A 275,066-nucleotide genomic window follows, 5' to 3' on the forward strand; every position below is an offset into this window, starting at 1 on the left:
CTAGTCTCACCTACAAGATGCTTTCAGAAGGAGACCCTATTGATTTCACACCACATAAATCTCTCTGAAGCTCACATGAAGTGAAGCAGGCACCAGGAGCAGCACAGAGCTCTCACATCCAATTTTGCACTCCTTTCACCATCTGCCCAGAATAGAAGGTAGTAGGAGAATGGAGCACTGTAGCAACAGGGCCACCTATCACAAATGAATCCCAGGAGCTCAGCACAGCCTTTCAGACCTGAAAAAGTAGTTGAAGTCTGGAAATAATTAGTGAAAGATTACAGAGGGATGCATGACCACAGAAACAACACACCCACACCGTTTCCACACCACGATACGTATACAAATTAAAGAGGTGACAAATCTTTCATCATTTTTGCCCACAAATCACATCTTCTGTTGACCATTTTCTCTGGTTCCCTGTACTGGCTTCACTGAGAGATAGAAAAGTGCACCAGGAATTCCATGATCAGGGGTGAGGGACATGCTAAAAGCATTGAAGAATTATCTCAAGTCATTTGCCATGAGCTGTCACTCCTGCTCCACTAGACAGTGTCACAGCAGGATTAGCTCCTGCATTCAGTTTACATCCAAGATTTTGGGCCCTGCCTTATGACTGTTTGGAAGCCAGCTAACAAACACCATCTCCAACACACGCTTGGGAGGGGGATAGAGCTGGACTCTGACAACCTGAGGGAGATCCAGGTTAGTTGGCACCATGATTGAAGAGTTTCCTGGGATCTTCTTGTTGAAGACTGGAATATAAGCTCAGCAGACACCTGTGAAGGGCAGTGTGTAATTCAGCCCAGCCTGGTCCACTACTTCAGGCAGTTGCATAAAGCACCTTGACAGATGCACCCAGTTCCACTGCACATTTCAGCTCCTTTGCAGAAGAGACCCCAGCAGCTCCCATGTCAATCTGCTGCAGACATTTCTGAGCTGTGAAAGGCAGTGGAGTCAGGCTGAATCACCAATGTATTGACAGAGCATGGTAACAGCCATGAGCAGGATGATTCCCAGGCCTGGGGCAGCCCCATTCTCCTGCCCTGGTGTGGCAGCAAAGGTGAGCATTGCAAGGAGCTGTGTACATCACAGATCCCACATACCCACCATTCCAGAGGCCCTTGGCAAGAGTGCCAGATCCCAAGGGCACAGGTTTTGCCCAGCTGAGACTTGTGAGACAGGCCAAACCAGAGGCTGGGCCACAGCCCCTGTGTGAGCAGGGCAGGGCAGTTGGGGCTGCCTCCACCAGCCCAGGGCTTGCACAAAGCCAGCCCCACAGGCAGAATGGCTGTGCCCCAGCATGGCTGTGCCAAGAGGCACTGAAGGACACTCTTCCCTGTGCTGAGGGAAGGACCAACATTCCTTGCTCCTTCCCCGAATACCTGCCCTGGAGAGGCTCCTACTCCCAGTGCTCAACTTGATTGCACCAGGCTCTGTGAGACACAGGATTCTTCCACAGGTACTTCCAATTCCCTGAATGAAGAAATGGCTGGGGAATGGTTCATGAGACAAATCCTGTTGCAGCTGAACTTGGAAGAGGCCTTCCATTTCTAGACTGCTTCCATTAAGGCATTGTCCTTCCTACCAATGGCTGCTCTCTTCACAGATGTTTTGTATCCATTACTTTCTTCATTTGATGTTTGTGTACCCTGAGGTCACACCCACCTTGAGCAGACAAACAAAAATGTTCTTTCCTACACCTGTTCCCAATCTCAATTCCTTCGCTTTCTTATTTCAAGAATCAATGCAAACAACCAATCAGAAGTGGTTTTTCACCAGCTTCTTTGAGAAGTTGTGCTTGTCATAAATGAGAAATCCTAACTCCTGGAAAAGTAATTTCTGGTCTTACTAGAGTGGATGCCCAGCGAGATGCATATCATCAAACTCTCCATTGCAAGCCCTTTACCAAAGCTGTCAGGCCCATTTCCCCTTGCCCTATCCACTCTGTGCCTTGAGATCACTCAAGTGATCTCCCTCTTCAAATCCTCCCTCCCTCCCTTCAGCTGTTTTCTCCCTCTTCAAATCCTCAAACACCAGTAGTTTCATCTCTGCCTTTAATGGGAATCATTGAATCAAAAGGAACACAGATTCTGCAAGCAGGCTGGAATTGCTTGCAGGATTTTGGTGCACTTTGGTGACAGAGCTGCTGACAACCTCAGAGAGGCAGGACTAGAAAACAGACCATGGAAGCACGCTGGGGAAGGCAGCTCTGGTGAACAGCCATGGGGTAGGAGGTGCTGGAGTGTCACACTGCAGTCGTAAGCATGTGCTTCATGTGCTCCTGAGTGTAGATATCTGCTGGCAGACGTCTCTGCATGCTAAAGAGTGTCTCTGGTCAAAAACCTGTGTGAGCATCTGCTCCCTTGGAGGGGCTTCGGGATGAAAGCAGCCTGTTGTTCCCTAGAGTTCAGGGGTCTGGGTGGGAGCCAGAGGGGCTCGTCCTTTGCAGAGAGGGTGAGAGCTCTGGAGATGGTTTTCAGAGGCTGCAGAAGGAATGCAGTGGAGGAGAGAGGAAAAGGGGAACAGGGAACAGAGGGGGGAGGGAGAGAGAGGGAGAGAGAGAAAGAGAGCACACCATTACTACCATACTTTCAAACTTTTCCAAGACACAAACCTCATGGAGCCCACCATTACCTGTTTTTCTCCCCTCCTCTCCTATGACATTGCAAAACTGCAAATCTATGTAATTCCTCAACAACTGATAAATCAGGAAACAGGGTTATGCACCCATTCTGAGATGGCAAAAACAAACCCTTCCACAAAGCTTCTGTGATATTGGTTAAACAAAGCCCACAGCTGCTTTGCTTTTGCTCTCAAAGCAGGTACAAAACGTTAACTGCTAACTTAGACACCAAGTTGCAGACCATCAAGCATCCATCCACCTATCTCACCCACCAAACAGAAAGGCAGCCCCAAGATGTAACTGTAAAAAACAGGTAGCAACAGCTACACATCCTGCAAGCACTTGATAACAACAAACTAGAACAAATGCAGTATGAACAGGAGAAAAAGCAGGTGGCTCTTGATTGTTTAAATTTCCTGGCAAGGAATAAAGCTTAGCTTCCCCTGGAGCACTGATCTATACTATACTGTTAAAGCAAGTAGTGAACAGAACCTTTGAACCTGCCTCCTTCGAACAGGCAGCATCCTCCTTAGAGAATGAATGTGCTCATCAGTGGGATATCACAGTCCATCTTACTCATAAGCAGACTAGAAACACTTTCAAGGAACTAGATGACACAAATAGTAGGCCAAAATATGTTCCATGAATATTTTCTTGTGTATGACCTTTGTAGCACTTTGGGCATTCAAGAATTGCCCTCCTGAACTGCAGTGTTGCAAGGTGGCTGCTGTAGTGACAGAAAAGGAAAAGGAACGTCACCCACAGAAGCACTTCAGCATAGGGAATCTACAGAGCTGCAAGGTGATTACCCATGTAGGGAGTTACTGGGAAAGGAAATGAGAGCAGAGACCAGGGGAAAGCCCCAGGGGAGCTCTCCTCTCAGGGACTTACTTTGAAGAATGACACTTCAGGGGATTTCCTTGTTTATTACAGATGTATGAAAAAGTTAGGAAAGTGCTTTACCTGAGCCATGGCAAACCTGCTTGGATTATTTGTTGAGCTGTGACAAGTGTTTGGACAGAGGGAGAACCTGCAGGCCCTCTGTATCACTAGTTTTTGTGGGGAGGCACTCAAGTCACTGTGGAATATTGTCCAGATGTGACAACTGCTGCTGTGCCACTGGGATGTGATGGGATGTGCTGGGATGTGATGTGGTTAGGACACACAAGTGCCAAGTAAGGTAACAGGGAAGTTCTCATTCCACCACTATGAGCACAATAAACAGAGTTTTTGATTCCTTGTCTAATTACCTTAAAAATTAAAATACCACACTGTCTATTGTCTCCAGACTGACGGACATGGAAGATCATCTTCCTCTCCCACCTCAAATACAAGCCTCTAAACATCTGGCTTTTATTGCAGGCCTCTGCTGCCAATAGCAGCACTCTTGTCTCTGTCACAAGATCTAGAAAGACAAGAGCTTCCAGCTCAGAAGAGGACTGTGTGAAAGAAAAAATAGCTTTTTACTGTGTAGCAAAGTTTTGCCCAACACACACACTCACCCTTGTGTGTATGTTCACAGTATTGCCTCACTGCCAAAAATGGGTGGAAATTTTCCAAAAAAGCCACAAGTTACTAGCCTTCTTCCTTTTTTATTGCATTTGAAATTCTGGTTTTATTGAGCTTGATCAACCAGGAGAATTCTACCAGTGATCTGAGAATGGATATCCTCCTTCTGAGAAGGCAAAATAGAATCAAAGCACAGGCAAAGTGACTTTGCTGTGTTCACAACACTTCTTGCATGCACTTGTGATTGCACATTTTCACAGACACTCTGACAGCTAGGACGATGGATGTCTCACAAGTGATTCAGTGTTCCTGCCTCTCCAAGTAAGGACTGAAAAAGCTGCAAATTCATATCTCTAGCAGCCTACCAGCAAAACCAGGGGCTTCACATTCCTAGAACAAATGTGGATTTTTTTTCCTCTCTCTGCCTCCTTAAAAAAGAAAACAACAACCAACTACACAAAACCAAACAACCACAACAACAAAACCCTAATCAAAACTCTTGCTAACTCTTTATCTGATCCACCCACAAATACACTTATTCTTTCCCTGGTCACTTTCTTTATATCCCAGATAATATGAAGAATAATGCAGACTTGTCAGGGCTCATGCCAGGACCAATGCTCCCTGCCACTAGGTCCACAGCAGAGGTAGAAGTAGACCCAAGCAGGCACAGAGAAGAGCAGGGTGCAATGTTGCTGTGTTCAAGGCTGCCTGATGGAAGGCAGCCACCCCAGCTGCAGCCCAGCCCTGCAACTTCCTTCCTGCTGTGCAGACCCAACTGAGACACATGCAGGGGTCACTTCTAGGACAGAAATCCCAGTCCCAAGCTTGGTGCCTGGCAGCTGGATTACTGTGGGCGGCAGCAGGAATGCACATTTTAGGGTCTGCAGCTGGTGTGTAGCAGCTGGCATGCAGTGGCTAGCTAAAAGTAGCTCAGGGTGGAATTTCTCTCTGGGCCACTTGGATTTGAATTTCAAGCACAAGCCACTCTCCCATCTATTTCTGTTTGCCTGCATTGTTCTTCTGCCCCAACAGCCACCAGGCACAAGAATGCTTTTCCCTTGTGGAGTAAGGAGCTGACATTTTGGAAGAGAGCATCTCATTCCCACTCACTGCAAAGCAGAGTTTGGGGCATCTTAAAACAATGCTTAGCCTGTCAGTCCACCTAGGGTGACTGGAGGAAAGACCTATACCACACCGGGCAGAATTTTCAACATCTTACTGATCTGGCAGAGGTGAATCTCAGCAGAAACAAGGAGGACAGATCTAATGCTGGGATGAGCTATAGTGGGCAGGGAGAGGAAGGACTCTCAGCTTTGTCCCCCTGCTGAGACTGAGCACTTGCAGGGTTTATAGCAATTCCTTGCTACCAATCTGCTATAAACCCTGGAGCTGTTTCTAGTCCTGTTGGCATCTCCTGGGATGTGGGCTTTCTCACCTGCAGAGCTCTTGCTCAGCTCAATACTAGAGTATTTCCTGGCATAGCTCTACCTCATGATCTCTGTGACCACTGGTGTACCACCTGCCAGCCTGGACACCATTTCAGTGTTTCTGCCTCTCTTCAGGGATGGGGAGAGAACTGGGCAGGGAAGAGCTTTCTATGTTCAGGCTACTGGCCCTTCTACCCCACAGTACAGCTGGTGCCTGGAGCCAAGCCTCTGCCCTGCTGCTTCTCCTTAGGAAAACACATAGCTTGAGCCCACCTTCTGGGATTCCTTGGGGCAGCGAGCCAAAAGACACTGCAGAGGTGCAAACCCATGGCAAAGGGGGTCCAGTGCTCTGTCCAGGCAGATGCATCCCGGGAAAGACTTGCTCTGCAAGTGGGTACTTACGCGAGGGTCCCACACAGGGTGAGGTGTGCCCGTGCCAGGAGTGCCCTCACTTCATATACTCCCCTTCGCTCACATAGTCCATAAAAGACCCCGGCAACTCAGCAAAATCTTCCAAGACAAGACTGGTGGAGTCCTCACCCAGCAGATCACTGTCGGGCCGGGACGCCCGGGGGCGCGGGGCCGGCGGGGGCGGCGGCGGCTGCGGCGGCGGCTCAGAGACGCTGGCCTGGCCAGGGCCCGGCAGCAGCTCCTCACAGTCCTCTGACTCCCCCTCCGAGGAGGCTGGCCCAAGGACGTGGTAGAGGCTGGGCAGGCGGATGTCGAAGCGAAGGCCAAACTTGGCGAAGAGCTTCTCGTTGAGGGAGTAGAGCTTCTCCGAGATGTCATAGCCCAGATGGGAGGAGAAGAGGCGGGCGATGTAGCGGTCCTTCCTCAGGAGGAGATACAGCTTCTTCCTCGGCCAGGTGATGTAGCTGCAGTCAGTCTCGGCTGTCAGCGTGACCTGTGGGGCAGGGAGTGAGTGGAGTAAATTCCACTGCCTGGGCGGGGTCACCCACCTTGGAGCAATGTGCTTCACTCCAGGGAATGCCCTCAGCCCCTTTGAATCCTACTCCCCTTGGAGATGGTGGTGCTGGAGAGCCGGATTGTCCTGGTTGAATGACTGGATAAATCCTTACCTGCTGCTGTTTCCTCTCCCTAAGGAGGCAAAACCCCCATTCTCCTATGCAATTAGTAGCATGTCCTCATTTAACCCAGCCACATGGATGGCTACGATTCACCCTCTTGCTTTCAGATGATGCTCCCTATTGAGATCTGAGAGATGGAGCTGAAATGAACAGGGCAGCACAGACATCCCTATCCCTCAGAAATGCTACAGAAGGGGATATTTTTTTGCATGCCCAGTCAGCCTGAGTTGCCAGCAAGGAGCCCTGGGGGAGGCTGCTGACCCATTCTGCTGCCGGATTGCAAAGCCCCACAGGCCCTGCTCCAAGAAGACCCTGAGTATTGGAAGGGCCACCTGAAAAGCTTGCCTGGTCATCCTGTGCCCGAGGGACATCCTGTCTCAGCAGTTCTGCTAGACTCTGTAGAGCTGAATGGCCCTGAAGGACATTGCAGCACAGCTCAGTGAGAGAGGAAATGAAAGGTTTTATTGTGTTCATGTATATGTAGAAAACTCACGAGGGTTTATTGGATTGATTTTAGAGAACATTTCATTTTCCTTCTGGTTTTGCCAGTGTGAAGAGAGACCTTTTTCCCCCTAAGTATAGGACAAGAACAATTTCAGTGAAAACCATTATATAGTATGTAAGTGTATATTATAATAAATAATAATAATAAAGACAAGAAATGCAGGAAGGGTCAAGCTGCCCTGGGCCAAAGAAGAACATCCGAGTGTAATGGAGACACTGGCATGCGAACAAGTGCCGGAACCAAAATATCCCGGGGGCTCCCTTTCACTCTGTGCCCAGGGGTCTCCTTGGTCAGCCGCCATGGCAGAGGGCCACTGGGAAGCTGAACATGGCTTGGCTGCATGTGTGTGTCCTTGGGTTTGATATTTAATGCCATTGCCCTGCAAACAGCTGTCTGATGAAAGAAATATAAGAGATAAAACCTGAGAACTTTCCCAGGCCAGGCAAGCAAAAAGAAGGGTCACACAGAAATTGAAATGACCGGAATCTCATTTTCCTAACCAACCTCTGGTTCAGTGATCAAAAGTGATCCCTTCTTGTGAGGGATTGAGATGCAATAAGCAAACCTGCCACCAAACCAGGACAGCAAGACAGATTTCACTCCTGAATCCCCCCTCACACAAGTGCTCCAGCATCAGCAAGAGCCTGTAATTCAGTCTTCTGGGGGAAAGTGCCAGCCCTGAAACCAAACTCCTTCAGGCACTCGGACCCAACAGTCCTGTGGGAAGCAATCAGCCAAAGCAGAATTTCAAGGAAGGCAGCTATTCTTGTAGACTAAGTCATGCTTCTGGCATTTTTCAGTGGGCTCAGAATTGAATTTGTTCAATCCAGAGAGCAATGGGGCAAGAAAAACTTCAGGCAAGAAAAACCTTCCATGCCTTCCTCCAGCAAACACCCAGAGTCCAACATGCACTTTTTAAACCAAATTATTGTGTTGCTAAGACAAGGTTGAGGTAAGTTACAGAGTTTTATTAACTGCTTGGGTGAGAGGGACGAGTGTGTTAAACAGCTGCCAAAAGCAGCACATCACCATGGTTAGCATGGCCACCAAGAGTAAGGTCCTTCCAGGTACATGGACTGGTCAAGTGACACCTGGTGACTGCTGGTCTCACACAGCTCCTACTTCTTCATGCTCCTCCATAAGCACATGTGGGGTTGAGGCATTTCCAGCATATGGCCTTCCCTACCTAGGGCTCTACCTCCCCATCCTGATGCCAGGCACAGCTGACCTCACTGACCAGCCCTGTCTTGCAGAGCAGGAGATGTGCCAGAGCATGGTGCTGGCAGGGCTGGTGCAGCCTGGCCCTAGCCTGCTCCCAGTCTGTCTCATGCACCACAGATGAAGACTTCAGGAGGTCTGGGAACATTCAGTTCCACAGGAATCAGCTCAGAAAATGCTGTGGATGTCTTTGCAGGTTGCATGCCTGCAGTCAGCCATTGCAGTCAGCTATTTCCCTGCCCGTAGCCCATGACTGTCTCTGCTGGATTTTTGAGCTAATACAGCCCAGGAGCTAGCAGCAGTCTGCTGCCAGATTGAAGATTGTGCAAAACATGAGATATCACCAGCCCTAGCACAGCCATGCTATTGTTGCCTTTTCTACTTCATTATCTTGCTCCAACATCCTTATTTCTGCTCACTATCTGTAGTCCTGTGCCACAGTCACATAGTTGGCTATCCCCTACAACCATAACCACTGGTGATGGCACTGTTTTCAGGCGCAATCACCATGAACCTTTCACACACGAGCCAAATTCAGACCCTAGGAAAGCAGATTTGGAGAGCTGCCCTGGTTTAACCAAATTTGCTTGGGGCTACCCTCATGAGAAAGCATCATTCCCTCATGACCCTCCCATGCTCCCAAGGGATTAGCAAAATCCCTCCTCATATGCCCTAATTGACGTAATGAGGATTGACATCCTGACAGGTATCAGGCCATCCTGAGATGTGTGTTAAAGACAGAGAGATGTAGGCTTAAGTAATCTTTTCCAGAAGGAAAGCCAAAGAAACACTGTGGGGTGTTGACAGCAAGGCCAAAATCCTTTCAGTTACTGCAAATAAGAATTGGTCTGGCGTCTCAGCAGGGGATCTTTCTGCTCAGAAAGAACCATATTTGGGTGTGAATCATCCTTTCTGCTTCTCCACCCAAAACAAATGACCATCAGAAACTTCTGTGAGGAGCAGGATGTTTATAGATTTACATCACTGCTGCACATTGCCACGGCTGCCATCCTGATGCTAGGACAATGCCCCCTGCTAGCAGCGTGCAGGGCAAATGCATCAGTACAGGCACTAGAGAACACTGTAAGGGGAGAGAGCCGGCAGTCTGACACCTCCATTCCCTGATAAACAGGAAGGAGCACCATGCTCCACCCTCCTTGCTATCAGCAAATAGTAGGAGCATGCCCTGAGGTCTTCAGAACAAGGTAGGAAAAAAGGTTAAACAGCTGATCACACAATCCTGTGCTGGCTAAACCACCAGGAAGGGGAGGAAAGTATTCCTGGTGAGCTTTGAATGGCAAAATGAGGCCTCTCTACCTCCTTCTCAGATGTGCGGCAAAGCACCAAGGAGCAAAGGTGAGCTGTGGTTACCTGGAAAGTTCCTTCCTCAGAAGGTCGCAGCGACTCCCATTCTGGAGAGTCCAGGAACTGGTATGGAAAGACGTAGTGAAGGAATTGTCCATCCTGGCACACTCGGATCCTGCAGAGGACAGGTGAGGCAGACAGGCTTAGGCCACAAAACAGATGTCACATAAATCTGATAGCTCAAACAGTGTGTCCCAAACAGGGAGGAAAGAAATACTTGTCTCACAGATGTCTCATACCTTCTTGGGACAGCTGCAGGTGCTTTAGTGATGAGGCTATCTCTCCTTTCTCTGTGGGATTTGCTGCTGCTTCCCCATACTCCATCTCTGTTCTGTTCCTTGCTACAAAGACAGCCCTCACAGGTGCAATGCTTGGTCCTAACCCAGGACTTCTCAGCCCACAGGCTGCTGCTTTCTAAGCACTTCTAAGCCAGCCTGTGGCTCTTTGTACTTGTATCTCCTTCCTGTCTCCAAGATTTCATGAGGGCATTCCCAGTCTTGGTACTGGGAAGTCACTGCACTCAGGATCCCCCAAAATCCCACTGCCCATGGTTCCTCACAGTTCACCCTGAGAGCTCATAGTTTGCTGCACATTAAGGCTCATTTTCTCTTGGCCTTCTAAGTATCCCTTTTGCCTACTTTTGCTACAATTGCCTGCCAGGGTCAAGGTCAAATGTGCACTGAGCTCTGCTGTGGGAACGGAGAAGGACCTGCACAGGCCTGAAGCAGGGACAATGCCAGGGCACTCTGGAGTTCTATTCATAGCTCTGCATCACCAGACTTGGGGCCTCTTGCTTTCCTGTCACCATGTACCCCTGCTGTATGATGCACAAAAGCAATTCTTGCCTTCAGGAGTTAAAAGACTCTGTTCACCTTTGGCTTCTAATCTGCTGGCAGTGCTGCCTGCAAGGGTCCTGGATTGTAAAGCACATTTCCTAATCCAGGCATATTCTGCATTTCCAAGACCCCACTTGCTCAGTTTAAGAAAGAGCACCATAACAGCAATTCTCTGCTGGGTCAGCAAGACAATAGAGTGGGTACTAGGAAATGTAAATCTATTCCCACCTCCATGGAGCATCCTTTACCAGCCAAGATGCATCCTTACCACTGCAAAAGAGAGCCCAACAACTACCCACCATGGCCATCTTACTGTCTGTTGCAGCACTGTCATGCCCACAGAGTAGCATCACATTATCCAGTGCAGGTCAAGACAGCACAGACTCTTCCCCAGCAATATTATTTACTGGGGAATTTATTTATTATTTATTAATTATATTTATTATTATTTCAGAGCCAGCTGCTCACCAGACATGTTTGGTAATGTGAAGCACTACTGGAAACACACATACCAAATTTACCTCCAGTGCTTTGCCATTCAATATCCTGGTGGACCCAGGGTGCTCTTGACACATCTTAGAAAAGGGATCAACACCAAAAAAAGGAAGGTCAGCCATTCTTCTTTGCAAACTCCCTCATCAGAGAGGATTGGTCACTGCAGTAAAACAGGAGCCCCAGGTGATGCTTTGTATTCCCAAAGAAAATTCTTGTGAGACACACCTCCTGCAGCTCAGCACTGCTACTATTTAGAGATCTTCTTTCTTTCCCATTCTTATGTAACATTAGTGCCAAGTTTTTGGCAGCAGACTGGAAACCAACACTATTGCTATTTGTATGCATCTGGATTTTGCAAATTGTTAAGTGGATATGCTGCTAAAGGCAGCAGATCTCAGGTGAATGAATGCCAGTATTTGATCATTCTGTCAAATCTCCAGTGTCACTCTCTAGAGGTCCCTGAGGTTCTCCTTGGTGGTCCAGAAGAAGGAATATCACAAATACTTGACAGCACAGGGAAAGAAAAGCACCTGATTAGGCAGGATCCACCACAGGAAAATACTCTCTCTTTTGAGGAAATGGTGTTCAAAGTGAAAAATGTCAAAGCCCTGAGGGTTGAGGTGTTTGGAACAGGAACTTCTCCGTGAACACGGCTGGCCAGGGAGAGCAGGTGAACTGAGGCCTCAGCACACTCAGCACACAGCTCTTCACATCACAGAGGTGTGCCTGGTATCCCCAGGTCCAGACAAACAGCTCTCCTGCCTTGAGAAACACATTCTCACAGCCAGTCTGCTCCCATCAGAATTAAGATCACTTCAAAATGACAGACAAAGGGGTAAGGATTCATCAAAAGTATCACAGGTAAGGCTGAGCTCCACTTCATTGCCCACAGCTTGAGTCTGTAAACCATTCCCTTAAATACTCTCAAGTTAGAAAAACAAAACAAAACTAACACCCCAAAAAGCAAATTTCCCCCTTCCCCAACAAACATGCATATCTCAGATCCTTATCAGAGGAAGGAAACAATCCTCACCCCAGTTTCTACAGAGGGTGATAATACAACAAAAAGCCACAGCAGTTTGCTGTCAGACTTTGTTCAGAAATGGGGGAGCCTTTACCTGCCAGACAGCAGCAGCGAGAGGCGGTCAATGGGCGTCTTGCCCTCCACCGCATAATTCTGGTCTCTGACTAGCGACTGCACCTGCTCCTCACAGCACTTCACAATTTCTTTGTAGACTTCCAGGGGCACCTGCAAGGGCAGGTACATGGTCTTGTAGAGGAGGTCAAACTCTTCTGGGATGGTGTTTCTGCGGAGCCGGTACGCCAGGTGAGCCAGCTGAAGCAAGCAGGCGAGGACCAGCAGCATGTTCCAGATGAAGATGTCCAGCCCACAAGCACTCAGCCAGCCCCACAGAGCATAGCAGAAGTAGCCTGGGGCCAGGAGGCCAAAGATATAGAGGGACCCAAAGATGCCACTTCCCCCCATGTAACCCAGGAGGACAATGCAGCTGGCCAGCTGGTAGGCTGCTTCCTCCGTAATCTCCTTCCAAGCATCACACACCGGAGGCTGGAGAACAGCCTGGTCCCAGGAGGGGCTGTTTGCGCCCATCCTGCCCCACTCCCCACCCTCCCCAGCCGTCCTGCGCTCAAAATGAATTGTCATACACAAAGGGTGCTGCAGAGGTTGGAAAGCAGAGCTGCGGGGTAGCTGTTCCTCCTCCTCTTCCTTTTGTGCACCGTCTGGTCCCACAGCAGTGTTTCAAAGTAACATGCTAAAAAAGTGCTGCCGAATGTTTTTGCACCCGAAAAATTCCAAAAGCGTTCACTTCTCCTCTTTGTGGCTTACAAAGCGTTGGCTGGCCCCCTTCTTAGCCACAACAGTGAGAAAAGGAGCTGGCAAATGTGAGGCCAAAACAGCTCAGTCAGAAAAAGAGTCGAGGCCATTAGCTGGAAAACTCACAGACAGGACAGAGATCTCCTTGCACTGCCTGTCTCGCCTGCGTTGCAGCAAATGGAATAGCGAACGTGAGAGAGCAGCAGAGGGAGCTGGTGATGAGTGTGGAATGTGTATCTCTTGGCAGTGGAACGGAGAGAGACCCCAAATGGATAACCATGTTTGGAATTGAAATCCAAGGAGCAAAAGCAGCGAGGAGAACAGAGAGCAAGCATGCACCCGCTACTTAACATAACTCAGGCGGCCAGATAAGCCCAGCACAGCGCGAGGAGGGGAAAGGAGAAGGGAAAACAACCAGCTTATCGTGGCGAGCTCCAGTCACACATCAGGCTCTCCACTGCTCTGCACTTCTGCAAGAGAGTGACTTTCACCCAGCACAAAAAAGGAAAAAGGTCACCCCCTTTTCCCACTGTGGTTCGTAACTGTGGCAGGGACTTGGCAGAAGAAGAGAGGCTGGCTCTCTTTCCAGGTCCATTACAGCCTCCCCTTACTCCAGCGAGCTTCCTCTAGTGGGGTGTTTTAGATCAAGGGGCATAAGGAAAAGCTTTGCACAGCCAGAGAACTGTGAATGCAAGGGATAAAACTAGAGCAAACAAACCTCTGGCACCCAGTTTCATCTATCATGAAGATGACACTATCCAGCCTGCCAAAAGTTTTGTGAGCGTGTAACACTTGGAAGCACATTTTGTGGGGAAATCCTAGTTGAGGGATTACAGGCTCTGTTGGGAAGCACCCTTGAGAAACATCATCACACATTCTCATTTTTCTAATAGCTACTTAGAACCTGCCCCAAAACTTCATTTAGCCCAATGAGGACAGCCAACACTTCCCACTCAGGTAACCCAGGACATAGGCACAAGAGGGAGCTTTTGAGGTCAGTCCTCCATGGTCAGCTACACAAAACATGCATAAATGCAATTCCTCCCCTGCTTCAAGTAACACATTATCAGTCACACAGGCAGGATCTGCCCCACTGCCAGGATGCAATTACATTTCAGGCACTGACGCAACCCACGTGGTCTCCCATCACAGTATGAAGTCAGCCTGCACGGGTCAGTGGGGTAGAGATAGGGTTTCAAGGGTGGTCGTGTTTCAGGCCGAGCTTGCAGCTGCCCTGCCTAACATGCCATTCCCATTGGCACCATTCAGTTAAAGACACACTGATTGCCTCTCCTAACTAACAGTGCTCTGGAATAACACTGTCTCCCAGGCAAGGCTGCAGTAATGCTTTATGGCAACCTTCAAGAATTCATCGTGGTTTTGGCCAGCACAATCTTATTTCTGCAATGATGAGGCCACATGCAATACAGAGCTGCATGGCTCTGTAGAGCCATCCTGGCAGGCTGACACGTGGGGAGGAAAGAAGACAAATTAAGCTTTGCACAGGGTGAGCACAGTCCATTCAGAAAGGTGCTTTCTGTTAAGGACAAAGTGAAACAGGGAACCTGGTCTTCAGGGGCCCCTTAACTAAGTGAAGAAATAAATCCTAGCTACTGAAGCAGAACAACACCCATCTGCAAGCGTTATGAGGAAATGAAGAACTTTCTCTCAACCTTCTCTCCAAAGCAGGATAGCTAAAGCACCACAATAAAAAAATCTTGGGACCCAGGCTCTGTTTTTCATACCATTGCCATATACTCACTATATGATCCTGACAACAACTTGTCTACCTTTAGGCCTCTGCAAAAAATCTGTAAGGAGCCTTCTCTCCAAGATAGGCTGACATCTGATAAAATGGGGAGTTGGGATTTCAAGATTGTGAACACTTAGGAGAAAGATGCTTTACATAAGATCTGTGAGACAAAACTGAACTGCTATGAGAAGAAATGTAGAGCTACATTAGAGGAAGCATCCTGAGAAGCACCATTGCATTTTCTCCTACCTTTTCATACTACCAAAACCCTTTTGCAGGCGCATCAAAGAAAGTGGAAAAAAAGGAAGTTAGTAATTTCATTCTTCTGTTAGGTAAATTCCTGAGTAAAAAATAAACTGGAACACAGTGTTAATGACTCATTAGGACAAGAAAGGCCTTCATCTGACATCTTCTAGGACATAAATAGTGGTGTTGCAGTGATGCTGAAGCCAGCATTGTGGGTGAGGATGACCTGTTGTGATTTCTCTGTGAAAGGCAGACAGGAAGCTTTCAACCCACGGCAATAGCAGCACAATGCTCTCATTAGAAACTACACAACTTTTCTGCTGGGTCTCAATGTGACATTGTAGAGAGAATGATACAGCACTTGAAAAGGTAGATCTCGGAGCACACACTAGAGATTAACTTAGTGTTTTCAGACTCAAATTTCTAAAAGGAAGATCTGTAAAGTGATTGAACCACCAAGACTAAATTCTCCTTTCTCCCTCGACAGTACCACGGCCATACAGATCATCTTCACAGCACTTTCAGTTTTCTACTCAGCAAAAGTAAAAAAACCCTCTTATTACCACAGAGACATTTTATTTTCATGCCTTGCTCTGGACTAAATGCCCTTCATCCAGGGACACTGGTTCATCCAAGACACGTGTTCAAAAGCCAATACTGATTCAATAGGAAAGGGATTGAATCAAATACCAAAGTTGAAAACCATTTGGAATTAAGATGGTAAGTTCATAGAAAACACCTGAGCAACATGAACACCCTTCCCTGGAAGTACACACGTAAACATTTCTACAAAATGTGTTTGTGAAAAACAGACATGTCAAGCTTTTCAGCACTGAAACAGGCAGTGTGGAAACAGGTACTTCACTATTTCCCCACTTAAAATGGACTCAACTTAATATTTAGCTGCATGTGATGATGCAACACAGCCTGCACTATGTTTGGCAAATAAATCCTCTGTCCTTGAGAGCCACACAACACAGAGATTATCAGTCCCAAATCTCACAGCAGCTGCATGACTGGTTTTGCCCATCCTTTAGGAAGTCAACAGGTTCACTACTGATCCCATAAGCTGAAAACCAGTTCAATCACCTGTGTTGAGGACACTAAGACCTTGGTGGCTTGAAGTCAGAGAGGGCATAATCAAACACCTCTTTTTTGATTTATTATATAGTGCATTGCTGGAATTAGTCTGCAGAACTGTTACTTACACATGAATAAACACTGTAGCTCCAAAATATACACATTTGATTTACAACTGCTGGGAAAGCTCTCAAGCCTACTCCAGACTAGCTCACACAGAATTACAAAGGTTCAAAGATGGCATTTCCTGTATCTAGTTGTGCTGCTCTATAGTTTAGTCAAGTTTCCTGCTACTGCTGTGTTTCAGACCCTCAAGGTAACCCACCACCCTGTGCAGGGCAGTGTCTGTCACCAACACTGTCAGTAACGTAACACAGGAACTCCCACTCCCTGAATGAAGCCCTGAATCCACTCCACAGGAATACCATAGTAAGAAATGAAGCCACTCAGCAAGGAATTTGATTTGACTACAAGGTTTTCCCATTGTTGCTTTAAGTGTAGAGTTGTCCAGTGTCCTTTCTGTACTTGTAGCACACAGGTACATCAGCATCCCACTCATTTCCAAAAACTTTCTGAAGTACTTGTCTAGCTTTTACCCTCATGGAGGTCTAAACATCCCAATTCTTAAGTAAATAGAATTTGTGTAAAATTGTGCAGGAATATGCTTTTTTCTTTCTTGACCTGATATAAGCAGCACTCCACTCTCACTTGGCCACTTCCTGCCCTGCTCTATTCTGTGGCACCATTTTCACAGTTTACCCAGACCATGCTACCACAAAGCTGGTGCTCATCCACCTTTTAGCATTCTCCTCAGTTCATGCTCTGATACACAATGATTCAACAAGGAATGACCTTATTCAGGTTCCTACAAAAAGAGCACCAGGTCCTGCTCCTCAGACAGCTAGAGTGCCACAGGCAGCTTTGAATGCTTTCTGCCAGAGCCACACCTGCATCCCTACTCTGGGGCTGAAAGCCAGTGTGGACACAACAACTCTTGCCTCTAGACAGGACCTTCAGAAAACATTCCCAGAGGAAGAGTCTAAACTCTCCTCATGCAAGTGAGGAGTGAGACTCCCACTTGTGAGTCTCAGCAGGGGCAGCACCAAGTGTGACATACTAAAGTTTCACAGCCAAAAACCACTGCTACCTCAGGATACATGGGGCCCAGCAGGCAGAGAAACAATCATGACTGGACTCATCCCTGCAGCAGATCAAAGCAAGGAGAAAAATCAAGACAAAGCACAGATTTTGTCTCTTCAGTTTCTGAAGAGAAAACTCATCAGGAGAAAAAGTAATTAGCGATACCATATTCAGGAAAGTCAACTCACCACAGGGGGAGTAACATTAGGGTTGCACAATTATATATTATGAAGTCAGAAAAGCCCCACCTGTAACAACCCAGAAATTACACTTAATGTTTCTCTAGATTGTAAGAAGGAATCAAAAGGAACAACTACCATCTCATTAAACACTATCAACTCATTCAAGTGAAAGAAGCCAGAAAACAAAAGCCCATACATGCATAGCACAAGACCAACACAACAAAAACCGAGCATAAGAAAAAGCCTTACTTTCAGGTAAGTAAGCTGTACATACAAGTCACTTGCAGTGACAGGGAGCAGTCCTCTGCTCCCTTTCTGTTGAAGAACTACCAGCTCAAGCGAGTTTGAGATGGGAAGTACCTAATTTTTCATTACAAAGAATGAAGCTCGGTAATGGTATTCAAAAACCATCAGAAGAGTTCAAACATGGGGAAATCAAATACAGTTTTGACTCTAAGGAAGTTCATTTCATACAACTGTGGTTGCCTTTGTACAAACATAGTTACAGCTACTGTCACAAACAGCACTGCAAGCTTCAGCATGACTGCTGAAAGCTGCAGGAGTGCAATGCACGATTTCACAATCTGCATCAGTGGGAAAACCCACCAAAGCGCCCTCTGTCCAACCACACCACCACAGTAATCAGTAGGAAGAAAGAGTTCCTATGTTAACGACTAAGCAGGCTTTTCTCATTCTCTCATTCCTGCACCATGCTGTTTTCAGTAAGGAGGGCACTGTCATTTCTTTACTTAAAAAGAAACAGAAGTCAGAAACACAGGTCATTTTCAGGCTTTTATTAAGAGGAAAAAATATATTTTCTATAGCAGTGGTCAAGAGCAAGCAGTGGAAAAGCTACAGATGTGATGCATACTCTATCATTAAAGACTCTTCATAAATAGATTCTGTTTATATTTGTTCTTTGAAGTAACTTGCAGAAATAATTTATTTTGCAGCTTTCCAGAACACAGTCACACCAAAGACATCATCTAGAAGAGAAAGGAAACACAGCTTCACAAAACATGGATTTCCACTGGATATTGAGCAACAGTTCAACAATCAACGAAAAAACCCCAGCACAAACCCACAAAAACCAACTCCCACATGTCCTAGCACCAGAAATCTAAACTGAGGTTTGGATCTCTTAGCAGACAACAGAGGCAGCACCATTCTCTACTGCTGAAGGGTGACTCACAGAGGCTGTGTGCTGCCAAGGGCTTCACCACCCTCACAGGACTGTATGTTGGCTGTAGTGTCAATGAGGATTGCTCTGCCTTCTCTCTCTCATAAGGGCAACACCATCACGAACACTACTCTGGGCCTTCCAGTGGCACCAGCTGAGGTGCCAGGACACTTCAGAGGCAGAGGTCCTGAAGGCTGTACTCACCCCACTCAGTCCTGCTCATCTCACTCATATCTTGAAGCCCAGAGCTCTCATACACTCTTTGTGAGCTTCAATTAGGTCCCCACAATTTTCTTCTCCCTTCTCAATAATGCTGCAAAACAAAAAGATTTCCAGGGTTCAGCAATAAAACGTTCAATTACTTTTAGTAAAGAAACAGAACTGACAAACTGTTGGGGACAATTAAAAATCCCTATTAGGATCCAGAGATTTTTTTTTTTCCTATCCTCTCCAGGGTAGTGCTGTTTTGGACAATATAAAACTATCCCAAAAAGTTACCCAAGACTGGAGCTGTGCACCTAAAACTCTGACAGCAGGCAGAACAGAACTTCCTGTTAACAGGCCAGGGTCTATTCTGGGCATGTCCGGATGGCGATCTGTTATACAACACAAGGCTGTCACACCATCAAGTATGCTGAGCTGGCCAGTTTCAAATTATTCAGTAGGGAAGCAACAAAATTTCTCCAGTAAGAAAACAATACAGAACAGGTTAACCAGTAAATGATATTTTAATCCAACTTCAGTTGCAATTTAAGGACCCTGAAGCAAAAAGCAAAACAAAACACAACACCTGTCCAGCTATTGTTGAAAAAATTATTCACCATATATGGGAACTTTTGAAATAACTCATCTATTCAACTAAGAGCTTCTCATTGTTGGTATATCATGTATACCACAAAAGCAGTTCAGGCTTGCTTTTGACTGAATGACAGAGCTGTTTAGTTTTCTTTTTGGGTTTTATTACAAAAAGCATGGACATGTCCCCTGGCTGCCCAGGGAAACTCCATCTGACCAGTAACATCCATCCTACCACCTTTTCTTAGGGGGCCCTGGAGTCACCCTCACTCTACTGTGTAATTAGACATGCTCCCCTAAACTTACCAAAACCACTGTTCAGTATTATGTCACCTACCAAACACCATCTATACCACCAGCAAAGTAAAAAAAAAAAAAAGAAAAAAAAAAGAAAAAAAAGACAACTTGGTCATCAGATTAAAGTTTTTTAAACTTTAAAGATTCACTATCAAAGACAAAGGAGTTCCATTTGGAGGGCACACTTCATACCATTTTATAAGTCCTATGATCGTGACTAAACCTATAATTACCAATGCAGCTATATAGGTCACTGTCGAATTTTGAACTTCTCTGGGAAATGTCATCCTCTGAGACACGAAAAACCCCACAGTATTTTGCTTTATTTGAAAGAAAATGTAATTATACTCAGGTGAACAATAAAGAAGTTATCACCTGCTGGTACGTGTTGCTTCAATCAATAGTGAAGATTTAAAAGCAGCATTAAAAGCTGATCTTTGAAACCTGTTTTAAACACGGGCTACGAGGTTTTAAATTCATCATTTCTAAATAATCCTTTTAAGACAGTCTCCTCTCCTCCACACTCTCCCTCCTCCCTCGGATGCTCCAGCACCCTCCAGCTCCGGGATGGGGAGCGCCCCCAGAATGCCGGCGCACGGTGGCGGGGGCACAAACCCCGGGAAGGGAGGGAATGCCGGTGGGGCAGGAAGGTGGAACGCGGGGCCGGGTCCCTACCAGGCGTCCCGCGCCTTCTTGGTCTCGGGGCAGGCGCAGCAGGCCTTCAGCGGCTTCTTCCCGTCCCGCGCCTCCCCCGCGCCCTTGCCGTCGCAGCTGGCGGCGGCCATCGAGGACATGGCGGGCAGTTCCCGGCTCCCTGAGCCACGGGGAGAACGGGCCGGCGGCGGCGGCGTGAGCGCGGCTGGTTCCGGGAATCCTCGCCCGCCCTTCCCGGACCGCGGCCTGCTGGGAGGGGAACGGGGGCCTCCTCCCGCCGGCTGCCCCGCCTCTTCCTGGTCGTCACCCCAGGGCGGGCGGGGAATGCCACACAGCGGCGGGCGAAAGTGACATTTTCCAGGGACACTCGGTACTGAACGAGCCCCAAGGGGAAGGAGGGAGCTGGCAGCGGGGAGGGAAAATGGCGTCGTCAGGCGAGAGCAGCCGGCTCCCGCCGCGGTCAGCAGGAGCAGCGAGTGACGGCCTCGGCTCTGCCAGCTCCAGGCTCCACCCTGAAAGTGCTGGCCAGCACCTAAACCTCCTTCTTCCTACGCAGCCAGTGGGGAAAACAGGGGATCAGTTCATTGTGGCGGTGGCTACACGGACACAGCACAGTCACCATCACTGGGATCATTAATGTCATGGTTTCATGGCAGCGGCCCAGCAGGGCCGGCCCTTGGCATTGCTGCAAAAAGATGTGCTTTGATGCTTGATCTTTTATGCTTTCAAGCCTAAGCAACTAGAAGGAGTATTTAGTTTGTGAAACAGAGAGCGACTAATGAGCTCCAAGTGTTGTCCGTGCTTGACATGCTTCAGTGATCTCAGACCTGGAGGGGTAGTAACAAGTCTTGGAAAGAAGAATGTGCACTGATACTGGACACAAAGAATGCAGAATTTACAGGCCACAAGGACATCTGGCAGAACTGCCAAGATAAGGAAGAAAGTAATAAAGCCAGCTCAGCAACTGTGTTAAAATAGCTCCAACAGGGTAAAAGTTAATTTTGGTAGGGGGAGATGGTGACCACCAAGTAAGGTACCACTGACCCCAGCAACCCACTGACTCAAGTAGAAGACTGAGCGTGCAGTCTTGAAAAGTGAGAAAATCAACCAACAGAAGACAAAATACTAATTTGTAAGAATTATGTAACTTCTAGCCAATGAACACAAATTTCTTTGTTTGCTAAAACGTGTAAATAGTAAAAAGCTTTGGTATGCTTGATGTGTGTAATACCACAGAACACTCAGGCTTGCACAACTCTAAAATAAATAATTAATGTCTCTCTTGATTGTGTAATTACTGGGTTGTTGCACACCAGTTAATGAATCCCACTTTTGTGGACAACAGCATGGGCAATTATGGAGAAGATGCAGAGCTGCTTTTCCTTCGTAGTCTGTCCCAAACTAAGGCCGCTCAGTAGCCGCTCTTGCCTTTTAGATATCTGCCACATACAAGCCACAGCTTGACTCTTAGGCCACAGTCTGTCACCTCCCAGTGCTATATTTGTGTTTGCCAAGTCCTGACCACTCCAGCATGATACTTAGACAAGCCCACATCCAAAGGGATGACCCACACAGGTAATGGGAGCAGAACAGGACAGCACTGGATGTGACACTGCTGAGACCTTGCAAAGGGAAAAGATTAATGTGCCCACTGGGATGCACTACACAGTAGCGCATCCCAATGGGCACATTAATCTTTTCCCTTTTCCCTCTTTTAGTGGGGTGTTGCAAGAGTCAAAAAAGAACTGGCAGTTTCTGTTGTGTACTAAGGGGATCCAGAATTGTGGGAACACTGACAAGAACAAGGAGGAACAGAAAGTGTCATGTAACACTCACTCACTCACTCACTCACTCACTCACTCACTCACTCACTCACTCACTCACTCACTCACCTAACCACCACTGAATTATCCATAGATCTCTGTTCCCCATCATGCCATTTCTCTGGCAAGGTTGTTCAGGTGACTGGCACCCATGCAGCCTCCTGGTTCAGCACACATGCATTGTGAGGCCGTGCAGCCAGGTGTGATGTTCTGGAACATACACAGGTTGCACTTGTTGACCAAAATATGATTTTCCCAAATTCACACAAACTTGCTGCAAGATAAAAGCTGAGATTGAAACATCTATCAAAACCACACATCCATTCTCCAAAGCAGTGCCTTGTTGCTAGTTTGTTAAACATACTAAGCATGTTTTCCTTTAAAATTAAATAGCTTTGTCTTTCCTTCCTAAAGCTTTATGTGCTGACCACTTTCCAAAGGCCTAGATAGAGCTGTTGATAGCAACACAAACTCTGAGGGAAAGACTATCATAAAACCTCCAAGAGGATTTCTCAAGTTTGCAGTTGAATGGTATCTTTTATTTAGCTTTTTTAATATTAAAAAGAAAGTTTGAAAGACATTGATTGGTCCTGTGGAAACCAGGAAGACACAAAACAAAATACATTTTATACTCTGGCCATATACTCTGTATATAAAATACATTTTATATTTTGGCCCAAGTTATAGAATGCCAAGGGCAGAGGGAGGTTAAAATTTAGTCATCTTGAGAGATGATTTCAGATGGGTCTGCACAAAGGTATGGCCTCTGAAGACTAAACATCTCTGGAAGCAGCCTTCCAAATAGATTAAGGAGAAGCACTGCTATTCTGGCTATGCTCTCTACAGGGTAACAGTTTGTAACAGAATTGCCCCATAAGAAGGAATAATTTCTTGGTGGGATGAAAGGAAAGGGGCTGGAAGGGAGGAGAAGGAAGAGAATACCCATTAAAGCATGGTTAACACATTTTGATACTGATTGCACCAATTTGGAGTACAACGCAGAGGTGAGACCACAGCCATTTCTCTTCTGACATTGCAATGTGCATAAGAATTGATTGTTAACTCAGTGATTTTTGTTTTCTATTTCTCCTCTGCCTGCTGATATTGGCAGAAGAATTATGTTAGAGAGCTATGTGTGAGAACGAACAGATTTATCTGGCAGTCAAGAAGGAATAGCTAAGGGCAGGCTACTGAGATAAGACTGTGAGAAAATTGTCAGAACAAGTACCCAGGAAAAAAGATCCAGTGAAAATCTCAGTCTCTGAAAGAGATAATGAGAAAAGACCCTTCCTCAAGCTGCCATATCATTTGGCAGCCTGGTGCCACATGCGAGAGTACAAGGACTGCAGGTAGCACTGAACATTTACAGCTCTTGACTTAGAGGACTAATGGGTGAAACAGGGAAAGACTACCCAGCTGTCATGGGTTTCCAAATTATTTCTCCAGTACAGCCTTTTATCAGAGTTGAAGAACACACAGCAGTGACTCATAATGTGTGAACATCACAGCAGCACTGTGTGTTTTCATTGCCGTTGGCTTCCTGTGTCTTCAGTTTCACCCACTAAAAGAATGGTTACCCAAAAAAATATCTACTTGTCTCCAATGGACAGATTTTTCAAGGAATCTCAAAAATGTATTTGCATTCATTGTTACTGTTAGGTTGGGTAAGCCCCTATCAATGTCAGTTGAAAGCAACAGTCTGGGGTAGTCTGGGGTTTTCCAGATTTTTTTCACTTCTAATATACATGATAGAAGGTACATTAAGCGGTGGAAATTTTGTGTGATGAAACTGAGCTGAAGGTATTTTGATATTTTCCATGTAGTGCCTATTCTGGGAACCACTTTATCATCTTGAAAAAAGAAACCTGTTCAATATAGTCTAAAGAAGTATTTTTGGTTTTGACTGAGTATAAACATTAGACAGCCAATGCTTCAGCAGCCCAGTCAACCATATGCTGTGTTTTACTGTCAAAGAACTTGTTTGTGTTTTGTGTCAATGCTTAGATAACATGAAAATAAAGGATTTCAAAGCTCTGAGCAAGATGTCTTGTCAGGACCCTGCTGCCTCTTAGGCAGAACAGGACAGGACAGAGTTTCTCGTTCTGATCAGAACTGCAGACCTGCAACTACCAAATGCTATCATTCAGCAGTGAGACCAGAGAGAAAATGAATGCTGTGATAGAAGGGCTTGTGCTCCAATCTAGTACCATGGAAGAGACTCTAAGGTCATTATTTACACCCCCTCTAAGCTTCAAACTCCACCTTTAGGTGAAGGCAAGGGGTTCAAACACTGAACTGATATCACTTCAAGAAGCAGTGCACCAGTACTTTCCCAGACTGAAGAGGCAAATCCTCATGTTTCAGGACTACAGCATGAATTCTGTACACAAGGATTCTGTACTACAGGACTGAACCATCCCCTACCTGGGAGACCACCTTGGAAGTTAGTGGAGGAAGTCTCCTTGCACTGGCAAGCAAGCCCTTAAAAACACAAGAGCAGAATCAAGATTACTTTAAAAGCCTTTGTGTCTCTTGAACGCTCTACAAAGCCAGTACTGCAACAGATCATCTCTTGCCAGAAACACAGCCAAATCTTCAGAGCATCAGCCTGGAGGTGGAAGGCAGTTTGAAAGGATGAAGTCACTTTCCAGTTTAAAACCGAGAACTGCTGTCTCTAACAGCACGACTTAGTCCACAGCATCCCAGACATTCTAGGGTCTCATTCTGGGACCAGGACTCTGGCCCCACCCTCTCCAGTAAAGAAGACAGTGACCCTCCTACAAGCTTTGGTATAAACTTAAAAGGTATTAATGCCTTCCTTACATTGTTTTCTGCACATCTCTCACCAGTTTGTGCTAGGATTAGGACTATCATCACTTTCATATTATGCCCCTTCTTGTCACTGTCCATTGAAAGCATATCCAAACATATTAGTAAAGATTAGGAATTTGCCATGCATGCAACACTGCAAAATCTGGATCAGCAATTTCAGCGTGCAGTCTCCCTGGTAATAAAGCAAAAGAAGGAAGCTCGTGTTTTGTTCTGTGCCACAAAATAACCTGCCTGCCCCACATACGTTAGAAGCAGGAACTATGAGCCTTTAGGTACAAGACATGTGGCAGCTTTTCCACAATGCAGATATGCAGCAGCTGATGTTCAACATGCATTTAAAGGCCGGTCAGGCTTATTTCAGTGCTTGCTGGGGTGACTGACCAGCTGTTCCTTTTTGTGGAGGGAACACCCAGGAAAATCTGAGCATTTTGGAATAAATCTTATTGCACAGACTCATGGGAAGGACAGGTGTTTGCACTCGAATGGCTGCATGTGTTACCAACACACCAAAAGAGCATGACAGAAGACAACTGTCTGTTTTCTGATAGTCTCTACACATAGTAACTTAGAAAAATTTAATCTGCATTTGGGAAATAACATCACTAGTCCTCCAGAAGACTTGAATCTGCAAAGGACTGTCCCTATATTGCAGTCAGGCTCACTATTTTTGGTTAAAAATCAGAAGAAAAATAGCCTAGGTTTGAAAGCACTCAGGCGTGCACCAGATACACATTAGTCACCCATGGGGATTTTTTTCCCCCCAATATTGCAGTTACCCAAGACAGCAGCCTATAAAGATCTTTCCAAAGAGGAAATCTCTTCCATTCTCAGTTCTCATTACTTGAAAGAGCAGGATTTTCAAACTTCTGCAAAAAGACCTATATGAATTGTCAGAACTGACCAGAATCAGACAGCTGAGCCACATGTTAATATAAACATAACATGCATGCATCTCCAATTAGTCACCCCACAAAAAGCAAATGCTGCCTAAGGTCTGTTCTTGTACGTCACAGCAAACCTCATTCAGAGCCCAAGTCCAGGAGCCTGTCTAATAAAGAAAAAAAGTCTCACTGTAGTTCCATAAAATCCTCCCTAATACAAACTTATAACCTTGATCAGTTCTGCTGCAAACCAGGCAGTGTTTCTGCAAGTCTCGTGAATGGTGTTAAGCTGTCAGTCAATTGAGAAGCAACAAAACTGTAGGTCCACTTCTTTTCCACTGCACACATCCCATGTGTCCTTTTTTTCCCTGTAAGTGTTGCTGCTATTAACAATTTTATTCTGCTTGATGGCAGGCCATTTTGATGCCTGTACCAGTGGCAAACCTGGCTTGTTTGAATCTATTCAAGTCTCTCATGATCATATTTTATGAAATGTGAAGCTCCACTACAGAAAATGGTTTAACATTCTCAATGAACTGCAGGACCTAACTGGAGGCCTGGAAGGAATCATTAGTATTTACAAATACACAAGTTATTCCATATTTGAGATGTCACTGACTGCAGCTGCATGCTTCTCTGTACTCACATTCCAGCATCTCACTTCTTTTAAATGTTGCATCAAGACATATGCTGTGCAGTGCTGCAAGCAGCTTCCAAAGAGCCTGCAACATCACATACCATCTGAATCCATTCAGAATCCCTACAGCTGTTTTTCACAAAGTTACTAGATAATGTAGAAAGTTCTGTCACTCTGGAGCTGTTTCTTTCACATCAGTGGTCATTCTAGATTTCAACTTTGAGCACCTCATTCATTTACACTTGTTTTCTTCTGCTTTTCTTCTTGCTGATCTTCTTCTCAAGGATCTTTAGAATCCTGGTTCCCACCAAAATCAATGGGACTTGACTATCAAGTGCTTAATGGTCAGATTTTAACAAGCACTAGGACATCTCCATATGCAGGTGGAGAGATTCTGAAGAGAGCCTAGTTACACTGACATCTCCCTTAATACATTGCTTATCTGGATACAATTATTTTTTTTAAAGTGACATGGGAACATATGTCATCTACATGGCAGAAAATTTCATCTAAACACTCAGCTCAAGCCCACATCCTGACTATTTTACCCTGACTTTCAAAAATATGCTGCACAGTATTTTATCCAAGAACTGTCTTAAGTTGTTACTTACTCTGTATAATTCTACATTTTAATCTATGCTTCCTCTATGGTCTGGCATTAACTGCTCAAGTCCCTTATTTAAAATGAGAATGGATTCTTCAAGGTCGGGTTCTCTCCTAGGGGTCCATGCATACAGAGACTTCCTATCAAAGAGAGGATGTTTCCAGATCAGCATGCTAGAGGCTGAACTCTTATCATATTCTCAGAGTTGGTATGTCAAGACAACGATGATGTGCTCTAGATCCTGTTTGGTTCAGTCTCCACCAGGTGAGACTGGGAAGTGATGAGGGAAGGACTGTGTGCCTGCAGACAAAGACAGAGGGGAAAGACAGGGGAACTTTCAGGACTGAAGAGAGTGCAGGCTGTGTTCTCTTACATGAGTGAAGTGATACTTCTACATCTTTCCCCAGTCCTTGAAATGGCTCTGTTGAAACTCCATCCAATTCTAGCTTTTTTCTGTCAATGGCCCCAGTGTCCTGTCACTGCTTCCTCACCTTTTTGTCTCTGGTAGGCCTGAACCCCTGGGCCCCTGGATGTGTGCTAGCCCTCACCTGACCTTCATCTGGTGGACTGCAAATAAAGCTGAGAGATTATAAGAAAATGCTGAAAGCTTTATTAAAGATGAAAGATGATAAGAAAATGCTGAAAGCTTTAATAGATTGTATTAAGATTATGTTGCACTAATTGTTTAAGAGTAAATAAGAGTGTAATATATGGAAGAGTTATACTGTGTCATAATAAACTGAAATTAATCTCTGCAGCACTTCTGTCCAGATATTTAATTTTTGCAAAAGGAGTGGCTAAAACAGTGACAGAAGATTGGCAGTTTCTAATGCTTGCTTCAGATCAGGCAAGCACAAAAATTCAGTCCCCAGAAAAGTGTCTTAATGCACTGAGAATTGAACCTGCAAGCTAACACAATGGTATTGGCATTTAATCCTCTGAATATTACATGAGAGGAGTGAGAACATTAGAAATTCTCTAGTTCCCTAAGGAGTTCAATCCAAGATCCTTTTTCTCCTGAGGCAAGACAACATGCCTGACTACAGCCCTGCAAACCATCCAAATGTCAGGTCTATTCTTTAAGATTAATCATGTAAGAAGATGACCCAATCCAAGTGAAATTAAGTATATGAGTGTCCTCCAGAGGATGCCTGAAATATTGGTAAAATTTGGATTTTGTCAGAATTTGAACCACAGGCTGAAAATGTCCTTAATTCTGCCTTCTTTTTTTAAAATTTTTTAAAGTGCTAATCAAAATCATTACAAAAGTCTTTTAGCAGGCTTTGAAGTGAATTCTTTAACTGTGATCACAAAGTACTACTACTTCATTTCCTTTGAACTTTGACTTTTTAGGCTATTCTCATCTGTGTATTGCTTTTATTACAGGAAATGTGCCTACAGTCATACTGAGAAAAAGATGGCAAGAGAGAACAGGTCTCCTATAAACACTTTCATCTATTTTTTGTTTCATTTCAGCTGTTGTATGAGAAGATGCCTCTCTTAGCACAGCTCTTAGTAAAAACAGCACAAATTAACCACAGACTTCACCTTAGTGAAGCTCCATTTACCACGATCAGTACTCCAAGGCCATTTTTACAAAAGATGTCACAAGTTACAAGCGAGGTATTCCACAGTGGTTACCATGCCTTACTACAGCCAAAGGTCAACTCAGAGACAAGGCCTCAATCCACAAAGCAGTAGATGTCACAGCATCTGTCTCTTCATATCTTTTTTGGCACTTACCTCTGCTTTCTGATGGAAATAGTGACCACATCTGCCTCCTCCTTTTTGCTGGCTGGAAGGAAGGCTCCATTCTGGATTAAAAATTTAGCAATGACATGGACTGCAGCCTTGTGCTGCTCCTTTCCTGTTGAAAAACACAGCCGGAAAAGATGTTTATTATACACAGAGAGTGAATTGTGTGGAACGGGCAGGGAACAAACAGGAATCCCAGGGATTCCTGTGGATGGCTCCGAATCTGTTTTACATCAGTTCACTTTTGGATACAACAGCTGAACTGGTGGCACCCAGGTTAGAGCCCGTGATGGGCAGGACCATACATGGAGGAATTGTGACATCCTGTGGCAAAAATGGGAAATGGCACACTAACGGTTACCTATTTTAAATAGATTACTTTTGGAACTTCCGGAAATCAAAGCCTCAACAGTGCTTTTGAGGCTAGAACTTTGTTACCTGTAGCTTAGATTTTTTTTTTTAATAACTAGAAAAGGTCGCCATGAAGCATCACAGGCATCCAACACCATGACAGTGCTGTCATTTGACCCCTGCTTAAGAGCAGAAGATGACCATCTATGGAATGAAACTTAAAGCCAGATGGATGACATCTTGCAAGGGATTTCACAGATTGTCATGGATTGCAGGATAAAAGTCACATTCAAGAAACCCAGTTCCCTCCCAGGCTTTGGAGGACAGAAGGAAAACAGACTAGAGACTCATTCATCATCTGTTTAGCTCAACTTCTTTGCCTTATCCTCCCTGATCCTGCCCTTTCCACACCCTTCCTCACTTTTTCAGCTCCTCACCTACATCTCCCATTTTCTTGTCCAAACCTCTTCAGTTCTGCTCTACTGGCTGCTCACCCTGTCTCTCCCTCCTCCTTGTGCCATACTGGTTCTCTACCACCCGACTCTCCTACTATTTGTTCTTTGCTCAGCCAGCCAAGTTTCTCCTCTAAAATCACGCATTCATGTCCAATCCATCTTGCCTTTGTTCAGCTAATGCTCTGATCCCAACTAATGCTAGTCCTACCCTGCTAAATTTTCTACTTCCCCCTGTCTGATTTTACAGTTCAAACACATCAGCAAGTCATCACAGCATAACAAGTCCATCAACAGAGCAGCAGTAATTCATCTTGCAGCAAATTACACCATCTTATCTCAAGGTTAATGTGAGGTAAAATTAATTTGGCTTAGCCTTTGTCACAGGCAGCTAAACTAGTGCACTTTTTTGCCATTTTGCAACATGCAAAGTTAATCCACTCAGACTTTGTGCGGTAACTCTCAAGGGTGTGGACAGTTTACTCATACATCTGAGCACCTGGTGTGTCCTGCAGCCAAGTGGGTATAAAAAAAATGTCCAGATAGACAACACCCCAGCTCACCAACACAGTCTTGTTCTGGAAAAGTTATTAATGAAAAAAAAAACACCAAAAAACCCAACCCTATGGCCCACAGATCTAAGCAGAAAGCTCATCAGTCAAGTTTTTTTTTTTTTTTAGGAAATAGGAATCTTTTTTGATTGCTTACAGTTCAGTTGACTGCAGCTCCCTTTCACCAGAGCAACAGGATATGTCCCTGACATACACAGATCAAGCTACCAGATAAGCTTTGAGTACTTTTCCAAAGTACTGATCATAGAGAAGATTGCCAAGCTTAATGCCTGGGATTAAATATTTCCTCAGAGCCTTGTGTATTTCGGAATATTTTTCTTCAGAAATGTGTGGTTTATATTAAAAACAAACAAATAAATAAATAAACAAGATCCATTCAGACCAAACCTCAGCACTCAGCCCTCGCAGTGCATTCCACAGCACACAGCAGTGTGCTAGGGGCCTGGCCAGGTCTCACACAGTTTCAGGTCCAGAAGAATATGGAGATTTCAGGCAAAGAACACTCGATATAGTAATAATCAACATAACTTTTAACACTTGTTAGGCTGTCCACTGTTTATACCTGTAGTTCACAGAGATTTCTTAGAAATATAGTTAAATATTAGGCAATATTTTACCCACACACATTCTAATCAAAGCAAGTTCAATATAATGAACCTTAACCTTGAGCTTTATCATTCAGCCACATATACCTGTCACCTCCCATGAATAAGTACTGCTCTTCAGGCAGCTATGCAGTGACCTAAAAACTTTTATCTTTTATTTTTGACAAGTTAGTTTTCAGGCACATCAGTCTCCAGAGTTCGTTCCCTACATAGTCTTTCAGATGCCAGCACTCAACAGATCAGAGGCAGCGGGGCCAGGCAGTTCATGATGAACAAAAAATGTGGCAACATCTCACATTTAGTCCAATTTAATGCAGTAAAAGTTAATAATGGGATTGCACATTTTTGGTTGTACATGACTCCAGAGAGTACTTACCTGTTTGGCTGTGCCCTGGTATCTTGTAGGATTCTCAAAAACCCATTTAGTTATTCCACTGTTCCTTCTCAACTTGGTTTCCATCTGATCCATTCCCCATAGGAAAAAAAGAAGTCCAGGCCACCTGTATTTAGTCATCTCTGGAAACCTTAAAATGGAAAAATATCAGAGGGTGGAGCCAACAAAGAATAATTTCTGGCCAAAGTACAGTTTACACACCTCATTACCCCAAGGCAGATGTTCAGCATGGAAAAATTTCAGCTTGGAAATCATGACACAAGAAAGGAAAAGTGAACTTGATAATGAGAAATGCCAGGGAACTCTATTGAAAAGTGGCTTTTGTTGCCACATCAAAAAATATAATAAGGTATCACATTGTAAGGCTCTTTAGTAAAATGAGGGTCTTTACAGCCTGCTGGGTATCTTTAGGGCATGGATCAATCCATTGTGGGAAGTCACATCCTACAGATGTACAGATGTAGATGATGTCCGTCAGAAACAAAGCTGTGGCAGCATTTCTTAGTTCAGACACACCTTCAGTTGACCTACTAACCTAAAAACATTGTTCCTTCAGGCAAGGGATGGGCCTTTAAGAAAGTAAACTAGCATTCAAAGCTAAATTGTCTACAAGTAAATTCACAGAGCCAAGGAATTTGGAACTATAGTCCTAAAGTTGCTTTCCTGTAATGAGGTACTGAGCGGCCAGCATTTTATGTCAGACACGATAAGCTGTGAAAAACCCTTTGATATACAGCTTTATACACAAAATAACTAACATAAGGGACTTGCTGCAAGATTATAGACAGAGAAGAAGGCTCATTTTCAATTTCTCTGGGTTTTGTGTCCTATTCCTAGGCAGCATTGCCTGCAAATCTCCTTATGTTCACAAAAGCATTAGCCTTTTCTGGTTTTAACATTTAGCATGAAGAAGCTTCCAACTTTGTTTCTTACAGAAAAGGATGGCCCCCTCCTTGAGGAAACAGCAATGTTTTGCAAAGCATGATGCTTATTTGTAATGCTTTTTACAGGCCTCTCGATATGCTCTACAGATGAAAAAAACCCTGCAGCCTCTCTGAGCAGTATGTAGTACTAAGCCTATTTCCACAAGTAGTACCAAGCCTATTTTCACAAAACCAGAGAAGCAATTAGGTTGGAAAAGACCTCTGAGACCACTGAGTTCAACCTACGACCAGACACCACCTTGTGAAACAGACCATGGCACTGAGCGCCACATCCAATCTTTCCTTGGACACCTCCACCGATGGTGATGCCACCACCTCCCTGTTCAGTCCATCCCAATGTCCAATTCCTCCTAATGTCCAATCTAAACCTCCTCTGGCACATCTTAAGGCTGTGTCCTTTTGCCTTGTCACTGGTTGCCTGGGAGAAGGGGCCAATCTCCAGCTGGCTACACCTTCCTTTCAAGGAATTCTAGGGAGAGATAAGGTCATTGAGGCTCCTTTTCCCCAGCTAAACACGCCCAGGTCCCTCAGCCACTCCTCGTAGGACTTGTGCTCCAGACCCTTCATCAGCTCCCTTGCCCTTCTCTGGACTCACTTTCAGCACTTTACAGCTGCAGAAGAAGTCCTAGGTGACAACAAGCAAAGCCAAGAATAAGAATATCCAGCCTTGACTCCTGTCCCTAAGTGTAACTGCTAAACCAGATTTCCTAAGCACTAAGCGAGGGTCCTGGGAGCATCACATGAAACAACTCGAGCAGCAGCTGCTGAAAAGCAGAAATACACGTGTCCTTCCTTTCCCGGCCTCGCCCGTGCCGTGTCCTCCTCAGAGTCCAGCCACATCCCCACGCCCGCGCCGCTCTCCTGAGGCGGCACAAGATGGAGGCGGGAAGGCGAAGCCTTGGGGCTCTGCGGAGAGCGGCCGCGGGATGCTGGACCGAGCGGGAGCACAAGCAGCAGCACGCCGGGAGCGGCAGGACAGAAGCCCGAGGGCCGGGCAGGGTCACGATCAGCCGTCCCCAGGGCCAGCCCGGGCAGGGCAGGGCAGGGTCACGATCAGCCGTCCCCAGGCCCGGGCAGGGTCACGATCAGCCGTCCCCAGGCCCGGGCAGGGCAGGGTCACGATCAGCCGCCCCCAGGGCGGGCAGGGCAGGGCAGGGTCCGGCCCGCAGCAACGCCCGGCCGCAGGGGCGGGACATTGCCGGCCCCGCCCGCCGTGGCCATGGGAACGGCAAGCGGGCCAGAGCCGCTCGGTGGGGACGGGCTCCCGGCCGGACCTTCGGCTGCTCCTTCGGTACCGGGCTCGGCCTAGACAGCAGCGCCCTGCCCGCGGCCCGGCCCCGCTGCAGCCCCGGTACGGCCAAGCCGAGCCCTTGGGCGGGCGGAGGCCGGGAGTTGGGCGGGACAGGGCGTGAGGCTTCCCCCGCCCCAGGGACCCCCTGCTCCAGGGACCCCCTGCCCCAGGGCCCCGGGGCCCTCGCCGAGCTCGGCACGAGGTGGGTGCCGCCCGAGCTACGGGCAAGCGATAGGGCTGGCGGCTCCGGCGAGGCTGGGACCGTGAAACATTAGCTGGAGCAAAGCCAGCTCTGTGTCCCAGAGGGAAGCATCATGTACAGTGTGGTATTTCCATTGATTACCATTCCACCATGCCTTCCTTTTAATGTTTTATGTCATCACAGTTTCTGTTTAAGTTGATGGTGCCTCCAAAGAAAGCTGATTTTTCTACTAGATTTTTCACCCGTATCTTCCACAGAGCAGTAGGATTTCAGCTCTGAGGCTCATTTGCATGATGGTGACATCTATTTGATAGAGACATATATATCAGTTCTTTCTTCCTAGTTTGTTTCATACTCTCTCTTATAGACAGACTTCTAAAGAAGGAAGTGGAGCCTCATGATTCATGCTGATTCCTCAAATATGTAACTAGTTATGTTTGTTCAATTGTTTTTCAGGCCTTCTGTACACACTGTGAAGTGAGAAGGACCCTCTAAAGTCAAATGTCCAAGCTCAACTTGGTGATAGACTGGTAGGTGTTGGCCAAAGACAGCTCACATATTCACCTTGTCTATTTCTGCATACACATGGGTAGAAACTCTGTCTCAGTCCTAAGCTGCTCCCTTAGAACAGCAAAATACAAAGCAGAGAAAGATGTTTTATCTAAAACAAGACAACACAGGGAGCAGCCATGATTGCTGGCCTATGGTGACTATAGCACCAGTCTAGAAATACCCAGCTTCATGTTCTGTGACATTTCCTAAGCTGTGTGTCAGTATTTTTAATTGTCTATCTTCAAATACTTTTAATTATAGCTTGTATATGTTACTTAGATCTAATAAAATAAATGGGCATCTACTGAGCTGTTGTTCAAGCAGAGCTGTCAGTTCCTTACTTACCTTGGGAGATACTTACACTACAGATCCATGTAGCCTACTTAGACTAAAATGAAATATCCAGCAACATCTAAGCAGCCAATAAAGACTGCAAATCCATGCTGGTTCTTCATACAGAATTAGCAGAGTTTAACTTCCTAGCTAATCCTTACCTAGCTAGCCCATGCTTAGCTGTCAGTATTGCCCTTAGCTAGTTTAAAAGCAGCTAGGGCATGTCTCTGGGGGTTGCAGTCACACCTTCAGACAGCAGTGATTGATAGCGGCACAGGATGCATACAGGTAGAATGCCAGAGGAAAACAGACTTGGTGCAACTGCACAATGAATTGGATTTTAAACAGAGTCCTCCTGAAGCTATGCATGTGATTGGGGCTGCAAGACAGATATTCTGAACTCAGATTTCATTGCTGTACAGCAAGGAGAAAAGCCCTGAGCAGCTTTCTAACAATGGAGTCAAGGAGCATTTTTTTTTTTAAGAATGTTGCTGGATATCTCTTACTACATTATCTCAGAATATTTCTTATATCTACACGAAAACAAATAAGTATTTGTCTGCCTGTCCTTAGAGAGACAGAGCTGGGAACATTGCCTGTCATCAGTGAGACCCTTGCAACAATATGGCTGTGCCAACAGTTCAGGCCAGATGAAGTAAACAGGCATCCTGTCACTAAAGTTGCCATGTCACAGGTGTGTTGCCATGTCAGTGGTGCAGATGGGTGTGGTGGCAGACTGTTGCATGAAAAATGTTTTAGAATCAATCAGCAAGTGTATAATGTACAATTCAAAACACTACATCCTTGAATTCTTAATCTGTAGCTTCAAAATTTGGGATGGACAGAGGTTGTGATAGTATTAGTTCATAGGGTATTCCACGCTCAAAAGTTGAACTCCTTTTGAAGACAAATAGCCCAAAAGTGCAATTTTGTGCACAGCAAGCAGCTACTCATGGTAGGGTGCCTAGATCTTCATCAACTGACACTGACTGACATTCTGGTGAGTATTCCTGAAATGTCACCTGTATGCATTTGAGTTAGCATCTGCTGAAATGAAAGGGACAATTCACAACTCAATTCTGATTTTAGTCTGTTCAGAAGCTCAAGCCAATAGAGCTACATCACTTATGATTGCAAAGATTTATTGGCAACCATAAATTTAGCAATTTAAGGCATATCTACCCAGGGAAATTAGTCCTTAAAAGGAAGGGTGTAGATGTTTAATGTGATCATTTTTGTATGCTAGCTCCCTGAGTTATTTTTAACAAATGCTAAAATTGTTCCAGTATAAAATAATGTAACTTTACCCTGCAAGTGGAATATGTTACTTAATTTCTAGAGCACTAGAAATAGGAGGGAGTTACATGGGGTAATGTGCTAGAAGTTCACATTGCTGCACATTCACAGTTACTGCACACTAACTTCTTTATGTAACAAACCGTTAGACCTTTTGGTTTTCAGTACAAGTTTAGCACTGGAAAACAGCCAGAAGACAAATCTGTGCATCTGCTGCTAGTCTGGTATGCTCCACATCTTGAGAAGAACCATCTAACTAGCTGACATCATTAGCATACGTATGCCGCCTTCTTTCCCCATCCCAAATATGCAGTCCTGTAAATCACAGCAGGCTGGAATTCTGCTCTCTTTAGTGCTGTTTGAAGTGGCTAAATTGCAGCCTGTCTTCTTTGTGTCCACACAAATGCTAGGTGAAGGCACCCATATTCTGAAGCATGGCTACGGGAGTGATTCATTTTCCAGCTTGCAGTTTGTGTTTCAAGAGTGAAGATCCAGTCCCTGCATACATTGGTCAAAGATGGAGGGCTCAGCAGCGCCTGGAGGCTCTTCAGCGCCTTGCTGTGTAAGTGTTCTATGGTTGGACAATTTAAAACAAACACATGAACAAAACCAACAAAAAGCCATGCACACTGAAGTGGAGATGACTGCAATTTGCTCCTACTTATATCTCCCTTGAAATTAAGAGATTGCAGCTGTTGTGGAGTATGGTTACCCATCTGTTTCTTACAGGATGGATGTTGCACATTCCTTCATCCCTGTGCTATCTGCTTTGCAGCGGTTGCCATGAAAAAAGAAGAGAGTTATTTCAATCTCTTACAGATCAGATGAGTTATGAAGACTTCAGTGACTCATGTGTGTTACTTCAGTGGGAGCTCTTTGATTTTAGTCCCGTGCAATCGCAGCTGGTTAGGTTGCTTTTGCTGCTCCTTCCAGGATCCTTGGGGCCTGAACCAGGGCACCACATTTTTACTGCAGGCGTTTCTTAGTTGAGCTGTCTCCTGGTGTCTGGGTTTTGATTTTGATTTGGGTTCTAATTCAGCAGATATTAAAAAAAAAGTTTATGTGTTTTGCCACACCACAGGTTTTTTAACTCCTCTTGTAGCTGCATTCAAGACTGTGGGCGTCAGCCTAGGTTTTTGTCTTCAAAGGTTTTTTCTGCTTTAAACAACCGACTTTAGACCATGGACTTTTCAGATGGTGCTTGCTCTGGGGTTGCTGGTAACTGAGTTCTACCACATGCCAGACAATAATCAGAGATGCTCAAGAGTGATACAGTGGATTTCACACCTCGTTTTGTTCAGTTTTAAAGACATATTCTTCTCATTTCCATAATAATAAAAAAATTGGAGTATTTTTTTCTTAATACTATTTTCAGTGTTTCAAACTGTCCCCAGTGCATGAGCACCTCAGTGACTTCTTACATTTTGCCTGCAATTCTGTAACAACTTGACACGTGCACTGCCTTAAAATTAATTTACATTTCAACAACATGTATTTGCAAAATGTCTTGCAATTAACAAAAAATGAGAAATACATCCCCTCTGTTTCAACCTGCACTGATTGACAGTGCTGCTGATACAGAAGACAGAATATTTCCCAGCTGTCTTCTCAGTAGTTCCATTGCCTCTGCAAGGTTACTGGGAATAAATGCTCATTTATTTCAGCAAAGTCAGCAAATATAAGTCAAGGACATGCAAGAGGCAGGATCTGTGGAATAAAAAGGGCTATTTCCCTGGGTTCCCATTGTGCCTATAACTATACCATAACAGGATGAATGGTTTATGCTAATAAAGTTAGATCATAAGAATAAGTGCCCACCTGTGCTGAATGAAACACAAATCCATCTGGATGGAGCAACAGTCTGATATGTAAAGAGTCAGCTAATGGAACTAGCCATCAGCTCAATTAACTCATTTGAATTACAAACACAACTTCACAATAATAGGTTGATTAGTGCTGAGCAAGTATATCAGGTTACGACGTTGCATCTCAAAATATTCCCTTCTCTTTTCTTATGTGATGTGACTGAAAGCCTTGGGAAGAGATGACTTTAAACTTACCTTGGCAGTAAATTGTGTGTCACGGGAGGTTAATGAAGCATCTCGCTCGAAGCTTTCCTGTGGCAGGTAGCCACACTGTGCCTCCCCAGATTCCACAGCAGTTTGCAGGAATTAGATGAGGGCTTGGAAGACAACAGGTCTCAGCATGTAATCCTCTGTTTTGATCTCAGCTGTCAAGCAATGTTAGGTATTGTTAATTGTATCTCTGTAAATACTTCTTTGTAATTAAAATCGGGCGTCAGCAGCCAACCCCAGTACCCACAAGCCCATACATCTTGAGGTCAGAATTCATACAAGTTGCCAAAAATGGTCTTATAGAAAACCTGACCTTTAAGACTTGCCTTATACTCAAAGAAATAAAATCATCATAGAATGGCCTGGGGTGGAAGGAACCTTAAAGATCATGTAGTTCCAATCCCCTTGCCATGGGCAGGGATACCTTTCACGCAGAGTTCTGTCCAGTGTGGTCTCAAACACTTCCAGGGATGGGGCATCCACAACTTCTCAGGGAAGAACTTCTATTTTTTGTCTTTAGCAACTGTGCAGGTTAAGAAGAGCAAGAATGGAGTATAAAGCAGTTGTTAAATCAAATAGCAATCCTGATTAATAACTTTCAAATTTCTCAGTTCTACCCATTATCTCACTGACTGCCTTAATGAGGTTTTCCATATGATCTTCCAAAGCCTTAAAGAAGACTCTTCAAGATGTTATAGTGAAAAATTTAAACCATCTGCAAAATTTAAATTCAAAATGGAAAACAAAAAAAAAGAAATGTTCTTGCAAAAGATATGGTTGTTCCAGCATTGATTTTGAAACATTCCCATGATTGTCCTAATTTTTCTCCTTTACTGGAGAACTCAAATTGAAATCGCTTATTCTAAATTTTTAAACATTTGCTCAGAATCTCTTTACCTACTTTTCAAAGGTAGAAAGTGCATTCTCCTTTGCTCATTCTGTCTTTTCACATATTTGGAAACTGTTTCACTCTTAAGACAGTAAGCCTGCTCCCCCCACTTCCAATAAAAGTGGTTTCCTTTACAAAGTCAAGCATATACAAGTGGTTAATGCTTTTCATAACAAGCTCTTAAGTATTAATAAAGGCAGTAAAGACCATTTCCTGACCACACATAGTGGGAAATAAAGTGTCAAACTGTTTTGCTACGTAGGTAAATGTGAAGAAACCAAAATATAATTGCTTGTGTAAGTGTGAGGCTTGGGGGAAATTTGTAGTGTGCATGTTGGATAGTGCAACCAGAGGGGAGAGAGAGAAAAAAAAAGGCATAAGGAAAAAAGATAACTGCTCTGAATGTACTTTCTAAATGATGTCCTGTATTTTGGCTTTCAGAGGTCAGTCTTCTCTTCAGCTGCCTCGGGTTGTGTATGAAGATCCTGAAGTTAATGGAAGGAATCGCTACAAATATTTTACACGGTAAGGAATGAACTGATTTGAAACAGGGTTCAGCTTCTTTCTGTGCATTTTCAAAAGCACTTAAGTAAAGGCCAGAGCATTATTTTTTCTGTATTTTCTGTCAGTACTTTGATAAAATAGAAAATTTTAACAGTAACCAGGTCTTAAAACACAAGGTCTTTCTAAATTCACACTATGACAGAATTTTCGTTTATGAGTTAACATATAAGCAAATATATGAGACATTCTGTACTTAATAAGAAAGCTTTGGGCTGTAGATCATCGTGCAGAGGAAGAAGATATTTACAAAGGCAGCGTGGTTCTCCAGGCCCCTAGAAAGGTGTTTTCTTAAGAAGAAACCCTTTAACTCCCAGTTTCTTCCAGGAGCAGAAAGGGAGCAAAGGGAAGCCTTGATTAACTTTTCATCCATGCCCCCTATTGCAGGACTGCTCTGCTCCTTCCACAAGGACATTGCAGGTCAGCAATGGACTCAAGATCTGAACCAACAGCTAGCATACAAGCATTCTTGGCTTAGTCACATACACTTTGAATTGCATTCACTATTTTACTCAGCAGCTATTGGCCACTATATCCACTTTAAATATAAAAAAATTGCAAAGTTTAATAAGTTGAAGTTTATTATTGCTCCTTTATCAACAGTTTTAAAAGAACAAAGATGATGTTATCTTCTGCAATGTGAAATTAAGCCTCAAAGTCTCCCAAAGGCTAAGGGAAATTGACAGAGGACTACAATATGCAAACTATAAGAATGCCTAGGAAGGAATTATTAATATGTAGTTGAGCCCAAACCACTTTCAAGATACCTCATAAAGTATTGCAAAAAATAAAACAATAAAATTAGATAAGTCCAAACCAGCTTATCAGCTAATTGTAGGAATGAATTTCAGGATTTCAAGCAGTTATCAAAAAAAACCACCACTCTTTCAAAAAAGTGAAAGTGAAGTAAAAAAAGTAAGATACTTAGTGAAACATACACAAAATATTGGGAACACACTCAAAACTAACTTTAGTAATTGTCTTGTTTTGCAACTCCACTTTCTGCTTTGACTTACAAGAATAACACTCAGTCCTGGTGTTTATTGGTGAAACTGTAAACTCTGTTCCTCCTTGGCTAAGAAAGAGTTCTTTAATATTTAGGCACAGTTCTTAAACATGCATCTAACAGAACCACAGTTGTGGGAAATCAGTATTAACTCCACTGAATTTAGTGGACTGCGTTTTTTCTGAACCGTAATGATCTTTTAGGCTCCTCCTTGTTGTCTTACTTTCATTCTCTCTCTTCAGACCTCTCAGCTTTTCTAAGCTGCTTCCAGCAGGTGTTCCAGAACCTGTTGCTGATACAAAGAAAGAGTAAGTAGTACGACTTTTGGAAAATTACTGTTATAATGGGTAACATCTCACCAGAAAAAGATCAGGAAACTATTTAGCTGGTGACCACTATTTTTCATAATGAGCCAACAGGAAAAGCTTGTTAAGAAGTAAGGTGCTGCTCTCATCATTGAGAATTCTAGAGGAAATAGATAAGGGACTGTTTCAGAATTTGCTTGCAGTATATAAGTAGTTCTTTGTGAATAAAGGATGTGCCTCTAGTGTGTTAAGAGTGTGAGGCTTGAAATAGAAAGCTTGGTGTCTCTGAATTCTAGAAGAGATACCATTGCAAAGATTCTCTAGTAGAGCAATATTGTTGGAAAGTCTTCTGATATTTTATTACTTATATTTTTATACCTATATTATTGATATTTTATTATTTATATTTTATTAATCTCTGATAGATGCAGTGCTGCTCAGAGATGTAGAGCATCAGTAATGTAGTCTAATGTGATTTTCAGAGAGTATCAAATTTTGAGGTCACATAATAAAATTCACTTCCTGGTAGGGTTAATGGAAATTGCACACGCTTATATCAGAATTAAATATTTATTCTGGAATTGTTGGGAAGAGAAACATGTAAACTAAATTGAAGCAGTCCTACTTCATGTTACTTCAAGAATTTTGTGTCCATTAAATGCAATGCTTTAGAATGGATTGGTAGGGAAGATTTGTATGTAATAATCATGAGAGCTGAAACTAGAAGATTTCTGGATTATTTACTTAAGAAGGGTATTTCAGACTCAGTGTAGCCTCAGTCTGCTTTTACCAAAGATAATGGAGTTAACATCAACGAGAATAATGTTAAGATAAACCAAAACACATTTAAGACTCCTACCTTTGACTGATGTGTTTCTGGTTTGTTTGCTTGGAGGTTTTTTTAATGAATGTGACCAATCTTCCATCTTGCACCTCTTTCTAGGACAGAGTCACGTATCCTGTCAGCTGCAAGGGATGCAGAGGATGCAGGGGACAGCCTGGTCCTCAGCCTCATGTTCCGAACCCTGGGGACACAGACAGATTACAGGGATGGTGAAGCACAGACAGATCCCTATTCCCCTGAATATATAGTCCGCAGTGGCTCAGTCCCTGAAATTCTGACACTTGCTACACTCACTTGGGGTGAGTTGTGAAATTAAGATAAATTAAAATAATCATGTCACCTCTAGCAGGAAGTTCTTTTCTTTTCAATGTCAGGCTATTGCCAGTTTTGGTGGCCTTTTTTTTTGTGTGCATTTGGGGCGATTATTTTGTCTGTTTCTAAAATAAGTATGATATTTCACTACTTAATGGTTCTGGGGCATTTCATGAAGGGTTATGAAGACCATTCAATATAAAAAGGTCATGTTTCACAAATGGGAACTAGGAGCAGTTTTTCCATTTACCCACTGTTCTTCAGCTGCTCTGAGTTTTGAACATCATTACAAAAATACAGTATGAAGACTGCTGCCCCAGAACATACCTGTGATCCTCATCTCCCAGTGTCTCACCTGTAATGATGATGGACATGGCACATGCCAAAGAAAGTCCTCATTCTCAGAAAGTATCTTCCTAGAAAAGCTTTTCTCCCTTTGCAGCCTGCAGTAGAAGAATGAAGTGCCAGTGTTAGTGTGCACTGAACTGTAGCAACTGCAGCTCCTACCACACCTCATACTGTAGAATCTCACTGGTCTTAGAAGTATTTACTTCTGGCTTTTGACAGTTCTGCTTGTGTTTACTACATGGTTCTGTACCCATACAGCCCTTTTTGGTGGTGTCTATTTGTAGGATTTGCCAATCTCTCAAAGAGCTAATGCTTCTTGTCCCTGTAAGGTCGGGGGCTGCCAGCAGGACAAGCTGAGATGGAGATTATTGACCGCATCCGGGAAAAACGTGCTTGGGAAGCAGCCCTGCCACCCATGGACAGTCCCTCAAACATCGCAAAGAGGTTGAAGATGATGGAGGCTATGGAAAGGAAGGAGTGGGCCTATAGAGAAGAGGAAATAGATAAGTAGGAGTCCACTTATGCTCTTTTATTTCTTTTAATTATTTGCTGAGTAGAGGAGGAGCAAGAAGGTTTAGTGGATTGACTGAAGGGTACAACAAGCCTTCTAATTCTGTGAAAATACCCTGAGTTTGGGAAGGGATATTTTTCTTAAATTTAGTCTCCAGGTCTGCTACCACAATATATTTTACCACTGCTTAACTCCCTTTTTAAAATGAAAGACTGAATATGAGAAATGCAATATGAGCTATTTGTAAAGGTATGTAGGATTTGATGGTGACAGCCTTGCACAGAACACTGCAGAGTACACTCGATACTGCCTGACCTTTTCTTTCCTTGCAGGTTGCAGAAGGTTCAAATGGAAGTCTTTAAGAAGCTGCTGCAGAGGCGAGAGGAGAATCGGAATGAGCTGAATGCCATGCGCTTGAACGACCACTGGGAAAATCATCAGAAGGCTAAAGAAGAGAAAATGAGAAAGATTCAGCATGACTGTGCATTGAGTAAGTCTGAAAGACAGGAAGAGAAGGGTATGAGACAGTTTTCAGACAAGCCATTTCCATTTTCACAAGGTTACCATCTATTCAAAATGAAATAGGTTGTATCCACAATATCAATGTGCATGGCCAGCATCTGGTTTGTTATGTTTTTATTTTATCTAGCAAAAGCTCTTGTGAATTTACAAAGACACAGCTTTTATAGAACTATTTGTGTGAACTGTCTCACATTTGTATTTCCTTTTCAGTGCTCAGGAAACTGATAGCTAAGAGGAAGAATTGGATGGGAAAGCTGGAGAGACGAGATATCATCAGAGAGTATAATGACTTTGCATCACAAACATACGCTCCTTTGTCTCGAATTGGTTTTTTCCCAGACAACAATTCTGACTACTATGCGGTAAAAAACTACTATCTTAACACCTTTGCAGGTAAGGCATTTTGGAAACACTTAGTTGTGGGAGGTACTTACTTGAGATATTGCCAAAATTCAAGTTTCCCTCCCCATCACTCCACTACTTAACCATTGTTTGTATTGAAATCCTTGTATATATTATAATCTTTCTTCACATTATAATCTTAGGATTGTGTGAACTGGAAAAATCTGCCCCGCCTTCTATCTTCCCGATCAAGATTAAAGCTCCAAAACCTAAATGCATTATCACTAAGACTGGCTATATTAAAAGGTCAGGAAGACTAGAGGTAGTCCTGGCACAAGTTCACCAGGTATGAAGCTGCATCCAGCAGCATGTCAGTTCCTCTTAGATTTGCACTGCTCATAAATGCAATTGGAAAGATGTGTAAGCTTCTTCCCAATTTTTTGTACTGAATTCTTATTCTGTAAAACAGCTTCTAGGACAGAATGAATCAAACATGCAGACTGTTGCAAGCTTGACCAGTACTGCTCTGATACTCAGCCCATCAGTACTCTCACTCCTGCTTCTGCTCCAATCCTATAGACAACAAGCACAAACAAATCTGTCTTCCTACAGATCAGGTATTTGGATTGGAACATATTATGTCAATTTGAAATTCTCACCCTTTTCTCATTCTCATTGCTCCATTTTATAATACACTACTGGCTATACTGTCAAGCTTCCAATAATTAAAGAATGAGAATCTGGATTAATCTAAAAATTTTGTACATTATTTTAAAAGTACATTTTAAGTACACATTGTAAAAGCATCTGTAGCAAAGCATGATTAAAATGACCCCACTCATAAAATCAGGTCACCATGGTGGATATATATCACTGTTTCTCCCTAAGAACAGCATCTGATTTGCAAACATGCTAATAGCATTTTGCATATCTTAATTTATCACAACTGTTCATGCAGATGAGGTGTCCATATATGCAATTAACCACCAAAGAAAGAAGTGCCTCATTTGCATCTGCAATCACAATATTTGTAAATTACATGTACTTTTAAGTACACTTCTTGTGATGCTGTTGAGGGTTACCTTCATGTAAAATCAGGAATATTCTTGGCTGGCTTCTGTATCTTTGGAAAATAGTGACTCTCATTTGTAAAGTTTGGCAAGTTTCACTTACATTTATATATATATATATACACACACTTCTTTTGTTTTAGTGTAATGCAATAATAATGTCAAAGCAGACAGTAATCTGCTATTGCTAAATTTTAAATTGAAATCTTGGTCTGAAAAATCAATCATATTATCTCAAATTTAAATTCTGCTGGATCTTGTAAAGATGAAGAAATGCATTTCATTATTATCCAGAAAGAAACTTTCCAAAAAAAATCTTGAGTGCTACAGGAATTGTTCAAGAGTAAGGACAAAACTCGTAGTTTTAAAGACATAGAAGTGTTGAAGAAATTTGAGGTTGGGTGGGTATGCATTAAATTCAAGAAGTAATTGTGTAATCTGCATCATCACACGGTTCTCATTGTCAGCAGAATGTTAGTCCAAGCTTTTGGAGCTGAATTCCAGTTACAGCACTTGTATTCTGATGGTTTAAAATACTCCTCATTGTTTGAAAGACTGTGGTGAAGTATCTAAACTGTAGCCACAGAGAAGAAGTGTGAGCAGCCAAATGCTGGCTGCTCACACAATTATGTCTCTTCAAAGAAAAACTGGTGGACAAAGGAAGATGGAATGCAGAACAAATGCAGACAATGCTGCACATTTTCTTTCTTAAATCGGTGTAGATCCCTTGGTCTGCATTGAGTTATAGTAACTGAGAGGCTAACATAAGTAGTACTCATTTCCCCACCACAAAAATGCCAAATGCATATTCTCTTTAAATCACAAACTGTTTCCTCTGCAGACAAAAATTATAAAATAAATCCATTATGCAAAATTTAACTGCTGCTTTTAGATACACAGAAAAAGACACCAGACTGGTTGGTCCAGACAAGCAGAAAGTACTGACACTGTGAAACACCCAGACTGCCTCCACTGTTACATTTAAACAAACTTTCTGTTCAGAGAATCAAGAAATGACTGCCCCAATTATCTCTTGAGCTCTATGCTGCTGTTCCTGGTGACTTCTCCCATCAGAGGCTTTTGTTTCTGAAGTTCAATGGCCATAGCATGTTCTGGCTTAGCCGAGCCTTGCTGACAGGTCCAGCTCAAATGCTGCTGGAGCTGTCAAAAACAGAGCAGTAAAGCATGCAGAGTACTTGAATTAACAGAATTTAGGACAATCCTCCCTGAGAGGAGCTTTCTGACCACTTGGAATAAGCAGTCCCAATTGTGCCAACAAACTTCCCATCACACACAGTAGAAAAGAAGTTTAAAGCAGGTAATTGGGGATCATCTTACAAGGGCACTGTGCTGCTTTGCTTTATCTCTATAGCTGAGTAGCCAGATCAGTTTTCTATTCTAAAGCTGTATTTTAATACTCTCCTAGCACACTTAATCCATAAATTCTCTCCCATAATCCTAGAAATAAAGTGGAATCCTAGAAAATTCAGAGTACATGGAGATCTAGCTCTACAATGAGTTTTTAAATTTTTTCCTGGATTATCTAGAAGCAAGTGACAAATATAGGAGGAATGCTAGATACTGACCTCAGAAGTAATTAGTTTTAATAAAGAAAATTGTCAAGGCTTGCTTCTCTGGCCAAACACAAGGAAAGATGGATGAGTTCTCCTCATTATATTCCTTTTTGTTTGTCATATTGAGGGTATTCCTAAGCTTAATGCTTTTTAGAAGGGATAAGCAATAATCCAAGTAACTACAAAAAGGATCTGTGTCCTCCTAAGAATGAGAGCTGCTTCTTTCAGACATGAAACTAAGCCAAAAGAAGTGATTTTAGAAGTAAACTTATTTTAGGACCATCCTGAAACCTTTTGCAGAAGCATTATGTACATTCAGTAATCATGGCAGAAACAGGAGTGACCCAAAATTTACAGTAACAACAAAAATCTTTATCTTCAGCCAGATCAGTAAAAGGACAGAGAAAGATAGTTCCTAGCCAGCACAACTAACAGTACTTTAAGGAGTGCAGGTGAGCCATTATATAGACAGCCTAGAATGAAAATCCAAGGCATTAAGGACATAACATCCCAATACAAATAACTACTGCAGGGAATAAATGCAGCTAGGTAAGTACATACACCAAGGAGTGGAGGAGGTGGAAGAAGACATCCCAGTGCAGAACAATACATGACTTTAGGCAGACCCTCTATGCTCTGGTGACTCAAGAGGGATGCAGCATCAGGTGGTTTCAAAGTGTTGTATCAAGATGAGGTCAGAACCAGAAACTTCTCTCCTCAGCATTACGTGCAATTCTCACCATGTCTTTTTTCCTTCATCCGGTTGCTGGAAAGAGGTAGAGAAGTAGAGGGGCCAAGAATGTCTCTGGAGAAAATCTCTGCCAACTTCAAAGCATAGGAAAGGCTGTTAAAGCAGTTATTTCTTCAAGAACAGATCTCCACACAGGGTTGGTTGGCTCGTGCTCAGACAGGCTCTGAGAGCTTTTATGTCAGTCTTGATCAGCCGAGATGCAGCAGCCAGGCTGCATTGCTGAGCAGGTTGGCAGCCTGTCCTCAGTGATCCTACCTGAAAGGAGGCTGCAGCCAGGGGGAGGTTGGCCTCTTCTCCCCGGCAACCAGTGACAGGACAAGAGGGCACAGTCTTAAACTGCACCAGGGGAGGTTTAGATTGGAATTAGGAGGAATTTCTTCACAGATTAGACATTGGAATGGGCTGCTCAGGGAAGTGGTGGAGTCATGGTCCCTGGCAGTGTTCAAAGAAAGACTGGACATGAAAAAAAAGACAGACTCAGTGCTATGGTCTACTTGCCATGGTGGTGTTCAGTCATAGGTTCAACTCGATGATCTCAGAGATCTTTTCCAACCTCATTGATTCTGTGATTCTGTAATCCCACAATTTTCATTTGTGAGCAAGGAGGAAGAAGGAGAACCATGACTGTACACCATTTTGTGCTGTACACAAAAATCAAATATACCTAGGATCTTGTGGAATGGAGAGGATCACAGAGGAGATAATGGAGGAATCTAAAGAATGGATTGAATGATTTCTTTGAATGGAGAGTTGCTTCTTAAGCTGTTACCCTGTCAAGAGAAGCTGTCAACAGCTTCTCAGAAGCAGGCTGAGAAGCCAAGGTGTACGGTGAAAAGCATGAGTACCATTTGCTGTTCACTGCATTTGCCAGGAGAATGGAAAAGAGATGACTTTTGTTCTTCCACTGCCCAATCCAGTCAGATCCTACCTTGACTCTGAACCTGCTACCTGAATAAAGGAATGTAGTCTGTATCAGGAAAATTGGAGTTTGATATGTAGACAGTAACATTTGGTGTATGTTGCTCAGAAATGTAGCACTTTTATCTTTTAAAATCAAGTAATTTTGTAGTGATTCTTGAGTCCTGGTGTCTCTGTTTACAAAAATGAGAACTTGATAAGTTGGGCAGAACCAGTTTAGGCAAACCCCCTATATTTTCTTTTTCTTATGTTAAAATCTTAAAATCATTTAAAGCATCAGATTAGAGAAAGCAAATGGTAAGCTTTTTTTTTTTTTTTTTTTACTTAGTAAAGATAGTCAAGCAGGCACTAGATAGTGTTGACATGAAAACATAAAGCCACTTCTAAGAACTGCAGTATATCTCAAATCTGCATTAATAAGGAGTCCCTCTTGTCCAAATTAATCGTAGATTTTTCTGTCTTTAAAAGTTGTTAGTCTGGTTGTATTTTGTTATTCTGGTTAGCAGGAAACATTTTTGGAGGCCACAGTTTTATTAGGAAAATTCTTATGAATGTGAGATTGTACTAATAAACATAGTAGCCATTGTTTTCAAGAGAGTCACAACTTCAGCAGCTTTTTCTTTCTGCTTCCCTTGCCCTGCCATGCAAATCTCCTTATAAATCTCTGTTATAATCTTCATGCTAGGGAGCTCTAAGGTCTTCACATAAAAAACACAGTTCAGAAAATCTCTCAACATTTTTGAGCTATAACCATTTCACATGGCTGAAAAGCAGTTTATAGGCTCTGATTCTTCCATTATTAACACAGACTATTTAAGAGGCTTTCAATAGTAAAGTATTTTATCCCTTCCACCTAGAAACCTCTTTTCTGGAGCAATTCATTATCCTGACCTGAAAAATCAAATCCTACATGCAAGAAGGGTTTTTGTACAATGACTACTGGAGTTTCAAAATTTCATTAATTTCACAATTAAATTCTGTGCAAATGCCATCATTTTCCTGTTACTGGAGAGCTAAATTCAGCATTGAACTTTTTTCTTAAGTTTTTCTTTTGATTTCCCTCCCTGGTGAAATACTGTATTTGAACATTTGAAAGAGAGAGAGTGAAAAAAGGAAAAGGCACACTTTCCCTTGCTGAAATATGATCTTTCAATAATAAGGCTAAAGAGCCAACCATACAGTAGTAGGATTATAGTTTTGAAGGAGCTTTAAATGGATATACTCCCTTGCCTTTCTGTGCAAGCCAAAGTGTCATGTCCTGCAGCAGGCAAGCATTGTCATGCAGTTGGAAATGCTTATCTGAATATCCAGTTCTAAGGGGCTGGTGTGGGAAATTGGCAGGACTTGGGCTTTTTAAACAGTTTGAAAAGGTCTTGAAAGAGCTGAGCATGTGGTAGCACTTCCACTCTAGTCTGCTGACAAAGTGTGGCATCTGCTGCAAGCAAGATAAACCCACACTTAATGGGCTTTTGCATTTTCTTGGTAGAAGGAAGTTTTCGGACAAGACAGTTTCTCTTTTGCCCCCAGTCCACCTGTGCAGTTGCTGTGGGTTCCATGGGGCTGCTGGGCAGTTGTAAATGAGGAGATCAGAAATCCAAAACATATTTTGCTAGGAAGGGGTCATTTGGTTCAATCTTGTGCAGTAATATCTTATCATACAAAGACATTTCCCTGTCACAGAACAGTGACAATACCCTCTTCAAGTGACCCCTTCATAAAACCTCCCAAATGCACAACATTTCTAAACCACATTTCTAAACTCTAAACCACAGCAAAAAGCATTACCTATCATTAAAGGAAAAGAGTTATAGCATTCCTAGAAAATTAATTATTTGAGAATTAGAGGTGAAGTTCATACCCATTTTAGATTAATTTTAGGTGACACACGAGTGCTGATGACTTATTGGTAAATACAGTAAAATAACTCCTGCTTCCTTCTTACATATGATGTTTGACATTCCTTTCAATGTCTTCTGACCAACCAATAACCTCATCTACTGACTATGGTCAGTTTTACAGTTGATCTACAGGAAGAAATAGAAGCCACAAGCCTGCAAAGCTTTCAGCTCCCTGTAGTCAGTGTAGTCAGCATCTAGAGGACTGGCCTTGTTATGTTGTTCTATCTACCCACATTCATATTAAATTGGATGTCTTTTGCAGGCACTTCTGGAGAAGAAAAAAGCCAAGGAGCCAAAGAAGCCTCCCCCTGTCTGTGAAAAAGTAGAAAGCCCTGTTCCTAAACCACCCACTCTAATCCTGGAAAAACCATCAATTGTAAGTGAGCTGGTTTTAGCACTTTTTTCCCTTTTGATCCCTGGTTGTTTCCTACACAGTTGTTAAAGGAATGCCCAGGGAATGAAAGAAGGGAGTTTTATCTTTTTTGTGTGCATCCGTGTTAAAAATAGCCATCATTGTTTTTTAAGACTCTCTTGGTCTCTATTCTATAAGGATACTGGCAGCCAAAGATTTGAAAATAATTTACAGTATCTATTGGCCAAATCCTGAAGTAAACTTTATTTTAAAAAGACAAAAATAAATACTGTAAAATTAGTAGACATGTTATTTCCTTGTTCTTGGGGGACAAAAAGTTATCATCATCATCTTCATCATCATTATTATTGTCATTATTATTCAGTAGTTTCCAACCTTCTGATCTGACAACACTATCATAATCCAGTGAGGCAATTAAGTTTAGACTTACTGAAGTCAGAGAGCTATTGGCTGCTTAGCACTGAGCGTGCACTTCATTAATTTTCTGGAGTGAAGCTCTAGTCATCATGCAGGATGCAGTGTTTGATGAACATGCACTAGTTCACAGATAATGATTCTCCTGCAGAGACTGAAACAGCAGTAATGATGTGTCATGGGGGCTGTGATATGCTGTAGGAAAAAATTACTTTTTAGGGGAGCTGCAACTTCCTTTCCTTTGTTAAAGTAACATACTTAAGAGCTGGTTGCCCCAGTGGACTGTTTTGTCTTCTTACTAACACCATTTTCATGATGTACTAAGGATCAGACAGAATTACTATTTAAACTTGTGAATTTAAGAGTCACACAACCATGAAAGTGAAGAGAGAAAGTCTTATTAAATCATCCATGCTGCTGTGTTCCTTTGTGCAGTATGATATTCTATGTTTTATGCAGTCTATTTTAAGATGACTGGAACAAGAATTTTTTATCTCCTTGGGGAGAGCTTTTCACAGCTTTACCAACTTCTAAGCATTAGATACTGTATTGCAGTGGTGGGTTTACACTGTTTAGGCTTACCAGTTTGGCAGATTTTTAAGTACTTTGAGGTAACATGTAAAGAAATCAGAAACATTTTTCTACCACTTTTAGTCATTCTTGAGTGTGGTCACAGATTATGGTTGGGTAGTTTTTTTTTAATTCAAATACAATAGAATTCCATCTTCATGAATTTTGTCAACATTTGGTTTATTTTCAAGAATTTTTATGTGTGAACACATAAAAGATGGAGCTCTCCAGTGAAGCTCCATCTGTAAAATCAGGCCACTTGAGCCACTGAAGAGCAGCACTAACATCTCCTGCCTTGCCAAATCCAAGTAAGGTTTCTCCTACCAGGTGGCTGTGAGGAGCACTACAAACAAGGCTCTTCTGTGTTGTTAATGTTTCTCCTCCTGCCACACACCCATACAAGTACCAACTGCTAAATGCTTCCCACTGGAACTGAGGATCTCGGAAAGAAACTGTGCCAGGATGAAGTGGAGAGAATGGAGGCTGCAAGCATCCACAGCTTCTCTCCCCTGGTCATTTCTAATGGACTTACTAGCCACAACAAGCTCACAGAGCACCTCTGAATTCCTTCATTACTTTAAAACTTTCTTCCAGCCTCCTCTAGTTTGCAACCATCTCATAGATTCTTCTATATCCTTATTTTTTCTTTTTTTTTCTGCAGGGCATGATAGGCTTTTCATCTCCCCTCATTCTTTCCTGCTGGCCTGTAGCAGGCAGATGGACAAGCTGATGATTATACTTGCTAAGCCATCCTTTGCAGCATTCAAAAACAGAAGTACAGAAAAATGCTCCTCATAAAAATCCAAACCTAATCTTAGTTAGTATCACACCAAGGAGTTTGGCTTACCAGTATGTGTGCCATCACCATCTCCAAAACTGTCCTGAAGGGATTTCACACTGTAGCCAGGTGATGTGGTAGAGTTTAGCTCTCTAGGACTTGGAAATTCATTCCTTCTTTCCAGAGAAGAAGAACATACCAAATCACAAGTCCTCTCGCTAGTTCTGCTTTCCTCCTCCTGAGTGCTGGTGTGGAAAGGCAGGAATGCTTCCTTTTGCATTTGGAAAACTTAATCTTCAACACCTAAGAAAAAACAGATAACTAAGAGTCAAGCCCACACAACTTCTCTCATCCCACACTCTTCCCTGTTTTTCCAGCACTTCTTAAATACCACATGTCAATGCAGACCTCATAGGTTCTTTATTAAAAAAAAATGCTTCCAGTTCTAAGATTTCTTTTTATTTTTCCCAGGCGCCCAATGAACTTTTTCCTTTTCCCACTGTCAACTCCACTAGAAAACCCCTCACCTAGAAAAAGTGCTGCCATCTGTGCTTTGTCTACTTCCTCTATTAAAAATAAGCCCCTTTTTTTTACCTTCAGTGGTCATGTTCCCCTTCCCACCATGCTCCATCATTCTTCCAAGTTGTTATCAATCACACAACACTAGGCCGGGAAAGCTCTTAAAGAGACAAATCACAATGGACTGTGGCTAATTTTGCTTCCAAATTATCACTTTCTGAGTCTTAAATTTACTGAGTTACTCTGATAAATATCACCACTGGAATAAATATCAAAAGAAAAATTGTAAATGTTCCCTTTTAATTTAAAACCCTTTTTTATGGTTAACAGCTCTCTTGGACATATTCTGTCCTCTTAGTGTCTTGACTTGTTAAATTAATGTAGCTGATGCTTTTTTTGCAAACTTAGATTCAGTCAAGCTACAAATAGTACTTAAAATGCATACAGTAATTTTCTCCATCAACATCTCCTTATCATTAGGTTCTCATCTCTAAAGACCCTCTAAAATTTCAAATAGAATCTAATTATACAATCTTTCTTCTCCATCCCTTGTAAAACATGAAAGTACATGTTATTCTGACTCACCTTCCTTTCCCTGGAAATTAAAAGAATGGTGTTCAGAAACAACAAAGGAAAGACAGGATATGAGTTAGACTGTTTAACAGTTAGACAGATAATCTACAGAAATCCCAGTCTCCAAAGAAATAGCTGATTATTTAGTGGATATTTGTCATGTTTTGGCAGGAGGAAGAGGAAATAGACCTGGCAGTGATCTGTCTGCAGAAGTTGCTCCGAGGCAGGGCTCTTCAGAACATGGTATTGTGTCTTCTTGTTTATGTCAGTCTTCAGAATGATGGTGGGAATGACTGATTGCAAAGGGTGTTTGCAATCTTTCTTCCACAGCACTAAGCAGGGTTAGTGAGGCTCTTCACAGCAGAGTTACTCAAATGGCAAATTCTAGACTGGATCTGGACCATGAGTACATTCTGCCATGATTATGCCAAGGTTCTAGGCACAAGAAACCTCCCACTTCCCAGCAGGGCATCTTTCTGGTTTCCACTGGTGGTGAGCTGGACCCCAGATGAGGAGCAACTGAAGCCTACCACTGTGATGTGTAGGACACATCATTCTGCTTTCAGGGGAGCAGAAGGGGGTCTAACTAAAAATTAATTCAGTAGCCATGCCTTGTGGGCTTTATATTAAGCAAGTCTGTCACTTGTGATCAGACCAGTCCTGAAGGTTTGTTTTTGTGTCCCCAAAAAGTACAGTTGATGCTATCTCTTAAAGTAACTATTTAATGTTTTTTAGTGTTGTCATGCAGGACCCTGAGCTTTAGCAAACAATACAGTATTGTGGAAGTGGCTAGAGGTGGAATATAGAGTTCCCAAGTGTTCTCCAGTTGTGTGATGATCTGTGAGAAGGATGGTTGAGGCCACTGAAGGATTATTGACTTTCAGACCATGAAATGTCCCACCATTTTAGGAATCTTCTTCCAGCTACTGCTGGATCAGAAATACATTACTGAGTTGGAGAATGACTAAGCAGGGTTGAGTGATCTTTTGTTGCTTTTGGAAGTCCAGTTGGAAGAGAGTGGGATTGAGAGTAAAACAGTGTCAGGGTGGGCTGGGCCACATAACCCCATAACAGGGATAGCAGCAGTTTCAGTAACCTCCCCACCAGTTCATGGCTTTGGGCTGTTGCTGGGCTCTCTCAAAATGAAGGTCAGAGCACATGAGGTGTTGAAACACTGTAAAGCTTTGACATTGAGGCTGATATAACAGGGTATGCAGAAGACTATTACCCTTTTGACATAGGTTGTTGTTCCCTGGAAATTAGAACATTCCAGTGGTTTGAGTTTGGGTAAAGCCAAACAGAATAATAATAATAAAAAAAAAAAAACTAAAATAAAAAAAAATTTTAAAAAGTAGCAGCTTTACCTGACAGCTGTAGGGTTTGCCTAAATGCAACCACAAATTTGTTATAGAGAGGTCTTGGTAACAGCTGACCTTGCAACTTTGAGAAGAAGGATGTGTGTTACTGGCAAAAACATGTTGCTCTATATTCTCCATTTGATATGCTCAGTGGTTCACCTTTATTTTAAAGATATTTGAAGGGAAGGAGAGGCACCTGGATCTGATCCAAGAGCTGCGCACCACTCACGCACTCCAGGAGGATGGACAGCTGCTCTTGAAGGCACAGAAGCAAATGACGCTGTCCTTACAGCGACAGCATGACTCACAAATGAAGCAGGTTTGCTTGCATAGATGGGAAGGTTGATTCCCAGCTCTGTCCTGACCAGACACTCTGTGCTTGCAGTACCACAACACTCTCACATTTAATTTTTTATGTTTTCTATTATCCACAGCACAGAAGGCATCCCAATAGCAATAAAGCTCTCGTAGCACAGGCCAAGCACTGAATGCCTGAGGGGCTAAAATTGCTCTCTCACTGCTCTGGAGGCTCTGGGGAATCTCAGAAACAGACTGAGGCACCCTGACCACAGCTGCTATGCAGCCTGTGTTTGCTTTGTTTGCAGACAGAGCACTTATTTATATTTACAGGGCTTGGAACAAACAGCAGTGTCAGATGACCCTCAGTTTTCCCACATTTCAATCTGTTTGACGGGTACTATGACCTGGTATCACACTACGTACTTGTCACTCACATCTGTTGGATGTTTTCCTGAGTGTTTGTTACTGCTCTGTCACTTTCCTGTCCCTTTTCTGGCTTGGCACCCTCTCAGGCTCCTCCTCACACATAAAACCTCACAAAGGCAGCCAAAGCCAACTTATTTTGTAAATCCTGCTGGGCTCAAGACTTCTAGAACCTTAGCAATGGTGACACATTCAGGTACCTGCCGCTGTATGCAGAGCAAAGAAATTTTGGGCTCCATTCTCTGCCAAAGATCTAGTGAGAGCCAGGGATGCAAATTCCCATCCTGTTTCCTTACAGTGCCACAACCTTCCAGAGGAAAGTGAATGAAATGACAGATGCTGGTCAGGAGTGAGTCATAAAGAAATTTTGCCCAGAGTTTACTACAATTCAGAGAATGCAGTATCTATCACATCCCTGCAAGTTTTCTTGTAATTTTTACTACTCTGCTGTTTTTTCAATGACCAGCTGTGAGGCAATTTGGCAGCTTCCATTTTACAATAACAGCATGCACTGGCAAGTTGACCTGGTGGAGATGAAGCCAGACCACTGTTTCCTGCTGGTTGGGCAGCAACAAAATTTCCCCTTAGATCCCGGTAAAAATTGAACCAGGTGATTGAGTTTTGTCATTTACCATTTAGCATTTCCAGATACTCCCTCATGCACAGGAAGTCCAGGTGTGGAATGCAGGAATGCAGACTATTTCTACTGAGGAATTAAGAGAAAAATAAAAGCCTTAGGTATTAGAAATTTGCAGTGCTCCATTTCTTCTGGAAGCCCAGGTGAGAGTGAATGAGAAATCAGTTCAAACACCATAATGACATTCTTAGAGAAGGAGGGCGAGCTAATGGTAAAGACACTGACCTCTGATCTCGGAATTTCCCTTTTGGAGTGTCACTATCCCCCTCTGCTGGTATCGGCCTCCTCTCACTTTTTTTTTAACTGTCTCTGTAGGTTCACAGTCCAGGGCTCAGGTTTTCAAACATTGTGAACTTCTAAACTCTCTGGAATGCATGTGCAGTAGTTTTCTATGTGTGTGGCTATTTCAGCAAGTCACTGATGACTCTCAGTTCTATAGGGTTTGGTGGTCACAGGTTTTTTCACATTTTTGACCATTTCAGTGTAAAATAAATGCTTCCTGCCTAAAGAGGATGGAAACTCCACATAAAACAGTCAAAGATAAGGAGCTGAAAATTTTGGACTCATATATAACAAAAATCTAACACAAGAGTGTTCCTGAGTTGTTTTCCTCCATTTTACACCAGTTTTATATACAGCACCTGGAGCAATGAAGAGGAGGGAGCACTTTAGTTCCATGCTATCCCTCCCTGTGGGGTGGTGCAGTTACTGCATCACCATCTTCCATCTGAAACACCTGTGGGCTAAGTGCTGTCACTTCTAGATCTGTGCAACATTGACAATCTCACTTCCTTTGAAGCACTGCCTGGGCAAATGGCACAGCTGTATAGCAAAGCTGATTTATTATTACTTGTCTGGGATATTTCAGCTCCACTTCAACTTTTATGTTTAGGTCTATTCTGTAATTGCCTGTTTATTTCAACAGAACACAGCATTCCAGCCAGTTTTAGACATTCCCTCCTGCCAAGGCCTGTGGCTTCAGAGTCCATTCTGGAGATAATGAACTGCCCATAGATCTTGTCTGTTTCTGTAGTGCAATCACACATACCCAGCCCATAGAACAGGATGTGCCTGGAACAAGGAGTGAATGGCACAGTAATGCTGAACACCTGGAATCTTGTCTCAACTCTGTCACAGACTTTCTGATTTTCCATTACCCGGAATTTTGAGGACTCATTTGCACTTCTGCAAACTTCATATAATTACTGTCAATTTGAATTTGTCAGCAGTTAGTAACTTGTACAGTTTTAGGTTCAATGCCTGAAGCTGCAGGTACTCATGGTTGCACTGTGTAGAAACCAGTCAGGGCATGTAGCACATGAAGAGTGCCAGACTCCTGGGACTGTCCCGTGGCTGGTCTGAGTGGATGCTGCAGAGCTGTCTCACATGCCTGTGGTAGTCCTGGGACTTTGTACAACATTCCTGAGGTTTGTAACACAATTCTTTGCATTTTTCTTTTGAAAGCTGTCAGCACTGGAAAGAGACTTGGCCACAGTAGAAGGAAGGGCACTGGCGAACATGCTTGATTTTCTGGCCAAAGAGCTGGTGAGGCTGCAAGAAGAGCAGAAGATCCATGCTCTGCTCATGCTGGCTGAGAGACAGAGGAGGATGCGGGAAGCCGAGGAGAGCGGACGGCGGCAGCTGGAGGAGAGCCGGCGGCACGAGGAAGATGAGCTTTTCAGACAGGCAAGAGAGGGACACCGCTGGGACTGGAGGCAGTCTGTAGGAGCTGCCTCCTTGTGGGAAGGTCCAGATGGATGGGAGCTGCTTCAGCGCTGTCTTTGGTGATGGCTAGTTCTGAAATTGAGGGGGAAAGCTTAGTGAAGAGAGGGTGAACCCTTCCTGAGAGAGTCATGCCCATTAAACTGAGGATGATCTGAATACCCCTACAGACAGTCCTGTTAGGTCTCTCATGAATGGGTGTAGGTTTCTAAATTTCTCCAGTAAACACCTATGGAGAACAGATGTACCTAGATCATCTCTAGGGATAACGTTTTGTCAGCACTTGTTCTGCCCAGCAGAACTGGTATGTGCTTTGCCAGGAAGGATGCCTTTAAGCAAGGGTTTGGAAAGATTTTGCTCCTCCCTGCCTCAGCCAAAGTGGACTGCAAATAACAAGAGATAAAACACTTACTTTGAAGTAACAATAATAAATAAAATAACCTTGAAATCAAGAAAAAAAATACTGATTTACCATATTCCATAACTATTCTATAGTCCTGTTCCTACTTCCTAGCTTTTGACTGCATGAAGCATATTTCTTCTCGTTGAAAGACATGAGTGGGAGTCTAATTGACTAAACCAATAATTTTCAAACCTTGTGGGAGGTGGTTAATACCAAAAGGGTCTGGCACCATGTTTATTTTTTTTTTTTAATTTTAGCTTCTCATCTTTTATGTATTTCTGAGTGGTAAGCAGGTAAGGCCAAGGTGCCATAGGCTTATGCCCTGCAGATTAGCAGATGGAAAACACCCGTTTCTAGAATCTCAGCTCTACAACCATTATAAAGAAACCTATAATTTTATCTTGGTTTTTGACTAGCTTGATGGAATTTTCTCCTTCAGGGTTTGCTTGAATGAAAACTGATTTATTTACTGAAGTCAATCTCCATGATTATTACTGGGCAATTGTTGCTCAGGGGACCATGAGAACAGAGGGAGCAACTGCCATTGCATTCACAGGACTAACCTGCTGCACCAGAATTGGATCTGTGAATTGGTTTTCTTTCACCTGCACTTGTTCAATCAGTTCTCAGAAAGAATTACTAGATAATAAATTTTCACAGAAAGCATCTCTGAAAAAAAATCTCAGGTTGGCCTGCCCAAAACAAAGAGTCTTGTGAAAATCTGTTGTTCACGCTTCTTTGGAAATCTTCCACTATGTTCCTGGCACAGCAATAGGCAGAGGAACAATATCTTGGTGTTTTGTTCTAGGTGGTGGATGTTCAGGACAGAACTATTGACACCTACTTGGAAGATGTTATCCTGAGTAGCATGGAGAGGACAGCTGAAGAGCAAGCCAGGGAAGAGGTTCAGAAAAAGGCTGTAGAAATCAATGACATTGCTTACGAAGTGGAGAGTCGGTAGGTTATTAAACAGCACGTGAGGGGCTGTTCACAGCAGCTTAGAACCTGCCTGACCATGTGCATCTGTGGCTGTGTGCATCACCCAAGCCATGGGAAGGGCAGAGCTGTGCTGTTCGTGGTCACTTCATTAGTGTGGCTGCTGTATGGCAACCACGCTGCTCCTATCTGCTACACACATATAAATCCATCAGAGCTTTATTTCCATACAGTGTGTGCCAGGTTCCCTTTGCAAATCACTTGTGTGATCTGTGAATCACCCTTTTTAGATTTCTCCACACCAGTATGAGGCTGTGACTGAGCTTTAAGTGAATCTGGGAACTGCCTAAAGCAATACCCATTCATACCGATCTTTTCATTTATTTACACTGCTACAGAAAATCCATTTGAAAGAGATCCTAAAAGATACAGCTATATACAGCCTTTCATTCTGGGGTGGCTGTTCTTTAAGGAACTGCCAATTTCCATGGAGGTCACTCATATTGCTGGCTGCCTGACAAGGCTCTTTGAGTAAAGTAAGTTGTTGAGAACACCCCAGTCTGTGTTTGGCTGGGGCATCAGCAGTGAATGCTTCTTAGGACCTGCCAAACCCCCAGTTCAGTATCTATGCTCTGTTTTTGGTATTGAGCCATAAAAATCCCAATGACACAGTGACTCTCCTATGGCAGAGCAGCTGTGTATTTTGTATCTAGATGAATACAAGCAGAACGTTGGAATCCTTGGGGGAATGAAGCGTAGATAATGCATGCAGCCCCTGAGCCAGCTGGGAACCCACCAAACACTGGCATGGAAAAGAGCACAGGGCCAGCCAAGTGCAGAGTCACAAAAGGGAAGAATTTAGCAAACTCAGCAATGGACCGAAGACTAAATGGACAAAGACACAAACCCTCAGTGGTATCTGTGTGCCTAATTCAGTTTGTCATCAGAGGGAACTGAGCTTCCAAGTACCTTTGAGGATAAGGAATGTTAGGGGCTCCTGCTTTCCAGTGCACTGTGAACACACTGGCAGTGCAAAGGGGAACAGTCACACTGTCACCTATTTGTAGGATAAAGAGAGACCCCACTGACAATTGCTACCATGACAATACCCTTGGAAAGAGTATTTACAAGGGAGACCTGTTTTTGCAGAGTTGGTCTGGAGAGAAAATTAAAATACTAATACCACTGTGCATCTGTCCTGTAGTCGAACTCGCCTACAGTCAGAAGAGATTGTAGCAGAGCTGGTTTATAATTTCCTGATCCCCGAAGCTGAGAAAAACTTTATGAGAGAAAGAGGTAAGGAGTCCAGTAACTTTATTTTCTTTGTGAACTGGTTCACTTTCCTTATTCTAGCTCCCTGAAAGAAATGATGCAGCCAAGAGTTGTCTCAGTCCCCTGAGATTCCTGTTTGGCACTCTGCAGGTAGAAAGTTAAGCTCTTTCACCCTTTTTTCTCCCTGAGCTTTCACCCTTTTTTCTTACGAGCTTTAGTCTTTTTAAATGGTAACTGAAATTCAGACCTGCTGTAAGATCTGGCCTGTGCTTTTGAAAGTTTGGATCAAATAATCCTTGAGGTACCTTCCAACCAGGCTTGCTATGATAAATTCAGTGTATCTGCAACAATAAAACTGCCTGAAAAGAAGCAGCCCATTGCACATTCAGAAACAAACTGGTAAAAATCCTTAAGTAGCACAGCTGTGAATTGTGTTATTATATGGCAATTTCTAAAACTGCAGAAGACTTTAACAAGCAAATTACTTAACTATATGTCATATATGGGAGGAAGGTTTTACACTTTCCTATGCTTCCCTTTCCTCCCCAGTGGGCCAAGAGCAAGAGGTAAAGTTCTAAGGTTGGCTGTAGTGGCATCATGTTGTTAGGAGATAACCTTGCAGTTGTAAAGGATGTTTCTGTTTAACAAAAATGGAATGGCATCTGTCAAAATACAGAGGGGGAATAATGTGTATTACAATAAATAATGTCATGAGTAAGTGGCTGTTCCTAACTGGGATGTTTCCACTGACCAACACAGGTGGTGAATCTGACACAAGCAAAGCAACTGCATCACAATAGAGCTTGAAGGGGTCCTTGCTGCAGTACACTTCTCTGCCGTGAGAACAAAGGCACTTAGTTCATTGCCTCTTTTATTGATTTGTGGATGAGAACACAAGCCTTGAGTACGCATTTTGTGGTCTCTGAATTGTGCAAACTTTCTTCTTCCTGGCTTCTGTATTGCCACAAGAACAGGACCTGTTCTGCAGCTGGCATTTCTGCACAAGCTTAAATCAGCTCCCTTCACTCCTGCACTGCCTCTGCTAGCCTTCCAGAGCAGGTGATGTAATGGTAGTCAGTGAAGCCTGCAGCTCAGGCACTAACACACACAGGTTAGCCTGTCTCAGGAAGGAGAGCAGAAGGAAGACCTGGAGATGGCTTAGGATTCTGGACATACTGAGGACATACATCAAGGCTCAAAATACATACTGGGCTTAAATGCAACAGCAGCTAATGAACAAAGCAGCTCAGATGCACTCTCAAACAACAGAAGAAAAAAATCTTCAGAATCTGTGATAGCTACAGTGAGTTTGCCTGCAAAGCAGAGCTAGACCCAATTAAAACTTAAAGTGGATGCTGGTGGAATAGAGCAGCAGGCAATTAAGTAAGAGAGCTCCTTCTAATGTGATCAGGAGAAATTTGTCACAATATTCTTGTGACAGCAGAAATCAAATATCGGGAAGAGACCTGGCTCATAGTCTCTTCTGCTATCGCTGCATGGGGTGGAGGGGGCTCCATTCACTTAAGACAGTTGAATTCTACCTGATGTACACTCAGAAACACACCCTGCTGTAAACCTCCTGCAGAGTGATACTTACAGGGAAGCAGAATCATTAACTATTCCATGGAAATCCAAAGGAAATAGTATCAAAGAATGGCATTAGATCTCATAAACACATTAGTGTATTGCATTTCTGTGGTGGCTTTTAAAACCTTCCTTACAGTGAGCCAAATTTTTCATTATGAAACTGTGTTTTAGCAACCTGGCCCATGCTTGAGCATTCACCTTCCTTGAAACTATCAGGAGCTGATCTAAGAGCACAGTTATCTGGCCTGTCAAAGGAGCAAATCCATTTGTAGAACAAAGATTTGAGGGCTGCAGGTTCAGTCTTTGCCTACACTTTAGCTTCCCCTTAAACACCTATTCTGCCATTACCTAGTTTGAGATTTTTTTCCTCCTCATTTTGTTGCATTTTGATGCATAAAAGCAGAGATTATCCAATGCTGGCTCACCCTGAAAAACCTCTGCACCTCGATTCTGAACCCTGCCTCAGTGGAAGTAGAAGTCACTGTGCTGATATAGAAAACCTCACTTGGAAAAGCACAGTCACTCACCAATTTCAGCACGCTGTCCTTTAGATGGAATTCACTGTGGATGGAGAAAGGGACTGCAGCAATTCCAGGGGAGTATTCCCAGTATAGTTGATGCAGTTGATGCAAACATGACTGAATGCCTTGGGTAGAGAAACCTCTCCTGGGAATGAGGGCTGGTGAAGGTCAGCTTTTCAAATGCAAGTGAGATCCAGTTGCATTCATTGTTGACAAAGTGGACCTGGGAGAGGGATAGACATAAACAGGGCGGTTTGGTAACACTGAGTGACTGAGACAGGGACAGCAGGACTGTGTGCCAGCATGCAGGACACCAGTGCTTCAGATTCACTGTCTAAGTGCAGCTCAGCCTTGGAACAGGCCAAAGTAAGCCTTGGACTTCTGTAGGGAAGTGACAGGATGAGAGCCACCCCTTGTTCTGCATCATTCCTCACACCCTCTGTAAGGCACACAGTACCTCAGTCCCCATGACTGAAATAGAGATGGAAAGAGTGAACAAAGAATAGTGAGGAGCAATAAGGAGAGCTGGAGGGTGAGCACTTAGGCTTGGCTAATTATTTCCCAGGAGGTGGGTTGGGAATACATACAAATGACTTTGGATGCAGTAGCTGAGGGGAGGTGATAAGATAAGCAGGTGACTTCACATGTCACTTGTGGCTCCAAGTCTTACTTTGAACTCAGTAAGGGTTTCTCAGTGCAGGTCAAATCCTGGCACAGGAGATGGCAGATTTCAGCTGGGTTCTTCCAGAAGCTTGCTGCAATTAACAGACACTGAAGGAGAAGTTATTTTAAAGGCTGATAATATATCCTGGCCAGTTGTTCCCAAAGCTAGAAAGAGAACACTTTGGCTGTGCTTCCCACTGTGGGGGCCAGTCTTCAAAGTGAAATGCAAAGTTGGTTGCTGCTATTAGGTGGCAGTAGAACACTTTCTGCCAAAGTTAGAAGGACATGATTTTTTTTCCTGAGACAGACTTTTCCACAGCTGCAGGATTGCTAAAAGCTACTCCTCCCTTCTCCCCTACAGAGAACACTTTGCTGTACATTTCCAAGTAAAAGCCTTACCTCTTTTTATGCAGTGAGGCAGTCCCAAAGAAAACACATCTACGCTGCTCATCAGATCATCCACAGGGGCACAGAGAGGGCTCTGGCTAATCTGGCACTGCATCAGGAGACATCTGCCACCGAGAGAAATGAGGATTCTCCTGCTGGGACAGCTGCTGGACCAAGTGCAGCTGACAGCACTCACCCTGCCACAGTTGCACGTGAACTTGGACAAGACTTCCACAAGGATCCCACAGCCTCCTAGGAGAGAAGATGAGTGAGGTGGGTTTCCCTTCCCCTCTATGATTTGAGTTTGGAGCATGGTGAGGGAAAGGGAAGCACATTATATTTGCTTTTTCAGGGCACCCTGAATGGAAAACCCTCTCTCTCCCTTGGGCTGTCCCTCCTGCTGCCCACCAGCAGTGTTGTCCTGGAATCATTCTGTGTACATTTTGGTGTGGCAGCTCCCTCCACTCCCTCCCCAACTTGCTTTGGACTTCATTAGCTAATTTTTCTGTTCTGATTATTTAGAGAAGCTTGAGTGAGAAAGCAGTGTTAGCATTCCTTGCTTGTTTTCCTGGCACAGACCAATAAAAATCTGCACCTGGGCTTTTGGTGGTATTTCCTTGTTTCAATAACATTAAATGAAAAAATAGACCATAAGTGGGAAATTTTGAGTTGAGACCATCCACAGACAAGCGTGTCCCACTGATTTCCTTAGTGGTTTAAGGCCCAGGGGCTTCCTGCATTAGCACTGCTATTAATAAAGCACAGGAGCTGAACAAAACCAGTCAGATTTTGTATCATCTTTTCACATCATTAGTCCTTGAAGAAAGAAAAGGTGCCCCTGACCTCATCAGGGTGGTTTCTGACAAGCAGGCAGTGTCTGGCACACACCTAGTTGATAGCAGGATGACACGGGCATGGCGGGGCTGATGCATTTTCCAGAAGTGTTCCTCTTCGGGCTGACTGCTTCTTGCTTTTATCACTGCAAAGAGCAGTTCTGGGAAGAATCTGATTTTGCTTGGGACAGTGTGAGTCCCTCTGGCTCTCCAGCTCCGAGGGCTGCACAGAAGGGATGCTGCCTTTGCCGTGTGCTGCCTTTGCCGCGTTTGCAGGCACGGGGGTGCTCCGGCTCCAGATGTCGGGAAGCAGCAGCGGGCTCGGACAGGCGCAGTGCATCTGTCACAGAGCTCAAGGCTTGCTCAGCTCTCCAGCACTCACGAGTCAGAATTCCCAAGGGCTGTGGCCTTAGCGCATTAAGGGACATTTACACCAAGCACCGCATTTTGGAGGGGCGGGCACAGCCACACCACCACACCCAAAATGCTCATTCATTGATAGCTGCAGCTTACACAGCCAATAGCAGAACTGGCCCTCAGTGCCACAGTGGCTGATCCCTCCCTGCTGCCATCATCTTGTGGATCATCTTTTCCTTGTGCTGGGTCGGTAAAGCTCAGGTGTGGTTCGGCTCATCCCAGCCATTGTGCCTCTCCTACATAACACAGACCAGCAGCTGGTCAGAAATGGTGCTCATTAATGCATTCCTGTCAAATTCTGCATTGGGTCTTCGTTTCGTGGGTTAGGCTGGGGCAGGGTACAGGAAAAAGAATTTACAGGGAGGGGACAGGGAGGAGAAAGGAGTCTGGATACCCCCTGTATTCCACTGGGGAGTGAATAACAGCTGGAGAGAGGAAAAAGAGCTGCACCAAACCACTGCTGGTCTCCAGGCTCCTGAACCAGGGGCACCAGGGGACTGCTGGGGTCAGGCAGCCTCTGTAAATGCTGCAACATCTGATAGGAGTCAGAGAGGGGTGACCAGTGTTGACTGGGACTCTGTGAGGATGATCCCATCAGGGACTGGGGATTTGGAGCAATTATCATGGCATTCATAGCTAGTCAGTGAAAGGGAAGGTAGGAAATACAAAAATACAGAACAAAACACTCTCCACAGTGTGGGAGGAGAAGCTGTGCAGGCATCGGCTCTGTAGCCTCAGGCCACCTTGGACAAATTTAGCCTGGGTAAAAGGAGGGGGGATAACATGAATCACAGGATCCAGTGTAATAGGAGAGACATGGAAAACTTGATGCAGCAGAACAGTGGAACAGGAAGACCCATCCATTGAGGCATTTGCTGTATTTCTGAGGATGGTCTGTCAAAATAAACCTTCTACATGTGGCTCGTTGTACAGTTTGGTGGGGTTTTAGAAAGATAAGTATTCCAACAGGTGTGGGAATGGACAGAGGTTGCAGCACTTTGGTCATCTGTAGGGACACAGCTCTACATGACAACGAGGGGGCAGGGGACTCCAGATGCTGTGCACAGGCTGAGCTATAAATGTCTCAGCTTCTATCATGATTTAAGGGACACCATCAGGGTAAAGCCATCTTTTCCACATGACATTGCCTAGCATGCAAACTGAAGGCCACGGCAGGATTCCTGCAGGAAACTCTTCTGTAGAAACTGCTTTCAATTGTCGTGTGGGGTTTTTTTCTCAAGCTTTGCAGAATGTACTTTGAGAAAGAAAATGAGCACAGTGAGAGGGAATTGGGATCATAAATCAACAGCATAAGAATGCACCATTCCCTCTCCTAGCAGGAGACAGAACAGCCCTGGGGAGGAGCCCGTACCCGAAACAAACACAGCAGATGCCTCCAGGGCTGCACCGATACAGTGCAAACACGGGGAGAATTCAGCTTGTCCCTTTTCTTTCACCAGCTGCCCACAGGGAGGGAGCCTGGCTGTGCTGCTCTGCTGGCTCCTGTCTCCTGGCAGGTGGGGGAGACAAGGCTGAGCCAAACAGGCCTCTGGGGTCACTGTGCCCTGAGAATGGTGAAAAGTTGGTCTCTGCAGTAAATGAATGAATGCAAATTGTCCCAGGGCTTCCCTGCCGGTACAGCTCTGGTGGTGTGGGAGGAGAAAATCCAGTTCAGCAAAAAGGACTTGGGGTCCTTCTTTACTGGAAATGTACAGTGTCTGCATTTCTGTCAACAGAAAACCACACCAAACCCACACTCACCCTTCTCTCCTGCCTCCCTTAAAAGCAATATGACCATCACAAAAGCTGCAGCCACAGACGTGGGTGTGGTGCTGTTAAAAGAGTTCCTGCCACTTTCTGAGCACAGCTGTTCCCTCTGCTCCTGGTCTTTCAAGTGTGCAGGATTTGCCTGATACTTCATTGGGCTCAATTCAGCCCTCACACCAATTTTTTTTTTAGGAGAGTGGGATTAACCCTACAAGTGTGGTCCTCACATGTTCAATGCTTTAACAAGGCCTAATTGCATTATTGCTGACGATCTCCTTCATATCCTGTTTCCCTGCTTTCACCAAAGTCCTGCTCATGCAACTTTTCCTGTGTTTCAATGATTGGTGATTCAGTACTGTGCTGGCATCCAGCCTGCTCACCACAGTGCCCTCCAGAATCGGGCCTGGGCTTGGATGGGGAGCTGTGGTTTCCTGTGCCTGCCTCCCACCCCACCAGAGAGCGGGAATTGGTTTGAACACCTGCCAGAACTGCCAACTCCCCGGGACAGAATGTGTACACCTGGATTAGTAAATCCAATTTTCCCGGGACCACCCTGGACCAAGGCTCCCACCTCTCCTCCCAGGCACTGCCTGGAGCAGAACTGGCAAGGAAAGCACCTCAGCAGCCACTGCTTGCATGAGACAGAAAACGGCAGCAGGCCGAGGGCAAGGGTGTACGCTGAAACCCGTGGAGCAGGGCAGCTCCGGCTCTGCTCTGATCCTATCATTCATTCCTCTCATTCCTCCTTTTCTCCCACACGCTGCAGCAACCCCACACACCTTTCCCTCCACCTCTGGCTGGAGTCAAGGCCACTTCTCTTGGCCTCCTCCCATGTGCCACATCCCAATCCTTCACGTAGCACTTGGAAGTGATGTCCTATTGCTCTTCCTGCAAGGCTGCTTACCTGTATCCACATGCACTCAGCTCAGCGCAGCATCCCCAATGGACCAGAGAGCTGTGGCTGCTCCTGCCAGCACCCACTTTTGCAGCTGCCAACTGCTCTAGAGTGGTTTGGACCCACTGCAGAGCCTGGCCAGATGGGATTTATCCCATCCAATTCTCCCAGTGGGGAGTTGGCATGGCAGGCTGCACTCCTGGCCATCCTGGAGCTCCTCAGTCAGTGCTGGGGATGTTGGTCCTTGTCCTTGGGGAGTGGCTGTGGTGCCAACTGCAGTGAGATAAAGGTGGCAGAGACTTGAAAGCTGCATTTGCTGCTCTCTCCATGGGTTGCTGCTTAGGACTGATCCTAAGAATCTCCCTTTTGTTCGTTACTGAGCCAGTAACAGCCGCTTGCAATCACCCTGTTGTTTCCTTACCTGTTGAATTGAAGCCTCTCTCTGCCTGCCAACATAATTCTTATGCCTCCAGCCAAATCCAAACCATTTTTTCATTGCTGTGTGGGCCCTAAATCCAGCAGAAACAGCTTCCACTGACCAACCTCTTCCTAGGCCTGATGCTGTGAAACCAAAATCTTAAAAGAGGTGTAACTGAGATGGTCCAAAGGGTCCCCAGCTGGGCAGTCCCTTTTCCCAAGACTGCTAACTTATGGTAGCATTCCAAACAACATCAATGATCTCCTTGAGTAAAAACACTCTCAAACCACCTGGGTTTTTCCAGTAAGCACCATCTTTCTCCTGAGCACTCTGGCTTGGCAAAGGATTTGGTCACAGGAATGAGCTGCAGAAGGGAGGAGGAGGGCACAGTTGCTGTTATGCCAGAGGAAACAATCATAGAACTGTTTAGGATGCAGAAGATCTCTAAAGTCACCAAGTCCAACCATTAACCTAGTACTGCCAATCCATCACTAAACCATGTCCCCAAGTGCCACATCTTTTTAAGTATCTCCAGGGACAGTGGGTGACTTCACCACTTCCCTGGGCAGCCTGCTCCAGGGCTTGACAACCCTTCAATGAAAAATTTTTTTCCTAATATCCAATGTAAATCTTTCCTGGTGGAACTTGAGGCCATTTCCTCTTGTCCTCTCACTTGTTACCTGGGAGCAGAGACCTACCCCCATCTGGCTGCAGCCTGGCCTTGGGAAGAGGTGGAGAGTGATAATGGGATCTGCTGAGATGGGTGGCAATGCCCTTGGCTTCCTCTCAAGCACCCGTGCTGCTCCCACCACACACCTGACCCTGCCTCGCTCCTGCAGCCCCCGTGTCCCCCTGACAGGACCCGCCACACCCCTGTCCCTCTGTCAGCAGCAGGTGCTGGACCCTGTGACTACTCGGTGCTTGGAGGTGAGGTAAAGCACAGGGAGGTCAGGACAATGAACAGTCCTGCTCCAACTCCTGTCTTCCACCAGTTTTTAGAAACTTTGCTTAGGGAAAAAAAAATACCAGCAAAAAGCCCAAACCCTTCAATCCATTTCATTCCCAGTTCCCTGAGCCTGCCACCATACACAGGGCCTGTGGCTCCTCTGCTGGGACAGGTGCCTGTGCTCTGCCAGGCAGCTCTACCTGGGGACAGGGCTTGTTTGCCCTCAGCCAGAGTTTCTCACTCTGCAGCAAGTGAGGGGGCTCTGCAGACAGCCCTGGGCTGGGGCACTGCCCCACTGCAGCTCCCAGGGCACAGCACCCTGGTCAGAAACACCCTGCTGCAGCCACTCACAAGCTTCCACAAGGGAAGAGGCTGTTCTGGAGGATCCAGCCTTACCTCTGGAGTATGTGAGCAGAGAGGGGTGATGCAGAGAATTCCTGGAAGAGAAGGCTTTAACTCCACTGGCTGCATGAGACACTACCCAACTGCATGCAGACTCAGGGAGCAATAGCATACACCAAGAAATATCTGTGCCAGGGCATCAGGAATTAGCTGGGTGTGCAGCAAGATCCAGGGCTGCATTCCTGCACTGGCCAAAGGCAGGTGTTTGCTGTGAAGTCCAGTTCTCCCTAACAGCCCTGAGCACTCACCTGTACTCTCACCTGAGATGAGCTCCAGCAGGAATTTGTTTTGGGGGTCTGGTCTCTGCTCCAAAGCCTCACACTGTACAACACTCACACCCAGACAGAGCCTGGCTTTTCTGCCGTGCCCTGTGGGGCATTGACACCTACTACACACTTTCCTTTCCTAGCAGAGCTTGGATTTGGCAGCAGTTGGGTCTTGCAGCCTTTGTGCTCAGCTGGTTTAGCAAAGCCAGTCCTTTGGAACATCACCTTTCAAGACGAGCAAGGGACAACAGGACAGGGCCCAGCCAAGCCCGTCCTGAGCCCAGGGAGGGAAGGGAGGTTCCAGGCTGGCTGCTGAGGTTGCTGTGTACCATCTGCTGGGCTCGCCGTCTCCAAGCAACTGGACGTGGCGCCTCAGACAAACCACAGTGCTCTTCTCTCCCCTCTGTGGCTCGCTTCCCTCCTCCTCTTTCTTCTTTGTGGCTCTTCTTCTTCTTGCACAGAAAGCCACTTGGACCTTCCCACCAGCAGCCCAAAAGCTGCCACCTTCCAGAAAACAAATGGTGCCAGTAGCCTTGACACTGACTTTTAATTCCAACGCAGATGGCTGGCAGCTTGCTTGATGAAGACAAAGCACATCCGTGGAGCGGACTCTGGTAGTGCATTCAGCTCACTGCTGCTTTACTCTCAGATTTGCATTTTAAATCATCCCAAAGCATTGGTGACCGACAGCTAAGTGGATTTGACCCTGGTTTGCAGATGGGTCTCAAAAAGTGTTTTCCCACAGAGTGACAGAATGATGTTCCCTGGAAGGCTGTGCAAGGACTGGCTCTTGATACTAAGGTGTTACATCTTTTAGAAGGGTGGTTGGAATATAAACGCGATATGAAACTGCAACAGTCCCACTGGCAATGCTTGCAGGGGTTACAATGGGAGGGCAAGCTGGATAAACTGGACAGCTGCAGCCTCCGTGCAGGAGAGTGAATGCAATCCTCAGGTAAGGAGACAGACAGCAGCTACCAGATGCTCTCCAGTGCCTTCACTGACACTGGGGAAAGCACTGTGAGGAACCACTGTCTGCTTTTGGTACTACAGCTTAAGGAGGGTGTTCAAAACAACTGTAGAGGAGGTAAAATTGGAAACATCACAAAGATATGAAGGAGTTGAAGATTCCCTTCCAGTCAGCTTAGCAAGAAGTTATGAGGTGCTTGAGTTCGTTCATTTGGCTCTGACATTCAGAAGTGAGACCCGAGACTGCAGCTGAGACTTCCCATGCAAAGACAATGCAAAAGAGAGCCCACAACTTGCATTCCAGGTGAGGGAAAGTCAGAAGAGGCAGGAGGTCCCAGTGCATGCCCAGCCCCAGAAGTGCCCAAGGATGACTGACCACCACCCCAAATCACCAGAGATTGTGATGAGCTCCCACCAGAGGCAAGCTTTAAATAGATAAACTCACCCAGAGAGGCGCTGTAATTTCGGCAGCAATGTGTTTGCAGGTGCAAGTGGCCACCATCAGACTGGCTGAGGAGAGCAGTCCTGGTCTCAGCACAAGGTGGATGCATCCAGAATCCTGGTGACCTTGTGGGACAGAGTAAGTGAAGGACCCTCTACTCACTGTGTTGCTTCTGGAGCAGCCAGGCTGGGGGTGGCTGCCTGGCCCTGTCACCCCAGTGCCCCAGAGCCTGCACAACCCAAACCCCGATCCCGCTCAGGGAGCCAGGGAGTGCCGGCACCGGCTCCGAGGGGCACAGCTCCAGCACCCAGGGGGGCCCGAGCAGCTCCCACACATTTGGCAATCAGGAGAAGACCAAGGGGATCCTGACTCAGCACTTGTGGTATGGACCCAGCAAGGGCCCATTCCCACCCTGCTCCTGCTTGTCCTGGAGGGCCTCTGGAGTAGAGGCTCCGGCCCGGAGCCCAGCAGAAGTTTCATGGGAACACCCGCGGCTCGTGGCACACAAACAAAGCAAGAGGACTCTCTTTGCAATATAAATTTGTTTTTATTGAAGCAGCAGTCACATGACCTCGCATCTAGCCTTTAGGATAGCGACAGAATGGATTCGGCCAGGTCAGCCAGCCCAAAAAAGGATTTTTATTTTTTTTTTCTTTTTTCTTTTTGCGCTAATAGACATGTCATGTTTAATACATACATTATCCAGTACCGGAAACCCAACTCAGAGATAGCTATGTGCTGATTTGCTGGAGGAACGGTCCACTGGACGTGGTCTCGACAAACTTTACAGATCACCACCAAATAACATTACTAATGGGATCCAATGATTTAAAAAAAACAACCCAAACAACCATGAGTGCAGGATTCAAAGCCAGCAGTTTACACAGGTTCTTAAGTTTGTATCTGTAGGTGGACGGTAAAGGAAGATTGGTTGGTTTCAATTTGAAATATTTATGTCCCAGGGTTCCTCTCTCCATCAAATCAAACGGTATCATAGACAAGCTGGCATCTCTTTTAAAATAGCATGGAAGAACACAGCTCATTTAAGAAAACATGCTCATTTCTTGAGGTTTTTCTTTATTATTACAAAGATTCACGTCCACCTATTCTCGCAGAGTGGAAAGAGGCATGAGGGCGAGGAACAAGGGTCAGAGAAGGGAGAGAGGAGGAGAGAAGAACAGGGCAATTTTTTGAAATAAAGACCACACACTTGGTATTTTTTAAATTTCATTTCCAGGCTAACCTACTTTTTATTTAATGCAAATTACAGTACCAGTTAACTATTTCCGAACCGAGTCACACAGAACAAAACGTATTTACAAGGGGAATGGGGTGGGGGAAATAATAAAACATTAAGCATACTTTCCACAAAAAAAGTTTATATTTAAAATGAAAAAAAAAATCAGTCACAGAGGCATTCAAGTAGTAATAATGTTATACAGGTTTTGCTTTTCCTTTAAATCAAGACAGATTTGCACAAGTGTATGCAATAGTTTGTATACAACCCACAGTCCTTAATATATATATATTTAGATTTCTGTTTTTAAGATGGAAGTGGTCACGCTAATTGGTGTGTACAGGCCCAAGTGATCCATCAGCAACACATTAATGAACGCAAATTTTACAGGCAAGCAAATTATATATATATAAATATATTTTATATATATATATTAAAAATAAATTGAGAAAGACCAACACAAGGAAGCTACTTTTCTCGAGCTAACCCCTTAGGTACTGTTTTCCTTTCCTGTCGTTTTGCCATTATTGCAGTGTTGCAAAACGAAGCCAACTACGACCAGAACCGGCCGAGAGCCCTGTGGAAATCAGCTGCCACCCCAGGGGTACCCGCTGGCAGTCTCCGGAAGGCAGAGCCCGGACCGAATACCCTACTGTGCTTTTCCTCATCGGCTTTTCCTTTTGCTCTGCGGTGGCTGAGGTTCCTAGTACAGGAGTACGAGTCTGACAGGCTGCTTGACTTCTGCTTTTCCAAGTACTGAAAACTGGGGGGGAATTTTAGGTTGCAAGTCGCAGGCACCTGCCATTATTTTAGGTAAAGCTTGGCTTCGAAATAAGGGGACAGAGTGTTCAGGGGTCTTCTACCAGTCAATTTTCTTTTTTCAGGTAATTTTTTTTATTTTTCCCTAGCAAGGTAGGTAAGTTTAATAGTAAAGAACACCAGTGTCTTGATGGAGCGTCCATCAGGGGAGACAGACTGCGATCCAGCCCGGCTCAGGGACCCACTACGGCAGGGCTGACGTAAAGGACACATCAAGACCACACTGGGTTAAAAAAGAAGCCCGAAAGAGAGTAAAAGAAGAGAGGGACAGCTCTGAGCAGACTGTCGCCAACAGCTTGGCATCACTGACCTTCGTGTCACCAGAAAGAAAGTGCAGCCTCTGCTTCACTGGAATGAACACGAGATGGTTCGAAATAAAACAGCAACCTTTGGTTTGGTAAAGAGTTACGTGTTTTCCCATTCAAGACAATCTTATGTGGAATACTAACAAGGTAGTAAAACACAAGCAAACTAGTTTTAGAAACAAGGCCTTCGTGCTGGGCACAAGAAATTAAGAGTCATGTTAAACTTATCTCAAGAAAACAAAAGTGACTTGAGGGAAGGATGTGGGGGAAAAACAGGGATAAGAAAGGGAACAGAAAATCCTCCCGGCAGAAAAAACCACCGCAGCAGTCTCCTACAGCGATGCCCAAATGCCAAATGGTTCCGAGCGCAGCAGCCCTGCAGGATGTGGGGATTTCCCTCCCTGGGGGCCCTTTCCGCTTGCCACTGCCCCCGGCACAGCCGCAGGGAGGGTGGGAAGGCTGAGCCTCCTGGAAGCTGCTGCTGCTGCCCAGACGCTCCTGGGCGCAGGGCTGAAGGGAGAGACAAGCAAAATCTAAATGGGCTGCTAGGGCAAGGGTCCGAATGAAACCAGCTGCTGCTAGCGGGAGGAGGAGGGCAGGGTGGGCACCTTGGAGACTCCCAGAACAAAGCCATGGCTCCAATGAAGTGAATGACAATGGAGACTGTTTCTTTTCGTTCTGCTACCGATCAGGGTATCACCGAAACCTTACAGCACTCAAAGAGTTAGAAAGCGGGGTGGGGAGGGGGGAGCAAAGATGTGGGTTTGGGGTGGGAGACATTGTTAATAAAGAAGGAGGAGAAAAAAATAAAAGGGAAATAAAATTCAAAAAATCATGGAAGCGAAGGCACTCCAAACTATATAGATACACTATACATCGCTAGAGTTATTGTTACAATAATACAGGCCGGTACCTACTGTACAGAGTTAAAACTATATGGCTTTAAAAAGCTCGTCTACATTTTGTCTGATTATTAAACAGAATCACTGCCCTGAACGGTAACTTTTTGCTCATTAATAACAGTTCCTGGGTCCACATATTTACATACAAAACAATAAAACTCAAAATTCAAAAACAACCAAAATAATAATGTACAAGCTTGAATTTGGTGAGGAGCTTTGTTTTTTGTTGTTATTTTTCTGTGTTTTTTTTTCTTTTTTTTTTTTTCTTATTTACAAAAAAAGGTTGTTCAAAGACCTGGATCTAACTTGTATAAAAGAGTGTGTGATCCTGCTATGATCCTTGAAAACAGAAATAAAACCAGAGGGGCACCCCTGACCCTCCCCCCAGCCTAACACACACACGAGACACACACAGACGCCGGCACAGCCACAAAACCAGAGAGAAACGCTCTGACTCCCCTCCGCCAGTCTTTAACAAAAAAAAATGAAAAAGAAAAGCCACATGTCCTGGCACAAGCAGCATTTTTCTTCGATATATTTTTATTACTTTTTTTTTTTTAAAGACTCTGTAATTTACTGCCTCCAAATAACAGTGCCTGTGGCCAATGCTTCAGCAGTCTTGTCTATACAGCAGATCCATACCCTGCCACTGTCCTACTTTTTGAGTCTCCTGCATGAATTTGGATCACTGGGTCAACCAAGCCCCTTCACTTACCTTTCAGGACACTGACTAGCCGAGCGCACGCGTTAAGACGCTCTTCAGCCCTTTCTATTAAGTTGCAGGTAGGGATTTGGAAAGCTTTGTTTCTCAACGTGGGTGTGCTTTCCTTTGCAGCCAGCCAGAATGCAAAAAAGCTTTAAAACCTTTTTTTTGTGTGTGTGCCCAACAGCAAATCGCCGAGGGGTATAACTTGAGGGTTTATCGGTTTCACCGTAGGTGGTCACTCACCTCTTCAATCAGCTCCTGCATCCCCAAACCCACCGTGTGCCAGGCAGGAGGGAGAGGGCAGAGCTTTTAACAGTTTCGGGGCTGCTAAGAGACAGTTTCCAAAAAATCCCACGTCAACAGCATAAAAGGTACAAGAAGAAACACACTGAGCTCGTGACCAAGCCCCTGCCGCCCCTGCGGCGGCCGAGCTTCCAAAGCCGCTACTGCCGATTCCCCCCGGGCCACACGAGGTTCCGCGTGTTCCCGAAAAGCAACTGCTTGCCTTAGAGATCCGCAGCTCGAGGGACGGCTCGGTAAGCACCAAAGGCGACTACAGTTTCTCTGAAGAAGGATAAGGCTGGAGCGGACACCCACCGCAAGCCTAGCACAAGATCAGGTCTCCCAAAGTCTCGATTCCGCGCCGGGGCTGCGTCCGGCCGCTCACCTGACCCTTTCGCAAGGAATATTGCTTTGACTTCAGGAAGAGAGACGTGGATGCTCGCACCGCACGCCGTCGCAGGGAGGAAACCTGGACCCTGAACTGATGGACTAGAACAAGCATTCACCTCACGCTTCAGTCAGACTGATTCGAGATCGTCGACAAAATAAAAAAAGCAGTATTGTATCTATGTATACATGTATATATTTATATAATATATATACACACACACTCATATAGAGCCAGCTTTCCTACAAGTCAGCAGGTACAAATTACCGTCAAGAGCATTCGGATGTGTATTTTAATATTCTACCAAAGTAAAAACATAATGGCGACGTGGCAACACACATCAATAAATAGAGATCAAAAAAAAGAAAGAAAAAGCAAGAGGTTAAAAAAGATGAAAATTAAATACAGATTCTACCTGTGGATTTAAAATCAGAACTATCGGAGAATGTGGCATCCTGCAAGCTAAAACTGCAGTTAAAAAAAAAAAAGTATTACAAAATAAACCAGTAGCCTGTTACAGTTCACATTATAAACCCTGGTGTCTTTTTCCTGTATGCACCTTAGGAAAGGGAAGTCTTTTCAAATCAAGAGCCAAAGAGGGGTGGGGAGAGAAAAAACCCAACCAAACACACTTTCACAGTGGCCACTTCCCAAAAAGTCCCTTAATATCCATCCACCAGCTGGGCCCCTGCCCCTGCCAAGGATTTTGTTCGTCCGCTCTTCTCTGCTGAAGCTGGGAGCCAGCCCGAGACATGGAAAGCAGGAGCTCCGGCTGGGCAGAGGGGATGCCTCGGCAGAGCCGACCGCTGCCCTTGGTGCATGTGTGTGTATTATATTATATATCACTCACTCGGGCAAGACTTTCCCACATGAAGCTGCAGATTTCCTCATCACTAGCACTGATTTTTAAAATGAAAGGCTTCCGCTAGCGGTTCAAGCCTTAGACACATGGCAAACCCTCCCCCCCACCCCATGGCAACCTATTTTCCTACCACGTCGCCCGCCCCCCGTGCCAAGCCAGGGCAGTTCTTCAGATAACCTGGGATATGGATTTGCTGACAAGAAACGCTGAGCTCTGTTGAATGACCCCTGCTAAGCTCCCGACCAAATTCAAGCTGTGCACTACATCAAAGTCCGAAACTCCACTTAAAAAGAAAATAAAAAAAGAGGGTAAAAAAAAAGAACTTCAGCAGAGAATGAGGTTTGGGATTTGTTTGTTTTGTTTTTTTCCTTCTTTCTGTTGTGGGAGGGGGATATGAGGCAAGAGTCCTGGTTCTGAAGTACACAACAGCAAACTTCCAACATGAAGAGATTGTCGAGGGGAGACATTGGTGTGTTGTATTGCTCCGCTTTCCCTCCTCCCCCCACCTAGTCCCCTGCCCCGGACACCCTGCAGAGTGAGAATACAATGAAACTGGTTTGTATTTATAGATATTTTACAAGGTTAAATAAGAACAACAATAATAATAATAAAAAATTGAACACTAAAATGAACAGGTTGGTTGGTTTGTTGGTTTGTTGGATTTTTTTTTTCCTCTTTTTAATTTTCTTTCCAAATGTGACCAGTGTTGCTGAGCAAGACTCAAATTACTGGTGATTTCTCCTGTGCAGCTGGCTGCTTGGTACTGGTTCAGGTGGAGTTGGAGGCTGATGCTGTAGCTACACTATTGGTCTGAACTCGTTCTCCTGCGTTAACATCTGCAAACAACAGACGAGAAGGGGAGAGAAAGAAAAAACAACCAGCATTACCTCCAAAACAGAGACACATTGGAAACAACAGCTATGACATTCTACACAAGGGGAAACCCACAGCTCCCACCAAGGTGGTGTTTGGTTAGGATAACTGCCCTGACTTCAGAACATGCAGATGGAACAATGCAATCTGGGAAAAGATGGAAGATGGTCTTTAAGCAGAGCAAAAGCAACTTGGAGTGCTGAGGGCTGCAGGCTGGGCTCCAGCCAGTTCTGCAGTTTGTAACACCAGCTGTGCAGTGCAAAGTCGCTTGTGTGACATCCCATAACTGCAGGACAAGGCACACTGGCATTGCCAAAGCCAACACCAGTGTCTGTGGTCACTATGAGGTTTCACACTGGTGAATGTGAAAGTTTCACACTGTTAGTTAGTCCTTCTTATAATAAGTCTGCCTGTTAGCTGTGTGAATGAGCACAGACAAGGAATGTGCCAAGCCTGCTCTCCTGGCAGAAACAGCTGGTGTGCCAATGTGCAATTCATGCACTTGTTGCCTGAGAAAGTCTTTCAAGTCTGCTGCTGTTGCTCAACCCAAGTTGGATCTGCCACCCTCTGAACTGCTGAAGCAGATTAACATCAAGGCCTGAAGCCAGTAATGAGGTTTATGCAAGCACATGATATGTTAGAGGATTGGATCTCTGCAGTAAATGCCTCCAACACCTTCTCAAGGAGGGACAGTGCTTCACAGAGAGACAGGTCACAGGATCAAGGGCATGTGTCAAAGCGCATTTCAAGAAAATGCAGGGTTTGCAAAGAAATACCAAGAAGAAATTAATTGTAACTGTGTTTCCATAGGCTGCATGCATCAGGTATTTCCTCTAAAAAATATATTCTTAGTATTAGAAGAATAGGTAGGGGGAAAAAATGCACCATTTCATTTGGAACCATTCTATATAGTATCTAATTAGCCAAGTCAGAAAGACTGTAAGATACTTATCTATAGGTGGGTAAACACCTAAACGTGTAAAATACAGGATGGGTAAGAGGTATTAAATGAGGTTTTCTCCAAAAGACTGTCATGCATTTCACCCAGCACTTGATTTACTAAGATTAACTGCAAAGCTATTGATACTGCAACAGGAAAGAACATCAGAAAGACTTATTATCTTGGTACAGAAGAGGGCAGACTGGGAAAACCATGTATTTGAAAAGACACAAGGAAAAGGTTTCTAAAAAGAAAGAACAGATTGGGTGACCTCAGCCTGAAGGGCTGTGTGTCTAGCAGGAATACCAGACATGGCAAAACACACCAGTGGGTGCTGGGTGTGCAGTAACATTTCTCCATCACAGATGAGCTGGGCAATGCTCTGCAGTCACCTGTGAGCAAAACCCCCTCCTCTTCAGCCACACTTACATGACCACAGCCACGAACAAAGGCAAGGAACTGAAGCATGGACCGCTTTGGGTTGGAAGGGACCTTAAAGAACATCCAGTTCCAACTTCCCAGCCAAGGCCAGGGACACCTCCCACTAGAGCAGGTTTCCCAAAGTCCTATCCATCCTGGCCTTGAACAGTTCCAGGGGCAGCCATAGCTTTTCTGAGCAACCTGTGCGAGTGCCTCACCAGCCTCACAGTAAAAAATTTCTTCCTAATCTAAACCTACCCTGTGTTTCAGTGTGAACCCATTTCCCCATGTCCTAACACTTCATGCCCTTGTAAAAAGACCTTTTCTGCCTCTCTTGTAGGCCCCCTTTAGGTCCTGGAAGTTTGCTATATGGTTTTCCCAGAGCCTTTTCTTCTCTGGGCTGAACAGTCACAACTCTCTCAAGAGAGAGGTGCTCCAGGCCCTGATGATCTCATCACCTTCCTCTGGACTTACTGCAGCAGGTTCCCATCCTTATGCTGGTGGCCAGAGAGCCAGGCACAGCCCTTCAGGTGGGTGTCACAGACCAGAGTTGAGGGGCAGAATCACCTCTCCTGACCTGCTGCCCAAGCTGCTTTTGATGCAGCCCAAGACACATCTGGCTTTCTGGGCTAGAAGTGCATGTTGTCAACTCATGTCCCACCTCTCATCAACCAACACCTCCAAATCCTCCTCCTCACAGCTGCTCTCAATCCACTCCTTGCCTGGCCTGTGTTTGTGCCTGGGGTGCCCTGACCCAGGGGCAGGTCTTGGTCCTGTTGAACTCTAGGAGTTTCACACAGGCCCCCCCCCAAGCCTCCCAAGGTCCCTCTGGATGGCATCCCTTCCCTCCAGTCTGCCAACATGCCGGCTAGAAATGGGCAACACTTGCTGAGTCACAAATTAAGTAACATTGACAACAGCGACAAAAATAGGAAATCAAACAATCAGCAGCATCAGAAACACAACTGACAAGTGGGAAGAGAGGGTGATGCCTATTTGAAAAGGAAATGCTGCAAGGAATGTGTGGGAAGAAAGACAAATCGTCCTGAGGGCAGAGGATGCCAGATGACTGCCCTGGGAGTTTCTGATTCCCTTTCATCTCACCCCAAATTGATTGCATCCCTTCCTTTACAAAGGAATGACCACCATGACAAAAAAAAAAAACCTCATGCAATTAAAGCACCAAGGCAGCATCCCGACAGTACCACTGTTACGTGGGAAGCCGGTTTTGCAGGAGAGAGACGCCCTCCTACATGGAGAATTTCCCTGAAGGAGCAATTCCCAAATCCCACATGCATGCAGACCAAAAATGACCACAGAAAACAGAAGTGACCCAGCTAGCCAGATAATAGTTTCTACACTTTAAACTCTCACTATGCCTGTTCTAGATCAATTTTCAAGTATGGATAAACTGCAGGCAATGCAACATCTGCTGGCAGTGCCTGATGCAAGCAGTCCAGCTGGAGTCTGGACTGTTGGCAGAGGATTTCTCTGTATGTCTACAAAAAGTGCTCGTATTTCATTTGCTGAAATGAAACATGTCTTTTGATCTCAATTTCCTAAAGACAGTAGAGGCTGAAATTGTTATCATTACATTGCTACTACATAGAGATAAAAAAAAGAGGAGAGGATGGAGCTATTTCATGTAACATATGCTCCTTTTCTGTCATCACTATAACAGGGGAGTTCCTGAGAAATATATATGCCACATGTTAAAATAAATCAGGTGATGCAGGCCAAGAACATTTTCTTGGGGCTTCTTACAACAATATATACATATATACAGAAGTCCCCCCAGGCTGAGACGGAGTGCAGAGCGAGCTCAAGGCTGCCCTGGCTCCTAGCCTGCAAGAAAATGCAGTATTTTAACATTTCAGCTCATTTGTTGACTCTGCTTCAACAGGCCATGAGGAACAAAGGGGCACTTACTCCAGCATTGCTTTGCTGAAGCACCAGAAAAAGAGCACAAATGGAGTATGAGATTCTCTGGACATTCATTTCTCATCATGAAAAATCTGTATTTGGCCTAAGAGAAGGAAATCTAGGCCCTCAGCAATGCTGACAGAGGACAGCAAAGCCCTGCTGGGGAGCACAGCTAGGAGCTAGCATACAGCTTTGTGCCACAGGACAGACGAGTGCCCAGCTCAAGGTCAGGGCAGCCTCTTTGTCCTGGACCACTGCCTGACCCCTCTGCCTGTGCAGGCAAAGAAGTATCATTAAGTGCTAGCTGCTTCCAAAAGTTCTTTCAAACAGAGGGCAAAAACTTCTCTCATCATTATAGAGAACTTCTTCCAATTCAGCTTTTCCCTCTAAGGAGTGCCTCAGCTTTCTTGGAGGGTACGTGACACTCCTTAAAAACCTTCTGAAAGGGAAAGACAGAGCTACAGTTCAGAGAGCGACAGAGACGCCAGCTGAGACTGAGAAAGCCCATTAGCACTGCTGACAGCATTAGCTGGGTGCATTTGTGATGCTGACAGGCTGTGCTGCTCATCTGCCAAGATACAGGAACAAAGCCACCACCAGCCTGGGAATCCTCACAGGACAACTGAGGAGACAAGTGGAAGGAGGAGGACAGCCTGGCTTTTATATTGTGCCTGCCTATGGATGTAGAAGTCCAGACTCTGAGCAAATCTGGTAAAATGTGCAAGTTTTACTTCTCTTGTCATGGATTCATCCCTGTTCTGAGCTTGTAGAACTCTGAGAGAACTGCTTGCCCATCTTCTCCTGGTTAAGGAATTCAAGTTTTTCAAAATTCCTTCAATGTGAATACCACAAATGCACTAAATCTTATTTCATGGAGCACTGTGGTGTTTTTCAACTATGAGACACTGGCAGGTAACACCAGCTCTAATCTGTTTTGTTGCTGAAAGTTCAGTCACACCATTGCATTTGGGATTACATGGGATCAACACAGCGGGATGCCCAAGACGATGACCCCAGAATCCCTGCTGGCACAACGTCCCTGCAGATGGCAATTATGCTCTTCCCATCTTAATGCTGACTAACAGAGAGGTAGCTACTACTGCTAGCTGATCCAGAAGAAAAAGAGAGTCACACAAGCAGATATGCATTGCATTCAGCTTGCTCTGCAGGCTCCCCTCTCAGATGCTGTGGCTGCACAGTTATGAGAGCATCCTCTTCCTCTTCTAGCCATCCCTGGGAATACAACTGCACTGGCATTTTTCATCAATGGCCAGCATAATTCACAGAAAGCTAGCACATCATTTCAAGCAGGGGCAAATAAATCTTATCTTTTTTTTCCCTGCACTTTGCTTTAGACATGCCACTATCTCAGAGCGCTTCTCATAAATGTTTAGGAGAATTTACAAATGCCAGAGCAGCAAGGCTACACACTCCCACTGCAAAGCCAGGTTCCATTACTAGAGCAAGTACAGCTTGGCCTCAAGAGAAGAGGAAATTGACAACAAATGTGGCTGTTTAACAGTGCTTGCCAGAGAGAGGCACACGTTATGCACTAGTAATGCGAATTACAGATATATTTGCTCTTCCCTTTATTGCTTTGAGAGCTACATTTTGCTGCATCATCGTCACTCAGAAAAGCTGTTTCTGAACCTGTACTGCTTACTCACACAAACATTTTGCAGAGAAGTCTCCTGGCCTATCAGGATGCCCTGGGTTAGTTGGGAGACTTGTTCCCACACTGCTTTAGCAGTTACTGAGGAACTTAACATTTACTGCTCTGGGAGGTGCAGGGGGTAGAGAGAAAGAAGGGACTCCTTGTATGAAAATCTCTGTAAGCATGGCATCAGCATGCAAAGCAAAACAGATTAAAAGAACCTCAACAGGACCTAATGCTAAACATCATAACTCTGATGACATTCCCACCACCTGCTGTGAGAAATAACCAACTGTTGAAAGCCAGAGCTGTGCAATACTAAACTTAATTTCACAATTTCTTTCCAATCAGCAAGGATATTATTTTTGGTTTTGAACCACAAATAGGAGGACATATCCCAACTCAGTGCAGTGCTTGCAAACAGAAGCTTTAAAAACGTTGACATCAATAATATGGGAGGGGTTGGGTTTTTTTCGCTTTGTGTTTTTTTTTTAGTACTTCCCATTTAGGACTTGGACTAATGCATTTTCTCCCTATACAAGCCCTTGAAAAGGGCTGAGTGGAAGCTGAATGAAAACAGATTTCTTAACCCCATTAATTCCTCAAGAGTTGGGTCTTGGTGGAAAGAACTCCTTAAAAGGCATGAAAGGGATATTAGGTGAAACAATATTTTTCAGAAAGGCTTAAAATAATTTTCCACGTTTGTATTTTATACTTTTAAATAACTTTTACTACTTTATCTGTTTTCTCACTTCTTGTTGAGCAACAGATGCACATAAGAGGCAAACAGAGAACATGACTATTTGCAAAATACTGCCAAGTGTATGAAACAAACAGTAAATTTGAAAATAGCAGTTTTGCTTTCTCCTAAATTCAGAGTACATAAATGATACAAGTTGTGCCTTTAATCCACCGCTACTGCAATTTCAGAGAGAAATCTCATCTTTCAAACCTGGCTGCATCTGTCCCAGAGTATGAAAATTCTCTCTGTACAGCACTGGCTGGACCAAGTGCATCTAATATCAGGTAACTGTCCAGCACACCAACTAGCAAATGCTTTCCCGCACATTTCAAGAGCAGCTTTTGAAGCAGGCCTTCTCCTCATCAGCTATCCTCCGCTAAGGAAGCGTCCTGCACTGCAAAAGGGCTGACAGCCCTTGTGGGCTGGGGCTGATGTGCAGGCAGGACATGTGGAAGCACACCTGTTTTGCAGCCTGCCTTTGGTTGCCCAAGCCCCGAGAAAGCCTCTGGTGTGCTGAATCAGGGCTGACTCAGAGGAAGAATGCCATGTACTGAATCACCTCTGCCACATCCTGCAGCACCTGGGAGTTTCTTTGGGAGTCTCCCAACTGGTATTACCAGGTGTTAAAACTTTCACTGGAAACAGAATACAATATGGAGTGGCTAAAGGCCAACAGTGAGCTTTTAAAAGATTTCTGACAGAAACCAGAGAGAGCAGGAGGCAAATAAAAATTCACTCTGTGCTGACCAAAACCCAAAAATATCTGCCTTGTGCCTGAAGATGACACAAGCAAACTCAGTAGGAAGCAACTGCAACTACAAAGATGAGGCAGTGAGCACGCTGACTGAACTCCCTAACTAGACTTTTAGATGCCAATGCCCTCAGGGAAAAATCCTCTTCATCCACACTACACGGAGGCCACATGCTCTGAGCTAGCTGCTTCTTTTCTTTCTAGGCATCACAACTCATTCACCAACTCAGAGTTAATTTCAGGATGGCTCAGAGCACAGAAATTAGGTGCAAACCGATTGTGAGAAGGACCAACAAATTAAGCAATCAAATTCAAGTTTGAGTGGCTTGGGTTGAGATTTGGGCTGGTGACCACAGCTAGCACACAAATGACCACCTACCAAGACCAAGGTTCAGGTGATACTAAACCAATCTCTTCCTCCCAGTTCACTTTGTGGGCTGAGGTGGCTCGTGGGCCATGGCAGAGGGAAGGTGCCTGGGCAGCGGGAGGGAGGATGAGGAGGGAGGGAGGCAGGCAGTTGCACTTTCTCACCTGAGGCCGCTGTAGCATTTGTAGGGGTTGAAGCAGCTGCTTGGTTCCGGGCATGAGCAGGGATGAGGACCGAAGCCAGAGATGGGTTACTTGACAGTTCTGGAGGGGAGGTGGAACAAACAGTTAGCTCATCATCCACAAAGTGCTCCACATGCAGGATCAGCTCCTAGGGTTTCCCCCTGTAACGGCACCTCAGGTCAAACATGTGCCCTTACAGCCCAAGGTCACGTTACATTTTCTTCTTTGCCAACCAGCAAGAGGAAACCACAGCGATATTTAGCAAGGCAGTCTCCAGAGCAAGACTGCCAAAACTACAGATAGGGGTGCAAAGGAGTAATTTCCTAGAGAAAGACAGTGGCTTGGGAGTGAGCAAAGAACCAGCCAAGCCTGTACCTTGTCAATGGCCTGATAATGCTGTTTCCTTCTGAGCACTGGAGAAGGATCCCCTTCTTCACAAGCCCACCTGCAATCAGTCCCAGGGAGAAGGCTGATAACAGTGGTGCTGCTTTGGGCACTGGTTCAGCAAGCAAGCAGCTGCAACAGTTGCTCCAAGAGCTTCAGGGATTAGTTCTTTGGCTCACTCAAGCATCATTTTTTCTCAAGGACCCAGGAACCCAAGACCAATCTCTCACAGCAGTCTCCTTGAGCGAGGCCAAGAAGAGGTAACGTATCCTTTAAAAGGACAGGGAAAGGCAAAGGGAATTGGTCAGCTGGGCAATTTAAATGGACAACAAAATGATGCAATCATTCTGTCCGAAGACATTAACCAGGGAAAAAATAGTCATGTCTTTTAGGCTCCAAATCTAATATAGCTTCAGTGTGTATCAGAATGAGAAATAGGCATCTTACAGCCACGACTGTGGGAGGATTAAGGGCAACACATTGCCAACAAATGACAATCTTCTGGCACCCTTTCAAGAGAATCTAGTGCCTCACAGAAGGTGGGACTGAGCCAAGACAAGACAGGTCCTGTTTGTTTCAGAAACAGGAGTGACTGGCTGTCTCCTGAGAAAGCAACATCCGGTAAAAAGGATGTGAACAGTCACCTCATGGAAGGAGACTGATGACTTTTGGAGCTCCAGGAGGTCATCTGGAGGAGAGCTGAGAACAGGAGAACAGACAGCTTTTTACGCAAGACCTCCAGATAGCACAGGCTGTACAGAAGCCCGGCCAAATCGTGGCATAGGTTCAGTAAGGCGCTTTTGGAAAGTCTCAAATTATTTGGGCTCATTTTTAAGAGGCTATTGCTATTTTTTAATGCTAGCTTTAAACTCGGGGCCTACAGAGAGCAGCATTCCACTTGATGATTTTTTTTTTCTCTGCTGTTACATTAAGTTTCATTACTGCTGGGAGGGCAAGAGGCAGAAGACTCCCCTGATTACAAGCTTCTTATTACTACACATTTTAAGATGGTATTTCAGCTCTTATGAATGCAAGCAGGTTGCTACACTACCTGCAACCTATCTACTCTATCTCTGCATTCAGGTCTAAGCAGAGCTAGCCAGTCCTTTTAGAAAGCCTCAGTACTCACAGCACTTGTACAAATACAAAATCCTTAATTCATGCAGAAGTAATTCAGAGTTCATATATTCATAATGTTATGAAGAATTTGTGAATCTCCATTTTAAATGGAAAAATAAACTGAAGAAACATGAATTCTTAGATGTCAAAGTGGAACACCAGTTATAAACCTATACTTCAATACTACCGTGGGTATTAGCTGCTTTGTGCTAGAAAATGTTGCTCTCTTAGTATTTTTTTCCAAATCTGCTATTACTGGGAACCTACTCTTTACACTGCTGTATTGAAAATTTCTATCACCTCTGCATTATTTTCTGCTCATCACTCCAAACAATATGGGGCTGTGATCCAAACAAAAGCAGAACTAAAACAAGGAAGCCCCATGACACTTGCTACCTTCTGGTGCTGCACAGTGCCTCGAGGTGCAGCTACAGACTGTCAGTGCTGCTGTAGCCCAAGAACCAGGTGATCAGACAGAACACCACCCTTGCAAGGGCACTTTGACCCCCTTCTCATTCCTCCTTCATCTTATGTTGTCAGAACACCTCCTTTTGTATTATGGCAATAATAATCGCTTTTTGTTGTGTTTAATGCAAGTGCAACCATTTCTCTGAAGCTACCTTAAGGAGCTTTCATGAAGAGTAGAAGACTGATCCTGTTCCCTTCTCAAACCTCACATTATCTTTCTTGATATGAAGTTTCTTCAATTCAGCATACTCTGAATGTCTTGAACTTAAGAGGAGCAGGCCAATTCAGAGGAGATATAAACAAAGTGGACTCTTTTGGTTGAAGTTTAATAGCAGCTTTGCTTGAGAACTTGTTTGAATTTTTGCTATAATGTATTTTTGCACCTATTCCATCTCTAAGGATGAAACACGGCAATACTGAGGAGAAAGCTTGACCTGTGATTATCTGCAGTCCACAAAATACTGAGAATCGTTATCCTTAGTGATTTCCTCCACAGTATTTGGGCAGGGTGTTCAACTGTAGCCTGGTTATGGAAACCAAATGTGCAACTCAAGACTGGGTTAATTACAACCAGTACAGCTGCAAGAAGCTATTGTGGTCAAGGCAGTCCAGACAGAAGTTTCCAATATCATGATGTGAACAAAGCAGCTATCGCAATTCATTTATGAGACCCAACTCCCATCCACATCACCTGGGAGAACATCTCTGGCTTTCTGCTGATCAAATCATACCATTTGCAGTCACTTAAGATCTCCAAAAAGGAGCAGGAATGAAAATGTCCAGTTTTACTAGAAGACCAGATCACCTTCATTCCCCAAACACAAGAAAATGCCTGGTATTCGGAAACAGCACAGTGTTCTATTTCAGAATTATTTTACTTGATATATCAACACTCCAAGAATTTCCTAGAAAAATTATTCTTCTACCAGCAGATTTGGTATGATGTTTAATTTCTTTTTGAAAATCAGTCCAATGCCTTAATGGTCAGATTTATCTTGTCATTTCTAACAGTTTTGCCTTCAAGCCCTCTGCAGTCACCTCCTACTTCATGGGTTTCAGGCAACTGGATACAGCCAAATCAAACACTTCTAGAACTTAATATTGCCTGTTGAAAACAAATGCTATTTAAAACAAAATTGTCTTTCATTACTTTTTAAATTACCACAGATGACTTAACGTGACTCATTATCCATGTAACAATCTGTTTCCCAGTTGGGATTTCTGCTCTAGAGCAGCCAAGTTGATGGAACCTTGCACAGTAAAGACCAGAGAACAAGGACTGAACAGTAGTAACAGAAGGAGCAAAAGCTTCTTGTATATCTTGAGTTCATAGTCAGGACTGCTGTACATTTATTAACTACAAAGTTCTTCTGATCACTGTGCAAAGCACTGTACTGAAGTATTCAATAATAACTCTGATTTGGGGTTTTTTTGAGTTTGACTGGTTACCTGTAACAGAGCTTGTTTGGAAATGCATTAATGATCAGCCTGTGTCCTGCCTTTCCCTTACAGATGGTAAAACCAGCACCCGTAGATGACAGAAATTTGCTTTTTTTATCTTAAGGAAATTGCTCCATAGGAACTGTTTTCTCTTACCATTCCCAGGAATTGCTTTGTGAGGGAGGGCACATGAGCTCCTTAGGATGGCAAAAGAGGAGCTTTAAACTTGCTTGAGCATTAGGGTAGCTTATCCAGCAGCTTCTACACTATCTGAGGGGAACCAGGGACACACTCCCAATACAGATATCTATTTTTCCCCTAAGAAAAACCATTTTGAATTGACTCATTATAAAGCTTTCCAACTCTTTTTAAAAACCTTGTTTTTGTGTAGTAGGTAAGTTCAATCTTAATGTCATCATGAAACAATTAATCAATACTTTCAAAAAGAACAGGGGTAAAGCTGTATTTAAGATAGTGAGATTGAAAGTATTTTAGCTGCTGAAGATGGCCTTAGAAGGGCAAAACAAAAGGTAATCCATGACTACAAGGTAGCACTTGTAACATAACTACTAAATTTCTAACAACAGATGTAGAAATCAGTACAGAGGACAGTGACCTGGAAGCACAAGCTATTTACTTGATCATTTTAATGTGTTTATGCTTCATAAATGCCTTTTTTTTTAATAAAAAGGCTCCACAAGTGGAAGGAGAGAGTTGTTTCACATTTTGGCAGAAGGGCATGGCATGCCCTAAAGAGTTTGAAAAATGATATTGATGTTAAATGGGCCAAAAGGTGTTTTTTAAACTTTCAACAGAAAATGCATACAGAACTATTCTTGCTCAAAGGGTGAGAGTTGGCAGCTAATCACTTAAAAAAAACAACAGAAAAAGTGCTCCAAAATTAATTACAAGCATATTTGTATGCCATACTTCTCACATGTTCTGTCTTGGCAGGCAAAACTATTCTGGGGGGTATCAGTTTTACATTTCTGACTTCTGTAGAAAACAATAGATGAATGGTTTTAAAATCCGATACCAGCCTGGCTTCAAATAAGAAAGTTAGTTGTACATTTATTTTTACAGTTTCTAAATGACTGAGTCAGTGTCAGTGTAATGCCAGATGAACTGTACAGCATGTAAAATCTGGACAGTAAAGCATCTGTATTTATCTTGCATCCAGAATTAAAATGGGCAGCAACCTCCCTGCCAAACCTAATATGCATTACTACTTGGCTATGGTGTTTCAGGTATGAAGAAGCAGGTCCATCTCCAAATGATATTCTAACCTGCATGCTCCACTGACTGGATATTTCACACAAAGCCATCAGCCCAGCTGCAGAGTCTGAGCTATTCATATTCATACTCTGCAGACACATGCTATAAGCACGTAATCCTTCCTGATGCAATCCAGTAACGACCACCCTCAGGACCTCAGCAAAACTGAATTGGAAGAACCAAGACTCTGAAAATTCTGTAACTTCAAAACCCTTTCCTCCTCTTTGAAAAGTACAGCTGGTTATCCAATTACTTAATAAACTTAGTACCAGTCAGAGATTTTTACTTCCAAGGGAGTAACATCTGCACTACTACCAACATTTATCCCACCACTTCCTCCTACAGAAGGGATCCTTCAAGGCTCTCAGGCTACCTTGAGTGGTGAAATTGAAGAGTGCAGGTTTATCTCGCCCGTTGGGTAGCTTGACGTTTGGGTCCCGTAGTTCATCGAAGAACGAGTGCGCGCAGGCCTCCAGGGGAGTCAGGCGGGCCGTGGGGGTGTACTCCAGCAGGCGGCTGCACAGCGCAATCGCTTCGGGGGGAGTGCGGGGCCGGAAGACCTGCAGGGACAACGAGAAAACAAGCAAGGAGAAACACGTTGTCTGGCTGGGTCTCGTCTCTTTGTTGACCAGAAGCAAGTCAGAGCAATTAAACCTCTCATTGCCCAGCAAGCTGGAACAAACTTGCGGTTTGTGCTAATCAAAGTCCTGCAGTAAGTGTGGGAAAATCCATTCCTGGGGTTGAGAAAGGGTTAATTGCAACGCCTTGCACTAGAGTGAAGGTGCAATGCCAGCAAGAGACTTCATGAGAGCGCACTCAGAAAAACAACTTTGAGAATGAAGGGGAAACTCATTCAAAAAATCATGACAAACACACACAGGTGCTACCAGCCATGCATATGGGGTGGAGTGAAGGTGGGGAAGAAGGTTCAAAATGAGCAGGATTCACTGAATGTAAAATTATAATACAGCCCCGCTACGGTTTTGGGTTGGGGTTTTTCTGGCTAGCGAAGGAAGTCTTTCTAACATGGACTTTTGCAGGCAGGCAGGTCAGACTGTTGCTATGGAGGCTGCTGTTCAGCTTTGGAGAACAACAAGGAAAGCACGGGTGGGGTGCAGGAAATGTCTAGCTCCAATTTGCAAGTTACTCCTTCTGTGACCTTATTCTGGCAAACTCCTCCCGTAAATTTATAGGGATAATTCCTGCACATTTGGTATTTATAAGGACATCTGAAAATTGTGTCAAGAAAACTAACTATTTTAGTCTAACAGATTTTCACTTTGAGTGAAAATCACTTTGAGTGATTACAATAAGCAGTTCTACACTGCCGCTTTGTTTTCAGCCTCTAAGAATGGTTCTACCCACTGCTAACCACACTCTCTTATACTCCTTTCTCAATCCATTATAAGCAAAATAGGAGTTAATCACGTACATGACCTGGATGGCCTCCTCAAGCACTTGTCTCTTGCTATGTTGCAGGTAAAATGCAGTCTAAGGTAAAGGGAGTAGGGTGGGCACAAGTGTTAAGATCTGATGCTAGCATTTTTTGGTAAAAATTGAGATAATGCAAAATGCCTTTGCACCAGTGCAGTGTGAACTCAAGCCACACAGCACCAAGGAGAGAAAGAAAGAAAAAAAAAATAAAAATCAGTGAGTGACATGCTAGTTAATCACAGATGAAAAACTTGCACAGGCACTTCTTTAGGAGGTTTTAAACCAGGCATATATATGCTCTCTTGAATGAGAATCAAACACAAAAGCCAAGTTCTGCAGGGGCTGAAATTTCCTGCCCCTGGTAGCCAGCTGGGCCAGCAGCACTGGGTTTGCTGCAGTGTGTCCTGTGCTAACAGTGGCAAGGAATCCTGACTAGCCAAGTCAGGGAGCCATGTACAGGAAGACCTGACTTTATTCCTAGTACCAGGTTATTGCAAAACAAACTGCAAAAGTTTTCACATGAGGCCTATGATGACAAAAAGAAAGGCTTTAGCTTAACACTGCTGGCAGAGAGCCTGTACTGACCACTGTGCTACTGAAAAGGCAGCAGAAGCTGCTTTGTGCCCGCAGCCTGCAGAGCTTGTGACCACAGCACACAGAGGATGCAATTATTACTCCCAAGTCACAGCCTGACCAGAACAAAATCCAAGACTGTCTCCAGTTAAAAAAAAAAAAAAAAAAAGAAAAAAAAGCCTTCTGGCTTCCCCCCACCTCCACACGGTAAGTAGCACAAATGTGTATGTCTTGAGGTAAACCCACAGAAGTGAAGTTGTTCTGTATTTAACGAGAGGTAAAATTACTGAGGTCTCCCTCATGCACCTTCACAGTAATATTTTAACAAGTTTGATTTATCACAGCTTGAAACTTTAGTACTTCACTCTTAACTGTGTTTTTCTCCTCAGTACAGCTCACATATAAGCCACTATAGAGATTTTAAAAAGAAAACAATTTTATTTCCTTAAGGCAAAGATGACAAGCCCTCATATTGAGAAAATTAGTAGGCAGACAGTCACAAATCTGACATATGTAAAAGGAGTACTTGCTTGTCCACCCAAACTCCTCATTTTCAAGTCCTTGAAACCCTAACATGTTTCCTAAACCCAACTACTCAGCCTGCTTTTGGATCTGGAATTAATCATTTGGGGTAGGCAGTTCCCAAAGTCTGCCCTAACTGCTTCAAACCAGGACGGGGGGAAAAAATAAACATTAGGAGGGCTCACATAGCCTTCCCCTGCAACAAGTGGTGACTAACATGAAGCAAGTTACGGGTGTGTGCCCATCTCATCTCATCTCATCTCTATCAGCTTGTGTTACATTTGCCTGGCTGCTGCCTCAATGATGTAGCTTAAACTCAATTATTCCACTTCTAGCATTTGTCTCCTTTTTTTTCAAGGCTAGGCCTAGTAATTTGAAAAAATATTTAAGTACATACCCGTACTCCTGAGGTGAAATGTCCTGTTCCTGACGAGTCCTAAAGATGATAATGCAGTGAAATAATCCAAACAGGGGGAGTCAATCCAAAAGAGAATAGTCCAGCAAGGAAAAATATAGCCAATATTATAAGAAATCCATGGTGTGGGGGACATAGTAAATGTTTATACAATTAGAAACTTTAAACATCAGTCTCCATAGCAGCAAGTCCAACTTCACCACAGTGTATGCCAAAAAATCGATTGTGCAATGGTGAGGCATAGTATAGAAACATTTCTATATGAAATTTATGTTCCAATGCCAGTGCATTTACTAAAAAAATAAAAAAAATTGAAATCAAAACTCTAACTTGAACTAAAAGGGTAATTGAAATTGCCATAATAAGGAATTTTCAGTCCTCGGTCCTGGATATAAATGTCCACAGAACCAAGTGGCCAGATTAGTATGTCTCCAAAGATGCATCCCACTTGTAAATCTGTCCCAGACACACAATGTAAACTTTTGGACGGTTTTGGGTTTTTCTCAAAAAACCCCAAATCCCTAGCAATTTGTAATTTGTGCTGAAGACGAGGTAAAAATCTGAGATCTATACTTTAAATTTGGATCTTTTTAATTTGTGTGCACTACGAGTACCTCAGGCCGCCGCGGATTATTCTCCATTTTGGATTGACTTCCCCCTCCACTGGATTTTGTTTGCTGGCATTATCTCTTTAGGATTCTTCAGGAACTGGACGTACCACCTCAGGAGTGCGGGTATGGACTAAATTTCTCTCTACTGTGGGTTTATTCCCCCTCATACCCGTCGCACCCGTTACTTAAGAAATTTTTTTCTCCTCAATTTTGTCCCCTCCCGCCTCCCTTTTGAATAACACCCTAAGAAATAAAAGCAAAGCCCTCTATGGTCTTTTAGCTCTTCCCATTCAGCAAAGTTCCCCTGGGAAAGCTGCCCAATTCACCCACCGAGAACTACACGAGCAGCTGCCGCCCACGGCAATGGCTACGCCAGCACTTCCCTGCCACGGGGCACCGACGCCAAGGCAATGCTGGGCTGATGCTCCGTGGTGGGAAGGGGCGGGAGGATGGACAGACAGTGGGGCTTGTGAGCCGTGAAGCCCCTTGCACGTACGTCTCAGCAGGCGTTTAAAGTCTCTGTAGTTCTCAGTGAGGGAATCAATTTAGTAAATAATCCGCGGATTATTTTTAGTCTGCGGACTAAAATTTAGTGCACGGACTAAAATCCGGCCCATCGGAGCAAAGTCTGTCTCGGTCTAAAATACATTTGGGTGAAAGCAAAAGAAAAAAAAAAAAAAGAAAAGAAAAAAAAAAGGAAAGAAAAAAGAGAAAGGAAAAAAAAAGGAATAAAAGCTAAGTGCACAAAGTGTTTGGGTAGACTAACATTTAGTATGCAGACTAAATACGGCCGGGCAAAAGGCACAGCAAGTCCACAAACAAAATCAAAACCAAAAATAAAACACTGACAGGAACTTTTAAAGCAATCAAATACTACCCCACCGGCGCAGCAATTCATTTTTCTAAAATGAAACAAGACCTTGTGTAAGGCTATTTGTCCACAGGAGGGACCGAAGGCTCAAGTTTTCATTTTAAAAAATGAACCTGTTTTGGAGATAAACAAATGCAAAAAAAAGGCTTTACATACAATATTCTTCAAGAAAAATTTGCACTTGAATAACTCAAAACCTCTTGTTTCTGCAAAGCAAATGAATTTCAGGCTGAGACCCAGGTTGCTGTTTTTTCTTTGGGGTTTTTTTGGATGAGTTACAAAAATCTCTGGATGATCATGTCAAATGGAAATGCTGGCTCATCCAAAGCCACAGCTTTTGGTGCTTTTGTTGGTTTTTCCCTCCCCGCTTCAGATGCCAATAAATCTATACTTCACCAAAAAGCTGAGGGACCAGTGTGAGTTGTTTCTTTGTTCAGGCATGCTGGTGATGCTCCAATACCGACAGACCAGAAGAGTGAGCCAGCAAGGCCTGACACACTCCTCTCTCCTTCTTAAGTTGAACTGCTATCAATGCAAATTTTTTTATGTTACTCCCCCCTTAATTTTTCTGGAACTACCACCTTCTTCAACATTTCAGGCTTAAGTGTCCCTAGTTCATTACACAGCCCTCATCCCCAAGAGACTTCAATTCAGATGAAGGCTTTGTGCACTAGCAGAGCAGTCACATTTTATCTTACTAATTGGAAATAGTTCCTATCAGTGCAGTGGAGTTTATGCCCCTTCTGAATTTTATTTTTCAGCACATATGGAAAGATGAAACAAAAAGGATGGAAAGCACAGAATTCTCCTATTTCACTTCACTCACATCAGCATTCCACTCTCAAATAAAACCACATGGGGCAAGAGCTAAGTATTGTTTTAACAGAATGGTTGCTCTGACTTTCAATTCATTGACATTCCTCAAACAAACTTCCCATGCACAACACAAGCTCCATCGTCTTGGTGTAATTAAGCCTCAAAGCCAAAGCTTCACAATGTGACACCAAGGTGCTCTTCTAGCCAGTGTGTATTAAAAGACATGATTTCATGCCATCAACCACCGTGTGTCTTGCATGCAGATTGTGAATACTGCCTGCATGCTGTGCTACCTAAGAGAGCAGAGGCTTAGGAAAATGACATCTGTTGCTAACACATCAAGTTTGTGACACCATGGTTAAAAATTTCCTCACCAGCTTCAGACTCACACGCTTTGCCAAGAACCACCCACACCACCGATTCAAGGCTGACAGTCTGTGCACATCCTTTCAGCTTGTAAGCACATTTTTTATCGCACACGAACATTAGGTAAGAGAGAAAGCTCCTCCCTTCAACCAAAAGCTTGTACTGTTTACAAGCCAAGTCATCAATGTAGAACACAACCCTCAAATCAACTTTTAAAAAATGCTATCATACAATACAATTACTATGAAGCAGCATTTTGATCACCCAAGTTTAACACAATAAGGCTCATGAGAAACACAACACATTCACAAACAAAAGAAGAGGGAAGAGACACACGCAAGACAGCAATGTATGCACTGAGCTCTACCTGGCACAAAAAAACCCCAAAAAAACCCCAAGACAGCACCTGAAGCTCTTGGGATTAGTCTTGTTCCAAATGCCTGAGAATTTCAGCATGGGATTTCTGATATATGCCATTTGGCTATTTTGAGGTGTGTAAAACTCACGTGATAAAAAACAGAGGTTAGAAGATGTCCACAAAAGAGGCACTGGTGTTGGGAGATATTTTAAAAATATATATAAGCCCCCCAACTTCTTTCTCCAATTAAATCCCTCTATTTTTTTAAAGCACCTCAGAAATAGTAAATGCCTGATTAGTCAAGAATTCCTGTCTGATAGCACTTAGGCAGGGGAAAATGAAGTAAAGACAGAAGGGTTACGTGGCTTACAAATGAGCCAACACAGAACTGGGAACAGGACCAGGAACCTGTCTTCAAAGCTACTTCTTGTTGGGACCACACACTTTTTACTGGGCTCCTTCCATTGAGGACCCTGTGGAGACAGAACGAGCTCGCATTTATTACCCAGTGCATGTGCTCTGCTTCTATCGAGCTCCAAAGGAAAGCAACAAAGCTAAGAGGAACAAAACAGCTCTCCTTCTCTTGAAAGAGAATCCCCAAAAATGTACCTCAGTGATCTCAACCTTGCTGGGACAGCTGCTATGAATAGCCTAGACAGATGTGTTGCAGTGGCATGGCTAAACAGCTGGTAGATTGCAAAAGACATGTTAAACTTAGCATTTGCTTTCCATAGTCACTGATGGAAATCCTTTCTTAATGTAGCATTAGTGCTCACTCATTTACTGTTAAGCAGTACTTTCTTTACTGCATACGAATTGAGCAGAGACAGGGCAATTTACCACCCAGCAAACCTGGCTTCTTTTCTCAGCCATGTATAATAGGAGATTTGCACTGTCAAAAATCATTGCTGGTGCAAAAGGAGCTGGCAAATAAGAACTTGCCAGAAAAACTTTTTTTTTTCTTTTAAGTTAGTCTCTAGAAAAGCTGCTTTCACTCTTTGCTTGTAAGTCATCACACATCAAGCAAAAAACAGAGCTGTACTCTTTAGAAAAAGGTCAGGGCACAGTTTCACAACAGGCATAAATCAAGTCCAGTTCATGCTGGAAATGAGAGTTTTGCCCTTTTGGGCATGCAGGTCTGCCCTGGTCCCTTGTCCCAACGCCTGCAGTCTAGGCAGAATGGTCAGTCTGATAAAGGAAATTGATCCAAATCCTGAACACGTGTTGTTCAAGAGGTTTTTACTACCCTGCAAAACATAATGCATTTCAGGAATATGCAGGTGGGAGGTGGAGAACTGACCCCGCTCCATGATGAACTTAATGCCAGTTATGGAAGTGCAACCAAAGAAACATCTCATCCTCACTGTATCTTTGTTCCTCTACAAAAGAGCAAACTAAATCTCAGAAAGAAGAGTTTGAATTTTCATCTTGAATCCAAATCCAAGTCCACTTACAAGATTTCTGACAAAAGAGTTTTCTCTTTCTTTTGTCACCAGTTATAATTAGAAGTGACAAAATGAGCTGTCTGTTTATCCATTTGACTGTTTGGTATTCTTCCTTGAATCTACAGTATGAGCAGTCACTTTGGAAGCATTACAAGCAAAACAATCTGCTTAAAAACTAGACAAGAACAAGGAGAGCAGGAGTAGGACAGGATGAAGACATGAAACCAATTCTGAAGGGTGGAAGAACATTTCATGAGAGAGACCAGGGTCTACATTCCAGTCCCAGAGTGTGGGGAAGACAACAGGACTGTCTGCTACAAGCACAGAATTATTCAACATTCAAGGTTCCATGATTAGTATTGGAAAAACATACATACAGAACACACATGTTCACAAGAGGATATCAAGACTAAAATATTAGGCAAGTAATTTACAGTATTAGCAGAAATTACTTCATAATATGGCAGAAATATGAATTCCAAAGTCACTATCCGAAGCTACTCTTTAACACAACCAACTGTGGTTCTGCTCAACTTCAGCTGCAGCCAGAACTGGCCAATAGTTTTGGAGAAGTGCCAGAAGGGATGAGCTGGAGTCTGAAGTCTCATCTTAGGTGTTGTTTTCCTATGCTATAACCATTTGGCTTAAAAGAACAGACAAAAAAAAAAAACCAAACCCACCCTGAACAGTACAAACAATGAAAAAGCCCCTAAAACAGAAGGGAAGTGCTTACAAAGTTGGGAGGGATCCCACCCAAATCTCCCACAAGTTTATTGTGAAGGCAAAGTAATGTAAAGAAAAGTCCTCATGTATTTATCCACAAGACTGCACAAGAGAGGGGCAGACATGCTCAAAAGTAATCTAAACATGACAGATTTCTCCCTGTCTCTTCCCCTGTCAGGCAAATGACTCCTGTCTTTTTCCAACTCAACACTTACTTGGAAATTATTACTCACACACCAGCTAAGTATAGATTTGGGGATGGTGAATAAAGCCATTCTCTTGAGTACACTTGAATTTATCTTACCAAAAGTATATTTTAAAAATGCCTGCATGTTTGAAAAATCATGCAACTACTTTCAGAACAGGAGAAACAAAGGCAACCAAACCACAGCCGACTGAAGAGACTCACTTTCCATTTTTAAGAGCAGCCTGCAGAAGAAACTGTTTCCATGTCTATACAATGGAGACAAGGCAGAGGTTATGATTAAGTAAACTGCCTTTGCAGTTACAACTTTATTGTTCTGCCATCATGAAACATGGGCATATATATGCATACATATCTTTCATTATCCTGACATTATATTTGCAAACATGTGGCAGTATCCTTGGGTGGAGAAAAGAAAAAATCCAAGAGAGTAATTTTCCCTACACAGAAAGGGCCTAAACTACATAATTCTATTACATTTACTACAATCTTAATAAGATCCTTTACTGCCTAAGTGCAAGAGGAAAGGTTGTCACAGTTGGACATTTTATATATTTCTGAAAGTCATCACAGCACTGCCTTTGTTTTTCATTCCTGCAGGGATCTGAGACCTAAAGGTAGCATCTGAGTAATGCCAGGATAAAGGGCAGCTGTAATGGGGCCACGGTAAGTAACACCAATGTACCACCAGCTTATGAAGAATGCCTTTAGACCTTTTGTTGGCTGTCCCACTGTCCCTGCCCCCTTCCAAAAGATCCACAGAAAACTAATCACCAGAGCTGAACTTCAACAGCCCTGTGATTTACAGTCTTGCACTTGATCCTGGATTTCCTCTTTGGTTTTCCAGTCACAGAGTTATATGATATAGATGAAGCTTAGTCAGAAGAACAGAAACAAGTATAAAGATTAGTATAGTAGCACAGATCAGACTGCACTTCTGAGAAGAAAGAAGGCTCAAGGGATCGAGGTGGCTCAAAGACACAGAAGCAAAAATATGACCCAGTAAAAACAATAGCAGCAAATCTCCAGAAAGGGCAGTAACTTTTATTTTATGAGCTGACATCATTGGAAAAAATGGACTGGTTTTCCAACCCAAGATACACCTGAAGACATGACTGTGTGCTTAAAAGCCTACCTATTATTTTCTGACTGTTGTAAGTCAGCCATATTCACACCCCTGCAAAACACTGCTTCTCTTTTAACACAAAACACTGCTTCTCTTTTAACAGGATGCCACTTACTTCACAGACCAAAGCAGAAGGCTGTAGGGTGCACCTCCATGAATACAAAATAGTCTATACAAAGTGAAAATAAAGGGAAGTTTGGATGAAAAGAACATTTAAGTTATTAAACACACTGGTATTCTGAAAAGGACCCCCCTGCTAAATATAATCCAAAATATATTAGATTCCTCCTGTTGAGGCTGGGGTTGTAGGGATAGGTGACAGAGGAAAAGAAGAGGGAAGCCCTGTTTCTGAAGAATGGTTTGAGAGATTCCTGGAAAGTCCAGATTCTCTTTTCTTTGGCTAGCCAAGGACATGTTGAACTTCCATCATTTGGTGCCTCATGTATGTAAACTGATATAAAAACACACACATGCTTGGCCAACACAAAACTATAGTGGAGACAAGAGAGAGGCCTCTTAAGTTTTATAAGGGGAGAGTCCAACTCTTAAGATACAAATTTACTTCAATCTCAAATTATCAACAAATTGAAAAATCAGTCTGAGAACAGTTTGAAGTGCAAACTCATACTATTGCTGCAGCATAGGAAAGTACTTTTTAGAGTGTTAGACTTCTCTCATAATTGAAAAAGGAAGGTATCAATACTGTGTTAGGATAATACCAATCAATTTCTACTAAAAAGCCTGAGATTCATCTATGAAGTTCGGATTCAAACATCTGTAAAACTTGTGCTCAAAATTCCAATTTTAGCCCAAAATGTACTGAATCTGAAAAATAATATTCCTTCATAGATTTGTCTGTCTTCAGAGTTAAACAATTTCTCTATCTCTTTAAAAAACCCAGAATATTTTACATTCCACTATAGCACCAGCCACCATTCTTCTTCACAAGTAGATAACAGCATGTGTAAGCAGATTACACATCATCACAGCAATACTGAGTAGGAAAGCAACATATCTGTGCCTCCCAGAAATGCCTGAGAGCAGACCAGAACCAGATACATCCTATTCAAGTCAGCACCACAGAATTTGATGTGCAACCTACAGATACTACAGCTTCCAAAGAAAATTCTTAATTGCCATCTATGCACACTTTTGCAGACCAAGGAGGTCCCCTGAAAACAAGACCATATTTTTGTATAGACACTGAAAACAACCAGTTCAGGACTGCATAGAAACATGCACTGGGCACCTTGAATGCATGAAACTAACTCCAGGCAGGACCTACAAACCCAACTTTGACAAATATCCATGTTCTATTACACAGTACAAAACAAGGAGAATGGTCTTGTGTCTAAGAGCTTACAGCAGGGACTGACCATATTCTCAGTAGTTCTCTTTCAAACATGCTGAAAGTAGCTGCCTGGAAGTAATTTCACACATACAAAAAATCCTTCTGTCTGCTGAGTCCTCTGGTCATAACTACTCAACAAAAATAGCCACCTTCTGCCTATTGTCATCTTCAATAATTCTTCAGCTTAGATGGCAAAGATTTGTGCTTCTGAAGCTACAAGTTCAAGTCCTGTTGGCAACTAGCTGCAGCAGTCTAGTTACATATCCAGTTGTAACAAAAGAACAAAAACAACCAACAACATTACCACTTTCACTTCTTCAGACACTCCTGTTTTTGCAAAGCCAAAGCTCTGACGAGGTTTCTGTCACTATTCAAGTCTAAGATAGAGAAGCTCTGAGAGGATTGCCTATGCCCACTGACTTGTTGTCAGACATTATATCAATACAACTGGGTAAGAAGAACCAATTCTATGTAATACTACTACTTAAATCTATCATGGCTCAACATGCTCAAATTGTTGAAAGGAAAGGATCTTGAGAAGTAATACACTGAGAAGATAAAGAAGATAAGTATCCCAGCATCATGCTGGGTAATCCATTTTTTAAATTTAGCCTTTGTATAATAAGTACAGATCTCACAAATGAAGTCTCATGTAACCCAATTGCAATAAACTGGTTTAAATGCTATTCTACACCCAGCTGACAGGAAGGGCTGTACACAGAATGATTTGAGAATGAGAAGCTACACTGCAAGCACAACTCTCCAAAACTAATTGTGACCTAATGGAGAATGCAAATTTGATCTTCTGGCAAGCTTATCTCACTTCTTAATTTCATCTGTGATCCTCTACTACCACAAAAAAAAACCCCATTCTTTATAAATAGAAGGAAGTTCAGTCCTTTCGTGAGGCTTCCATTTGCTAAAAGCTGTGTTCTAAGAGACCATCAAGTGCATACAGATGATTTATAGGACTGTTCAAGCTAAGATAAGCATTTCAACTAACTATGCAACTCAACTCCATGTCCTATAGTACAGCTCTGCACTTCTACTCCACTGTACATTAATTTAACCTCCCCTAATCTGAATGCCTTCAATGCAAGAATCCAGATGCGAACCTAATACTCAGTGCTACAAGGTTTTTGGGCTTATTCATGTGACTTTTGCCAAGATACAATTCACAACTGAAGAAATCACTCCCAGGGACTTCATCTGCTCTAATTTGTTCCCTCAGTCACATAAGGTATTAAAAAGCCTTGCTGGATTTACTAACCTCCCATACTATTATACATCACTTAACCAACACACAGAAAGTAACTCTGAGATGGAAACACAAACCATGGATTAGTGGGGAAAAGGTACATAAACCATTGGAGAATCTATCACAAGAACAGTGATGTATAGTACTGCCCTGCCATGTACCTGTCTGATATATGGCCTGCTATCAATTACCTCTAATTAGTTTATTCAATGTTTCTACTGCCATAGAGTATTTGAAAAGAATCTTCCCTGGACATGTGCTTAGCTAGGCATGCAACTCTTCCACACACAGATATTACTTTCTGAGGAGAAGGAAACCTGAGTGCTGAGACAGGATGGAAATACCCTGTGACTATAACAGACGTTTCTCAAGCAGCCAGAGGAAATGTTAACTACCCAGGCCTCAATTGTTTGAGACTCAGTATTAACTTATTCCACACCCAAGAGTTTGACTAAGTGATTGCTACTCTGTCTGAAGTCAAATACTCATCATTGCTTGATAAGTGGAAGAACAATTAATTGTGCAGCAATGTATTTATTTCATTGCTAGTATTTCCTCTTTGGTCATGGAGGTCATAGTATTTATTGCCTGTGTGTACTGCATTGGTGTCTCCCTATGAAAGCTAGATAACAAGAAATCTTAAGAAGTAACTCCAAGAAAAAACATCTCCACTCAACAGTACACCTACAGAAGTACAAACAGAATATTATCTATGAGAGAAGCATTTAAGAAAGTGACTCTCAGCCCTCATCACACTATTTAACAGCACTACAAAAGTGCCACATACGTATTGGAACACTTTCCTCATTTCTATGTGACTTTTGCACATATCAGCTGATACCATGATAGTATGTAGAATATTGCAATCTGCTACTAACACACACACCATGATCAAAAAAACAAAACAAAAAACAACCCACCTATAGGCAACCCCCAGATCAACAGATAGTACAATGTACTGCTTCAGTATCTCCTTCTCCTCAGCTACATAAAAAGTTTGCAGGTCCCCAGCTTAGTTAAAGGCACCCAGTTTAGACTGAAAGCCACCAAATCACTGAACAAACTGAACAACTTGAATTTTTACTTTCAGCCCACGTCTTTATTATTCAGATCATATAGACTCACCTTAGTCCATGGATGTGCCTTAATCTGAGGAAATTTGAATTCAGTATAGTTTGGATTCATTTCTCTAATTTGCTCCCTTGTAGGCGTTCCCAGAACCTATACAGGAGAAAAAAAAAAGGCAAATTGTTTAGATATGCTTCATATGGAATTAGGACTGAAGTATAACCTATCAGACACTGAGACAACTGAAGTCAATCTATGTAAATTAATATAGTGTGGAGAGCAAGACAACAAAACTTTTGCACCCAGGAGAGGGAAGTCCTTCTCCAGTCTTTGACCACTGTCCAGAGTAAAAAATGTGTTGTACTCTGTGCTGCTGCCACTTGCCCAGCCAGTGGGCAACACTAAGAAGAGCCTGATTGTCTCTTCATTCCCTCACACCACAAGGCTTTTACACACACTGACGAGATCCCTCATCCCCAGCCAAGCCTCCTCTGCTTCAGGCTCCAGCTCTTGCAATCTCTCCTCATATGACAGATGCTCCAGTGCCTTAATCACCTTTGTGGCCTTTACTCCAACATCAGTGGTCTCTTGTGGGCAATTCAGTTCATGCTCCAAGCCCAGTGTCAGAAATTTGTCCACATCTTAGAAGAGTTTTTCACAAAATTAAAGCATCTCTCTCAAACTTCGCAATATTTTGGTGGGGTAGAGAATTAACTTTCATTAGGTTTATATAAAACAGTACCACCAAACACATTCAGGGATTGCAGTTCACCGCATATCGTTCAGAATCAGACAAGTAGCACAGACTGCATTTTACAAGTCATAAACAGCAGTCCTCTGACAAGCTTAAAAGATCAGCCAGTTACTGCTGAGCATGTCCTGCTCTCCCCGCAAACAAAACCATGTGGGTTTAGGCGGTGCTTCCTCATCTCAATATTTCCACATGGAAGACAGACTTAGTTTAAATCTAACTTGGAAGTATCTGAAAGGCATACCACCTGTGGTTTACCTTCACTAAGCTGTGTTTCTCATTCCCAGAATCTGCACAATGTTATTTATGGATGCAAATTAGCTTTACGAGAAATAACAAACAATTGCACTTCTCTTTGAAGGGGTGGGTACATTTTGAAAGGATTTCAGAAATGTCTTGAGGGAATAAGCCTGACAATATGGCATTAATGCTTTCTTTTCAATTAGCACCAAGTGTGAGAGAGCCATTGTCTTCTAGCTATATATGAAAATTGCAAAGTGTCTGCAAGAAATCCCATTGTTTTCTGCTTCCACCCAGTTCTGGGCACCTCTGTGCTCTGCTGAGAGAAGGGGAGATGGCAGAAGGCAGGAGTGGCTCCCCTGTGCTGGGCTCAGGCTCATCTATATGAAACCTGTAGTGGCACTATTTTGGCCCCATGACAAATCCCTCCACACAGCTTAGTGTAATGTTATCACCTCATCTCATCAGACTGCACTGTCACCATCAGGCAACAAATGATCACATAATGCTGGCACTCTACCTTGCTGCTTAATGAAGAAATATCTGGTATCTGTGTACATTTTCATTCTGTTAGAAGAATGGAAATCACAAAAATGCACTCCAGAAAGTCAGGTAAGGAGATAAAGGAGCAAGGTAACTGCTGTTTGAGTAATGTGTGGAACAGAGAAACTATCATCAGGTATTAAGAACAAAACTTGATATCTCTTTGCTATTTAAAATAAGAGTTGCACAACACAAAAATATACTATCCACAAAGCAACCTTTTATATAAAGAGCAGCAGCAGAGGAAATAAACTCTGCAACTTGCTCAGAAAGTTGCTCCTTGGATAACAAATTTGACTGACAAATTGTATAAAATGAACAATAATGTTTTACAGGTCACATTGCTCATGAGGATTTAAAACCCACCTAATTCTAAAAGCCAAGGGCTACTCTCAGAAGTGTCAGCAGATTCTTTTGGGCGTATCTGAAAACACTGCTTTTGCTTAGGGGGTAAAAAAGGAGAATGTCTACAGATTCCATATATTTTGGTCAAGTTTCAAAGGAAAAAAAGAATTGAAATGAAAATTTGCCCTTTCCCTGCTGGTTTTCTGTCTGGCATCCACAAGAGCATCAGCCACCCAGCTGCCAGCCCTGCCAGGATGGTGCTGCTCTCAAAGCTTTGATGACCATCACTCTCAAACCTTTCCTGTTCTAAAAGATGAGGAGATTTCCCACCCCTAAATATTATTTTCATCTGATTTTGGGATAAAAGTGATTTTTAGAACCTTGGAAGTTTTTTTGATTTCTTAAATTAACTTTCTGAAAAATGATGGGCACCGTCTATGGCTCTCATGTTTTCTAAAAGCTAAGTTTTCATGCCTCCCTAGTATAAACAATACTTTTTTAAAAGCATCTTTACCTTCTTTACCCCTTTTCTCCTCAAAAAATTCCTTCAATAGCTTTTCTAAGTAGCAGCAAGTAGATTTATTTTAAATTTAGCCCAAATATATCAAACTTGCTTGGTTGCCAAGGCTGTTCAGAACAGGAGCCTACACAGTGCAAGTATATTTAAAGATCACCTATAGCACCAGATAACTCAGATTAGATAAGCAAGGCCAATTTCATGGAAGAACCCACAGACAGTGTCTATTCAAGCATTTCACTAAAAGCACAGCTGTAACTCCAGATGATGGTAGAGGGCAACTCCTAAGCTCAAGCACAGGCATCTAAGCAAGAGCACTTCAGGTTTCACAGATGGTTAGAAAAGAATGTACTGAAGAGGGATCATGGTAGCTAAAAGAAGCGATTGTCTGACCTTTCAGCTACATAGCAAGCAGCCTTCAACACATAAAATAACTGTACAAAAGGAAAAGTGAGTACTAGTAGCTACACAGTGTATTTATATTTACTCTGTTCTCTCGAGACTGTAAAAGCAGACTGCGCTTCCAATTGGTACTGATAGCGGATTAAGGGAAATAAAAACCCCAACCACAAAACAACATGCCCCAAAATCCAACCAAAAACTGAAAAGAGAAGTAGTTTGGAAGGAAGAACAGAAGTTTTGAAGATTGTGTCAAATTCAAGTGACAAATTAGAACAGTGGGATAAATAAAGTGATAACCTGTAAAACTGTACCAGTACTTGACTTATCTTGAAGAGGTCCTGGGTGGATCTCTCCTCACCCCCCAACATACCAATTCTGTTTGCAACATGATTTGAAACTGCACCTCACTGATTTATACTGAATTTTCAGTATATTACGAATACTTTCAAGTGAACTTGGTAACAGCAATCACTTAAGCTGCTGCAAAAATTGGTCAAAATTCTTCTTTTGAGAAAGAAGCATGAATTACTGTGCTCATTTTTGGCAGAATTACTCCATGAAACAGCTGGTTTGCATTCAGATTGAATTTCATGTGTTTTAATTTGTGCCCATTCTTCTTGTCCTGTCATAGAATGCCAAAAAAAAAAGAGGCTGGCTCCCTCTTTGAACCCTCCCTTCACATACTCTGTACACTGGTAAAGTCCCCACCAGTCTTGAAAAGTCAGAGAAATACAGGGTCCAATACTGAATGATTCAGGTCAATGCAAATTGGCACATACTATTCTAATTCCTGGGGAATCTTATGGAAAGTAATTTTATCAAGGAAAAAGTTGAAGTTCGAGAACAGTTTTTTTCTATTTAACACTTAAAAAACAAAAAGAGAACCAAAGTAAGTAGTATAATAATAAAAATGCAGTTGTCTGATGGAATCAACTGTAACTAGAATGAAGACTCAACTTTCAAATGAATGAAGGGGAGGTCGATGTGAGAATACAAAGCATCTTCCTGCATGTATGATGCCAGGTCAACTAGTTTTTCTCTTCATTACCAATTGTCATTACCATCATCTCTTAAATAAAAATAAAGAAGCATTATCTACTAAGGTTAACTAAAGAATACACCTGCTGAGAAGTGGACACTGCTCTGATTCTCCTAGAACAAAAATTGAACACAACAGGTTTCACAGTATATTCTGTCAAGTTTTTTCCTTGACATTAGTCTGTAATGGATGAAAGTCCCCAAAACATTTTTATTCCACAAACAGGGTTCATGAAGGTAGGGTAATGGTATGTATCTCCTGCAGTTAAAGAAAAGCTACAATAAAGAAAGGCTCACAAGAATGCCATCCTCACCAAACAAGAAGGGGGATTTATGAACCTGGAACAAGCCCAGAACTTGAATAAAGATTTTCAGTTTATGTTCTTACAATCAACTTTTTTAGGAGGAAAAGATGGATTATTCAGCTCCAAAAGACACTTCAGTTACACCTCAGTACCAAGACAGCTGCTGCCCACACCTGCTTCACTATGCGAAACCGCGCTGAGTCATTTATGAGCAACCCCACACTGTTGCAACAGCAGAGGAAAAGGAAAACTGCAAGAGTTTCAACAAATCCCAGTGGAATAAAGGCCCTTTATGACAACCATTGTTACTGCTGAACATTTGCCAAAATGTAATCACAGTTAAAGGAGAGGGACCTTGGTTAGAACCAAGGGTTCAGAAGCTCCAGCTGGTAGTCACTGAACTAGAGAGGGGAGAACATGATACTTTAAATCAGAAACCTCTAGAAAGCCATGGTTGCAGTAGTATAGTGGTCTTTCCTGGGAAAACTGTGCAAGTTTATGAGGAAATGTATTCCTTAAAGTCTGATGTTTATGGCTTACCAGATGGCATAATTAATACTTCTGCTAACATGACTGCCCCTCTTCAGAAAGTTTTGAGAGGTGTGCCAATAGCTATTTAAAAAACTTACACTGTAGCATCTCAAGCAATTAACACAGCTGGAGACAATACTTCAAGAGGTCTGTGGTAGAAAGTAAAATAAACTTACCCACTTTATATACACTTCCTTTCAAAAACACTTTCTTGCCAAACAATGAAAGCCAACTAAATATAGATATTTTTTCTATTCATAACACGAAAGGAGCTATACATCAGGAATAGGAAGAAACCCATTGTCACCGCTGACATGAATATAATTGCCCGTCAACTTTTTATACTGCCTGCAAGCACTGGAAGTGATGAATTGAGTGAGGCACAGGAACAGCCAAGTTGTGATGTGGGGGGTACATCAGGAAAGAAAATGCCAAGAGCCTTCCCTTAGGGCTGAGGACAGAATCCATGTGAAAGCCCATGTCAGACACAGGCAGGTCGTCAGCACAGGACCACATCCAATAAAATGAAATACTCTCCTATGGCTTACTCTCCCGGAAGAGAAGGCTCCTCTCTGCCCATTAACTACTCTGACTGGATTTATTTTATTTCAAAAACTGAGCCCAAAATAGTACCTTGACATTTGAGCATGAGCCATATATTATAATTGCAGTCTATACTTAGCATTAGGCGCAGTAAAACTGTCAAGAGCCCAAAAAGTTACACATGAATAGGATTCCTGATACTATTGAACTTGCTTTTTCATACATTTTTCCCCCTAGCTCCCCCTTACCCAGGAAACTATGAGAAGAAGATTTTATTATTCCTCTTAAATTACCATGAAATGTCAGTTTTGGTGCAAGGAATAATCACAGTGCAGTAGCAACCAAAAAACTCAAAGCAAACACCACCCCCACCCCGTAACCCCCACTTCTTTCCTGCAGTTTTCACAAGTTGGTTGATTCATCTCATACTCTAAATAGCAGCACACGGAAAAAATATTTCCGGTAAAGAAAACACCGGGCAGATTGGCTGATGCTGTCCTCCCCATGTCCCAGGGCTGCTCAGATAATTATTGCTGCTTCGTTCTTTTGACAGATTCTTTTTTTTTTTTTCTGCTTTTGAGAGGAGTATGGGGAAGGTACTAAACATAAACTTTGAGAAGATTATTATCTTAGAAACAAACCCAATTACCCTTCTGAGATTCACTTCCTGCAAGAGGAATAGAGAGTAACTACTGTCTGCAGGAACTGTACTTGAAGAGGTTTGAAGTTTGGAAAGCATATGCCAGCCAGTTTTACCTTGACGGTTCTGGGATGCTGTAGAGCTTGTGAGGCCAGGAATGCCAACAAACTCCCAAGCTTTCACAGGGAGCAGTCCTCCCATCCACCACTGCTGCACTGTAAGCTGCGCACAAGAGACTGGAGATCAATGAAGGAGTCTGTCCTGACTGAATATCAAAGAAAAATCACTCTTTTTGTCTAAGTGCTCCTTCTTTCAAACTGTATTCAGCAGGGTCCCACTTGCACAGTGGATTTTAAATAGTGAAGTGGACACTGCCACCTTCCTGGGCTGCTGGAAGAATCCATCAGGTACAAGGCTGCAAGACTGCTCTGAGGCATAGTGTTTAATTGTACATAATTTCTTTATGGGATCACTGATGAAATCCACACTACAGCCACTGTGACTGTTTCAGAAACTGAGTACATTTCTGAAGGAGATGTCACTTGAAAGCCAGTAGGGGCATGAATTTTAATGAGTATATCTGGTTACCCACTTGAGATATTCCCCACGATGGGACAACCTAACATTTGGGATAGCAAGCAAGAGCTAAAAAAAAAAAAGTAAGAGTCACCATTCAAGATCAACGTTTGGAAAAAGCACATGATTTCTCTCCTGTAATAGCATAAGTATTCAAGAAGAGTGTACTTGGGTTAAACCACTTCTTCAGATGGAGGTCCAAGACAGTACTCCCCTATATCAAATATCATTTTGTCACCAAAGTGGTCAAAGATCTCTCTTTCCCAGTCAGACTGAGAACATGCGGAAAGACCATATTTAAAGAAATAGGAACAAGTGGAAAAAATTTAAAAGAGGACTGTCTTTTGGTGCAATTGAATGTGATGCTGTGGTTCTAGAGGGGCACAGTTTTTCAGAGCAGTTTGCAAATACACAGTAGGTCTGGAAAAACTCCAGGTGCAATTATATGGAGAAGATCTTGCAAGACTGCTTGAAATGAAACTACATTAAGCCTATTGAAAGTGTCTCAAAATCTGTCAAAAGCCAAAAATGCTTGTGATGCAGCAAGGGACTGAGGATGTTGAGCATATGGCCTGCAGGAAGGGCAAACTCTGCCAACTGATATATCACCATGAACACAGCTAAAGAGAGGATGTCATCAAGAACTGCATGAGAAAGGAGAACTAATTTAATGTGATGGCATTTTGAAGTCATTATCCAGTCTAATGCAAAAAACTTCACAGCCAGGTGTAGCATTCACTTGCTGTGTTGTGAAATAAACTCCGAATAATCATAGCTGAGTAAGCAATTGAAGAGAAAACTGAAAAGTGTATCTTGGCTCAAAAAAAACCTCCTCAAGTGTAACTGTGATTCAATCATCTTGAATTGATAAGAACCAGCAGTAAAGCTTCTAAGCTGACCTCTTCCTGCAGTGGAATCAATCAAATAGAAAGGATGAAAGTCTGACGTATTTCCAAACGTGTGAGCAAGTATCTTCTTACTATAGCCCATTTTTAGAAGTTTAAAATACAGCATCTTCCCTGCCCCTAACTTTCAGACACACAGTTCCAATGAAGCTATCTGAAAAGCAGGACCCCAGATAGTCAAACAGCAGCTCCCAGGTTCCAATCTGCAAGTTTCTACCAAGCTCACTGCTATTCTACAACTGTCAGATCCCACAGCTCTGCTCCTCCCACAGCCAGCTAGCATTAAAATAAGTCTGTGTTACAATGAAAGCTTGAAATACCAATTTGCTATGGCAGCAAATGGAAGAGGTGGATGCCATCTGTCAGATTTTTTTAATGAATCCCACCCTAAAGGAAACTTTATACAACATCACGTTTTACACGTTGTGCCAAGATTTAGCATTTCTGATAATTTTTATGCTGCAGAATTGCATGTCCTCAACCATACTGAGGCTATGAAACAAACTCACTCATGTGGTTGCTTCTTCTATACCATCCTTTCAAATCTGAGTTGAGTTTAAGCACCATTCTGGAAGTGCTAAGAGCAGAATGTTTCCATCTTCTTAATTCAATTATTGGTCATTTTTAAAAGATACACAGAAGATGGGACAGATACCTCCCAACAGCTGGCAGAATGGAAAAGAATTGACCTCACTTTCCACTTTTTCCCCATTTTCAAAAGGTGAGGAAAAAAATTAGGTAAATACACTTTTTCCCTCTACTTCCACTATGAGAAATACTTGTAAATGGATACAGTGTTACAAGGGAAGCACCTTGCTATCCCGTTCCTAGACAATTTCTCACAGCTGTTGATCTTGAACTCAACAGTCTCAATTATAACTTTTCTCTGTATTCCCACCTTCACCTTCTGCTAGGGCTTTTCTGAACAGTTTTGTAAAAACTTCACAACAGAAGATTAGGGGGACAAGGGCACTGAAAAGCAACCCATTTCTCCAGTTTGCACTCAGCTTCTCTTCCAGTCTTGCCTTCAGAATATATGCTGCATTGGTAACAAATACTGTCAGAAGAACACAGTACCCACCCATTCAGGCTCACATTTTACATTACACTTTCTTCAAGTTTCAGTGAACATCCTTTTTTGTGATTACTGCTGTAAGATTTACAGTATTTTTCCCCCAGATTTTCCTAAAACATACTGCCTCAGTACATTTTGTTTCACTTCACTTCTGTCTGTAGTGGACTACATATGTAATAGAAGATGAGAAAATCCCAGCATGACACAGGTGTGAATGGTCACTAAATATCCCCATTTCTACATTTAAAGAAATTTGTCAGAAGTTTGTTTCTGTGAGGGTGAGTATCATCATTTCAATCTGTAATTTACTGACATACCTTTTACACTGGGTACTCCTTCAGTTGCCTTGAGAAATATCATCAGTTTGCGAGTACTATATATCGTCACTACTATGAGTTAGTCAAGAAATTTACCACCACAGATGGTACAATTTTACTGAAATTTTTCTTCAGCAATTTTACTGAAGTACTCCTCTGCTTCAATACAACTGCAGTGCAAACAAAAGTGTCACAATTGGAGAATATATGTGCTATGAAATTACTGGCTCATTGATGTTTTCTTCAGGAGTGCAGAACTGATGTTAACAGCTTCTTAGCAAACTTTCAACCAAACAACAAATTTCTGCTTGCCAAGCATGTCAATAATAAGACACCATCTATCTCTTCATTATTTTGCTTTCACATTGTGGAATCAAAGCAATGGTAGGGCAGAGCACTACAGTTTTGCCAATAAGGTCTCTCTACACTCAGATTTCTGATCAAGCCATGGACAGTCACCATGATATAAAGTTCTATTCACAAAAATTCAGGTGGAGGTTGGGCTCTTCTTGTGGACAGCAGGGAAAGTTTAGGCTGGACATCAGAAGGCATTTCTTCACAGAAAGGGTGATTAGATATTGAAAAGGACTGCCCAGGGAGGTAGTGAAGTCAGTGTCCCTGGAAGGGTTTAAGGAGAGACTGGATGTGTCATTTAGCACCATGGTATAGTTGACATGGCAGAGTTAGGTCATTGGTTGGACTTGATCTCAGCGGTCTTTTTCAATCTTGCTGATTCTTTGATTAGCTTTAGTTTTTCAGGATTTTAGACATTCTTTAAAACCAAACCAGGACTTTTCAGAAATGTCCAAAAGCAAATACCACACATTATCACACAAAATCCTGAGGAGGTCTGCTCATCTGATGTGGACCCCTTCACATGTCACAAAAGCAGTGCAGCAAAAAGCAGGACACCACTCCAAGACATTTCTCAAAAGTTAAAAATATTGTCACTTGTACCATCATCAGCCCTACATCTGAAAGCAACTCTAGTTTTTTTTGTGTTTCCTAAGCAAACTGACCCAACTTGGATAAACTGAGTTTGAAATACACTGGGCAGAAATGCAATAAGAAGACATCAAGAAAGTCACAGGAGGAGTATGTGCAAGACATGGAGTCTCCAGAGGCAAGCTGCTGACTGAAGGATGTCCAGCAGGACAGACAAACTCACTGTAACAGAAGCCAGGTTTATGTGGTCAAAACCTGGAAGAGATGGGGTGACAGTCTAGAAATGTCACAGGACACCCCTGAGCCTCAGCCCATGTCCTTCAGGCAGGAGAATGACTGGTCAATGTTGGTTCATGTCATACACTCTGCTAGGACAGGGACAAAGACACCGGTAACTGTTCTAGTCAATGACACAGACAAGTAAGAAGCTCTCCACCTACAAATTTGGGTTTTGAGGGGCTTTTCACATGCATGCCACACAAATATTTATGCATCAAGGAAGTAGCAAAATCAAGGAGGAAATTCTCTTACTACAGTGCCCTCACGATGATGAAATCAAAAAAGCTGAACAGTATGTGTACACATCTTATCCTCTGTCATAATGCCACCTTATTATGTGCATAGTATATATTCAGAGGAAAATTATACTGTTCTCTCTGGAAATCTTGTTTCCTTCACTGCAGAAGTTGAAAAAGGTAGACAAGGGTGCTGGGAAGTCAGACACCTGTCTATAAACTATTCTTCCATGCCTCCAATTTGAGAACTTCAGAATATTCACTGCTTTCCAAATGAAATTAATCAAGATGTGCTTGAACATAAATGATATATAAGCGTTACATATTTTGACACATTAGTTATTTTACCTTTAAAAACATGACTCTTCAGGTGAAAGGTACCTTTGTCCTACATGTCCTGATTCTGTATCTACAAAAACAAGTGCCTTTTCCCACCTTTAATTTTAAAAGAGCTAGGAGGAAGGAAGAAGAGAAGGCAACTACATATGTGAAGAATCTGGCATAAGGAATTTAACAACACTGTTTTCAAAGTCAAGTATAGATTGTGTGCAACAAAGGAAAAAAAGACAGACTCCTAAAGAATGAAAATCATACATTAATAAATGTTGTCCCAGTATGTAAGCACTTTTTCCAAGCACACTGGAGTGCAATCCTTTATGAGGGAAAAAGCCCCAGTATATATCATTATGCAATACTGCAAGAAGAGAAAATATAGATCATCAGGTTCTCAAAATAGCAGAAGTGTTTTCAAACACTGTTTACATGCAAAAACCTGTACAATCATGTCAGAAGATATGTATGCTCACCAGTTTATAACAGTGGATGTTTTCATACTGATTCCCAAGGAATAATGCAGTCAAAACAACACTTAAGATTCCATACCTTGATTATTTCCACCAACTGATCCACACCACTGTCACCTGGAAAGATCGGTTGTCCTAGTAACAGTTCAGCCAATACACAGCCTGCTGACCACACATCTAAAAAGGGAAAGGTGGAGGACAGGGAAAGGTATCAGTAAAATATACATATTAAGCTATTCATAAAAAACCCAGCCATTTTAAGCTACTTACTTTATCCTTTGCCATGTTTGATTGTGTATGCAACACAGCTAAAAATAAAAACCATTCCTATCCTAATGTTACCAGATACCTGGTATAAAACAACAGTGTGCAGTCTTAGAAGTCAAACTGTGAGACAATGAGAACTGGAAAATCACGTTAAATGCTATAATATATTGACATTAAAACTTACACATGCAGGGAAAAGACCATAATATGCTTGCCATTTGTAAATTGAGAATTTCCCTGTGTTGGTTTAGATCATATTGATTATGAACTACACATAGATATCATGCAACACAGTGGCTGATGTTTTTATTGTTTCTCAGTGTTGAATCGACTCAGTTTTTCATACATATATTGTAAGCATACATGCACTGACAGATGAACCAGTACTGCAAGTATTACTAGTATCCTGAAGTACATGATGATTAAGGGATCTGGGAGGCAGCCTCTCTACCCAGTCACTTCAAGATCTAATCTTTATCCCAGTTCCATTTTCCAACCTGGATGAGTAACAGAACTGCAAGTCACAGATCACATGTCAACAGTATCTTGTAGAAGAAGCCTTTAACTAATTTTTGTATGTATACCAAAAACCTCAAGAAGTCCTTAGGAGCTATTCCTCCTACATGAAGAAAATTTTCATAATCTATTCCAGGTATATCTTCTTAAATAATTAGGCAATTCAATATTACAGAGGCAACTTAGGAATGTATCTAAGTGTACTACAGAATACAGTATTTTATTTTTGGAATTTAATTAACCAAAGAGAAAAATCTAACAAAGCAAATGCAATAAACACTGTTTATCAGTGTTTGTGAGAATCTAATGTAATTGCACAGCAAATAAATGGAATTTTAAGCTGCTCAACACAGTAGAAGTATTGTACTTGATTGCAGAAAACTGCTTCTCCCCAAAAATAGATTCGCTGTAAAGTTTCCTAGAAAGTCTTCAATTGTTGAATGAAAAACCTGAAACCTTACACTAAAATTCAATCTCAAACAAGCAATCAGCATCAGAAGAGCCATAAAGCCTGGAATACAAAGAAACACCCCAAAAAGGAAAACCAGTCCCCTTCTACCCATATGTCTTTCAACTCTCACCTACTTTTATGAGCTAGCCTTGTTCCCCAGGAGAATTTATCTCCTGAGATCTGTTCCACTGAGATAATCTATGCTATGACAGAAATCCTTACTCCCTCATCTATTTAAACTATGTCCCATCTCTGGAAGTGTTTGAGGCCAGCCTGGATGGAGCTCTGAGCAACCTGGTCTAGTGGAAGGTGTCCCTGCCCATAGCAAGGGGTTGGAACAAGGTGGTCTTTAAGGTCTGTTCCAACCTAAGCCATTCTATGATCCATGGTACTGTAAAGCAGGATATACACTACCCTGCCAGTTATGGCTAAAGGTCTGAGTAAGGAAAACATCTCTGACAGCTCTCCAAGCCATCTCTTATGACTTTGTCACAACCACCACAGAGTGGTGCAAAATAAAATCAAATAAAAATTTCAGGAGTTTAAGATTTATAACAAAATAATCAGCAAGTTAAAACACAGTTTTCCTTCCCCCATTTCTAAAGGAAAGAGTGAGAAGGCTACGCAAAAATACTTCCCCTCCCAGGAATATGGTTCAATTGGAACATACAGTAGACTAACACCACTGTCATTACTTCAGCTTTTGAAATTATTCACTTCCAAATCAAATGGATGCACTTTTACCTAATGTCTTGGTACAAACATTGCATCAGGGTTTATCCTAAAATGTAACTACTTACAATGTAAACAGTACCAGAAATAATTTGACATTTGAGTCTTGAATTTTAGCAAGCAAACATACAAGTTGATGCTTTTTAATGTTTTAGTCACATTTAATAAAAGCTGATATGGCCACCGAGGTGCTAAGATCTCTTCTGGACAACAAACTAAGAAGGAATCATGTAAAGAATGTTTAATTGCATCTAACTAATCAATGTCTCTCTCTGATAGCTCCTGCTGTTGGACCAATACATCCAGCAAAACCATGATGCAAAGCATCACTTTTGGTGTCTCCCATGCATATTAGGTTTAGAGGAATTACATAACTGTTCAACAGATAGATTTCTCCAGAGGTACTGAAGAGATAGATTAAATGTACTAAGCAGTCAGAATGTTGTAACTTAAAATTCTATTTAAAGATACCTTTAAAGGGTTTTAAGTAAGCCAAGTCCTTTACAAAACAAGTAGTTACACCAAATCTGTAATCATTATTTACAACTCAAATCCTTATTTTGCACTGAAAATGTTATATATGGCAAGGACAAATATTTGACAGAATATATACAAACACAGAGCTGACAGGAGAGTAAGTCTTTAATCACAATTCACTTCCTTTTAAGATTTTGAAAGTATGCTAGCATTACTTTCTTCAGATTAGACTGTGGCTTTTTCAAACTGTTTTAAAAAACCTTCTGGTCTGACTGTTCCATTAAGTTGGCTTTGAGCCGTTTTTGCTTTTCCTAGTTTCCCTAAATGCTTTTGCACTCCACCAGTCTATTTCAGACAAGTCTGTAGGGCAGAAGTCTCAAATGCAATACAAAAATTTTATAAAACCAGCAGTGTTGGTGCCAAGGTGAGGAGGGTTCAGTCCTTTGGTGAAGGGCTGGGATTCCCCAGCCCTGCCAAACTGAAGCTGCAAACCATCCAAACAATGTGCAGGTCCTTGTTCAAGAAAGCCAAGCACGAACAGCAGAGGGCACATGAGAAAGCTGGAGGGCGTCACATGGGAACAGAGGGGAAAAAAGCAAGGATGTAGGTCATGAGGAAATAGGTGGCAATGGCTGAGGAATACTTGCTGCATCCATGCTGGGTTTAATCCCTCAAACATACATCAAAATCCATCAGAAACCTATTGCTCCTTATGCACTGAAATCTTCCCACCTAGGCAATCTAATGTCTTGTCTAAAGTCTATTTACTTTTCCTTTACTTTGCCTGCTAACACTTTAAATACACAGTGCAGTAAAACACAGGCGTTTCAAAATCTCCATCTTTTTTCCAGGCATGTAATTTCACCAACTTCCAAATCAGGACTTAGGCAATGTTCCCCGGACAAGGAAGTGAACAAATCCTTGAAGCAACCTCAACAAAATCCAGAGAGTGGAGGCTAAGTTGAGCAGCTCCAAGGAGGGACAGAAACAAAACAATATACACAGGTATTTATACAACTCTTGATAAGCAATGTACAATAAGGAACAAACTCAGAAATTTCATCTCTGCTGAAACTTGATGGAATTTATGCCATTGACTAAAATTTGGTTCCAGGATAGTTTGCTCTTTTTTTCCCCCCAAACCCTTTATATCTTGCATTTTAAAATATATCTACCACATCAGGATGGTAAAATTCTTCCTCAAGCCTGAAGTAAACAAGTACTAATTTCTGTATTTAAAGACATGTTACTTAAAGGAAGTGATCAGCTTACAGTAGTTCCTTCCCAGACACTTTTATGTCTTAGTACAGTCAGAGCTAACTGCTACAGATTAATATGTGGTGTAACTACCTGCTCCCATGGGAGAAGAAGCATTTTCTGAACTATTTTTTTTTCAGTATGTGCAAGTTAATTAAAGCCATCTAGGACTCTCATTCACATACTTTAAATTAGCTAATAAACACGAGAGAATCTTAAAAGAAAAATACATCAACAAATGGTCCTTACGCCAAACTAGTTGGGACAACATGAAATTTTAGGAGAAAATACTGAAAACTATTCATATCAAGATAGCAGGCAAGGGTACTTTCTTCATACCTTCAGTGAAATGTAGTCTAAACTATACAGAGAATAAATACAGCTGCCAGGCAACAGCAACCTTCAAATAAGCTTATTTTAGATAGTAGTCACACATTACAATGGTAGCTGATGCCATATCTTTCCTAGACTAAAAAACACTTAGACAAATACCATTATCACCTAACCTACCTCCATTAATTTAAACATGCAAAAATTCATACAGCCTCTTGCACTACAAAAATTTTCTTAAATTAAGTCTCTACTACTTTATTGATCTTCAGAGCTGTTAGATGGACGGTGTCTAATAATATAATCTTCATAATGCCCTTGCTTTTGAATGCATTCTAGCATTACAGAAGGCAAGAAAACAAGTATTTATCTTTAAATCAGGAAGAGGCATTTAGGAGAAACAGTGCAAAATACACTCCTTAGCTTTAATTCTGTAAGCGTGCAATAGCCATTTTGAGTTGGAAATTAACACCCTGTCCACAAATTTCACTTTTTCTGATTTTAAACTCTGCCTTTCCAAGCTGAAAAGCTGGCCCTCTTCTTCACAGCAGAAGCACTATTCATTGAATTACACTCTAGCTCCTCTTACTCGTTATTTGGAGGACATGGAGGAGGAAGGGGGGAAAAAAAGACAGTTTCTCTTATCCACTTAGTACAAATTAAGAACTTCCATTTATCTGACGCTTTATGGGGCGTATTTACCTTCCTACTTTTTTATTACCCTCATCTATTCATCTCTGCCTCACTATTCCTTCATCTTGATAGATTTCCTCCATCTTGGAGGTGACTCAAAGCTGCTGCTCTGGAAACTGTGGAAACAAACCAAAAGTCAGTAAAGCAGCCCTGGGAAGTCATAAAATCAACAGCTTCTAGTTGCCAAATGCCAGACCCAAAGTGCTTTTCACTGCTGCTTGTTTGAAACAATATTTGGGATGTCAGAACAAGAGCAAAATTCAGGATTACAGGCAGGTGTGGTATGTTGGTAGAAGTTTTGCACATCAAGCCACCACAGATCCATGGACTGACAAGAAGGAGTAAGGCTGAAACATGAAAATGCTTGAAAGATATGCTTTTTACAGTATTTGGAACAAAAACTAAACACAGGCATCTCTAGTCTCTTGTAATGAAGAGATGAAACTACAATGACAGGTGGCAGAGTAGCTCAGTAAATTAACACCTGCTTACTTTCAGCACTGGAAGTTGCCATCTGAGAAAGAAGCAAATCCTTCTGACTGTTTGGCAACTGTTCAGGGACACACCTTGTGGTGGTTCTTCCTCAAGAAACTCTGAGACAGGCCAACTACACATACCTGCAGAAGGAGCTTCTGCTCCAGACTGCTGAGGTGAAACACATGCTTGCTAGGAACGTGAATGAACAACTTGATGATACTTATTTTCAGACACCCCAAGAGAAGCCAGCAATGGTCATGCAGATCAATCTTTCCCTGACAGTGGCTATAAATGTTCCCTCTGGAACACTCCCAACTCCTGCCAGTGCAGTGGTGGAACAAAAGCACCGAGAGCAGCAGTCCCTCGTTGTGCAGAAGCACCAGCAGGATCTGCTGAGTCCTCCCCTGCCCTGTCACCTCACCTAGGGAAAAACTACATGAGATGGAGGCAAAGCTCAGGTTCTTTCCATACAAAAGGAGCTCGAGGCCACAGAAACACCTGCATCCAGCCCTACTCCAGTGCCTGTCCCAGGACACTGCAGGGGAACATGGGCACCCATTCCAGGGTTTTTCAGCAGCAGCATCACCCACATGCCCAGCACAGCCAGAACCATGCCATCAACATACTCTGGGATGCTATAACACACACAGACTGGCAAAGAAGAAGCCTCAGCCAAAACGCTGTCAAGGCACAGCTGAAGGGCTTGGTTTGGAAAAAACCAACAAAGCAGCCCTCCACTTCCCTCTCTTCCCCCCCCCCCCCCCTCAAAAAACCCCAAACAACCAACAACAAACTCCTGCAAATCAGCTGCAGGAAGTAAACTATGTCCATTCCCAGCAAGCTTTAGAGACAAACAAAAACACACACACTTGCAGAATTCATAGCCAAAGGTGCACAAAGGCCCAATCTGTACAAGCTATGAAGGCACCCAATTGACATGAATACTTGTGCCTGACCACTGAAAAATCCTGTAAAGTTCTAATGCAGTCACATAACAGTCCCCTATTATGGGTAGGGACTTGCTGCTATTTGGCAACAGTGACTATCTAAGAACTCTAATAGGTCATTTCCCAGGTCATTATTTTAAAAATAGAGTCCCAGGTCTGCTGAAGACACTAACTGCAGTAAATGTGATTTGATGCTGCTCTTACTATGGTATGTATTTAAATGCAGCACTAATGTGGTACTTTACAGAAGTGTGACAAACATCACATCCCTGGCTCAATTATTTTTTAAAGGGACCTCTTGGGATAGAATTGAAGTCATGCACTTCAATGAAACAATCAAGATCCTAGAAGTTAAATGCCAGTTCACAGTTTGTTGTGACATCCAGGATGAAGAGACACATCCTGGAATGAACTGCTACACTGAAGAGCAAGTAATGTCATGAGGACAAATTCATGTGTTTAAAGACAACCTGGATGAAGCCAGACAGCCTAATGCAACTCCTGGTTACAATGCTAAACAAGACGACTAACAGCTGACATTGCCATAATGCAGCTGGCTGTGCAGTCAAGTACTGGGCCACCAGTGCCACTGCCTAGTCTTAAAAAGGACTTCTTGCTCAGAAATCCTTCCAGTCATTATCCTATTACAGCGCATTATAATCATAAGCCCTGCAGTAACATTAACAAACAACAAAAACTCACAAAAAACAGTTGGAAGCCTTGCAGATAATGTAGGAAAATTTCTACTTAGAACACTTTTTGGCTTTGTATTCTTCATTGATTTAGCTTTTTCCACAGTTTTACTAGAGGATATTTAACTGGGGGAATAAAGATCCCTGCCTTACATGTAAAGCTCACTTTTTGTTACCACACACACAAGTCATTCTTACAGAGTGATAAAGACTACAGTGGGAAAAGGTTGTTATGCTAACAACTCACAAGAAAAACAAGAACTAAAAAAACCAAGCATGCCAACATATAAGTTTAAAAGGCAGCATTACAATACTGAAGCATTTCACAGTTCCCTACACTCTGAGCTATGGATAAAGCACTAATAATTACATACTCTTTTCCTTCTTTTAATAAATCCCTATATGCTTGTTGATTGGTTTTCCAACAAGCTGGATGAGTTTGGATGAACAATCCCATGTGAAATAAGGAAGAGTTCTCACTATGCACCATTGCTGCCTACCAGCAAGAACTAAGGGGTATGTACAAACAGCAGCACCACAAAATTAACCCTTAGAATTTCTTAACCCTTAGAAATTAGCATACTGCAGAACACTGGGAAACTGTAGAGCTTGTAAAAGCATTTTATTCCTGCTCATCTCCCAAGTCCAAAGACTGCTAAGAAAGAGGAGGAAGGTGGATAGGACAAGAAGGAGTGAAGGAGTATTAACTTAATTTTCAAGCAATTTAGTGCAAATTTCAAAGAAAGGACTTGGAGGGACAGGTGAGGTTTTTGGCACAAGACAGTCAGAACAATGACTGAAATTCAAGATATTTTTGAAGGCAAATGAAAAATTGCACTTCAGAATGGAATTTTTATTAGAACCATTTTAGAGACCAGCAGGTAAAACAACAAAAATGGAAAGCACAATTTGAACAAGGGTCTGCAGTTGGAGCAAGAGACACTTCACAGGCTTATCTGAAAAGCAGCTTCTCCTGCTGACACATAAAATACACATTTTATGCAGCTATCCTCTGAAACAAGAGGTCTCAGTGCACTCTGATAATGCAGCTGAGCCAATCTATTAGCTCTCAGCTGGCAAAAAGATGTCAAATGGAATCAGCCACCTTTCCCTCACTCATGAGCTCACAACACTTTGCTTTTACCTGGGCTTTGCTGCTTACTGGACTGCACAGTACTGCTGATTGCACTCAGTCACTCACACAGCAGGAAGTTAACCTGCCAAAATTTCCTGTCAGTTGTTGCTGAATCAGCAAATTAAAGAGTAAACTGTGAGAGCCAGAGTATCCAGGGTCAAGTGCAGGGGTGGGGCTGCCACTTCTGGCAGCAGCCAACAGTAAGTTCTGCCCTTCTATCTTTATTGTGCCATACTTTGCTCAGACTACTCTTGGTTCTGCCTCTTTTTCCTACTAGGAATATATGCAAGAGTTGCTACAATACATACTGAATAGTAAATAATGTGAAAAACATTTATGAGAGCAGGGAAGTCTTCAGGAACATGCTGAGGTGGGGTTTTTTGTTCCTCTTTAGGAACTGCAGAGTTAAAACAAGTCAGCCAGCCACTGAGTTTCACTCTAGTTCAAACATAGTGAGTTTAAATATACTGGTTATAAACACAGTCTACCAAGAGTTGATCATGATCTCAAAATCCTTTGGAAAACATTAAACCTTGCCTAAATGACTCAAGTCCATAAGCAAAGTAAAAGGTTCCCCAATATTGTGCGGAGAGCCAATTCTGCTCTCTTTTGCACTAGAACTCAGAAGGAGCCCAGGGCAGTATCTTGACTGAAAATCTGAAGTAGTTACCAACAACCAGCCAACACACTGTTGTTCATTTCCAAGATTTTTCATTTTGCTGTTCATTTTTGGTTATCTACTGTAAGAAAACTTGGCTGTTCCTGATCTCCATGAAACCTCCAGCTTCCCTAGTATCTCCATGACACAGCCATGTGACAGGTATATAGAAAGAGTTCTTTGTGTTCAAAATTAATGACTAAAGGACAGTAAGAGCTAGCAGAATTAGCTGAATTAGAAGGACTGCTGTACACAATATATTAAAGTTGTAAAGAGAATTTAATTCAATCATTAGGTCACACCTCCCCCTATAAACTCTTTACTAAAAAAGCCAAGTAAATAAATTACAGATTTATGTCTTTACAGCACATCAGAAACAGTAGCTGTTTTTCTGCAGACATTCTTTATAGTTATTTCAAGTTATTAAAAATGCTTTTCTAGCTTGAGATCTCATGCTTACTTTTAAACTAAATGGCAACATTACATGGAATTTTTTTCCACTTGTAATCAGATTTTCCCCCTCTACATTGTAAAAGCCCCTTTCCTAGTGTAATTAATGCTGAAATCTCAAAAGGTGTAGAAAGCACAGCAGCCATCTACAAAACACTTGTATTTCTTTAAAAAGTGGTACCTAACAATTTACAACCAAATTCAGTCCCTGGGGATTACATTTGAGATCTCTGGAAACCTTTACACTTCAGTAGAGGATAAAAACCGAGGCAAGCTGGTACAGATGTCAGTGAAATGCACACACATACCTATACTGGAGGTATAATCGGTGGCCCCAAAGATCAACTCTGGTGCCCTGTAGTACCGAGAGCAGATGTACGACACGTTGGGTTCTCCACGAACCAGCTGTTTTGCACTGGAAAGAAAACAACAGCATTTCAGTAAGGAACACTTCTACAACATTGCTGGGCACACCAACACAAAGCTTTGGCACTCGTCACCTACTCCCCATTCCCAAATATTGAAGTACAATATTCTTTTAAGCTGATTCAAACTGACTCCTTGATTCACTGTGAAATCAGTCCAATCCAACAAGCATCTCCTTGTACTGGGGACAGCAAAGGAAATTCTGAGTACAATCTAGGTGAAAAACAGGCTGCCAGTTGTCATTTGACAGATACAAAGGCTTGTTTGCAGTGGAAAAGAGGACAGAAAACAGCTCAAATGTAGCCACCATTTAAGGCTTAAAAGCTCTGGATACTCACAAGGACTGAGGGGGGTATTTTTGTCTGCTTGGGGTTTTTGTTTGTTGGTTTGCCTTTTTGTTCAGTTGGTTTTTAATTTCCATCACAATATTCTGCTCCTTTGCTACTTAAGGGAGCTTGATATGAAGTGACAAAGAAACAAAAAGCCTTTGCCATTGTATTCACATGTCAATGGTCCACAATTAACATGAAGGTTTCTCTTATACTGTAATCGATCAGCCACAGAGGGGCTAACCTACAGTAATGCCTCAATACTTCTCTTTGAAAGAATCCAAGAAAAGAATGGGCCACAAGACCACATTGCTTAAGGAACATGAGTCTATGGGCATATTACACTTCTTTCTTAATTAACAAGTGCAAGACAAAAAGGAGCTGGAAGACAAAACTCCCCTTACTGCCCTTTTGGAAATATGACATTCACCAAAACAGCACCAAATAGTAACTAATGTGAAAAAAATTGACTGCAAGCCAGTCAAATCCAGTGTTCAGCTCTCCAGACACTCCTCTCAGCCTGCAGTGAAGAACTTCCACCACCCATTTTAAAGTGTCTCAGTTTTCAGTTTTCTATATAGAAACTACATTTAACAAATTCCCACTGATAAAAAATAGTAAGTACTCCCTTTATGCATTGTCAGTGTTGAGCTTCAGCATGATTCCTAGTTTGCCCCAATGCTGGTGATGTAGAGCTGAGGAGATCCCAAGGCACCAGCCACGATGATGCCCTGCCTGAATAACCCCCATCTGACATTCTCACTCACTATGGGCAAGCAAATTTAGCAACAGCAGCCTCTGTGACCTCTCACACATATACCCCAACTATTTTAGTCTGCAAAGTTACAGCACAATCTAAAGACTGAACTTTCTCAGAGAGAAATCTATGTCCTGTCTCACTGCAGATTGCCAGAATTTCTGTATCAGTTCTAAGGTAGGGGCTGGACTCTAAAGGTGATTCTGAGTGGATATTAGAAATAAATGTGCCTTAGGAAACCAGAACATAGATGTCCACTATCCAAGAGCTTCAATTGAAGTGCTGCTTTTGATTTTGAGCCTCTATGGTGTTTGCAACATTAAGTGAATTGTTGTAAGTGCAAGTAGACTGAGTAGTGTAACATCATCCTTTTTAAGTTACAATGCCACCACACCTGTCCTCTCTTGCCCAAACACACTTCACTGCAACAACTGGTTCTGGTTTCCCATGCTGTAGTATTTTCCCTATGTCATGGTGTATTTATTTCATTTTTCTAATACCTGCAAAAATAAGAGGTGTGAAGTTTAATTCCCTCCCTCTTAATATCCTTTTCCAGCTCTTCCCTGCCACTCCTTTGAACTCACTTTGGGGGGAAAATAGAATAGCAGTAATTCCTCTTTTAAGCTACAAATAAAAACCTTCTAAGGGATACTGAGAATTTCTTGGCAAAGTTGCATCAAGAAAGATCTCTTCACCAGGTTTCAGACCACAAATGTGCTTACCTTCCAAAGTCACAGAGTTTTAGAACAGCTGTATCAGGGTCCAGCAAGAGGTTCTGTGGTTTTATATCCCGGTGGCAGATCCCAAAGGAATGGATATAGGCTAAACTCCGGAACAGCTGATACATGTACAACTGGAACACAGAAATACCAGTCAAATCAGGGTTAACAGTCAGTTTTGCACAAACCCTTATTAGAAGAAAAACAAAATCACTGAGAAGAAGACCATACTGAATGCCTACTAGGGTTATGAAGGTGGGCAAAGTATTTGAATACATTCCCCACATGCCATTTGCTACATACACACACATGTGTTTCACATCTTTTTATGTGTCCTTTGAGATAGCACAATTAGCATAATTCCAAAGAAATAATTGTGCCAGTTTTCCAACATTTGTAAATAATGGCAATCATAAAAAGCATACCAAAAAAAGTTTCAGTATGCTCTACAAATAGGCCACTTCACAGCAGTGAAGTATTCCAGGTTATTAAAAAAACCCCAAACAAACAAACAACCAAAAAAACCACCCCACAAAATCCAAAAGAAAACCCTTTAGTTAGTGAAGCTATATTAAATATTGCCCAAAGACAAGGGTAGTGTCTCAGCCTGTCACTGAAGTGAATCTCTCAGTGTTTCTTGCTGAGGGGACAGAGTCATTTTAATTTCAAATCTCTGGACAAAAACAGAAGGCAAATAAAACCAACTGTTCAAAATAAGTTTATGCAAGGCACAGCAAACTAGTATGCTGAGGGAGAGTTTTCTCTGCCCACTTTCCAGGGCTGGCTAACCCCTTAGCAAGGAAGAACACAGCAAGGGGAGGTATTATGAAGCCAAGAACTTCACAGGAAGCTTACAGGGCAGGGGGAGGATGTCCAGCTTCTGGAGATACACACTTTTTGCTATGGATAATGAAAAGCTGCTGGATGCAATTAAGGATGTATAGCATATACAGTCATAAAGGCATAGAAAGCCCTGTTTTAAGGTTGACAAAAGGCTGCCAGATTATTTTTTATTTTTGTTGTGTCCCCACAAACAAAAATCAAGCTACAGGCAGGACACTATACCAGGGATGCAACTCCACACTTTGCTTTCACAAGCACATTTTTCCACAGTTCACCTTTAATAGTCTATATAACCAGGTGCAATTACTTGATATTGATATCAGGTCATGTTTGCCTCTCTTTCACCATTATCTTTGTCGTCACATTTTCTCTCCCCCTTGTTTTTTGTTGTTTATTTGGCAGGAAAGTAGGAGAGGGAAGAGAACTGCTTGAATTTTGGCTCTAGGCCTCTGGTTTTCATACTTGTTTCTGAAAACCACAACTCTGCACAAAGAAAAGCAAACAAACATTTTTTCCGAATTGCCTGTTCTAGTCCCTCAAGTATGTATTGTGCAAGGGTATTGCAAAATAATGCAAAAGACTGATCTAACTTGAGGGGTCAAGTTAACACATGTGGGATTTATAAAGTATGCCTTTCATCTCCACAAAGCAAACCCAATATTTTCAAGGACTCCTTACAGCAGGTTAGAAATTACAAATAAAAATTAACCAGAAGATTACTAGAGCAGCTTCTGTGCAGCTTTAAGTTTCTTTGTTATTCAGGGAAAAGCAGCTCTCTGCCTGCATAGTTATCCATCAGAAGTGAACAAATAGGTATGATCTGACCTTTGTGTAGCCAAGATGCCTGGAAAATTGCAAAATCTTTAATGACATTAAGGCGAAATGATCTTTTTATATACAGGATTATATAAAAGCCTTGCCAGAAAAATAAGAATAGCTTTCCAGACTACCTGGAACAGGAAGTCTCAGGCATCCTGCAAGATGAAAGAGTTGAAGCAGATTTTTCTCTGAAAGTGTAAGGAAGAACAATTTTCTCAAGTTCCCACAACGAGAACAATTAGGGCAAGAACACTAACAAAAGATATATAAACAAGTTATCAAAAGCCAAGCCTACAGATTTTGAGGAGCATATAACCTGAAGACATGATGTTCCACCAACAGACCAAAGGGAGTGACCTTGAAGTCTGCTGGATGATAAATTTCTGTGCTTTCTTAAAAATCAGGTAAAAGTAATGCCTATTGCAGAGACATGCAATTTACAATTTATGCATGTAGTTATGGCACAAAACTTCAATTTGGTTGAAAGAAGATGAAAGTTTCGAAGGTGAAAGCTACAAACAGTAATTATTTCAATAATGAAGTTTTTTCTTAAGCCAGCCCTTACATTAAGCATTATACTTTTAAGGAGGTGTCTGGAGAAGTCAATATGCATCAGGAAATTTTGTTGGTAATTTCCATTAAATATTATCTGTGTGCCATGTTAACAAGTTAATGCCATGTGAAAACATCATCATTCACTAATGTGTGGATTGTGCTCACCACAATATAGGAAACAGAACTATGAGGCCCCAGATGGGTCCCATGTTGGACAGCAAATGAGAAATTTTATTTACTTTAACTCCTGTGTAAAAGATGTATACAACTTGAATAAGGTTTTGAAACTACAATGTGCATACAAGCACCTTACCCCTTTTGAAGACATAAGCCAATGAGCTTCAAGCAGAAAGAAAAATGTGCCTTTCATGACCACAACAAAAGCACATGAACTCTTACTCATATGCCAGGAAAAGGGGAAGATAACAGATTAGAGAACATCCTCCTGACATCCTCTTTCAGTTCCTGACCTTTGTTCTCTTATGTCTTCACCATCTCAGGAAACTGAAAGCTGCTAATCTGGCCGGTCTCAGTCTCCGTCCAAGCTGCATCAAAAACAAAACACTCCCCCCACACTCAGTATCCCCAACCCATTCCAAGATTTCTGTAAGGTCAGAAATTGGGAGTGTTTAAGTCTCAACCCTCTATTCTTCCTTCACAATAACAACAAGGAATTCTAAATTTTTTCCTTGCCTCAAGATCTATTTGCTTCTAGAAATTTCTGAAAATTTACTATTATGTCAGAAAAGAGTATCCACAGCGTATTTCTGTACTATCTTGCTTCACCTAACCACATCTGTCAGTTACCTACCTTGACATAAATCATAGGGAGTGTCTGTTTGGCCCGACTATAATGTCTGGCAACTCTGTATACTGTTTCAGGAACATAGTCCAGCACCAAGTTGAGGTACACCTCATCTTTCTGAAAGAGAATAAAGAAGAAAAACAAATCAGCACTAGATTTGAGGCATGAAGTATAATCAAAGTGTTCAGAGAAACCTAAAAGATGAGAAAGCTGTGGACATTTTAAGTCTCATCTTTACCATGGAACTATTTAGGCTTTGCACTTGTGCATTCATACTTTTGTCAAACTTATGTTTAAGGTCATGTTAATTGTTCTGGTCTCCTATGTAAGATATTTTCTGATTATAAATGGAGACAAGGATATAATTGTTCTGCCCAGTCAATATTTTCATTAGGAGAGTATTTCAAGGTAACATCTGCATAATTAGTTAAAACAGCCTATTAACTCATTAGTCCCTTACCTGCCAAAACCCAAGAAGTGCAAATTTAAAAGCTCAAAACTCAGCCCCCAACAACAACACATCAAAAAAGTTCAAACAACCTTCATCTTTTAGAAATGTTACTTTGATCTTACTGAATTCCCAGCTACTAAGAGATTAATACATATTAACCATTTGTATACAGTAAGCCAGCGTTAAAATTTGTAACCATTCTGTTTGCAGGTATTTCTATGTCCCAGTTATTTCCAACTTAAACATATGAACTTATTCATTACAAAAGAGAACAAGCCAAAACCAAAGTCTCAAGTATAATTTTTAATATCTAGGATTAAGTTAGAAGTTCATGTGAACACAACACAGAGAAACAACAAAAGTAGCCTTTGTTACATAATAAAGTACCTTATTATACATTAGCAAAGGAAAGAAGGAACAAAGAGGACTTAAATGTCAAAGCACTATAATCATATAGTGCCTAACTGCAAAACTGAGAATTTTCAGCAGTGAAACAGGTCTTAAAGAGACTTCTGATATTTTAATGCAGCCTTCAGTGCAAAACCTACCAGAATTATGAATACATCTAATGTTGGGGAGTGGGTAAAATCAATTAATTCAGCATAAAAAATTATTTTGAGAGCTAGCAAAGTAAGTAGAAGTAATCTCTCCTGTGCCTGTTATCTTATCACCTAGAACTTCCTATAGAGAAAGATAATACATAGAGAATTTATACAGACGGAAACAGCACAGAGCTCCCAGGTCTTCAACTGGAGGCCCTTGTCAGAAGATCCACTGGCTATCTACACCTTAACACCTGAACCTAAACCTCATCTAGCTACAGCAATTTAATACTACTCTACTGTGACTTGACCCACCACTCCAAGCACAGAGTGAGGTGTGCTTCTCTCACAGGGCTCTGCTGTCCTGCGACAGCAAAGAGCAGCAGTCTGGTACGTGCTAACACACAGAGAAATACACACATTGAATACATACGCAGAGAACTGCTGGCTTTGTGTGTTTTTAAAGGCTCAGAATTCAAGAACTCTGCTCGCCCTTATTTGACAATAAAGGCTTGTATTTTCAGGACATTTTAATAGCTCTTATCAATACCTCCTATTAGACCGAGTCACCTTGCATGGCCCTGCCTATGTCATTCTTCCCTACAAAACAAGCTCTTTTCTTAATATCATTGCTTAAATGACAGTGGCAATAGCACAGCACCAAGCAAATGACAATGGCCCACCAACTTGTATCTATCTGGTCTTATCATACTTCCCAAACATAGACAAGGAGCAGCCTCCAAGACCCTGCCTATGCTGGTGCTTCTCCCAGTGCCATCCCAGAAACTGGGAACAATAATGGGAAGGCTTCTGGGCACCAATCTGGGGAGAAGAAAATTTTTGAAATGGATGAGAAGGGACAACTACCAGCAGTGCAGAGGAAATACCAGACAGCTCTGGAACTCCACAGACGTGCAAATATATGCAAGGAAAAAAAAAAAAACCAAACCAAAACCACTTGTATTTTAGCACTTTTCCTGCAGCAAGGAAAGTTCTTCTTTCCCTGACTCTCACTTCAAGCCAATAAAATTCATCCACCGCCTCTTCTTAGGTCAGAGCTTTCAAGGTTTAGTTATAAAATACCAAAAATAAATGTCCTAAAAAATTCAAAGTTAGCTTATGCTGGTAAGGCAATCTGTAAACCATGAGAGAAAACAGTCACATGAATATGAATGCTGTTTGCTTCAGTGTAGGTACAACCTGATGAATATGCTAAATGTCTGCCTCTCAGAGGATGGGAAAGTCTTACTGGTGACAAATCACTTCACCGAGTACTGTTACTGAGGTTGGTGACTTTGATCCAAATATTCATGTTTCATGTATCAAAAAGATTTACATGAGACATTAGAGGAAAAAAATGAGTAAAAATCAAATTATAGTGATTTTATAATCCTCTCATAACACAAACAAAAGGACGCATGTAAAACAGTAAAACATATGATCAGTAAACCCTGTCTACACTACTTCACAGCAGTGAGTTTTTAGAACTACAGAACTACTCTCTAGTTCGTATAATCTTTGCTTTGCTTTCAGCGCCTCCATTTTTATTTCTAATTTTACATGCTATTAAAAATGGGACCAATTCAATATCATGACACAAGCACAAAAAACCTTGAGGCATTTGCGTCTTAGAGATGAAGGCTTCACTTCTGAGTTTTGATGCCATCCGCAGTACCTGAACAAACAGCGTGGGTTTTGTGTGGTGCTGCTCCTGTGTAAATGTGTATCACACAGAACAGAAAGGCACAAGAACACCTTTCCCCCCCCATCAACTATCAAGTTTTGATGTACCACTTGAGGGACCCAGAACTCCAATATGCAGCTATAAATGCAAGGCTTATGCCATTGGCCATGTAAGTAGCGGCATACTCCACCCCTACCACACGCAACTGACTCCAGAGGTTCTCTTAATGACTGCTATAATGAATTAAAGACTATTCAAGTGTTTTGAGTGACATCCTCCTGATGTCATCTGGCACTGGTCTGATAAACATACATGAAAGAGTTTACATGAGCCCTGATCCTTCTCAGTGAGCATGAACTGGATGAAAATAATATCCAAGTTACCTGGATTCCCCTGAACAAGATTCAGGACAAGCTAGGAAGCAGTCATGGCCTGACAAGCTCTGAGCATGATGTAACCTGGTTTGCCTACCTCATGCATTCCTCCTAAACACATATTTTTCCAGTGACCCAGATGTATTGCAGTAGGAAACAGGGTTAGCTCAAAGAGCTTGCCAAATGAGGGCAACTGCTCGAGGATCAACTGGGACGATCAAGGCTTATCTTTCCATTACAGGGAGCCTCACCACATATTCCACAAGTGACTTGTTTCCATACTGCTATTTCAAAACTGCTGGTCTGGGAACAAAACAAGGTAACCTGACTGTCAGAAGCATGTCTGAAATTACCTACAGAGAACAGAAAAGACCAGAGAAGCTGCAGCATATGAAATACAGAAAGCAAACACAAGATGTCATTAAATAACTCACTTCTCCTTAAAGACCTTGGGCTTACTAGCCTTCTGTTGCAGGTCAAGTGTATTTTTATTCTCCTGTGCTTGCTGCTAAGATTATGACCGTGTACAGTTCAAAATAAAAAAGAGGAAGGGCAGAACACCAGATCCTGAAACCCAGAATCAGAAGTATTTCATTAGCATTTTGACTTCAGCAATGCAGCTCATGTACCAGCATAGAGTGCTAGAAGCTTTTTGTCACTTGGCACATGATTCCTCAGGTGACAAACACTGCTCCAAAACGAGACATAGCAAAATAATCAGTGCTTTGCCATTAAATTGCTCCGCACCTCTCAAGAAGCACTGTTTCACTTTGGTGGGAAATACTTAATGCAAGTAAATACTCATGCAACCTGTACCATAATAACAGGCATGAGAAAGACTAGGACACAAGAGCCAAAACATTTTAGCAGCTTCATTCTTTTTCTTGTGCCAGAAATTGGCGACAAAACAGGATGAAAGTACATGGGTATTACACACAATGTGGCTGAGGACTGAATAAAATTGAAAACATTGCCTTACTGACAAAGGAAAGGCTGGAGGTGTCAAACTCCATTTAAAACTCTTGTCTCTTTCAGTCCACAGAAGTAATCTGTTTAAAGCATCCTCCAGTTGTGCTTGAGGCCAATATAAAGAAACAGCTATTGAATTAAAATAAAGCAATGGCTGTTGAATTCAAAGATTCACTTTTCTAATGGTTCCTTGCAGTGATAGTTAAAATATTGCTTCTCTGTGATCATCCCCTACCTCGACAAACCTCAAATTGATCCAAAGTGGTTCCTACAAGCTTTTGTTTTCATTTATCAGACACACTGCATTTACAACATGCACATATAAAGCAGCAACCAATATTAAGCCAGTCACAGTCCAACTATTTCCCTTATTTACCACCATGATGATAGAAGCCAGGGAGGTCATATAGGCCAAACACCAAACTAACAGCAAAATGAAAATTCTTACTCTGATAATATGTCAGCATCTAATAAGACATTGGAAGTACTCCTGAACTGTCAAGGCCTATGAGGAATCTAAGGAAAACTTCTCTGAACATCAAGTAATAGGGTAAAAAGGTTAAGAAACTATTCTGGGTGCTCTTTCTTTAGGGTGACCATATTTACTGCTCAGCATTTGGGAAAAGTGATGAACATGCCCATTTCAGTTTCATCTCCTGGCAAATCGGTAACAGTGTGACAGTGGTTCTGGTGTGGTTTGGGATGGGTTTTTGCTTGTTTTTGATGGACTCCACCTGATCAGCTGTATGAGCATAACTGAGAGGACATGAACAACACAGGAGTTTCTTAAGCTAACTTTGCATTAGGAGAAATAAATGTGGAATTGCACTCTGAAGAAAGTCACTTCATATGCCTCAAGCTAAATGCACACAGACAAGCAATGCACCTAAAATTAAGTGATATGCCTCCAAAATGTACTTATTATTAAAATGACCCCAAGGCTTCAGTATTAGGGCTGTATGAGGTAAATAAGCCAATCAGTTTATCCAGGAGGATTTTTTATTTAGGATATGACAGCACCCCACTGATGATGTTTCAGAGGTAGGTGCTGCACGGAGCAGTTAGTGACAGGCTGCAGCAATGCAAGGGTTCTGTCAGAAAGCACCTGATGGATTTACCTTTGAGTTGGAAAGCAAGAAAATGTCTTTCAGCATTTCATGCAGACTATGCCTTTTTTGAGAGTGCATTATTTGAACACTGGAGTGTCAACATGAGGTAAAAAACGCCCTTCACCCTGATGCAGGCATCTAGATTTAGACAATACACAAAGTCACAGTTTTTGCCCTAGATTCAGAAAAATGTTATTTTACTTTTCTTAAAGCCACAACCAGCACACACTTCACACTCCTTTATCAAGCACCATGACAGACCCACCTTCCTTATCTTGAAGGCTGACATTGTACATTAAGGATACAAAGACTTTGGATACACTTTCAAAGACAAAGCAAAAATTTGCAGCCTTTCTACTCTAACTACTGAGTAGACATGATACTCAAGAAATATTTCAAAATGCAAAATATTTGCTAGCTGACCTTATTTGTATGAAGGAATGGTGACATCCAGTGGCCACGTGTGCCTGTTTTTACTTGCAGTTTACAACCACATCTATTTCAAAACAGAGCTTTGGCTGCCACCAAAGAAAAGGGAGTGTAAGCCTAGAGATACAGTTGCAGTTTCACACAGATAAATGCGGGGGTGTAAGAACAGTTAAGACTCAAATTCAGTGTTCAGAAAGATACCAATACTTTCTAACACTACTGCAAATATTGGGCAAAGTATCTTCTTTCCTAATCCCTCCCTCTTCATGACTGAGATCTGTACCAAAAGTTATGTTCCTATGCCTACATGTAAAAACTTAGTAAACTGCTCTGTAATGCTCATTACTCTTCAGCAAAACACAGTCATGTTAGGTAGGTATGAACTACCAAGTGGGTAAGCTGTGATGGCAACATAAGGCCAGAAGTCAACCCTCCCAATAAAATAAGTATTTAAGAAATTAGTATTTAACAACTTTCTTGGGTCTTGTCTGAAGCCAGCTGGTTTATATTATCTACCTTTGATCACTGAAAGAGTAGAGGTTCTTAGGTGATGCACTAAGATATTCTTTATCAGAAGAAAAAAAAAAGACATTTTCTGAGCTGTCTTGCCCTCTAAAGAGCAGCTACTGTAAAGGAAAAGGTCACACATTAAAATAATTTGGGAATCCCTGATGATTGTTGTTTATTTTATGCCCTGTGAATTCCTTAAGCTTATAGATGTACTTCCAAGGCAAATTTCTATGAAGATGGAAACATCTGCCCAACGTCTCAAAGGCGGGACTGAGCTATCCTCTTTGACATAAGTGATCTGGGCTATTTGAACCCCAACTCCCGAACAGGGACTCACTGTGCCATAAACTGTTGCCATAGGTCTGCTGGAAGATGAAAATGAACAGATGATGTTTGAATCACTGGACTGTCCTGCACACCTTATGATGAAACAAAAAGCAGAGTCTTTGGAGATCCACCTGTTTTCTTGACTGTTCACTACCTTCCAGAGTGAGTATGAATTTCTGAATCAGGATACATCCATGACAAAAAGCTAGACAAGACAATACACAATCATGGTTCAAACTACAAGCCTGCCTCAGGACAAACACCACAAGCTGCCTTCCTAATGGCCATCCAACACTGGGAAGATGAGAGCAGGAGCTAGAGCTGGCAGAGGAATGACTCAGTAACAGAAGAGCGACCAACCAGATGCACTGGATGGCTCACTGGCCTAGAGAGAAATCTCTGAGCTTCCTATTTTCACTGCATGCACCTCCCACACTAAGGATCTAGCCACTGCTGCCTACTCCACTCTTGTGAAGCCCTACCACAGGCAGACAAAACTGCTATTTCTAATAACAAAACCCACTCAAAACCAGAAACTGCTCATAACTACAACGAAGGAAATTCCCAGCCTGTTGCGAATCCTAACAGCAGTAACTGATAATCATTATATGATGACTGCTGCCCTTTTTGAAATGAGCTTGGCAGTCCTCAGGCAAGGATTACAGAGATACCAACATCACAAAACTCCTCATAATTGGCATTAATTGCTTCTTTGTTGACAACACACAAGATCTGCCAGGGACTGGATGAATGCTAGTTACTAAATTCATCTCTAGTGATGGCCCTTCAGCACATTACTAGGCTGGTGCAAAACATTCACATAGACTATCAGAGCAAAATTGGGCTCAAGGCTCTGGTAATTGCCCTTTTTATGCAGTAACTTCTTTTTATTTTTTCTTTTAAGTTCAATTAAGAAACCAAATAGTTCTCATTTTAACAGGAACAGAATGCATGGTTCTTACATGAGGACTCATCTGAACACTCCTGCAAGAAATAATGGTGATGTTCATGCCTCTCTGAAGGGGAAGGATATGACAGGGATTTAACTTGCAAATGAGACAATTGCCCTCTTCTTCCAAACTTCTTCATTGCCATTTAATCCAGTGCTGCCAAAGCCCATGAGATCGTGCACAGAAGCTTACAGATGCAGCTCAACATGTATCTCCTGCATGTTTATTTTAAACTTCAGCCTAAGTCTATGGGAGTAAATTTCCATCCTGAGTCTTCATGGACTTCTGGCTACATGCCCTTATAGCTAAGGCTAAATAAGACCTGACATCAATTAGAGCATGCAGAAGGGCCAGCTCAGCCTCCAAAAAAGTGTCAGCATATTGCCTGTTTGTGATCTCTCTGTGCTTCCATTTTTGCTTTGACTCCTCTGAATACTAAGCCACCTTAAGAAGGAAAAACTAAAGGACACAACCACAGGTGCAATTACTCAACAAAAATTGTATTTACTTTGATTTGATGCAGAAACAAATCACTTCAGTAACTTTTCATCTTCTTTTGGACAAAGGTATGGATCAAGCAGTCTATTCAACGCTCTAAAGTATCCATACAAGAAAAACTGACAGTTACAAAATGCCACAAAGTTCTAACCAGAAATAGAGAGGGATAAAAAAGGCAGAATTAGGAACTTATTTCAGGTTTTACACAGCTGAGTAATTTTACTTGACAGCCACTGATTTAAGAAGTTAGGTCATTCTATAAAACATCAGGGAATACTCCTAGCAAAGGAGTTGAAGGAATAATTTCCTATATTTATGCTTGCCCTGCCTTGGAACATGGCTTGAAAGGTTCTCAGCAGAATTAGGCTAGAAAGGACAGGTGGCAAGACCACCCCCCCCACAAAAGTAAATCAAGACCTACATTTTTGTATCATGCTAAATGTAAAGCAGTTCCTGAAATTAAGGAAATGTAGCAAAAATCAACTCTGAAATATATGCCTTCCTAATACTGTCTGATGTGCAGTGGAAAGCTGACAGAAAAACCAGGCATCTTGTTCAAGATCTTATCCTAAGGCATAATACCGAAGCTATCAAACAGTGGAGCTGGGTAAACCTAAAATCCTGCTCATTTTCTTTAAGAATTACCTAGAAAACTATAAATCACAGAAATACAGCATGGAAAAGTCTTGTGACTACTTTCAGAAGAAGAAGCTTTCATACACCATTCAACCCATTATTTGGTTGTATTTTCTTTCCGTCTGGCTCATTCCACCAGATATAATTACACATTTTAGATTACTGAAAGGCACATTACAGCTATGGAAGTCAGTGCCCTGCTATCAGATATCTCATACAGCCTCAAAATAAGAAAGTCAGAATCTACTCTGACAAATTCATTAAGGAAGTGGCTTTTGACAAAACTGGTTATCCAACAGGTCTGACAAATGTCTGTAAACTTTCAAAAAGAATGAATGGAGGAGGAAAGAGCTTATAGAGGCAACTTGAATGCCAAGCCTGTCAACTGTCATCTTAATATAAATTACGTACCTTCTCTGAGCTCTTTTAGACTAGAAATTATTAGTCAAACATAATTAATACTTAGTACTCAGAACAACTTTTTATATCTATATATATACATAAAGGTATAACTATGTGTGCATGTGTATATATATACACACATACGCTTTGCTATATAAAGGCAATATAAATTCAAAGATGCTCAGGCAAGAGGGAGTCACTCAGTCACAGAAAAGAAAGGAGAAGAAATCAGTCAAAGCCATGTTTGATACACGATTTTTCATGCTGCTAAGGCTTTATGGCTTTTGTCAAAAGAAGGAAAGAAGTTTAAGCAAATGGGAGACATAAAAAGGAGAGTTCATCACAAGAAAAAAAGAAAAGATAGGGAGCTCAAACCCTTCAACCAGTTCCACATAGCCTGCAGAAACAGCTAATGGAGAGCTCCAAATCTCTACAAACTAGAGCTACAACTTGGACACAGCTAAAGAATGGTTGTACCAGCAAGTGTTTTTTAGACTTATTTTTCTATTTGATACTTTTCCAGTTTTCCAATCAAGAATGAAACCTCCTGTTTTGCTAGAATGAAGCCAGTTTTAAGGTTCCTCAGTGTCTAAAAATACCTAGCAATTGAAATGAACTGAAGTGATTGTTAGGCTCATGGCTTTCAAAGAGTGTCAGTCTGACTAGATATGGAGAAATCCTTTGAAGTATATCTAAATTAAGTCAGATTTAAGCTTCTTGAAAGTCCCCCCCGCCAAAAAAAACCCAACAACAAAAAACTCAACCCAACAAAACAAAAACAACAACAACAAAAAACAAAAAAGTCCCCACAAAACAAACAGAAAAACCAAACCAGCAAACAAAAAAAACCCAAACCCATCCAGAAAGAGAAGTCTCTGGGCTTAGGGATGCTGGTGTCAAGCACCAGGGAAGAAGGGAGAAGTCCAAGCAATATGGACAGATGGGAGTACACAATGGCATAAAAACATTTATGCAAAAGAATGCTTGATATATATATAAGTATCAAAATGTTATTCATGAGATCAGCAGTATAGGAATTACCTCTGAGACTTTCCCATTGCTGCTAGACATGAGTTAATTATCACAAACACAGATTAATGGCAGAGGATCATCAAGTTCTTCACAAAAACTGTCAACAATTGCAAGCCCAACTCATCACTACATTTTCTGCTATGCAATTCCTGGATTTTTATATTACTCTTCCCATTGGACGTGCCTTCACTAATCAGTTTATATAAACCTGCGAGGGGACATACCATCTGTATCTGCAACTGCTTCCTAAACATCCTTCCTGGTTACCAGGTGGGACATTACACTTTTCTCCTTTTCCAACCCACAGACAGTGTGATTATGAGGGAAATATGAAGGAAAAGATGCTATTGCTTCCCAAAACTGACAAAAGCATGATAAGAAACGTTCTCCTTCCTTCCCACATTAACTTGAGAACACCAACCTGCTCCTGTCTAGAGCTTTTCCCAAACAAACTCCAGCCCCTTCCTTCCTAGCAGAGAACCAGTCTGCTACAAGGCAAGAACAGCAGCCTGTTATACCCCAGAGTGCAAGGAGGAAAAGCTGTGGCAAGCTGCTGTGCTAACACTCAGCCTGTGTTTGCTACAGCTTCTTCTGCAGGTGTTTCCTGAGAGCTGCAAGAATGGGCAGGAGTCACGCACGCCATCACAGAGTTATCTTCACATGCTGCCACCTACATGGAAATACTTGCAAGCCAATTATGTGTCATTTTGTATTGAACTGCAAGAGACCTTGCAACCTGAACTGCAGCATTACACTGCTGATGTTCTGCTGGGTGTGTGCTGGCTCCAAGGACTGCTTCCCATTTGTCCTATTTTGCAACAGGGTAGCAGTGGGGATCTCAAAAGCACAGAGCAGAGGCATGAAGATCAAGGAGCAGAAAGTGCTGCCAAAAATCAGCCACGAGGAGTTTAAACAGCAGAATGGAAAATACAGTCTCAAGCTCAATTTCATTTAAAGATTTCCAAAAGAGTTTTTCTGAAGTTACTGTTACACAAAAGCTCCTGGGACAGTGTTCTGAGCAGTTTTAACATTCCACTGCTTGCAGGAGGTTTTTGAAAGCCATTAGATAAGGCAGCTGTCTCATCTGTCCAGGAAATTCTACTTCACTCAAGTTACAAGGTGTTTTAAAAATCACAAGCAAACCACCAACAAAAAATCCCAAACCCAAACCCTCCTTCACAGCATTTTCCTTTTTGTACTCATGCTGCTTGAAGCATTTCTGTTTACGAACAAACTACAGCTTAAAAAAACAACACTGCACTACCAACAAAACATATACAGCTGAAAATGCTTGTTAGCATCATCCAAGAGTGAGGAAGGAAAGGGAAGGTTGATTAAAAAAATTAAACCCTAAATTATATTTCTTCTTGAATGCTGTAGTTTTGCAGGCTCTCTATAGGCACAGGCAAGATACAGGGCCAGGTCCCCCCACAAAACACCTCTCAGGTAACAGCAGATCTCCTCCAATTATCCCCCTGTGCACAGCACAAGACAAAGGCAACTTATCCTGGAGACGTCAGCTCCTTTTCTGGCTCCAAAGACCATGAAAGGGGTGGGCTGCCTCTCCCAGTCTGCTGACCCACTTCATGAACCTGCAGTTAAAGGCCCGCCAGTAGCTATCAGCTCTCATACACAGCCCTTTATAGCTCTGTGGACAAGTGTATCACCATCTGAAGACAGCTAAGGATGCAATCTGCCTTAAAAATGAAAAAAATGGCAGTATTTCTATAAATTATATAAATATTTGATATATAGAAAGATCAGAGAAAATTCAGAAGGTCATCTAGCACATTTCCCAACCTCACAGCTTTCATTAACTCCCACACAGACCACAATGACGTCGCTTTTACTCCATGGATGATCCTGCTTTAAGGATAAGGTTGGATCAGATGTCATCTTGAAGTCCATTTCATCCTGAATTCTCCTATGATTTGTAAAATGCTGATACATACTTAGATAAGGAATACATTATAATTTCACATTAAAACTAAACCCTGTAACCCCTTCTTAAAAAAAACCAAGGAACTTTTAAACCTGGACTGAACGAAAATAAATGTATCTACTTCTTGAGAGTTATTAAATCCAGCTATTTGCTCTTTCTTCTGGAGCACAAACATTCTGACAATTGATACAATCACATGATCATACATTACTCTTTCCTCAGGCTCTGAAACTCAGCCTGCACCTGGAACAGATGCACAAGGAAGGGGGGCAGAAGCATACAAAGACTGGTTCTGGGAAAAGTCACATAAGTGCTTTATCTCTAAAATGCTTAACAGTGAATCCTAGAAAACACATATATCTGCACAGATAGAAAGGTAGTGCTAGAACACATAAAGCCCAGCTGTGATCCACTAGATTAAGAAAGAGGCAGTGCATATGCAAATCTATGGCAGCCTTGCTGTATTTTTAGTGCAACACTACTCCTTATGGACCACACACTTCTATATACTGAAAAACATCTGGTCCACTATGACCTGCTGGGCACCATTTTAGAGTTTGCTCAGTAGTAAATGTCTGATATCTTCACAATTCTGTCTCCATACATTCAGACAGTCCAGTTATACCCCAGACAGTTACCAGGACGCATTCCTTTGATTTTTGTTCTTACCTTCTCTCCACTAGAGTAGAAGAAATAACGCAATCGGACAATGTTACAATGATCCAACTTTCTCATAATCTGGAGCTCTCTGTTCTGAAACAAGAGAAAAGCAAACAATTAGAAAAACTTTCTGTGGAAAAGGTAAGGTACCATCGTGAACACTTTAATATACAGATACAGAAGTTGACAAACCAAAGAACAAGTAAGTTGGAAATGCAACAGCTTTCACATGTTTATTAGTATTTATTGCAATTGCTTTATTACTGAGAATATTGCCACCTTTGACTACATTTTCTCTCTAAAATAAACATCCAAAAATCCAACACAGTAATTCCTATCTGCTTTCCTAAGAATTACCTATTTGCATTATCAAAGGGTCAGTGGTAAAAGGCAAGAAGACATTAACTTTTTTTCCTCTGATCTTATAATAGCATCATTTTCCTATTTTATATCCACCTGAAAAAGCTGTTAAAATAAAATCAGTTCATAACATGCAAGATAAACTGGGAAATTTACTACAATATCCGTTGCATAAATAATGCCTGAACAAATGAAGGATCTTGCAGCCTAGCAGGTAAAAAAAAAAAAAAGAAGTTTTGAAATGCAGGTAGGAGTAAAAACAAGCAAGTAAAATTAGCACAGCTATGTTTGTCGCACTTCATTCCACAGCTGTTGCTACAATACTTCTTTCCTCTGGTCACATTTACACATCGTTGTTTTTCCCTTCTCAATTAATACACAATCTGCAGCTACAGAAATAGAAGGTATTCCACTTTTGACTTTGACCGTGGGATTGCTAATCATATATCCTAAAGGAGCAAGAGCTAATACACTAGACTAATCCGTGCTCTTTACTAGCATCATTAACTCTGGCCAAGTTCAGGAATATTTGGGAAGAAAACTCTTTAGCCACCACACATTTTCACACTTAAACGCCCAAAGCCAACATCCACTTTGTGCAGTGCTGCTGTCAAAACAATGATTTCAGATTCTGTGTTATCAGAGGGTCACATACAGTGTCTGTCACTACAATTAATTACTAAGGAACTCCACAAGAACCACTCAGAGCTTCTAATGTGAACATGCCTACAAACTCTGCTTTTAATTCCTCTAAGCCATGCCGCCTTAAAAAAAGAGGTGCTACATAAGATGCAGTATCATTAATCCTATCAACCCTGCCACCCGCTGACTGAAAAAATACTTCAGTATTAGGCAGCTCTTTACAAACACGAGTGACATCTCACACAGTTATCAGGTGGCAATTACCCAGCCAGTGGTTAAGGAGAAAGCAAGTCCCTCCCTGAGCCTGCTTGGCCTCTGAGCTGATTAAAGCCTAAGATCATTCAGTACATACCAAGACAGGCCTGTTCTATACTGCAAGGTGAGGAGAGAAAGTAAGAAGAAGCAAGGAGAGAGGTTTTCATGTAGCTCCTGAAATCTTATGGTGCGAATTTGTGAAAAAGGAGTACAGGCTTCACCACATCACCTTGACAATATGCCTCACATCTCACAGAGTAAAGCATTCTCCTGGTAGGAACAGGAGCTCACATATTCTCCACTTACTCATTCTTTATTAAATCCAATTTTAAAAAAAGTTAATTTTGGCAGTCATGGCTGGGATTCCTATGCTGCATAGCACAATTTGAACTTCAGACCAACAGAATCCCCTCCTCTTTCTTGTCCAAACCACTGCTGGCCATGGAGTATCTCCCTGGACCTTACAACATGGGGCAGATTTCAATTAATGAGTGAAAGCAAGGATGGGTCGAGATCCCATTGATTACAGAATCACCTATTATGACAGAAAATTAATTTCTCATGTTGCCTTTTACAGCATTTTACTATAGGACTAAACCTAACACTGCAGGTTCACTTCAACCAAATTCCACCAGCATTTCATAGCCCAATATATGGCAAGTCATTTATTTTTCCCTTTCTCCTACTGACTGTGAGATGGGAATAATACCTTTTATCTCATGGATTTACTGGAAGAAACATAAATATGCTAAGCATTAATGTGCAAATATTATTTTGGTAATATCTCTACTAGCTTCTTAAAATACCCGTACATACTCAAAGTAAGGTTATTGCTTCGTGTTCCTTAGATAGGGTGTACGTGCTGATTGGATACACTGGAAAAAAGAAATCAGCAAAAGTTATTCTAATGCTAGGCTGAAGTTATATTTATACTCTGGTATCTCATCCTAGCACAAGCACAGTTTCTGCCTACTGTGATGCCTTCCACTTTGATCCATCTCCTTCGGCTCTCATCCTGACCATCTGCTGCAGCTGCACAAAGAGTGTTTCAAGAGGTGTTAATATCAGGGATAAGTCATAAACCAGTTACACAGTAACCTATATCTTGCATCCTGTGACTAGGCAGAAGGAAACATATCTAAACTGCAATCTTAGCCAAACAGTCACCTCAGCTATCTTAAAACAAAACTGATTTCTAATCACCACTCCCTGGTGAAGTTAAAACTGGAAATACTTGAACAATTGCAAAGCTCAAATTTGATATGGCAGGGAACAGCTACTGATGTTCATGTTCAAGAATTACATTTTTTTTCAGATAGAATGTCTCAAGTAGTCTCACTTTACCGTATACTTCCAGGTATACATTTTAAATAAGTAACAGCCTTTTCACATTAAGATGTGGGCTATTAAATACCAGTGCAGAATTGCATGGAGAGGAAGAGGAAATATCAGATTATAACGAGGGAACTTTAGTGAAATGAACAGTGACAGATGTCATGCACCAAGTGCAGGAGACAAAATGCACGTCTAAAGATAATGCAAACTAAAATAATTTCAAAACATGCTGATGAGAAAGGCTGACAGTGCACATTCAAAATACAGGGTAGATTAAAACCTAAGGCTTATGCTTATCCTTAACTCATCATTTTTGTCTTCCAAGAAACATGGATGCAAAGTCAAAGACTCAAAGAGGAGGAAGCTGTTGTACTTTCCTGTTCTCCCACCCATTCAACAGGAAGGAAAGGGTTGAGTTTTCTAACTGAAGGAGTGTACCAGGCCTGGTAAGCACCGCAGAAAGCAACACCCTTCAGCACCAGCCTGGCCACAGCAGAGGACCCAGCAGACATCTGCTGCCACCAAAACGTGCTGCTGCGGCACACGTTTCCTTTGAGGAGCCGCAAACCAATGGGACTATGAACGGATTACTCAGCAAATTTTCTGCAGCTCAATTTCTTTATCTAAAATAGATTTCTTTATCCAGAAGGCAAAGGCTGCTGATGTAGACTGCTCTACGATCAGTGCATTTAAGCCCTTCACTAACTACTGAAACAGATGCCATGTGACAAAACCTTGTTCATCACTTATGAAGACAACTTTTCTAGACCAGACTGCCTCTTATCTGTTCATTAAATTGAAGAAAACTGGTTGCCCATCAAGGTTAAAGATTTGGTTAAAGATTGCCAAGACATCAGATTTATAACTTCAAAGCACAGCCAATAAAGTTTATGCAGGAAGATTTGTGCTTTCTCCTCTAGGTTACATTCCCAATCCCTCAGAGCTGTACTAATGCTGCATGTGATACCACCAAAGCAAGGTCATTCCTGCCTCTATTACTACTGTAATCTGCTATTACAAAAGAGGATAACCATCACTCCCGGCCACATACACTCCCTTTCCTCCCCATCCAGGGATTTCCAGAGCTAAACCAGTTTGCATTCATCACTCTTAGTCTGATTCTTTGCTTCTCCCTGCCTCACACCCTCCCCATCCCCTTCTCCCTCCCCTTCTTACAGCAGGGGATAAAATGACTGGCTCATCAGAGATGAGGCTTTCTGGACTTGCAAGTTCCTGAACTGCACTAGAGGAAATGATGGTGAAAGGTTTTGTACAGCTCATGTCAGCAGGGCATTGTCAATATGCACCCGATGAAGTGGAGAAATATAACCTAGATCCAGTTTGGAATAGAGTGCCTCAGTTCCCTTAGCTGAAGGGCATGAGGGGTTTTGATTCTTGTTTTCCTTCTGAATCACCTTTTTAAAGTCTCAGCAAGGTTCTTTGAGGACTATGTTCAGAGCAGATGAAATGGGAGAAATTAGCAATTTATATTTTTGCTTTCTGTCACACCAAGGACATGGTCTGGTTATTTTTAACAGATGAAATTATGTATGTCTTGAACTTTTAGAGAAGATATCTTTTAGATGGAAAGGCAGGATAAGCTACCAGTCTAATTCAACAAGTACCTTCAGCATCAGACTTCCAGCTTAAATCAAATAGGAACAGCAACTAAGGTTAATGCTTATTTTTGCACTTTTTAAAGTAATTGTTCTAATTCTTGGTGTAATACCTTCAGATGATGAAGGTCAATACCTTGTGTTCTATCAGATTGAAAAAACAGAAAATGGAGCATAACTGCAAGAACTGTGGCATTACAGATAGATGGAAGTAGCACAGGTAGATCCAAATTTCACAGTATACACACTATTCCTGCTCTTGTACAGGTCATGATTACTGTTTCCTCCTTTTCTCTGCTTCCAACATAATATTCTCCATTTAACCACATTTCTTATCCTTCACAAAGGTTTTTCCACAATGAAGAGCACAAAGAGAAAGCCATGGGCAAACTGGGGGAGAAACCAGCTTCCAGCAGGAGGCATGAAGACAGTGATGAGCCTGCAGGGCTTGCTTCTTCCCACTTCTACAGCCAGAATGACTCATCACATCCACTCACCTTCACCTGCTGCACTGCTGAGCCTGCCCTGACAACAAGCTCAGGCCGAGCTTGTTGAGAGATTCGAAGCATTTTTCATCCAGCAGCAAAAAACCTCTTTATTTTGACCCCCTCCCACCACAAGAAAAAGGCTGGACTCCAAGCACAGGGAAGCAGACATGTGCCGAGAGGATTTTCAATGTGATCCTAGCCAACTTTGCTTGATGCCTTGCAGAAATAGCTGCCTGCACAACAATGAAGCCATCCCTCCTAAATGAAGCTTTGCAAAACTTACCGAATCAAAGAGACTCAAGACCACAGAGAATGCCATTGAAATACCACCTTGCAGGTTACCAAGGGGTAACCTGGGATCACAAACCCCAGCATATTTAGCACATTTTCACTAATATTGTTACTCAAGCTCCAATCCTAGTATATGTGGTTTGTCCTAAGCTTAGTAGTCAGTCCACAAAATACAAGCTGTACTGCATCTTCTCTAAAACCTCCTGAAGTTGCCTGACCCATTCCTCCAAAGATGGATTTCAAACTCCATCAATCACTAAAGTGCTTTTAACACTGTCCTGCCGTCAGCACAAGTATTACAGAAACTACTCTCAATGAACTGACTTTACCAGATATATGATAATTCAGGCTTTTTACAGAATAAAGGCCAATTCCTACATCCATCTTGCCCCAATACATCACAAACACATCAGTGCTTGGAGGCAAAAGTAGTGCAAAAGTGTAACTACAGAAGCCTGGGTTGGGAATCTGTCCATGCTGGTCATCAATAGCTACCCATCCACGTTAAGCCCATTTTTTAGGCAAGCAATTTAACGCAGAGATAAATGTCAACAGGGATCACAGTTTTCCTCATTTACATTTGAGGTGTGGATTAGGACAAAGCTCAGTCTGCCCCTCCTGTCAGTCATGGCATATTTACAGCACCAGCAGATCTAATTTGGGGTGGTCTCCATTTTTAGCACACTTATTAGTCTCAAACTCACGCAATCATGACCTTTAATCCAAAAACAGGGGAAAATGCCCACAAACAAATACTATCTATTAAATATCTGCATCTATGACATACCAAGAGCTGTAATGACACAATACCCACCACCCAGTTCCTGCTGTCTCATCAATGACTGGTAATACTTGGAGCCCAGCAGGTCAGAAAGTCCACATACCCTGTCCTGCTGCAACCTCTAGCAATGTGTAACACATGCACAGAAGCAGTTTTGAGGGTTAGCAATTGTAGAAACACTTCAAATTTATGACCCAGGAAGTCCCAGAAACATAGATCAAATACTAATTTATATATTGCTGACGTTCTGAGATTCCCTAAGGAAAACAAAAAACAAAGACACAAAACTAAGAAAAACAAACAAATAATTGGTGATAGCCATCAGCAGTTTACAGTTCAAATACAGAATTGCTGCTTTAAATACCCTAACCCTCCACCCCTTCCTTACATCTCTTCCTGCTTGCCATTCACAGGAATCCCAAAGGAAAAACCCAGAGGCTAAGTACCTACACAACATGAGAACAACGAGTGCATGTGCACCGTGCAACACAAGGGGCACGAGCAGAGGAAGCTGCCAGGGGGTCCAAGATACAAAATGCTTGTGTGTGCACTTCTGTGCAACTCGGCACATGGTGGTTGCATCATGCTGTGTTTTGCTGCATAACCAGAAGGAACCAAAGGCTCCAAGCCCAGCTACATCTTGCTATCAAGATCCACAAGGCTGCTGCACTTTTTGCTGTTTTTCATCCCCTAAACTCTGCTAATGAAGATCCTGAAGCAGCAAACGATAGAGGCGCTCAGCACGGCTGCACCGCAAAGCGTTCCTGATACGCTGGCCTGCAAACACCCAGAACCAGGCACAGGCACAAAATGCCTGCGTCAGCTGTATTCTGTCCAGAATTTATTACTGAGCACAGCGACCTTCAGCCTTGGCAGGGCTACAGAGCAGGGCAAAAAGTGTCAGCTCTGAATGCGGCAGCAGCAGGCAGGACCGGCCTGAAGAAGCCACTGGGCAGAATGTGCTGGGCTGAGCTGGAGCCAGGCCAGGGCAAGCTGAAGGCTCAGGCTCCAGGCAAGCATAGGTGGGGCCACCAGCACACTCCCAACCTGCAAAGCCATGGTTATTAACAGCTCGACTGAAATTAAAGAGCGGGCAGGGGCTGCAGGAGTCAAAAATATGCTTTCAACTAAAGATCTAGAACAATGAATGAAACAAAAAAATCACACAACTACCACAGAGGTGGGCTAGTTTTCATTAGCCCCTTCAGAACTAGACAGATTTGAACCACAACCATGCAGTAATGAGTGAGCTGACAGGTGTACTAGATGAAAATCTGAGCTACTAACACACACCTTGTTTTCACCCTATTGATTCCTTCTACTCCTTTACTGTTCCCAATTGACTCAAGCAATACATCCCTTCTCAGGAAGAGACCACGTGCTCCCCAGTTCCTAACTCTTCCCCTAGACAGTCAGTAATGGCAAGTGCCATATTATGTCATCACCAGGCTGCTCTTTCCAACACAGAACACAGTCCTTAAGCAGACAACTTGATCTTCATACAGCTATTACACATAGTTTCCTATAACTGGAAACAGAAATGGCTTATTTGTGTTCTTAAGAGATAAAACAAGCCTTGATCTCTCCTGGGAGAACAGAAGAAAAAAAAAATCTGACTTTTCTTTCATTTTCTTCCTGTATCTCAGCAGTTAATTGAACAGTGGAAGATTAATTCATTAGCTCACTATTGCCTCTTTGAATGGAAGTGGAGTTTTAAGAGCCTCTCAGGGACTTAATACCATCTCTAAATTCCTTCCAGCTTGGGAAGCTTGAGACTAAACTTGGAAGACAAACTGATTTCCAGCATCACGTCACTTCTAGATCACAACCTGAAATTCACTGAATCATTTTTAAGTGGTCGTTTCAAATACTGTGACCTGATAAACAGCTCAGTTCTACACTTCTATAGCATCTGCTGTGCTCTGCCAGCAGCAGGTCCAGATGCAGGAGGAATTGCGATGTACCCAAGATAAAAGTTAGAAAACCAGAACTAAGTCTGAAACTCATAGAGAGATTGCTCAAGTCCATTATAAGATTGAAATAAAGTGCAGTAGAAGAAGAACTGAAAGGAAAAGTATTCTGTAAAAGGCAGCCCTATGCTTTCAGAGATAATAATAGCCATTCTTTTTCAGTGGAAGCACAGAGGATCCCTGTTAAAACACTCTTACAGTAAAAATCCTTTTTCTTTCATAGAAATAGCAGTCAGATTTTTCCTCATGTTTTGATTTTTAACTCTTTAACTAAGAAGAAAATAAGCATAAAAATGCCTTTAACATCAGTCCTCAGGGAGCCTGCAACATCCATAGAACCTTACACCTGCAATTGTAACCAGAACAGGTTGCAATTAATCGACTAATCAAATAAGTTCCAATCTCCCACGGGCATAAGACATTTGCTGGGTTGCTAATCACTATGTTATTAAACATTAATGAAATGTTTTATTACTCTTGGCCTTCTCTTCTTACATACGATGTAGCAGATGTTTCATGCAAACAGATTCCAAAGGACTTGCAAAACAAAAATAATTTCTCCTTACCATCAAAAAAATTTTATTTATTTAGGGAACAGGTAAGTACTGCTTCCACTGTTTATTTTTTCTTTGTCTCAGGCCTATTGCTATATGACATGAAAAAGCCTGATGTTACAAGTTGTGTGGGGCTTTTATTTCAATCCAAATTACTCCCTCAGACCTGAGAGACAAGGTTCAAATTAGAAGGCACAAAAAAGGGAAATGAGGTAGAGACTGAGCTGGGAGTTAAGGCAGAGTGGAATTGGCACGTGGAATTAGCCTGCAGATGATTACTTGCCCAGCAGAATTAAATTTTCAAGAAGTAAAATTTCTTAATAATGAGCTCCCAAATAACTAAGCTTTAAAAAGCATAAGCATCCCCTGCTGAATTCAGAGGTTGGGCAGCTCCTCCTCTGGGGCTGGGGAAATGGGAGAGGAAATTGGCCCAACTCCAGCAGTGAAGTTAAAATTGGAACTTACACACCTTACCTTGTGCACACACAATAAGCTTTTCTCCCCATATCCATGCTAGGTTCCCCACCCGCTGGTTTGCTAAGTTTGTCATGAGCAGATAACAAAATTTATTAGCTATTGCTATAACTAAGAAACCATCGCATGTGCATACCAGGTCTAAGATAAAACTAAAATAATACCCAAATTTCAGATGATAGCCTGACATACAAGAATGTTTCAACACTCCTTCACAGTTTTATATATAAAACCAATTCAAGCTTCCCCAAATATATATCTTCATATTAAAAGGCAACAGCACATTCTTCTCAGAGCTGCAGCATAATTTCATCAGTTGACCTTTGCTAGATACAAACAACCTACCATACACTTGGAAAGGGAAAGCCAGCTATGTCAAAGTACAATTTTACTATAAGCTGCTGAAGAATTAGTGTTCCAAGTTAGATAAAACAGGTTATCAGACTTTGTGCTTGAGGGTTTTTTCCTTAGTCAGCATTAGTGCTTTTCAAACATTGTCCCATTTTTCAAGAAATCATTTCCTTCAGCAAAAGGGTATCAGAGCATTAAAATGAAAAGATTAGGAAATCTTCACATTCACTTCTAGCCTAAATTGCCCCAAAAGAAAAAGTACAGAGAAAAGCAAGTTTTAGTAACTATTTGCATAACAAGGTGTGTTTTTTAATGACATATTTAAAAGCAGAGACACAGCACTATGATTAGATTCACAACTTAGTCACACTAAAGATTTCCAAAAAAAGAAAGGTGCAGAAAGAAATAATTTCATATGCCAGGTGAACACCATGAATTTAAAATGGCACACTTTTAGCAAATTTCAAAAGGCTACCACCTCATGGGCTTCCAGTTTCAGAGTTCCCAAGCACCAGATCCAGCTGGACAAATTCAGTGCAGGGTCAACCTAATTACCATGAAGTCCAGTCCTTCTTCCCCCAGTAGGTGCAACAATCATAGAATCACAGAATGGTTTGGGTCAGCAGGGACGTTTGAGATCACCTAGGTCCAACCTCTCTGCCATGGGCAGGGACATCTCCCATTACTGTGCTGCTCAGAGCCCCATCCAACCCAGCCTTGGATACTTCCAGGAATGAGGGATCCAGTTTCTCTGGGCAGCCTGTTCAAGTATCTAACCACTTGCACAATGAAGAATTTATTTTTAACGTCTAATCTAAACCTAACCTCTTTCAGTTTAAATCCATTCCCCCTTGTCCTATCATACATGCCCTTGTAAAAAGTCCCTCTCCAGATCTATTACAACCACTTTCAGGTGCTGGTAAGCCGCCCTAGGATCTCCCTGGAGCCTTCTCCAGGCTGAACAGCCCCAACTCTCTCAGCCTGTTTTCATAGGAGAGCTGCTCCTGGTAGCTTTGTGAGCATCCTGACTTCCACCTTACTTCCAGAATAAAATGAGAACTTGTACATAACCCTGTAGCAAGGACATGGAAGAGAACTGCTGAAAAAAAGAGACTGAGGGAACAAAGATGACTTGGTCAGACCAATCATCTTGGCATGACTTCTTCCAAAGGTTTATCAGCAGCCATCACCAGATGCTTCCAAGGAAGTTCCCTGGAAGTCATCTGGAACCCTAAAACCTGAAGACATGGACATTTAACTTCTCTTTACTGCACGTGTAAGTTGTTTCCAAAAATGCAATTGTAGAAGGAGATAAGAGGCTCAATGCAAGTCAATCACAAATTACATCAGAAGTTGTTTCCTACACCACCTACTACCTTTTCAATGGATTATGCATTCTTCTGTATTTAATACATAGTGCTAGAGAGCATTCTCATAAGCCAATTCATTAAAACATCTACTGTTAATAATAATGCAAGTGGCAAAACCTTCACTGACCTTGCCAAATATTTCCCACTACAAGATGTTATTTTCATGGCTTAAGAAGATCTCCCACTACACACATCATGAAAAACAGACACGCTGCGGAGATGACCAGGAGTAGAGTAATGATCCTGCCCCTCTACTCAGCTTCACTAAGGCCACACCTGGAGTGCTGTGTCCAGTTCTGGGCTCCTCAGTCCAAGAGAGACATGGAGCTCCTGGAGAGGAGCTGCTCCTGGAGTAGGTTTAGCAGAGGGCAACAAAAATGATGAAGGTACTGAAGCATCTCACTTATGAGGAACGGCTGAGGGGTCTGGGTCTGCTCAGCCTTGAGAAGAGACAGCTAAGAGGGGACCTCACCAGTGTAAGTACCTGAAGGGAGGGTATCAAGAGGATGGAGACAGGCTTTTCTTGGTGGTAAAAAACCATGAGACAAGAGACAATGAGTAGAAACTGATGCATAGGAAGTTCCACCTGAATATGAGGGAAGAATTTCTTTACTGTGCTGTTAACCACGCATTGGAACAGGCTGCCTAGAGAGGCTGTGGAATCTCCCTAGCTGGAGATACCCAAGAATCATTTGGAAGCAATCCTATGCCATGTGGTCTGAAATGACACTGCTTGAGCAGGGATACAGATCACCCACTGCAGTCCCTTACAATCTTGCCCATTTTGTGATTCTGTGAATTAATTTCCTTGCCCCACAGCTAACCAGTGAAAATATCTTTTTCCCATTTTGTTGAAATCAAATTTCTACAAAGGGTGCTGAGAACCTTTTGTATTCAAAATCCCAACAGTATGAAATAATGAAGATTACTGTCTGCTGAGGATGTGATACTGCCTGCCTTGCTTATGTAATCAAGACAGTATCACTCCCTACACATTCTGCACATAAGGTTAGGTTAAAACAAGAGTCACTGCATCTTGTGCTCACTGTCTACTTACATTCAGGAAAACTCAAATGAATTTTAAAGGTGAATTAGTTAAAACTTTCTACACTGTTTAACTGGACAGCTGAATTCAGAAAGATCTCAGACACATGTACTTCTCTTGGAAAGTTCATTATCCACTCAAGAAGTCAGCTACAGCATTATCACCCACAAGCAGATCTATGCAGACAAGCCAGTAGGACAGCATGCCACAGCTCAGTGCTCCACCAGGAAGGGGCTTTCTACTACCACCTGCACACGGCGTTGTGCTTTTGGACTGTGTACAGGCTGTTCCCACTAGCAAGGAGGATTCTTTCCAAGAGATATCCATCAGTTTAAATCCAAACAAGAGTCCTTGCACTGTTTATCCTTCCTGCTAATTGATGGCCTTCATGCTGCCACAGAAATTGTTCAATGAATACACTGACTCTGTTATGCCTCCAACACTCCAGGCAACCCTCAACATGTCCTAGTTTTTCCTATGTCTCATACTACTTTCTTGTCCTACTAGATCTGTTAGCCCTGCATGAAAGCAGATAACCTTTATGCCTGTTATGCAGTTACAGAAACAGAGTCATTGCCTACCAGGAAATCCAGCATACTATCTGCAAACCATGTCCTTTCTTGCCCTTATGTTGACTTAATTAAAAAAGGAAAAAAAAAAAAAAAGATAGCACCAAGTTCTTGAGTATTTGCTGTGGCTCTTCAAATGCTGACTCCAATCAACCTGTTGTGGTTTCCTGCACACTGGGAAAGAACATTGCCATTCCATATGTCCTCATACTCCTGCTTTTGCAGATATCTAAATGACAAGCAGATAGGGTTAATAAATCAAGTGTAATCAAGGAACCCCAGGTCTCACAGACAGGCAATTCTAGTACAGGTTACTGTGATACACTACCAGAAAAATCTAACCTAGAAAGAATATAGAACTACTTTTTAAAAAACTACAGAGCTTCTAATACCATTGCCTCAACTAAAGATTATTATCTGTTGTTGTAAGCTGTTACCACGTTCTAATTTTATAATTCAGAATTGCTCACTATTTATAAAGTATGTTCAGCCGGGCACTACAAAGTAAAGAAGTATTATCCTTATTTTTAGGAGTTCTTCTGAAAGCTGTGCTCACCTTAGTTCTCCTGCTCTACACCCTGTTACGCCTGCCAGACTTCATCTGAAATGTGCTTACGAAGTTGCTCAGCATCAAAAAACAAAGCAAGTCCATCCACGTAAGATACTGAACTGAATCTTCCTAATGTTCTCTAGCCCATGGGACTACATTTGGGAGTGGCAAACTGCTATGTCCTCATTTCCACACCTGCACACTTACTACTAATTCCCATGGTGGTCAGCAACACATCTTTTCAAAGGTTCCTCTATTATTTAACAGCGAAACTGAATTTTCCACTAAGTGCCCACAGGCAATGTCAATCCACTACAAAGTTTTACTCTAAAAAGGAAAAAAATAAAAGAAAGTTAAAAACCCTCTTCTGTCCACTTGCAGCAAGAGCAGTGCAACCAGTGGACAGTTCTGCAAGCAGGTATTCATGTCTCAATGCAATACCCCTATAAATTGCAATGTCCCCTTCAGGGACTAAGCAGCCTGCAACAAATTACTTCATTTACAATCAATCAACATGCCTACACTGTTAAACTCATCTGGTATAAATGAGATGCCTGTGTTCAAGCCCAAAAAACTTGGTACAACCTTCATGACTCAATGTGCCTGCTGAGATTAAAGGAACATGAATGCAAAAGGGCCTGCCAACTCAGTCTGACAAGCAGATCCTTGGACATATCTTTGAATGAAGGAAAAAAGAAGATGAATCTTTTTAAAGACATCAAGTTATAGATTCTGTCATCATCTGATAAAGCTTAGGAGGGAAAACAAGGAGCTTTTTGTGACAGGGTGATTTTTGAAATTAAGAAACCTCTGAAATGAGATCCAGCTGTTGTTTTCCACATGCATTGTTATGCTTCAGTGATTCAGACTGGATGTTTGTATTTTGACTAGTTAGCTCAGGACCTAAGTAGTCTAATCACCATGGCTGGGGCTTTCAAAGGAACAGCACAAATGAAGATGTGAAATGAGCACCTTTGTTAGGCCTGTAACAATTAGACCTGGCTTCAAATCTTGGAAGAACTAGAGAATATAGATGTCTGTAGTCTGCTTATTTGCATCATGACACATATAAGAGCATCCATTACTCATCTCAGTTCACTGTACTAAGCATTACACAAACAAAAACCCACCCTGAAGAAAGCAGACTGCCTTCTCCTTAGTTAAAAGTCTGCAACATATATTTAAAAATATGATAAACATCACACCTCACATTTCACCTTGAAGAAGAGTGAGTCCCTTCTTTGCTCCTAGCCAGAAAAACAAATGCTCAACGATCACTTACTTCCTTGACATCACTCACTGTATTTTAAAAGAAGTATCAACACTATGCCAAAGCATCATGGACTGTAATTAGAATGCTCCTTAATAGAATATGTTTTTTGTTGCCTTTCCAGAAACATTTCTTATTTTGAGTTATTACATGATACAACTCTTACAAAACCACCCCAATAAAAATCAGATTCATTTTTATTTCCTGTGGTAGATCATACCACAGGTCACCAGCAAAACCTAGGTCTAAGTCACCAGCAAAACCTCAGTCTACATTATCCTTCAGATTTAATGTTCCAGTCTTCCAAATGGACCATATTTCACTGCATAATGCAGACAAAAAATGTGATGGAAAAAACAAAGTGGAACAAAAAGTCTAAACAAGCTTTCCTCAACAACATGCAAAGTAAAGTGGTAGTAAAGTAATTATTTGTATTCCAGCCTATTGTGTAGGCTGGAAATAATTCTGTTGGTCACAAACATCTCACGTTCTCAGTCATCAGGGACCAGGAAGTATCCAAGTCACATGAAAAAATGGCAGCACTGCTAATTTTAGAATATGCCCAACAGTCTGAACTGTCTCTGTACTTTAGATGCTTGACAAAACATTTAGAAGAACTTCCTTTTATTATTTTCCCATGTCTTGGTACTACTTTTCCAAGAAGCAATGGGCAGTGCAAATGTTGCCTTTAGCAGCAAAGAAAACAATTAGCCATTCCATGGCTCTCCAAGTTCTGAACACTTCCCAGAAGGAGCATGCCATTTGGTTATAAAGAGTCAGGTCTACTCAAGAAAACAAGTGGAAAACAAAAATTATTCCCATTTTCACATTCACTTAAATCTTCCTCATTTTGTTTGCTGACTTTGAGTTGATCCTCTTCAAGGAAGAGACAAAAATAAAAAAAAACTCAATTACAGCTCAATTAAAAGGTTTTAAACAAAGCCAAAAGGGTTTAACTACAGCACAGTGCTGGAGGGGACGGCACAGCTGTCTTGGTGACACAAAAATGAGAAGATCTGTCCCTGTTCTTTGCTTCAGAAAAACTCCCCTGAGCAGCAGGTGGATCTCTTCTGTCCCTTCTATGACTAGCATTTTATAGGTTATCCCTTCTTTCCCCTCAAGCTTAATAGCTGCCACAGCAGGACATTTGAATAACAAATACTGAGTTCAAAAAGGACAGAGTTTACCACTGCCTGATTTATCAGCCATGCATTTTCAAGACAAAAAACCCGCAGTGTTCCCTGGCAAAAACTGAAGATAAATTATTTAATGATATATTCCAATCATGCTCCAAGACTGGAACGTTGCACCAAAAATAATTTAACCAAGTAAGAATTTAATAAGCAATTGAGAGCCACCAGTAGGTAATGTTGCTAGATATAAAGACTATTTAAGCTAAATCTTCTGTGGCCAGGCAATCTCATGATGTGGGATTTCCAAAAGAGAATACATAATGGTACAACCATGAGCCTTGAAATATCTGCGCACATCAAACATACAAGTAGCCTCAAAAGTCCCATTTTTATCCCATCAAACTAATCTTCTATTTGTACTCTACACAATACTCTTTTGCCTAACGAGGAGACAGGTGTGGAAGGTTCCTCCTGGGACACCATTTCCACCCAACACCTGCATTCATGCCCAAGCTCTCTATAGCAGCAGCAGTACCAAGCTCTCAAGAGCATTAGATGAGCCTGCTCTCTGCCTGACCATCTCAGCATCAACTCTAAGAAGAAAAAAGATCAAACTAGCTTAGAATTGATATACAGCCTCATACACAGTCAACCACTAAATCACTGAGCTTCAGAAGGACTTCAGAAATTTTACTGTGACTTTTTAATTGATGAAGTTCAGGCTCCATTCACAAAATAACAAATCTCTACTTGAATTGGCTGCACACTTGGAAGGCTCTACTCCACTGCCACACCCTAAGACTGTCAGCCATTAAATATTTTCTTTTTAGATGAGAAAACTCAAATCTGCTCCACCAGCCTGTGATCTGCCAGTCTCAGATATGTAAAGATATAGAGTCTCCTATATACTCTCCTAGAGTAGTGATCCTGAGAGGCTACCAAAGATCTCTCCATAAAATACCACAAAATGAAGAACATTAAAATCAATCTTTACCTTTGTTACACAGGCCTACAAATCCATGCCATAGTCAAGGCTCCCTCTAATTAGCAGGTGTGACCCAGATGTAAAACTGATTTATAAATATAAAATGGAGAGGTTATTTCTACTGCATGCAGGGTTACTGTTTTTCTATCCCAGTCCTTCTCAGGCATTTAGAGGCAGCAATGTTAAAAAGTCAAAGGAAAGGAAATTATCTTTCAAAATGGAACTTAATTTGACCACAATCAGGAATTCTGCAATGTCCAAGTACACTCTTACAGTTATAATGTGCTGACAGCATGTGGCTGAGTGACATCTATTCATGTGCTTTGAACTATGCATTTCCATACCTTGATGGGTTTGGAATTCTTGTAAACTGTACTCTCCACTCTGAAGGTCATTATTTCAGAATAGCATCCATTTAACCTGTGTCTTTCAAAACAGTCTCTAGCTAATTTGGGAATGTATATACACAGAATATATATTTCATACACTATATATACGTATTTTAGGTAAACCAGACATAGGAACTCACTTCCTTTAGAAGACCAGAGAGACAGCAAGAAATAAAAACCAAAGCATTATTGAAGCAGCTGTATGAGTTATCTGGACTAGTGGGACAAAAGACTTTTCATAAATGTATCTTCCAGTTCTTTTTGTTCGTCAGTAAATTCACATAGGACAGACAGATTTAATTTTAAGTTACTTAATTTTAAGTCTCAAGTTATACACTAGAAGTGAGCAAGAGGAGAGAGAACTGACAAAACAGCTATCTTGTTTTAAAGTCCCATCTTGGTCCTAGTTTAAGGAGTACCACAGAAAAACTCAAGGAAATAGAAAAGCTCAGGATCCAAAATAAATGAGCCACTTAAACTGTGGTATGGATCTATAAAAGGCCTCATGCAAACACCCGCGGCGTAGGAGCAGAAAAGCCCTCTTTTGACTCCTCCCTTTTCAAAGAACACATTCCTAGGGCCCATTTCCCTACTAACATGTTGGTTTGGTTTCCCTACTAACATGTTGGTTTCCACATGGCAACATGTGGAAGCACATGTCTAAACACGCACAAAGCCACGTCTCCAGATGAAGAGCTTTTCCTCCTCTATCCTAGGCCAACTAGAGCTGGGTGACACTACATTCCCTGGACATTCATTATCAGTCCAGACTCTCCTGCTAAAAAGCAGAAAACTGAAATCAATGCTCATAGTACAAACTCCATGTCATCTCATGTGCCAAACTGAAGACCTATTTTGCACTAACAGCTATTATGCATCCAGTTCAGCTGTCAGATTTGAAAACATCTGCAGGAGCAGCCATAACTACAAATAATTTTATTGTACAGACTTTAAAATAATACAAAGTTAGAAATATGATTCTTAGAGTTCTTAGATGTTCAAGGCCACTGAAGTATGCCCAGGAAGGTTACAGCTGATACACTGAACAGTGCACTGCTTTCTTCAAAGACTCTGAAAAGCAAGAGTCAACAGATTTTTTATCCATTAGGAAAGTTTGAGAAAATTGGAAAATGGAATGAAATTGTTGTGAGTGAAAATTCAGATCTCTACCCAGCCTTTTTGGTTGCTGTGAGCAGACAGGCACTGCAACTGCAATTACAGTTAAATGATAGAATTGGCTCCTCCAGTAAGCTTCCAGGAGACAGCCAGATCAAGTACTGCTGTAAGAAAAGCTATTATCTTGGTAAATGTCTCTGATAATCTGGATAAATTAAGTTGGGCCAGAGCTACAAATCTGGCCTCTATACAAGAGTTAAAGCATAGATTAGAAAAAACTTCTCTGAAAGCAACCATAGCCCTCCAGCTGTTTAGAAGATGGAAAAACAACCTGAACACACGCCCAGGCATCTCCCATTCTGGAAATCTTATCTGATAGCCTCAGTCTTAAAGAGGGACTGTATTCCCTTAGATAAGGACAGCTAGGAGTAAAAGGCAGTTTTCATCAGGCTCAATTATCTTTCTACTGCTGGTTTAACAAATGTTCACAATATTTGCTGAAAAATATTTTCAGCCTTCCATCCCCACTTCTGATCCAAACACAGAACATCTCATTAGTCAGAAGACAGATCTATTGTTTTGAGTGCACTTTCTAGCTATTTAACAATAAAATTAAGGCACGCTTAAGAGAGTAAAACCTCCATGATAGTCTTATGAAAGTGATTCACTATTCCTCAGATCTTCAAAGTAGCTATGACGTGCAAACCCTCAAAGACTTAAAAGAAAGGTGCTTAAATGTTACTAATTCTCATCACCATGTTTTTCCTTTGTGACTTTTTATCCCATGGGTGCTTCCAACTCAACTGAAATGCAGTAAATAAAGGCATTCTTCTAAGAGAAGGCCTTAGAGATTAATGTTTGAATATTCAGTGATCCTTAGACGGAGATATCAGATGAGAGAACGCATCTAACTCACACACAGATGAAATTAAAAAAGGAAGTTCAGTCCTTAGTTCAGAGGAAACCTGTGCAGATAACAAGAGGTCACAGTGAAAGATAATCATGAATACATCAGAGTAAATCCAACCTCTACACTGTATTCAAAACTTTAAACACTGACTTAGATGAAGGTAGCATTCATTCTGAACGTCTGTGATAACTTTCAATTCCCTTCTAGAAAGGAGTCAAGTAGGAGGGAAAAGGAAGATCTGGAGTGACCTTATTGCTCTCTATAACTACTACAAAAAGGAGTTTGTTTTAAAGTGGGGTTGGTCTCTGCTCTCAGGCAACCAGCAAACAGGATGAGAGGACACAGTCTCCAGCTGAACTAGGGAAGGTTTAGGCTGGACATCAGGAGATATTTCTTCAAAGAATGGTTATTAAAGTTTGGAATGGACTACTAAGGGCAGTGGTAGAGTCACCACCCCTGGAGGTGTTCACAAAACAACTGAATGTGGCACTTAGTGCCATGGTCTAGTTGACAAGGTGGTGATCAGTACAAGGTTGGAATCAATCTTGGAAGTCTTTTCTGTGACTTCAATATCCACCTGTGTGCTTGAAAGAAAGGGTCCACAACTCAGGCACATACAAAGGAAGTCAAGCGTTCTATGAGATATCCAGCAGTAACAATGGCTTCTCTTCAACTGTACCTTTAACATTCTCATGACAAAGCTGTGGTACACAAAAATAGGAGGAGTCTGGAAGATGGACCTGCTAAAACATTAAAAAGCAAGAGGATGCACACATCCTGTCTGAACCCAGCAAAGGGAAAACAAACCTGGACAGAAGAGACAGTGCTACCACTTCTGTTAAAGCTTTACAACTGGGTTGCCCAACACATATCAGGAAGATGGGTGTCAAACTCCTGTCTGCTTGTCAGTATATAGACATGACTACCCATAGCCCGAGCTTACAGACTGCAAAACAAAACTTGTTTTACCTCTTCTTTCAGTCACATTACCCAAGTAACTTGAGTACCTCTCTCCTCAAAACAGCTCAGATACACCAAAAGTGGCCTTAATAGACTGAAGCCCCCTGAAATGAAGTCTTTTTTTCCAGTATAATGCTACTATCTGTTGTATCTTTACTGGCCATCGATAACCAAGAGCTAGGAAACAAGCTGGGGGAAGTCAGAAAAAATGGAACTAATTCAACCCAATTTGAAGTCATATTCTCACAGTGGTCTGTTAACCCCTGAGATTCTGAGAGCAAAAGAGGCAAATCATTAATCAACAGGTTCACTTTTTCACATGCATATTTACAGAATTATACCTTCAACCATGAGCAGAGACACAAAACCTATTAAGAAAAAAACTGGGTCAGCTCTAGACTTCTGAATGCTCTAAACAGAAAAGTCTCTTGAAAAGTTAGCAGAACTTAAAAACCTAAACACCTAGTCATTTTTCAATGGAAAGTCTTCCTTGTGGTTTTACATTTTTCATAGGAGCTGCTATGATCAAAGTTGCTGTAAATAAGGTAACACAAACAGCAGATATGGGCTACTTTGAAAAGAATCTTTTTATACTTAGTAGCTTGATATATCTGAGGCAGGAACTGAAGGAAAGCTGTTGCTTTCAGAAGCATTTCAAACAGCTCACAAAAGTACACACACCAGCAGGGAAAGAAAGAAACCAGAACCTCAACACAAACTTATTTTTCCATCCTGCTGCTTTATTGGGCTTTAAGGCTCATATTAACACTAAGACTTTACATATTAAAAAGGAAAAAAAACCAACAACAACAAAAAACAAACAAAAAACAAACAAACAAAAACACCCCCCCCAAAAAAAAAAAACAAAACACCCAACAAACCAAACCCCCTCCCCCCAAAAAAACAACAAAAAAACCCCAGCAAACCAAAACAAGGAAACAATAAACATGTAAATAGTCACAACACCTATTCCTTCCCTAACTAAAAACAGGAAAGACCACTGCCTACTATTGAGCGGCCTCAGCTTTAGCAATGCAGTGCTTCACATTTATGGACCATTAGGGCCCTAGTTTGACATCCTCTCACACTCCAGAAGATCTGCCTATTTAAATAATTCAGGCAACTAAGCCAAGGGCACACACGGTTGGATGGTTAAACCAAGGCAGTCCCTGAATGATTTGACAGACTGGATGGCATGAATGGTTCCCATTACAGGATTTGGCTTTCTCTTGCTCACACTTTATGTCTCTGTGAGCCATTAACAAGAAATGTGATGCCCAATCTAGACTGTTTGAAAAGGTACAGGAGGAGTACAAACTCTCTTCATCACTTAGATTTCAACAGCCCAGAGCTAAAAGCAGAAACATCAAGTATGCAATTCAGATGCAAGAAATTTAACTGCTTATTCTCAGTCAGCTGTGAAATACTTCTAGCAATTCATACATTCATTTCATTAGGATTTCTTAGAAACCTTAATGGAATGGCAGAAATAACAAAAAAATAACTATTTATGCTAACATGCCTCTTTGCTTATTATTGGTTTTTGGACAATGAGACAGCAACATGACAGACTCTTAATCTGAAGAATATTCCAATGAAAATGCTAACAAAAGCAGTGCAAGAATTTTTATGCTACCAGTATTTTCTTTTCAAGCATCACAATTAGGCTGTGTCACTTGAGGGCCTGCACAGACACATAAATGAAAATAATTGAAAATACTATGAACCTTTTAACTGCATCCATTGATGCTTTGCATAAGAACCTATTATTACACAATTTTGGAATAGAAGCAGAAATACAGTATAGATCTGTGAAAGCCAGGTCATTGTCTTTTGGAAATTTTGCCATTTGAAAGCACTTTGGCCCCAAAGTTTGTGAGCAGCTGCCTTACACTGTTTTTCAAAGAGAAACATCCCTCTCACACCTGTTAAACTTTTAACTGCAAAAAAAATCCAAAACCCACCACCCCAAAAATATACCTTTCGTTAAGAGTTGGTTAATTAAATTAAACAAATTAAATTGTTTCACAGATTAATGACAAACAGGACATAGTTTGTGAACTACTGATTCAAGTATCAGGTAATTGCCCAAAAATACATTCCTTAATTCCTCACACTTAGTATGGAGAGCTACCTTACTGAAGGCAGAACTACAAACTGAAATAAAGCATAAATCTCTAAGTGGTATTTTATTTATTCTCTTCAGGGACTTGCCACTTATTCCTACCAATACTATTACTGTACATTACACTGAACTCTAGACATACACGCTCTAAAATCCAGAGCAATTCAGAGACCCTGTTTAAAACACGGTCATGCAGGAACTGCAATGTCAAACTGAAGAACCATTGAACTGCAACGAGGGAGTAGAAAGAAGGAGCATTGCAAACTATCTTTACCATCACAGAAACTGTAAGATTCAACTCTTCAGCACTGATTTAACACTCAACATCTTTCTGGTCTGGACCAATACTGGGAGGCTGACTTGTCATAGTAATGGAAAAGGAAAAAAGAAAAATAGGCAACCCCCCCCCCCCCCCCCCCAGTAATTCCAGCTTTCAAGCTAGCTTCAAACCTGGACAAATGCATCTCAGCTTCCTGACAGAGATCTAAAATTGGCAACTGAGGCACATATTCCAGACCTACACAGTGGTGGCCCTCTACATTCACAAAATGCAGCAAGAGCCTAGAGGTTACACTCTCTTGGGACTTTCTTTAGTTCCTGAATTTTCAATTTCAAGACTATCTGTTAGCTCTTCTCAAAGCACTTTTTGAAGAAATCATGACTAAGGAATTATACTGCATATACCAAGAGAAATATATCACAATAGACAAGCACCAGGCAGATAAGGGATAAGCAGGCACCAGGCAGAAGCATACAGCTGAAAATTTTGTTCCTGATTCAAATTTCAGGAAGCAACTTCCATACATCCCTTTCCTCTTGTTGCTTGTTCACCACTGGGATCAGTGCAGACTGGTATTTCTGAAGTGCCCCCTCCTCTCTTCCCTCCCTTGTTTGATTCATTATCAAAGTGATAATGAATCAAACAAGCTGCCACCACCTTGGCCTGCCTGCGTAAGGTTGGCTTTTTCCCCTCAATCATTGCTGAAGTGAGAGTATGCGTTAATGAGAGGGGAGTGGCAGATTTTAGGAACTCAACTGACCAGGCCTTGGATCTGGACTTGGGCAGCCAAGCAGGGATGGCAAGAGCCCAGCTGAGCTGCACCCTCAGCTCAGCTCTCTGAACACATGGGATGGTCTGCTCCTACAGTGCACTCAAACCATTCAGCCAACAGACTTTCCAAGGTCCCTCTGTAACTTGTAGATCATGTGGTCCAGTATTTACTACCTAGATCAGGCATTCCCAAAGAGTAGCACACCCTGAAGAAATTGTATGCTGCTCTTAATATAATATACATCTGTCTAGTTTCCACATCTGTCCAGGTAGAGGCTGCCATTCAGCCTGCAAGAATTTACACCTCCTGCCAACATAACATACACTTCTAGATCAGAATGTGAAAAAATGAGAGGACTGAAGTGACAAATGATGGTTGGAAAAATTAGGGAGCTTAGACCAAAGGTAGATGATGTTGTGTAGTTGGGATAAAAGTTTGGGATAAGAATATGAAAAAATGCATAACTTGGGTATTACTGCAGATGTGACCCATACAAATTATGAAGTTTAAAAAACTATTTTTAAATTAATGCTGTCTCTCTGCAAATCTATACATGGACTTAAGCATTAATTACACCTAGTTTAGGGATATTAAAGCCTCCAGGTATTGGATGTTCTCAGCTCATATTATCAAATGCAGACAATTAATTCAGAGTCCAAACTGGAAACACCCTAATTAGCTTTTCAGTTCAGCTGTTTTGCTTTAACAAAGGGCTAATATTCAAGAAACAATTTTTTCTATCACTTAAAGAAACACTCAAAAAAAAAAGAAAGATATATAGTCAGGTAACAAAATGTCACTAAACCAACTACCAAAACAAAAAGCAATCAAAGACCAACATTTTACTCTAGATGCCCAAGAGAGATTAATTTAAAAAAAAGTAAGATGTCACAAACTATTAATATGTGATGGTCAGGAACTAAAATGCTTGGCCAAGTTTTCATTTTGACACACTGCAAAACCCCAGTTAGAAGACTAAAGAAATCAAAGGTTCTTGTCAAATGCACTAGCTGACATCAACCAAGCATGACAGCGTATAGGAAATATCCTGACCTTCCCCCTTAAACCTATGCAATGGGAAGAGACCAAAAAGCTCCTTTTAAGTACTAGGTTTAGAATTTGTTTTTCCTTTTCTGTTTTACCTCTTCTTTCTTCTCCTAAAATAAGGCACTCTTACATCATATTGCATGCTTCCCAAGTACTAATTACCTTCAACCCATAATACAGTCCAGAAATAACTCAGATGTAAGAACTTTGTAAGAACTTTATAAGTCGTCCTTAACTGGAAGTAAACAATTGTGCATTACATTAATTTAAATGCATCTTTCCCATTTTCCTTTGAAATGCTTCAAAACAACATGTTTTTGCCACTAAAAAAGGACACAAATTACAAATATTACCAGTGAAGCTAGCTGTGTCTGAGGTCTTGCTGTGAAAACAAGATATGTTAAAACCAGGATCTCTGCTATCATGTACTGCTTGCACAAGCTGATCTCTAGGCCACCTGACTATAAGGGAAAGAGGTCAAGTACATTAAGTACCAAGCTGTGGACTAACAGAAGTGTTGAGGTGGCTTATGGTTCTTAAATTTATTTGGTTTAAAAATCACTAAATAAAAAGATTTCTCTTGGAAGGCTACCAGTTTAGAATAAAGGATCACTAGTCTACTAAAACCACCAGGGTAGAACACGTTTATAAATCAGATAACAAAAAAAAAAAAGTAATCTTCAGCCCAAACTGCCCTGGGCTCAGTATTTGTTATCTTCTTGCTTGGCCTTTAGAATTTCTGATTTACTCAAATATAGCTTTCAACTTCATAGGTGCAGCACCTAAAAACAAAGCCTAAAGGCTCCTGTTCCTTCTAGCAGTTTAAATACTAATGATTGGAGAAGAGTTTATGCTAGAAAAAAGTAACCTTAAGACAAGCTTTTCCTTTGTTTCCACAGCTCACTGTGTGAGAAATCTGGCCAGCAACCTGGAAACAGCACATCAAATCAGCATTTTTAGCTTCCTGACTTGCACTAATACAAATAATCATAGTGACTCACCAATTTTCAATTTAACTACTGCTTTATCATAATCCATCTGTTTAATTTTCAGTCCCAAAAAAATTTAGGCATATTTATGCTCTCCAATGAAAATAAATTAAGAAAATAAAAAACATTGCCATCAAAGACATGGAAAATGAGATAATATTCATGAAAATACTATGAACTTATGCATAGGCTCACCTTAAATCTTTTATCCTGCAGGACTTTCTTAATGGCCACAAGCTCTCCTGAATCACAGAGTTTGGCTTGATACACAACACCAAAAGATCCATTTCCAATCACCTTGGTGTCTGTGTAGCTGACTTCTTGTGGTCGGTCTGGACCTTGTCCAGGAGTTGCAACTACTGTAGTCACCTTGCTGCCATCTTTGTCTCCTGCAAAGCAAGAGATACACAAATAATCAAAATACATGCATAAACAGGATGACCAACAAGAATAAAACAGAGGAGGGTAAGACAAAGATTTAGATCAGCATATGTACTTCAATATTATAGAGAAAACCAGAAAACCCCTGACAAAGTGCAAAGAAAACACTGGGCATGGTTTTTTACCAATATATATATATTAAGTGATGACAATTTTTCATTTAGATTATTGCTAAGAAAAATTTGCTCTCCAGAAGCAAATAATTGAGCAATAAAATGTAATGCACAAAGAAGCCAAGTATTTATCCCTACATCTGATTATCAAGTAAGGGATATTAAACACACTGTTTGCATTACCAAAATGAAGCATTTTCCCATATTTTTCCTAGAACTGAAGAAACCAAACTGCCAGTATGAGCTCAGATCAGCACTCTGATCTTTACAGGCATTTATCTGGCAACAACAAAAACCAGGAGCACTTTAGGTTTGTTACAAATCTACCCACATGTAAAGTTTCATCTTGCAGCACTAGGAAGCATAACCTTTGTCAAACCTGGCTGTGTGCACCTGAAGCCAAACCTAGGCTGCATCAGATGGCACAGGCTTGTTCCTCCCTTCTTCTGTCTGGACTTCCTTGCACAGAAGGGAGGCACTTGCTGGGGCAGGGGAAGAAGGGGGAGAAGGATGCCAACAGCAGGCACTCAGCTGGTATCTCAACAGGAACCAGAGCACAGCCGGGGACAGTGCTCAGGATGCAAGAGCACAGTGGAAGCTGCACAGGTGAATGTGCTGCGGCACAGATGCAGCAGCTTGGGGCTCCAGCCACTTTCCATCAAACGACCCAAGCCACTGTCACCTACTCTTAGCCCCACTGTTACTACCAATAGTGCTTCGCCCTATTCAAAGTCTGATTTTGTTCATAATAGGAGCAAAGCTTTAGGCACTTTACAAGCACAGTCAGGGCATTTCTTGCCATTCAGTTGCAATAAAGAGCCCTTCAGGCTTGGGTTACAGAACCAAACAGGGCTGCAAGAAAAACTAGAACCTGCTGTTGCATAGCAGTCACCACAATTCTACAGAACCTGTTCTCAAGAAATGCCCATCACACCTGCTTATTAACAAACCTTCTCTCCATGACTTTCTCCAGGAATTCTTTTCACTTCTCATGCATTTAGAAAAATCTTTCCAAGAGACAGCTTGATCAATAGCGTTGGTGTAGTGCAGGCAAAATGCTTTTTTGTTCTGCTCCAAAAAGGGCATGGAAAAAAAATTGCACAGCTCACTCTCTTTCCCCCCACTGCCCGCTTCAAATATGAGTGCTGTTGCAAAGAAAGTTATTATGATGGAGAAGTTATTTCTGTTTAGGAAACCTCTCCCCTCACTGCTAAAAACTACTCAGGTACAGCACCTAAAACCAGGCTCTGCAAAGGAAGCTTATCTCAGCTCTACCCAGCATGCTGGTGACTTCTTGTCTCCGACTTACAACACACTTGTTTGTACAGCCCAGCACAATGTTTGCAGCTTGTGCAATGCTGTGACCTCAGGATCAGCTTGTGTACCAAACTCTCCTCTGTGGAGCTGCTGCCTGTCCAATCCTCATCCACTCTCCACTTACACACCTGATTGCTCTTATCAAAGCCTAATAATCTGCATTTTGTCCTGACTGAACTGCATCCAAGGTTACTGAGCTCCCTTGCCAGCTTATCAAATCCTACCATCACAGTCACTATCCAGAGATTTATTTCCCAATGCTACATGAAATTTACCTAAGAAATTGGTGAAAAACTGGTGAATCCTATGAGACTGCCTAAAGGCCCTGCAAAAACCCACAAAATATCTCATCCTTTTTTTTCTTGGACCTCCTGTTATGCTCTAACAAAATAATCATTTTGTATGTCTTTCATGGGATTTCCCGTAGTCCATTGTTCTCCTAGATTTCTCATGAGAAAACCAGTTTGCAAACTTCAGAGTCAAGATACCCACATCTACTACTACTTCTTCTGCACCTACAAAATTCAGAAGAAAAGCAGGTGGCTTGACACGATTTCCTCCTGAAAAATCCACAATAACTACTACTCATCTCCTATGTTGCCTCTTAGGTTCTTACAACTTGCTTCCTTTTATGAGTACAACTACTCCATGAAACAAATTAACAAATCAAATATAAATTAAGTACATTAGTGCTAAAGGTCCCAATTACTTGCCAAGCAATACAGAGTTGATCTAGCCCTTCCCCATAATAGTCACAACAAGTTGAGATGCAGATGTATAGATTTGGAGAGAAAATGGGGTAGGGGGTAGAAAGGAACACTAGACAGATTAATGTCTTCTTACAGGGAGAGAAAGAGAAGCATAAATAGAAGCATACTAGCTGCATGGAAAATTCACTCTCCTCTTTGATAACTGTAAGAAATAAAAGAAGGAAGTCACAAATACAAAGAAATCCTTTTTTTCTATTTTTGTAAACAAACTGAAAGTGTAACTCTCATAGCACCAATGCATTTTATTTGTCCAATTATTCTATTATTATCATCATTCTAACTTACCAAATATACAAATGAGTTATATCTGCTTTATTACAGCAATCCTCATCAAATAAAAGGTAATCTCCTACCTGCTCAATTTTTAGGGGCATCTTTTTTTTCTTTTTGGCAGGGTTCACTAGACCAGAGGACTGAGATTGTTGTTAATGAGTTTTATTCTCCATTTTTCCAAAAATCAAGACTAATGCACTCTTAGAGATAAAAATAATTGCCCCTGGCACCCCTGGTTGAGATTTGAAGTACTTGATATCAAGAGATCTGCTCTAAGGACTTTCTTCAGAGCTGCAACTCTCTCAGGGACCTCCTTGTCCACTAAAGCAAACCCTGAATTTCAGGCCACGTCAAGTGTTTTATCCCAACGTGCAGCACACAAGCTGCAGCCATTCAGCCAACTTTTCCAGAGTTCAAATGAAAAACCAGTCAGCTTTAGACACCTTCCTTTAACTCCACAGGGAAACAGCTCCTACCTAAACTTGCTGAAATCATCAGTGCTTAGACGTGTATTCACTGGCACTTTAAACACTACACCAAGAATTACTTTGTTTCTTTACCAGAATTTACAGAGCATTAAGCCTCCTCATAGAGCCTTCTCCCATCTTCCTGCTTTCAGGAAACAACAGTTTTTGCAAACCATCCACAAAACACACCATAAGGACTCCAATCTTTTAAAAGTTAAGCCAGTAAGAGTTTCAGTTATATTCTATTTCAGTATTGTTGAACCTGAGAGGATATAGGGTAAAATTCACCTTGCACCTTTCACAGCTTTGATCTCCAAGAATAAAACATCTCACTGCTGCTCAAAGTATACAGATAATGTGTTTGTATGGCAGCAGCATCCAGAGGCTCCAAGCCTGTTTTGCCACTCCTTGCCACAAGACAGATGTAGGTACTGCTGACAAGATCATACACAGTTCAGAATGGTTATCCCAGTTTTAATTGTCTGGACAGCAAGCACTGACTTGCCAGCCAAACAGCACATGAAGGAGTTCACTAAACAGCTTTCAGAAATGCTGGGTTTAGCCTCAGCATGATGGAAAATGGTAGAGAGGAAACAGCCCTGCCCAGCAATCTTCAGTACATCCAAAGAGAATACTAACAGCAAACACCAAGAAGCATTATACCACAGCAAGTCTTAAAGAGAAGCCTAGACAGTTCTTATCTCATTCCCTTCACCTCTTATTTTGTTTAGGACTGTCAGACTCTGTGACCCCAGTGGACAGGCAGGCACCACCAAACACTGAATACTCTCCACACCTTTGACTGTAAGGTCTACAACAGAACTAGGACATTAAATGGAAAAACTAAAGGAGGAAGAAAGGACTAAATAGCAAAATACTGAACAGCTCCTATAGCACAGCTCACATGAAATGCATCACTAGCATGTGTCCAGAGGCTGCTGTTTTCTAGGGCCAACAGCAATATGGCTTTGCTTTACTGTAACCAAAAAGCAAATTCATGTGACTATAAAATCATCATCTATGCTAACCACCTTTATAACAGCCAGGGTAGAAGCAAAAGGATAAATAAATAGTTATCACATTATAATCCACTTGCATTTGGTATTTCATGGAAACCCTTAAAGCATTTCCTCACACACTACTGATGTTTAGCATCCATGATGTTGTATTTGGGTTTGAGTTTTTTTAAGAGCTTTTTCCACAATTCTGATGTGAAATTGAAAACAAAATCCAGACATTTCAACTTCCAAGTGCTCTGATTAATCTAGCTCACTTTCTACCTTTAGTACATGATGACCACATGGACAAATCAGAACCATTGCGTAAAAGCACTGCTGAAAGCAGCAAATACTCATCAGCTTGTGGGAAGAAATGAGCATACTCCACTTAGAAGACCACAGACCATCAGTGCAAGCTACAATCCTATTTTTGCATCTCAAAAAAAGGAAACCTATGGTGGCATACGGTTTTGTTTTTACTCACGTGACACTGGGGATCCTGCTACTGGGCAAGCATTTTGTCACACATACTCCACCAGCTGCAGATTCCTTCTGCTAAGCTCAAAGGTGACCACCTGTAAGTGTACTGCATGTATACTTTTGGCCTGTGCCAAATGAGGTGTCATTCAATAAAATTCACTTCAGTCCTCAGGGACCATGAAAGGCATCCTTTGCTATTGATCATCCACACACACCTTCTATTGAATGGGCCTGGAGAAAGTCCAAAATTATGTCTGCCCTACATCCCTTTAGCTGTTTAGTGTCTCACTGAGCAGTGAAACCACACTTTAATGCAGAGATCTAAGAGTGCTTTTTTAGCTCTCAACTCTATATGTGGGTGCCCCCTTCCTCCTTTTCAATGTGCTTTACAGTTGAAGAAACAATGTATTAGTACAATGATTACAGCAGCTTTACTTCTACTTCAAATGCAACCTTGATCCTTTGCACGTCTACAAACTCCACCTTTTCCTCTCTTTTGACTTTATTTGTTTCCTCTCACTTCCCTCCTCCTCCTGCTGCATTCCTCCTCACCAGCATGCTCACAGGCTTTTCCATTAGATATTACCTAGGTTGTTTTAAAGTCCTAAAAGAAAACTTTACTACAGACATACAACACACTCTGTACAATGTCTGAGGTCACATAACTGTGCTCATTTAAATAGCTTCACTGATTTGTTTCAAATCTTAGTGTCACCTCCCTACTAAGACATGGCTCAACATTAAGTCACTTGACTATTTCTCCCCTTCATAAGGCTTAGCTGCACTGCTTCATCTTAATTTGCTCAATGCTCAATAGAGTCAGGAGTCACTTCCACAGAAATCTGACACGGCTGGATCCAGCTCCTACTGAAGGGATTAGGTTACAACCAGTAGCTGACACAACTACCTAGAAAGAAATGAGCAACCAGAGCGGGATGGAAGTTTATCAGAACTGCAGTAGCTCTTCTCAGTTGTGGATAACTGGACAGTCAAAAGATCTCACTACTTTGTGAAAAAAATGTTTTAAGAGAAAACTTTTCTTGAGCTATCTGCTAGAATCTGGTGCTCATCATCACATAAGGCTATGGAATAAAACACCTGACTTCTCAGATAATTGTTCATGGCATGTGAGGGAAGAAGGTCAGCAGCTGCTCTGAAAGTCTTTAACGTGGCCAATGTATGCTTGAGGAAACAGTGTCAGCAGCAGAAACCACTACTAATTTTCTTTTTCTAGTTAATTTTTCCTACTACATTTTTTAAAAAGTTAGTTTCACGAAGAGCTAATTATTATGAGTCAGTACAGGGGAGAAAGTACTAAAATGGTATTTACAAACTGTTTTACTAGACAACTTCCTTTTCTCATCAGTGAGCTGCGAGAATGTTACCTAGTGGGAGACAGGATAAACCTAGAACCATACAGAATCACAGAATGGTTTGAAGGGACATTAAAGCACATCCAGTTCCAACCCCTGCAAGCATCAGCAGAGAATCTGCACTTGAGCAAGCTATTCCAAGTCCCATCCAGGCTGGCCTCGAATACTTTCAGGGACAGGGCATCCACAGCTTCTCTGGGCAACCTGTTCTAGTGTCTCACCACACACACAGGAAAGAATTTCTATGTATAATCTCAAGTTTTCAGTTTGAATCCATTACCCCTTGCCCTATCACTATAAGCCCTTGTAAAAAGTCCCTTTCCAGCTTTCTTGAAATGAACATTCATAGACCAAATCAGAAAAACTCAGGGAATCAAAGAAAGGGGTCTTACAAAACACAGTGTCATTTGGTTTTTCAATTTACACCGAACAAAAGGAGTCCTTGGAATTCCAAAAATAGTTCAGGTCAAGCATTGAATAAAAACCTGTAAGTGTGCCAATCATCACCCAGATAAGGCAGATGCATTCACTGAATATTTATATACCCACACACTTGTTTTAGCACAGAAAATGTCACTTGACTTCCTGACTGTAACTGAATACTGCAATAAAAGAGTGGCCATTAGACATTACTTAAGATCAGAAGAATCTCATGATTTGTACCCAAGGATTTTGGAAGAGCTAACTAAGAAGTCATTTTTGAAAGGAATCAGAACACTCAGAGAACTTCTAAGATGGATGGGATGACTCATGCAATCCTGTTATTTTGACAACAATTTTGGCTTAAGTGCCACATCAGTTACGTTAATAATGAATAAAGAAGCAGTAAGGTACTTCACAGAGACCCAACTGCTGGATTCCATATTGCTAGAGACTACAGGTTCATTTAGAATGAAAAAAAAGATAAAACCAGTGACGCACAAGCACTGTGACTTCTGTAGGGCTTCTAACTTGCCATCACATCACAAATTAATGAAGAAACACATATACAGAAAGAAAAATTATTATTAATCAAATGGTAATACACTAGCCCATAATTGCAAAATAAAATATAATAGGAGGTGCCACCAGCATTAATTTTTGCCCTCGCACTTACTGTTTTTATTGACAATCTGAAAGAAAAGCCATGAAGTACTAAGACACAAGATTTAGTTATGCACAGGGTAGAGATCCGTGAAAAAGCAGCCGACCTTCCTTAATAACCCAGGAGCAAATTAGGCAGAGGGATCCAGAACCCAAGATCATCACTTGGCCATGCAGCCAAGTCATCCAAAGAGTGGAGTCATCAACTCTGACTTGCAGGACATCCCAACACAGACAGAAGCACACACTGTTACTGGGACCTAAAGCAATCCTTAGATGTATAAGCAGAAGTACATCAGACAGACAAAAAAACCCCAAGAACTCTTTGCTATTTCACACTCATTGAACAGCTACTGGAATAGCATGCTCAATCCTGATAGCTGAAATTCAGCAGTGATGATTCAAAACACTAGAGATTCACAAAGAAGCCTCAGACATCATAAGGTCAGCAAAAATACATTACTTTGAGAGAGACTTAAGAGTGCAAACAATTTAAGTCAAAGAGAAAGCTGGAGGATTATCTCTAAAAGGAAGAAGGAACAGACACTTCAGAGAGAGCTCTGATAGGCAGGTGGAGGACATAGTGCAAATAATGACTAGAAACAGAAATTGCAAGAATTTGGGACAGAACTGTAGGTGGACAAAATTTCAAAAAAAATCATTTCCTTACTAAAAGCTCTGAAAGATAGGGTTATTTTTGCAACATAGATTTTTATTTTAGACTACAATTTTTTTTTAAACAAGAAGTACTGCTGAACTGCAACTGCTAGGCTTGAAGTAAGAAAGCATGCATACAATTAACATGATGTCTCTTAGGGCCTTAAGGTCACAAAAGCTCAACACCCACAGAAATAATTTCTTTCAACTTAGCACTAATGCAATGGTGTCATAACTCAATATTAAATATGCCGCTTTCCACAACAGTCGAAATCCGAAATCTGCATTCAATTTAAACAAAAACACAATAAAGTGATAAATAATGAAAATGTGAAGACTGGCAGGTCATTCTTTGGCTTTATTGCTAATGATCAAATTATAGGCACAGTTAACTATGTGTCAATTCACTTCAGCTCAATCCCAAGACAAATAATCAGGACAAATTTCAGCAACAACTGCCAAGTCAAAGATCACCAAGTGAAAAGGTTTCTAAAAAAGCCTGAAATCAAAAGTTGCCATCACCTCTAGCTGGACATAGAGGAAGGAAGTAAAAGCAAAATTGTTCATTCCACTTGTACCAAGTAACAATGCTTTTTACATGTCAATCATTTGAAAAAGTAATTTTTTTTTTCAAAAGAAATTTACCTTGCAGAAGGCCAAAAGGCCAAACCTCTAACTTCAAAACACCGTAGGCTCTACATTTTGCTCAACAGTTTCTAAAATGGCAAATTCAAAGCACTAAGGGTTAAGTTTATGCAGGAAAGAACTGAAAAACTGATCAAAAAGTAAACAGAATACCAGTGATTGATTTCTGTCTAGTGAAATAAACTATCCTATCCCTATAAAAAAAAAAGTCAACTGTTTAGAAAGGTGATATAACATTATTATAAAAATGAAACTGTGTAGCTCAACTGACCTATTTTTGAGGTCATTGTGTCACTAAAAACAAAAAAAGAAACTAAATGTATTTCCAGCAGACTGTGACAAGTAATGGAATGACTCATATGCTTATAATTGATGTAATAAACACATAAAATTACATCAAGATGAGTAGCTGGAACAGCATCTGCATTTACTGCATCCCAGTTCAGACATTCAAAATGCCATTGGGGCTTTAAGTCTTTCTTTAGAGATAATCACAGACTTTTGGAGGGCACATTCAATTCACTCCCTTTGAAAGCTTAATGCTAAAGATCGCAAACAAATATTTAAAGAATAAGCAGGGCAGCGAACAGGTTCCAGAACATTCACATGATAAGCTTGTTAAAATGTCCACTGAAAGGTTACATGAAGTTCTCAGGCACTGACTTTCTACAGGTTTTTACATCTTGACCACGGAAGTCAAAGTGAGCACAGCACGGTGTTGGCCATGCAGTTGTGCTTCCCTACTCCAGCATAAACTTGACTGTGAACAGTTTAAAAAACAAAACAAAAAACCCAAGAGGAAAAAGGATGGAAAGAGCTCTGTTGATCTAGCACAGATGCCTATCACATTGGCCATCAGATGACCTCCCTGGATCCAACTGTGGCAGATGGGATTCCAACAATCAGCTGCTTATATCGGCCACCATGAAATCCCAGCAAGTTAACACCCCACTGATTTATAAACCAAACAGCTGAATCCAGAAGGGATGTTTACTCACAGCACATAAAAAAAAAACAAAAACAACTTCATTTTGCTATAAGCTGTCCCTCCTACCAATGTGTAATGTGGTGCCCACACCTTTCTGAGGCACATTTAAGGTCTGTGCTACCCATCTCTAACACAGAGCTTGCTTCAAGTACTCTTTCAGTTATGGCAAACATAGACCAAAACCATACATTTCTAAAGAGAGCAGCAGTTACCACTCAGATAGGGAAAAAATTCTGCACAATTACCTTGGGAAGTACCATAAAAAGAAATTTTTTTTCTGTGACTAAACAAAATATCCACAAGAATGCTTACACTTATATTTCTGCTTTGGAAAAAAAACACAGAAACATACAATTAAGGTAATCGAAACACTGGCTGCCAGTGGGGTTTCATAAGCAGTCTCATGCTTGTTAACAAGTTATTTTTAGTAGGCACTCTTTCTGTTCTCCTCTCTCTCCACCCACATGCAGAAGAACCAACCCACCCCACAAAAGCTGTTTAGCTATATAAATCAAATTTAAACTTAGATGAGGTGATTCCACAGATTAGGAAGCAAGTACCATAGCAATCGTAATAGATTTTGTTTTTATGATCTTAGATCTGGTCATTTCAGCCCCAAAAAGCTTACAGGTTAAATGCAGCACAAGAGACAAGAACAGAGATAGGGAATGAACAGAAACAGTATGACATCATTTTAGCATAAGACTGCAGCCTCAGTAGTATTCTCTTTTAGCTTTTTAGCTCAGAGTTGATTGCTAGCTGAGAAATTCAGCCCATACAGTACTAGGATTTCTTATTTGAAGTTTCCTTTAGTTATTCTTTCCTCTTATATCATGAGGAACATGATTTAGCAAATATTTGCCAAAGACAGCTATAGCAGTTCAGCTGACACGGAGTACCTTATAAACCCCTGTAACTGAGCCCTGACACGCAGAACCCCGAGTTACAAACATATCGTGTTTATCCACTTGTTAGTGCCATTCAACAGCTGACCCTGAACGAGTCTATCCGTGTCTTCTAGCAGGGCTGAGGGGTGAATCCATTGTTAGGCTACTGACACACCTACTTTAACACCAGAACTCCCACCCCTCATAGAATACCAAATAATAAACAGCTCATCTGGGGAATTCCCAGGTGGTCTACAAGCTTCCCATCAAAATATCTGGTATGACCTGCAAACTTCTCACTGAAGCAGTTTCTTGCAAACTGCGTAAGAAGGGAGGCTATCTACTTGCTGCAAACTTCCCTAACTGCAATTGTTAACTGCAAATTAAAATTGAGTTTTTAAATCAAACAATTAAATGTACATGTCACCGAGACAAGCACATCTCTGACCTCTGAGAACAGACATCACCACTGTTTTTTCCTTTTCATTCTGTCTTTGCATACACCAAGAGGCTTTAGTTCGTAAGAACGCACCATTAAGCGAAACCCACAGAAAGCCAAGTTGCCAAGACCCTCTCTACCACATACTTGCACAAATTAAGAACATCTTAATACATCTTAGAGGGAGTCGCTATTCTCCTAGTGGAGGTTTAAATAAAATGTCTTTCAGCTGTGTTAATTACAGCAGTGCTTAAGTATGAAGTGTGACTAGGACCCCACTGCGCTAGGCACAGCACCAGGAATAAGAGACAGCTCCTGCCCCACTGGGAAGGATGGCCAAAAAGGAAATAGGCTAAAGGAAGAAGAAAATAAAGCAAAAGGTAAGGAACAGGAAAAATACAGGTGAAAAAAATCCAAAATGTCCCAACCCCCCAAAATGCTAGCATTGAAAAGTGCAGAGAAGCAGAAGCAAGAGCAGAGAATCCATGATAGAATTTGGAGCACGACTGTAAGCATATTAACACTGAGCTCAGAGAACCCACAAGTGAGTTCTCCAGGGGTGTGAAACACTTGCTGTCACCACTTCTGCAGGCAGCCCAGGCCAGCAGAGCTTCTGGGTAGTTCTCTGTGGCCTCTGCAAGCCTTGCCAGACTGTGGAGAAAGAAGCAGGGCACGAAGCAAGCAGTTCCTCATCTGCTGGAGTCTCCCTGGCAGGTGCCTTCTGCCATGCTGTGAAGCCAATCCTTATCACAAAGGAGCATCCTCAAACCTTGAAATTTTTGTCTAAAAAATGAAGAGCAATATCTGTATTAATGGATATCACAGGTGGACTTGGAAATCCAGGTGCAACACCCATGATCAGCAACACTCACTTAACCTGCAAAGCTTTCCTGGCAGGGCAAAGGACGAAGCTCTCCCCCTGTAAGAGCCATGAATTCTAACATATTTTTCTGCTCTCTGAAATATTAGAGGACTCTCCTTTCCTTTGCAATTTCTCCTTTCAGTCAAGTACTCCATAATTATGTCATCCAATTAGGACCTGACATGTTTTCTTACTCTTAAGCTTCACTGAACACATCACAAAAATACAGCACATACTTGTCACGCCATTCTCTCTATGACCAAGAAACAGCATCTTGGACCCAGAGTCCAAGACAGCGAATGAGACAGATCAAAATCAGAGTGAGGAACAGATTGTTTGGAATCTGAGACAGCAACCAAATCCCAAAGAGAAAGACAGATGAAGCTAGTTATGAAAATGCATTTGGTGACTATCTTTTAAGACTGGAGGAGGAGTAAGAGAACTGCCAGCTGCTGAGAGCCAACATCCACCTTGGATAGGAAGTACAGTAAATAAAAAGTCAAAAATTAGTAGGAGCCAATCTGAATCCCTAGGATGACCATGAGCTGAGGTTAAACACCATTCTAAGACTGAAAGAGGCCATTGCAACTGCTTCTCCAGAAAGCAAAATCAAGTTGTGCTACCCTGTTCAAATCATGCTGCAGAGCACAGATCATCTTTAAGAGACTCCACAGCCACCACATCCATCTCAAATTACTGCTTCAGCACAGGAATGGAACAAGTCCATTTAGGTTAAAGATTGTTTTCAATTCAAGGAGAACGTTATCTCAATTAACATTAAGAAACTGTAGGCATGCCATCAGTGCAATGCAGATATTTTCCATGGCAGGAGTAGCTATCTTGGTGAAGGAGCTATTATTACAGATGAGGCAGCATTGTAGAAGCCAGATGCATAAGCTATTCACCACTCCAAGTCCTGCTTTTGAAATTTATTTATTTTTTAAAGTAATAAAAATAGTAGAGCACGAAGAGCAAGAGAACTAAGTGTTGGACATCTCCAAAGCTATTTAAGGTAACAAGAGAAACTACAGCTCATTTTCACATTGTACGTAATCTGATCAAAGTGGGGGCCACTGCCAAAAAAAGATGGTCTTACTTCCCACTTTTATGTTCCTGCCATAGCAAATCTGGCAATCTTGTAGCCTGCGGATGAGTCAGTTTAGCCTACTGATCTGACAAACTAATCCATCTCCAAAATAAAGCAAGCCTCAAATCAGCAAGCTGAACTGACTCATCTTGAGGACAGGCAGTTGCTAGATCTGAGGAAAGGAAGGACTGAGAACAAGCCTGTTCCTCACTGCCTGTACTCCCAGGAAAGCCACGCTAAGTGTAACACAAACCCACACCCAAAGGCACGGCGGAGCTGCAGTCTGTGGAGGAGGGGCAATCCTGGCCCTCCCGCCCCTCCCCGTGCCCTGACACCGCCCTGGTACCAGGTATCGAATGACTGCTCTCTGAAGGTGAGCTGCATCCCAACTCTTCCAGAGGAACACATCTGCCTGCCCAAAGCCACGTGAGCACTAGCGCTGGCAGAGCAAGGAGATGGAAGCAGCCTGAGTAATTCATTGCCATGACAGCCTGTGCCAAGGGCATCAGCCAAGCTCTGGGCTTGGGTGAACCAAAGTGGAAGCACCTGGGCACCACATCGCCTGCCTTCTCAAAGCAAAGCGCAAGTCGATACTGCCAAACAACTGACATTTCTACTATGGTTAAAAAAAGCTCAACAACCAAGTTACATTACGCCAGCACAGACTTCTATTCTGGAGAGTAACTATGTTGCCTTAAAATGCATGTTTTAGACAATAAAAAGTATCATTTTCTCCTATGGTTTCTTAAACCTACCAAGAAGTTTATTCTTTTTCTCTCAGAAACAATACACCTATTTCAATACAAATTTCTTCCCCAGTGAAAGGACAATAATATAATTCAAACTATAGAAGATGTCTCCAAATATTTTATTGTAATATACAGATTTTAGGAAAATAAAATCCTCTAAAATGGGAGTAAGTTTTTTCTAGAAAGAAAAACATGAACAAAAGTAATACTTCTCTTAAGAACAAGCCCAGGCATCTGGGGACTTAATTCCCTTCTGCCATCATATGAGCAGACAGAGGCTTTCAGGGAAAAATACACATACAGCTGAAATTTTTTAACTGTTCCTGTAATTGTTTGTTAAGGAAGACTGCTGAGGCTTGAAATCCTAAAATAGAGACAGGTATCTGGAAACAGGGGGAAGAGAGCACCACTTTTTTAAGGAAAGATTCCTTTCAATCTTGCCAGTAAGAGGAAAAATAAGTAACAAAATCAGACCTTTCCCAAATACTGTCGCTTTCCATCCTGGACAAAGGCCGTATCACTCTTGAAGACATCACAAAGCAGAAAATAGGTTCTACTAAGTAAAAAGCCTAAAAAAATATGAACAGTTTTTAAGGCAACAAACATTTCTGTTATCTATCTATCTATCTATATATATATATATATATACATATATATACATATATATACACACACACACATGTATCTGCAAAAGTCATATACCTATCCAGAAGGGGCAGTTTCTCAAGGGCTGCTGTTCCAAACTTACATAGGTTTTGAAGGCACCTAGGCTTTTTTTGCCAGCAATACAGCAAGTTTTCTTAATTACAAGCTTGACTGTCTTGGAGAGAAGACAAAACAGGTCTTAACACAGCTAGCTTTTCCTTCTCTTCCTGCATACACCATCCTAGGAATCTCAGGCAAGATAAACCAGGTATTATGAAGCCAGGACTGAGTGCATGCAAGATTTCCATTTTCTAGAAGGAAACAATGGAGCCTAATATTTCTCCACTGCTGTTACAGCTGGAGAATAATGGCAATGCTTTATCTTGGTCCAGGTAAGGAGGCTACTTTCAACACAATAACAGACATCTGTCTCAGAGGAGAGTAAATACAGAGGAACAATCTAATGTTCTTGCAGACAAAGGTTTCATTACCTGCCTCAGAAGACGGTAACAAAGCACTTTGAAGAACACAATTTCTTTATTATAAGGACTCATATTACAAAAAAAAAAAAAGAAAAAAAGATACTCAAATATGATATTGATCAAGAAAAAGAAAGCACATGGCTTCATCTACTCCATTTTCCCTTGTCTTACAGCAGCAAACAGTATTTCAGGAAGAGTATAAAACAGGACAAACTTGCAGGGATAGCTACCCCAGCACTCTCCCAGAGCTCAGCTATAGGTGTCTTGGGAACTTCCTAAGCCAGAGGCAGCATCTCTGGATTTTTCTTCCTGAGTTTGCAAACCCAGCCCAGGATCTGAAGATAATACACACAGTGAGCCAACCAACCATTTCTACATAGGCATAAGGAGAAGGGACATCTCTAAAGAATATCAGTGTCAAGACTATCCAGTAGAAAGCTGAAATTTTATCTCAACATCTATAGTAGCAAGTAGTGACAATTCTGTTCTAAGACCAGGATGGCTAAGGCATGTGCCAGCTAAGGCATATTACTCAACATCCAGGCATTTTTTATTACATAGGATTAGTCTTCATCTTGCTCATAAATTCATCCTGGGACAGAAACAATATAATCTAAACTGGTGTCTTTAAATAGACTAAATAAACTAAGATCAAAGACACTTAGCATGAATTTGGGAATAGGAGAGGGTCACAACAACATAAAATAACGATCAAGTAGCAGTGAGCATGAGTTGAGAAGAAAGTAATTCTTGAAAAGGAGCATATAGAATATGCTTGAATGCTTGCATTTTGGCTGAGACAGGAAGTCTCGAATAGAAATTATTTTCCACAGTAGCAGCCACTCAACCACAAACCCACAATGAAATTTCATTAAGACATTACAGCCTGGCACTGTAGGAGAGATAATGAATGCATAAATCAAACTTATGGGAGAAGGATTTTGGCAAAGGCAAGATGAGACTCATCATCTTAAAAAGCTATGTCAAAACTCAACAAAAAGCAGAAAAAATTGCTCATGTTTCAGCTTAGATAAAGTTATGACAAAGTACACTCTTTTTTTCTTCTAGTAGAAACATTCTTCTGAAAAAAACATGTTTTTGTAACAATCAAATCAGTAATTGTCCTTTATCTGCCAAGAAATGAACCCGGGATTCTGTTTTTCTTTACGCTTGCATTTAAGAAAGCATCTAATACTTCACTTTGGATCCTTGATAAAAATCAAGCAGCCCTACAATTCAGTGTGCAATTAAAAGAGCCAGCTCTTTTCCCAGTATCTTCCTTGAAGCATGTAATTGAGTTGGTACATAATTTTGTAATTAGTGAAAATGTGTGCAAAATAATTATTTTCTCTGTAAGAGGACCTGAAAACACAGTCTACTTTTTAATCCAAAGACTGTTCCTTCTAGTTTGTCACATCCAAAGAGTGACAGCTAACATGGCAGATACAAACTACTGGATGTAGCACCTGCTGCCTGCATCACAAACAAAGCAACAAAGAAAAAACCTTTCAATATTTATATGTATTGCTCTTATCCGAGGTGGTTAATGTGTGCATTCATCAAAAGTAGATGGGTGGGAAATATTCAAACCCAAATTCTTGCTGTTTCCAACACCAAAGATTATGGCAATATTGACACTACTCAAAGATGGGGTTTTTAGTTTATTGCCATCTATCCCATTGACAGACCTTCATCTACCTTTACTATTAGCTCATTCGCCAGGGCAGCAGAATTACTCCTCAGAAAACTGGGATCAGATGATCAAATGGATGTGAGGTATCACATTTGTATAGGATGAATAAAAATTGGCTTCCTCCACAATTCCAAGTACTTCAGAAGGTCTCTTCACCACTAAAGAATCTAGACACAAAATGAGGCCTTATGAGCAGAAAGCCAGGGCACTCTATTACAGAATTAGAAATTGTATCCAGAGGAGAAAATGCCCTTGGTAATTACAAGACCTGTGGCCTTTAAGGCTTGGAAGCACAATGTGGCTTATGCAAGAAAGCTCTATCAAATTAACTATAGAGCCATTTCTTTAAACCAGTAAGTTCTTTATTTCCTTGATATATTAAAACAGAAAGATCTACAGCTAAGATAGGAACACTTTCCCCAAACACAGGCTTTGAAAACTGTGAACAAAATCATAAAGTATCTTAGGTCTTCATGCTCATCTAAGAAATATCACTAGGTTTAAAAAGCATCAGTCACCAGAACAAACAATGATAGCATTCACAGATTTCCACACAATTAGAAAAACATCCTGAGAATACCAGTGCAGTGGTTTTCAACATAGCAGATTAGATAAACACTGGTTTTAAATAGTTCTAAGTTACTCCTTTAAATTTCACAATCCATCCTCCTACCACTGACCCCATCAGATACAGAAGTCCCCACAGAATCCACACAGGACAGATCAATGCAACATTGTCTGCAAAACACATTCAATCTGTTGCCACGATCCACAAAACACAGACAATCCATCTTCCAAAAAATCACCTGAAATCGGTCCAATTATGAGAAACGAAATATTTAATAGGATTTTTCTGTTATGACAAAAATTAGTGAATATACAGACACCTGTAAGCTTCCAACAGACAGGTTGAGTTCCAGGGTTTCACAGCCATCCATATCCAAAATGATGGCTGCGCTTTGGCACTAGAACATCCCTTGCAAGTAGGTAATCACACACTGGTACAATGTATTGCAGTTTTACACGTGTGTGGTCTTTCGCATTCTATTATTTCAGCATCAACCAGAGCAATCTGAATGTAACATAAAGGTTAATTCAAGCAGAAAAGCAATTTTCTGTCTTCCATATTTCCTGTCAGGATTCAATAATGACTCACTGTCACCAACACAAGTCTTTCTAGATCAAAGCAATGCTACAGGAGTTCAATATTCTATTACCATATCCTGTGGCCACAAGTCAACATTTATTACTGCATATTACACATTTGCACTTAAACAACGACACTGTACCAGAAAAGGGTAGCAGTGAACTTCATGAAAATAATACCACAGTTGTCACAGCAGCCACAACTGCAAAGCAACTTTTTATGAAGAACAGGATTAGCACTCCCAACTTGATGGGTTTTACATACAAACTTACTGGTTGATATTGTAGTTGCATGTTGCTTTTGTCTGGTAGCTAAAAAATCAGATTAAAAAGTCTCCCACACACTGTGACAGCTTTCCCCTCTATCATAATCCATCACACACTAAACCATGCTGATGAAAATGTTTGTGTGACTATGCTATAAATACCAATGAAGAAAAGGAAAGCAACCTATGTTTTTTAATTAAAAAAATACATTTGCAAGTCTGGATCATCTCACTATCCGGCTTCACAGCACAGCTGTGGAAAAAAAAAACTGGCATGGAGGATTGAACAGGTCAGGGTCAGACAGCCTTCCCCACTATGAAAACTAATGTAAATCTGTACAAAAAAAAAAAAGACAGCAAGAGGTAAGGGGTTTGTTAGTCTTAACACAGAAAATTCTTGTCACTATCAGAAAAGACCTGTAACACAAGTGCTAGGAATGGCTCAGCAATTGTGTCAATTTTTTTTTTTTTTTTAAATTTCACCAGAATTAATGTACTAGAACTGTAAATCACATACATATTTACATGAAGCCATCTGCCCAGTTTGGGTCTAATCTGCCCTGTAACACAGTGTAGTTAAAAACCTGCAGGACTGCTCTAATTATAACTAAGTTTTCACTTCATATTATCCAAACCTATGCTTCTGGGCACACTGAGTCAGGAGAGGAAACTTCTCATTACTTGCACGTTTTTCTCAAGTTCTTCAACAACTGGCTCTCCAAAAAAATTCTCCAGCGAGAGTCTCTAGGGGTACAGTTGGGTAAATGCAATCTCCATCCATGGCAAGACTGCAAATATTAAGAGCACAGCAAACAACCTGCTGAAACAAGCTGAATATGCCTTTGGCTAAGAGGAAACCAGCTAGCGCTCCAAGCAAACAGGTAAAAGAAATCCAAGGAAAACACATACTTGGACTTTCAAAAAGTTCAGACTACTCCTTTAACAGCCTATGGCAAAAAGTCAAGGCTATAGAGGAAAGATCCAATTACAGGCAAAAAAGCTGGCTAAAGACTAGGAAGCCATGGTGAGACTTAATAGTCAACTTTCCACTACAGAGAAGAGTCAATAGTGGAACTGACCTGGCAGCATTGCTAGCAATCATTCTATTCAACATCTTCACTGACCTAGATAGAAGTGCACAGTGAAATCCTCCAAGTCTGCAGATAAAGCTAAGCTTTTTCAGGTCAGCCATCTGCAATGGCAGTAACTATGAACTCTGGAAGGCCCTCACTAAACAGAGTAAGTAAAGTATGGCAGATGAGCTTCAATGCAGAATGCAAACAAATCTACGAAAATAAATAGGAGGAAGGAAAAACATATGAGGCTTCCATACTGAATTTATAGCTGGAGTTCACAATTCAAAGAAGTGATCCTGAAGTCATGACTGACAATCCTGAAATTACAGGCTCACTGTGCAACATGCACTAAAATGTCATCTAGATATTGGATATAACCAGTTCTGGAAGAACTCGGAACAAGGCAGAAAGTGATTGTGCTGCTATGTAAAAATTTAGTGCACTGCAGTCTTAAGAACCGAGATGTGGAGACAAGAATAGCATATGAGCAGGGCAAAACAAAATTTTAAAAGGTATAGAAATGGTCAATTAAAGGATTAAAGACAGAGCAGGTGCCTTGGAAGAAAAGACTGAAGAGGCTGGGGCTCTTCAATATGAGTGCAAGATGATGGGAGTGGGAGGGCATAACATATTCAACACTTCCTTGAATGGCAGTAAATACTTGATGGCAGTGGGTAAGATCAACATAACTAGTAAAGAACATTGGAAGTCTGTTCTCTCAGGATTGTGAGCAGACACTAAAGGGAGCAGACAAGGATGCAGCCTCCGAAATTCCCAGTCTGATGACTGGATCCCAGAAAAGTGGGAGGATAGTGAGTCACAGAATGGCCATGCTCACTTGTACTCCCTGAACAGCAACGCGACTGCCACAGTTGAAGACTGCATATTTGGCCATACAAACACCAAACACCTGATTCAGTATGGTACTTCTTACCTTCTAAATCAAAACTGGAAAAGAAAATGTTAAAATTAAATATTTCAAATGGGCTTAGTATATCAGGAAAGCTTATTAAAATACAATTTCATTATCTAATTTTCATTGTATTCTTACAAGGAGACAGACCTCAGAAAAACACAGATTCTAAAGTAGGTGTGGGGAGAAGCCTGGTTTTCAGGATAGAGAAGAATGAGAAGGAAGATACAAAGCTTAGGTAGTTCAATTACACATTACTCTGGATACTTAAGAGTCAAGAAAAGCTTGGTTCCAAAACAGCTATACACCTCTGTGCCACAGGCTCCATCTCTGAGAGTTTCAAAATCAGCAAAGGCAGCCCAGGTTAGAAGTGGGCTGCCTCTCCCAGCTGTGTGACCAACCACAGTTATTGCTCCTTGATGTCAACTCAAGGGAATTCTACCTGGAGTAAAACACACCTTTAAAAGGCTGTCTGATTCTTCATGAATGCCCATCCTCTCCAGTTGAATGTTAAATTAGGAGGAACAGAAATAACAAGCTTAAAACACTGAGTCACTGGCCAGTATCTCAGCTACAGAAGTTTCTTCAAAAGAGACATGGCCACATCAAGCACCTGCACACGGTTGGTTTCACCTACTAACAAACAAAGCAGCCTCGCTGCTGTTCCCCTCTGCACTCTATGAGTGCCACAGAGCAGGGTGATAGTGAGGCTCTCATCCTCATTTCTCCTTCTGAACAGATCTACAGCCTGCTCTTCTGACCCAAACCTCATTTACTGGGTCCTTTGCAGCTGGGCAGAGCTGTCTCCTCCTCTGGACTGAGCTTCAAGGCAGCAGTACACAGCCAGTACACCTTTACATTACTTTTACCTTGTTCTTTACAAGATGGTCTGAAAACAGCTTTCAATACCACACGAGGCTGTGATGGATAACATAGAAGACAGGTCTGGAGCACACAACCTTCTCCTTCCCCTGAGACAAGCGCTTGCATAGAACAAAACTCTTACCCAGTGGTCAATCACTGGACTGAGCTGAGACCTGGCAACACAGATAGACCTTGAATGAGTACCTGCTGTGATCAGCCATGCTGCCTGCAAAAACAGCTGCACTTGTAGGACCAAGTGATCCAGTGCAATTCTTGCCTTGGGTCAGCACCCTGAGCCCTGCTGGAAATGTGTTTCAGTGGCACCTTCCAGGGCCTTGGGAAGCTGTGGAGACCAAACCATGCACCAGCAGAATCTTCTACAAGAACATGCTCTCTCTCACTCCATTTGCAGATGGTGAGGAACAAGCACCCATGGCAACAACAGAGAAAATGTAGGAAAAATTATTTGGGGCTTTCCCATGTCTTTAGATTCTAGTGGAAGAAATGACCCATTAAAGTGGCAACACAGAGAACTCAGCCTGAAGCTCTATAACCACAAAGAACAACCACTTGCTTAGGAATACCAGCACTTGTGAATACCCCAAACACTACAAAGGTACTAAAGACCAAGTGTTTCATCCTCACTTAAATGCTTCAACTGTCATTTTAACAACACCTCCACACATTTAACAACAAGCAGGTATAAAAGCAACAAGTTCTGTTTTACTAAAGAATTAAATTAGGAAAAGTGTGGTTTTTTCAGTAAGTCAGTTTCTGTCCATGTATTTAAACTAGGGTACCTTGGAAGTCTAGAACTCTCAAATATTACATTTCATATAACTATGATAAGCATCCATTCTAATGTCTTTGCTCAACTTGGGTTGGAAAATAAACACCAAACCAAAGTAAGAAGAAGTCAACCGGACCTTTAAAAGAAAACTCCTAGATGACAATACACTAAAATCCACCAAATTATTAACTAACAGGTATCAATTTCATTTGTTTTGCCCCAACACTGCTGCAAAAATTAGATTTACAACTTTCTGAAAGAGTATTTCAAGTCCAAGCATAAAAAGAAGCTCAGCCATGTTAAGAGTCTTGTGGAGCAGGAAGCAACCTTCCCAACTCTTTCATAGAGGTATGGATGGAACTACCATGTTGAAAAGGCATGATGGAGATAATACACTGTTCAAAAACCCATTTGTAATCACTACATGCACACAATTTAAATCCTTATCACTGATCACAATAAAAGCTCCTTGAAGAAACTGTTTACTCCACAAGACACACAGTTCTTCCAATTCACAGGACATTAAAAACCTCAGTGTTCTGATGGATGGGTGTTGAGAACAATGTTAAGATTATGGGGTTTTGCAATATATCCGAGCCATTCTAAGTATATAACTCAGGATTTTCCATATACTAACACTAAACGCTGACTTGTAAATGCTTTACTACACACACTGCACATTTTTATTCTTCAAACGTAAGCCATTTCCTGAACACAGTGTTTATGATATCGCAGTACGAAAGTCACTGAACCTGTTACCAGAGGCCACCTACATCTTCTGCTTGCATGACTTCAGCTCATTTTATTTTTCTGGTGTTACTTATGCCTGACCACATACCCTTTAACAGTTTAACAGGGTAACTTTTGTGATTAACTCCAACACTTAAATCATGTTCTTTTTCAAATAAAGTGACGTAAGTATAAAAAATATAAAAAATATTTGTCGTATAAAAAAATACAACAAGCCCAAATGAAACCGTAGTTTTGCTCTATGACAAGACCAACAGCCTTCTTCCAGCGAACAGAAATCAGCAAGATGATCAATTTCTGCACTATTTTTATCATCACATATTCAACTGGAGAAACTGGGAAGGCATTCCATGGTTAAGTTGTACGGCAGTCTATCTATAGAATCCTCTATTCAGGTAAGTTTACCATACTGTTTAGAGAAATATTGTAAGTGATAATCTGGAGGCTTTTCCAAACACAAATCAGAGTAACAAAAATAGAAAGGAAAACACCAAGAATTACTTATTGTAATGGGCAGAGACAACACATAATAGAAAAGAAGTCCAGGAATTAACACAAACACTGAGATTCTGTCAATTAACTAACAGAGATAACAAAAAAAGTGATAAAATCCCTTGAAGTTAAAAAGGCTACAAAGCCCTGTGTTTATTACTACCACCTGGAATAGGCAGCACTCCTTTTTATAGAGTCTGAAGTTACTTGATCATACCATAAACTCAGCTTCTCTTAAAAGCAACCCACATTCATAATTAAGCAAGAACCCTGGGGAATACAAAGAGGCTTAACCTTAAAGACAAAAACTTCCTTGTCCCACCTCAAGCCTGGAGAGTGTCGCAATTCTGTTTGTGAACAGTTGACAATTACAACAGTAGGCACAACAGGCAGCTTCTGATTGTTTCACTGCAAAACATGCCCAACTAGAGCTCAGCACATTTTGGTTTACTCAGAGGGCAAGCACAAGTTCAAACTCCTATCAAACTGCACTATATTTGCTTCACAAACCTGGTGGTCTTACTGAACTTAAACTAAAATGAATGTTTCCAACTTGCATAATGTTCAAGATTAGTTATGCCCACCTAAACCTTATTCTACCCAGTTTCATTATGTCTCTTGCCTGATTTGTATTCCCATATCCTTTCTCCGTTTATTCCAGTTGCTCTTCAGATCTATTTTGCTCCTTTCAGCTCTTCTCCTGTCCTGCTTCTTCCCTATCTGTGACTCAGAATTACAGCCAGCCTCTAGTTTGCTCCTTTCAATTCCCTCAAATGGGAAAGTGTATCTCTCCTCATACCCAGCCACATACTCCAGTCCATCTCAAGAGCTGAGTGACAGTCACTGACCTTCTTTCAGCCTTCTTTGCAGTTATACAGCCTCCCTGTGATTCAAGACAAATTCAAATTTGTGTACGAATCACCACTGCTCAGATAAAAGCATCATCAAATGCTGGTCTACAGAGTGTCTATCCTGTACCTGGGAAAGAACCCATCACAACTCATAGTCCCTAACTTCTGTGCAAACAGCATGATCTTCTTCCCAGCAGTTACTGAACATCTACCCTGCTTTACTGCAAATTCACTGAACAATCACAAACATCCTGTGGCATGGGGACAATAATTGTTCATCTTAGGCTTTAAAATCTCACAGAATTTAAACTCATCCCACCTAAAGGCCAGGATGCAAAAAATCAGTTCCCAAACTGTAAAGAACTACAGACCAAGAGGCACACAAAGTTGTTGTCCCCTCACCAGCTCTGGCACTCCTGAAACACACGAGCCAGAGGTAACAGACCATACCTGCAGTAACCAGTCTGATGCCAGGACCAGAGAGAAGGCCACCAGCTAGCAACTTGGAAACTGCTTCCACAAAGTCAATTATTATACTGTCATTACATTAAAATCCAAGTCAATTTTAGCCTCTGGCTACCTTTTAAAAGATGCTTCCAACCCTTGAAGTCAAACTACCCGGCAGCCAACAACCCATTCAGATTGGTAAGATTGGTGTCCTCTCCATTTGGTGGTATCTCCAGGTACATCACCCGCTGCACCACTTTGGTATACTTGCATGTGTATATGCCTCAAGAGAACACCTCTTTTTTGCAACATATTCTTCTTTCAGAAGTTGAGCAAGTGCTTGTAAAGTTTCCAGAACTCATAGGGAAGTTGAAAGCTCCTAATCCAAGTTTATGGGAGCAATTATAGCAGCTTTTGAGTGTCATTTTTAATGCCTTTGGCATAGATGCTTTTTAAAGGATGGACTAGAAAGCACTGAGTAAACTATTTCTGTACATAGGTAACAAAGCAACTTGAAACATTTCTATTTCTTATACAGCAAAACACATTATCTTCTCCCAAAAGGAATACCAAATTCTAAAACTATTTCTTAAAGTACCCCTTCACTAACACACATTTTTCATTTCATCCTGTAATTCACACAGCTGTTAAAAATGTCTTTATAATACAGACAAGTTATCAGAAGAAGAGTGTCATATGACAACTGCAGATACACCTTCCACTTATCAAAGCATTCAACAACATACAAACAACATATAAAGCACACAAACATGAATTATTCACACTTAATATAAGGAGAACGAAGCATGAAGTAAGAAAGAGTACTACCCTGCACTACCTCTCCAGCTACTTGCATGGAACAAGTGCTACTGCTTACAGACAACACTTAACTTCCAGGAATGCGTCTAAACTAAGACAGCTTCGCACTTCTCACTGGATTGCCACATCTCCAAATGCCAATCTGGAAGAGAGAAGCTGATTACTTCGATGACAGCAAACAGCAGAACTGATTGTGCATCATTTCTGGAACTGCTTGCTTAATTTCAGAAATCAGCTTCTTTCAACTGATTTTTCCAAGCTGAGTGTAGTTAGAAGAAATGCTACACTACCACTAGCACAGGCTGAAGAATGTAAGCTTTATGCAAGAGCTTTCCAATTCTTCCCCTTAAGTACAAGTTTCAGCACATGAGGTGAATGCCTCATGTGCATAGAATTATTTTAAATGCCAGCTTTCAGCTGGTCTCTGTTAGGCTTGATATCCACCTAGCAAAGCAAAAAGCTAAAAATCTGAATGCCCTTAAACACCAAAATAATTTCCTTCATAAAAATCACTCCTAAGAATTATCTGCAGTTATAAAAAAAATTAACTTAATATTGCTGCACCAAAATCTGTCAAGACTTTGAAATGCTGTTAATTCCACCTTTAAACTAGTCACAAAATATGACTAGTACACACAAACCACATAGTTTAATTAGGTCATATACGGACAGCAGTATCTGACTAGGCATCATGTCTGTATTTAAGACAATACCTAAATATAAAACCTGACTACAAGTTTCTACACTCAGCAAGTCAATTGGTACGCCAGAGCAGCTACTCTTCCATGAAAAGCTCCAGGTACAAGTAACCAGCTGCCAAGTACAGCTCACCACATACTAGGGTTTGTCTGAAGCCTGTTTACCTATTCCATTATCTTAAAAAGCAATGGTAATGCCAACAGAGATCTGTAGGTACTGCCAGGATTTCTTTGGCAAGTGCACCCATCTTCCATCCCCCTCCTTTCCTTATAGTTGACACAATTTGTAATCCAAGTGTAATCTTCACTGGTGCCTGAAACAAGCACGTCACCCTCATTTGTTTGTTGGTTGAGGAGAGAGGGGTGGTAAGAACACATTGAAAATCACTAAGAAGAAAGTGTTATTTCAACGAATGAAACTGAGGCCTTGCTCTTTCAAGTCATAACTATAGACATTGACTAGCAAAAAATCCCCACTCTTTGCTGTCTCTGGTTTTATCAACTATCAGTATGAATGCAACATGAGAAACTGTTTCAGTAGTGTTTTCCAGCTCCTGCCATGATAAAGCCCAGCTCTAAGCAGTTTTAACCTACTGTCACCATTATATGAGGCAAGTGATCTGCACACAGACCTGTGTCTGAGAATCTGACTGCAGGTTTCCATCTAAGGAAGGAAAGTGCTACTCAAGGAAGGATGTCTGCCAGCCCTCCAGGACAAACACGCAAGTTCCTTTAGTCTCTAACTATGCTGTTACGGGTGTGGTTACACAAGGCTGCTAAGGTGGCCTAATGCTTAATACTTTGCTGTCATCAGAGGGGACACGCCCTTCTGCCCTCCCTCTCCCCCCAGCCATACAGTCTGTCCCATCCCTTGTCATCATAGCTACAAAAATAAGCCAGTTCAACTCACTACCCCGGCAGAAAACTGTTTACTCTCAGAATTAACTTTCTGATGAATAAGCAAGTTCAACCAGCTCGCTGTGTGGTCATTTAAGCTCCAGGGAGACCCTATAAGAAGGAGTAGGAATATGACAACTAGTGGAAGTCCATTTTGATAGCATGAGAAAAAACTGCAAATATAAATAAGTACCATTTACTCCAAAGGGTTTTAAAATAAATAAGGGTATTTTTGACCTACCATACTGTTACTGCTACTATGTGTTCCTGAAAAATCACTGAACAGAAAACAGGGAAGCTGGCTCAGAATCTGTTACATAATGTCATTGATTTAGAAGACTTTCAGGGGTAAACTCAAATAGGCTCTGACCTGAGTAGTTCTCTAAGAAAAGTAATTTCTAGGCCTAAAATACACCAGAGGTGTGCACTGTGAGTAGAAAAACCATTACAATAGAGGCTTGTCATTTCAATGCCCTCTTGAGGGCATCTACTTATTTGGTCACCACTTCTAAGAAAAATAGAAAGGCTTAGAAGAACAGTCTGCTGGCTCTCTCCTGTCTCATGAGCAAGGTGCTGATAGAGAAGCCATTAATTATTTTGTTGTTGTAACTTACTTCATTATAATTTACTGATTCCAGTGGCAGCTGGCTCGTCAAAACTGACTTTATCAGAAGTTTCACATCAGGTGTTTTATTAGAGATACTGTGACCAAAATTCATTTGTTCAAATGATGAAAAACTAGCCTTCTATTATGTGTGAGTATGACTCATCCTTAAGTCAGGATAGACACCATTTCTCACAATCTTTACTTCAAGTGGTAAACAAGTAGTGACAAAAACAAGAGTTACAGCCAATGTATCGCACAACAGACTGCACTGAAAGAATGGCATCCCACGCACTTCACAAAGAGAAACAAGAAAGGAAACTTCATTAGTAACAACAGAAACTGATGTGCAAGATGCCAAGTCAACAAAGGAAAGCTCAGTAGCCACAAAAGTAGTGATACCTGGAGAGAAAAAGGAACATGTTTTGTGGAAGGCAGATAGAGAACAATGAAGGACAACTAAGAGAGCAAATATGCCAAAAAGGAAAACGAGAATATGCTTACAAAAGAAAAAGGAGAAAAATAAAATGCCACATCCCTTATTAAAGTTTTAAAATAGAGTAATGAAATTACTTTCAATCAACTGAATCAACTGGTAAGAAATGGTTATTTAGACAAGGAAGACAAAGGGAAAACTACCATGCTTGGCAAGACTGAAAACACAGAATAGATGAAAGGGGCTAAAGCAGTCAGGCTTCAAGCTCAGATTGTTGATTCAGTTCAGATTGAGTTATACTGGCAAATCTGAGTAGGGAAGACCTCTAGCTTGAAAGGAAATCACCCAGACTTCTCAGAAGTACACTCAAAAGATTTCTTCTCTCCCATAAACAGATTAAAACTAACAAATGTGGAAGAGAAGAGGGGAGGAGACCACAGACATAGAGTATGAAGTAACTGTACTCAGCAGGGATTCAGGAGCAAGGAAGGAAGAGGATGTTTAGTCACACCTTCGAGAACTACTGAATGAAGCTGCCCTACCTCTTCCTACCTAAATTACTTCAAACTTGCATAGAACAATGCATACCGGACTACAGTGCCTCAGTACTTAACTAAAAAGAAAAATAACTTATCACATACTACTTATGAACTATTTTCCAGCTACGTTATGACCTTTGGAAAAAGCAGATTTCTACAAATCTTAAGCAGTCCTTGGTAACATTCCCTTGGCTGTACAGAGAAGTCCTATGCACACTGCAATCTGTACCTCTGAGCTCAAGGGGAAGAACTGGAGTGTGGACCCAGAAAGGATTATACTCTGGCAGCATCCTCCTGTCTTACTTCTTACTCCCCCCACACATTACCACAGAAAGTAGGTCCTAAATATAAAACATGCTACAATTCCTTCCCAGTCTTCTGAAGGAACAATCTCAGGTGGACTGTGACTCTCTCCTTCAGAAAAGAGACATGCAAACAACCCACCATGTAGAAATTATGTGATTGAACTTACTATAGAATAGTGTGCTACAGCTTTCCATCATGCCCTGAGATAGTTTCACTCTCTTTATTGACTTTCTTTTCCTGTGGCTCTGAATGTACACACACAGCTATTGAAATTTAGCATTTCACTCAGCTGACCTGCAAGGCTTGGCCATGTGTCCACACCCTCGGGTCCCTATCACTGTAATACACAAGGGCTTTATAAACTGTAACTGGCCTCAGAATATCTGATAATATAGGAAAAGACCATTAATCACTTGTTTGAGTTGAGGCACTGGACAAAACACTATTTGCCTGCATCAGACAGTAGTATTGCCTGAACAGTAAGAACCCTACCATGGATAAAATCATAAGGTGATAAAGGTATTTTTACATGGGTGTAGCCAGTTTTACATGGAAGAAGAAATTGCTTCTGAGATAAAGTTTCTGTATACTGGCACAGTGACCACACCAGAGCTTTCCACAGAATAGGCACCACTTCCTAAAAACTCAGAGCTAGCAGGATGGCAGCCAGGCACACACAGTTTGCTCAGGGTCCCAGGACAGCAGTAGCAGGAGGTGGCAAATCAACCCAGACCTCCCAGCTTCCATGTTTTCTTCACCTGTAAAATATTGCTGATGCTCTTCACCCTATTCTCATTATTTTCTTCCCTGTCAGGATGACAAGATCCAAAGTTTTCCAGAAGCTCTGCAACCAAGCACTTGTTTAGAGTTCACCTCACAACAGGCATTGCCATACAGAAGTACTATGAATCAACTTTTGTCTCTCTACCATTAATGAAAAACCATCCAGTGACTTAAAAAAGACAAAAAACTGGCATAAAGATAGCAAAAGTAAAAACTGGGAAGGACCTCAGGACTGAACTGAAAGCCTCACACAGTGAACAGGTCTTTCTGGCTGACAATTTCTTTAGGAGGCATTGTTCCATGATAGATTCATTAGGAAATGCTTGCAAGGCACTCAGTGTAATGATAGAAATTAAAATACTACTTGCAAATTGATATGTTGGATATAAAAATTAAACTTTTGCCTTAAGGGACAAATTATAAGCAAAGTTCATCTCTACTTTTCTATGTTTTGTATTCTACTGGTTTTTTTTCTGTAGATTCAGAATCTTGGTTACCCCACTGCTCTTAAACTGGTTTCCTAGCTAATTAAGCTCATTTGGTCACTAGTTTGCCCATCTGTTTTTCCTCCCCACCACAAAAACACCTGGACCTCACTGGTCATTATCAGCCTAGTCTGATAGAGCAGAAATCTCTGAGATTTCTGGATCTCAGAATCTGAGATTTTGGATCCCCTGTCAATCACCAAACCAGGAATACTCCCCCAGCTCTTTCATTCTGGTTGGCAGCAGGGAGCCAAGTGATCAGCATACACACAACCAGGCACCAGCAAAAACATGCTTTGCTCCAGACAAGTCAAGGTCCATGCTTTCTCTGTCTGTGAGAGGATGAAACCAAGGTCACCAAGCTACAGCACATAAATAAGACCAGGCAAATCCTTTTAAAAGGGGCATCACTACTTCCAATGCTGCGGTGGGTTGACTCCAGCTGGATACCAGGTGCCTACCAAAGCTGCTCTATCACTCCCCTTTCTCAGCTGGACATGGAAGAGAAAAAATATAACTAAAAGCTGACAGGTTGAGATAAGGACAGGGAGAGATTATTCCCCCATTACTGTCACAGATATAATAAACTCATTTTGGTGAAAAATCAGTTTAATTTATTACAAATCAAACCAGAGTAAGATAATGAGAAATAAAAATTAATGTCATGAACACTTTATCCCTAGCCTCCCTTCTTTACAGGCTTAACTTTAGTCCTGATGTTCTCTACTTCCTTCCCTACAGCAGTGCAGGGAGACAGGAAATGGTGGCTGCAGTTGGTTCATCACCTGTTGCCTCTGCCTGCTCCTTCCTCCTCAGGGAAGAAAGCCTCACACTCTTCCCCTGTGCCAGCATGGTGTCCCTCTCACTGGAAACAGTCCTCCATGAACTTTTTCAATGCCACTACTGTCCACAGGCTGCAGCTCTTCACAAACTGCTCCACTGTGGGTGCCCCTCAGGTCCCAAGTCCTGCCAGCAAACCTGCTCCAGCATGGGCTCCTCTCTCCACAGGTCCTGCAAGGAACCTCCTTCAATGCAGGATTCCCACAGGGCCACGGCCTCCTTTGGGAATCCACTTTTCCAGCATGAACTCCTCCATGGGCTGCAGGTGGATCTCTGCTCTCCCACAGACTTCAATAAGCATAATCTGCCTCATCATGGTCTTCATCACCAGCTTCAGGCCAATCTCTGCTACAGCATCTGGAGCACCTCCTGCCCCTCCTCCTGCACTGATCTTGATCTGCAGGGCTGATTCTCACATATTCTCACTCTACCCTACCATTTCTATTGCATAGGCATTTTTCCCCTTCTTAAAAATGTCATCAACTGCTGTCACTGTCACTGATGGCCTTGGCCAGGAGCTGGCCTGTTTTAGAGCCAGCTGGCATTGGCTCTATTGGACATGGGAGAAGCTTCTGGCAGCTTCTCACCAAAGCCACCCCTGCAGCCTCCCTGCTACCAAAACATATCCACACAAATTCAATACAACTGCTCAGAAATCTATTCCATACAAAACTTCTACCCATGAACTTCTGAATCTATGCTTTGAAGGACTGCAGGGCTGTTTCCACTGACACTTGATTTAAATTTCTTTACCTGTCCTGTCTCACGTCACAAGTTTTTATATCTTGACAACACACCCTTAAGAGATTGGTAATAATGAGAGCCATGTCACTCCGTGTTTGCACCTGTTTGTGTATGAAGTAGACATTCAGACTGCAAACTGAATTATAACTGCAAGCCTGATGTGATTTTTTATACCAGAGGACATCTCTGCCACCAATTGCTACCTACATCTAAGTATGACAGGCCATAATGAAAGTAGCAACAGATAAAAATATTACAAAACCATCTGAGGTTATAAATAAATGTAACTCTAGCATGAGACCTTATTTCCAAACCATAATCTCTTAAGTGGTGTAGAAATCTTTGGCTTTAAATTTTTTTTTTTTTTGGCAACAAAGCAAAACAGACTTAAAGCAGACCCATCTACATCAAAGAGATACTTGACCCATCTACCTCAATTCTACACCCTATGGAGAATTCCAAACTCCTAAGGACTGACTACTTTCATTTTCTTAATGCTACTGCCACCTAACAGATTTCAACAGCAAAGCCACCAACCCACAAGTGCTCAAGGCTTTCTGGGAGAAATACTTCAGAGACAGGCAGGAACCAACCTACACACAGCCTGGGAAATTAGCATTCACACATGCTCTAGCTGAACACATCACTAAATGAGAAATAGCTCTAAGTGAGACAAGGAAATCTTTAGCCAAAAAAAAAAATCTCAAAAAAAAAGGTCAATTTCTCCTACTCAGGAGGACAGCAAGCAGAACAATTAATTTCCTAACCTTTACATTGTTAGAAGAGACTGCTGCTGTAAGTATACAAAAGCTAAGCCAACATGTTTCAAAGTAAAGTGTTCAAGATCTACAGAACTGACAATTTGGTTTTCTATTTCTGTCTGCTTACCCTGCTGCTTCTGCCTGTAAACATTTTGTAGGAGGATGTGAAATTCAACAGAGAGGACTCTGAACTATGAATGACTCCACAGTGGCACATTCTTAGAAGTGCGTGGTGGTGCCTATGAGCTCACTCACACATGATAACGTCACCAGTTAGGGTCAATTCAAGGCAGCTACAGCTTTACTTGGTTAGAGCTGAATGCCAGTTCATTAATGTCAAAGTGCCCTGTCCTCACCTCCAGTGGTGATTTGAAGACAGAAGAAAAAAGAGAAAGAAAAGGGAAAAAAAGAGAAAAAAATATGTCAATGTTTATGGGGAAAAATTAGGTTATGAGAACACCTGGTAATACCTTCGATTCTTTGCTGGTCTTCAACTTCTAGTAAAAGCATGCACTGAACACTGATATCTTATCTCATTAAGCCTAATAATTTGATTTACCCCACTCATTTTGTCCAACCTGATGACTTGAAGACCTCTGTATACATTGCATCATTTACTCTGAATGCCTGAATTCTGCCTCACAATACCTTGTGAGGTACCTATGCAGTATTTGCTTCCTGGTGTGTATTAACAACATAACCAGCTGACTGAACTAGTAAATCATAATACAAAAAACATCCCAAGGTCTTATCTACACAGGGCTGAGGAAAATTAAGTAAGATTAAAGTAAGATACATTATACATACATATTCTCACTTCAAATTATGTATACACAACTCACCTTTAAATATACCTTGACCTGATCAGCCAAGGTCAATGCAACTGCTTTCTCTCCACAACAAGGAAAAGGTTGGCTTTATAATCACAGCTAGAAGATACAACCTAATAGTTGAGTAGAACATTGTCTAAACAGATCAGAACAACTACTCATTAAAGAACTCCTCACTGCTTCTTCAAATCACAGTCTTTGTTGATTCAGTCATCAACCTATATCATATCTAAGACTTCTACCAAAAGAACTTGCCATACATGGCACACCACATCATTAAGGATCTGAGCAAAAGAACAAATGTAGGTTTCTCCACCAACACGGTTCTTCCATCAGCTGAAGACAAGGTACAGGACTGCTGGCTGCAGAACATGAACTGTAGTAACAAGTGACGTGGAACCTCAACATCCCAAAAGACAGCAAAATTGCATCTTCTGTTTTACAGATGCACATGTGAACACATGGGGGAAAAAACTTATGAACCAAAAAAGGAACCGACACCTGTTTTAAAACAAAAATGTCATTATACCTAACATGTTGCAGTTTTAAGTCAACTAAAGCAGTAAAAAAGAGAATATCACCTAATCTTTTTAATTCTAAAAACTATCATTTTAACAACTTTGGTATACCTTGACTTTAGGATAAGACACCATATACATCATACATATTTGTTATACCATTTCTATAAAGCCAATATAAAAATGTACACCACATGGAATGGAAGGGTGAAATGCCATACAAAACACAGCCTCTCAGAAAACCTTGGTGTCTTGCTCATCAGAAATGCACATGCTCAGCCAGGAAAGCTGAAAACTTCAACACTGCCCATCTATAACATCAAATCAAGCTATAAGACAAACTACCACAACGCCACAAACTGATTTTACCACAAACTCAGGCAAAACACTGGATAGTAGTTCCCATCATTACCACAAAGTAAAAAAAGTTTGTAACCATACAGATATTTACTGGAGCTGGAGCCTCCCCAGCACACAGCACCCTGGCAACCACAGATCAATCCATTTGGTGATCCCAATTCATGAACAGCTGGTTTAGACAAAATATATCTAAGTCCAACAACTTTTCCTCTGCCTGTAGCAAAGCTTGACTACAATGAAATAACTTTGTCACTGCTAAAGTAAAGCACAGTTGCATGAAAAAAATAAAATCATGAGACCAGAGCCTCCTCAGAAGAAAGGAATTTCAACAACTTATGAATAAGGTGTTTTGTGTCCACCCAGCTTCCAACTTTTATAAACTCCATCAGCTTCAAAGTATGTACTACCACAGTGAAGCAACATTAACTTCTGCCAAAAAAGAGCACATTTGCACCAGCTCCATGGCAATGAGCAACAATTTGACTCAAGTGCCCTGCAAAGGCTTGCAGCTACAGTACAGCAATCCTAGAGATGAAAATAAAATTTTACACTGAAGACTCATCCCGTCATAGGACAACTCTTGAAGAAAAAGTGTGCATTTTACCTTTTTTGGATCTCAGACTTCCACATACAAGGAACTAAATCACGAGACAGAGCTGACAAAGCAGGAACTTGAATGGAAGTCAAGATTTTATCAACAGCTAGATTTGGTAAGTAGTTGCCATACAGAAGCTCAAAGAAAATGGTTTTACACTCTGATAACTCCAAAGGTGCCATCTTTAGAGCTATTAGCACAACACAAGAAACAACTCCTAAAAAGTAATAAATGCATTCTTCACAACTCTTTCCACAGCAGAAAATTCAGTGCACCACCATTTCAATAGTCCAAAGTAACAGAAACTCACCATGCTTCTTGCTGGAATAAAGCTTCCTAAAGACAAGACAAATACACTGAATATATTTTTAAAGTTTGAACAAAAATACATTTCTTATTTCAGATATTTAAGTGTTTAAAACAAGGATTCAAACACTCTACTGTGTAAATAATCTAGTGTTGTCCCAACAAATTAGTGGCTTTCCCTAAGCACACTGCATGTTCTGAGATTTTTAAGTGGATATACATTGTAAATATTAAATTAATTGAGTCCTCTGAGATGACTCAAAAAGCCCAACATTCCACATCAGTCAGAGATCCCAGTAGCATGGTTGTTTAGGAAAGTTTACAAAATTCAAATATATTTGCATTCTTTCTGAGTTGACACTGAAAGACATGAAACCCTTCAACCCTTGGAATAGTAATTGTGGCCATCATTTCAGACACCAATGTATCAAACAAAAATCTATTATCCTATAGATAATCATTGACTTTCAGAATCATTGGTTTTTTCTAGCAATACTGTACCACAATGAAGAATGCTTGCTATATAGCAATCTAACTATACTTCCTTTGGGAAGAGAGAAAAATAGGAAATTTTGAAGGCAGGCATTTTTATTTAAGTACAGTTTTAGCCTCATATTCAGAACAACGGACTGCAGCCAGATTACATTTCAAGGAATTCTGAGTAGAAACATGTTATTTTTTTCTGTAAAACAGTAAATTCTGAATCACAGCCAAAAACAACAACTCTAATTTGGGTGTATACTGAAGAAATATGGAGGTAAAACAACGAGTTTGAACACACAAAGAAACATGAAGGCCAAGATTTGGGAGCAGAGGGACATACAGTCCACATGCTCTGTCTGCTTCCGACCAAGATCAAGCAGCTAGCTAATTCTTACTGGAAATTATTCAAAGAATAAAATGCTTATTTAAAATATTATATTTTCAAATATTAACCAATAAGATTAGAGTTTTTATTTCTTTGGCTACAATTTTCTTACATAAAAATTAGATTGAGAGCTCAGTTTGTCAGCTAATAAAAAGCAAAGCATACTTACAAAATTAGGCCAAAAATAAACAGTTCCATTCCTAGAGTGTAGATGATCATTTAAGTTGAATTCACATTTTAAAGTTTGACACAGGCAAAATTATCTCAATTCCTCTTTCTGGAGTCACCAGCAGGAAATGTACTAGCAGTCAAGAGGAAACTAAGGAGAGCCACAGTTGGCCACACTCAAAATTCAGATGCAAAATTTCTCACCTTCATAGTAACTGTGGTTATTTTATGGCCTTACTACAAGGTGGAACATCACCCTCAGATATACGCAGCAACTTAAATGCCTCAGCACCTCAGATTACACCTGCAGGTGTACTTTGGTGAACTAAACCAGATGGCTCTACATCAAAAAGGCTAAGCATTTTGGTTTTCACAAAAAAAAGGAAAAAAAGAAAGAAAAACCACAACAAACAAGAAGCCTTTAAGCCAGAATTCAGAAGTTCAAGACTGTTTACATCCAGTTATAAACCATATGTGACAGCACTGGAAGAGGCTGACACCTCATAACCAGAAGACATGACCTGCCAGGCTTCATAGAAGTTTTCGAAGGGCTCTGCCAAGAGCTGAGCAAACCTCTTCTCAACCCTGCAGTGATCAGGCTACTTCAAATGACCAGGTGATTACCTTGTAAATACAATTAATTTCACTGCCTGCAGTCTTGAAGCTTCACAATAACCAAGAGACCAGAAATATCCTCAAAGAGCATATTAAAGAGGTGCTGCATTTTCATGTATCCCAGTTTCTTTTTATCTGCTACAAACAAAGTGCACACAACTCTGGACTACTTTATAGGAGCAAAAAAGCATGTTATTTTCATGGAACAAGCAGATTTACAACAAGAGCTCAGTGTGCTCATGGTAGGGCTTCCCAGTGCTACATATCTGGTAGCATCCTGTAGGATCAGAGGCAGGTGTCTGTTCCACAACAACAACACTGTCACCAGACTGGCTGAGGCACTGAGCTCAACCATCCAAGGACAACATGCTCCACGTTACCAAAGGAACAGAACAGCAGAAGGAATTCCTTGGAATGATTCCTCTGAAGCTGTGCTTATCCATTTAAGAAATGCCACTTGGAGAAAGAAAAACCACAATAAAACCAACAACCATGAGTTAAGCCAAAATGTTCAATATAAAAGAACCATGGCAGGAAGAGTCAGAGAGAAGAAAAAATACTTAATAAAAACACAAACTGGCACATCTCAATACTGCATTAAAAATAAATAAAGCATGATGAGCAGACACTTGCATGCACTTTTATCCAAATCCAACAGAACTTGAAATAAAGTTTAGTGAGTCATGATCCAAACAAAAGCTCATCAAGGCTACCTGCGCTTGAAAACAGCACAAACTGTACTGATGTTTTACTACTTGATTAGATTTAAGACCCTGCCACAATTAATTTTTGTTGCTCTTGTCTGGGCATTTATCATGCTGAACCTCCTCACCTGCAGAAGCATTAGAAAACAGGCTCAATGGGTTGATCATTTTCATAATCAACCACATTGAACACTAACAATCTTAACTTGTCCAAGATTTTTGCCTAATGCCTTGATAGAAAAAACAGCTTTCTAGAAAAGGTTTTGCTGTTAGTAGGTCAGGGATGTGAGAACAGTAAGTGGAAATAAGTGAGGCATTCTGACCAAAACCAGTTTTGGTTTCAATTTTTTTCCCCTTCACAAAATCATTTCAGAAAACAGGTCAAGAAGCTCAGAGAAAGAACTCTTCTATCCACACCTAGAATATATTGTTTCACTAAAAGCAAGAAGAGGCACTTAATTTATTACTTACAAGAATGAAAAAAAAAAAAAAGAAAACAAACCACACAAAAAACAACTAAAGAAATAATTGGATTAAGCAGTAAAATTTTGTTTAAAACAGAACTCAAGTAAATTTATCTAACTGCCTTCACTTATAAGGCTTACAATTTTGATAAAGATATTCTGCACAAAACCTGACATATACTTTCCAAAAACCAACCAAAAATCAATACTTCATTATGACTTTTGAGTATTCTCCCCTATTTTTCTCCAATACAATGAATTCGTACATAAATACTCTAAACACTGAATTTAAAAGTCCAAGGTGTCACACTGATGGCTTACAGAGGCTGTTCTAACAGCATAACCCCATTTATCTCAGGAATTCCACAGAAAATTAACTGTAATACCTTAAGATTCAGAAGGTAAGGCATGTCTGTAATACTTTCAAATCAAACTGGTTTCCACCACATTTTAACATGCAGTACCAGTCAATACATTCTCTCATGTCAGACACTACTTCCAACTCCCCTCTAAATGTCAAATAATCCAAGTTCCAGCCAGGCTGTACAAACAGGGACAGTGACAGTGAAAAGCAACTTAAACTTCAAGTGATTATGTTCCTTGCATAATACTCATTCATTCCCTAACCAGGATTACAAGCAGAACATTGGTAGTTATGGACTTGAAAATGAGAAGGGGATTCCCCTAAATTATCAGTGAGCATTCCCAATATGCTAGAGGCAATGGCAAAAAATATTATTGTCTCTTCAAGAATGGCAGAAAAGTTGAACAAATCAGACATTCAATAGAGGACAGACTTAATTTATTTTCTCCTAATGGAAAAAATTCAGGAGAAAAATTTATGTTATTCCACAGACAAAATGCTTTTTTGTAAAGGTCTCAAATCCTAAACAGGAAACTGGAAAATACGTCTCCTGGTATAGAAAATTCCTCAACTCAATGCAAGTCAAGACAATTCAACATCTGATAAAGCCACATGGCTGCTCTAGTTACTACTAGCCACAAAGAAACATTTCATACATGTTCATGAATAACTAGATTAGAGTGTTTCTATTTATTCACTTTAGCTTTATTTCAGTCACTTTAGTGGTCTGGATGAAGGCACACAATTGTTCTTTAACAAGAGCAACCAAGGCTTTCTCTTCAAGCCACAACAAAGGATGTCTCCATATACACCAGAACGTCCCCCCAAGCACGTCTGAGGTTGGTTTTTTGAGTTTATGTTGCTAGTGTTATAAAATCTGAAAACTTATCAGCTTTAACTTCTCATATCTCTTACAATAACCGGAAAAGTAAAAAATATCTTTTAGGTTCTCAAGTCCAGCAACTTCTTACTGAAGGATGCTATATTGTATAGCCCTGGGTATATACTCAGTCAAGACAAGTCTTTAAGATGCATAGTTTTTCTTGAGGAAAAACATTCTAAAAATCCTTTCCATTAGGTGGGGAGAACAGAAAATAGAGACATTTCAGCAGAAAAATACATCCTTTCATAACTTCAGTGCCGTTATTTTTACACAGGCAGTGTACTTGAGAGAAGTAAAAGCAGGAATTAATGTTTGCTCACTCTGCCCCCATAGTACTTACAGAGAAGAAAACACCATTTACATCTGACTGTTTTACTAAAGTTAAGACAAAGATCATCAGTTTCACTTCCCGATTCGCCTCTCCCCGATATCCCAGCTCGTGCTTCAGACTGAACTCCTCTTTTTGTGAAGTCCAAGTAATCAGGTGGGTGTTTAGTTCTCCACATGTATCCTGAGCTGCAGCTCAACTCTGCTCATTTCCCTGTCTCCACTGCAGAACACCCACCACAATCACTTATCACCCATCACCCTGACAGCTGTACGGCTCACCTGTCCCACTCATACCGGCATCCTTGTGCAGAACCCTGTCCAGGCTTTCAGCATATGGGCTCTCCACAGCATGCTATTTCTAACACACCTGGACTGCCAAAAGTAAAGAATTTGTCCCATATTAAAGGCTGTTTAAAAACAAAAAAGGCAATATGCAGCAAAATAAGAGTATAAATTTTGCTTCTGTACTCAGATTTTTTAAGTGACTTTTAAACCATATTTTCTTCCCACTGGCAGGAGTTAGAAGAGTGGCTCAATGAAGTGTTTCTACTTCATTCGCCTCCAAGAAAACTGTTCTTCTCCCCTGTAATAAAGTGCTGCTTTTGGGTACACCACATGACTTAATTAGCATGCTTAATTAAAAACTTCCCAGCTGGATCCCCTGATCTGCACATGAATTTGAGTCCAAATCTAGAAACTTAGCCCACTTACATATGCTTCTACCACCATCTCTAAAAAGGTACCAAGACAGTATCCAAAAAGTTCTGTTCAAAAAATGTATTTAAAACATTGGTAGGATACAAAACTCTAAATTCTCACTGCTTTCTTTATTTAAGCCAAAGGTGCATTGCTGCATTCTTTAAACCAGACCTATCTTCAAGCTTGCTGTTCCACTTACTTTTCCCTCAAAAAAACATCACTCTATTTGTAAAACAGATTTGCACAGAACTGAAACTCACAAGAAAATACCCTTCTTGTGATGTGACTGTAACATCAGCTAAACTCTGGCATTACAAACATTAAAATCAACATTTTCCGGACAACTCCATTCAAGAGTTCTGATTGCCTGCAGTTTCAACATATACTGAGTGCAAGAAATGTAAAGGACCAAGAAAGTGACGTGTGACCATTTAAATCAGAGGAGACTTTAAACATGAAGACAAGTTACTAGTATTTTACAAATATGGAAGGGAAGGAATGAGTACTTTTCTCCATTTCCTCTTCATGAGAAAGGTACTTTAATAATAAGAACTGCATTAACTTAAAATTTCAGTTAGCTCACCAACTGCCTCATACTCATCTAATGCCCACAGCTAAGTTCAGGGAAGAGAGGGGATTTAAGCATTTAGTTTTATTGTTATTATTTACTTTGAAGCCTCATTATGAGAAAACTCAATCTGAATAGTTCCCATAACCCAAAAAGACCACTTGGTTAGGCTCTACCTTACTTCTTTCCTTGCTCCCTTTTCTGATGCCAGGTTACTTTATTGACTTCTTGTTGCTGCCACAGCACTGAAGCTGAAGAATGTCAGCAGAAGCATCCCAGTCTCTCACAGCTACCAGCAGGGAAGGGGAACAAGCTTTCCACAATACACAAGTTGTAAACTCTTCCATCATTCAGATAATGACAGCTGCAGACAAAAAAAAGAACTGTACGGCCTGGCAGTCTAAGCCATCTAAGAGATGGGACTATTTTGTGCACGTTGAAGTCAGATCAAACACTAAAGCACAGCCTTAAACCAAGCACTGCCTAGAAATGAAGTATGACCGTCTCCAGCAAGAGCCTCGCTTACAGTCAACCTTCTAATCCTTCCATCAGCCAAGACTTCAAATGGAAAAAATAAAAGGCATTTAGGACTACTACTGTACCTTAGGAGGACTTTGGCATAATTTTAGTGAGTCATCATTTCTTCTATTTTCTTTTTTTTGAGCAGAATAAAAGGAAAAAAACATTAATTTGACATCTACCAACTTTTTCACATTCAAAATCATATGGAATGTGGAAGCAAGGACTCCACAGAATTTTACAATTCAGTTATATTTACAGTTCAGGATTCCAACCTTCCACAGTAACTTCACATGTGTACAAAATAAGACTATAGCTTTGCAAGGCACAGAAAAAGCATTTCTTTAGTTCTAGTCAAAGCTTTTGTATCAAAAGGGAAACCATACACCAAAATATAGATGATCATTTCAGCTCTTAAGTATCTTTATAGATTGTCATGTGACAACTCTAGACTTAAGTTTCACACATCCATCTTACTTGCCAGAAAGCTACAAAAGTCAATTAAAATCCCTAAAAAATTTAGATAATAAAGTGACAAAAGGCAACACTTGAAGATCCTCTTTGAATCTTTGAATTTTGAACTAATAAAATGAAAATAATGTAACAACTATCTACACTCCACAAATGTACAAGACCAAGAATGTGTTTTCTTTCTAGTTTGTGCTCTATGCCACATCTGGTTTCTACACACAATCTTCAAACACTTGTCCCTTTATTACATTAAAACTAAAGCAATTGCTGTGAACAGACAGTAGTTTTATATCAATGGATGAATATTCTTCTTGCACTGGCATTACACACCATAGCAATACACTCTAAGTTGTCTGGAGCAGACAGACACCCCTAACATAAGCTTGGTACCTATGCAGCTGGTGCAGTTTGGTCCTGGTCTCTGCCTGAAGCTCTGAGCAGTTCTTGACTTGTGCTAAATTCTTTTGTATTGAAGCAAGAACCGCAGGATGAAAAACTGAAGGAAAGCATTGCTCTTCTCAGGACCCACATGAAGCAAGATCTAGAAATCTCCCACAGAAAGGCTGTGGTTGTCAAATGCAGTACAGGACTACCAAAGAGCAAGCTTTCCTTTCAACAATGCTTGTACATAAAAATGAAATTCAGAGCAGATTTAAACCTCTAACTAAAAATACTCCCCAGCTGCTTTTCCAAATACAGTACATTTGCCTAAACTTCAACACTAAGGAAGCTCTATGAGTCTAGATATTAGAAAGATATTAGAATTATTTTTTTTTAACAAGGGTGGTGAAACACTGGAACAGAAAGGTGGTGGGTGTCCCATTTCCAGGAACTTCTAAAGTCAGATTGGACAGCACTCTGAGCAATCTGATGTGGCTGAAGATGTCCCCGCTCATTGCAGGGGGACTGGACTAGATGATCTCTCTAAGAATCTACCTTGCTTTTAAGTGTTAAAGCTGCGACCAGTTTCACAAATCCTTATCTCCACATCCACTAACTGCCAGCAAGCTGCCAGTAACACAAGGCTACCTCATCCCAAGGGGAGAAGCAAGAGGATCAGTGTGCTGTAACTGAAATTCTTCCCAAGACCACGCAGAAATAACTGGAATGACATAAAGTAATACCATAAGGGACTACAGGCTGTCTTAATTAAAACCTCTCCAAACTTCTATATATAAACTACCTGGCAAGCATCTTCATTTTTCAAACAGGCACTACTGGGAATCTGACAGCCTTCCCTAATCTATTCCAGTGCTCCTGTTCTTAAGAGTTGACTTAACTAGCTTAGTAAGTGTTTGCTACAATTTAAGCCTACAAATAGTTTCATCTCCAGTAGGAAAGTTTTGTCTTTTCTTTCCAGCTATCTTTTACGTATTGATAGAACATTATCAAAAGAAATCTCCCTTCCGCCTCCTCTAAAATAAAAAACTATCATCCAATGGGTTTTCAGATTTCCTCTAATAGCACTGAAGCACTTCAGTTTCTTTAGGGGAAACTGAAAGTTCCTCTAAAGCACTTTTTTTAGACTTCTGACCATGTTACTTTGCCTGCAACTACTCTTCTCCCAGTACAATACCAAAACCAGATGCTGTACTTTAGCTCATTAGCATGCCAAGAAGTGGGAAGGCTAACTCCATGTATTTTACACGACATTGCCAGCAATACATCCAGTAAAAGATTTGCTGGTTCTCCAGCATTGGTTGACTCATGGCCACTGTGCAAATATCTGACTCCAGATTCTTCTCTGCAGATCTCCTACTGTCCCAGTTACCCCCAAACCTGTTATCAGCACAGTCAACCCTTACTGAAGAACAGATGACATCAGCCCCTCCTACAATTCATCCTACTTAGGGTACCACTTGGTTAAGATAATTTCGAACACCTAGGAGCACCTCTGATAGTGCAATCCACAAGTCTAGAAATTTTACTTAGATCACTCACAAAAAACCATTATTACTACACTAAACAAAAGTGCAGAAGCCCTGATTCTGCACATCCTTCTGGTTTGACACGAATCCTGACTTCAAAGAACATTTATTTTATAATGGCTGCAGACCTGTTCTTAGACAAAAGTCATTTTCTGCCATGATATATAAAGTAGTTAACACTGTGAAAGTGAGCATACACAATATAAAGATAGGTCATTTGTAAGAACAGACATATTGGGTCAGATCAAGGCATTGCCTAATCCACTTTCCTGTCTTTGACAGCTGACATAAGGAAACCCCCAAAAGAATAACATCCAAGCTATTATGAATATGAATACAGGTATGAATACAGACATTTGCCTTGAATTATACATATATATAATGTCACCTATTTTAAGCACATTCAGGAATTTTACCTAACAATAGTTCTCCAGCACTGCATGCTGTTACCCATATCCAACATCAGTTTAAGGGAACTAAGAGCTCTCAGCTGTACAAAGCCAAGGAAATTAAAATGATGCAGTGACAAAATTACTGGAGGAAAAAAATTCACAGTATTCTGTAAAAGTAGACATCTGAAGGTTTTCGCTGATGATGTGTTTTTAAACAAGCACTTTCATGCCACATAGCTGACTCCATTTACCAGCACGATCCACGGCTGATCTCCTTTTAAGAGGTTTCATTTATGTGGTCTACATATCCTTTTCTTCAAAGAACAGCCATGGGATGGGTCACTTTGTAAGAATATGAGGAGCACCATATTTTTTAAAAGGGCATTTTTTAACAACTTCTGGAGGTTTGCAGCTATTTATGCTAGTAGCACAAAGAAGTAATTTTTTTTTCTTAAATCTGTGCCAAGTTGAAGCAAAAGTGATTCATAACTGCACCAGCCTACTCTTCTGTGTCCTAGAGAAGAAATTCACTCTTGAACCTTCAGTAGGGACACCAACTCTCAAGTCAGACCGCCCAGCTTCCAATAATGTCACTATAGTTTCACTCAATTTTTCACATTTGAAGAGTTACACTCCACATAGTCTACCCCCAGACATCCAAAGAGGTACATTTCATAAGGGAGAACATTCCAGGTATAATTTACAAATCTGGTAGAATGTTAGAATTATTGCACTAGTTCTTTATATCTTCATTTTAAAATGGGGGAAAGGTATTTTGATGTAGTTGTATATTTAATGTTTAATGACTTACTTTCCACCTAAGCCCAAAAACTACTAATATATATGGCAAAGCGGTTTCCACGCACAGAAAAACTCCAAGTTAGGGTTGAAGAAATTGTAGAAAACAAAAATGGTCAATTTACCATTATTTGACTCGCTGAAGGTTTCCTAAGTATGAGATGGTTTCATATTAACACAGACAAAACAAGAAATCGAAGTTAAAAAGCACAAGAGATGTCCAGAGAAATTCAATGGATTTCAACGAACAAATCTCCAGGAGTTCAGGAACATCTGCTCTCTTCAGTGTCAGATGAAAGCTAATTACTCCCTCTTCATCTACAGACAAATTACCTATCCCTTTATTAACCACTTTTCCTGACAAAATCCTGGACATTACCTGAACTTTTGGAAATACTTGCCTTTATTCTCTACTATTCTTAGAAATCACAGCGCTTTCAAATACAGTCATAAAAACTTGCATCTGTAGTCTCAAAGTAAAACTGGAATAGCCTGCGTACAGCAGTCTTTGAGGAAGCTATAGCTCAAAGTCCCTCCCATCAACTTTTTGTTCTCCTTACTTCATAAACTCCCTGCATCAGTTCTACAATTTAACTGGCTACTGATACACTTTCCATACAATTCTTCCTCATATTTCCCAGAAAAATATTTTGCAGACCAGACACAGATGCCACCCCTAGCAGCCTTGGCATTTCCCCCCCTCACTAGCGTATCTTAAGTCTGAAGGGTGTAAGGTGTACCTGTAAAGTACTAGATGAGGGCTGCTCACTTCTGCAGCAAGGCCCAGGGCACCACAACTTCAGAACTCCACTGGAAGCACAGCAGTGCACAAGGACACTGGGAGAGGTGAAAGCACCACAGCACAGAAGATTGTACGTAAAATGTGAGTAATCAGAGCAACCAAGCTAAAACATACACCTTAGCAGTCTTCCCAGATACTCAGACAAGAATACCATGAGCACCTTTGCATGTAAAGATAAACTTTTGCAATCATACATGTAGAGCAGTCTGATTTAAAGCAGAAGCCTTCACATGTGGCCTAGGTTTAAATTCCAGATCTAAGAACTCTAGATCATCTCCTCCCCTTCATATCATATTTCTGACCATGCATATGTGTGTGTCTCTCTATAATCAAATACACGTAAAAAGTAATAGAGCAAAAGGAGCTGCTAGAGGACAACTTAACATGACTTTTCTCAGCTAGAATCTATTGATTTTGAAACAGTCTGCCAGGAACTCCTTCATAAATCCACTTGCTCTTCACTTAAAAGAAAAAAGGACAAAATAAACAAAAAACCCCCACCCTACAATGTCTGAATAAACTAAACCTAAAAAGCATATGTAGATACTATATGTTTTAAACTAACGCTAGAAAAAAATTATGTTTTGCAATTATGCCACAATGTAAGAATAAAAATTAAGCTTTCACCAGATATTTTGAAATGCAGACAGTGTCACTGTTTCAGTAAATATATCTGAAGTATCATAATTATTAAAAGTTATAGACACAGCATAAACATTTCTGCACTACTTCCTTTTAGGGTTGGCCCACTGTAATAAATATTTACAGTCAATCATTAACTGCTCAAACATTACCACTGAAAAAATAGTCTGGGTTATCAGGGAAAAAAATAAATCCACAAACTATTGCTTAAAGCCAAGGCACTGACACCAAATAGAGAATGCTGCTCATTGCCTCATGAATCTCTCTACCTGTCTCCAAAATCCCACAGGCATTTCAAATGTGCCACCTGGGAAAACAGCTGCCGTTCTTTTGCTGTCAGAGATCCCATGTCACTTGTCATGCTTGAACCTTGCCAGCTTTCATGGACACTGAAAGCCAGCTACTCCAGCTGAAGGTAAACTTCAGTCCACTGAAGTTGAATCTATCCCAAAATAGAAGAGACTTGCAGATTTGGCAGCATTGATTCCCCTAAGATCCTCCATTAAGCCAAATACATTTCTGAAACATGCTCTGATTGCTTGAATGACATTCAGACATTCCTGCTGGTGAACTTCAAGAGTCCATCAAACTCAACTGCCATCCCCACAACATCTGAATAAGAACTTCTACACAATCCCAAACCAACCCATGCCCACCGCACTGAGCAAGGAAGAGCAAGTTTAAAGTTGAGCTCAATCTAAAATTGACAGTACCTTATTCTGGGAGTTGCAATTAAAGCTTTCCCTGCCCTCTCACTGACTAGTATCATCTGAAGTTTGGGCCCACAATTTCCAGAATAGTGAAGTTCTCCCACTCCACACAAAACGTATGCTTTTGTCTCCAGTGCATTTAATAGATGTTTCACTAGAAAACCCAGACAAAGAAAAAATATCACCTAGCTTTCCATGGGCCTCTAAAACATTTCCCCAAGACTCAGATCAGCTCTGCAATCCATTGTGGTTACTAAAACATATTGGTAAATCTATTCCAAAGTCTCTAGAACTGGAATTTGATTAGGAAGGTTCTATTCTCTGAGGAACACAGAAAAAAAACACAATTAACTTGCAACTGCTATGGTGCATGACTATATGTACCAGTGGCTCCCAAGGCAGCACACACAATCATGAGTAAGATGGCAAGATTAGAAGTGAAATGGTCAACAGATACATTCTTCTCAAGGACAACAGCATTTTCTGCTTCTTTAGGTTTCAACTGAGCAATTGTATATATAAAGAAAACAAAACATTCCATCTACTCACCTGCAGAGATGGTGCCCTGCCCGAAAGCTTTGTTCTCTAAGTGAGGCACAAAACATTTTTTCTGATGCTGATCCTGAGCCCCATAAATTGAGGAAATACATTTATGGTTATGGGCTTTATTCATGGGGATACAGATGCGTGCCAAATTGTTCACATTTACTTGGTCAACATCCAAATATTCAGTTTATTTAGGCTGATGAATTGGTGACCCCCTTCCTCCCTCTAGGAAACCTGCTCACACAGGTCAATTCATTGTGCTGCTTTTCTTAAATAGATACTTAAAACAACTAAGCAGATGAGATGGGGTGCAAATAGCATTGTATGCTCTATCTAAATATTTACAGGATGGTGTGAATCAAAAAACCAGATTGACACTATCAACTGTGACTAAATAGTTTTTCTCCTTCTACACAGCAAGAAAAACCAAATTCTTCTCTGCAGCAACAGTCACAGTTTATCTTTCCGCAAAACATATTCTTGGCCTGTCTTAAAATTAAACAATTGCCTGCATTCCTGGCAAAAGACATTACCATGAGCTACAGGGCTTGTATCTCACAAGAATTATATTCCTACTAAAAAAGTCAAAAAGAGATGATATGGCTGTAAGAAGTCTGCCTTGGTTGGAAAAATTCAGCTGCTGCTTCCCTTCTGGTTATAACTTCAGAGCCAACACCCAACTTTTCTCCTTCCAAGTGCTCTGACCCAAAAGACTGGCAATTTTTGCAGCTGCACTCAAACATTTACCCTCATGTACATACAACAGCACAGTGCAGGGCCAGAATTTCTAAGTTCTATATACCCTCCACAGCAGTGCTTATCCAGTGGCAACAATGAGCAATATCCTCCCTTTCCTTTTTGATCAGCAGGTCTCTTATTATGATCATCTACTGTCAGGCACTTGGGCGACTAAAATGTTTCTCCAACTCAGTCCAACTGCCTGAAGAGACACATCAAGCAATGTAACCATATCACTACACATTTTTGTGACATATCAAGTTTAAGACACATTTTTCAGACAGAAGTATACTTTCACCAATGCTACATTGGTCATTTTACCCTTCAAAGAAAGAGAAACTCAGCCCTATTCAGACATATTAAAAAGCTATAAAGGTGTATTTTTCTTAGCTGTGTGCTCTCACTTCTGAGAGAAATTCACAAGCTGAAGTGAATTTCCTATGGCAGGCACCAAGGCCCACTGCAGCCCCGTATCATTGATCCTTCAGGAAACCTGACTCTATATCACTCACACAGAAACCCTGGAAATCATCTAGAAATTAATCAACGTAGAAAATAACTGGCAGCCCCCTTTCACCTGTGCAGGAAGCACTAGCACTGATACACAGTAAACAGCCCCTCCCTCAGCTGATGAGGCCAAGTCAGAAAACACAGTCCCTGCTACAGAGACACAGCAAACTCTTGGCAAGGACTGGAGCCAACCCTTCAGAAGGAGCTGTTGCTGTATGGCTTTTCTAAAACAAAAAAAAAAAAAACAAAAAAAAAAAAAAAAAAAAAAAAAGCCCTGAGTTCTTGACATTGACAAGCTATCTTACCACTTTCCTTTCTTCCATTATAAAACAGACTAGGTGAGAACACAAATTGCCTTAAATGCTTAGATCTACTTCCCGTCTGCAAGAGATAAAAGTACAGAGTGAACTGCTTTGCTTTATTTCCTTTTCTGAACAACAGACAAGTCATCTGTGGCAAGAGCACCTAATGAAAAGATTCTGTGATAGCACTGAACATACAAGAAAAATCACTGTCCACTTCTTTTAGAGGCACAGCAGAATGACTTCTGGGCATCCACATTTCTGACAGCTCTCAGACTGTGATACAGGACTGCATTCAGAAAGGTCTCCAACATGGATTTCTATTGAAGTACCATCATCTCACCTCTCCTACTGCCCTGACAGAACATCACACAGCAACACCTATAGGATACAGGATTGAGTCCAACATGCACTGTTTTCATGGAAAACACCTAAATAATGACCCTGTCTCTGTGGCACGGTAAGCTATCACCTATGGGGGCTGGAAGGATTCTGAAGAGGTGGTGAAAGCAAATCGTTGTTATCCAAAAGTTTATAAAAGTTTCAGGTAGAGATTCATTTCAGGCTTCTGTTTAATGAGATCCAGCAGCACTGACCAGAACAATTGTCTGAGCACAACTATGATGTTGTAGCCACTTCTCGCAGATCTGCATCTTGCTACCACATCTCACACCTTTCTCACCTCAAGATCAGACTGCTACAGTGCACTCAAGCAGTTACATTTTAAATAAATTCAAAAAATATGAACTGGCACAGACCATTATGCCTCCAAACTTCCACCTCCCCCAACAGCAGCATGCAGCACTTTGGAAACAATCTCTGTGGGATGGGAGACAAGAGGGTTTCTGGTGCTATATCTGAAGAAAGGAGGTCTGACCTGTACAGTACACTGTGGGTTTGGAGCCTTTATGGCTGAAAGAGTATCTTTATTAATCACATTGTAAATGTTGTAATTGGCATTTATTTTCAACATACATAAATAAAAGAGCACCTATCTGTGCAGCTTTCTAAAACAAGTTCTGAAGAGACAAATCTTTGAATTTTGAGTGGACTTGGATATTCTGTGAAGCAATCTAACTTTCAATATTTTCCATTTCCTAGTTGCTTGACTTTAAAAGTTTGTTTGTCTTTCAAGGCTGCTCCAGGCTGATGCTCATTAAATTCAGAAAGCAGCCAAGTAACTCCACCAGCCATATCGTTGCTGCAGGAGACAGCCACTTTAGCACTTCCCACACTAGCTATGGGTGACTAAAAGTCCTCAGAGTAAAGTTGATTTTTAAATTTTTTTAACAAAATCTAAAGAGAGAGAACTTCAGAGAAATATTCAAGTTTTGAGTTATCTACAGAAATGTCTTGAAATTCAGAGGTAACAGACTTTTCAATTTAAAATGGGACTCAGTCATTTAAAACAAAAATACTCCAATAGCTTGAACCAAGAGGCTTCAAGTGTTCTACAAGCACCTGGCACAGTTTAGCTACTGTGTCAAATAACCAAGGGGTTTAGCATTAATTCATTTCAGAAAATGCTACAGGTGATTGCAGCACTAAGCTTGAACTGCAGGCTTTTTACAGATAACACTGTACACTTTCAGAATCTTCTTGAGCCATTCATCCAGTTTAAGACAGAGCATGGGCTGAGGGAACAGCAACAACCAATATCCCAGAGATTGATATCATTGTGAAGATCTGTGATGAGTAAACTGAACACCAATATTGGAAAATTCCTTTATATTTTATCTAAACAAGCTCTTAAAGATAGAATACAAGAAAATTAAAGAACTCTCTTAGGGCAATAGAGAGAAACTCTTCAGGCTGTGGGATGATCTTCAGCTTTTCTCATCTCCCTGGCACTGCTTGTGATACCTACAAGGCCCTATCAAGTTAACAGATAAGGTGATACAACAACCTCCAGAGCCAGGATGCATACAGGCAAGGAACATACTCCATAAGCCACAGCTGTGGAAACAGGTGAACAAGACAGTTCCAATATTGCTAGGAAACACACAAGGTGAATCAAGGGGTAATACAAGAGGGGATCACCTCCAAGAAGCAGTGTAGGGAAGAGGAAATGTGCAGAACAGAAATGGAATGCTCAACTAGCTAATGGTATGAATAAAGAGGAAAGAGTCTGTCAGCATCAGAATTATGTACAGCAGACAGTTCTATTCCTTTTCAGACTGCAAGGCACAACTTTGGGGCACTGTTCCACTCAGGCACACATGTTCATTAGCTGACCCTCTCAGTGCATTTTTTTCCAATCTAGGAATGAGGAAAGCTGCTCACCCAGCAGCAGTCAGAAAGCTGGACAGGGCTAGGATGAGCGACAGCCAGACACATAACGCTCAGCAGGCTTCTGGAAAGGAGTGATTTTCCTCTCTCCAGCAAGGAAAGCAGGACGGGCAGCTTTCAGTTTCAGAAACCAATTAGGCAGAAACTGCTATCAAAGCAATAGAGAAGGCCCTACCCTAACTGGGTTGAGAAACACCAGGTGGTATTATCTCAATGGCTTTGCCAGTTTCAACAGCCCCACTCATTCCTGCTCGCAGAAGGCGCCCAGGGTGCCCTTTATCCAAGGCTCTTCCCACACACCTACCTGGACACCACACAGCATTAAACTAAAACTGCCACCTAGACACCACTGCTACCTAAAAAGCAGCCACTTTTATGTAGTGGCTCGTGGAATAACCACTAAAAGAGCAACAAACTCACAGACTTTATTCCTTCATGAACCATTTCTAAAGAGCCATCACACTCTGTGTGAACAATACACAGCAATATAGGCTTACCAAGCTATTGTGCTTTCAGGAGATTTTACAATACAGAAAAAACCCAGTGAATCTAAGAAGAAAAGAAAAACTTCAACAAACCCAAAGTTTGGCACCACTGAAACATTCTTCCACAGAGTCCAAAATGAATTATTACAAGACTGTCCTTTAGATTTTGCAACCAAGAGTATGTGGTCAACATCAGAATTAGCTAAAGCAAATAAAACAGCCTTCCTCATCCTCCAAGTTGACAAATCCTGCCTAACCAATTACAGATCCATGACACTCACACATGGAGCAAAAACTCTTCATGGCAAGTGTTAGCCAAGACATTATTTACTGCAGACCATCAAGACAACTGGCTACAGTTACAATAAGTACTGCTGTCTGCAAGGACTTGGTGTTACTTGAAACACTTATATTTCCCAGAAGCTCAGAGAAGGAAAAAAAAAAATCAATTCGACAGTCATTAGATGAAAATTCTCAAACTGTAAACTTTGAGACTTCTATTTTTATACTGATATTTTAGTCATGTGTTGCATGACTACCCTTTGTATTTCAGGATTATTTTTGTCCCATTTGAAAAACAAGGTACATCCGTAAGCAGTGTAAGAGCAACTAGGTAAAGAACAAAAGAAAACTTCAAGCTCCTATCTCTTCTCCTACTATAATGAGCAGGTTGATAGTATCAGCAAGTGGAAAACTGGAAGCTTAGCTCCCTCCTTTTGAGGGACAGGCTTAACACAAGAAGTACACATGGGTGTTTTGTTCAGGGAAAGCCTGCAAACTCAGCAATACAAACCCACACAAAGAATACCTTATTTGAGAACTATTTCAAGGTAGAAATCCATATGGTTGAGTGATTTCACAACCACAAAAATATAAATAGGGAAATAAAAACAGTCAAATTTCAGAAGACAGAGGTACGGCTTGAAAGAGATATGTGAAGGCCACAGGGTTCCTACTGTTGCAGAGATGTTAAAATCCTTGTAACAACCCTGACAGAGCAATGAGAGCAGCATGCATGAGAAGTCAATTTTCCCAACAGTCAAAGGAGAAGCAGCTGTTGGTAATCCCCCATCCTTCCATTCAAGGCTTCATCCAGTTACCAACTTCTGAGAACAAAGTATCATAAATTCAATCTAACAAACTGCACAGCAGAGATGAAAAATCCTTGCTCAGTCTTTCCTCCCCATATACCTTGGGAAGAAATGCAATGACAGCAGGGTTCTAGTTCTGCTCCTCCCAGGAAACACTAGAAGGAACAATGAACCCTCCTCCAGTATTTTATGAATCCTTTTCTCATCCCTTAGATCTATCCTTCCTAGGTAACTGTTGCAGTGCTCAGCCAGGAGAAGCAATAGCTGCAACAGACATCAGAGCAAGAGTGACTTCATCATCTGATTTCACCCCTCCTTACAAATGAGTGCAAAAAGGCTGACAGCAAACAAGTCAGGTTTTGCTTCCAAAAGACCCACACCAAGACAGAAGCAATAAAGGTGTCCAAGACACTCAGAAGATACCAATCCATCAATTTTCACCTTCCTCACAAGGACTCTTTTGTCCCAGCTTTAACTCAAACTGGCTCAGAATGTAACTAAGTATCAGCCTATAAATATATATCAAAATGAAAGAGCCGACCTAACTCTGTTCACCACACAAGCACTCCACACCGGCAATACACAGCTTGCTACATCATGTGATAAGATGTTACCAAGACTCTGCTAACCAGAAAAATAAAACCTTTTTTGACACCCTGGAATTTTTCTCACTTAAAAAGCAAAGAAAAAAAGTTAACTTCCCAGGCTGTCTTACATGGCTGGATTAACTGAAAATAGAAACTACACTTCCCACAGAATCCTTGAATGTGGTTCTCTTGCTTTGTTCTGACATTTTTTTCCAGACAGCAGAAGGACCAGGAGCACATGACTAGAGCGACTGGGGGGGTTATCACAAGTGCATGCGCTTTATGTTACGGCCTTTGTTTCTCCCTCAGTGTTATACACTTGGGATTGAATCATATTTGCAAACTTGTTAGTCTGCATCAGTTAGCACCCTCTTCACAGGCAAGCATCTGTCTAGTCTTTGACCTCAAATAAACGGGAAAGGAGCATCAATGACCTTTCAAGAATCAAGCTGCAGAGCCTGAATAAGGCACATTTAGTTGCTGAGTATGACAGGTTGAGGTCTCGCTCGGTTTAGACAGCCACCTGCAGAAATACTGATCAACAAGACCTGCTTTCCATTCCACAGGCACATAAAGTGAGCCAGTAAATTAAAATGGAGTCACCCACAGTTCTCCTCCGTACAGATCAATAATCCTTAATAAATACTAATGCTGGACCTGATCAAACCTACGCTGTCATGCTGCTAATATGGGTTAACTGCATCCATGGTTTTTGGAGGGCTGCTGGCACACTGACCATGCAGATATAAGGTGGACTACAGCCCCTGAGCCAAATGCTCTCTTCAAGGCTTCAACCACAGTGGAAGACATTTCGGTGCAAAAAAAACTATCAAAATTTCTCATCTGTCAAAAAGCTCACACTCTCCCAGTGCTTTGGCATGAAACATACAAGCCCCTGCGATGGATACAGGCATGTACCCACAGAGCCATGTCAGGTGTGGCTTTACACTAATATCAAATAGATCAATCGAATGGGAATGCATATAGAGCATATTCCTGGTCCCATAAAATGTCATCCTGCATTTCCGTAAGAAAATATCTCTAAAAACTACACTGTTCATATAAATCTGGAAAAACAATTCAGGTCTTAATGTGAACATATTCAAATCAGGAGTAAAGAAATTCCATATGATAAGCACATAGCTGATCTACAGCAACTCAGAACTGGGCCTTTTTGTATCAGCAATGTACATTTGCTCAGGTTTAATTCATATTTTTAATTCCCACAAACCAGCTAACCCCAACGGATAGAATACGAAGAATGGGCACACATTAAGCATTTCTGACATGTCTGTGCAGAATAAAGCACAGGCCTCATTCTTAAAAAAATATTCCTCTGATCAGAAAATTGGGAAAAGAATGCCAAGCTTGACATGTGAGCCCATGGAGTAGTTATTTCAAAATAAGCATTTTCTTATGCCTTCTTCCGAGCATTTTACCAGAGCCTGGAGGATATTAGAGACACCTTTTGTAAGCTCCCCTCCCCCTCCTTTTTTTTTTTTTTTTTAATGGGCTGGACTAAAAGGTGCTCACACCCGATCTACGGGTGCATGGAAAAACCTTCCATGCTCTCTCCCCTTAACAGCCAGGAGTGCTTTAAAAAAAAACCTCAAAAAAACACATAATGAACGTGAATGTCACGGTCATACCTGTGTGCCCGCAATTCGTTTCCTCCTTTCGGTGGGAGGAGGGGGGGAATGAAAAGGAAATACAGACTACGGAGCTCCCAATCCGTTTCACAAAGGGGGAAAAATGGCTTTTTAATGAGCCAGAGGCCGCTGGCAGCGACCAGGAGCTACGGACGAGGACAAACCCACCGGGATTTTCCGTCCAGCAGGCCCCGAACGGAGCGGCGGCGTGCGCCTATTCAAGGTTAATGGGGGGGGAAGGGGAGAGAAAGGAGCTGCCGAGGCCGGGGCTGGGGCCAGGCTCCCTTCGCCGCTCCCCGCCTGGGCGAAGGGCGGGGGCAGCTTCCCCGGCCCTCACCCCCCCACCCGAGGGGAGCAGGATACTCACGGCTGACTTTCATGCTGCCGAAGGCCGAGGGCTGCTGCACCGGCTTGCAGCTCTCCGCGAAGGAGGTGGTCCTGGGCCGCCCGGACATGGTCTCTCTCCCGCTCTGCCCCAACGGCGATCACCTCTCTCCTCTTCCTGCCTTCGCCCTCCGCCTCGCCCCGGCGGGCCCGCCTGCCGCTCCCTCGCTCGCTCAGCTGCAGGAGACGGGTGGGACGCGCCACATGAAACGCCGGGACCCCCCCTTCCCCCCCCGGGGAAGCCCCCTCCCCTCTCGGTCTCTGTCGCCCAGCGGCTGCTTCTTCTTCTCCTGCCTCCTGCTGCTCCTCCTCACGCCGCCCGCTCCTCACACGATCATCCTTCCCGGCCGCGCCGGTGGGTCCGAGAGCCGCCTCCCCCCGGCGCCGCTCCCGAGCGAGGGGGGTTCGCTGGGCCTCGCTGCCCCCACCCCGGGCGCCAGTCACATGGGGCGGAGGCTCGCGGCCCGGCTCCTCCGATCCCGCCGCCGACGCGTTTCTCTCCTTTTATTTGCTTTATCTCTTTTTTTTCCCTTTTCTTCTTTTTCTTCCTTCTCTTCCTTCCCCCCTCCCCGTTCCTCTCCTTCCCCCTCGCCTCTGAGGGAGGCGGCAGGCAACGGGACTATTTTTTTCCCTGGCGGAGGGATTCAGGGCACCGCCGAGCGGAGGCGATGCGGCAACGAGTCGCAATAGGATCCGGTGGTGGCGGCGGGATCCGCGGCGCGCGGAGGGGGGTGAGGCGGCCGGGCGGCCTCGCTGCTCGCTGACGCTGCTGCTCAGTGCGGCGCTGAGGCGGCGGCGGCTCCGGCGGTGCGGCCGCTCATTGCGCCCGCACGGGCAGCTGGCGGCGGCTCAGGCAGGGCACGCTGCACTGCGGACGGCGACCGGCGGCGACGGCACGGGCCATGACGGCGGCAGTTTCCCTGCTCCTCCTCAGCCCGGCTTCAGAGTGCTGGCGGCGGTCGCCGCTTTTGCTGCTGTTTCCCCAGGCGCCCAAGGCACATAGGACTCGTTCGCCCGGCTGAAGTCTCCCGCCGGGCCCCCCTCCCTGTTCCTGCCGATCAGTCCCTTTGTCCCCGCTGCTCCCTCCGCTGTGTGCCGGGCTCCCACCGCTGCGCTCTGTGCGTGCGCCAAAGCCGCGCAGCCGCCCGTGCCCGCCGCCGCCCTACGCTGCGGAGCAGCCGTAAGCGCCGTCTGTGAATACCCGGCCGAAGAGCCCGGCGCGCCCGCGAGCCCCCGGCCCGAGGCCTTTACGGAAACGCCCGAGCCTTTTCGGGGCCAATCCTGAGGCCGTTACAAGAATGCCTGTAACTGGCCGGAACCAATCACGGAACCACCGCGGGCGCGACCGATTCTCCCCGAAGTAAAGCGGAGACCCAATCGGAGCACGCCGCCGCCGCCCTAGCAGCGCGGGCGGGCGGCCAATGGAAAGGAGGGCTCTCTTCCGGCCATCGCCGGGCCAACCCGATTGGAGCCGACGAGGGAGAGCCAATCAGGAGGCGCGCTGCCTCCGTCACCCAGCCCTGGGACGTCTTTAAGCCGCAGCCCGAGGCGGAGAGCGGCCGCGGGCTGCGATTGGCTGGCAGCGATGAGGCTGCCTGCAGGGAGCCAATCGCGAGGCGCGGGGCCACGGGCGCGCCCGCTCCCGACGGGGCACGGCCGCTCACCTCTGTGGGGGCCAGGGGAGGGAAGCGCGCATGCGCAGTTCGGCCGGGCACCGCCCCTCAAGCGCGCCCCCGCGTCCCGTCCCGACGGGAGCGTGGTTGGGGCAGCGCGAAAGGAAACCCGAAACTGTGGGGTTTGTGCTCAAAACCCGCCAGGGACAGAGGTTCTGCTTCATTGAGCTGTGAAGGAAATGGCGCTGACGCGCGCAGTGCTGTCATAGAATCACAGAACGGTTTGGGTTGGAAAGGCTCCTCAAGACCCTTCAGTTCCCATCCCCCTGCCACGGGTAGGGACACCTTCCACTAGACCAGGTTGCTCCAAGCCCATCCAACCTGGCCTTGAACATTTCCAGGGATGGGCCATTCACAACTCTTCCATGTAGGCTGTTCCAGTGTCTCATGTAAAGAATTTCTTCCAAATATCTAATCTAACCCTACCCTCTTCCAGTTTGAAGCCATTCCCTTTGCCTGGTCGCGACAAGCTCTTGTGAGCAGTCCCTCTGCAGCTTCCCAGCAGGAGACGGGAGGCTGAACAATCGTGGATGTGGTTCATGGAGCGATGGTGAACCCGTTCTGCACAAACTGGGCCAAGCAGGCAAAAGAAGATCAGGGCTCATAGAAAGTCCTCCCGGTTCAGCTGTTAACAGCAAGGCTTCCTCACAGGAAACACAGTTTTATTGAGGCACTAAACACTCATCGTTAGGTCCCACTGCCACCATAGATTGAGCTTGGCCCTGGCCAGAGTTTCAGGCACTGTTCTGGAAGAACTTGTCCTTTTTCAGGGCTCTGGAGCAGCCCTGGGGGCAGCAGCTCCCAGCCCTGGCACAGCCAGCACTGTAGCACTGCTGCCTGCTGTGAACTCAGTGAAATTACTCGACAGACATCAGCAAAAACTGAGCACCGCTTGCTTATGCCATTAAAAAAAACAAGAAGTGCTCCTGCCAGAATAGTTTATACCACAAACAAAATAACTTGGACTAGCAGGAACATATTCTGCCAGTGTTAGAGACTAAGACTGCTGTTTTCTTTTAAGGCATCAAAATAATGCCAGATTTACCTTTTTTACAGCCATGTTCTGAACACCATTGCTATGTGACCAAACAAAGACCTGACCAAAGGCAGCTGAAATTTATCCTTTACAAGAGCTGTTTTCCAAAGCCAAAAACAAACCCAGTCTCTCAAAATGGTCCTGTTCAGCACTTTGCTCGCCCTGGGGTGGTTGGCTTGCTGGAAGCCTTTTTTCTTGCCTGATAAATGATGAGTAGTTTTATCTACTACAATGGCCATGGGACTGTTTAAGGTTTGATTCTTCAGGATCTACCTCTGTACAGCTGGGAGCCTGACAGATGAGAGTGCTGTGCCCTAGCCAGGGCTAAGAGACACTGAAGTCACAACACAGGAGGGGTACTGCAGCCACCCCAAGCTGCCCTACCATACTCATTGTTCCAACTCCCCTCTGAAGCACCACTGTGTCAAATGTTACTTAGACACAGCTTCAATGAGCTGCAAACAGTGAAAATGACATTTTCTCTACTGTTCGCAGAGCAGTTGTCAAAAATTAGGGTTACAGATTGGGTTAGCTCTCTGAAGAACATTCTTACATAAAACAACAAAGTACATATGCCACCAGGCTGTGGCCAGCTCTCTTGTACCTGAAATGTACCACCAGGCATTCCAGTCATTATTTTTTCTGGCTTTTGGCATCAAAATGCTAACACAAATCACCTTTTCTTATTTTCTGACAAAGTTCTTTCAAATTACTACATAAACAGGAGAACTGACTTAGGAGAGACAGCCGAGCTTTGTTTCTTGAAAAAGTTGGCAGTCTGAAAAACAGCAGGTGGGGGAGGGTGAGCTCTTTGCTTTTCAGCATTTGCTATTACTCATGATAGTGGTAAATAAAAATCAGACCAATGCATAATTTATACTGATGGTGCCCATTTGAAAAATGTCCCTTAAAGCTTTGTAATGAGTCTGCAACTTGATAATAAAAATGGGAAATCAACTTCATTTCCTTGCAGAGAACAAGCTACTTCAAGAAAATAAGTTTGTGCTTGTCCTCCTTTACCTGGTATAGCCCTTCTCTAAAATCACCCTGTTTCCTCTTCAATACCAAAGTAATCTGTATCAAAACCACAACTTGATTGACACTTTTCTGAATACCAAGCCTACCCATCCACAGGGGAATGCATATTACAAAAATCCCAGCTGCAGTATTTCATATTTGGCAATCCTGCACATATTTCTGTTTCATAATTAAGCAACCAAGTCTCCAAAGCCTGGCCATTCAAGTTGTAGTATCTCCTCATCCACCAGGAAACCACAACCATGTTTTAAAGTAAAATTGTGATGTCATTGAGGGGATGAAAAAGCATAAAGCACCTCCAATTTCTGTAAGTCTGTTCATAGATTCTTTCCTTAACCAAGACTCCTCTCAGAAAAACCCTAAACACACAATAAGGGCATCTATTAAGCTTTCATCCTCAATTTCAAAAATGGACTGACAATTAAAACCATTTGTGAGAGTCATGAGTGAGCTAGTTGCTTTTTTAGACTGAAAGATTCTCTTTTGACAACATTGCAAAGTCCATATTTATTTTTGGCCCCTTGGCTGATGAAATGACCTCCCTTTAGAATCTGCAAATATAAATAGAATTGACGTTTTAATGATGAGTTTTCACAAGCTATTATAACCCAGCATCCCAAGCATCAATATTGTTCCAAGTCTGGATGCACAGGGCAGTTTTTACAGCTGCTGTGTCTCTGTGATGTGCAAGTGCCCAGGGAGGTTGCCTGAATACATGAGGTGTCCGAGAGAAATTACTGAGGTGTTATCTCTCTGAAATGCCATAAGGTGGCAGTGAATTGGGAAATAGGTACAACTTCTGGGCAGAACAAAGCTCTAAGGAGCTCAGGACAAGAGTAGGGGAGGGGTTCTGTTTGCTTGTTTAGAGGTTTTCATTTGTTTGCATTTCATATATCAGCAATAAACTTCAATCATTCTAATCAGACACTGAATAGGCCTGCTCCAACAGGAACAGTTGTTCCTGCACAGGAACTCCTGCTATTTTCTTTCTGCATTGTTTCCTTTTCAAGTGATCGGCAGGAAGATTTTCTGTTTGCTTACCTTGCAGCTCTTGCTGGGTCATTCCATCACAAGGCATGGTGACAGGCCTACCTCTTGCTAGTCTGATAAGGATGAAATGATTCAAGGCTGTTTTGAACCTTGCTATGCTAAAGAATCTAAATTATATTAATGGATCTACCAGTCTTCTATCTAACTCCTTGATATTGCCTAGGCAATTATCCAGAAAACAATTTAGTGAGACATTATAATGGCTTGTCTCTTGTTTGATTGGCATGGGCAAACTCAATAGTTATGGTTGAACTTTAACTTTGCTTTTTTTTTTCCAGTGGAAAATCAGCGATTGTAGCAGTAACAAATTTACCGATTGCCCAGGCGTTAATGATTAAACAATAAATCCTGAAAAGTGGTTTTGATTTTTGTCCCAGAACAAAACCCAAAGGAATCTATGTTTAGAACATACCAGTTGCATGTATGTTTCTGAGCAGAACACAAATTTTTAATCCTGAGAACCCACTATGTTGTAATCACTTCCTGTCACAAAATATGTCATCACCAACAGTTGCTTCAGAGCACAGCTGATGTTTTGCTGATCTGGATGTGCGTGGGTGCTCCTAGTCCTTGCAAGACTCCAGGTAACTTTGCCAGAACCAATAAAGCCAAGTGGTCCAAACAGTTCAGTGTAATAGGAGTTACAGACAACTTCTGTATTCCAATGTGTAGTGGAGGTGAACAAGCAGGGACACCAAATACAGGTTCATGGCAATCTTGCAACATGTGGAAAACATCAGTGACTCAGGCAAATGCATCCTTCTGTGGAATTAAGTTCTCCCTGCTGATGTTCTGCACACGTTTCAGGTTGGTTTTATCCACTAGTTCTTGACAAAAGCATCAGGTTTCCCATCATACCAGAAGAACATCTTGTTCAGTTGGACAGTTGTCTTTGCCCCAGAATTTGTCTGACCATGCTGTCTTCATAGATAAGCCTATGGAAAACAATGGTGTCCAGAGCCAGAGAAGCTCTACCAGCCTCATGAGCTTTTGACAAGTCTTCCAGATTCTTGTTTTCTGGAAAGCAACATCTATGCCCATTTCCTCAGGAATCTGAAAGGGTTCGAATCTAGAAAAAAATGTTGGTCTCTTCTGTGTGTATCATCTCACTCACATTAGATTCAGTCAAGCAGCCCAAGACTGACGTCCTTTAGCTCTCTCCGTACTACAGTTTTGGTGGAAGGCCCTGTGAATGCCCCATGCTTGTAATTTCCCTGCTTCCCCAATCAACTTCCAAACTGGATGTTAAGGAGACTTTAAAAGTAAAGAGAATTAAAGCCGGCCTGAGCCTGAGGCTTTTCGTTTAGGAAAACCCTGGAGGGATAGACAGCCTTAACTACAGCCCCAGGATTAGGACTACTCTTTTAGCTGGATCTTGGTAGACGTATGGAAGAGGCATATGCAGGGGAAAAGAGCCAGGCTGGCTTTCCAAGTCATCACAGTGACCTAGAAGTTGTACCAGGAACCAGGCACAACAGCCAACAAAGGGGATTTTTCTTCACTTCCTCCTTCAGACAGCTGGGGAATGTTGCACTGGGGTGATGAGGTTTATTGTGCCTTCTCACAAACGCAGGAAGAGGATTCACTAGTTCCTATTGAAATAGTTTTTGGAAAGAAAGCATTGCACATGCAAGTGCAAGGTGCCAAGAGGAGAAGAGGCTGTTGAGAATAGATGTTTGCACCACCAAAGAAGCAAAGAAAGCAGCAGTAGGCCTGGTGAATCCTGTCTGGGATGCTGTCCTTGCTGGAAGGGCTTTCTGCAGAACAAAATTACCGTCCTTAACTGCAGTGAAATGCTCATCCAGCTCTTGCTGTTGCAGCTGTTTTTACCCTGGCTGAGAATAACTGCATGGGTACAGGTCTCCCCAGGACAGCCAGCTCTGTGAGGGAGAAAGAGGACAATAGTGCTTGGTTGGTTAGAGCTATTCTTGATATCCACAAGGCAAACTGTGCTATAGAATGTTTGCAGAGAGAAATGATTGCTCTGCAGAAGACAACACATAGCAAAATGGTTGAATAGAGCCATCAAACCTTGCTCATACATCAGCTACAGCAGTGACCTTGTACTGTTGTACATCTCACCTGTGAACTGGGGTCTCTGGTTTGCAGCCCTGAATTAAAAGTGGTGATTCTCTTCAGAATCTGGGAGAAAATGCACAGCTAATTATGAAGTGGCCAAAAATGTAACAGTATTTTCATTAAGTTCATTGAGGTTTTACCAAGCAGTCTAATTGATTTAATGATCCCTGTCCCCGGCTGCTCACTAATCACCATCGCACACTACTTCCTTCATCTTTGGCTGGCAAATGGTTACTAATTGTTGCTGCATCTTGCATTGTACATCTGGTGTTGACAGCTGTCCTTGCCCTGAGATGGAGAGACAGCTGTTTTTAAATGGAGAGCTCTCTCTCAAATCTCTAAAACATCTGGGAAAAGATGGCACTGAAACTGAACTATCAAATATAAAACGTTAGCAAATATGTGGACACGCTAGAGGGTCTGCAAACACAAAACTTAAAAGTAGACACAGGAGTCAGAACAGAGAAGACTCTCTGCTGTGTCTTTAAAACACAAGTCCTGGGTGTTTCCCATAAAACATGACTCTTTCCCCTAATTCCCTGTAGACTGCTTGACATCATAAAATATTTTACACTCTGCACACCTAATTTGATCAGGCTAACAACCCATGTTGCTTTTGCTTCAGCCTATTAGACATAATTCAAAAGTCTTTTTAAAAGACAGGATTCAGGATCAGGCAGCAAGATCTAACCGGCTGGAAATAAGAAACCAGTAGCATGAAAGCACCAAAAAGCCCTAGAAATCAATGGAAACAATTGCATTCCTTAAAAAAATAAGCCAAACCAATCTTTTCCAGAATCTCCTTTCCTCCTGAACATTTTGTGACCATGATTGTTAGGAGGAACCTATTTTTTTCCTCTGCCTGTTTATTTTGTGTATTTAGCAGCACTGAGCGTACAGTCCATTGTTTTGCTAATGGTCAGCAAAGCTTATCTCCTGATCTAGCCCAGCGCTATTGCTCACATGCTGTTCTGCAAGACTTGGATGAGCACTCCTCTCAGACCCTGCAGAGGCTGCAAGCCAACAGCGTGAGCAAGGTTGAACTCAACAGGCAACAATGAGCAGGCATGTAAGGACACAGAAAGGAAATGGGAGAGCTTAAACCAGGTTATCGTGATTGGAGCAGGAGACACTGCAAATGACCCCTAAGAAAAGAGTCTGCAAGCAGAAAAGGCCTAGCAGAATTAACAACGCCTTTTTATAAAGCAGTCATTTCAGGACATCTAACTTAAGGGAAGTGCCACATTTATGTATTTTTAATTGGACTGGATTTAAGCCATATCAAGCTGATGATGCCATTCTGAGTTCAAAAGGATATTCTCTTTGCCTCATAGCACAGGAACAAGGGCACAATGCAATTAACAGGAAAGGCGGCACTTTCAAAAGTAGTAGAAGGGAATATTTTTAAATTAAGCAGTTATTGTGTATTTCAGGCACTTAAAGTAGAAGTTTGTGCTAGTCACTGGAAGGTGAGACACTTCTCAAGATGATTCTAATTCTCAAGTGTGGCTGCTTTTAAACTGCCCCTAGAGGAGCCTGTCTCTTCTCTACACCCATGGAAGGACTCTAGAAAGACCTGCCTGGTAAGTGGCCTCTGGAGTAAGAAGCCTCCCACGAGGTGACAGGAAGACACATTTCTAACTGGACTCTGACAGCCAGTGATGCACGATATCACTGATGGGCAAGAACCTGGATAACACTGGTCCCTTTTTTGGTAAAGAGTGCTGTTTGGAAACGTGCTGTTTGAATTCAAATCACTCACTAAGTGTAGATGTATGGGAACATTTATAAAATGCTCTGAAACATCTTACTCTGGCCACAATAAGGATCAAGATCTTGAACTAGAAAGCAAGGGTTGAGCTGTTTAATCATCTCCTTAAAGCTCTAGAGTGGTTCATCCTGACAAGAAGAAAATCAAGCAATGGTGGCAGGAGGCATGTGTGGATGAGCAAAGAAGACATGCCTAAACTCTGACATAAAAAGGAAATGCACAAAAGGTGGAAGCAAGGGTAGGTAGCCCAGGAGGAAGCCTTACTGGTGACAGTGTCCTTTAGCAATCCCTGGCCCCTGAGCAAGGGCCCCTAAAGTGCTGAGGAAACTGGATAATGTATTTAAAAGGCCACTCTTGAAAAGATCACACTGATCAGGGGAGGTTCCTGAGGCCTGGAAGAAAGCCAAAGGCCACTCCTGCCTTCAACAGGACAAGAAAAAGCATCTGGGGAATTAGGATCTAGTCAGCCTCACCTGGAGCCCAGTTCTGACCTCCTCAGTACAAGAAAGACGGGGATTACTGCAATGACTCCAGCAAAGGGCATAAAGATGATTGAGGGACTGAAGCACATCTCATGTGAAGGAAGACAGAGAGCTGGGAATGTTCATCCTATTCATCCCAGAGAATAAAAGGCTTAGCAGGAATATCATCAATGTGTATAAATATCTAGTGGGAGAGAACGACAAAGAGGGAGATAGGTGCCCGCTGACAGGACAAGAAGCAATAGGCATTATTTAAAGCATGAAACTCCACTGGGACACCAGAAAACATCTTACTTTGCCAGTCATCAGAGATCTGGAGAGGTCATGGAGTCTCATCTTTACCATGTATCCAATTCCTTACTGGGAGGGCGTTGAGGCACTGAAAGAGGCTGCCCAGAGAAGCTGTGGAGGAAGTGTTGAAGGCCAGGTTAGGTGGGCATTGAGCATGTTGGTCTAGTGGGAGGTGTCCCTGCCACAGCAGAGGGGGTGAAACGAGGTGATCTTTAAGGTTCCTTCCAATTCAAACGATTCTATGATTCCATCTGTGAAAATGTACAAAACCTGACTGGACCCAGTCCTGGATAACCAGGTGTAGCTGACCCACCTTGCATAAGAGGGGGTTGAACCAGATGATCTCCAGAGGTCACTTCCATCATCCACATTCCTGTGATGCTTCTGTGAGCCACTACAGTAGCTCCTGGTGTCCTGAATGCTCTTGGTTCTTGTGTGTTTTGCTGATTTTTCCCAGAAGTAATTAATTATTGGTATAATTAATTGCCCTGAATGCATGTACGTCTGAGAATGAGGTGGTTGTGGAGAAACCCGAACTTAAAAAATACTCAGAAGAATTGTCCATTAAAAAAAAAAATAAAATAGAGGATCTGGGAATCACTTTCATGACTGTGAGATTTCAGCAGAGTAAGGAAGGTCCAGGGAGATGGAAGCTGATGAAGTGCACAGGGCAGGGTCAGATGAGAAGTGGAAGAGTGACATATGACAGCACTGAGTATGGCACACAATAACTTTGGTTTTATTTCCCAGTCTGTGAGAACCAATGCCTCAAGGTCTGGGCAGTCTGGGTGGTGGTGGTGGAATTAAAGCCCTAAGACTGTATGGAAACAGGGCATCAAGCATGGACAAATAAATCAGAGTCAGTATTTTCAAATCGTGCACCCAGAAAATGGAGAAAACACAATTAATGACTGCCTGGGAGAAGTCAGATTTACATGACCACCCAGGAACTCTGAAGCACAGACAGTTCTCCCGGGCAGCAGTCCACAAGCTGAACCATGAGCCTGTCCTTTCTCCAGCTGTGTTCCCAGTCTCCTTCACAGCATGGTCCCAGTATATTTTATGCACTAAGGCAGGATGCCACTAAGAAAAAAATATGTGACCCTGTAATTAATGTTTGTCTCACAAAAGAAGATCAGAGAAACATTTGTCAAGAATCATCTAGGAATAATTGTTCCTGCCTTGGAAGAAAGAGATGGACTGGAGTCCCCAGATGGCTTCTTGAGGTCCCTTCCAGGCCTCTTTTCCACAGTCATACATACCAAAATTAAGCCAAATTAGGTTTGTGCACATTGTTTTAATTCCAGTTTTCTGTAACTTCTGAATGCTTGATTTTGGAGCCATTTTGGCACAGACTACAGTGTCCTGCTTTTTAGGATCCTGGTCAGTTTGTTTTAAGGCCAACCCAGCTTAGCAGGATGCCATGATACGCACATTCAGCCCTTGAAAGAGCCTCCTGACAAAGACCTCTTCCAGGGACTGGCAGAGAAAACCAAGGTGACTGTGACCTCTCCAACTAACAAAGGTTAGGGTGGCAGTGGGAGGGGAAGCACCAGAAACTTGCCTTTCAGACCACATGCTGGGAGCAGATAAGATGAAAATCTAAGGTTGCCTTGGTTCCATCTCAAACTCTGGAGAACTATATGTGCCAGGAGCTTTTTGATTCTTGCCATCCATGTTCTCTCCAATCCTATTCTTTTTTCAGACCCTTGAAAGCAAACAGCTCCTTTGCTACCTCTTCTGCTCCCTTTCCCACCACTGTCAAGTTAGGGTCTTTCCTCTGCCCACCCTTGCCTCCACTAATTAAATCCCACCTCACGTCATGCCCACACCCTAACTCTGTCCCCCTCCCAGTCCCCTGGCTTGTCCTGCCATCACACTTTTTTTTTTACTTATGCTATTTTCCCTACTTCCTTACCTTCTTTTTTTGCCCAACAGCTGCTCCCAAATCCTGAATCCTTGGTGGCTTAATCCTTCTCTCTGTTCTCATTGCTGTTCATTGTTAAATCAGAAAATCAGCCTCCTCCCATTCCTGCCTCTGCTCCAGTCACAGCATCTTTCCCTCTTACACCACCTCCTCTCCCAGCTACTCCAGCCCCAGTCACATCAGATACTTCAAACAGATTTATCTCTTTCCTCCCACATCTGGCTACCACAACCACTTCTCCTGCCATGCTGCTCCACAGCCAGTGTGGTGGTGGTCATCACTTCATGAGATAAACCCCACTTTGCTCTCAGCTCAGTGCAGCCTCCCACAGCAATGCCTGTCAGGTGGGGTGGGCTCAGCCACCACCTGTGCACAGCCCAGGTGCTCCAGCAGCTGCAAGGACACAGAATATACTCAGCCAGGACTTCCCAGGGATGATTTGGGGATGGCTTTTTGTCCAGTAAGTGCTAATAAGCCTCCACAGACCTATGTGGTCTATGATTTTTCAAAGTAGTAAAGTCTGGTCCAGTTTGGATAGCTTTTGTCAAGATCCATAAAAGCTAGATTTCCAGTTTGAATGGTGTAAGTGTCTCAGACAAAAAACTAAGACATGCTTGAAATGGGACCAATGCATTTTTTTTAGTATTCTTCTTGGTAATTTCCTGAATCACTTTCATTTTAACTTTTCATCACTCTGAAAATTATAAGCGAGTGAATCCAAGATATTTTTATAGGAAATGCTGTGCAGCCTTAATATGCAGGGGATATTATGCACCCCTATGCATAGGAATGTTAATTGTTAGATAATGCAATCATAAAGTATTTCACTTTTTTCACCTGTGTTTTTCTCATTTCCATTCTCACCAATTATCAAAATCTGCTAATTGCTGCATACTGTGGGCCTCTGATATTTTATTCTTCATTGGAGACCTTTTTGCTGCAGGACAAACTCGTCATTAGCTGGAACATCCCCTGAATTAATTTATTCAATTGGTGACTGCTGAGTCATAAAAATAGTGGTATTATACTGAGGACTTAAGTCATAGGCAGTGTTAAAGGAACAATCTGCTTGAGCAGCTGAATTAGTCTGAGCAATATCCTTTTCAGCACAGTGTCATGAACTTCCCTTACACTGGTCACGTTTTTTTAACAAAGATGATATTCAGGTTTATTAAAGGTATTTCTCTTATCCTGGTCTTGGGCATTTGCTTGCTAAGTTGTTGAAAATAAAAGCCACAAGATTTATGTCAAAAGTGGAAGTCACTGTGCTCTTTCCCACAGACAAAGACATCAGCAGAACAGCTCTTGCTGCTTGAATGGCATGAGCAAATCGATTTCTTACATCTGTTTTGGTCAGCCCAGCATTTCCTTTATACTCCACAGGTAGGTTGCAAACTTGCAAATTCAAGGAGACAGTGGAAATTTCCGTGTGAGGAAAGCGTGTCTCTCAACGCTTCCAGGCATATTATGGCAGAACAAAGCTGTGACCCATTCTTTCATCTGCCACCCTCAGGGAAGGAAGATCTTTAGAAGTCAATGTCTCATTTATGACTGTGCATTAGAACGGCCTAAACTGGTCACAGAGAGAAATTATTTTACAATAATCCTGTAAAAGGAGAGACAGAATCTCTGTAGCTCAGCTGTTGGCCGCACAGGGCTTGGCACCGATCTGGAAATCCGCTGAATAAAGTTGGAAATGGTATTGTTCCTCGATTTCCAGCTGTACCGGAAGGTAGGTGGCCAGTGCAAAACCTACCCTACCTCCTGCTGCTGCTGCTGCTGCAAGATTGATGCTGTCTGGATCAGGGGGAGGATAGCCCAATTCTGTAAAATAAATAGGCCCCTGCTGTGTCCAGCATAGAGGTGTCATCTCTCCTTGTAGGAGTGTGGCCCCCCTGCAGCCCAGGGTCTGATTGTGTTGCAGGACACTCATTTTTCCCAGTGGAAAGCTGCAAGACGATTTTTTTATTTAAGTGCTTTACCAGACATACCTCACATGCTTGTGGGGTTGTTTCTAATGCTGTCATTATCTAGAAAAATCTTTGCCTCATGGTAGAAATTGCATACTTGCTGATGGGGAGCAGGGTTCTTTTCTATTTCTAATTGATGATTGTCAAATTCCAATTTTTCCAGACAGTGGGATGATCCTGAGAGTTGGGATGTTTTTCCTCTGTGTAAAGATACAAATATATGCATAAGCCTGCACAGAAATATTATTCAATTCACTAGAACCAGCTGTTGTGAACAAACCACCCACATATAGCAACTACTCAACAGCAAAAACATTGGTCTCCCCTGTTAATACCCCAGACTGTTGTCTGAACTACTTCTCCATCTCCTCTGGCCTCTCACTCACTTTTTCAAGAAGACATTTGGGATTTTCACTGCCATCCAAAACCTGCTGTTTAAGGAAGACCCACCTGGGAGCATCAGCTCCTGTTTTCCTGTTCTTTCATGGGTCCTACTTGTCACTCAGGCCTTGCTGATGAAACACTCAGATCCAGTTTTACAAACATATAGTGAAGAAATCTTGATGCAACTCAGGGAGGTGACACTTGAATGCCAGTGAGTGACAGAAGAGACCGTGGTTTTTCTCTCTGAGATGGACATAACAGTCAGTAGGAGACAAGGCTGTTGACTCCTTGAGTAAATTAGACCCCATGTCATCCTTGGATACACTTTGTTGTTGTTGTTGGGTTTGTCTGCTTGAAAGGCTTAATTCAGACACCCTCAGGCAGCTGTGGCTGAAGGCAGTGGGGGCTGGGAGCTTTTTTCCAGGAGAAGGCAGTGAGTATTTAGCGCAAAGGTGTTGTACTGAGGCACAGCAGGTACCCAGTAATGCTGGGCTTCCAGGGAAGGGAGAGCCTGGCTCCCCCACTGACTGCAGCACGCTCCTATCACTTATTTGCATAGCTAGGAAAAAGGCCTCACCATTGGAGGGTTGTGAAGAATGGACTGCAGAAGCAGGAGAGCTCTAAATGTGTTTTTGTTACTGGCATGAAAAAGGCTGTAATAGCAAGGAAATGAACTGATATTTGCCAAAGTGTAGTTCACCATCAATGTAAGACTCACCTGTCAGAGGAAAAGAAGTCTTTATCCACCACCTCTACTTGGGGGACTGTTAAAAAAATACCCAACCAAAAACCAGCTGCTTTCAAACAGGGTTTGAATTTGCTGTAATCATGTGCAGAGTACCCTACTGTTCATGGATCTAGCACTAGCATTTGCAGCCTAGCACTGCTGTAAATTCAAGGTGCGATTGCATCAGCTAATATTATTCCTGCTGTTCTCTTTGGTTTGAAATATCACCCGACTCATTTAGGTTAGATACGAGATGCAATTGCTGGAAGCCTGTGAACACTCCAGAAGGGTGCCTTGCTCATTGTATTCACCTTTTCCAATAAAATATCCATGCTATTCCTATGTTGGATCATATAATCAGGACACTGCACAGGGGTGTGCTTTCATTTTCCCCTTCTGTGAACCCCTCGAGAGGTACCAGGGGCTTTCTAAGAAAATCCTTATGGATTTTCTAAGCCATGGGAAACTCCAAGAAGTAAAAGCTCTTCATGGTTTCTGCACTCACCAGGTAGAGGTGAATCAGCAATTGCAGGAGGTGTGTTGAAAGGAAACAGGGATGAACAGCCCTTCTGTGAGATTTTTAACATGCTGATGGTAAATCTAGGACCCGATGGGTGCTGGGAACCCCAGGGCCATTGCAGACTTGCAGAGAAAGTGTCAGCTTCCTGATGACCCTCTGGAATTTTGCCTGCTTCTGGTCTGGCTTTCTGATATCCTAACTCCCAATCAGTGTTTTTTCTCTCTTTTCAAAGGTGAGCATGATTCTGTCCCAGAACCGTGGGCCTCCTGTGCTGCTGGAGGCAGGGAACAGTGTATAAAGCCATGCTCACTTGGCTGCCAAGGGAAGGGTATGACCTGGTAGCAATAAAACCAGGGCTCTTCCTCAAAGCCTTCCTGCAGACTGAAAGAGGGGTAGGTATGAGCTGGTAGAGGGAACTAAAAATAGACAGTCTCTTCTCTGAGTAGACCAGGGATCCTGGGAAGAAGAGGCCACATTCTTCATCGGCATGTAAGAGAGTAGGTTGGAGAAGGGAAGGAAGCACAGCTACTAGCTAGAAGATAGCACTGGCATGAGAACAAGTAGACAAAAATAGGCTATGAAAAAATGTGGGCTGCAGATCAGAAACAAGTTTCCTTCTGTTAAAGTGAAGTTCTTGAATAACCTGCCAAGAAAATTCCCAATGACTTAAGATGGACTGTGATAAATTAACAAGAGGGACTTTATGACTCACTGTTTGTCATTGCTGGGAAATATGATGATGACTAGGAGATCCCTTCTAGCCCCACATTCCTGCTGGTATGATAACAGAGGAATCTGTGTAGGGTGCAATAAATGCTGAATCACTGAGTGCTTTATCTAGCTGCCTGGCAGGACAAAGTCCCTCGTACCCATCCTGTCTGCAAGAACTTCCAGGACAAAAAAACCCCAACAAACCTTACGTAAATGGTTGTGCTCTGGCAGCACAAAGCACGCAGCTACGGAAGCCTGAGTTAGAAGAAAACCAGCTCAGATTCATGCACGTCTACACAGGGGAAAGGTGGTGGTGTGGGTGTGAAAGCAAGGAACCCCCCTGTAAACACTGAGAGGTACACATTCCAAGGTGAATGTGCTCCAGCAGCTTCAATACAGTCTTCATGAGAGAAAGAAACTCTTGGAAGCATGTGGCAGTGTCCCCTGCACTTGCTCAGCCAGGTGTGTGCAGGGATCGATCAGGTCCATAGGGCATGACCGTGTCATGTAGCAGAAAGTCCCTGCGGTGAACATCAGCCACTGAGCCATCCACAGTTCTCCTGCCATTCCAGGATCCACAATTCTTTCAATGGTATTTTTTTCCCTGTCTCCATGGAGTTCCCCAAGCACTTTCTGCCTGAGCACAAGGCCAGCAATCAGGATGCAGCTTATACTGCTAAGTTTGGTGCCCTCACAAGTGGCTGCAAGCGCAGACCTTGGGGAAACAGCAGCAGCTGGCAATTCAGCAGTGCACAGCTGGAGGCAGAGGCCAAGAGGACAGCCCTGAAAAACCAGACAAGGGAAGAGATAGACCTGGTTTCTTGGCTCAGGAGAGCAATGCTGCTCAGGAGGAGAGCACTTCTCCAAAGTCCTCATGGCCACCAGACTCAAGGAAAACTTTTCTGGAGCTTCTTCCAGACCTGTGGACATCATGTACAGATGTGGGTTCTCCCTCACCTCCTCAAAACCTGCAGCACAGGCTACTTGGAGTTGTAGGGCCCCTGACTTCTGCTCCCCAGTGTGCCAGGAATGTCTCCACACAGATGTGGCACCACTGTGTCCAGAGATTGCACAGTCTGGTTACTCTAGGCAAAGGACACCAGAAGGTTCTCTCTCCTGCAGTACTTTCAAACACTCGTTATTTCTCATAACTGCACCCAGTATCAAAGATCAGAGCAAGAAGTTTCCAGAGATCCCAGCTGCTAATGCCAACAGGAGGCAGTGGGGAAATCTCCACACCAATGGTGAGCACTCCCATGCCAGAGAGCCTGTCATAATCCCTCTCTGCCATACTAACAAAGCTCTTTTCATCTTTTTTCCTCTTTTATTTTCTCTGTTCTTTTACTAGGCAGCTGAATCACAATCTATTTTTTTATTTCCTAAGCAGTGGCAAGCTGACGGGGTAACAGAGGCAGACTGAGCCATGGCAGGTGGTTGTGGCACAAGAGCCTCAGGGCTTCCTTACCTTCCTGCCTCTTGCCAAGGCCCACCAAGCAGGCATGGAGAGAGATCTCATCCTGGCTCTGATGTGACCCTTCCCCTAACAGCAATCAGCAAGGAAAGGGCCCAGAACTGAACACAAGATTGGAGCTGTGACCTCAGCAGTGCTGAATACAGGGGGTGATCACTGCCTGGTCCTGCTGGGCACACTATTTATGACACAAACCACAGGGCTCTCGGCCTTCTTAGTAGGTGCATCCACGGGCTATGCAGTTTTCAGGTGGTGGCTGCTGGTCACTGCACAGAAAAGCAACGACCTCAAATTCCAGCAGTGAGTTTCCAAACAAACCCCAGGTTCAAAGTCCTCTGGAGGGTTTTTCTGCATTCACCAGTGGATTTAAAGTTAATTTTTATATCAGCTGCTTCCAGGTGGGTTCATGGTTGATCTTTTCCTTTGACTGTGTTGAAGTATTTCCCAGCCCCAGAGCAAAGTGTTATTCTAAACACGTTTGGGGGTGGGGAGAGGTTTTGACCCATATTTAATAGGGTCCCTGGAGCGTGCTTGTCTCCCCACCTTGTCCCAGCGTGGCGATGCCGTGAATGTCCTTGGTGTTTGCCGGCACGCCCGGCGTGGCAGCAGCAGCACCTGCTGCGAGCGCTGCAGAACTGCAGGCGGCTGGCAGTGCACGGGGACAGAGATCCCGAGTCCCACTGCAGGGAGCCGCCGGGCGCCGGGTTTGCCCTGCACACGCAGGGGATTCTCCACTCAGTGCACTTCTCCCAGGCCAGAGCCACAAGTGCTCAGACAAAACTGAAAGAGAATGGTTTCTGTTAGCAAAAAAGTGACCAAAAAAAAAAAAAAAAAGATTACACTCTGTCTGGGGTGTTTCCATTTTAAAAGCAAACAGGGGCTTATGTTTGAAATATGTATGTATGAAATATTCCTCATAACATTACTGAGTTTGATGATTTGCCCTACATGCAAGCTTGGAAGACTGCAGAGGCAACAGGGGAAAAAAGGGTGACACCAGCGAAGGAGTGAAGGGAGAGAGAAGTGAGGGATTTCACCATCATGAAGGGTAATGGAGAGGGCAGTGCTAACATGCTTTGTTCAAAACCAGCTCTGGATTCCTCTGACACCTGCTTTTTTAATCAAGCCCTTCTCCAGAAGGTTTATATTGCACTGGACATCAGGTCTCAGCATCCTGAACTCCTGTGGAAGCAACGATAAGCTCAAACGCCACGATAAATATCCCAAAAAGGCACACACACTGATTTACTGTTCTTGATGTTTCTAAAATAAAAAACAGAGCATATTAATTTAAACAAACCTTATTCCAGACTATATCATCCATACAAAGACAGACAGAAGGGCACAAGATCCAGAAATCAAGGTAAAAAAAGAACCCCCTTTTCAGATCCTCCTTTACAATGGCTAGCTTGTCTTTCCCTTCAGCTCTGACCTGAGTCTCACCTACAACGATGCACCTGAAGAAAACAAAATGCAAAGATACCTCCAAAAACATCACCTTTGGACTTCATTTTCTCGTTCAGATGCTACAAAAAAAAACAACCACCAAAACCCAAAAGTTTGCTGTGCACTTCCCATTCCAAAGTCCTTGTTTTGCCGGGAAGCAGCACACCCCAGGTGTGTGGCAGCCTGCAACTGCTTCTGGCATCTGTCTCCCATCCCCAGCTGGGGCTGATGCCAGTGGGATGCTCTGCCTGGGCAGCCTCAGGGCAAGGAGTCCTCTATCAGTTCATATGGAGAGGTGTGCAAGAAGCCATGGTTGTTTCTGAGGCAGGATGCTGCTCCCTGCCAGAGCAAATCACACAGGTCTCAGAGAGAAAGCTCTCTGAGGAGATAAGGTTTGGCTCTCACAGACCCCCAGCCCCAGTTCCTCCACTGCTGGCACCAGGATGGACAGAACTGCTGCTACCTGTGGGACACAGGCTGCTGCCCAGAGTAGCCAGGACAAGGCCACCGCCACCTCCTTGAGTGCTGCCAAGCCCCTCTCAGCCAAACTCAGGCTGCAGGCTGACCAGGGTGGGGCTGACACTGCAGATCAGAATGGGGCAAATCCCCACATTCCAGAACAAGGCACATTTCCCAGAGGGATGTGTGGCTTCAGCATTGCAGAGAACACGCAGTGTTGTGGGGGTGGGAGGGCACTTGCCTTTGGGACAGGGGTGCTCCAGTCACACAAAAGTGGGTTTCAGATCCTCTTTGAAATTCACCACAGGCTGGGGCCCGCCGTGGTGCTCTGTCTGGCGATCCTCACAGTCACTGGGCTCTGTGTCCGTGTCCGTACTGCTGCTGTCCAGGGAGCCACGAGGGCTCTGGAAGCAAACCTCGCAGCAGGGTCGGTGGCAGCCATGAAACATCTCCTCAGAGCTGCTGCTGCTGCTGGAGTCAGAGTCTGGGTAATAGTACAGCGAGCGCAGGGAGGGCTCCGCGGGGCCCCTCGGCGTGCCCGGCCGCCGCCGCCGCCGCTCCTGCGGGATGCACGGTGAGGCGCCCTGGGACTCCCTGGGCCATCCCAGCCGCCCCTCTGGCTGGAGGCTGGCCTCCCTCGGGATGGCTGCAGGGGATGGTGCTGGGCCATGAAGGAGCCCTCTGCCAGCCATGTCCCCTCCCTTTCCCAGGGAGTTTTGTGCTGACTCCCCACGGCCCCAGCTGCCCACCTCCTTCACCCTGCAGCTGGCACGAGGGGATACGTGTCCAGGGAAGCGTGTGGAGGCAGGGGGCAATGGGATCCTCCGTTGATGCCTTGCCAGGTAGGGGCTGAGGGATGTGTGGATGCCTGGGTAGCACTCCTGGCCCACCTGTGTTTCTCCCTGCTCGCCTGAGGTGCCCCAGTTGCCAAGTGGGGGTCCTGCAGACAAGGCTGGGCTGTGGCTTTTGCCATCCAGGCTTAACTCTTGCAAGATTTCCCACAGCTTCTCGCTGTTTACATAGCTGATTTTGGGGGATGACTCCCAGGCTACACCAGCTGAGTTGTCCTGGCCTAGCAGCTGCTCTGAAGGCTGCTCCTGCACTGCAGGTGTCCCACACTCCTGGAGATCTTTCAGGCCACGTTCAATGCTGTCCCCTCCATTAAAAAGCAGCACCTGAGGGCAAACAGGCTCCTGGGTTGCATCTTTCTGGAGAGCCTGAGCATTGCTGCCAGGAGGTGATGAACCCAGCAAGCAGGGGGGCTGCCACCCATCCCTCCCTAGATCCTGGGGGCAGCAGTCCCCTGATGCATCCCCAGGCTGCCCTGAGCTCCAGGTGCAGGGAGCTGCTGGCAGCACACGAGGGTCGCAGCCGCTCTCCGCAGACATCAGCCTCATCAGCTTCTCCTTGGCGCTGCTCACTTGCTCCTGCAGGCTTTCGATCACGGCGTTTTTCTGTGTCAAACAAATAAGCCTGTCAAGTGTGGGGCAGGCAGGGAGGAGGAAAACACTGCCAATTTGGAAGCAGGCACTGCCAGAAAACAAATCACCCCTCTCTGCATGGCAAGAGCCACACCAGCAGCATGTGTGACCTCAGCCTCCCCTGCAGCCCCCCCAGACGTGTGTGTGGGAAGGGGCTCACTGGGCAGGCAGCTCTTCAGGCTGGGGTGTTCCTGCCCAGTGCAGGGGACGGAGCAGGAGCCTGGGGGCTTTTCTGAGACAGAGCATCTCCCCTCTAAATTAACCATGTTTGACAAGGCTGTGGGAACCAGGCTCTCTTGTGCTCCTCCCTACAGAAATTTTTAAGCCCTCCAAATTATGCCTAAATTGTGGTGCTTTGGAGTGTGACAAAACAAAGCAGCTCTTCCCCTCAGGAAGGAAGAGGGTGGTGAGGGATCACCAGTGTGGACAGGGGTGTAAAAAAAGGGCTTCCCACCCTGCAAAGCCTTTAGCCCACAAAAGGGAAGGAGGGAAGCTGGAGGAGGGGGGCTGGCAGAGCCCCATACCTCGGTGAGCAGCCGCTTCATAGAGTTTTTCTCCCCTATGAGCTGGTAGAGCTGCTCCTCGCTGTACACTGAGCGGCAGCTCCTGCTCGGGCTGGTGAAATATTTTGCCATGTGGCTCATGGTTTGGCTTTCCTCTTCAAAGGCTTTCCACTGCTTGAGCTGGGGAGTAGAAGAGGGTGTTATCCACAGAGCCCCCGGCCGACACAGCGGGAGGCAGGCACAGCTCAAGCGCGAAGGAGACAAAGGGATGGAGAGGGGGAGACAAAGGCAGGGTGGAGCAGAGACAGCCAGCCAGAGATGGCTGGGCGAGGGGCTGCAGTGTCACTTGGAGCCTCCCACCCATCTGAGCCCTACCCTGTTCTGGCTCCAGCTTTTAATGCAGGAGAGGGTCAGTGCCTGGCTGCACTGAGACTGCTGAGCACACTGTAAAAGCCCCCTCCCTCTTCTCCCCACTCCCTGACTCCATGACAGACAAAGACAGTGTCATGCCTGCCCCCTTATCCCTGAATCACTGGTGACAAGCTGAAAACCAGCAATGTTTAGTATCTATTTTCTCATCTAGTGTCTGCCTGGAAGCCTTGTGCAGCCTAGCTCCAGCTGTTTATCGATCTCAGATGAGCTATAGAAAAGCAAGCCCATTAGGAAAAACAAGGTAATGAATTAAAGGATCCAAGTTAAATAAAATGTTCAAGGGCCCCAGGCTCCCAAAGAAAAATGGTACAGGCAGAGTGAAAGTACAGCTCATCAGCTTCTCTACCCTCAGTCCGAGAGACCTGGTGCTCCAGCAGGCCTGGAGCTCACCAGAGGAGGTTTGGATCCTTGCTCCCAAAGGCTGCTCTGCAGTTACACTGCCTCAAGAGGCAGGAGGGGACCTCTGGAAATCATCCCAAATGCCCTGCTCAAGCAATGTCAGAGGGAGCAGCCTGCTCATGACTGTCCAACTGGGCCTTGAGTATCTCCAAGGATGGAGACTCCACAACCTCTCTGGGCATTCTGCTCCAGTGCTTTACAACTTTCACAGAAAAAACTCCAGCCTTTTCCTCATGTTTAAATAGAATTTCCTGTGTTTCAGTTTGTGCCCATTGTCCCCTGTCCTGTCAGTGGATACCACTGAGAAGAGCGTCGCTCCCCCTTCCCTATTCCACCCCCATCAGTATTTATATACATTGCTGAGATCCCCTGAGCCCTCCCTTGCACAGATGTGCTTTCCTCAGCTTCACCTCTTCCTCCCTTTCTCACCTCATGTCCTTGAGCCCAAACATCCCTCCAAACATTCAACTAAGTAAATAACTGCTTCCCTTCCCTGTAACAATGGGAGCATTATTCCCACTAACGTGGTGGCCAGGCACACCAGGCTGCTCCTGGAGGACACAGGAAGCAGAAGTGCTTCGGCTCACCACAAAAGGCTTCCTTTAAACACCTCCTCCTCCTCCCTGCTTGTGGCAAAGCCCAGCTTCCTTCTCTAAAAGTGCAGAGGAGGACAGCCTCCCCTGTGGACCACCAGCAGCAGCAAAGTCTCTGCGAGTGGCTGGGCCATCTGGATGGTCTGTGCCCGGTTCCATCGCTGCCAGTGGCAAGAGCTCCTGGTGCAAGCGGACACGTGAGGCATGAGGGAAGGACAACTGCACAAAGGACACATCCCACCACCTGCATGGAGCAGGAGGAGGAGGCCAGTGGCTGCCTCGCCTCATGTGTGCTGTCTGTGTGGCTGTCACCTGGGGCACGTTCCTGCAGGAGGGTTTCTGAGCAGCAGTGCTGCACTCCTTGGAGATTTTCCAGGACATGAAGGGGACAAGGAACAAGAAAGCTGGACATGGACATTTTAGAAGGGCACAGTGACAGGACAAAGGAGAATGCCTTTAAACTGAAAAGAGAGTAATTTAGATTAGATACAAGAAAGAAATTCTTCACTATGATAGTGGTGAGACCCTGGATCAGGCTTGCCCAGGGAAGTTTTGGATAGCCCAATCCCTGGAAACATTTAAGGTCAGTCTGAATGGCACTACGAGCAGCCTGGTCTGGTGGAAGCTTCCCTGCCCACAGCAGGGGTGTTGGAACCAGATGATCTTTAGGTCCCTTCCAATACAAACAATTCTGTGATTCTTTGAGACTCAGGGAACTTGCTTGGGGAAGCAGAACCACCAGGGTGGGGTGGGCTTGGAGAACGAGCTGTGCAGGTGAGTCCAAACATTTGGGGAGAAAAAGCAGGAAAGTGAGTGCATTGATGCCCACGGCTGCTGTTGTTAAACTCCCAAAACGTGCCTATTTCCAGCCAAGTGACAGGACAGAAGTAGCAGCATACCTGTGGGACAAAGATGAAGCAGTTGATGGTGGTTGTACACACAAAGATGCCTCCAGAGGTAAAACCAAACAGCAGATTGTGCCAAGTACGGAAGAAACGGTGAACTAAGCAGATGGTACCAGCAGCCAGGAAAACCAGGTTGACCCCGACGATGAGTGTCAGGGACTGGTTCACTGGAGAGGAGCTGACATTGTCGGTCAGACCGGCCAAGTAGGTCCCGTACAGCAGGAGGATACTCTGGAAACAGAAAAAAGAGGTTTCCAGAGTGTGGAAAATTACAGCCCGATGGTGTCAAGCCCCGTGTCGCACCAAGCCCGGTGAGCTCAGATCGCGCTCAGCGCAATCCTAATTAATGCTCTTTGATCTGTAATGCAGACCTGCAGCGTGCGGCGGTGACGCCGCAGCAAACGCCCGGCACGCTGCTGCAGGCCAGCAGTGGGGCTGGGAACACAGGGCAGCAGTGAGGGCACTGGTGGGCATGGGGGGTCCCAACCAAAGGGTGTGAAGAGCCAAGAGTCACAGGTCAGCAGGTGCTGCCACAGAGCAGGGGATGGCTGGGAGAAATTGTGAAAACCACCCCTTGGGCAGCCTGGAGCAGGAGAAGCAAAGGCAGACAGAGAGGAAGCAGAGGTTCCTGCAGGGATGCAGCAGTGGGTGCCATCAAGGAGCAATAGCATACCTCTGAAGGAGCAGGAAAGATATCCAGAAGGAATTCAAAAAAGAAGGCAAAGAGATATGGAGGTTTAGACTGGAGGGAAAAGGATGTACTTGGTGCCTCTTTAAATAGCAATAATCCAGGAAACTACCAGGTGCAATTCTTTTCCCTTCCCTTGGCTGTTTCCTGACTCCAGCAGCAGGGAAGGGCACTACAGAAGTGCCTCTACAGAGGCTCTCCCTCCCCCCGAGTAGAGCAGTTGTTTCAGAGAAGGCTGTCTCACCATCCTCCCCGTCAAGGGTCTCATGCATGCATTTTGCCAGTGTGCTCAGGATAAAACTGCCCAGCAGGATAAGCATCTCCTTCCCTAGGTGACACTAGCAGGAAACAACAAGTATTTTTTGCCTGCCTCCATAGAGCTGAGCATGGTTTGCCTTCAGGATCATTTGGAAATACCATCTAACAAAGTCCCAGCTCCTGCAAGGACCTGGAATACAGGGAATGTGACCTACATTATTCCTGTGCTACCCAGTAAGTGTCAGCCTTTTACTAAGAGTCATTGTTATTTGGGCATCAAGAAGTGCTTTGTGACACGAGATGCAGATGGTTTTTAGACCCTTCTGAACCCCTCTGTGCTGTGCCTTGGTCGGTGACTGTGATGGCCACTGCCAGGGTTAAGGCCTGGAGGGACACAAGCAAGGGACATTCATGTCCAGATCTCTGGTGAGACTCCGAACTTCAAAGGAGCAGAAGTCTCAGGGTGGGGTTGTAAGAGTGAAACCTGCCTTGCTGGGAACTGGGCCAGTGCCTGACCCTGCTCTGTGGAATTTGCACTGGATCATAACTGTGTCCACCATGAGGCACCTCCAAACAGCCCAAAGGCAAGGCAACCCCTAATCCCTGAGCAGGAAAAAACCAGCACCAAAGTCCCATTTAAATTCATACAGTCTATCTGGGACACAGACAACAGCGCTGCCATCTCCTAAACTAGGACTCTCAGTGGCTTGTTTGTTTGTTTGTTTTAAACTTGAGCAGAGGACTTTGCTTCTAATTCCAGGCATGTCCTTGGCAAGTCATTTCTGTTCATTGCTCTGTGCCAGTAAAACCAGGATAATACACTGAGTGTCTTCCCAAAGGGCTGAGCACATTAATGCTGTGGATGCTAAGAAGTGCAATGTATGCAGAGATAAAGCCTACACTCACATTAGTGTAAATCCAGACTAACTCCAGAGAAATCACCAAGGAAATACTCCATGACCCCCAGTAAGTAGGAAGGAACAGGGCCAGATTCAACACAACATTAAAAAGATTACCTGGAACTGATTATGGGGATGTTTTATTTCCAAAAGGATTTTGTAAGGGCTGTAGGCAGAGGCATTACCTCTCTAAACCCTAACACAAACTGCAGACAAAATCAGAGGTGGAGACACAGCACTGAAAGCCCAGGTAATGCCTACATTACCTAACAGCAGAGGACTTGTAAGGACTTTGAAATTAAGTGTAGAAGGACTTGGCTGTGTCGTGAGGTCCCTTTCTGCTCTTTTTCCTATGATTCTGGGTAGATGGTCAGTGAGTATTACATTACAGTGAATCACAAAGAAAGTGCCTGTGCTGCACGCAGAGCCATTCCCAAAAAAAGGCTGTGATCTCACAAGCTTCATCAACATCAGCTTTCTGAAATGTGTCCAGCCTCTGCCATACCAGAGACACATGAGACCACAGATAATTACAGTGATAATTATACCAACATAGTTACATCAGTATAACTAACCCTGCTGGAAGAAGACTGGCCATGTGCAGAGATTCACCAGTGAAAGTGCACCTCAGAGGTATAATTAACCCGATAAGCATCCTGCAGAGGTGGGGACCAAGCACTCGTCATCAGCACCTCCTTGGTTTGAAGTCACAGGACACAGGGACTGAGCCACCTTGGCAGTGGCCATTCATTGGAGTCTTTGGGGAAGGAGTGTTGACATAAAGACCAGGAAGATGTTGAGTTTCAAGAAGTGAGATGAAGCTAGGGGCATGCCAGGAGAGATCTTGAGAGACTGTATGTGCACAGTGTACATAGAGGAGATGGTGAAGCAAGGAGAAAGCAGCTAGCAGGGCTTTCACCCTTCCTAAGATGGGAAGGGTTGGAAATAGGAAGGCTTATGAGATGAACAGGAGTAGCTGGGATCTGCAATGGGCACGTAGCTTGGGAGGGCAGCAAAATGACAAATGCTGCGAAACAGTTTAGGCTGAAAGACAGGGAGGAGGTGAGATACAATGCAAGAAGCACTCAAGAGGTTACATACCTTAAAGCCTAAAATGAGAACGAGCCAAAGATCAGAATAGAGCGATGCACAGGACTGCACCCGGCTCACGGAGCACGTCATGCCTTTCTCTGTGGCCTACAAGGCAAGGCAAAGGCACAAGTGAAGGCTGGCACAGACCAATGGGAAGAAGCTGGTCTCTGTAAACTTCTGAAAGGAGAGGCCAAAGCTGCTGCTACCAGGGGCAAAGTCTTAAACGAGAAGATTTTGGCCTTCTGCTGCCTCCAGGGCTGGTTAAATATTTCTCTAAAGCAGATGCCTTGGAGCCCTCCTGCGCCATGCAGGTGATCTGCACAGACCTGGAAATTTTGCAGTGGACTCTCGCCTCTGTAATAGACCAGACATAAACCAAATCCAGAGTGCCCAGAAGGTTTTCTGCTTCGTTTTTCTTTCTGTTGTTTCTCAAAGACCACCTCCAAATGCCTGGCCACCCACTAGCTCTGTTCACAGAGCTCAGATAGGACACAGCAAAACCCCACCCCGCCCGTCTCCATTCTTTTACCCGCAGTGAGACGCTGAGGCTTCGGAAGCACTGGACTGGGTCAGAGAACACCCAGGTCAAGAGCAAGACAGTGTCTGCCAGCACCAGCGCTGCCACCATGGCCAGCAACTGCAGGTCTTTGATAATCTGCAAACATACAAGAAGAAAAAGTTACTATGGGGAAGGAATGGACACCAATGACCTCCATCCCCCTTGGGTCCCTTTCTGTTGTTTCTTTCAAGTGACATGTCTATCCTACTACTTTGCCCAGAGAGGTGTCCAGCACTGACATTTGAGTTGGCCCCAAGATCTCTGTCTTCAACTCCCAAATTCTTGGAGACCTAATCAGGCTTGAGATCAGGTATAAACCCTGCCTGATGGTGTGGATAGCAGGTAAATGCTATGACAGAAAACAGTTCTTCCAAAACAAGACTATCATCCCTTATGACCATATCACCAGCGGAGACAGAAAGGGCAGACAAAAGCACCTGGTAGGAGCACCATTCTGCAAATTTAACACAGATCCCAGTGTGAAACAGGAGTCCTTGCTGATACCCAGTTCCCCTGCAAATCCTCTTGTCCCATCTTTCATCTGAGACCTACTTTTTTCACTGCTGGAAAGTGACCACCGAAAGTTGTAAGTGCACTTTTATGTGCACAAATTTTCCATTTCTCTCACAGTTTCTGAATCCCCATCCTTAAGTGCTGCAGAGGAGAGCCCAGCACTCCCTTCCTGCCTTAAAGAGCAGAATGGATCCATCTGGGGATGGCCTTCGATCAGATGCTTTTGAGGACACCTGGTTTATTTTCATCCCACAAAAACAGCTGATTGTTTTTGTGGGATGAAAATAGACCTGAACACAAACATTGGTGTGTAGTGTAACAAAGGCATGTGGCCAATATAAAATGAGACCATTGCTTGGTGATGGGGCTGGGACTCCACTGGGGAAGAGGCAGCCTGGCAGGGCACCCACATTCCTGTAGAGTGGAAAAGCTCCTGCCTCATTGTGCAGGAATAAATGAAGGGCCCATGCCCAGCCTGGTGTGAAACCAGACCTGTGATTGTGGCATCCATCCCTGTCATGTGCCAGTTCCATCTGCTATCCCACTGGTTTGGGACTTGCTGGTGTTTGCCCTCCATGGAAAGTCTGTCCTCCCCCTTCCCGCTTCAGCTGCTGGGTACTCACCACCCTCTTGTCGGGCACCCGCTGGGTGAACACCTTGTAGAGCCGCCAGCTCTTCCCCAGGACAGGCCCGAACACCAGCGAGGTCCCCACGCACAGCAGGCACAGCCTCACCTGCAGGGGTCAGAGCAAGGGGGCTGAAAGGGCTCACAGGGACACCACACACCCTCCCAGCCTGGGCTGCAGCAAGGATGGCCAAAGAAGACAGCAGAAGAAAGAAGTCTTCTGACTTCTGGAGGGTGATACCAGATACTAGAAAGCTGTCTACAAGGTGAAATAAATTCAAAGGCAAATACTCCTCTGTAGGCATGCCTGCTGCCTACCTTTCTCTGCCTACCTAGAGACTCTCATTGGAAGGGCAGGCAGGGAGAGACAGGCAGCTTGTGAGCAGCAGGGGCACAGAAAGTCCCAGCACCCATAAATCACTTGCTGGCACCTCTTAATTATCCACAGCCCAGTGGCTGAGCAGGATGCAGGGTGTGCTCCATCCCACTCTCCCACATGGGTGCATGCCCAGTCCTCAGTCTGGCAGGGTGGCTGCCTCAGGCCAGGACATGGGGGTTCATCACACAGGTGAGTGTTCTGATGAAGATCTTCTCTGCAGCCAAAAAACTCACCTAGAGCACCTGTGCTGTGTCAGGCAGTGGTGGCTGTGTGGAGGATCCCATCTCCTTTTGTGGTCCCCTCTGCCTGCTGCACTTAACAAGCCCAGCAGCCTGCCTGCCTGCAGGACCTGTCCCCCAGGGACCTCGGTGCAGATGTGGTTTGCAAACCAGCAAAGGCCCCATTCAGACAGAAAGTGTCTGGCTGCCTTTTGTGTGTATGTGAAAGCCACAACCCAGCTGAGCAACGTGGTGGTGACAGGCTGTGGCTGGGACAGAGCATGTACAGGTGACAGCTGGCTGGGAGAGAGCACGTACAAACAGGTCTGTACATGTGTCAAGGGGCCCATCCCAGCTAAACCCCTGCTCACCTGAATTAGCTTTTCCATTGAGTCTCCAGATGGCAGGCTCTGCTCCTGAATCCCAAAGAGGTAAGCACTTGTGTAAGTCAAGCCACTGCCCAGCAGGGTCACAATGTTGAGATTGGGGCTGGACATCTTCACAATCCTCGAGGAAACAAAGCAGGGGATTTGGTGACAGTTACTGAGCATCATGACCTGGCAGCACTGGGGTGAGGTCCCCTTACAGGGATGATGACGGTCATAAGGAATGCTGACACACTGTCCACCCCCAGCCTGTGCTGTTCACCACTGCCCCAAAAGCTCAGCTATTACTCCATGGTCCCACCCTCTCCCTTTTCTTGCTGGAGTGCTTCACAATCCTTCAAGTATTCATTTAGCCCTATGCCAACACTTCTGCTGCAGAGGGACAGAGGTAGAAAACCACACCAACGCAGCCCAGGGTGACAGTCCCCAGCAGTAAACTTTAGGTGCAAGAGCTACGTGTGCTTCCAGGAACAGGCCCTTCCCACTGCTCCTTCCTCTGAGGAGGTATCTCCACACTTAGCACAGGAAGCTGCCAGCAATGTTCAGGTTACAGTCTCCCCTCTGTAATTTCACCTCATCACTCATAATCCTGTAACTGTATTCAGGAAGGGGAGAATCAACCCACTAATCTCTTATGACCTGTCACCCTGCCCCAGCCAGCCTACTGAGTGAAAGCTGCACCTCCTGCCACCCTTCTCAATAGCTCTGCCCCTTCAACCTGCTGCCAAGTCATTACTTTTCTCTCTCCTTGAGCTTCTTCCTGGCTTGCTGTCTTGCAGTCACAAAGCCTGGGGTTCAACTTGTCTCTCTCCCTCCCTGCCTTCCTCACCATGTCTCAGCCCTTGGAGAAAGATATTCACCAGCTCATGCTGTCAGCTGCAGCTGAGAAAGGTCTCCTCTGCCTTCCTAGGTTCAGGAGGAGACCAGTATTTATTTACCGCAGAGCAAATAAATAACACACATTCATTACAGCACATTCTGAGAACATAAATTCAAGTGGCCACTGAACTCAACACCACTCAGTAAATGAAGTGCTTCAGACTGGGGTGCAGTTGGGATGCAGGTCATGCAGCTGCTGCAGTGCAGCAGGCACAGGACTCTCAACACAAACCCTTATGGGCAGGACCCTCCCGACTGCACAGTGGTTGTCAGGAGCATTAAGGAATTTAAATTCCTTAAAGCCACCAGAGAAGTCCAACAAGATCAGTGCAGGCGGCACTCAGATGTACACCTCTGTGTGAAACAATGGCACATGGAGAGCAAAGGCTTCGCTGGGTGAAGCCTGGGAGAGGGATGTATCCCTGGAGGAGGAAGCAACTGAAATACCAAGGGGCCAATGAGGCTGAGAGAAGGTGGCAAAGAGGCAGCAGAGACATCCAGAATTGCTGAGGAAGGGTCAGCACTGGCTGAGACAGGTTGAGCTATGAGGAACTGTTGAGCCTTCTGCTGGATTTATGCTGCCTTCAGGGGAGCACAACTTTTTATCTCCTCTGTGCAGACTGAACAGCACCAAAAAAAGTCTACACTTCACCACCAGCTTCTCTCAGTAATGGAGATCATGTTCTCCACCAATATGAGCAACCACCAAGAGCAAAAAGGATTATCAATATCTTCAAAGTATGAGTGGGCCAACAGCAGGGAGGACATGGCTCACTGTGGGGAGTATGCTGGCCTTGCTGTGGGGCTGTGCTGCTCAGAGCGATGCTCTCAAGCATGTGGAGCAGAGTTGAGCTCTCCTTTTAACAACTCCTGTTGATGGTTTTATTGAGTAGCACCTGGATGAGACCATATAGCACTGTCTGTGCCAGAGGACACCCATAGAGTCATAGAGCCATTAAAGTTGGAAAAGACCTCCAAGACCATCAAGTGCAACCTTTGACCAAACGCCACTGTGAGAACTAAACCACAGCACTAAGTGCCACATCCAGTCTTGAACACTTCCAGAGATGGTTATTCCACCACCTCCCTGGGTAGACTGTTCCAATGCTTGACAACCTTTTTGGTGAAAAAATTATCGCTGGTGCCCAACCTGAACCTCCCCTGATGCATTTCCTGGGGCCATTTCCTTTCATCCTGTCTACAGCTCCCTGCCTTGGGAAGGAAAGGAACAGTCCAAACAGGACTGTCTCCACCAGTGATCAAAGCTCTGTGTGATGGAAGAAGGTGCAACATCCCTGGCACTGCCCTTTCTTGCCCTGTGCTGCTCCTTCAGGCTTACACCCTCCTGATCCTTGGCTGGTCATCAGCTCAGAGCATGCTCCTGAAAGAGCCTGACTCCTGCTACTCCAGCTCAGGGGAAACCTCCCAGGAGAAGAGGGATGCCCTTACCTGTTTTTCCTGAAGCGAATAGTGAAGATGAAAAAGAAGAGTGCTAGCAGGACTCCTCCAGTCAGGAATGTCCACACAACTCCCAGGAGACCAGCAGAGAAGGATGGGGAGCTCTTCATACTGCGGTCAAACGATGTCTGCAGGAAGCAAAAGGGATAAGGAAGAAGAGGACATTGCTGGGGCTCTTAGCAAAGAGGGTCCCTACTCCAGCATGATCCCTCCCACAGTTATCCTGCTCAGCCAGAACGCACAGCTCCCAGTAAGGAGACACTCTGGCCCAGACCAAGTCCTGCAGGTAGGGCTACTGAGATGTGTGTGGACAGGACATGTGCTCTGTCACTTGCTGAGTGTTCAGGAGGACACGGCAGTCCAGGAGCGCTCTTCTTATGCCAACTAGCCAAATCCATAATGAAGCTGTACAAGTGATTCATAAATCTCAGGCAGCCCTGCCTCTGAAACACAGGAACATGGACACTGGTTCCCCACTGTCCTCTGGAAACAAATCTTTGGAGGAAGGCCCCATGGTGCCCCAGTTCTTATCATGCTTCTTTAGATGCTTCTTGGCTCCCCCGCTTACCCTTCCCTGCAGCAGACAACTGATCAGCTGGAGGACGTGCCTGGGAGCCAGCAGCAGGGTTGCCAGTCGGTGCAGGAGCACAGCACAGGGAGTGTGACAGCGTTTTTCAGAGGTGGTGACACACTGAGCTGGAATCCACCCATCTCCCAGCCAGATGGAAACTAACTTGGTCCCAGGAAGGCATCAGCTGAGAACTGGCTTTGGAGGGACACTCCCAAAGTGGGTATGATGGAGGAACCTCTCTCCTTACATACAAACCTCCTTATAGGTTTAAATCTCCATTTAAAATAATCTCTGCTATCTCCTTATTAACATAAAATGGATAAAATGATCCCATGTGAAACAAGAAACCTACTTCCGCTACTGATTTAAAATGCTCCAGCATTTTTAACAGTGTGTGCATGTGTGGATTACCAACTTTTTCTCCCTTAAAAAAAGCATCACTTCAATAAAAGTGCTGGCACATCCCCTTTAAGGAGGGAGGGAGGAGAATGGGGTTTGAGTTGGGATCACACACCTCCTCACTAACTTCTCTGGCGCTGAGTCCTCTAATTTCTATTGCAGAAGACTACTTTTCCGGACAGTTGACATTGCCCCAAACTCCCAATTTTTACTTCAAGGTCTGAGCTGTTTCTGCTTCCAACCTTGCTAGAAATAAATCTTCAAGCAGAAGAAAGGCATTTGTTTAGAGCCAATGCCTCATGTCCCTCTTCCCCAGCCAGGCTTCATCTCCTCTGGGCGAGCAAGAACAACGCACAGCTTGCAGAATTAAAGCCACCATATAATTCTTGACAAAAAAACGTGTCACTGCCACACGACCACCGCTGATCCTGGCAGCTCACATGCTGGTGCCACACTGATCACAGGGCAACTGGGAAAGGCAAACCCCTGCCTGGGAGAGACATCCAGCTGAGAGCTGCTGCTGGGATACAGCTGCATGCACATCTCAGCCTTGCTTTGCAGCAGCGTGGAGGGATCCCTGGGGGGATCCTCATCTCCCTCCTGAAAACTGCTTCCCACCTCCTCTTCCCTCTTGCTATTCCCTGGGGAGTCTTTTGCCTCTCTGGGAAAAGAAGACCACACCAGATGGTGAAGATGGTCAGCCACGTCAGTGCCCTGCTTACACCAGGACTCTCTGTGTGAAAACCCCATCATTCGGCACAGATGAGGTCTGGAGCTGACAGGGCTGGTGCAAGGCTGTAATGCCATTCTATTTCTGTGTCCTGCCTGCTCGAGCCCAAGGGTAACACCTGGCTTTTGCCACTGAGGTGAGCAGGGCAAACTCAACATCCTGGGGCTTCTGCACTTCCCTCCCAGATGTACCCACTAACAAAATCTTTTCACTTCTGGCTGCTGTCAAAAGTATTGCTGCACCCTATTCCCAGCAACCACCTAGGGATCAGAAACACCCCTATGATCTCCGCTTTTTCTCTCCCACACACCCTCCCACCTGACTGCTGTTTCCCTGGATGTTGATGCTACTTGAAGTTGATGGAGCGCTTTGCTGGCTGCTGAGCGCAGTAAATCCTGGTCCTGGCAGGGGGAATATTAATTGTAAGCCAGCTGCCAGAGCCAGAGGAGCCAAGCAGCTTACAGTCTTTTAATTAAAGGCCCATGGTCGTGCAGGACGTGATGGAGAGCCGAGTGGGCCAAGCCTCACTGCTCCATGCAGCAGCCCCACGTGGTGCCAGCTGCAACTGAGTGCATCCCAGTGTCATTTCTACCCCTGCCTTACTGGTGGAGGGGGAAGGTACCACTTATTACAGAGGATGACTTTCAATTAAATCCTGCTCTACTCATATTTGAAAAGCACTTTGAAGTTAGAGGGGACAGGAAAGGTCAAGGGGAGATGGGGCCATCACAGGCCAATCCTGAGCAGCTGGCTGACACATGGGAGGGCTGCTTAACATGACTTGGCTGTCGTGAATGCTTTCTCCCCTTTGGATAACTGCTGGGTGTCACCTAGACTGGTGTGTCTTGTCTTTCTATCAACCAGGTGACAGTGTGCTGCCTTCAGCTGGACTGGGATTGCTTGGCAGCTGCACCCCCCTCTTCATCCCTCCCCCAAATCTACTTCTGCAGAGCAAACCTCATTCCCCAGAGCACTCCTCTGCACCTGTACATCCCACTGTATCGTACATACCACTGTGACAGTGCAGAGCTCCTGCAGGGCCCGCTGCTGCTGCTCCTGGCTGCCAAAGCTGGAGCTGCCATCGCAGAGCTCAGAGCAGTTGAATCCCGGCTCCATAGCACATCCTCAGCCGTCATCCAGCCGTACCTTTGCCCTGCTGGGAGGATGAGCATTGCCTTTCTCCAGTGAGAAGACACCTTTGGCGCACACCACATCCCCCCTGTCAGCAGAGGAGGGTCTGTGGACAGCCTGGGGCTGAGCTTACCCAAAGTGGACGTTGGATGCACGTCCAGAGCCAGGACAGGGAGTGCCCCCTGACAGCGTCCCTTGGGTGTCCTCTGCAGCAAGGAGAGTCAGCTCAGGACCAGGGCTCCCACAGAGCACGGTGGCACCCCCAGCACTGCTACACCAACCTGCAAAACAACACCTGTGGAGGGTCACAGTGGCCCCCAGCCCCTATATCCCAGCTGGGAGCTGAAATGAGGTGCTGTGGTAGTCCAAGAAGGAGCCATGGCACAGCACCCTGAACACCTGCATCTTTCCTTTGCCAATGCATTTTCCTGCACTGGAGCAATTTCAGGGTCATTTTGCAAGTACCCTCCTTGTGCTGGCAGTGACTTGCTGGTTGCAAGTACCCTCCTTGTGCTGGCAGTGACATGCTGGTTTCTTTCAGCAGAGAACCAGCCAGTGAAGACAACAACAAACAGCAACAAGTGCTGCCATCGCTTACCAGGACCTACACCCAGGCCTGGGTGAGCAGAGGGGAAGGTGCTTGAACGCTGTGTTTTGGCTGACTTGGCCCGAGATGCAGCCTGGCTACCTGCAGAGCTGGCTGTTTATTAAGGAGATGGAGAAGCCTGACACCTCCGTGCTCTCCCTCCCTCCCGGTGCTCTGGCTGCCAGGTTTTGTCCCTGCCTGCTCCTGCTCCCTTTGCACCACCTTTGCCTCTGTTCCCCCTTTCATTTCTCTTTTTGGTGTGGATTTTAATAGGCCTCATTACCATTTTAGACATGAGGTCATACTTATCCTCAAGCATCCTTACTCAATTACCATTGTCACCAGGTTTAATTAGCTTCCAGCACACGACCATAAGCGAGTCTCCTGTCGTTAGCAGCTGGGGAGGAGGCACAACAGCTCGCTCCCTACTTGCTCCTAACAACAGGTGGGAGGAAAAAATTATCTCTATCAAGCTCCTCGGTGCTGCTCCCTGGCTGAGCATCCCCTGTACCTGGCCAACCTTCCCTGTTGCTGCTCCTGACATTTTGATGCCCTCTCCTCCCAAGTCCTTTCTTTGGAAAAACTCCTGTCATTATGTGAGCAAAGAAAGAGTAAATTAAAAAGAAGCATCGTCACCAGGACCTGGTGTGAAACTTGGTGTTTGTCACGGGGCATAATCAGGATTCAAACGCCAGAAAAGCTACAGGTGTTGTTCTCAGCTCGAGTGTAGACTGATTTTTCAGCTTCAGAGCAGTTGTTTACAAGTCCCAGCCCAAGCACATCAAGCTAAGTGGGCTACTTGTCCAAAATTAGCAGACCCACCTCTGAAGCAATAACCCCAGCTCTCCTGCTGGCAGAAGCCTTCAGGTACTGCAGGTCCTGGCACCGTCCTGCCCCTGCCAGAACTTCCCCTAGCATGAGATCAGCTCGCTGTGTCCTACAACCACAGTATCACACATCAGCCAGACTGAAGATTTTACACACATGGTGTGTAAAGACGTGTTTTTCAAGAGTGCTGAAGCCACCCAGCTCCATCAAGCCTCCTTCTCTCTAGCTTGTGGCAAATCATGGTGGTGTTTCCCCTCTGCAGCAGGCTCATCCTCTGGGAGTTTTCATGCCCTCCATAGCTCAGGCTGAGTGACTGGACAAGAGCCATGGGTGCAGGAGATATCCAGCTGCTGCACTGAATGCCAGGATTGCTACAATGCTGGAAGTGCAGTGGAGAGGAGGAGACAGGCTCCAGCTGAGCAATTCAGAGACCAATGGACTGTGTGGAGGGACTGGGTGGAGATGGGGGTAGGAAAGGGGCACTGAACCTTTGATGCTGAGAAAACATGAAGGTGAGCACTGCCCAGCCTCCAAGGGGCTCAGCTCCTCCCCATGCCCTGGTGGGTTTACAGACAAAATCCCCTATAACTCCTTGTAACCTTCTGCCATGTCAGAGGGGGAACACACCTGGCAGGTGGACCACTACCAAGGCTGGCATGAGGCCAGCAGGCACAGCCTTCCTGTGGCTCACCAACGGAGGTGTTACCACAAGGAGCACCAGCTGAGCCCTCATCCACTCAGGAGGCCACCCCTTGGAGGAGGGCAGAAGCCCCTTGGGATCTCCCCAGCCCCCATCCCTGCATTCTGCAAACGGCTCCCACACAAAGTTGATTACAAACCGGGGCTAATTAGTGTTCATTAGTATGCAACAAAGCAAGCACCAGTGCAGTTGTCGCTGAAAAGCAACAGGCATTTCCAGCCCAGCTCCTGCCTCTTGTGAGAGCTGGCAGGAATGCTTCTCTGTAGCCTGGAGAGGATCCAAGGGGACCAGCACTTTGGAGGGGTCACTGACCTCAGGGTGAGGCTGGGCAATGGTTGTCAGGACAGACAACAACACAGGTAAAACCCTACATCCTTAAAATGAAAGGGTCTGTTGAGAACAGAGACTTGTGGGGTTGGGTTTTTGGGGGTGTTTTTAAGACTTAAAATGCCAACCAATTCTGATAGATCACTTCCAGAGCAGAATCACAGAATGGCTTGGGTCAGAAGGGACCCCAGAGCTCTGCTTGCCTTGCTCTGCCCTTGCTGCCCTTGGTCCCTGTGGCCCTGCACCTGCTGGCTGTCTGGGACATGGTGCAGAGTGTTTGGCCACAGAGGAGCACCAGCTTGCACACAGACATGATCCAAAAAGACAAAAGTCAACAGGAAACAGGTGACTGGACCACATGAAAAATATTAGCACCATCATCTTCTCAGATAAAAGGGAAGCATTGACTGCTAGAAACAGTATTTGGATAAAAGCAATTTGTGGTCACCTCAATGGTTGGATCTCCTGGCCTGGAAAACCTGTTTCCTTAGATCTGTCAAGACCCAGGAATACTTAGCATAAAATCATTTAGGTTGGAAAAGAGCTCTTAGATCATCAAGTCCAACAATTAACCCAGCACTGCCAACCCCTCCACTAAACTATATCCTTAAGCACGGTATCTACATATTTGTTGAACACTTCAAGGGACAGACACAGAATCATAGAATCACTAAGGTTGGAAAATACCTCAAAAAACACTGAGTCCAGTATCTAACAATGCTTAGTAACTGTAGACTAACACATAAATAGCCCTCAAAATAGATGCAGTTGATGTCATCTAAATGCACATCTTGACTCTCTCTCAGTTTCTTCCCTTTCAAAACATTTCTTTTGGGAAAAAAAAAACAGAGGGAAAAAAACCTTTAAAGAAGATGAAAAATTGGTGCAGCATGTATAGACCCAGAGCAGACAGAATGAACTTTTCACCCCAACAGGTTCATTTTGATGTAGTGTTGAAAGAGAGGCTTCTTCCCAAGGGTGACATCGCTGCTCAGCGAATCAAAAGGTGCAAAACCAAAGATGTCAAATCACAGACAACAGAACAATCACATTCAGAAATGTGCCAGTCTTCATGGGCTCTGCAATCCTGTGTGGTCACACCAGCCCTGACAGCGAAATGGTACATGCACACCTCTGCAGGGAGCACATCTGGAGAAACATCTGCTGAGAAGAACTTTTGGGAAGGCGGCTGTGTGGCCAGAGGCAGAGAAGAACAACAGGGGAGAAGGAGCAATGTGCAAAGGGCAGAGCCACTCCTGCTGCCCCAGGAGGGGAGCAGAGACCTCGGCTCACCCACGATGGGTCTGTGCTGCTGCTGCCAGTCCTGGTGGGACATGGAGCTCTGCTGGTGTGGAGCAGCCAGGACTGACAGGACACCGGCTGCACAGTGGGAAATCAGCTGGATAACTGTTCTGGCAAGGTGAACACCGCGGGATGGGGTTTTGCAATTCAAAGTCTGGTGCTTCCAAGACAGGCTCCTGCTTTTTCCTTCTGCTCTTCTTGCCCAACAAGATCCCTTCTAGTCTGGCCTGAGTAACCTGCAATATTGCCATCCCCAAGGTGATCAAAAAAAGTCACAAGCCAGATTTACTGCAACACCTCCCGCAATCAAGCTACTTAAAAACTGTGAGTTAAAACACACAGCATATCTGAAGATTATTTTTAATTTGTATTTAAAACTTTGGCACCTACACTTTCATGCTTTTCCCTGCAAACACAAAAGGAAAAAGAAAGAAAACCAAGAGACTCATAACATCATCCTAAAACCTGGGTTACAAAGGCTCAATCCCCAGGAACACTGGGGAATTACAAAGCTGTCACCCTTCTTCTCAGGGTCTGTCCTGTGCTCGTGCTTCATTCTGCTCCTGTCCCTGGGATTTCCAGAGTCACTTCCAGGCCCTTCAGATATCTTCATGCCTCAAGATAGACAGCAAGCTCAGTGAGGATAACCACCAGGAGCTGCAGGACACTCTGCACACAAAGAAGGGAGATGCAGGACAAGGTGCTTCTGACTCTGCATGCATGGGGAGCTCGCTGTGTGACTGAAACCTGAAATTTTGTGTTGACTGAAGCTAGGTCAGATTTTCAAGCCTCCTATCATTTTGCAAGAATGAAGGCAATAACTTCTGAATGTTGATTTTACTGCTTGTCTGTCCACTGTAGCTCCCTCAGCTTGGGAGAATGGCATGAGGTTGGCACATTTAGCTCTAACTCTGGACTTTTTAACTTTTTAAGTGCAGGCTGAATACCCACCTGGCTTTTTTCAGTTTTGTGGTTTACATTTTGAATTAAAGAAGCCTCCATGCACAAAAAAAACCCCAAAAAACCGCATTACTTTTTTTGAACCACCACATAGTCCTGCAAGGAACTGACTCACACTTCTCCCACTAAGGAGCTGATAAGGCTTTTAACTCTCTAACCATAATTGCTATACAATGACAGGCATGTGAGAAACAGAGACAGAATAGATTGGAGATGTTCAAAGGAAGGAAAATTAGGAGGGAATACCAAGAAGCATAGGGAGCATGCCACAGATGAGGCCAGTAAGCCCAGAGCTGATGGGGAGGTAAACCAAATCCTTGGAGCTGCCAAGGAGCAACTTGAAGATCTGAGCCCTCCCTCGTGTCCAGCTGCAGCAGCTGCTGAGCAGCACGTGGATGAAATGAGAGAAACCTCCAGGTTTCTGCCTCCCCAAAGTGGGTGGGAGTCCAGGGATGGGGACCCCACTGCCCCTCGTGCTGAGCTCATCCCTGCTTGGCCAGGTGGCCTGGCAGGCTCCTCACACAGAGCCAGGCAACAGCAGAAACAGCCAAAGTCCTTCCAGCCGAATCTTAGTGACACCACTGTACTCCCAGGTGGAAGCTCACCTTCCTGCAGCCAGTGAGGGAGGCAATGGGATCTCTGCTGCCAGACAGCAGCCTCACCACTTGGGGCCAAGGAGGGCACAGCTGCCTCCCCCAGAAATGGGCAGGGGGCACACCCTCTGAGAAGGAAGGAGAAGTGCTGCTCCCTTGCCCAAGCTTCTGCCCACAGCAGCTGTGCTGCATGGACAGGAAGGACACACAGAGGCTTTTCACCGCTTTGGGAAAAATCCTGCATTTTTTTCACTCCATTTCATTTATTAGTGGGAGACCACACCTGTAGGTGATGTTCTGCCTCCATGGGACAACCCCCCTGCTCATTCCCAAGCCCTGAGTGGAAGGTCGCCATCTCAAGTGCTGGGCATGTGGCAGATGACCTGGAAGTGGGATGGCAGGGGCTACCTGTCCAGAAACACACAGCCAATTTCATGCTGCACTGCACCTTCACCACAAAGAGGCAGAAGTGGCCAGGGCTGGCTACAGGGCCAAACCGCATGGCCACCATGCCCCATGCCCCCAGAAACACAGCTCTTGCCTGCCTGCCACACTGCCAGGCACAGCCAAAGAGAAGCAATGTTGGAGGAGTGCAAATATCCCCAAGCATGCCCTTCACAATTTGCCCTGGAAGTTGCTGCAGGCAAACCATGAGTCCCCCTGTCCGCCAGGCTGGTCAATCCTGAATCCCTGCCACGGATCACACCCATATCCCTGCCCCAGAGAGGCTGGCACCTTGTCACAGGACAAGGAGGCTGCAGGACTCTACTGTGGCTGTGTGACACTCACACTTTTCCACCAGGACGCTGATTCAAGGCACTGTGACTGGTGCAGCCAGGTCTCAGGGCTCTGTGCCCATTCCTGGTGCCTCTGTTGCCTTTATACCTGCTCTCATCCATCCACTCGCCTCAGAAACCTGCCTTTTCCCAGGCCATTCCCATCAATTGCTGCTACCTTCTCCTTTGGGCATGTGCCCCACTATGCTGCTCTGAGGCACAGCTCAGCCCCAAGCACTGCTGCTGGAGGCTCCAACATCCCTCCCTTCCCTCCACAGCTCCCTCTGCCTCCGGGGTGTTAGCACCAGCCTAACAAACGGGAACATGCTAAACAGCCTTACAGGAAGGTGTAGCCTGCGATTTTTTTCTGTCTTAACTGTACCACCTTTAGAGAGCCACCATGAATAAGAGGTAAAAAAGCCTGATGATTTAGAATTTTGATTTACAAGGGAGATCTACCTTGTGGTTGAGGTGTGTATGACTTAATTAAAAGCAGAAGCTCACTCCCACTGAAGCTGTTTGCTGCCGAGCTATCAAATGCAGAGGAGGAAGAGACCTCAGAAGGAATATTTCCATTAAGTTATGTTTCACATTAAGCATATGCCTTCAAGAGCTCTCCCTTTCCAAAGCTGGCAGAAAGCTGCAGCTGCTCCTTCATGCAATCAGACACCATCCCCTCACAGCACCAGCACACCTGTGTTTTCACAAACAGGGCTAGGATGGCCAGGCTGCAAAGCCACACAGCCCCAAGCACAGGGACAGCTTCTAGCCCTAACAAGGTCAACAGGTTTTTTTTCTCTATTTTACTTTTTTTCTTTGAAATCTGGCAGGATTTTGGAAATCAAGTGACAGATTTAGTCCTTAAAGAGGCAGGAAAACAGAGCACTACAGCTCTTTCACCTCACCCCTGATGACCAAGCAGCAGGGAATATTTTCCCCTAGGAGACAGACTTGACTTAAGACTCCGAAAGCCAGAGATGTCCACGGCTCCTCTGGCTCCCCTCCCGGGCACCACTAGCTGCCAAACTGCACCCAGTGCTGCCCTGCTCAGGCTTCTGGTCTCCTTGCTGGGCAAAACAAGCCCCCCACCAAGGGCCAGGGCCACATCAAGGTTTCCACGAGGTCTGCCAGCCCGGCTCCCTGCAGACAGCAGCGAGGCTTGCTCAGGGGGGAGAGGGGCAGGGCCGAGACTGGAGGCACAACCAAACCCATGCGGAAAGTGCTGCTTGTAAACTGTGTGAGCACAGGGTCTGCAGTGAGAACAGAGTAGTGCCCCGGCAGCAGGTGGGTGAGGGGATGTGGCAGCTCCGCCAAGGCTGCATTGGAAATGCCAGCTGCAACTCAACACTGGCAGCTCCCGGTTACCGGGATCTGGTTCCCTTGGCCTCCTCCCGCCCCTCTGAGGATGCAGAGCACCCGTGGGGGAGCGGAAAATCCAGCTCCGGGTCCACGAGCCACCCTTCTCTGAGAGGTGACCAAGTCCCTGGGAGTTGTATCATGCTCAACTCTGGCAGCCAAGGAGAAGCAAACAAGCTGGGTCCTGAGTGTTTCCTGGGAGGGGGTCTCACCCCTTAGCAGCACTGTGAATCCAGGGCACAGGGTCCCTCTCTCTCCCTCTCCACCCAGCAGGTTGCTGCCCTGCGGAGTTGATTGCAACTTTTCTTCCCCCTGTTTTGAACTCCAAGAGGCGCACAGCTCACCCAGGTAATAGCAGTTTGGTTAGCACAAATTGACCTAGCGCTGCAGCTTTACATCTTTGCACCCTGCAAGGCAGCCCTTTCCCATCGCCAGGTGCTGCCAGGTTCCCGCTCCTACAGGCGCCTCCCGGGGGCTGCTTGGAACCTTTGGGACGGTATTTTCTGGGGAGCTACAAAACACCGTCCCCAGCCCACCCCGTTTCGAGCTCAGGGACGCACTCCGGGCACAGCCAAGCCAGCGAACGGCGAACGAGGAGCTCTGCATCCCGCAGAATCGCTCCCGAGCACGGCTCCGTGCCGCAGGGCGGGAGCGCTCGGGGGCTGCCGGCCCATCCCCGGCCCCGCCGTGCCTGGCTCCGGCCGGCTGTGGGCAAAGGGGCACAAAGGGCAGCAAAACAACTCGGGAGGTAACCTGGGCGCCCTGTCTCATCCATCCCGCTCGCAGCCCCAGCCACGGCTGCCGGCCCCTGTCTCCCCACACCGCGCCCGGCGGAGCCCCGACCCACCTGTGGGGACAGCACCCGTACCCGGGGTGCCAACCTGCGGATACCTGTGGATACCTGCGGGAGCCTGGCAGGAGCGGCGCGCCCGGCCCGGAGCAGCCCCGCAGCCGCGGCGGGACGCGGAGCTCGGCCCCTCAGCGCCCCTCAGCGCCCGGCTCCGCCCGGCCTGGCCCGGCCCGGCCCGGCCCGGCGGGGGCGGGCGGCGGGAGGGGCCCGGGCGGCCGTGCTCCTCCCGCCGTGGCGGCCGCGCCGGCCCCGCTCCCGTCTGACCCGGGACAAAACTTCTCGGCAGCGGGGAAAAAGCCCGGGGGCCGGGGCTGTCCCGGCAGGGCTGGACCCCGTTTCACGCCGGCGGCTCCTCCAGTCGAGAGCGGCATCGAGCCCTCCCCAGAAGACCCCGGAGCCGGGAGAGCGGCCCCCGGCACAGCCCCGGCTGACCTGTTCCCGCCGCAGCCCGTTCGCCTGCGCTCCTCTCCGGGCCCTGTCCCGGGATGCGCCCGGCTGGGAACGGGCCGCCTCGCTCGGGTGCTCCCGGCAGCTGAGGCAGCACAAAGCCCCACGCCTGTGGCAAAACCGGCCCGAGAAGGTGAGTAAAGGCGAGGGCGGCCAACCTCGTGCTCCGTGACCTGCTTGTGCCGCCCCATGGCTAGTGGTAGCCAGCGTGACTACTGCGGTAGGTATGTTTATGTGAGCGGCGCTCGGTGTCCTGCGGACAGACCCACCGCCACTGACAGCACCCCCGCGCTGACCGTTCCCTGTCTTGCCTCCCACGGTCCTGCAGCTCGCTCGCATCAACTTTGTGCTCGCTCTTCTCAAGACACCCACTCCATTTTACTGGAGTTTTCCTCCAACTCTGAAAGCCAAAAGCTCTGCTCCAGCACCATAGTTTCTCTCCCAGCCTGCAGCCAAGTGCCAGGTGCTGCTGGAAAGGGCTTTGCAGACAGGTGTAAGGCCGTGCAGGTTTTCTCTCTTTACACCATTCTGTTTACCTCATTTACCCAGCTCCGCTAGGCCTTGGTGTGAGCAGTGCTCATTTTTCACTCCTGCCCATTCCCAGACCTGCAGAGCCATGGACCAGGGGCAGCTGGGGTCTCAGTGGGAGCAGAGAGGTTTGCACCACACTGTTGGTCACCCTGTGCCCCACAGCACCATCAGAAGCAAACAATGACCTGTTACTTCCCAAGCCTGGTAAAAGCATCCAGTCTGCATCCTCTGGCTCTGGCAGCAGCTCCCTTTACTAGGTTTGACTGATGTCCCAGAGGAGAAGCTGCTGTAGGACCACTCTACTCCCTTTTCCCATCTTCCTCTGAGGCTAAACAGAGGCATGAACCTTGCCCAGGGAGTCTAACACCACCCTCCAGAAAGTGTTTTCCAGCCTGGGCAGTGATGGGTGATAAAGGCTCAGTGGGGCCAGGGTTCACATCCAGAGCAGGTGAAGGAGGCAGGAGCCTTGTTACTGCCAGGTAATGAAAAAACCCCTTGGAAAGCCTTGGGCGATGAAGGTCCAGCAATTTGAAATATGGAGACCAATGGAATTATTCTGAATTTTGGCACTGAAAGCAGCCCTCCAGTTTGCAGAGGTGCAGATTATCTGCAGCTCACAGTGGCTATAACAAAGGTCCCCATGTTTCAGTATCTCTGGAAATCTGATCTCTTTTAAAACACGCGGGCTCTTAGGCTGAATTTAACAATCTGGTCTCCGCCTCCATGAAACCAGGACCATAAGTAGAAACATCTCTCAGCAGGAAGTGAGGGGAGAGGAGTGAGACCCTGACTGTTCACACAGGAGCAGGAGTGAAATGACTTATTTCTGGTTCCTCCCAAAGCTAGCAGGGAGCACTCCTGGTGCCCCACTGACTCATGCTTATTACTAAGCACTTTTTAAACTGTGATAATGAGAAATGGCCGCTTTGTGCGGGCTTCAGTTTTGCTCTCAAAAGAAAAAAAAATCAAAACTCTGGGGGTATGGAGAGTTCCTTGGCAACTGTTACAGACACATGGATGTGCATCACCTCTTATTCCTCACCCAGCAGAAGTGGGACCACAGCCTCATCCCAGCTGGCTTTGCAGCCCTACAAGAGCTGGGACATCCTTCTGGGTGTCACTTGGCATTGCCAGTGTCAGAGAACATGCAGTTGCAGCCAGGATGTTGGAGAGTCTGGGAAAAATGCCTGGGTGTTTTGTCTGGAGGCAGGAAAGTGCCTGCTGCACTACAGGTGTGCACCAAAGAAGGATTTGTGCTGCTGAGCAGGAAGGAATGGAGGTCTGGAAAGGCACAAATGAGGGCAGATAGCCCATAGTTAAGGTGAGTTGTGTTACAAACTCTGCAGGGACGAGGGTCCTGCTGTGCTTAAAGCACAGTCAGTAACCCTGTGTTGGGAACACATCACCCCGTGCCAGAGAATAGCTGGAGCCCAGCAGCAGCATGGCTCAGCCCAGGGCTGGGTCCTAGGAAGGGAAAGCAAAAGCTGAACTCATTTGAAACTGCCAGGGGAGGCAGGATGCAATTTTCTCCATCTGTCTTCCATGTCTTTTCTCAGCCCTTGCTCTTTTTAAACACCCTGTTGAAGAGTTGAATTCAGAGTTCCCTGAAGGGATTCAGTATCCATCACAACACTGCCTGATAAGAAGGACAAAGCACCTGCTCATGCCTCTGCTGCTGCTCTGGCTCTTCCTCCTTAGCACCTTGTTCATCCTGCATGGAGCTACTTACACATTACAGCTGCTGGATCCCTTGTGGGAGCTGAGATCTCCTGGGACACAGCACCTCATTTTGGAGGTCTGGCCCACGTCATTTGCTCCAAGACATACACAATGGTTGAATCCCTGTTTCCAGTTTACTGTTGAAGAAAGGGGGCTTGGAGCTGATTTTGTGGACTGAGACCCACTCCCTGCTTGCCAGTCATTAGCAATAACACTTCTCTTCTGGGGTCTGGCTCATGGTTTTAGCCCATTTAACACTTATGCTTTGTCCATCCTCAAGGGTTCACACCCAACCAGGCTGTCACACAGAACCATCAAAAATACCCTCTACCTTAACTGCAGCTTTTGGTCATCTGCTAAACTCTTCTTAAGCAACTCACATTGCAGTCAAATTTCACTAAATTTGCCCAAGTTTTCTTTAGGATGAATTGGATTCAGTTTTTGCTTCATCTTGGAGAAAATTAATGTCTTAGAAAAGCCAAATTCATATATGACTACCTATGATTGTCCTGACTTTGCAACTACTCAGCTGCACTGTCTCTACACATCACAATGAATCTAAAAGGGAGACAGGGTGTGCTGGAAGGACACATCCTCTGCTGGGAAATTATCATCCAGCACACTTAGAAACTCTCATGAGACTTGACTTTGGCCTGCAGGCAATCTCCACAGATGTGTCCCAGAAATAAATTATCTATGCAAATACAGTTTTCTTTTCACACATTGCAAATGAGCCTGTAGAGAGAGACCCGTGCTGGGCCTTGTTTGATGAGGCACCCAGGTACACACAGGCTTGCACACAGTGCTCCCTCTTGGCTTTCCTGATCTGCATAGTCTGCTCGAGTCCCCGCTGTAGAACGGGTAATGGTGCCATTAGCATGAAGCCCCACCATTCTCTCCTGCAGGGACTCTCTCAGCAAGTGGCAGCCAGAAGTTGTAACATCTCCCTTAAAAAAAGCATGTGGCCACGCTTAGGCAATACTGGTTTTGTCCCATTCATTCCTAAAAGAGAATTTTTTTCACATTTTCCTCTTAAAAAGTTTCCTATTTGGGAGTTTAAACAACTGAACATTTTCTTTTCACATACCCACCTAGTCCATGGTCCCTTGGGTGTAAATTGCTTAAGTTTTACCCATTTGAAGGTTCATTGAAGCCATCCTGACTTTCCCAGCCCATTTCCAGGCCATGAGGTTGGGCACTGGACTTTGGACAGGCAGCCATCCAGAGAACCTATCTGCAAGAACCAGGGCTTGTGCCCCACACAGTGAAGCCTCTCAGCAAACACCAGCCACTTCTTCAACCTTCAGGAGTTTCTATTCTCTTCTCCAACTCTCAGGAGCAGGACCTTGGATTTTTTTCCACTTTTCTGAGATTTCTGAAGGCTTGACCAATCTTTTGCTGTTCCCACACCATCCTGTTGGCTTTCTGACACTTTCCAAACAACCTCAACTCCTCTTTGTTCCCCTTGACAGAAGGTCCCCATTATAACCACTTACATTGATAAGGCAACTGGGAACATGTGTGGACTATTCTTACACAAAGAACTGCCCTCAGGGAGGTTCCCACTGCTCACTCTGTTCCTCCCAGTACATCCTGGAAGACTGTCCATTCAGATGGTGAAATCTCTGCCAGGAGTAGTTAGGTGCAGCTGAGGACATGAGTAAGAACCAGGTCACATTCACTTTGAAGCCCATTTTCCATGGCTCTGTGAACTGCTGTAAGGTAACTTTGTAACTCACGCATGCCACAGAAAATTTTGAGCCCAGTTCGTGTCTGTCCATCCAGGGCAAGTTAAAAAACCTTCCTTTGTAGTACAAGGCTCTGCATCTTCCCAGATTTGAATCAGTCTCTCAGAAAGATGATCTTTCTATGGTTGATGTGGACCCCACTGTTGCTAGATGGACAAGCCAAGATCTTAGCAGTGACCCAGGTGGAAAAAGAAATAGGAAGGAGTGGGGAAAATCAGAGGGATCAAGAATGTGGTGGAAGAATAACACCATGTGAAGAAAAGTGACATGTGACCCACATCCCCTTGTAGTAGAAGCTACAGCACTTTGAACTTGTCTGGGGCAGGAAGATCAGCTCCAGCGTGGTTTCCACCATGCTTAGAACTGCAGCTCACTCCCACCCATGAAAACTGGTTTGTTAGCAACACCCTGCTCATCCTGCCTGGCTCTTATGCAAAGTAAGGCTCATCCCAGAATCACCTGACAGGGGGCCAGGTCAGAAAGTCACAGAGTGCTTGGGCCTGAGACACGACCTCCTTCAAAGCTGCTGTTTGGTAGAAGTGGAGCTGGTGCTCACTACTGAAAGAAAGGCTGGTCTGCTTCAACTCTCCCTAATCTTCTGCTCCATCCATGAAGCCAGTCTGTGGGGTGTTTGAAATTCTGTGTGAAGACTCTTTGCATCCTGCCAGTGGCATTGCTGGATAGGGACCAGCTGGATGGAGAAAACCCTCACTCAGTCTGTTGGATGTGGGAGAGAGGCTGACAACCTTTTGTAAGCTGGTTTCCCACATGCTTTCTAATTATTGCCTTTTTGGGGGATAGCATCAAGGGGAAAACACGAGGTCAAGAATTAGGTCCTGTGGCAAGGAAAAGGGAGCCAGGGTAGAGCTTTGAGAAAGCAGCAGGATGATCCTACGCCGCAGTGTGTAGCCAGTGTGTGGGAATCAAGTGAGGCTGTGACCAAGCTTTCTGGTGGAGGAGGCACCAAGCAGCTCTCTGGCTCTGACAAACAAGGATGTTCATACAGATTTGGTCCTGGGACTCAGAGACAAATGGCCTCATCTTTGATGAGATCCTTTCCAAACAGTTAGGACCATGGCTCCAAATGTCCCCCTATTCCTCTTTCTTCCCTCCACTTTACCTACTGAGCATGCTGTCACAGGGTGTTGAATATTCCTTTGGTCAGTTGAGGTCACCTGTCCTGGCTGTGACCAGCCCCCCAGGACTCCCCAGCGTGGCAGCCTGAAAAGCAGAAAAGGCCTTGGCTCTGTGTGAGATCTGCTCAGCAATAACAAGAACATCTCCATATTACCAGCCCTGTGGACAGCACAAATTCAAAATGCAGACCCATACCAGTCACTGTGAAGAAACTTAACTCTACCCCAGCCAAAACCAGTACAAAGGGGAGAGAGAAACTTGGTGGATCATTCCTTCTCCCACATGAAGTTGGAGCACATGCACAGCTTTTATTAAACATCAGCAAATCCCTCTCACAGGAATGGGATCAGGCAGAATCATACTTTATGGCAAAGCACAGTTTCTGCCAGTGGGAGGACAGGGCATCCTTGACTGAGCTGTCTGCAGCTTGACACGTTTTATTTACCAAAATATACAAAATAGTGCCGGAGGGTGGGCAGGTGGGGTGGGGGAGAGCAGAAGAAGAACCACACAGTTTTCTTCTTGTTATTTTCCCACTTGTGTTTTCCATTGGAGACTTGGTTTTCATCAGTCCCTGTTTTTGGTGAGGGAATAACAAATGCCCTCCAAGGTCAGATGGTGCTTCAGTGAAAGGCCATGCCTGGTACCACCCTGCAGAAAAGGCTTCAGAGGTCTGAGCTCCTGAAGAACCAGCCTGGCTCTGCCCAAGCTCGAGTGCATGCTGACACAGGAGAGCAGGAGTTCAGCTAATTTTAGGTAAGGGACTGGTCATGCCAGATGCAGTCAGTAAGCTTGCCCACTCTTTCCTTTCATACTGAGTCTTATTGTAGGATTTTTATTAAACATTTAGCATGACCTGGAACCCAGAGGAAACATTCAGCCTTTTGGATGCTAATCTGAACCACCAAAGCTTTTAAGGTTCCCTTCGTGCTGCCAGCAACACCCGGTGCCAGCAGTGATTAGTGGTCCCCTGGGAGGTATCTCAGTCTCTTAGGATTTGACAGGGAAACAATACAGTTTGCAGTGGAGCCGAGTTTCAGCTGTGCCCATCTGCTAAATAACAAGTGGTAAATGATAGTTTCCTTCAATTGTAGCAGTCCATGACTACTCATGAAGTCATATAATGATCTCACCTCAGTTAGTCACCATGTTCTTTCTTTTACCTGACACAGTGGAGATGTTTTTCTTTCTAACAGCAGAGAGTAAAACTAAACCCAAATCCCCATTAATGCAGATCTAATGCACATGCAGTGTACAACAGAAGTATCTCTTGTTTCTGGCTCTAGCTGCCACATCTGAGTATTTTTCCATCTAAGAACAGGAAAGACAGGCCACTGCCTTCCTTGAAGGTGTTCCCTTGTCACAGCAGGGGCCTGGCACTTGTCTCCCTGGATGCTAAGCACTCTGCTGCCAGGTAAGGACTGCACATCCCTGTTTCCAAATCCTCACAAGACAATGCCCTCTTGCTCATGGGCAGTCCTTAGAAACAAAGACTTCAGGCTGAGACTGAGAACCATGTGGCACAGAGGGCATTGGTGGGAGATGTTCATCACTCAAACTTAGTTCCTGATGCTGGTGGGAATGTGTTGAATGAGAAGGGTCCCATGTCCATCCTGAATGGGCCATCCTGGAGCAGAGACCTGCTGTGTCCTTATCTGTCCCTGTGGGGACAGCAATGGAGTGCTGGGGGCCAGTGTGGAAAGTGTTTCTGGGCTCACTAGGAGGAGGAAGAGGAGGCAGTGGGGACACAAGGAAAGGCCACAAACAACTTGCACCAACAAGCCCTGTGGAAAAGCACGCCCATGAGAATGGGCTCCTTGGCATAGTGGATGTCTATGCTGGCTGCCAGAGAAGGGACTGCTGTGTGAGGAATGGAAAAGGGTTACCATGGGGTCATGGAAAAATCCTTGTGCAGAAGGAGAACAAGAAGACAGGAAGGGGGTGCTGTGTGGAGGCAAATGGGAGTAAAGATAAGCCAGTAATGCTGAAAAGTTGAGTCAGTCTGCTAAATCAGTGCAAAGCCTTGGCTTTCCCAAGGACAGCACTGCTGACTTCAGAGACAAAGGCAGAAGGGGTTATGAGAAACAGAGCCAGGAAATGGAAGCTCCCACCATCTATGTTTGGGCATCCATAATGCCAAGAATAACTTAGTAAATAGGAAGTTAAAAGCCAGGAGCTGAAGTGAACAAGGAAAGTAGAGCAGGAAGAGGAGGGGTGACAAATGAGAAACAAGGCAAATGCAAGCCTAGCATGCAAGGAAACAGTTGTTTCTTATTCTCTGTAAAAGCTGGCACAAACAAATTTTAGAAGCAGAGCTATTGTTTCCAATACAGCTTTCTGTGGATGTGCAACACCCAATTTAACAACCACTAAACGTCCACCTTGGTAGATGCTGATCTAAATATGCCCACATTTTACAAATCACATTATAGATTTTCCATGGCCTTTAAAGCTATTTTGAGTCAAGGACATGTACCTGAAAAATCACAGACCTTTAGTACAGAATTTTTAACTATGCAGTGAAGCACTTTGATCAATAAGCTCACTGCTTTGTTGCCACTGAGAAATTCAAAGCAGCAACTGCTGATTGCTTTGCCCCAACATTTAGAATCTGAGATGGGAAAATATTGTACAACTCACAAGAGTTCCTGCTTACTGTCCTTTAAAGGGATTATAATCACAAGCTTCATAGGACAACACACACCAGCCTTGAAGTTGTGAACTCCTCAGTCTCTCTGAAGGTTCTGAAAGCCCATTCATCATGAGCTGCTTTAAAAATAAAAGAAACACACCTTTCTTTTCTTAAAAAGAAATGGAAAAACTGGATGTCTTTGAAAAAGTTTGACTAGATGCTTGCCAATGAAATTTGCATGAAGAAGACACTTGTTGCTGAATAAAAGATTGTGAAGACAAGACATTTCTCAGCTTTATTCACCCTGGAGAATTCTGAAGAAAAGTTTGTGACAAAAGCAACAGGACTTTCAAGTATGAAAAGGTTGTTACTGTAAAAAGAGAGGAAAGGGGAGGAAATGGCTGGGCTGCCATGCACAACTCAACAGTCACATGGAATAGCTCTCAGATCTGGGATGTTCAGGCACCTTACAACAAGGAGAACACACAGGCAAGGGAGGATGTTTTTATCACTGTAGCCAGGACTGCCAGCATTGATGTCTTCTCATGAAACAGCAACTCAGCTTCTGCAATGGTTCGTTAAACCCAAGGAGGTACCAGGCTTCTGGGAAGCAGGCTTGGGAAAATACATTATGCTGGCACCTGGAGCAGCAGCAAAAGATGACTGGAACTGCCTTTTCAAATGTCATTCCAGCCTTTCTGTTGCCAGGCTATTACTCTGGACTTCAGAAATGAATGCACTGAATGAGCAAAGTTACTGCAGACCCATGCACAACTCCTGTGGTTGCCTGGACTGAGACTATAACCAACATAAAGTTGTCTGCAGAGCCTGTGGAAGGATGAAAAGTTTTCTGCTGGTGAAGAACCACCCATCACCTTAAAGATTTGCTGGGTCATGATATCCATGAACCTCCTCAACCTTCCCAGGTTTCACTGGAGGATTCATCTGTTGGTGCATTAATGAATATGAAAGAATTATTTGTGGGGTATATTTCCATATTCCTACATTCCTTTTCATGGAAAAAGCAACATCTATTACCTTTACACAAGATGAAATATGTTCTGCTCTATCCAAAGGCCCTTTGTCACACCACTGTTGCTATTTAGTCATGTCAGACCAGGCTCTCATTTTGTCATGTCAAATTATCGTCAGGCTTCACCTTTGGCCACAGAAATCCGGGGACAACACCATGATGGCTTAAAAAGCATCATGTGAGACACCCTCACTAGACACTTGTGATGTGTGGAATGGTGTAGTAGGCATCTTTGTTGAAAAGCTGCCTGAAGACGGAGTGGCATTCAGAAAATGCCATTAAAGAGGATGTTTCCTTCTCACTCACCTGGTAGAAAAGCCACCTTCAGAGCCCATGATGGATGGCACAGATCACCCCTGGTGTTCTCCTTTTGCCAGGAGACCACAAATGGTGCTGGAAGGTGTTCTCTGTCAGGACACCCTTGGTTCAGAAGTTCGTGTTGGTTTTGAGGAATTACCCTGGGGTCAATATTATTTCATAATGTGAATCCCCAAAAACCTTAGGTAACTGGCAGTGTGCCACAGAAGTGGCACTTTAGCCACCTATTTTCAATATGCTTCTCAAAGGGAGCCACCTTGGAGGGGCAGATCTGTGACTGTGGGAGCAAAGCTCCTGTGACACCCACAGCAGAAGCAGGTAGCCACTGGTGAACCTCTTTCTCCACAAGAAATGACCTTTTGGATGCAAAAACTCACCTGTGTAATGGCAAAGGCATCTGCCATTTCCCAATCCTAAGGAGACACCTGACACGAGCCTCCCTTGGACCATACAGGGATGGGCCCTTTTGACATCCTCACCAGCAGCCAGTTCTCTTAGAACTTATTTTTGGGCCAGCCACCTGCAGCACCAGCAGCAATTACAATAATACCCCCTGTCCTTGCACATGCCCTTTTCCAGGCTGCTGGTGGAAGACAAGCCCTGCTAATCCCCTCCTGTGCAAATGGCATTTATGTGCAACTGGTGCAGGTAAACAAGCACAAGCTCAGGCTCCTCCTTGCCGCAGGAACACGCTGGCCCTAGGAGATGCTCTGCCTTTGCCCTCTTTCCTGTGGGGAATTCACTAGCCACAATGCCCTGCTTGAAGAGGGATCACAGGAGCAGGAATATACCCCATCAGGGCTTTGCCAGCCACTATTAATGCAGACCATATTTATAGCAATAAACCGAAGCTGATCCCTTATTCACTCAGAGTTTAAATCTAACATGCCCACAGCCCTCTATTGAGAGGTGTGGAAGCAAACAAGATGCTCCTGGACATGCTGCACAATGGTTTTCTTCCTCATGGCCCCCAGCTGTAGGGACCTCTGAGCACAGGGTTGAAAATACCTGCTGCGACAACACGCTTGGCTGTGCCAGCTGTCAGCATTCAGTCAAGGGCAGGTTTTGCCTCTCAAGGCCATCCTTCTCCCCATCTCCCACATACACACCAAACAAAATCTGTTTTCTTAGAAGCACCATGATTCTTGCAGGATTCTTGGAGGGCTGTGCATGGGACAAGGGACGAGCCATGGCCAGGCACCACAGTGTGGGCATTCCCTACAAACCATGGAAAGGGTCATCTCTGAACAGGTTTTCAAAATGCAAGGCAGACAGATGGGGCTGCAAGTTGTGAAAGACCAACATAAAGTTTCAGACATTCCTGGACCATTTCAAAACGTGTTTTGACGAGCCCAGTTGCACGGGGTTTTCTGCAAGGCCTTTTATGATTATATCTCTCAGTCAAAGACTCAGGACTGCTTTAAAGAAAGAAAAACAAACAAAAAGATGCAATTTAACTCCAAATGCCTGAAGAGAGTAAGTAGGGAACCCAGCTTTGGAAAACACAGTGCAGTGTTTATTTGAAGATAAAAAACACTGCTGCAAACCACTCAGGTCTGATTTAGATTATAAAGGGTGTTTGGTTATATAAATGCAAGGGATGTTTTAAAGTCTTCCAGCAAGGCCCTTTCAGCAGTGCTACTCACAACAGAAACAAAGTTCTGGGTTCAGCCAGTGCTTTCACCAGGCCCCCTGTGCCTGTGGGGAGGTTTTATGAGCAGGGGTTGAGTTCAGGGCCCTCTGAGGGAGAGCAGGACAATCCACAGGGAAACAAAGCCCTGTCCTGAGTGGCCTAGAGGGATCTGCTGCAAAGAAAGTACACAACTTGCAGTGACCCATTAACCTGATACAAAGAATGTCCCCAAAAGGACAGATTTACCCCAGCCTTCAAGAAATACCCAGCATGTTTGAAGCAGAGGGTTATTGTTAAGGGAAATGCAAGATCTCTGATTTCTAGCATCCAGGTCTCCATCCACATTCTGCCCCATTCCCATGAAATGCCAGTTTGATCAGGATTTGTTCAGTGTTCCCCTGCTCACAAGGAGAATCCCTTAGGTCACCTACACCCATCACAGGGCTGTTCCTGAGGAACCACAGGCTGCCCTTCTGAGTCAACAAACAGCATTTGCAAAGCAGGGCTTTAGAGCAACCATGTAACATTAGCTGGTAAAAAGGACATTGCTCAATATTGTGCATGTTTGTTGTTCCAACTTTTACTAGGGATGCCAGGAACACCAGGAATTACTGAAAAACATTTTTCCACAATGGCATTTTCCTATCCATTTTCAAAGGCATTAGTCTGAAATTTACTCTTTTAGGGACAACCCCAAACAAAACAATGCTGTGCCTTTCGCACATGGCCTTTCACCAGCAGTAATTGTCTTTGTCCTTGTAGATGCAAAGGGTGACATGCTGAGCTGCTGGGCTCACTCTGTGACCCCCTGCCCTTGCTAAGTTATCACATCACCCAGATGAAGGGTTTGTTTGCCCTCCCAACTCACCTGTTCAGCAGTGCCCAAGTCAAGCTCCAGCAAGGACCCTGTAACACTCCAGTCCATCTCATTCCCTTACACGAAGAGTGACAGAGCTCAATGAAATAATGTATTTGCCAACACAATGGTCTTCAGAGCTGTGTAAAATGGCAGCCAGCCTTTTGACACTCTGGTAAAAGGGTAATATAAGGATAAATATGCAACTCACTTACCAGTACTGATTTTGGGTCCTGCTTTTTCCATGGAGTCAAGAAGGGGTTACAGACGGGGCACTTGGACAACACTCTGAAGATACATTAATCCTTTACCACTCTGAGAGTAGCTTGGAGCTGCTACCAGTAAGTCCCAGGCCAGGACAAAGAGATGGCCCTGCCCTCCTTCAATGCAGCACTTGGGACTTTCTCCCAAAATTTTTTATTTAAAGGCAGGCAACTGCAACTCACAACCTCAGTGCAGAGAAAAAGGTGCATACATTCAGCTCTAACTGTCTTGATCACCTAAGGCAGCATGTCTGAGTAAGAGAAGTACAGCTCTGCTTTATGATGACACACTTCCAATGCATCAACATAACACCTCCCTTTAGATCTGTACAACTGCATGAGCCTAAAATGTCAGTGTGACATTCTGAGCATCTGGTTCAGCCATCTAGTCACATCTCCTCTGCACTCTTCCTGCTGTTTTAGTGCTGAAGGCAGAGGAGAGGGTCTAAGAGCCAAGATTTGCTCCTAAAGACTAAAAAATGGGCAACTCGTGTCAGGAATCATCACTTCAAGGATTTTGTTTCCATATATAAGGTAGGCATTAAGAAGGCAAAGGAAAGTGTATCCTTAAATTAGTTGACAGAAAGAAATAAGGATACTCTCAGCCTGGCTATGACCTGCAAGGTCACTGCCCTCTTCTGTACTTTATGTTACTCAAAATGGAGCTGCTGCATAATTTGAGAGGTTTTTCCCTACATATGAAGTTGAACCATCTCTGAAATAGTTCCCACTGAAGTTAATATCAAGTCATTCTTGTTTTCCACTGTCCCATTTTCCAATACACTGCATTTCTGCACTGACAACTGGTAATTGCATGGAAGGATCCAAAACATTTTGGCAATAGATCACAAAGCTCTTCAGGATGTAGGAGGAAACATGGGATTACTCAAGAAATGGGAACACATTAGCCAGTTAACACGATCAGAAAATTGGCATTCAAAAATCATTTACAGGTTTCAAGGTTAGCATATTAAGAGGGAAACAATTCAAAAGTTTAAAACTGTTTAATATTGTTGGAAAACTCTACCATGATGTCACCTGTTCTTGTTTGGGTAATTATCCTGTCTGTGAGTTACTTCTGCCTTTGAATTGTGGAGCAAATCTCTGCCACACTCTGCCAGAAGTAAAACAAGGTCTGGTTCTG

The 275,066-nt window shown here is 43.2% G+C and overlaps 5 protein-coding genes across 12 annotated transcripts; 1 reads left to right on the plus strand and 4 right to left on the minus strand.

The window, feature by feature from the left end:
- Positions 1–2,043: 2,043 nt before the first annotated feature.
- POPDC2 (popeye domain containing 2) lies at positions 2,044–12,696 on the minus strand. 4 transcript variants are annotated; one of them, XM_066569405.1, is made up of 4 exons: positions 12,191–12,681; positions 9,748–9,856; positions 6,106–6,469; positions 2,044–2,486 (listed from the first exon to the last, which is right to left on the minus strand). In XM_066569405.1, the coding sequence occupies exons 1-4, from the start codon at positions 12,679–12,681 to the stop codon at positions 2,404–2,406; spliced, it is 1,047 nt and encodes a 348-aa protein (XP_066425502.1). In that variant the 3' UTR covers positions 2,044–2,403. The 4 variants fall into 4 exon arrangements, with proteins under 4 accessions (XP_066425502.1, XP_066425494.1, XP_066425486.1 ...); XM_066569397.1 differs by having other exon boundaries at positions 2,044–2,464; positions 6,018–6,469; XM_066569414.1 differs by lacking the exon at positions 2,044–2,486 and adding an exon at positions 6,066–6,089 and having other exon boundaries at positions 6,263–6,469.
- Positions 12,697–18,086: 5,390 nt separating this feature from the next.
- On the minus strand, positions 18,087–20,516 carry COX17 (cytochrome c oxidase copper chaperone COX17). Its single transcript, XM_066569427.1, has 3 exons — positions 20,255–20,516; positions 18,692–18,800; positions 18,087–18,293 (listed from the first exon to the last, which is right to left on the minus strand). The coding sequence occupies exons 1-2, from the start codon at positions 20,371–20,373 to the stop codon at positions 18,716–18,718; spliced, it is 204 nt and encodes a 67-aa protein (XP_066425524.1). The 5' UTR covers positions 20,374–20,516; the 3' UTR covers positions 18,087–18,293; positions 18,692–18,715.
- A 12,840-nt stretch (positions 20,517–33,356) lies between these two features.
- Positions 33,357–63,720, plus strand: CFAP91 (cilia and flagella associated protein 91). 3 transcript variants are annotated; one of them, XM_066569457.1, is made up of 18 exons: positions 33,383–33,576; positions 34,033–34,106; positions 36,168–36,319; positions 39,163–39,246; positions 40,531–40,596; positions 41,537–41,736; positions 42,427–42,604; positions 42,941–43,098; positions 43,341–43,523; positions 43,676–43,818; positions 49,946–50,059; positions 53,082–53,153; positions 54,441–54,587; positions 57,093–57,314; positions 58,562–58,710; positions 59,894–59,985; positions 63,146–63,392; positions 63,472–63,720. In XM_066569457.1, the coding sequence occupies exons 3-17, from the start codon at positions 36,192–36,194 to the stop codon at positions 63,373–63,375; spliced, it is 2,166 nt and encodes a 721-aa protein (XP_066425554.1). In that variant the 5' UTR covers positions 33,383–33,576; positions 34,033–34,106; positions 36,168–36,191; the 3' UTR covers positions 63,376–63,392; positions 63,472–63,720. The 3 variants fall into 3 exon arrangements, with proteins under 3 accessions (XP_066425546.1, XP_066425554.1, XP_066425535.1); XM_066569449.1 differs by having other exon boundaries at positions 33,357–33,434; positions 63,146–63,720; XM_066569438.1 differs by having other exon boundaries at positions 63,146–63,720.
- A 7,281-nt stretch (positions 63,721–71,001) lies between these two features.
- Positions 71,002–220,387, minus strand: GSK3B (glycogen synthase kinase 3 beta). 2 transcript variants are annotated; one of them, XM_066572119.1, is made up of 12 exons: positions 219,178–220,387; positions 164,319–164,512; positions 139,506–139,589; positions 126,988–127,098; positions 123,963–124,093; positions 122,037–122,143; positions 112,726–112,823; positions 101,713–101,808; positions 91,440–91,478; positions 88,887–89,073; positions 83,810–83,908; positions 71,002–76,811 (listed from the first exon to the last, which is right to left on the minus strand). In XM_066572119.1, the coding sequence occupies exons 1-12, from the start codon at positions 219,263–219,265 to the stop codon at positions 76,744–76,746; spliced, it is 1,302 nt and encodes a 433-aa protein (XP_066428216.1). In that variant the 5' UTR covers positions 219,266–220,387; the 3' UTR covers positions 71,002–76,743. The 2 variants fall into 2 exon arrangements, with proteins under 2 accessions (XP_066428216.1, XP_066428217.1); XM_066572120.1 differs by lacking the exon at positions 91,440–91,478.
- Positions 220,388–237,545: 17,158 nt separating this feature from the next.
- On the minus strand, positions 237,546–261,696 carry GPR156 (G protein-coupled receptor 156). Of its 2 annotated transcripts, none has more exons than XM_066569469.1 (11): positions 261,603–261,696; positions 253,461–253,608; positions 253,208–253,349; positions 250,488–250,624; positions 248,145–248,280; positions 247,175–247,285; positions 246,009–246,134; positions 245,489–245,584; positions 242,537–242,773; positions 240,235–240,393; positions 237,546–239,683 (listed from the first exon to the last, which is right to left on the minus strand). In XM_066569469.1, exons 3-11 carry the CDS (start codon positions 253,310–253,312, stop codon positions 238,493–238,495), a joined length of 2,298 nt encoding a protein of 765 aa, XP_066425566.1. In that variant the 5' UTR covers positions 253,313–253,349; positions 253,461–253,608; positions 261,603–261,696; the 3' UTR covers positions 237,546–238,492. The 2 variants fall into 2 exon arrangements, with proteins under 2 accessions (XP_066425566.1, XP_066425575.1); XM_066569478.1 differs by having other exon boundaries at positions 253,208–253,352.
- Positions 261,697–275,066: the final 13,370 nt, after the last annotated feature.

The sequence above is a fragment of the Molothrus aeneus genome, chromosome 2 (genome assembly GCF_037042795.1).
Source record: "Molothrus aeneus isolate 106 chromosome 2, BPBGC_Maene_1.0, whole genome shotgun sequence".
Classification (NCBI taxonomy): domain Eukaryota; kingdom Metazoa; phylum Chordata; class Aves; order Passeriformes; family Icteridae; genus Molothrus; species Molothrus aeneus.

What these genes read in the sequence shown, in the direction of transcription:
- POPDC2 (XM_066569397.1), bottom strand. Translation starts at nt 12,681, where the DNA reads ATGGGCGCAAACAGCCCCTCCTGGGACCAGGCTGTTCTCCAGCCTCCG. An exon ending in TCGCTGCTGCTGTCTGGCAG is followed by an intron (nt 9,857 to 12,190) that starts GTAAAGGCTCCC and finishes TGTCCTCTGCAG; the next exon opens with GATCCGAGTGTGCCAGGATG. An exon ending in AGCGAAGGGGAGTATATGAA is followed by an intron (nt 2,465 to 6,017) that starts GTGAGGGCACTC and finishes CCATCTCCAGAG; the next exon opens with CTCTCACCCTCTCTGCAAAG.
- COX17 (XM_066569427.1), bottom strand. Translation starts at nt 20,373, where the DNA reads ATGTCCTCGATGGCCGCCGCCAGCTGCGACGGCAAGGGCGCGGGGGAG. An exon ending in AAGAAGGCGCGGGACGCCTG is followed by an intron (nt 18,801 to 20,254) that starts GTAGGGACCCGG and finishes TTTGTTTTGCAG; the next exon opens with CATTATTGAGAAGGGAGAAG.
- CFAP91 (XM_066569449.1), top strand. Translation starts at nt 36,192, where the DNA reads ATGGCTACGGGAGTGATTCATTTTCCAGCTTGCAGTTTGTGTTTCAAG. An exon ending in AGAGAAGAGGAAATAGATAA is followed by an intron (nt 42,605 to 42,940) that starts GTAGGAGTCCAC and finishes CTTTCCTTGCAG; the next exon opens with GTTGCAGAAGGTTCAAATGG. An exon ending in GCAGGGCTCTTCAGAACATG is followed by an intron (nt 53,154 to 54,440) that starts GTATTGTGTCTT and finishes TTTATTTTAAAG; the next exon opens with ATATTTGAAGGGAAGGAGAG.
- GSK3B (XM_066572119.1), bottom strand. Translation starts at nt 219,265, where the DNA reads ATGTCCGGGCGGCCCAGGACCACCTCCTTCGCGGAGAGCTGCAAGCCG. An exon ending in TCTACTCTAGTGGAGAGAAG is followed by an intron (nt 127,099 to 139,505) that starts GTAAGAACAAAA and finishes ATTCTCTTTCAG; the next exon opens with AAAGATGAGGTGTACCTCAA. An exon ending in CTTCAATTTCACCACTCAAG is followed by an intron (nt 83,909 to 88,886) that starts GTAGCCTGAGAG and finishes CCTCCCCTCCAG; the next exon opens with AACTGTCAAGTAACCCATCT.
- GPR156 (XM_066569469.1), bottom strand. Translation starts at nt 253,312, where the DNA reads ATGGAGCCGGGATTCAACTGCTCTGAGCTCTGCGATGGCAGCTCCAGC. An exon ending in GCCTCAGCGTCTCACTGCGG is followed by an intron (nt 245,585 to 246,008) that starts GTAAAAGAATGG and finishes CTTGCCTTGTAG; the next exon opens with GCCACAGAGAAAGGCATGAC. An exon ending in TTCTCATTTTAGGCTTTAAG is followed by an intron (nt 242,774 to 245,488) that starts GTATGTAACCTC and finishes TTCTGTTTCCAG; the next exon opens with AGTATCCTCCTGCTGTACGG.